At 44.0% G+C, this 229,074-nt stretch overlaps 6 protein-coding genes and 1 long non-coding RNA gene across 21 annotated transcripts; 2 read left to right on the top strand and 5 right to left on the bottom strand.

The window, feature by feature from the left end:
* The first annotated feature begins 3,587 nt into the window (after positions 1-3,587).
* LOC115598439 lies at positions 3,588-6,564 on the top strand. 2 transcript variants are annotated; one of them, XR_003987652.1, is made up of 3 exons: positions 3,588-3,668; positions 5,480-5,570; positions 6,489-6,564. It is a non-coding gene; the product is annotated as an uncharacterized LOC115598439 (long non-coding RNA). The 2 variants fall into 2 exon arrangements; XR_003987653.1 differs by lacking the exon at positions 6,489-6,564 and adding an exon at positions 6,165-6,235.
* LOC103539624 (acyl-coenzyme A thioesterase 1-like) lies at positions 3,851-11,138 on the bottom strand. Its single transcript, XM_008506137.2, has 3 exons — positions 10,493-11,138; positions 7,483-7,685; positions 3,851-6,650 (listed from the first exon to the last, which is right to left on the bottom strand). The coding sequence occupies exons 1-3, from the start codon at positions 11,052-11,054 to the stop codon at positions 6,075-6,077; spliced, it is 1,341 nt and encodes a 446-aa protein (XP_008504359.2). The 5' UTR covers positions 11,055-11,138; the 3' UTR covers positions 3,851-6,074.
* Positions 11,139-11,673: 535 nt separating this feature from the next.
* LOC115598475 (acyl-coenzyme A thioesterase 1-like) lies at positions 11,674-17,953 on the bottom strand. Its single transcript, XM_030452525.1, has 3 exons — positions 16,685-17,953; positions 14,903-15,105; positions 11,674-13,426 (listed from the first exon to the last, which is right to left on the bottom strand). Exons 1-3 carry the CDS (start codon positions 17,304-17,306, stop codon positions 12,821-12,823), a joined length of 1,431 nt encoding a protein of 476 aa, XP_030308385.1. The 5' UTR covers positions 17,307-17,953; the 3' UTR covers positions 11,674-12,820.
* An 824-nt stretch (positions 17,954-18,777) lies between these two features.
* LOC103539623 (acyl-coenzyme A thioesterase 5) lies at positions 18,778-22,325 on the bottom strand. Its single transcript, XM_030452027.1, has 3 exons — positions 21,596-22,325; positions 20,026-20,228; positions 18,778-19,431 (listed from the first exon to the last, which is right to left on the bottom strand). The coding sequence occupies exons 1-3, from the start codon at positions 22,215-22,217 to the stop codon at positions 18,856-18,858; spliced, it is 1,401 nt and encodes a 466-aa protein (XP_030307887.1). The 5' UTR covers positions 22,218-22,325; the 3' UTR covers positions 18,778-18,855.
* A 7,510-nt stretch (positions 22,326-29,835) lies between these two features.
* RIOX1 (ribosomal oxygenase 1) lies at positions 29,836-31,714 on the bottom strand. Its single transcript, XM_008506131.2, has one exon. The coding sequence runs from the start codon at positions 31,700-31,702 to the stop codon at positions 29,879-29,881; it is 1,824 nt and encodes a 607-aa protein (XP_008504353.2). The 5' UTR covers positions 31,703-31,714; the 3' UTR covers positions 29,836-29,878.
* An 8,891-nt stretch (positions 31,715-40,605) lies between these two features.
* On the top strand, positions 40,606-147,543 carry NUMB (NUMB endocytic adaptor protein). Of its 14 annotated transcripts, none has more exons than XM_030452342.1 (11): positions 40,606-40,676; positions 108,196-108,339; positions 122,387-122,461; positions 127,607-127,684; positions 134,667-134,741; positions 136,547-136,687; positions 138,175-138,376; positions 140,590-140,892; positions 142,707-142,856; positions 143,710-143,853; positions 145,539-147,543. In XM_030452342.1, the coding sequence occupies exons 2-11, from the start codon at positions 108,214-108,216 to the stop codon at positions 146,267-146,269; spliced, it is 2,025 nt and encodes a 674-aa protein (XP_030308202.1). In that variant the 5' UTR covers positions 40,606-40,676; positions 108,196-108,213; the 3' UTR covers positions 146,270-147,543. The 14 variants fall into 14 exon arrangements, with proteins under 14 accessions (XP_030308202.1, XP_030308205.1, XP_030308201.1 ...); XM_030452345.1 differs by lacking the exon at positions 40,606-40,676 and adding an exon at positions 41,049-41,246 and having other exon boundaries at positions 140,593-140,892; XM_030452341.1 differs by lacking the exon at positions 40,606-40,676 and adding an exon at positions 41,049-41,246.
* PAPLN (papilin, proteoglycan like sulfated glycoprotein) lies at positions 147,349-193,445 on the bottom strand. The gene is made up of 27 exons (XM_030451801.1): positions 193,422-193,445; positions 180,309-180,424; positions 178,935-178,995; positions 178,347-178,449; positions 176,517-176,647; positions 176,051-176,174; positions 175,217-175,297; positions 173,823-173,995; positions 172,939-173,062; positions 171,730-171,856; positions 170,978-171,043; positions 168,711-168,918; positions 166,885-167,061; positions 165,104-165,260; positions 163,834-163,920; positions 163,050-163,338; positions 162,818-162,935; positions 161,982-162,111; positions 159,339-159,960; positions 158,487-158,624; positions 157,453-157,577; positions 156,442-156,580; positions 154,932-155,069; positions 153,821-153,948; positions 153,183-153,291; positions 151,743-151,918; positions 147,349-151,262 (listed from the first exon to the last, which is right to left on the bottom strand). Exons 1-27 carry the CDS (start codon positions 193,443-193,445, stop codon positions 151,099-151,101), a joined length of 4,035 nt encoding a protein of 1,344 aa, XP_030307661.1. The 3' UTR covers positions 147,349-151,098.
* Positions 193,446-229,074: the final 35,629 nt, after the last annotated feature.

The raw sequence follows: 229,074 nt of genomic DNA, 5'->3' as shown, positions 1-229,074 counted from the left end.
GTCGTGTTAGAGACAGCAAATGCTCTGCTTTGGCTATTTTAGGACATTTGGAGAGCAGAATGGAAACTTAAGTGTTCTGAGAACGTGGTTATGATTGCAATGAAACACAGCTCCACTGACAAGGTATGAGGGGTAAGAGCAGTTCCTGGCTCTTGTAAGTGACCACAAGAGGCCACAGGTATCAGTCCAAGAACTTGCCAGTAGAGCTGTGTGTGTTGTGTGGCCCTCTGTCATCAGCTCTTTCCACAGATCAACAGCACAAATTCTCCATATCTTTTTTTTGGGGGGCTGCATTTTAAATACTACCCAAAAAAAAAAAATTAAAAAAAAAAAAAAAAAAAAAGAAAAAGAAAAAAAAAAAAAACATTAGTGAAGGAATTCAGTCTCAGCACAATTGTTAACACCAGTAAAGGACATTTACAAGATTTCCCTTGCCTTACACCCTTCATGCTGTGACAAATCAGCATATAATTAAAAACCCTTTTCATAAAGACTACATGTCAAGCTCAATGAAACAATACAGTATGAAAGGAATAGAGTGTGGCTCTTGTTTGTCAGGAGATGGAGCAGCACAACGTTGGGTGGAAGGGTCAGCTTAATGTTGCTTGGCTTGATCAATCATCATTACTCTCCAGCACAAATTAACGCCCCCAACCCCCCCCTTAAAACCTTTTTCCCTCCAAAATAAATAAAGTTTTCCTAAATTTTAAAATTTGCACTTTAAAATTATGCACTGGCTGTGGTGGAAGGCAGACCTGGGTGGCAGAATTAAAGCAGCTGATTTGCATATTGATGGTGCTACCCCCTTGTCATGTATAAGCTCAGAGTGAAGCTCAGGCTGCACACCCCAGGGAGAGGCTCAGCTTTCCCCTTCCCTGTCTCACCACATCCAGTGAAGCAGTAAGCACATTATTAGGCATGGATGAAAAGAACACCCATGTATAAAACATGTAAGCCATGTGGAATTCTGCTTTTCCCAGTGAAACGATGGAGTATTAGCTTCCACTTTAGCAAAATAACCTACAATTAAATTACTGAGAAGAAACAGTTAAGTTTTTGTACCTCTCTTCAAAGAGCTGATGTATGCAGTGGTTGTACTGAGAGCTGCTGGAAAGATGTGAGGAGAGACCTGAGACCCAGCAGATGGCTCAGGTGGCACTAGAAATGGACTTGTCTAGAACAATCTTCAAGCAAGAGAGCACTTTTAACATCCCCCTTTAGCTATCTTTTGTATACAGTGATCTTTGTTGTATGACCAAACTGTTAAAGTTGTTGTGTTTAAATTATTTAGGCTTATGTTTATAAATGTTCTTCTGTGAAACTTGTTTAAAAATAATATAATGTTATTTTCTACAAACGTCTTTGGCTGTTGTGTAATGAAATAGTTCAGCTGTTGGAGTGCATTCAGAAATTAAGTTTTGGTCTCATTAAACTTTCCTTGCTGCTCAGGGAGCAATGTATCTATAATATGTAAATGTTGTTCACTATTGCCTCGTATTTTAGAACAGAAGATAGCTTAAACTTAAAAAATGCTGATATAGTGATTTTTTTTTCATCTGATCCATAAATATTTTTCAATCTTTTATGACCCTGGTCATCAGACTTTGGTCCCAAGAGAAAAGTCTACCACTGAGACATACTGCTGAAAAAAAAAAATCCAAATAAGTTAAATAAATGATCAGTCTTTTGTCAGTACAAAATTACTAAAACATTTAAATTTCTGTTAACAGCAGTCTGTTACACCATCAATGCCATTAGCCAGGACAAGAAACAGTTAGCAGAGTAATTAAATTCTGTAGTAGAATCTTTAGCCAGTCAGACACTGATACGTTTCAATCCTTAGCATCGTGAAACATTTGCAGTTTATAGACTTCACACATAGGTGTGACAAACAGTGACTTTTGGGAGTTAGCTGGTTTTAATTAACTAAACAGGAAGAACCTTTGTTTTGGAGAGAGATGGATGTGTACTAATTATTAAAAGTACACAGCAAGAGATCAAGCTACTGCCAGAGGAACCAAGGACCCTGTGCTGGGTTAGGAACTGGCTGGAGGGCCGGGCCCAGAGAGTGGTGCTGAACGGGGCTGCATCAAAATGGCGGCCGCTCACTAGTGGTGTCCCCCAGGGATCAGTGTTGGGCCCAGTGCTGTTCAATATCTTCATTGATGATTTAGATGAGGGGATTGAGTCCATCATCAGCAGATTCGCAGATGACACTAAGCTGGGGGGAGTGTGGATCAGCTGGAAGGCAGGAGGGCTCTGCAGAGGGACCTGGACAGACTGGAGAGTTGGGCTGATTCCAATGGGATGAGGTTCAACACGGCCAAGTGCCGGGTCCTGCACTTTGGCCACAACAACCCCATGGGGAGCTCCAGGCTGGGCACAGAGTGGCAGAAAGGGACCTGGGAGTCTGGATTGCCAGGAAGCTGAACATGAGCCAGCAGTGTGCCCAGGTGGCCAAGAAGGCCAATGGCATCTGTAGTGGAACAAAGCAACCAGATGCCTCTGATTACCGAGAAGTGGGTGTGAGCCGGTATCAACTCCACCTGTGCCCAATTAGGGCAGGCCCCCTATTGAGCATGTGCAAGACCAGGAGGCCAATAAAAGGTGAAACTCACAGCCACAGACTAGCTCACTGCCGAGCACTGTATTACCTTTATTGCGCCACTAGCGCTCATCGACTCCAAGGTGTGGCTCTCGTGGCGCAGCTGGTTAAGACCCAGTACTACAATGCCGAAAGCCCCGGGTTGGAGACTCCACAGAGAGCCTCACCTTGGAGGCGATGAGTGCTAGTGGCACAATGAAGGTAATACAGTGCTTGGCAGTGAGCTAGTCTGTGGCTGTGAGTTTCACCTTTTATTGGCCCCCTGGTCTTGCACATGCTCAATAGGGGGCCTGCCCTAATTGGGCACAGGTGGAGTTGATACTGGCTCACACCCACTTCTCGGTAATCAGAGGCATCTGGTTGCTTTGTTGCACTACAGGCATCCTGGCCTGTATCCGGAACAGTGTGGCCAGCAGGTCCAGGGAAGGGATTCTGCCCCTGTGCTCAGCTCTGGTGAGGCCACAGCTTGAGTCCTGTGTCCAGTTCTGGGCCCCTCAGCTCAGGAAGAAGATTGAGGTGCTGGAGCAGGTCCAGAGAAGAGCAAGGAGGCTGTGAAGGGATCCAGCACAAGTCCTGTGAGGTAGGGCTGAGGGAGCTGGGGGTGTTGAGGCTGGAGAAGAGGAGGCTCAGGGGAGACCTCATCACTCTCTACAACTCCCTGAAAGGAGGTTGGAGCCAGGGGGGGGTTGGGCTCTTTTCCCAGGCAACTCTCAGCAAGACAAGAGGGCAGGGTCTCAAGTTGTGCCAGGGGAGGTTTAGGTTGGAGATTAGAAAGAATTTCTTTATGGAGAGGGTGATCAGGCATTGGAATGGGCTGCCCAGGGAAGTAGTGGATTCTCCGTGTCTGGAGATATTTCCAAAGAGCCTGGATGTGGCACTGAGTGCCATGGGCTGGGAACCACGGGGGGAGTGGATCAAGGGTTGGACTTGATGATCTCTGAGGTCCCTTCCAACCCAGCCAGTTCTATGATTCTATGATTATCAGACACCTTTTTATTGAAACCCACCCATGAAAGAAGTAAGGACACTGTATAAGTGGTGCTGACATGGTCCACCTGACCCGGTAGGTACCGGTTCTTCCCGGGCTTTGGTGGCTGCATCCCTCCCAGGATGAAACCCTGGCTGTAATGAAGGCCATTATCTGGCACTCGGTGTAATCAAGAAATGGCTGCATTATCCCACATTACCTCTGGTCTCCAAGTGGCATTGTAAACAGAAAACGACAAAAACATGAGTGCAAAAGTCAGCTGTTTTTTTTTTTTTATTTATTTTTTTCCTACAGAATTCTATGAATTATTTTGTCCAGGAACATGCTGACCTGTTCACAAAAGGATCTTCATAGTAAAACTATATTATTTTCCCCCCTTTGTTTAAAAAATACCATTCACCTTCCCAAGGCAATGAACTATTCAGCAATAAAAATATAACATCAAGTTCTTACACCAGCTTGCTTTTTAATGCAGGAAGTGGTTTATGCCTCTTTCAAATTGCATATATCTGACAACATCCAACCTGGGACTACTTTAAAGGCTTGTGCTTTAGAAATGAAGTCTGGGGACTTCTAAGCTGCCTGATTTTTGTGTTATTTACAACTTCACATTTCCTTCCTGAGCCTCCAGCTTGCAAGGTAAGGCTGCAGTGTGGAGACAGGAGTACCAGTACTGGGAGGGTCACAGAACAGTCAGGGAGGTGCCTTTCTACCACAGTTACACAGCTCTGGCCACTGAGGAGACAGATGATAAAGCAGGCAGAACAAACTGTGACCTTCAGACAACCCTTCCCTCTGTGCTGGCAACTTGGAGTGAGTTTGGAACAAATGCAGGGGACATTTGGGTGACACCAGTGTGCACATCACAGCAGGCTGTAGTCCTGGGCTTCTGGGACTGTTCTAGGGTAGGTTGAAGCACCAGGTACAATTGTGCAAAGGCTTCTTCAGTCAGTGAGGGCATTTAGAGAGACTGAGTGAAGATACTTTGAGCAGGATGGAGAAGCAGATAGATAAATTGTTCACTTGGCAGTGATGGCACGTGGAGAACATGTGACTTCCATCAAAAAAGAGGTAATCAACTTCTCAATCAGAGTTGCAGAAAGCTAATGAGGCACCTAAGCAGCAGCATCATAATGACAGTTTACTGGAGAGAAAAGATCCCTGAGAGCAAAGCAGATTTCAGTACCATAAATAGAGGTTTTGTATCTCTCTGAGCATCTCTCAAATTGAGCTAACAACAGGACCCTGGAAGGAGAAGTATTGAAAGACACCTTTGTTAAACAGCCCTTCAGCACTGGTGCCATTCCAGCAAGACCCTCACCAGAGATCATTTGGGAAGAAGTTGTTCCTTTTTGGTTGACTGGAAGTAAAAAACAAGGCACTAGTCAAAAATTAGTTGGGATCAACCTCTCCCCCCCCTGCAAACAGTAATGAAAAAGATATCCTAGATTTGGTTTAGTTTGGGGTTGTTTTTTAGAGGGGGGTAGGTTGTTGGGGGTTTTTGGTTTTTTTTTTTTTTTTAGTATTGTGATTCTAAGTTAATCATCACCACATGGTGACAGCTTCTTACAGTCCTAATACTCTGCTGGCCAGGTTTTCTGTCTCTCAGTTGCTTCCTCCCTAAGAACAGCTGTCAGCATCTGTTGACATCAGTAATAAAGAGTTCCATGAGTAATTAATCCCTAACTTAATGGCATGTGCTACTAGTTTAGAACAAGCAAAAAGGAGAGAAGTAAGACTTGTGCATAGTAACTACTTCAAGTTACATTTAAAATGCCAATCCAAGCCATGGGAAGAGATGGTTACATCCCCAAGACAAGACAGTGCTACTGCTGCCATTCTCCTGGGATGACAGGAAAAGTAATCTTAATTTTCCCACCCTACAGGTACTTTTTATTGGAAAGAAGTAGATTGTCACCAGAAGACCACTTCTCAGCATATACAAGCCACATTCCAAAGAGATGTCCCCAGCTTCAGGTAAATGAAAAACATTTCCAAAGTCTGTATGGCTGTAAATCTGAGAGTTCTGGGCTAAGGTAACTTAAGGCCAGAAAAAGTTTATCATTTTGATGTCAAAGTTTATCATCCATGAGTTGCCATCATTCCCCAGGTGCAGTTCAATCTGTAATTGCTGAGGGCTGGCTGTTATTCATTTCTTTGAGTCGTAAGTGCCAAAAGCAAGGAAGAACCTATTGCTCTCTTCAGATGGTTGTTTCTTGAAGCAATCAGCAGTTCAGGCTGTCAGGTTTCTACTACAACACAGCCTACTTACATAATTTCACTTTTCCTCTGTGCAGCTAATTAAAATAACTTAGGCTAAACCAAATATATCCTCTCTTTTTGGATTCATACTCGTAGTCATTTGGTTATTTCACATTTCAGTGCTTTTCTCAGTCATTCCCTCCAATTCCCCAGTCGTTTTGGTGGTTCAAACACAGTCCTCTGCAGTTCTGCAACACCTTGCGGGTGTTTCTTAAGCGTTCACCCCAAATGCATGTGCAGAAACTCCTGAATCTTTCCCCAGGAGTGTTCCTGGGCGTGGGCATGTGCTTTGCTCTCTCCACCCCACAGGACAGGCACCCCCAGAATACGATCCAAAGCTGCCTGACAAAATGGAGTAGAAGGAGGATCAATTCTGTGACCTGCTCCTGGATAACTCAAGAGTTCAAAGTTTTCCTTCCCGTGCTGGCGCAGACGCCTGATTGCCAGCTCAGCATATAAGGAGCTCTTCCACATACGATCAGCTTCCCCTACCACCAAGAGAAAGTGACCTTCTGCCTTCTCAATGGGGATTGCAGAAAGAGAATTGGCAGGATTTGCTGGGTCATCCAGAGCTTCAAAAGTGTCAAATACACCAGTGTCAGAAACACTGACCTTATTGGTATCGAAACGCAGCCCGGGCAGAGTCATCTCACCATAATGGAGATCTGCAACTGTGTTGGAGCTACAGCCAGAGATCCAGACAGCAGCCACCACTTCTGGCAGAAAGGTGATCATGGAGAGTGCTAATTCTGCACCTTTCCCAGTCCCAATCACTCCAACTCCTGGTCCCTTCACCTTCAGATAAGATGGGAGGTGATGAAGAAAGGAATAAAGGAAGTATGAATTACAATGGCATGAGGCATTATGCCTTTGGAACTCTGTTACTTTAAAAAGAAAAGTTTATTATTGATGACCTTTGCTCCAGGCTTCTCCCTCTGTTAAGTTCTCTACTTTTTAGAGACAAGAAGAAGCTGTAAACCACACAAAATAGCACAGACAGGCACAAGAGGTACCATCACTTCAACCTCACCTAGTCCTACTGCCTATTTTGATGCAAATATACCCAAATAATACCCAAAACAGGTAGCAGGAAAGTTAAGCACAGTCTTTTGCTGTTTATGTCTGAGGCAAACAAAGTAACCTCACAAATGACATTTGAAGGATTAAATTATTTGTATTATTAGTCTTGTACTGTTCTAGCCCAGGAAGTGAAAATGAAAGCAACATCCCAAGTCATCAAATCCATACTTTTGCTGACTCTGGCAGAGTTTTCTATTACCTTCTTTTAAACTAATTGCTTTCATTAAAAACATAAAAACAAGCAATAAAAAAACCCACACAAAAAAACCCCAAAAACAAACAAACAAAACCCCCCACAACAAACAAGAACAAAAAAAAACCCCCAAAAAACAAACACTCCATCTTTATTGCCATTGCATCTTTTTGGAGGATATTCCAGCAAAATTTTCTAATAATAAATGAGTTTATTTAATTTAATAGACAGCTTGTGCTAAAAGAAATTCCCTCTGCAGTTTTAGGTGTCAATGCCTATGCAGGACCTGCACTTCCCATTACTGGGCCTATGGGCAGAATTCCCTTGTCCCGAGAGCTCTCTCATTACACTCACCTTTGGGTGATGCTGTAGGAATCTAGCTGCCTCCTCAAAGTATTCTAGTTTGAGTTCTTTCATGACCCTAGGCAGATCTTCAAAGTCAAAATATGGCAGGGAAAGAGCAGCAAAGCCACGGGTAGCCAGGAGGCTGGATCTAAATTCAATCAATCCTCCTTCATCACCGTACATGTCAATCACTCCTGGGAAGGGGCCATCCCCTGTATTCAAAAGATGATGGACAGACAACAAGTGACCAAACAGGACACTAAGAACTACCTGGTAAAAAGTGAACAACAAAATCTAGAAGGCTTAAGGCATTTTCTGTTTAATATCCATTGCTTGCCATTGCACAGCACTGATTAGAGAGCCAGTGTTGTAACCCACCTTTGCTATTTCAAATTAAGAAGTGGTCCTTACCTTCCTAAAAAAATACCAGTTAAACTTGTCTTTAAAAAAACCCAACCCTCTTCCAAGTGTATCTTTCAATGGTCTTAACCTCCCACCCTCAGAATTATCATACTCTTAAGTCAGCTATTTCCCCACAAAGAAGTCATACTTTAATTAGCAAGCAGCAAGCTCATTACTAGTGTGGCAAGAGCACTGAGCCCTGGAAGGAAATTCTACAAAACCTATGGAAACTCTGGAATAAGGCTCATTGAGCAAAGAGCTGCAGAGACATCTGTTGCTAGATGGAAGCAACTGGACTTAGGAGCTCTGTCTCAAGACCAGCACTGTTAACTTGGCAGTAGAACTGCTCTACAGATGTGCACAGAGGCTAAAACTGACAGCTGTATGGGTGTGATGATGTGGGCATGAGTGATGCAGGTAAAGACACAGAGGTGTGTGCAATCAGCCCCACAAAACCAGATAATCTGAACCACAATTTTCACCAAGCACACTTTTGCAGTCAAGGTTGTGTTACAACATTACTATGTGCCAGGCCAGCAGATCTTGGGTTAAAAGGACACAGTTCTGGAAACTTTATAGTTTCCAGACCCCAAGCAGGCAAATTGGATTTTTACTTTTTAATTTTTTTTCCTAGCCACCAGATGTCACCACTGATTTACTTGATCCAGCTCACTACAGCTATCTCAGCAGAAAAACTACCTGCTTGTGCAAGAGCTAACTTTCTGACATTACCTATATGCAATACAGAAAAGACTGGTGGCATTTCAAGGTGCTGGAGAAAAGGAAGTTTTGGGCAACACTTGCAAGCTGGTGGAAATCTAACATAGCATTTAGAAGTCAGAAAAGGACTGAAATACGATTTTGGGATCTTTTCCTTTCAGTTCTGATTTTTTAAGGGTCCCATTGATTTAGCACCCCTACCTTGACAGCTTTCTGGCAAGCACAAGTGTTTGCTTCTCACAAAGGCAACCTTTGACTTACAGAAGGATCCTGAACTGCTTTCCTGAGTGTCTACACGTGCCCAAGTATGGTTTCTGCACAGGCAGGTAAAATGGGCTGGATAAAATGGGTTAGACAACTACTACTGCTTAAAAAAACCAAACCAAACCAAACCAAACCACAAATAACACCACACCTGTATCTTATGGCTGAATTGAGAAATCTCCTCCATATTAAAATTACAGCATAATCCCATTCATGTCATCTCATTTTTACTATGAATGGTTTACATTTAAGATTCCTATCTTAACAATATTCACATTTTTCCAATCCCAAGGCAAAAAAAAGCTATGGTGGTAACACTGTAACTGGATCCTTGATCAAGAACGATGTCAGTATCATTTAAGCTATGATTCCAGACTTTATCAAGTCATTACAAAGCCAGACTTTCTGAAGGGAAAACTGCAATTGCAATATCATCTCACAAAGCTCTGGTATCTCACTGGACTCAGCAGAAATCCAACTTGTCCTCTAAGGTAGGATAAATCAAAACAACCATGTCTCAGTGATGGAAATACAGAACGCTGACTAAACACTTGATCTGAAATTCAAAGTTCAATCTCTGCTGTTGTTTTTTTTCTTCAGTGGACTTTGGATCTGTATCTAAACAGATAAAACGATTATTGGTTTAGAAATCATTCACTGAAAATACTTAAATCCCTAATAACTCTAGTGGTACTTACAGAACTTGCTGAACTAAGTCTTTACAAATTAAAGGTAATTTGGAGGACAGTTCTAGTAGCAGAACACTCAGGGAAATGCAGGAAGTTTAAATCATGGCTGAAGTGCACATACACCATCATCAGCGTAAAGTTTCATTTTCCAACACCACTTCAGTTGATCAGAGCATCACACCTCATAAAGTATAACCACCCCACAAGCAGAAGAGGTAGAACTTGCTCCGAAATCTATTTTGCCTTTGTAACACACTACAACCATTATCTTGGCTTTGGCTCTGGTATAACTGAGGTAGAATACCTGAATTATTTTCTAGAATCTCTTTTGCTTCTCACCTTACCAGCCTGAGTTTCACAGGGAAGAAAAATGCCTTTTTGATTCAGTCCTATGCAAGATAAAATCCTCGGGAAACAGCACAGGCTCACAGGATGCAGTGTATCAACTTTTCTGAACGATACGGATTCCCGTAGTACAGAGCAAACATCACGCCCACTGAAAAACCGTAGGCTGAGCAGTGACATGATAAGCTCTACAACCCCTGTCCTCATTTACCTTCTGCCTGTCCTGCAACACCCATCTGCCCGTGACTGTCCTGCCCGGTGTCAAGAAGGACCGGGTAGTGCGGCCGAGCTGTGTCCCGACAAGCCTTTGGGAGTGTAAGATTTAATGGAAAAAAAAAACAAAGCAAAAAAACCCACCGAAAAACCCAACAGAAAAAGAAACAAACAGAAAAGCAAACAAAACAACCTAAAAACCCACACAAAAAGCCCAAACCTCCCACCTGTCCGCAGGGCAGGATTCAGATCTAATATGGATTATGGATTTCCCAGGTGATATATTTTGTACCTTTATCTTTTAAAAGAGACTGTCCTTACTCTGGGCTGAGAAGCCAGGCGGTCCCGCCGGCCCCGGGGTGAGGGTCTCCGGTTGGGGCACTCACCCGGCGGTAGGAAGAGAGACCCCCTTACGCCTCCCTCCTTCAGCCGGATCCTCCGCACGCCGGGGGCAGCGAACCACCTCTCCACCTCGGCCTTGGCCACCACCGGGCCGGGGATAGCTCCGGGCAAGCTGTGACCCTGGTGAACCAACACCTCCACCTTCATCGGCGTGCCGGTGCTGCGGGGAACGAGCCGCTGGTACGGCTTCTCCATGCCGGCGGGGGCGAGGCTCCAGAAGAGCCCCATGGGCTCCACGCCGGTGTAGTCCCCGCCGTGCGAGGCGTCCGTGCCCAGGTGCAGCTCGCCGCGGCTGTCCGCCCGGTAGTGCGCACACGACTGGAAGAGGCAACCGCGCTCGTCCGCCGCCACCGCCCGCAGGGTCACCGCCTGCCCCGGGCTCAGCCCTGCCACCCGCGTCTCCACCCGCTCGTCAGCCAGGCCGGCGGTGGGGGACACGGCCACGCTCACAACCCAACGCCGCGGCTGTGGGAAGGGGGAACGCGGCGGCGGGACGCGGCACAGGGTCCGCGCCGGGACCAAGGCGGCGGCCACCGCTCTCCACATCCCGGCGGCAGCTACGGGAAACGCGCTGCGCCAGCGGCAATAACGGCACCGCCAGCGCCACCGCCCCCTCCAGGCCGCCGCAATCGATAGCAGAACCCCTCCTGGCCCGCTCGACCGCCCTGCGGAAGCTATTGCGTGTGGCCGGGCGGGAAACGGAGCTAGCAAGCTGCCCGGGGCCGGGACTGCTCCCGCCTCTGCGCTGCCTCTCGTTCCCCCCTGCCGTTTCCCCCTCCCGTTACCGACTCCGGTTTCCCCCCTCTGGTTTCCTCCTCCGACTTCACCCTCCCGTTCCCCCCTCCAGTTTTCCCCCTCCTGTATCCCCCTCCCTTTCTCTCCTCCGGTTTCCCCATCCCGTTCTCTCATCCAGTTTTCCCCCTCCGGTTTCCCCCTCCCTTTCTCTCCTCCGGTTTCCCCCTCCCTTTCTCTCCTCCGGTTTCCCCATCCCGTTCTCTCATCCAGTTTTCCCCCTCCGGTTTCCCCCTCCCTTTCTCTCCTCCGGTTTCCCCATCCCGTTCTCTCATCCAGTTTTCCCTTCCCGTTCCTCCCTCCCACGGCTTCCCCGTCCTCTCCCCCGCAGCCTTCCCCGAAACCGTGTGGAGCAGCAAGGCGTTGGTAGATGTTACCGTTTCATTTTAATCCATTAAAAAAAAAAAAAAAAAAAAGGACAACGATTGCAAAAGGCATCGACAGACGTACAGAATACACATAAACATGAGCAGTGACTAAAAGACTTTGTCCACTCAGCTTGGGTTTTTAAGGCACCGACGTATTAAAACATTTTGAGTACAACAGTGCAGCCTCACCGGCACCCCTGGAGCAATATTCAGTGATTTTTAATTCCAGCTCCTTCGCTGCCAAAAGTGACTGATGACCCCCAGGTGAGGGATGAGAGAGAGCCCCCGGCTCCTCAGAGACACAGACACAGGGCCAGCGAGAGACAGCTCCGGACACAGCATCCCCTGCCCTGCCCCTGCTGCCTTCCCGCACCGGGCAGCAGCTCCCGCAACCCCCCCTGAACAGTGCTTGGCTCAAGATTCCTCTAGAAGCTGCCATGCCGGCTTTGCAGCCTTGCTGGTTTTAGCAGCACTTAGAAACCAGGAAGCTGTGGAGGCATCAAGGGGATGTACAGGTGCTGCTGGCCTACGAAGGGATGTCCAGCCCTACTGAGGAGATGCCCAGTTCTGGAACTGAGGAGTTCCAGGCACAGACTACAAACAGATCCAAATCTGTTAGTTCTTCATGCTTACCAGCACCTCAAAACCACCTCAAAACAAATACCTCATTTTCCATTGCCTGTGCCCAGAATGTCACCTTAGGTTATGGGCTGTTGATGCAGGCAGAGTGTTGCTGCTGTTGGTAAGTGACATACTAGATATTAAGTGTTAAGGCTGATACGTTTCAGTGATGTGGGAGAAGAGGAAAGAGCATGAAGCTGGCTGTGGTAAGGACAATGGCATACAGAATGTTTCCTCTGAGAAAGCCAAGGTAAATTGTCATTCCACTTCTCAGCTTGGATGAGTTCCCTTCCCCTTAAGTTCATGTTCAAAGCAGACCCAGCCTAACCATCAACACTTTTCCATGGTTTGTAATCCCATACTACACACAACAGGAGGACAAGACCTCCAAGGTTAGAGGAGGGAGTTAAAATGATGCAGCTCTTGTACTCTTGCCCATTATGACCCTCTAGGAAGTCCCATAGCTTATTCTCTGGTGTTCTTTGAGCCATTTAACAAAGAATATTAATCTGTAAAGTAACCAAACTCACATCATAGCTTATTAGATATTCGAGGTGGCTTGCCTGTGAGGTGTTTGTGGAAGAAAGCCTGGATCTGCTGCCAAGCATCTATCTGTGCCTCGCAGTGTGCCTTGGGCTCCCCTCCCCACACCACAGGCATGCCAACTAGAAGATGCATTGAGGCTGCACACATGGGGAAAAAAGGGGGTTCAATGTAGTGCCCTGCTCCAGGATAACAAACTATCTCAGGCTTTTCCTTCCCATGAGCTTGCAAGCGTCTGCTCCCCTCAACTGCAAAGAATTCACTTTTCCAGTTGCGATCATCCTGGCCAACAACGAACAAGAAGTGACACTCAGCTTTCTCCAAGGGGATAAGGCTTTTGTGGTCAGGCCCTTCTAGTGGGTTGTTCAGTACCTCGACAATATCAGCAATCCCAGACTTGTTGACCTTGATGCGTTCAGTGTTCATGCCAAGGGGTGGAATGGTGACATCCTTGTAGTGGAGCACTGCGCCCACATTTGCCACTGAGCCATTGATGAGAGCAGTGGCCGCGATGCCCTTCAGGAAGGAAGCCATGGAGATGCACAGGTCACCCCCCTTTGAGATCCCCAGCAATCCAATTCCTGGACCTTTAACCTGGAGGGGAGGGAAGAGAAACCACAAGCAATCAACCATGGCAAACCACTTTTTTAAACTGTTGCCATATTCACAGCAAAGTTGTAGAGAAATAAGATAAACCAGGTGCCTCGAGTTGCCAAAGAGTGGGTGTGAGTCCACCTGTGCCTGGTTAGGGCAGGGCCCCTATTACCAGGGGGCCAATAAAGGTGGGGGACACACACACCCACAGAGGAAGCTCACTCTTGTGTGAGGCAATGGAGAGGTCAGCAGCTCGTCAAGCCTCAGGAGCAAGAAAGGCTCGTCCCGCTACACTAACTCACAGAGGAAATGAGGTATTCCAAAGTAGCTTACTCACCAAAATGTATCTTTAAAAAATAACCTATTGAAACCATTTTTCTAAGTGAGTTATACGACTGACACTTAAGTCAATCTAGAATAGGTTACATTAATTTTCTTTTATCCAGGCAAAGTAACTAGAATAGAAAAGCTAAATGATCTTACAGGGTGATTAAATCCTCTAAAGATATTGAAAAAAGGTTATCTAATATCCCAACTGGTCTAATATCCAAAGACCCTCAGGTAAAAAGGCTCTGGGACAGCATAAAGATTTAATACCTTTTGTCATCGTCCGTGTAATAGCCTCCAAACCGATTAACTCTGAAGCATGGAAAGGGACAAACTGGAAAATATGGCTCAAAGTTTGCAAGGGGTTAAAAAACATGGTGAGAATATCAGTGGAGGTGTTAATGTGAGGCTATGGTACTGCTCTCAGGAGCAAAAAAGGCAAAGGGGAAGCAATTTTCACATGTTTTTTTGGGCAGAGAAGGTGGCACTAGCAGGGTTAGGAAAACAACCAACACTTTTAACTGCTATTCATCTTTCTGAGTTTAAAGAAGGTATTTAGGGTTCTCCAGATTAACCAAGAGCTGCCTTATGCAACTCTAGTTATCATCATGCACAGCTACTGGGAAGGAAATGCAGAACTGAGCAGAGGTGTTGACTTGGAAGGATCCTCATGTTTGCAACTAGCTACTAAAACCCACACTCACGAAACACCAACATTTTGAGTGATTTTTACAGCTTATGCAATACACAGCAAGAAATGCATTCTAGTGGGCTTCCTGGAGGCCTGGATCACATGGAGGTTATCACCTGCTCCATGGCAGAAAAGGGCATTTAGTTCTGAAGGACATTCTACAGCACATAAACCTAAAAGCCTGACTGAAAGTCCAATAAGCCTTCAGGCAACAAGCACCCTAGTTATGACATGGGGTTGAACAAAGCAAAAATTACCAGTATGTGACCTATGTGTCACTTGGCCAATTCAAAAGGAAGAACTGGAATTATTTGCCAAAGAGCCACTATAATAGGAGCTATAAAGATAAAACCCAAATTAATTATAGCCAGCTTTCACAGAGATGCTATTTTAAGCACAGCAGTTCTGCCCTGGTCTGGAAGGGTCTGACTGATGAGAGTGTCAATGCACAAACCAACCTGTGGGTGTTGTAACATATAGTTTACAGCTTCTTCAAAATATTCCAAGTGGAATTCCTTCATCTCTTTGGGGAGATCTTCATAGCTGTAGTAAGCCAGAGCCAGCACAGCAAAGCCATGGTTGGCCAGCAGGCATGCCCTGTATTCAGGGAGTCCACCTCCGGTTCCATACAAGTCAATAATTCCTGGAAAGGGCCCATTTCCTGCAAGAGACCACATAAACAGACACATTAACACACAATTTTTAATTTGTATTCTAAATTCGTGGGCCTGGGAATGTGTCTTTCTGAAAAACAAAAAAACCCCTTGAGTAGCAGAATGATACTAAGGGTCCTAAATTACTGTGCCAGTTTCCACTGAATGGCTGCACTGCTTCAAGATTAAGAAAGACAGCACAGAATAGCAGGACTGCTAATGTTCCAGATATATCAGGGAACATGTGGCTGGAAGGAAAGGGATCCCCTGACAGTCACAACTAGTTCTTTATATCACATAAATTCACTGCAAAAGTATCAAGCTCTGCTTCAAAAATACCCAGGAGGCTTCTCCCCAGAAGACTGATCCAAAAATTCTCATCTTCTGATGGCTCCAGCTTATCAGTTTCAGTGTAAATGTACTCTAGCCATTTATTCTGGGATGAAGGAAAGAAAGGATTTGCAACCAGCCTTGCTAACCTGGTGAGGGAAGCTTTACATTATGTTCATCAGGAGACGGGGCCTGAAGTCCTGAACTGAGAGGGATTGCTGCAATCTGATAACAAAGTATGGAAAGGAAGAGGCCAAGACAGAGTATCCCACTCCTGCTCAGGAGGGAAGGTGAGGCTTCCCTCAGGTGTCTGCAGACTGGTGTGCAGAACTTGGGCAACAAACAAGGAGAACTGGAAATTCAGCTCCAGCCACAGAGCTACAATGCAGTCAGAGTCTGGGACACTGGCTAGGACAGCACATTTGGCACTATCATGGAGTATTTACCAGGGACAGAGAGGGAAGAGAGCCCCATAGAGAAGCTCCCTGAGTTCATGTGATTCTGGAGACATGCTTGGTGAAAGCTGCTGGGTCACAGGGGAAATGAAAGGTGAGATGGCAGCGTGGCTGCTTCAGACCACTCAGCCAAGAGGAGGCTTCATACAAACAACTAGCAGAAGTCCAAGCAGCCACTGGGAGGAAAACACGATGTGCAATCTGAAAATTTCATAGCCCCCTCAGTTATGATTTTTTGACAAAAGTACCGTAAGAGAAAATAAGTCTCATGTTTTGCTTGATCTGCTCACAAAGAGGGAAGAACTAGGGACAAGAGTGGCAGCAAAATACAGAAACTATGACATTACTAAGTGTGGAGAGGCTGCAAAAGGAAGCAGCAAGCAGAGGACTCCACATTTAGAGATCAGCCTTCAAATTAGGCAAATAATTACTAGCTGACTTCCCTGGAAAACAGCCAAGTAGAGGAAAGGTAACCAGAAGACTGGCTGCAACCAAATCCCACGGCATCTGGAAAAAAAAAGAGCACTGTGATCAATGTCTTCACATTCAATACGAGGCCGTCAAACAAATTCCCGTGTGTTTTAATCCATGCAGCTGCACATCAGCAGATGAAAGTAGGTCAGGCTGCTCCTTGAAAAGTGCCCAGGTCCATCTGGAGAGGTCTACCTCCCCCTTGTCCTCTGCCGGGTATTGTGCTCCCTGGGGGGAGCCTAGAGAGGGCCTGGCTTCAGGCTTGGAAGCACAGGGTTAAGAGAAGCGGCAGCACCGGCAGAGGAAGGATTTCGGCACGAATGGTACTCACCAGGGGGCAGGAAAAGCGTCGCCCGGATCCTCCCCTCTCGCACCGGGACTCTCCGCACCCCATCCCGCAGGAACACCCGCTCGTGCTGCGCCTGGGCCAGGAGCCGCCCGGGGGACTCTCCGTGGCCCTCAAACACCTCCAGCTGCAGCAGGAAAGGGCTCTGCACGTCTCGCTTTACCAGCCGCCAGTACTGCTTCCGAGGCTGCAAAGCCCAGAGCAGCCCCATGGGCTCCAGCCCGCAGAAGCTGCCTCCCGGCAGCGCGGGGCAGCGGGCGAGGTCCAGCTCGCCGTTGTCTCCCGCTTGGTAGCGGGCATAGGCCTGGAAAAGCTCTCCTGTCTCGTCCCGCAGGGATGTCCGCAGGGTGACCTGCTGCCGTGGTCCCAGGCCCTGCACGGCGATGGCCAGCGGCTCATCGAAGAGGCTGCGGGCGGCGGGCGAGAGGCGGATGGAGGTGGCCACGGCGGAGAGGCTGCGGGCTGGGGCCATCCCGGGGGTCCGGGCGGTGCCGCGGTGCTGTGGGGCTGCAGAGCGGGGGCCGTGGCAGGGGCTGGGCCAGGGCAGCCAGCTCTGCCTGCTGCAGCAGCTCTGCCGGCACAGGGAGCGGGCACCGAGCTGCCACATGGCTCCGCGTCGCTTCCGGCTCTGCTGGCGGATTCCGTGACAGATCCCCGCGGGACCGGGACCTGAGCAGGGGCCGATGCCGGGCTCAGACAGGGGTTGCGGGATCTCCGCTGGCCCAGCTCAGGGAGCAGCGGGACAGAAAGTCCCTCGCCCCGCCTGCCTCCTCCGCTGCCTTCTTCCCTCCTCCCCCCCCCAATCCTCGGCCGTGGGAGGGTTCTTCGCTAAAGGCTCTGCTGTCTGGGACGCAGCTGCGTCTCGGGGAGGTGACCGGCGCCCTTCCGAGCTCCCCAGGACCGGTCGGTGGCTCTGGGCGAGGGGAGATGCGGGCAGGCGAGGTGCTGACGGGTACTGATCTGGATCTCAGTAGGGATTCACTGTCCGAACAGGGAAAGGGCCGTGGGCCACCGACCCCTCCGAGAAGGGCAGCACAGGACCCTGCTGGTCCGCGCAGCTCAACCGAGGAGCGGGAGCGAGTGTCAGCTCCAGCCGAGGAGAGGAGAAGAGAAACCAGCGCTAGACCGGCATTGCTTCATGTCTCCTGGCTGCCTCTTCCTCCTAGTTGGTTGCCCTAAGGTTTGGCCAAGGCTATGTCTCTGCCAGGCCCTGCCCAGCCAGATGAGTTGGGAAGGGTGACCAGGAGGGTGGGAGGGATGAGGGACAGGTACTTTCACATACTCTTTAAGAAGGTCAGGAAACACCAGGCTCTTCCCGTAGTAGTTGTGCAACGGTTTTAAAAGAAAACCATTCAGTCTGTCTTACCTTGAGCTGGATCTTTCTCTCCAAAGAGAACTGCAAAGGGAGAGCTGCTTCCTTAGGCTCCCTGATGCCTCCTGGGCAATGCAGGTGGAGGTGCCTCTCACTCAGCTCCCCACTTACTGGTGTGTTACAAGTGGAAACATCTGAAGGAATCCTAATCATTGTACTATTTTGAAATACTAAGTGGTCAGAGGTATTGGGCAGCATGCCAGCAGTTTTTCATTCCTCATGGAGATTGCCCCATCTCTTCTAAACATAATGAGGTGCCTTGTCTGGGTATGTTGTCTGGTGTCCAACCCTTCACAAATGGCAACTTCTCCTAAGAAGAACAACACTCCTTTGCTTGAAGTGCTGTATTTGATCACCAGCTTGAGCATTTGCTGGAGCAGATACGAAGGGGTCTTGAAGTCTTAAGCAACACTCCTTCTCCTCAACACTTGGTGCCCCAAGAGGAGTGGAAGAGCAAAGGAAATGGGGCTGAGTGTCAGTCTTCTCCAGTCTTCTCTCCCCACTTTGCAGCCCTTGTTTCCAAGGTCCAGCCAGTCCACCCTGAGAAGCAAGAGTGGTCAAGATACAAAGATCCCTGCTTCTAACCAAAGCACAGCAAATGACTCCATGGCTTTCATATCACAGTCTCTTTATTATCGTTCTGACCCTAATAACAACACTGAGGAAGTTCCACATCATGTGCCCAAAGTTGTGGAAGATACTGCAGTTGTACTGATACAACTTTGAGCAAAAAATGCCTGTCAAGTTAGGTAATTTAAAGTTGCATCTATTTTTCACATTAATTTTAATTTAAATATTTGTTGAAAAAAGCCTGGATCTGTGGCCAAGCATGAACCTGAGCTTTAGAATAAGCCCCACGCTCCCCACCCAAGACTGCCCACTTGTGAAAAAGGGGATGCCTTCCTATGGAGTACAAAGGGAAAAAGGGAGGTTCCATGCAGTGCCCTGTTCCAGGGTAGGAGAGAATCTGAAAATTTTCCTTCCCTTGAGCCTGCAAAAGCTTGCAGGCTTCAGTAGCATAATACTTGGATTTAACAACGTGATCATCGAGTCCAACAATGAACAGTAACTGTGCCTCAGCTTTCTCTAGTGGGATCAGGCTTTGGTTGCCAGGGGCTTGAAAGGGGTCAAGACAGAGTTCAGAATAATCAAAAATATGGGAATCAATGACCTTTGTCCGTTGTTCATCAAAGGGCAAAGAGGGGATGGTTTTACCCTTGTAACAGAGAGGAATAGTTGTAATGGCCACGGGGCCATTGAGGGAAGCAACAGCAGTGATGTTCTTCAGAAAGGCAGCCATGGCAAGACTCAGCTCAGCTCCTTTGGAGTAACCAAGCAGTCCAACTCCTGGTCCCTTTACCTGGCAGATAGAAGGAAACACTCATCGGTACTGAGCTGAAGAACACAACAACCACTTGCTGGAGAGGGACATGAAGGAGATGATGGCAAGGATTAATATTCCTTCTGGAAAACTGCCAATCACCTCCTTCTCCCCGACTTCCCCCCTCCAAACTGCTGCTTTTGATAATGCTTCCTGGTGCTCTGATATCAGCCCAAGAGAGGGGGAATGTGATTTCACCAATGTGAGCTCATAGACAAGAGTTTTTAGCCTTGAAAGTTGTCACATGCTCTTTACTTTTCACTTTTGAGACTGTAGGAGGGTGAGGACAATTTGGTGGCAATTCGTGAAGGCTCTCTCCTTCACAACCTCCCCACCTTATTATGTCTCAGCTGAGTCTTGTGAAATTGCTTTATGATTTCTCTCCAGCGCCCTTTCCGTGCATATCTGTTTGACCTTTCCTCTTTCCTAGAACTCAGGCACCTGAATTCCTGGCAGATGCCATCTGTGCCAGGTGCATGTTTCAGCAGCTTCCTCCAGACATAACTCAAAGTGAGAGGCACTTTGGAGAAGAAGTAATCCCTGGAGCCCAGAAGACATGGAGGATTCTCCTACCTGTGGGTGCTGCAGCATATAGTTCACTGCCTCTTCAAAATATTCCAGGTGGAGTTCAGTTGGCTCCTTGGGCAGATCCTCATAGTGATAATAAGCCAGAGCCAGTGTGGCAAAGCCATGATTGGCCATCAGGCTGGCTCTGTGCTCAAGCAGTCCTCCTCCAAGTCCATGTATGTCAATGATCCCCGGGAAGGAGCCTTCTCCTGGAGCAGAGAAGACAGAGAGCAGTGTTGCCAGGAAGGACTCCATCCAGTGTTTCCCTGGTTTAGAATGCATCTGAGCCCCAGAGGCCAGGAGTGCAGCTCTCTGTGGCCCATGGCTCAGCAGAGTGCAGCAGGGTTCTGTGAGCTTGCACTGAACATTCACAGAAAAGGTGGTAACGCTGAATAAGGCTCCAGGGAGTGCTCAAGGAAGGTGGGACAGCACTGTAATGAAAGCTCTTTGAGCTTTTTACATGGCCTTGTGTCATTTGCTGAGGAGTGTCCACCCCCTGAATCTGAATGTGGAGATGTATAGCAGAGCACTCACAGGGCCTGAGAATCATGATGGGGCTATCTCGGTGCAGGACAATTTAAACGTGGTAAAATCATGGTGACTGTGACATGGAACTATGCAACAGAAATACTAATCACAGACCAAGCTTGTAGTCTCACCAAGCTTGTGGGATGAGAATGAATTCCTGTCCTGTGTCTAGGAAACAATTCAAAGCACCAGGCAGTGTGAACAAGGGCCTGTAATTTGAAAACCCACAAATAGGGACAGGTCAGGGGACACTGAGGAACTGCACCAGGAGCCAAGGAGCCTCAGGTCAGAGGAAGCAGAGCATATTGGATACAAAAATGTATGGGGGCTCCTTCCTGGTCAGCAGGTAGGGATAGAGGTGAAGCAGAGGAGGGACCCCTGGCCTCACTGCGGGTGGGATGCTGAGCCTGTGAAATAGCCCTCCTGGGACCCGAACTCTGGCAGGAAAGTCAGCTGCCCAGAAGATGATACAGCCTGGTGGTGTCTTGGACAAAGTCTGCACCTCAGAAAAGTGCTCTGCACCTTTTCCAGAGCAACTAAATAATTGTCTTTTCCTGCTAGAAAGGTTTCGTCTCTGTAAACGTTCATCTGCTCCCTCTCACAAACTGATGAAGACTACATAAACCAAAAACGGTGGACTGTGGCCAACATATACTTAGTTGCTACTATGCTTGGGGGAGACAGAGGATCCCCAAACCCTCCCAGTGAGGAGGACTGCCAATGACTGGCACAGAGACCTTCTCCCACCAGTCTGCTGCAGCTTCATGTCTCCAGTGTCCCTCCTGGCACACTCACTTCCAGCTGTGCATTTCTCCACCTTCGTAACCTCAAGGTCTGAGCAAATAGGGTTAGTCCTCTGCCTGCTTCTGCACCCTAGCACTGGCATGGCCAGGTGGATTGGGGTGGTGGTCAGGCTGGTCAGCAGTGCAGGAGGGAAGAAGGAAAGGGCTGGAGTTTTCATGGACTCTTCTTTACAGAGGTCACGGAGCAGCTTCCGCTTGCAAAACATCGGTTTAGGGAAAACAGGTTGGCCACAGATGGTACTCACCAGGGGGCAGGAAAAGCGTCGCCCGGATCCTCCCCTCTCGCACCGGGACTCTCCGCACCCCATCCCGCAGGAACACCCGCTCGTGCTGCGCCTGGGCCAGGAGCCGCCCGGGGGACTCTCCGTGGCCCTCAAACACCTCCAGCTGCAGCAGGAAAGGGCTCTGCACGTCCTTCTTCATTAAATGCCAGTACTGCTTCTGAGGCTGCAAAGCCCAGAGCAGCCCCATGGGCTCCAGCCCGCAGAAGCTGCCTCCCGGCAGCGCGGGGCAGCGGGCGAGGTCCAGCTCGCCGTTGTCTCTCGCTTGGTAGCGGGCATAGGCCTGGAAAAGCTCTCCTGTCTCGTCCCGCAGGGATGTCCGCAGGGTGACCTGCTGCCGCGGTCCCAGGCCCTGCACGGCGATGGCCAGCGGCTCATCGAAGAGGCTGCGGGCGGCGGGCGAGAGGCGGATGGAGGTGTCCACGGCGGAGAGGCTGCGGGCCGGGGCCATCCCGGGGGTCCAGGCGGTGCCGCGGTGCTGTGGGGCTGCAGGGCGGGGGCCATGGCAGTGGCTGGGCCAGGGCAGCCAGCTCTGCCTGCTGCAGCAGCTCTGCCGGCACAGGGAGCGGGCACCGAGCTGCCACATAGCTCCTGGCTTGCTGCCTTCCGTGTGTCTGCATTCAAGCTGAGACTTTTCCTAAAAATGCTGCTTCCCACACACAGGCGAGGGAGGGGAATTGGGGCAGGAGCTGCGTGGGCTCACATCGTGCTGCGAGGCGACAAGGCAGCCCAGAGCTGCTGCTGCCGTCTCAGTGCCTCCGGCAGGGCGGGATCGGTCCCGTCGCTCTGCCGGCATTGTGAGAGCATCTCCAAACGGTGGCAGCTCTGCCTGGACACCTCTTGGCGAATAATGTGCTTACTTGCTGTGGTGGCAGTTCTCTGAAACAGGTCTGCTGGTTGCTATCCTTGCAGGACTGGATCCAGGCAAAAGTACAGTTGCTGCCCTCCTTGTGATTCTTTCTTTTCTTCCCTGAACTCAGGCAAGCTGCAGGCTCCCTTTGGAAAAAGGTTACTGCTCTGCTGCATGCAGATCTGCAAGCAAATGGCACCACAATCTGGGAGCATTTTTTGCAGGTTGATTCTGCCACCCCCATGGATGGCTGTCCCTGGAGAGGCCACTCTTGTGACATGATCCTGAATCCAACAGTGTTGTCATGTGTGACCAGGTGCAGACATGGGGACAGCATGGCAGGGTCTAGCACAGAGCACCTCTAGACTCCCATCTGCTCCAGCTCCTGAGCCATGCCACAACATGTGGAGAGAGGTCTCCTGCAGCAGCAGGAACTGCCAGGAGTCCCAGGGGGACTCAGTGCTCAGCCCCTGGTAGGGAGCTCCAGCCAGAGCAACAGGGCAGGTTTAAGGCTCATGTCCCACCCCACCCCTTCGGGGAAGATGTTCTGCAGAAGCTGATGTGGCATAGGAGCTCCCCTTGCTCAGCAGAGGCATCCCAAGAGGGGCTGGTGTGGTCCTGTGGGTGCAAAGTACCATGGTTTGGGAGCATCTCAGGGGAGAGCCATCCCCACCACCCTGGTGCTGCTCTCCTGGCATCTCCTGGGACTTCACAGTCTTTGCATCTCTCATTGGATGAGGGCATCTGGAGTGGCCACATGCTGCCCCAAGGCTCCTGTCACTCCCTCCCTCCTGCTCTGCAGTCTGCTCTTCTTGCCCACACCCAGGCAGAGCTCCTTACCCATGCTAGGGCAGGCCCATGGGTGCCAGCCAGCACTGCTGTTAACATCCATTATCAGGGCTGCCAAGAGGGAAGAGCTGTGCTGCTCCAAAGGAGTGCACACAGATGCAGAAAACAGGACAGGTCTGAGAGGCAGCTGGTGGCTCTGAGGTCTGTCCTGGTGTGTGAGGATGGCCAGCAAGACACCTGCACCCTGGAGACACCCAGGTCAGCTGGTTCAGCAGGGAGGTGGGAGATGGCCTCTGCAAGGGAGGTGGCAGCCCTCCAGGACCCACAGGGATGATGGCCCCTGGCAGGCTAAAGGAAGACAAAGCAGTTGGGGATGCTGGGGGCAGTTCATTGCTTGTTGATGTCTCGAGATGAGTGTGGCTGCTCTGCTGAGGTGGGGCAGGAGGCCCTCGGGTCCTTCTCACCCACAGGACCCCTGCTTCACCCTGGGAAAGAGACCTACTTCTAACCAAAGCACAGCAAGTGACTCGATGGCTTTCAAATCTCAGACTCTATTGCAATTTTTGCTCTAATAATGAAGCTGGAAGGGTTCCACATCACATGGGAGAAGATCACAATGGCTCTAAATTAAGCAGATGTTGTGCATATGTTGTGGTCTAACCCCAGCCAGCAACTAAACTCCACACAGCTGACTGCTCACTCTCCCTCACAGTGGGATGGAGGAGAGAATTGGAAGGGTAAAACTGGAAAAACTCATGGGTTGAGATAAAGACAGTTTAATAGCTAAAGCAAAAGTCACACGTGCAAGCAAAGCCAAACAGGGAATTAATTCACTGCTTCCCACTGGCAGGCAGGTGTTCAGACATTTTCAGGACAGCAGGGCTCTATCATGCATAATGGTTACTTGGTAAGACAAACACCATCACTTTGAACATTCCTGTGACAGATGCATTCAGTTCTCTTAACCAAACCAGCAGCAGTTTGGTGTACAGGCTGCAAAGGAGGTAGAGGCCAGAGCTGATGCCCAACCAAGAACTCCTCCAGACAACCCACAAAGGAGCAGAGAGACACAGGGAATACTGGTAAGTTGCAGATACAAGGAGGCTTAGGCATACCTCTTGCATGAAATTAATTTGACTGTGAGACAACTGCTTTATTCCATATGAAACTTTAAGTGAGCTCTGTATCTCCCTGCTGGGCAGTGTGGCTGCACGGTGATGGTCTCCCCTGAAGCTGGGATGACTCTCAAGGCTGCTCTTCAAAGCAACAAGATCTTTTACTAATGACAGATCACTGAATAAGCCCATTTTGAATTCTCCCTGGACTGCAGACCAGGGAACTCTGTCCTTGAAGAGGGAAACCTCTCAGTGTTGAGAGATATTTGTTGTTTAGCTTAAACAAGTAAGTTTTAAATAGAATGAATCAGAATTATAGCACTGTGTGATTTAATATACTGTTTGCTTGGCTTTGCTTAGCTAGCATGAGTAGCTAGATTTGCTGAAGCCTTAGGATGCAAGCTGTACATTTCTGCTTAGATTTACTGGACATGTGCCTACTTAGTCAAACAGGGCCTTCAGAGCCAGCTGAAATAAGATATGGAGCCTTCAAGGCTATAACCATCATCATCAGCTGCAACTAGATGAGATAACAGCCTGTCTCAAGATAGTGAAGAAATCCACTGAGGAACAAGAAGACTACAGACCAGATTTTATTGCTTGACTAAACCATCGCATGAGGGGTGGGTGAATAGTCTGTGGGGGGATAATTACTCAGTGCCCTGGCCCAAACCAGGACACCCAGGTATTTCTTTGTTTGGCTTGTCCCCTCTTTGAAGCCATGAGCTAACCCTGCTGCTGTACCATTCTTCATGTGTACCCTCAGCTATCTCAGTGGAGGGGTGGTGTGAGAAGCAGAAAAGATCCTGACTGTGTGAGCACTGCTCAGCAACAACTAAAACTTTGCTGTGTTATCAACAGTCTTACCAGCACAAATCCAGAACACAGCCCCACTCTGGTGAAGAATGGGACTATGAAGAAAATTAACCCTAACCCAGCCAGAACCAGCACAGCATGATATCTTGGAGCCAAAAGTATACTCAAGGCAGAGTTCTTCCTTCTGAAGGAAAGCTGAAGATACAGAGAGCAAACAACCCTCCTCGAGGGTTAATCAGAGACACTCCAGCCTCCAGGCTATAGCATCCATTCTTGCACAGTTCCAGCAGCACAGAGATCAGAGACAACTCTATTTGTGGTGAGACATTAGCATTTTTTAGCATTAGCTTTTAAGTAAGAACTGAGGATAGCCTATGGAATTTTCCTTCTCTTGAGCCTGCAAAAGCTTCAGGCTTCAGGCCTGCAGTAGCAGGCTTCAGTAGCATAATACTTGGATTTAACAATGTGATCATCGAGTCCAACAATGAACAGTAACTGTGCCTCAGCTTTCTCTAGTGGGATCAGGCTTTGGTTGCCAGGGGCTTGAAAGGGGTCAAGACAGAGTTCAGAATAATCAAAAATATGGGAATCAATGACCTTTGCCCATTGTTCATCGATGGGCAAAGAGGGGATGATTTTATCCTTGTAACAGAGAGGAATAGTTGTAATGGCCACGGGGCCATTGAGGGAAGCAACAGCAGTGATGTTCTTCAGAAAGGCAGCCATGGCAAGACTCAGCTCAGCTCCTTTGGAGTAACCAAGCAGTCCAACTCCTGGTCCCTTTACCTGGCAGATAGAAGGAAACGCTCATCAGTACTGAGCTGAAGAACACAACAACCACTTGCTGGAGAGGGACATTGTATAACACTCAGAGTCTGCAAACCACTGTGAAGGAGATGGTGGCAATGATTAATTAATTTTTTTTTTTCTGGACAAGTGCTAAGCATATCCTATGTACAAATTCTCCTACTCCCACAGAAATTGTTGAGCTAAAATGAGAGCCAAGAGAGAGCAATCACAATTGTACCATTTGAGCACAGGTTGCAGGAGAAAAGGAAGACTATTCAGAGGTAGTCTGGAGAGTTTTTTGTCATAGAGATCTATAGGGATGATCTCTGTCTAAAGGGACCAGGGGTTGCCTCCATGTCAGCCGGGTGCTGCCCCAAGGCTCCTGTCACTCCCTTGCTCTTGCTCTGCAGTCTGCTCTTCTTGCCCACACCCAAGCAGAGCTCCTTACCCACACAAGGGTGGGCCCATGGGCTTTGGCTGAGCTGGTTGAAAGCATGGATTACAAAATACCCTGGCTAGGGAAGGGCCTGGGAGTTTCCTTTGCTGGTAATTCTTTTTTATCAGTTCAGATCTCTTATATAGATTTTGCAATCCAAACAAAAAGCGGGTGTATATCCATTGACAGAAGACTGCAGAACAGCTTTTTGGATAACCAGATCATATTGAGGCCAGAAGTGAAAATTACCAGCCAGAGCACATCCTTCCAGAGGTGAGCCCAAGGCACAGAAGACATGGTTGTTCCAGGGAGAGATCTCACAGCAGCCTGAGAGCTTTTAACCAGAGACATCAGCACCACTACTTCTTCCAACCCCCCATATTGTACAGTTTCTGCTGATCAGCAATCAGAGGTGTTTCCATTTGTGATGAGATGTTAATTTTAAGTGTGCTGTGTGTGAAAAATATTAATGCAATAAACAAAAAAGCATTTGTCAGCTCCAGTCCTTCAGCCCCAGGTGTGCTTGCTGGTGGAGCAGAATAAATCCCAGACCTCTTACCAAGCATCATCCTGGTTCTCTGAATGAGCCTTATGCTGCCATATCTCCTACCTTAGATGGCCAGCTGGTTGAAAATGGACTCCTTGCTCCTGGTGAAGGGTGAAAAGGAGAGGAGAATATGTCTAGCATTTCTTGTTTTGAGATTGCAAACATTGCTCTGGTTTGATTAACAAAATGCTTGCTTTTGCAGAAATGATCTGCCTGCCAAGTGATGAAGAAGAAGTGCCTGTCAGGAGGAGAGGTCTCCCCAGTATTTCCAAGACCCTGTTCAAGACTCAGACAACTAATATTGAACTGAACACCACCATGAGGTGAATGCCAGCCCAGCTTCTTAGCTGGACTGCAGCTGCAGGTAAGTGGTGGGGACATTAAGGTCTGCTGAGAGATTGCACAGAGTGTGTAGGGGTGATGGCAGCCATCAGGGTTCCTGCTGCACTGGCTCCAGGCATCCCTCCCTTCCCATGTCCCATCTGACACTGCATCCTGACACACTGCCCCCTGACCAACACTGTCAGCATGGACAGGATGCTGCCTACACTCTTGGTGTAATGAATGATTCTTTCAAATCAGACTGCCATTGCTCCAGCCAAGGAGTGGCATGACTCTTATCTGCATTCAGAAAGTGTTTGCATGTTTGGCTCTTGCTGACAGATGACTGGGACACCAAATGAAGTTTGCTGATGACAGCAAGATGAGTGGAGAGGCTGACAGCCCAGAAGGTTGACAGCCACCTTCCAGTATGACCTAGACAGACTGGATGAGTGGGCTTGCAGGAACTTGATGAAGTTCAATGTAGAGCAGTGCAAGGTCTCACACCTGGGAACACATAGCCCAGAAGTGCAGTTCAGACTGGGATCCACTTGAGAGAGCAGCCTTGTGGAAAGGGACCTGTGAGGGAGAACAGGCTCAACATGAGGATGCTGGGCTGCATCAACAAGGGCATCACCAGCAGAGATAAAGAAGTCATCATCCCACTCTGCTCTGTGCTTGTCAGACCACACCTGCAGTATTGTGTTCAGTTTTGGTCCCTGCTGTACAAAAAGGATGTGCACAGGCTGGAGAGGGTCCAGAGAAAGGCTAGGAGGTTGATCAGAGGACTGGAGCAGGTGCCATATGAGGAGAGGCTGACAAAACAGGGTTTGTTCAGCCTTGAGAAGAGAAGGCTTAGGGGAGACCTTATTACAGTGTTCCAGTACTTAAAGGAGGCTACAAGGAAGATGGAGACTCCCTGTTTACAAGGAGTCACATGGACAAGACAAGGGGAAATGGGCAAAGTTGCTCCTGGGGAGGTTCTGATTGAACTGACAATCAGACATTGGAATGGTCTCCCAGGGTTAGGGGTGGATTCCCTCACTTTGGAAAGTCTTAAGTCTCAGCTCAACTGGGTGCTGAGACATCTCATATAGTCAATACTAGTAGAAAGGATGATCCTTGAGGCCCCTTCCAACCTGACATTCTGTGATTCTGTTATTCTATGATTTATGGATTAATCTATGTCACCTACTGGAGAAGAGCTGCCTCATCTATAGATTGTAATACAAGTGTATTCTTGCACTTCTCCCATTTAATCCCAGAGGAGGAAAATGAGCAGTAAGGCCTTAGAATGGTTTTAGCTTCCCTTGGATGAGAAGTTTTCACCTGGAATTCCAGGTGAATTTGCAAGGTGTGTTTCCTGCCATGGGTATGACAGCTTCACAGTTCCACTCACCTTCTGTGAACCTCTTCACCACTGTGAGGTCATTTTGGAAGCCCACTTCTGACTGAGCTGCTATGAGTGTGCAATTTTACACAGCCCGAGTTTCAGTATTTTGCAAAAGATCAGAAAGGCTGTTCAGAGTACAGAACTTTGGGGCAAGATGGTGTACACTTAAACACCCAACAATTAGCAGTGTTTGGGTTCCATCTTGCAAGATCCAGCAGCTCAGGAGCTGCTGCCTGCAATGCAGTCTGTTCCTGCTGGGCATGGCTTCAGGAGGCTTTAGAAGGAGTATCACTCACTTCTGAGCGGGAAAACTGCACTGTAAAGAAGTATATCTGAGGCCAGGAACTGGCCAGGCAGCCAGGGGTGTGTTGATGTAACTTGTTAGGGCCTGGTATGGAGCTTTTTGTACCCAGCATGAAAACCTCCATATTAGTGGGTGCCCTATTAACCTTGAAAGGACCAATCATCCCCTTGCTAGGGGCTGCTGTGGGAAAACCAGTGGGGGAGGTTATTCTATCACTAAGAAAGCTGGCAATTATCAGATTGAAAGAGAGCCTGAAGCATTTGAGATGCAGCAGCTGACATTTATATGAGAACATCTTGCTGCACTGTTTGATAAGGACAAGCCCGTGCAGGTGGTGTAATCACTGTCACTGAGTGGGAGCTGCCTGCGGGCTCTGCTTTTAGGAAGAGTTGGTTGAGGTTCTTCTGTCACCAAGGGATCTGTGCAGCACTGCACTGGCCTGAAGGCCACTCTGTATGTGCAGCACAGCACAAGCACACGGAATGGTGACAGTCACCAAATTTACCTGTGAGTAAGGAGAGAACTTCCTGCAGTAGGGCCGGCTGCTTTTGAACAGTGTTTTTGAATAAAGATGATTTATAGACTGCAAGAAAGTTCACTGGCTTCCTGAAGTTACCTAGGGTGTAGTGACATGGCTGGTGAAAGGAAAAAAAACCCAAAAAGTAAGCATTGCCCTTCTCTAGTCACTCAGCTACACAGAATCACTCCTAGAGCAGATACTTGCTTTAATCAGTACATTTGATTTCTCTACCCACACCAAAGACCATCTTACCCCTGATGAGATAGTGTGATCCACATTGCTGATTCACAGCAGGCAGGTGTAAAGCAAGAGCAAGACTGAACTCTCTCTAAACAAACGTATGTTTATTTTGTTAAAAAATAAAGGGTTACACTTGCAAGAGAGGCTTCTTTGTAGTCAGAATGCCCTTCTCAAACAGGAGAGTGGCTAGAGAAATCTTGTCCTCTGAGGTTTCACATGGAAGGGTATCTACACTGACGTGGTTTGGATAGGAAGACAGGAGAAATTCAATGCTATCTGTAAACTCGGGATCTATCTCAAGGAACTTGGGTTCTTCCTTGTGATACTCTCTTGAGTTTTCTGTTGTGTAATACAGCATCACACCTCCTTCTTCATTACACAACCTAGCGATGCCATGGCGGAGGAGACGGACCTCTGTGTCTTTTGTTATCACGATATCAACATGGCAGGGGCCTCCATCCTGCCACCGAGCTGGGAAGCCATACACACTCCGTGCCTTTTCACTTGGCGTTAGCACCGGGGGAAGACAGTCGTGAAGAAATGACTTGGCTCTCTGATCCACAGCAGCATCAATGGGTGCATAGTCGATGAGCTTCTTTATGAGGCTCTGCACCTTCTCCACAAAGGCCGCACGGCGAGTGTCAGCTGCATCTGAGTTGGCAACCCCCATGTACCTCAGGTAGTCCATGGGAAGCCCTCGCCGATACTCCACATCCTCTTCCAAGGCCATATGCAGGGCAGCTGGGAGGAGCTTCTCCAGAAAGTCTCCCCATGAGTTCCTCTGATAGGAGGACACCGTGATGTGGAGTGAGTGTGCATCAGGGAGACAGTTGCCCTGGTGGATAAAGCCACGGGGGAAGTACAGCAGGTCCCCGGCCTCCAGCACCGTCTCTAGCATGGGCTCACCAAGCTCTGCCTGAGTGAGGTTTGGGCTGGAGAACTGGGGCAACACCTCAGCATCCCTCCGTGGGCTGTAGACACGCCAGTGCTTCTTCCCCTCCAGTTGCAGCACGAAAGCCTCGATGTCATCGTAGTGCGGGGCAAAACCCTGCGTTCCCGGTGGCGTGAGGTACGTGTTGGCCCCTACCATGCTGCCGAAGTGCTCCTGCAGCATAGAGAGGAAGTGCCAGACGGTGTGGGAGAAGGTCTGGGGGCTGAGGAGCCGCAGGGAGCATCCGTTCTGGTAGAAGTCCCAGACGACGGCGGGCAGCGCCCGGCCCGATGGGTTGTGCGTCTCCCGCACCCCTTCGGCGTAGCTGGTCACGTCCAGGTGGGTCCCGAAGTGGACCTCGCCGCTCCGCAGGGCGGAGTCGAAGTCGGCGGTGGAGAAGAGACCCGCGTAGTAGCTGGGGTCGCCCCGCCGAACGAGCAGCGGCGCCCGTTCCCAGTGCCGCCCCACGAACTCTCCCGGTGCCACCGGCGCCATCAGCCATCGGAACAACTCTGCCGCTCGCTGCCGGCTGTCCTCCAGCCGCCCCAGCCGCTCCAGCAGCCTCACTACGCCGCTACCGCCCTCACTTGCCGGCCGAGGACCGGCGGGGCCGGACGCGGGGCCGGACGCGGGGCCGCGCTGCCGCTTCGCTTGTGGGCCGCCGGTCGGCTCCTTGCCCGGCTCCACGAGGCCGGCGGTGTCTGCGGCGATCGGCGGTGTCTGCGGCGGTGTCTGCGGCGGAGTCCCCGGCTCCGAACCTCCGATTCTCGCCTCGCCGCCCTTCGGCTGCGCCTTGTCCCTCTCCACGCGGCTTGGAAGGGCGGTCGGCGGCAGAGCCTCCGCCTTTGGTCCCCCGCTTCCCGCCCCGCGGCGCCTCGGCCGCGTTTTAGCCCTTTTGCGTCCCGCGGGCAGCGGAGTCTCCCGGCGCTGCCGCTCCAGCAGCCGGCCGGTCCCCGCTGCCCGGCGGTACACAGAGAGCGCCGAGAGCCGCCGCTGATCCTCCCCGCCGCCCGCCGCCATGGCCGCCCGCCCCGTCACACCGCTTCCGGCGGGGCCTCGCTGGGTGCTGCCGGGAGCCTCCCGGCCACGGGGTGCCTGGGGAGATGGGTGCCGCGGAGGGAAGGTGTGAGTGGGTGCGTGTGATGCTGCACGGAACGGCCTTAGGTTTTGTCATTACGTCCGCTTAAAAGGGAGCTTTGGCTCGTTCTCTCCTCCCCCTCTCCCCCTAAAGGAAAGGTGAGGAGATTCCACCAGGAAGGAATGTAGACACATCTGTTCCTTGGCTGGGAAGCTTGGTTCTGGGGGTATGCTGTAAGCACGGGCAGAAAAGATGATTTTTTTCTGCAGGTGTGCCGTAAGGATGTGCTTTTAGACGGCGTGCAATCACTTTGCATCCTAATGGGGCAAGATGAGGTAAGAGCTATTTCCTAAGGTCCTGTTGCACAAGGCATAGCAATCCAAGTTGGATGAAGCCCAGTTCTGGTGTGACATCCCTTCTCTCTGTTTCTTGTACTCCTAATGGAGATGTCAGGTGAAAGGCCATGTCCTCTCAAAGGATCCCCCAAACCCCAAAAGGCTGTTACAACATGCAGTGGTTTTTTTGTTGGCTAGGGTTTGGGGTTTTTTTTTTTTTTTGGCAGATCCACTGACTGCCTAATAACCTTGGCAGACCCATGCTTCTCTGTCTCTTTCCTTAACCTGAAGCTTCTTAGCAGGGCAGTATCAGTGGGGCTGTGAGTATTTGGGCAGCCTGAGGGCTGCTCTGTGCTTCCTGAGACTGCAGCTTTGGCCTGGAAAGTTTTTCTGGGAGGTAGAGGGCAGACCAGCAAGACTCAGCTATTAGCAAATTAGAAAAAGTATAGGGTTTCCTATTGTCAGAGTGTGTGGAGGCTTTTCTGATAAAGAATAAACTTCATACAAGAAAATCATTGTGTGGTACTTCTGTGAGAAAAATCTTTGGTGGACTCCATTAATTAATGGCCATGGATTTTGAATGAGAATTTCATTTCCAGAGGCTGCTTTGAGTCTAAGGCATTTAACTGGAGCAATTACCCAAGTGTGCCCAGGCACCCTCTGGTTCACCAAGGGTGTAATTAGGCTCTCACAGACACAAGTATCAGCTTCACATGTTAAACAAGCAGTTAAAATTCACCGGGCATGTGCAGATCTGTTCTCTGGGCCATTTAGCATGCCTGGCCTGGGATATATAGCTGAAAAGCAAATTTTCATCTCTTTCCCTTTGCCAGGGTTTCAACCTAACCTGTATTTCAATTTTGCCAGAATTTAGGAGCAGAAATCGTTAGGTAGGCCTAACGAGGATGAGTTCTGCTGTTAAGTCTTAACTCTGGAACAGATACAAGCATCCTAAAGGTTTAAGGTTTTTTTTAATTGCCTTAAAATACAACACGAATCTGCTTCATGCTGTATCGCACCCCATCACTATATTACATGTAGCCAAGACCCATTTTTTAACCTATGGAATAACAACTCTTCATTTTGGAGGTGTTTTTTCTCATGGAGTTCTGCCGGCACAGCCTTTGCAGCCGAAGCTGAAGGAGAAGCAGCAGCAGGAAGCTTCCCGTTTGTACTACGATGGTTTTGGCTAGAAGACCCGGATTTTACAGCCCTTTTGCCCCTGGTTTAACATCTTGAACGTTTTTGGCTTTGCCAGCAGGTGGCAGAGGCCGATCAGCGGTGGGAAACACGCGTGGAAGGGGACACCGCCTCTGTCTGGTTGGTGTGGATGGGGTTTAACACCAGAGCAGCAGCCCCTGCGTGCATGTGTAGCCGAGAAGGGTGAACTCTTTTTCAAACCATTCTTTGTTTTCCCAAGGTTAAGCCCTGCTTACCAGAATAATCTTATCAGCTGAAACTGTTTTAGCAGATCTGGGCCCATAACAAAACCGAGATGCAGGCACTCTGAGATTATGTCAGAAGTTAGGCTATTGTGTTCTTTATTTATATGTAAGCATGGCTAGATAGGCTTGGGGGGGGAAAACCTTGAAAAATCTGGGCATCTGGGTTGCCATTTGTGTAACTGTTTAATGTACTCCAGGGCAACCCATACTGATTCTTCTCTGAAGAAACTGTCTGTACGCAGAGCCTTCCCTGAGTTACACCAGAATATCTGATGACTGCAGCAAAACTGCATGTTTACCAGTAGAATCATAGAAAATTAGGGGTCAGAAGGGACCTCGAAAGACCATCAAGTCCAACCCCCCCTGCCAGAGCAGGGTCACCTACAGCAGGTCACACAGGAACCCATCCAGGTGGGCTTGGAATGTCTCCAGGGAAGGAAACTCCACAACCTCCCTGGGCAGCCTGTGCCAGTGCTCTGTCACCCTCACACTGAAAAAATTCTTCCTAATATTTATATGGAACCCCCTATGCTCCAGTTTATAACCACTGCCCCTTCTCCTGTTGTTGGTCACCCCTGAGAAAAGCTTTACTCTGTCCTCCTGGCACTCTCCCCTTACACATTTACAAACACTGATGAGCTCACCCCTCTTTCTCCTCTTCTCCAAGCTGCAGAGCCCCAGCTCCCTCAGCCTTTCCTCATCAGGGAGATGTTCCACTCCCTTCACCATCTTGGTCGTTCTGCACTGGACTCTCTCAAGCTGTTCCCTGTCCTTCTGGAACTGAGGGGCCCAGAACTGGACACAATATTCCAGAAGTGGCCTCACCAGGGCAGAGCAGAGGGGGAGGAAAACCTCTCTCAGCCTACTAACCACCCCCCTGGTGCCATTGGCCTTCTTGGCCACAAGGACACATTGCTGGCTCAGGGTCATCCTTCCATCCACCAGCACCCCCAGCTCCCTGTCTCCTGTGCTGCTCTCCAACAGCTCAGTATGGTGGATTCAAAGTCTCATTCAAGTGCTCTGATCTTCATACAGACATCACTTTTTACTGTCAAGAGACAGATGACTGATAATAGAATTATTTTTTTTTTATTTTATGTATCACAGTCTCAGCATGAAGGACTCGGTGGAAAATAATGCTGGTGAAATCTCTATAGCATGAAAATGTTCCTTTTTACAATTAACCTTTCTAACAATAAGTGTTTTCAAGATTAAAGAATATTGTTATTTTTCTGTGTGACACAGGAGAGGGTTTTAACCTGAGGCAAAAAGAAAGAGCTTCAATATCACTTACAGAGTACTCAGATGGTTGTCTAGCAATAGCTGGAAGGTCTACCTGCTATTTTCATTCATTGTCCAATATTTTAAGGGAATTTGTCGTAAAGAAAGAACAGTGTCAGATACAGCTCTTTAAATAAACAGAAGGAATGTAGCAGAGATCTCTGAATGATTAGGTGGTCCCTAGCTGCTGCTCATGTAGACAGAGTAACAACTGGGGGCTCAATTAAATTTCTTAATTAGAATTTAGCACAAAGTTACTCAGATTTTATGAGTGTATAAACTGCATTGCCAAGAGCCAAACACAGTTTATTTAAGAGGACATAAAAATGTGGTGACTACAACTTATTAAAGAGGTGCAAGTGACTTCAGAAGAAATAAGTAAATGGCACCTCAAAGAGATGTAGGTTTCTCTTGATATTCTAAATTTATGCCGTTCCCTTTTCCAATAATGGAAATCTTGACTTTAAAGATCAGTTTGGGTAAGCCCTGAGCCTGCAAAGCTATGAGCTTCACTAATGAGTGAAGACTTTTTACAATTCTTTGTGTATTGGTTACTCAGTTGTTCACCACCATGTGAACTGCCCAGTATTTTCTATGTGTTCCCAGCAAACCATTAATGTAAACCAATCACTTTTAGAAAGTTAAACTCAGTTTAATCCTTTTTCTCATTATTACTTTGCTGGCAACCTTCCTTTTGCACTGTCAGTTTTGTTCTCATGCCAAAAGCAATACCCAGTAAGGAAAAAAAAAACCACTTCAAGCCTTCACTAATGGGTTTTCTCAGCTACAGCCCTGACAATCTTTCCTATACAGCCTAGTGACATCCAGTATGTCATCACTGGAAGGACACAGGGCTGGATTGTGAAGCCTGCTCCTCATTGTGAAAGCTATAAAGTTCACTGCCAGATAACAAGACTACAAGCTAATTCAGGAACTGTTTCTCAAGAGCTATCCTCTGGCCCCCCTCATCAGAGTGAATGCACTCACTCACTGAAGCATCTCTTGGCAGAGATTTTGGCCCCTCTCCAGCAGTTTCTCTCTTCTCAGGGATTTTCTTATTCAGTGACTGGCTGTGGTCTTTAATCCTGGTTATCTTGTACACAGTGCTCCACTGAGAAAAGAAGCCTACCCTGCCATGGAAGAGTTCACTTAAGACAAATTTATAAAAAAGCATAATTACAAAGTCTGGTCCTGCCTGTGAATTATTTTTTCTTTTTGGTGGGGGATTTAGAAGCACAGACATTTCCTTTTGTTCCATGTGACATTAAAATACATACTTGGTGAGTTAAGGGAAATCTACATAATGTGTTTGAGTAGGACCTTTGACTGAGCTTACTCACCCCCTTGACAGGACATATGTACCTTGTAAGCATTTTGAAATAATTTTATGAGGGGTTTTGTGCTCTTAAAAGATGCCACCTCGTATTTGGTAGCACTGAGCAGATAATATCTACAGTGACTCTATAGGCAGTGACTAAATGCAGAGCTGCAGACTCCAAGACTCCATTCTTGTTGCTTTTCAGTAGAAGTAAATGACCATGAGGGGAAAATCCTCATCCTAAAATGAAAGCAAAGAGAACCTGAATGAACTATTTGTCCCATAGGATTAATCACATCTAGACAATGGAGATAGAAGGTATAGTCAAGCTGTTCCTGCCTGTGTTGAGTATCTTGTGCTGGAGAACATTCTTTTGATATGCACAGACCATGGCTCTGCACAAGCACTGTGGCTGATGCTTTTCCACAGAAGATTTTAAAGCATTCTTGCTATTCACATCCTTTCAGCATTAATGATTGCAACTGCATAGCTTTGCTCTGTAACTATATTTTTGCCCACTATATGAAATTAACGTATAGCTGTGCAGTTCCACATTTGTTTCTTCTGTAAGTTTCTCCTTACCTTTTATTTCTCTCTTTACCTTTTATTTCCTGTCATAGAATCACAGAATCATAGAATTGGCTGGGTTTGAAGGGACCTCAGAGATCATCGAGTCCAACCCTTGATCCACTCCCCCCGTGGTTTCCAGCCCATGGCACTCAGTGCCACATCCAGGCTCTTTTGAAATATCTCCAGACACGGAGAATCCACTACTTCCCTGGGCAGCCCATTCCAATGGCTGATCACTCTCTCCAGAAAGAAATTCTTTCTAATATCTAAACTAAACCTCCCCTGGCACAACTTGAGACCCTGCCCTCTTGTCTTGTTGAAAGTCGTTTGGCAAAAGAGCCCAACCCCCCCCTGGCTCCAACCTCCTTTCAGGGAGTTGTAGAGAGTGATGAGGTCTCCCCTGAGCCTCCTCTTCTTCAGGCTGAACAGCCCCAGCTCTCTCAGCCTCTCCTCATAGGGTCTGTGCTCGAGTCCCTTCACCAGCCTGGTTGCCTCCTTTGGACCTGCTCCAGGACCTCGATATCCTTCCTTCCTGAGCTGAGGGGCCCAGAACTGGACACAGGACTCGAGGTGTGGCCTCACCAGGGCTGAGTACAGGGGCAGAATCACTTCCTTGGACCTGTCAAAGCTGCCTATACCAAAGTTTTCCTGAAGTACCCTGGAATTGCTCACTCACCTCTGACTCAGCACTAGCAAGATGGAAGTGCCATGCAAACAGGATGTCTTGGCTTAAAAAACATATTGTTCAGGTCTGCTCAGAGCATGAGAGGAGAAAGCCCACAGAGTACTTGTGTATTTGCTTCCTGTAGCAGATTTGCACTGCTACCAGACAATATGGTACCCTCTGGAAACAGCTCTGAACATTTTCCTCATCCACACACACAAGCTCCCTCTGTTTTACCTGTATTGCCAAAAAGATGGAACTCCTCTTGTGTGAGCACAGTTACAGCAGTGAAAAAATGCTTATGTTGTAGTATTTATACTGGTATGGCTTGTTCCTAGAAAGGATAATATTACAGTGCGATTAGAGAAGGGAGATTTAATCACTGACATTGTTTTGGATAGCCAATAGGGGAGAACAATGTTAAGCCTCCGGGTACCTGGAATGAGGATATGGAGTTTGCATGATGAGGATGTGTGTAATATACTCTCAAGTCCTTAGGGGACAGTGTCCTATCCTGCCATCCCACTGAGACCAGGAAGGATCTTCCCCAGAAAAGCACCACTGACAGGAGTAAATGGGCATGTCAGGGACAGTCAGGTCCATTAATCCTGCATGTTACCCACAGGGCCCTGTTGCCACTCTTAAAGAAATGGTGGAAAGGAGAATATTGGGTTGGATTTCTTGGGAATGCTATGAAATCTCTCCCAATTCTTTGTTATCCGTAAGGATTAAAGCACATTGAAGCCTTAGTGTGAGTATCAGGCCGTAGAGAATTGATTTTTGCCTCTCATATGGAAACTCTGTGTGGGAAGGGTGACTGCACAGAAGCTGCAGCACAGCACTGCAGATGTGAGGTTTGTTATATCAGATGCTCAGCTTATCCCACGAGGTCACTCCTAGGGTCATTTTCCTTTCCCACCACAGCCCTCTTTCCCTTTGGTCACTAATGACTATATGGGGGAGGTCAAGTTAAGGACAGATATAAACAGTGGAGCAGAGAAGCAGTAATGGCCACAAATCAGTTTAATTATCTAATAAATATTTGCAAAAGCTCTATATAGCTGGAGCATATATTAGAACTTTATTTACAACAGCATGTCTGAGGTTTTTGCTTTCCAGCTCTCAAATACTTTTCATTAGGAAGTAGAGAATCTTTGTAATAAGGGAATTGTTGCTTAGAAATTAGGGTTTAAGGCACCATTTTTAATATGAATAGTATGTGTATATTTATAGTCAATAATCCAGAGACTGTGAATAAGATGAAGAGTTAAATTGAAGCTACTGGGAATGCAGCATGCAGAGCTGTGCCAGGTCAGAATTGTCTCTCGTCTTCATGAAATCAGAAATCTCAGGACTGATGGAAATGTCCTTTTGTGATTTTGGAACATGTTTGGCTCTAACACAGGTGGCTGAGAGTAGCAGTCTAACTGAGCAGCAATTGTGAGAGGGAAGGCAGCTTTCTTCTTTTGCTTTCTGATCAGTGGGATACGTAGAAAGATGTAATGAAGGAAAAAAAAAAGGTAACATCTTAGTTTATCTTGTGAACAAGGGATGATTTGGGATTGAGAGCATGACACTGAAACTAGAAGTGAGTGTCACACTTACCCTTCTGCCTGAGCACCTCCTGTAAATGAATTTACACACGATGTCCTGAAATTCCCACTGATTACAGTTGCTTTATTTTCTGAATGTTTGGCACCTAACATTAAGGCCTGTGTTCTTCACTACTCTCTTTGCTTGCTTGATTCCTAAACAAAGAGGAACTAGGGGGATGGTGCACGCAGGGAGAAGATAATGGTGCAGAGAAACCTCGTGTCATCTTTGCATTTCAATTTCCTACGGTGTGTGATTTTTTTTTTTTATTTATTTTTTTTTTTCAGCTGAACGCTCCAGGAACTGTTCTGGCTTGCATTTTGGATGAAGTAGCTGCTTGAAAGCCCGGTGATAGGGGGCAGCTGTTGGAAACAGGCGTTCTGGAGAAGGCGTTCAGGCCAAGCCCCATATGTGCGGTTAGACGGGTGCTGCGGGCAGAGAATTCCCCGGGGTAACTTCCCTTTGGATCGCAGCTTCCCTGCTGGACCCAAATCGCTGGATTCCCTGCGTTTTGAGAAATGGAGGCACGCTTGTGCTTCTTGGGCTGGAGGAACGAAGCCTGAGGTTTTGGATGGCAGAAAATCCCAGTCATGGAGATTTATGCGTGGCAGAGAAGAGCCTGCTCGGTTGGTTTGGTTTTTTTTTTTCCCTGCAATCCCGGGCTCTCGCTGATGGAGGACGTGACACGCTGAGTTTCTGGAGAACTGGCATTAGCAGCCCGTTTCACCCCAGCCCCCGGGGAAGGCGACAGTGACCACACGCCGCTTACTGGGGTGGCACCGGGCCCCGTGGGATCCATCCCCATCACCTTCCTCCTCTTCCTCCTCCCGCCACCGCTGCCAGCCCACACCGGGGCCGCTGCCTCGCCTGCCAGGCGTTCTCCAGAGCCTGCGGGCAGGTCACCCCGCGTGGGGACAGCTCTCCAGAGGGATCGGTGCCGGCGACACGTTTTGGGCCGGCGCCTGCCAGCGAGCTCTCCCAGCACCGCGGGTGGTGGGAAGGGGGGACGGCCATCCAGCGGCTGGAGGGGCTCCCGGAACCCGGCGGGGATGGGTGGGTGGGTTTCTGAACCGAGACCCTCAGATGGGACCCGGCCCCGTAGGTAGGTGGGTGGATGGATGGATGGGTGGGTTTCTGACCCGAGACCCTCAGATGGGACCCGGCCCCGTGGGTGGGTGGGTGGGTGGATGGATGGATGGATGGATGGATGGGTGGGTGGGTTTCTAACCCGAGACCCTCAGACGGGATCTGTCCCCGCCGCCCTGCTGGCAGCTCCCGCCGTGCAACGCAACTCGTCGCCGCGCCGACGCAGCCTAACCCTGGGTGGGGAGGCGGGCCCACGGCCGCAGCTGGCACCTCTGTCAGCCTATCCTGTCGCTCCTCTCTGACGCTCCAGCCAATCAGGAGCGGCGTCAAAAAAAAAAAAAAAAAAAGAAAAAGAGTGGGGGCGCCAAAGCCCCGGCGTGAATAAAACACCCGGGACCCGTGGGTGGAGAGGGGCGGGGTCACGGCTTTGACGAGCAGCTCCTCGCACCAATCCTAAAGCCGGAGGTCGCGACGAGGCGCCAATGGGCAGCCGTGGTGGGCGTGGCGGGAGGGCGAGGGCGGGAGCACTTGCCGGGGGCCGGGGGGAGCGGCGGTGGCGGCGGCGCTGCTCGGTAGCGACGGGCGGCGGAGCAGGCGCTGGAGGGAGGCGGCTGCGGGCAGCAGGTGAGCGCGGCTGGGCCGCTGTGCTGGGTAGGGCCTTGGCCGCAGGCGGATGCGTGCGAGCCCCGCGGGGTGGTCCGGGCATGGGGGGGGGGGGTGGCGGGGAACGGCGGAGGCGGGGGAGGCTCGATGGGGCCGGCAGAGGGGGGGGGGCGGTGGTGCCCCGGGAAATGCGTGCAGCGGCCGGGGGAGAGGCGGGGGCGCCCTCCCGTTCACACCCCGGCGGGAGAGAGGGAGGGAGGAAGAGAGGAGGGGGGGATCGGGCGGTGGGGTTGGGCCCCGGCGAGATCCCCAGGGTAGGGTGGGGCGGGGCGGGGGCCCGGCGCAGGTGGAGCCCGCGGGGGGTGGCCGCGGGGCCAAGGCCCTGTGGGGAGCACCGAGCCGGCGGAGCGACCCCCGGGGCGCTGGTGCTTCCTGGTCTCCCGCTCCCGGGGCCGCCTCTGCCTGCGGTCTTTCCTAGGCCTTGAATCCCGGCCAGGTTTCCGTCAGAGGGTCCCTCCGGCGCGGCCGCTCCCGGCTCGGCTCTCGCCGTTCAGCGGCGCTTTGTATCGCCTACCGCCCCTGCCTGCGGAGGTGGGTGGCGGGGGGGGGGGGGCACCGGGGTTCCGCCAAGTTGGGGCTTCCCCTGGAGCCTCCGCCTCGTCCCGGCCGGGGTTGGGGCGCTGTGAAGTTTGGGAGGCGTGGGGATGGGGTTCGGAAGCGGGTGTGCTGACCACCCGGCCTCCCAGCGGGGGAGTTCCGAGGGAAGGGCTCCCCGTAAGCAGCGAAACTCGCCTCGTTTCACCCGCTCCCTGGATTCGCCGGTCCCTTTCTACCTCTGCACAAAGGAACGGGCGGCCGGGTTCAGCTCGTCCTGCGAGGTTTAGGGGGTGGATGAGCAACAGCGTGTGCCGGGAGGCTGCTGGGCACCGGCGGCACCGCTGCCCTCGGCTTGCGGTAGATAACCAAGGGTTAAGAGGCAGCTTCCGTTTGGAACAGGCGAACTCCTCTGCCTGCACTTATGGAGGGGAACTGTCTGCGAGAATGAAATGTTGCATCCCTCAGAGGAGAGCTAATGTCTTGCAGCAGCTCTGCTCTACCACTCCTTTGGTCCAGTAGATTTATGTAAGCTGCTCGCTAATGGTTTATGAAGTGATAAGGGAGCTTTTGAGTCGATTCCTGTGTGCTGCTGGGTTTTCTGGGTTGTTGTCAATGTTCCTTAATTCACCTGTCCAGAGCAGGAGATACTTGGGGCTCTTAGCTGTGTCTAATTGTACCCTTTAAGGGGTTTTCTGTCTTGCTTTGTATTTTTTTGGGTCTTCCTGCCTCTCCAGACAGGCACCTGAACCAGGAGAGTGGGTAAAATGGAAGACACAGTCATTCTGTTTGGCCACAATATTACTCTAGGTATGGCTTGTAGCAAGAAGTGTAAATATTTAAATGGTTTTCTGACTCATCAGTTCTGTTTGACTTATTGATCTATGGTTACTGTTAGAACAGTCTTCATGATTATGCAGAAGTTAATAGTTACCATAGAGAAACAGTATTGTTTTTCTGCTCACCAGTGTGTTTTTTCCATTTCTTCATCTCTTGGCAATTTACTGGGGTCACGCTGCTTTTTTCCCTTTGCAATATTTTTTTGGAAGAAATAAAAAATCGTGAGCAAAGTCCAAAAAAATGTATCTGAGATGTGTTTGTTCTTGCCTGTGATTCTTAAACTCTTGATAGCCTGACTTATCCTACAATCAACTTTAAAATCTGTAATTCAGTCAGTTGTTGCTTTTAAGCCTCAGTGAAAACTCTGATTTACAGAACTCTAAACATAACACATCAAAGATTTTTTCTTTTTTAATCCCCTAGACTGTACATATGAAATGCAATTCAAATCAGTCATTTAAATCCTTATTAGCAGAAAATTCATTTTTTAGCCTGGGAATTATTTTCCTGCATTTATTACTTCTCTTAAATGTGTGCAAACTGTGAAGGTGCATGTAAATGAGACGGAGCAGACAAGTTTGTTTATCTTCTCACCCTGATATTGTGAAATCATCTGATTTTGTGTTAGTAGCTGACAGTGTAATGCATTTAGGAGGAAAAAAACCAAACCAACAGGACATACTGGGCTTTTAAAACTTGCAAGGCTTCTAAGTATTTTATTTTGTAGTTTGCTGTAGCTGCTTGCTGTCAGGATGTTCTGCAAGTGCTTTTCTTTCCTACCATAATGAGCGTGCTGGGAGAGCTTTCTGAAATGACAGTGAAAATCTTTGCAAATATTCTTGCCTCTCCAGGAACAGGGCTCATCAGGAAAACGTGGTAGAGCTTTTATTGCATGCTTATAAGACCTTGTTATAGCACTGTACCAGATTCTTTAATCTGTTTTTATTCCCCTAGTAATGTTGGTGGAGCTGCATAGCATTGGGGGGGGAGGGAATGAATTGCCCTAATGATACACAAAAGTAAGTACTCTGCTTTCAAGAATAGATATTTTACAGATACTCCCAGGTAAGAAATCCTTGTGGCATCCTAAGCTGGTGTAATTGCTGACTTTGATGTCCTGTCCCACCTATTGGATTCATCTGACATTGCTGACATTTTTTTTTTTTTGAGGGTCAGAAGTTATTTATATTTTTATTTATTTCTCCAGCTAATCATGCCCTTAGTCTTTTGTAGTTTAGGTTGAACATAACTGTTCACTGAAAGTGGATCTGTAAACAGATATTTAAATTACAGATTACCTGCCCAACCCAGGCATCTCAATTTTGGTAAGTGACATTAGAGCATATTGCTTTTTTTCTTCTGAGGAATACAAAGTATAAACTCAATCATGTTAAGTCATAACACATCCTCTACAGTCACTGCATTATGACCAGAGCAGCTTTGATATCCCTGGCAGTGCTTTCACCCAAAAGAAGCTGTTTTTCTGTCAGTCTTTCTTTGCTGATCCAGCTGAAAACAATGATACAGAAAAATGTTGAGCTTCCGCTGGATCAGCTGCCTAAACTTCATGGCTATGCAAATGTTACTCCTCACAGAGGAGGAGGAGGAGGCTGTGACCACTTTTTCTGCTCTATTTTAGTTTTGGCTAAGCTTGTCAAGAAACTTGGCAACCTTAACTGGGGCTGCTGTGGTCCTGCCTCCTTCTTGACTGTGCATCTTGCTCTGCTGGCAAGGAAGCCTTTGTGGCTGTGACTTAAGCAAAGTTGGCAAGAGGGAGTTAATCAGGATGGTAATGACTTGGTTTTTTGCTTTGTTGGATTTTAGGTGGTTCGTGTTTCTGAACTGGGTGACCATCTAGGTCAGAGAGTAGGAATGGGACTTAGTGTTGAAGTGAATGAGGTAGGGGGTGGGAGATGCAGCCGTGGGAGCTTTGATTTAAATTTCCTTGAGCTTTTCCTCAGCCTTACTTCTTCTGGAAGCTACAGCAATTTGTTTTAAGCCTGCTTGGCTGATAAAACCTCAAATAAATTGGAGAGTGTTCTTCCACTTTTCTCAGCTGGCGTGTTGGTTTGGGTGGTAACAGCAGTGAACAGAGAGTGAGGAGCCCAGGCATGGGCTAAGCAGAGGAATCTCAGACTGGCACAGCTATGTCTGGAAGAGGATTTGTTCTCATCTTAATTGTGGAATCCATCAAATACCCATTTTGAAGTGCTATTCTTTACAGTGTATAGTTGAAGCAGAGGTTGCATGAGAAAGAGGAAAACTTTCATAACAAGCAAGATCAGGAAGACTGTTCCACTGTGCAGGAGGCAGTGATTTGTTTTGTTTTCTTTTTACTTGTATTGACTGAGACATGCAAGCAATAACAGGTTGTCACCAGCCTAGAAGTATAAATGGCATCATGTCATGTGTAACTGTGTCACACATTCATCCAGAATCCTTTTAAATGCTTTGTAGGAGATACCTTGGTAAAAATTCGAGTTGCTTTGTTCAGCATTTGTCATTCCAGAGTAATTCTTTGTAAAGTCCTGGTGTTCTGTTGTTATCAGATGTGATGGCTTAAAGATGTTTCTGCATACTGCTTTGCCTTCTGTTCCTGCAGGATTTTGACCAAAAGGGTGTCAGGGCCAATGATTTGTGTGTGAGAAACTGGCTGGAAGAGGAATATGGGTGGCAAAATGTAAAGGTGCTCTTGAGGAAAGTGTGAAACCAATCTTTTCAGAATTTTGGGGATCCGAAACAAGCTCTTGTTTTCTTGGAGTGCTGAATCTGTAGGATTTGAGATCTTGTTGGTGGGTTTTGATACTGAAGCCACAACCAAAGTTCTAAGTGAAATAGTGCTTTCAAATACAGGGTATTGTAAAGTTAGACCAAACTGCTCAGACTTTTTCTGGTTACTTTTTCTTTTCTAGGGAACAATAATTGGCAACTTACATGTGAATTGGATTCTAAACACTATTCTTTAGGTATACCTAGAGAGCTTATGAATCAGAACTGCTTTCCTGTAGGCATATACTGGGTCATTGGCCTGGGCTTCTTCACATGGCACAAGTGCAAGTACTACTGAGGCTTTTGAGAAAAAAATACAATGGTGCACTTGGCCTAAACTGCTGCTACTGTTCTCAATCTGGATGTGACCACTTTTAATCAGTTTAGGTTTTCTTAAGGGGGAAAAATCCCTCTGAACCCTAAGGGTCTCTCCTTCTGCGTTTAATGTTTAAACTTGATTAACGCAGTTTGAGCCTCAGTCAAGGCTCCACTGGCAGCAGTGAGCTGATTTCAGACTGTTAAAGGAGCTTGTTTTCATAATTTATCAGGACTAGGCATTCCTTGGCTTTTCCAAGGCTGTGCAGTTTGCTGGTGGGCACCACTGAGTGTTGAGCTGCCAGACAGACCCCCTGGTTATTCAGTTTGCATTGCAAGTGAATGCTCGGTGGCTGCTGCATGCAGGGGTCTGTAGTTAGCTGATGTCTTGGTGTGTTGACTTAAGGTTTTGAGGGAGGATAGTCTGCTCTCAGAGGCATTAGTTCATCAACTGCTGAAGTAAAAATCTGTGGAGACATGGGAATTTGTTGCCTGTACAGAGAAATGACAAATGGGGATTTTGTTCACCAGTGATACAGGCTGGGTCTAACTTCTGTTCAGTAAATAATGGTAGAAGTGTTGGATTTGTATTTTTCCCTTGTATGCATGGTATGGGGGGAAATCAAGTATGTTATTTCCTTCTAGGTGTTTTGAGACCCTGTTTTCTAGTTTTGCTCTTGGGTGTTTTTTTCCTGGAACTTGGTAGCACTAAACTCCAGTTTAAGTGAAGCCAATAGCCAAATACCCATGGAACTTAATTGCTGGCTTGGCTTTTTGCTGTAATATTTGCTTTTTACTCAAAGTAAAATCATAGATTATGTGCAAAATAATAGGTGAATGCTTTTTCTCATCAAAAGGCAGTTGATACTTATTTGATTTCTACAGGTTGCTGTAATTTCAGGGCTACAGAGCCCTACAGGCTGTGCTCTGGGTGTTGTGGCTGGCTCATGTTTCTGCAGTGGGATAAGTGAATTTTACAGCCTTTAAAAAAAAGGCTGTTTTTTTTTAAAAAAAATTTTATTTTTATTGTCCAAGTCTGCTTAACATGATCTTTCTGTTGACTATTTTTAATTTACAAGAACAAGATGTGATGCTGCTTCCAAAAAAACCTGAGAGGCTTAATCTCATCTAAAAATCCTGAGAGAATTTACCTGTCATTAAGGTGGTAGTTGTCAAGGTTTAGTGCTTAGTGCTGTGCCAGGGTTCCTCTTGAGGTTCCAATCCTTGTCCTTGTATTTCCAATCAATATAGAACCTGTGTTTATATCAAGTCATCACCTTTCAGGTTGAAATGTGTATCATCTGTGTGTCAGATTCCCTAACTCAGCCTAAAAACATCATGTATGAGAATTGGAGAGTTTGGTTTAAGGTCTTGCATAGAGGATTCAGTGGTTGGGAACTGGCTTTGTTTTTCATATTTTAGCAGATAATTGTGAATGTAGGGGTTGTTTTGGGTTTCTTTCTTTCCCTCTTATCTCGTAGTGAGTTATCAGAAGTCTAGATAACAGAATTAATTGTGCATCCTCTCCTATAAACAGGCCTTGAACGTAATCAGAGGTTAGTTTAATATGAAGTATTCACTTTTGCTTGCTCCTATAAATTTTTCTATTTATGCACAGGTTTTTGTGTGTACATGAATAGTGTAACCTGCTTTCTTTAACTGAGTTTGCACAGGGTGGCTTTGAAAAAGTGTCGTGACATTTGTATACATAATTATTTAAACAGCAGATGAGGTTTGTTTTTTTTTTTTTTTAAATTTGTTTTCCAGAGGCTGTTTATTCATTTAAAGCATCTCTCAACCGTGCCATGCATGGATGTTCCTATGTAAAGAAAGGAGCCTGTAGAAAGCCACTCAGTATTTCAGCAACTGGGCAGACCTGCATATTTCTTTGGTAGCAGAAAGCCAGCCTCATGCAAAGGAATGAAGGACTGCAATTCAGTTGGCCTGAACCTTTTGGCCAGGAGACTTACTGAAAGCTTCTGTGAAAGAGTTGTTTTTTTAGCGGCCCTTTCATAGTTGGTTACATATTTTTTTAATCTAAGCTGTCTTGGATTTACTGTATGCAGCTGGGAAATAGAGTCACTGAAAGCTTTGTTCTCTGGGTGTGTTTTGGGTGCATCATGCTAATATTAAATAGGGATGGTTTATTGTTTCATTTAAATGTCTGCAATAGCAGTATGTGGCTTTTTTTTTTCCAGTTTTATTTTGTTTGGGCAAATTCTGACCCTCTAGCCTAGATGGCCTAGAGACTGCTCCATCAGTTTGTAATGAATGGGATGGTAACTAAGTTAAGTAATTTCTGTGCTGCCTCAAGCACAGAGGTACATCAAGATCATTTTTAGCTTTTCATTTAGCTTTTTACCAATTTGAGTACTTTGTGTCTTAGAGTTTCATAAGGAACACACAAAATCTGAGTGTTATCCTCTAAATAAGGTCACTTATTTTTTTTTTCCTCAATATTGCAAAGCAAATGTTTGTAACTGTCCAAAGGCAAAGGAAAGCTTGTAAGACTGGCCAAAATACACTTTTTTTTTTTTTTTGTGTCTAGTGAGGTAGGGTAAATCCCTTTAAAGAGGTGTATTTATGGTATCTGCAAGTTTTCCTCATTCTTAAAAGCACAGAAGCTATGCCTCAGAAATTACCTTTATTGCTTAAATGTACAATCTTGATTAGCCATTGATTCAGATGTACTATGGCTTCACGTCCATTCCCTCACATTCCAGATGTGGTCCTGTACTTGAGCTTTATTTTCAGCTGTAATCAGTTACTCTCTGTGTAATTAACTCCTTACTTTGGACATCATTTGCTTCAGATGCAGTTTGTTCCAGCTTCATGTCTGCAGTGCTCAGTGTCTTGCCTGTGCATGGGCCAGGAAAGGAACTGGGACTAGAAAAATTCAACATGGTTTTTCTGCCTACAGTATTTATGGCTTTAAGCTAAGGATCCAATTCTGCAAATCTCAAGCAATATTAAAAAAAAAAATTGTCTCAATACATAGTAATTTAACAACTGTTCAGTAGCTTTTCTGATACTGCAGATTTAGTTCTTCTGAGGCAAGCAGTGTTGAGGTAGAAATACACTGAGGTCCTGTGAGCTGTGGAAATATTATTCTTGTTTTGAAAATCCTGAGAATCATAATGAAGTTGATCAAAGTAATTATTTTTGAGGAAACGCAAGATGAAATCTATCTAAGTCACACAGTTTTCTTATTCCTTAATTTCCTGTCTTAGTGTCTTAATAATGTACGACACTGCTTTGCTGTGAATTGGTGTGGTCACTGAGTTGGAAAATAAAAAGGTAGTGTTCCACAGAATGGCTTTTCTTCTCCTGTTGGATGTTGTCTCTCACCTACAGAAATTCATCTTCATCTTCTCCATTTAGGAATAATTACAAGAAAAAAAAAGGTATTCAGAGGTAAGAAAGTTTTTGGAAATGTGCTGTATCGTCTGAGATGCTGGATCATGACTTACCTCCAGTCTTGCCCTGTGATGTATAAGCTTCTTGTGCTTCTGAATTGTGGTTTGGCATCTGGGGTCTGTTTGTATATTCCTTTCTTGAGTGATTTCATTTTTCCAGGTTTGTTTTCAACACAAGCAGCTCCCTGTTTCCATTCCTGCAAGCACTAGCACTGGAGCTCTGGGTGGGGGAGAAAGAGCAGAGGGGCTGTTGGTAAAAGAAAGTCATACAGAACTGGTGCAGGTGGCTAATGAAAATGTCAGCTAGTACATTTTGGAAGTGGTCCTGCCTCCCTCACTGGCAAAAGATCCCATCTCAGGTGAAGATTATTCATGCAGGAACTCATTCCCTGAAGATTGCTCTAGATGCATTGGTGATCTCTGCACTGAGGGAGGCAGCCATGGGGGCTTCATGTCCCTTCAGTAGAGATGCATCTGGAGCTCTGGTGATGTGAAAAGCCAACTGCTGATTATTTTGCCATAGGATGCAGGTTTCAGAGATGAGAACACATCTCAAATCCATCAGTGACCTCTTGACTACAACCACGTTGTCTTGCTGTCTGTTTCTAGTAGCTGGCAAGGTGTTTGTTAGCAGAACTGAGTTGTGCTCATTGCTTTAGCCCTTGTACCCCATGTAGTGTCACAGTCCAGTGGCCAGACTTGGTTCTGTCCACTTCCACAACAGGAGGGTTCTGCAAGTAAAGGCTGTGGAGCCTGCTAACCACAAGTAAAAAGAAGTAATTGAGTGGATGTCTTGCATTTTATGGCATCAGATCAAGTGGGAAATGGAACCAACTGATGTGGACAAAATGTAGGCAAATGCTAAGATGATTAATGAGATGATTGTGAAGATAAACTGTATCTTGCAAACGATAATGTTACTTTAGGGGATGTTGTGGTTTGAGCCAGAACAGAAGCGATTTTCTTTTTAGTAATTTTACTTTCCAGTTCTGTCTCTTTTAAGTAACTGCACTTGGTAAAGTTAACAGCATGTTTTCCAGTCAGTGTCTGCTTTTTGGACTGATAATGCTTGATGTTTGTAGTTACTGTTGAAGAATGATATGCAAAACCAAGGCCACTGCTTGGTGCAGCTGAAGTTATGCTCTGGAAACAAAACAAAAGAAAGGGATTATACCTGAGACCTGGTGTGGGGAGGAGCAGTCCAGATAGGTGACCAAAACTGACCAAATGAAGGATCCATCCCATACGTGTCATACTCAGTATAAGTCTGAGGCATCATGAGGCTCAAGCTCTCTTTATCCATGTCCATGTCCTGGGAAGACTTTGTCCATTCATCTGTCTTTCATTCTGATCAGTGTGTTCCTGAATCCATGTGTTCTGCATCCAGATCCTGTCTGCCACTGTCTCCTGTCTGGGACCTTTCCAGAGCCTGCCTTGCAGCCTCGATGGTGACAAAGGTGTGACTGAGGGGAAAAATGATAGTGGGTTTTTTTACTTATTTCATAGTTTTCTTTTTCATCATTGCCCTTCCATTAAAGTGGTGTAGCTTAGTTTTCAACCTAGAAATCTCCCTTATTCTCTTTTCCTTCCTTTTCTGGGAAGTAAGAAGGGTTAACAGAAAGTATCAGTGACTCGTTAATTGCTGGCCCAGTGTTGAACTTTGACAGGAGGAAAAAAAGCTGTCCAAAAATCTTTTTTCCTTCAGATTTTCTATGAAGAATGGAAAACATCATTTCTTTTATGGAGCTAGGCTGTGGGTTTGGTTTTTTGTTTCCCCTTCACACATTGTCCGTGGCTCCAAAAAATGTACAAATGAGCATACTCTGATCTTCTTAATGTGGCTTTTAGATAAATGCTTCCTTACAGTTCAGTTTGCTGCTTCAGTGTTATGTCTAGGTAAATTCTGCATAAGCTTCATTTCTTCTTTCAAAGATGATCTATCAGCTTTCTAATGTGCATCTTTCTGTGAGATAGATGTATATCTGTGAGATATCACATGTATAAAACCTGATGCATTTTAACTATGTTTGGCTTGATCTCCATGAAATAGCTAATGATTTGTTGGCTTGTTTATCTCGGGTGGAATTACATGAAGTTCAGTTCTGGGCAGAGGTACTAAATCAATCTACATGAATTGCTGTCCTCGTTTTTTCAGTAGAAAGGGACTGGCAGCTGCCACTCTTGCATCAGAGCACCCCCAAATCCTGAGGACTGCTATTCTAGAGTCGGTGTAAAATGGCTGCAGATGTAATGTTTTGCAATGCAGATTAATTTCATCTTCTGGGACTTGCTTTCAGATATATTTTGTGGGTATCAGCAGCAGTTCAAGGCAGAAAATTGTGTTTTTACGCTGTGCTGTCCTTGTTTTGCTATCTGGTGCAGCCTTTATAAGATAGATATATGGCTGGCAGGGCTCTAAACAATACTGGCTTAAAGCTACAGACCTAATTCCTGAGACATGCTGCTTTAAGAAGGTGAGGAATGGTGCTGGTTGGAAATAGACTGGGGATTGCTTCTCTCAACAGCTATTTACATAGAACTGTGAACAGCCCTCCCACTGGGGACTTAATAGCTCTTAAGGTATAAACAAAGTAGTTTGAATTCTGGTAATTCTTTGCTCTTGTTTCTTTTAGGCACATCATGATGAAGACAAGTCTTAGTTTAGGGAAGTAGCAAAGACAGTCTTGTTTTTTGTCATTTTTTGTTCTCAGAAGTCCCACATTAGGTGTCCTAATAGTTTAAAAACAGATAGTAGTCACCCTGTGTCATTAATGAGTACTTAATTAGGATGTTAAAAGAAGAAAAAAAAGCAATGTTCCCCTAGTGATCCTGGTATGGACAGTATGGACATCAATCTCATGTATGTCTAGATGCTACAGCAAGCTGCATTACTGTATTAAATAAGATTTTTTTCATAATTCTGTGTTTACTTTGGGGACTCCGTTATCTGCCGTTAAGTTTGGAACTTGATTACAGAAATTATGGGGTTTTAATCCTAATTCTTTTCTTTCATGCAATTGAGAAGCTGTTTTTATTTTCCTGAAGACAGGAATCAATGCCCCTCTAACCCCCTCACAAGTCTTTATTCCCAATAATGTTTGTAAACAGCTTACCCAAAAGAACTGTCATTAATACATATGATTTTCTTGCAGTTACAATTTCCTAATGGAGTTGGGATCAAGTAAGTTCAGATGCATGGAGAATGTGTGAGGTTGCTACTGTTCAGATTGTGGCATATTTCATTACACTCAGTCTTGTTCAGAGCAAAAATAGGGAAGTTCTTCACATTCATTTAAGGTATAAGCTTTTTGGGAATGGAAAGATAACTTATGGTTTATCTGAAAGGTGATCAGTATAGTTTAATGTGCTTAAAATTTGCCTTTATTTTGCAGTAAGGCTGTATCATTGTGCAGTGGTCTTTAAGCAGGTAGCAGAATGTTTCTTCAACTGTGGCTAATGGAACATCTGACTATCAGAAATCCAAGTTAACAGGAAGGGGGAGAGGTAGGGCAATAGATTGAATAATTCTGTGTTCAGTAAAGTAAATCCAGTGTGTAGGAGTATTCAAAATGGGATTCTTGTGGGATACAGAAAGTAAAGGATGTTGAGTGAAATTGCAGATTCTTTCCTGATTTTGCAAACTAAAATGTTCCATGGTGCAGCACAGGTTTGTTGAAGAAGAAGTTGGTTGAGGGATCCTCTTTCTTCTTCCTTCTTATTTTCCTTAATCTTCTCCCATAAAAGCATCACAGAAAGTGTCTTATATTCTTTTAGTGAAAGGCAAACTTGTTAGATCTGGCTTAATTTTTTTTTCCTACTTTCTTTTTGCTAACCAGTTATTTGGGATTAAATCCAGAAGACTTAAATTTTGCAACTTTAACATTTAGGTTCTTGGCATGCCAGACTCAGGGTTGTGAATCATATTTTGGTTCTCCTGTGTGGTGCAGGGGGGAAGGTTAGGAATGTGAGAATGTCAGTGAAAGGAAAGTGTATTTAAAGCCGTTCATAGCCAAATAAAAACCCACAGAGATGAGACTTCAGTCCTCCACACTCTAAGCTGCAAGATGCTTATAACCCTTTTTTAGTTGTAAGGCTGGTTTTAAGTTTACGTTTCTGTGGTTCATGGTCATTCCTTCTAAAATACCCCTGAAGGAGGTGGTGGTTGTGCCTTGAGACAGCGTTGGGACATACAGAGAAACAGATGTGAGCTGGAGGCTCAGAAATTTATTTCCCAAGCAAGCAGTGTGCACTAACAAGTATTTTTGATCCTGGCAGTGATACTACGGAAGATGTCTAAGGGTGGCCCTGAGTATCTCAGGAATTCTTGACCTGACTTTAGGCAGAAAGGGACCTGGGAGTCTGGATTGCCAGGAAGCTGAACATGAGCCAGCAGTGTGCCCAGGTGGCCAAGAAGGCCAATGGCATCCTGGGCTGGATCAGGAACAGTGTGGCCAGCAGGTCCAGGGAAGGGATTCTGCCCCTGTGCTCAGCCCTGGTGAGGCCACAGCTTGAGTCCTGTGTCCAGTTCTGGGCCCCTCAGCTCAGGAAGGAGATTGAGGTGCTGGAGCAGGTCCAAAGGAGGGCAACCAGGCTGGTGAAGGGACTCGAGCACAGATCCTATGAGGAGAGGCTGAGGGAGCTGGGGGTGTTGAGGCTGGAGAAGAGGAGGCTCAGGGGAGACCTCATCACTCTCTACAACTCCCTGAAAGGAGGTTGGAGCCAGGGGGGGGTTGGGGTCGTTTGCCAAACGACTTTCAACAAGACAAGAGGGCAGGGTCTTAAGTTGTGCCAGGGGAAGTTTAGGTTAGATATTAGAAAGAATTTCTTTACAGGGAGAGTGATCAGGCATTGGAATGGGCTGCCCAGGGAAGTAGTGGATTCTCCGTGTCTGGAGATATTTCAAAAGAGACTGGATGTAGCACTGAGTGCCATGGTCTAGCAACCGCAACGGTGGTTCAAGGGTTGGACTCGATGATCTCTGAGGTCCCTTCCAACCCAGCCAATTCTATGATTCTATGACTGCTTCCACTGGATGAACGGGTCTCATGGCCTCTGTTGTGCTTCTGCAGCATCTTCTGCTTGTCTCTTTCATAAACCATAACATGAAAGCAGCAAAAAGCGGGTATTTTCTGCTCCTTTGATTAGCTGAATCATCTCTGAGTGGTCTGGCAAATTGTTGCTGGTGTGAGGGAGAAAGGGAACCAGGGGAAACAAGGGTTTGCAGGTGGATTGACCACCAGCTGCAACCTGGTCTTAAATGTGAAGGGGTTGTAATTAAAATTAATTTCTCCAGAGCACGGAATAGAGAAGGTAATTTGCAGTTAGTTAAACCTAGCTTGGATTTCCAGGTGGAAGTGGCATGCTGATGATTTTTGAGACTGCAGGAGAGCAGAAAGATGGTTTGCATATTTTTGGGTGGTTTTTTTTTTTTGCAGGGGGAAGTAGCACAAAGTAATAAGGAAAATGGAGTTGCCCTTAGGAAAAGTAGTGTTTCAACTTTTTATGAGGGGGAAGTATTTAGTGTCATCCCTTTTAAAGATATTCTTCAAAAAAACCAACCCTACAACTAACTGAAGATGCACTGGACTAGAGAGGTGGGCCAGGGGCAAGCATGGCCTTCAGGCCCAGTTGTCAGGGCCCCCTTCTGAGGGACAGAGAGGATGCTGGAAGTTGTGGCAGCGGCCCTGGGGATTGTGCAGTGCAGTGCTGCTTTTTTCTTTTAAGTGTATGGATGTTATACTATTACTTAGGGTTGTGGGTTTGGTGGTTTTTTTTTTTTGTTTTTTTTTTTTTTTGTTTTTTTTTTTTTTGTGTGGTTTTTTTTGTGGTTTTTTTTGTTTTGTTTTTTGGGGGTTTTATTGTTGGTTTTTTTTTGGGTTTTTTGCTTTTTTGGTTGTTTTTTGTTTTTGGTCTTTTTGTTTTTGGTGTTTTTGTTTTTTTGGTGTTTTTGTTTTTTTTTGTTTTTTGTTTTTTGGTTTTTTTGTTTTTTGTTTTTTGGTTTTCTTGGTTTTTGTTTTTTGGGTTTTTTGTTCTTTGTTTTTTTGGGGGGGTTTGGTTTTTTTTGTTTTTGTTTTTTATTTTTTGGGTTTTGGGTTTTTGGGTTTTTGGTTTTTTTGTGGGTTTTTTGTGGGTTTTTTGGTTTGGGGTTTTTTGGGTTTTTTTGGTTTTTTTGTTTTTTTGTTTTTTTTTTTGTGTTGTTTTTTGGGGGTTTTGGGGGTTTTTGTTTTTTTTCTGGGGTTTTTGGTTTTTTGGTTTTTTGTTGTTGGTTTTTTGGGGTTTTTTGTTGTTTTTTTGTTTGTTTTTGGGTTTTTGGTTTGTTTGGGGTTTTTTTGTGTGTGTGTTTTTGGTGGTTTTGGTATTTTGTTTTGTGTTTTGTTTCTTCCTATTTCTGCGTGGCCAAATGGCAGGTAGGTTGGTGTCAGGTGGGCAGCAGAGGGGCAGCAGCTTTGAGCAGAGCTGCTGCGTGCCAGAGCTGTGTAGTGGTGACTGGAAGGAAGACGTGGTGGTTCTTGGCAGAGGAACAGGAGCATTGGAGAACTTGCCTTACACAGAAGCTTTGAGCAACGGCAGAGTTGGGGCTGTTACAGGAAGGAAGTTATTGCTTGTGGGTCCTCATTGTCTGTTTCATCTTGCTGGTTGCTCTGCTGTGTTCCTCTCTGGGGAAGGAAGAAGATCTTGTCTGCTTAGGAAACCTTATTTATTTCAGGATCCACCATACAGAGAGCTCTGATGTTTTTTTTTTTTTCCTTTGAGAGATGTTCTAGTGGAAATAAGCATTTTTATGTTTGTTTCTGAACTGTCTCCATTTAATCAGCTCTTGCTTTCTGAAAGGCTGCATCAACCACAGCAGAGCTCGTGTTTCTGTGCTGGAAACCAGGAGTACAGCCACTTCTCCCAGACATTCAGTACAATCTGTAAATACCTGTATTACTCAAGATGTGGAACCACAGATTCACTGTATGTTTTGGCTTAGGAACATCCTAAAAAGGCAACAAATCTTTTTTTGGATCTCTGATGGTTGTTGTTGTGCAGGGGTGAAGAGAGATTTTCCAGAATGCCAAGGAGTAGCTTGCTAAATGAGGTGAAAAAGCAACTTTTTTTCTCTTCTCTCCAGGTAGGATGCTGATCTTGGTGGCTTATTCTGAAGTGAGGGTAAGATTGGGGGAGTTGGAAGTGGGCATAACCTCCCCAAACAAGGCATTGATTGGGAGCTGCTTTAACTAAGGGTGTTAAAATCTGCAAACCTCCAGTTTTCATAGAATCATAGAATAGGCTGGGTTGGAAGGGACCTCAGAGATCATCGAGTCCAACCCTTGATCAACTACCGCCACTGTAACCTGTTACAGGCTATAGCTGTGACACTGTCACTCTGTTCCTGTGCTCTACATTACTGAAGTAACACCAGGTCAGTACTTTTAATGCAAATTACCTCTTCCTTGCAAAAAGGTGCAGCAGTTCCACATCTGGACTGGTAATGCTGGAGCTGATTATCAGGTGCTAACTCCTCAGCAAGGTAAAATAGTACAGAATGTATGGTATGGAAAAAAAAAATTGCTCTTGATGGTCTGTGCAAAGAAACCTAAAAGTATATACCTGAAGTATAGCTGAGCTCAATTAAGTTTGAAAATTAATCACATGGGCAAGTAATTAGTGAAGTGAACACCTTGGTTTTATGGAAGAGCTGAAGAATTTTAGCCATGAAAGAAATGCTATACAATTATAGACTCGGTACATTTTGAGTAGGAGGAAGTGTTTAATTTCAGTCTGCTCCAGCCAACTTTTCTGTAATATTCTGTGATGCTAAAAGCCAAGTAATCACTGTTTTTAAAGTTATTTTGGAGTAAATTTGCATGTTACGTATAACTTAGGAGTAGAAACTGAATATTAAATACACTTTGATCTGTTTTTCTAGTAAACATCCTTGCTCTGTTTATTCAGCTAGGCCTTAGTACTTTATCCTTTATATTTCTATTTCTATGGACTGGCTGTTAGTTTGCATTCTCTTTTTCTTTAGTGATGATTGAGGATTACTGTGTGCAAGTATGACTTTAAATAAGCTGTAAACAGCAGAGTTTGAAACATGATTTCCCACTTTGCTTACTTCTGTGATGGGGACAGCTCATGTAAAAAGATCTTAATGGGATTATTTATGCTTTGATTTTATTAAAAGGTGCCTGGTTTTGCCCCAAACTTCCCAATGTAACTGCTGGAGGTTTAGTTTTATTGTGGATTCAGAACTGTGTGTGTTACTTTTGTCAGTCAAATACTGTCAGCTATTCCTACTCTTTGCTTTAAAAGCCTCTAAATGTGCTAACATTAGTAACTCACCAGTAGAATTTTACTTGAGCTTGAGTTGTAATGGGAATATTCAGTTTTGAGGAAGCAGAGTGTGTCTTTCTTTCCCTACCCCCTTCATTCTGATGTGTGGCACCAGGACAGATGATTTGCTTTGGCAGAGCTGTGATTTGTCTCTTTTTGCCAATTGGAGTTGTCAGGTCTGCTGTGTGTTAATGTTCTAAAGGTGATCCAATAAGCTGCTACATCCAATAAGTTGGATGTATTTTATTTTTATGTCTTAAGTCACGAGGATTTATTTATATGATGGTGTCTTTAAAAAAATGGAAGTTCTGATGTTTCTAGAAAGCTCTGCCCATTGTTCTAGTAATTTATAAAAGTATAGACAAGACATTCAGGTTTTTAAAGTTGGAGGCTTTATCTATTCCAAGCAAAGCAGATTTAGGTATCTCTATCTTATCCCCCTTTTGCTGAAGTTTCTGAACTGAAATGTTTTGTCATTAGTTGCTTGGTGCTTTCATCTTTGCCTGGAGAAGAGGAGGCTCAGGGGAGACCTCATCACTCTCTCCAACTCCCTGAAAGGAGGTTGGAGCCAGGGGGGGTTGGGCTCTTTTCCCAGGCAACTCTCAGCAAGACAAGAGGGCAGGGTCTCAAGTTGTGCCAGGGGAGGTTTAGGTTGGAGATGAGAAAGAATTTCTTTCTGGAGAGGGTGATCAGGCATTGGAATGGGCTGCCCAGGGAAGTAGTGGATTCTCCGTGTCTGGAGATCTTTCCAAAGAGCCTGGATGTGGCACTGAGTGCCATGGGCTGGGAACCACAGGGGGAGTGGATCAAGGGTTGGACTTGATGAGCTCTGAGGTCCCTTCCAACCCAGCCCATTCTGTGATTCTATGAAATGCCTCATACATGGACACAGGGGTTCTGGGGAGAGGTGTCAGATGCCTGAAAGTGAAGTTTGAGAGTGGTATTTGGGCGTGAAGGTAGCCCTACACATGTACCTTCAGGCAGCCTCAGGGGACTCTAAGCCTGAGGAAAACTACAAATACTGGAAGTCTTTGAGCACTGTTTGATACAAAGGAGGTGTTAAGGTAATGAAAGTGATTGGTAGTCCAAATTATTTGCTGACATCCTCCCTCCTGAAACGTTTACTTATGTAACTCATTTAATTTTCTTAAATTATAGTGAGAATTAATTGCCTTCAGTGAGTTGCCTTCAGTCCAGCTAGGTTTATCCAACTTATTCTGATAGCAGTTATTTCAGAATCTGACTTTGCAGATGCTCTGATGTGATTTCTCTCAGAACAAGGCCTTCATAATGAATGTGAACATGTTTGCTTCAAAGTGAAGAGTTTAATAGACATTGAAAAAGAAAAAAAGCAGTCTTCAAAGTGAGAACTAGCAGAAAAATCATATGAGACTTTAGAAGAGCAGTTCTGGTTTGATTCTGAAATAGCGTGGTTGAAGTCCACGTTCTTTAAATGAGATATTGGAACCTGTTTTTCTTTTCTGCTAGTTCATAAAACTTGATAATGAATAAAATTAATTTTCTTCTTTTCAAACCTAGCTTCTTATTATTCTTCAAGTGGGAAAGACTAAAAGCTTTAAACTTGTAGAAGACCTGAAAGGGCAGATCTTATCCTGGAATGACATTTTTATACTGAGTAGATGAAACAACATTTCCTGCTCCTTTCTTGCTGCTGCACGCTTGCTCAGAACTGGCAAAGCTCAAGATGAAGATAATACCTGGGTATGGTTTCCAGCTCTTGTCCCTTTATATCAGCACCCTCCCTCTTATAGAATCTTTCTGGCTGGAAAAGACCCAAAAGTTCAAATGTCAGGGGCTGGTTTTGGAGCCATTGCCTGTACAGACATCTAAATTGTGCAAGTGAGGAACTTCTGCAGAAAGCACTGGGGGAACTCCGTGCATGGTTGTTTTCCAGTGGCTTGTTTTATTAGCACACAGATTATGGTGTCTGCACCCTACTAGCAACATGAGCAGAAGAAGATGTTGCTTTAAAACTCTTCCTTTTCAAGATTAGGAAACAGTAGTTCCTGAGGACAAAGGAGGATGTTCAAAAGATGCTTCAAGAAGACATGAAACCCAAAGAAACCCTCCATCCTCCCCAAAAATACCTAAGAAATAATTAGAGGGTATAAGTACCCAGTGAAGACTATCTATTTAAATAGAGGTCACTTTCAAAGCTTTTGTGGGTTTTTTTTTTTTTTTTTTTTCTTCCTTTTTTATCTTTATGAATGCTGGAGCCACAAGGTCTACCATGATTCTTTTCAAATTAATTCTGGAAACAAAAGTGAAACAAGGATCTCACAGTTAAGCAAGTTGCAAGTCTGTAATTTCATTTTGCACTGAGTTCAGTCATACTGACTGAAGGTTTTCAGACTTAATTTTCTTAGTGTTTGATTAAGCTGACAGTTAGAATATAGAATGGCCTTGCTGAGGTCACTCTCACAAGATACATCCACAAGAGCAGACAACATAATTCTTAAATGTTGGGTAATCTGGAAAACAGCAACAGCTGAAAATGGGTTTCATGTTTTTCAACTAAAAGGAATGACAAATATGAAGCCCTGTCTGTAGGAATCCTTCCTCTAAAGGCAGTTTTAACCTGGTCAGTAAGAGAATCTTGAGGTGTTTGGCAGCCATAAAAAAATGTCCATTTTCAGTTCTTCTCCTGAGCCTCAACTCCACCAGGACCCCAGCAGTGCTAACCACAAGTGCTGACACTTAAAATCATAGAATCATAGAATCCTTGGGGTTGGAAGGGACCTCGAAAGATCATCTAGTCCAACCCCCCCTGCCAGAGCAGGGCCACCTCGCATAGGAACGTGTCCAGGCGGGTTGACAGTGCTCAAAAGGTACGTGGTGGTTTTTGAATTCTGGCTATAGAAGGCTGTATGAAAGCTGATACTCCCAAAAAAGAGTATTAGCAGAGGAAGAGTTAGCCTGTTAACAAGTGGTAACATCAAGTTTTAGGAAAAGGGTTTGCTTTTGGATGAGTAAGATTATTTTAGAGGTTGTTATTAGTGTTAATATGACTACCAAACAAGCATGAAGTCTCTGTGTCCTGGTAGGCTTTGTATTAGTCTTTGTTCTTAGTACAGCCTTCAGCCACAAAATAGACCTTAAAAATAATAGCAGTAATGAAAAGAATTTATTTGTCTGGAAATTGGGCATTGTGTTGATACTGAGGCAGTTTGATATTTGATATATTTGGATCTTGCACTGTTGGAAAAGAAATTCCGGATAAAGTAGATATATCAGTAGAATTTGGATCTAAAATATGCAGAATCTCCTTCCTTTTGAAGTAACTGATTATGGGGGCATGTTGTTCTTCACAGAAATATAATCTATAAACTTAGCTGAGGTGTACTTCACTGGTAAGGTGCAAAACTGATTGTATTTCGTGATCTCCTCTTGTGCTCTTAAAGGCAATTTAGGTGTCAAGAACAAAAAGGGATGAATTTCTCACTGGTTTCCTTCCCTTTATTAAGCTGGGTGTTCTTCAGATTGTCTATTCAAATGAAGCAGGGCTAAGGTCTAGTAATCATTCATAACACAAAAAAAAGAATAAGCACCAGTTATATACAAGTGTTCACTTAAATCCATATTAAAGCATTTTTTTTTCCTTCCTCCATTATCATAATGAAGGCAGACAGCAGTTAGTTTGAAACTCTCAGTATAATGGTTCAAGTCATTCAAAGTTTTGCTCTAATAACTAGGAGAGAATGTTGCCAAAGTCCAAAAGAAATGGTGAAATGCAGTTTATAGTAATTGGTGTAATGGGGTTTAAATTCAGTCTGAAGTCTGCCTGGTAGACAAGCTGCTGGTACGAGGGAAAACTATTCCTGTTTGTACAGTCACAAACTAGGCAGGTATAGACAGACCTAATGTAGCCTTTACCATTTGACTCCCAATAGCTTATAGAAGTCTTCTGAAACAGTTCCTAGCATTGTCAAAATTGCAGTTTACCTCTTCTCAATACGTTGTGTTACAAGTGTCTTAATTACAGTGAACTGTGAAGTTCCCAGTGGAACAGATTTTGTCAACACTGAAAAATAGGGAAAACCTGGGTTTAGTTTTTTGTGTGTGGGTTTTGTGTGTGTTTTTATACCCTGTTACTTGTGCAGGTGGAGCAAAACCTCAAACTTGCATGTTATGGGTTATCCTTTATGCTTTTTGAAGAGATCAGCTATAGGCTGCTCTTATCTCAATCCTGATATATTAAAGGGGTAAGTGCTGCCATACTTTGAAGCCTGCTGATGATACCAGAGGAAGGCTGCTGTTATCTTAGGGTTTTAATCCATCTTTTAAGACGGATTTTTTTGTTTTGTTTTTGACCTTTTGTAATGCCTAAGTATGTCCACAGTTGCTTTTGTCTTGGGGATTTTTTTCCGAGTTGCACAGTAATAGATGCAAACAACTCCTCTCTTGCAGGGTCTGTTGGCTGGTGCCTATTGCTGTGCACGTCCACCAGCAGTGTTGTCAGGTCCCATCTGGGCTGGGGAAGCAGAACAGCTGCTGCTCTGCAGTTCCATGCAGAATTACAATTTCTACCAGCAGCTGGTTCTGCACTGAGCAGACCTCCATCCCATGGTACCACTCCTGTCCTCCTGGGCCTGTCTCAGAGATGATGCTGCCCTTTGTAATGCTGCTCTGGCTGTGTTGTTTTTTGTTTTTTGTTTTGTTTTTTTTCCACAGGGCTTCTCAGTCTGCTTTGCCACCACCCTGGGGAGGTTCTGGTTCTGGGGAGCTGGCATAGGGTTGTTGCTGCATCCCAGCTGCCTTCCCTGGGAAGGATGGAGATTGCTAAGTAGCTCCTTGGCTTTATGAGTAGTGGGCTCGGGCTGACTCTATTTGGGTGCCTCTCAGGCTTTGTTGGAGGGAACAATCTGTACACTGGAGCTCAGCTCTCTTTTATCCCAGATAATGAGAGGCTGTCTCTGTGTTGATGCAGTCTGCAAACCGGGCTGTGCAACAGTAGGTGTCAAGTTTAGGGTTGTCCACTCTCAGATAACACAGCTGCTGTAACTTTTTTCCTCCCTCTGGAGAAATAAACAAACCAAAGTTTGCCTTGTGGTGCCTCCTCTTTAATCTTAAGAGGCAGAGTTAAAAGAATTATTTAACAGCAGAGTGTAGCACTCCTTCCCGTAGCTCTATAAAGCTCAGTAGTTGAGAATATCTATTTTAGCACATCTCCAGTTAAATTTATCTGTTCCTAGTATGCTATGAGTAACTAAAACTTAGGAAAAAACCAAAATACCAAGACAACAGCCAAGACAAATGCTAAGACTTTTTGTGAAATGTCTTACTTCAGGGTTTGGGTGACAGGCAAAGTTTTGTTAAAAAGAAAGTTTTGTGTCATCTGCAGTACTATTCAGTAAAAGATTTATATCATTGGCTGCCTCCCTTACAGTCTGTGATTCCAGTTAGGTATTGACCTAGCTGCATGGTTGCCCTTTGCCTGTGCCAAGCACACCCCAAGTGTTGGCATTTATGAAATCCCCTATCAAGATAATAAAGTACAGAGTTCCTTCTTTGCCTGAGATAAGGACCCTGATACCCTATCCAGTAGTTGGGCTTATCTAGGAGGTCCAAGTGTGTTTGGGCAGATGTTATTAATTAAGATGTCATTAAGGTGGCCCATAGTAGCACTGAAATTTTTTGTCTCCAGAATGCTGCTTAAGAAGTGCTTTGAGAAAAGAAAAGAATTAGACATTGTGTGTTAGCTCCTGTAAAGAAGGCTCACCCCTCCTTAGTGCTGAGCTCATAGAATTAGGGGCTGGCATCTGGTATCTCAGCCAGGGTCTCCCCTTGCCCAGCATCTTTTTTTATTTTTTTTTTATTTTTTTTTAATTATTATTTTTAATTTTTTAATTTTTTTTTAGAAGGTTGGCACCTTTCAAATGGAACCATTCTCACCTCTGGCACCCAGACATCCACTCCTGTCTCCACATTTAGCTTCTTGGTGTTTAGATAAGACTGATGTTGAGTTTGTTTTCTTTCCTACTGACACCATTTTGGACTAAACCAGTGTTGTCCAATTGCAAATCTTTTACCAGTTCAACCTATTTTATAGTTGGAAATTAGATGCAGGAGTTTCTTTTGGTGACAGTCTGTGGTAAAAGCTTACATAGAGTAGCAAAGCTGTTTTGTGTGAACACTACACACAACAAATCACACTATCTCTAGTTTTATTTTTTTTTTAAACTGCAAATATTGAGTTTTCCCAATATGCCTTGGCAAATTATAGCTATAAGTAAGCTATGAATATTAGTCTAGTGTCAAGTGTCAGCCCCTTGAGCTAGCAGGAAGAAAGCAAAAAATTGAAAGAAATTTTAAGTCTTTGTCATTTAGATTATTATCTAGTTGTTGCTTAGTTCTGTTATATCTTTCAGAAGTCAGTTAACCAGAGCCTAAGAAGTCAGTTTTCATGTATGTGTGTAAATGGAATGAGGACCTGGTGTTACAAAGCTGCTTGTAAAATGTGGGAACCTGAACTGTAGGCCAGACTAAAATGATAACTGTGAAGGAGATCTGGTGAGTGGACTGATGCTGGTGCTTCCCCTGCCTACATACTCAGAGGTGATTTCTTCTGTCTCTTGCAGCATTAAGTATTCACCTTGCCCTCACTTCTATTCCCATAACTAGAACCTATGATAATCCCTATGATGGAAATTAAGTCTATATTTCTTTTTTTTTTTTTTTATACATGAGCCTATGTTTGACTTGTTATAATCCATATTGGAATAAACTGTGTCCAGTTCTGGGCCCCTCAGTTTAAGAAGGATGTAGAGGTCCTGGAACAGGTCCAAAGGAGGGCAACCAGGCTGGTGAAGGGACTCGAGCACAGACCCTATGAGGAGAGGCTGAGGGAGCTGGGGCTGTTCAGCCTGAAGAAGAGGAGGCTCAGGGGAGACCTCATTGCTGTCTACAACTCCCTGAAAGGAGGCTGTAGCGAGGTGGGAACTGGACTCTTTTCACAGACGACCTTCAACAAGACAAGAGGACACAGTCTTAAGTTGTGCCAGGGGAGGTTTAGGTTAGATATTAGAAAGAATTTCTTCACGGAGAGGGTGATCAGGCTATGGAATGGACTGCCCGGGGAGGTGGTAGATTCTCCGTCCCTGGAGACATTTAAAAAAAGACTGGATGTGGCACTCAGTGCCATGGTCTAGCAACTGCTCCGGTGGGTCAAGGGTTGGACTAGATGATCTCTGAGGTCCCTTCCAACCCGGCTAATTCTATGATTCTATGATAAATTAACTATGAGAAGGAATATGTCTCCAAAACTTGGTCTTTGTTGTTACCTCTGAATTTGTCAGCTTCTGCTATTGGCAGACTTTACTGTTAAATATTATTCTTCCCAGGCATGAGTACAATACAAGAAGTATTAAGCCTAATGCTCATCTCTGCTGGACACAAAGAGAAGCACCTTCTTTTCCTTTCCCTGCTGGGCTTCTGTTAGCTGCTAATCTGATAAATTGATCACAGAGGTAAACATTTAACCCACTTGAATTTAAGACTACTCAGCTCAATTTTTTGTGTTTCTATATCTTAACTATGAAATCACAATAATAGAGGTTAGTTTGTTATTATGGTGATTCTTGGTGGCAGAAGCTGGGAGCTTATGGAAGAAACAGTGAGATGGCACTTCATTCTTGTGTTATGGAGATTTCTGAGTAGACAGGAAAGAAAGATTTGGGGACTGTATTGCTATATGAATTTATTAATTCTCAAATTAGTCATGCAAGAATCCATGCATTACAAATGAGCTTGGAAGCACTTTTTTTTTTTTTTTTTTCCTTAATAGCTGATATGGCCATTCCAAGAGCTGCTAAGATGTTAAGCAAAGAGAATATGGAGTGTTACTTCTAGAAGTATTTTATTTTCTGATTGCAATAGGACTTCCAGTAGAAAAAGCAGGTTGTAAAATGAAATATTTCTTCAGTGTGGATGTGGCTGAACTGTGCAAGTCAAAACCTGTTTTTCCTCTCTCACTGCCAGATATGAACTGATTTATATGTACTCCAAATAGTGCCTAGAATATGCTTCAATTCAGTATATTTTAGGTTGTTTAGATGAACTTAAAGTGGTTCACAGAAAGATGGAGTTTAATTTTGCATTATGCTCATTTTTCCAGAGAAGTTGAAAACCCTATTGTGCTTCACTGCTTTTTTTAGTGCAAAATGCTGTCCAAACTTTTGGAAATAAAGCCAGAAACAGCAAACTGAGTCTTAAAAATAATATTTCGTTCCATACATCTGAAAGCAGTTTATGAAAAATGTTCCTAGAAACCACATATGGCACTCTTCAATTTATAGGAATAGTAAAATGAGTTAATTGTTAAAAAAAAACAACAAAAAAACCCTATAGTGAGTTTTGTAGAGTGATAGGGAAAGGGATTGACTCTGGATATAAAATGCTGACCTTTATTGCGTTTGCATTAGGCAGAATTATTAGCATTGTATTGTAGAGGCTGTGGCACATTTTTGGCAAGCTGGTACATTCCTCCTTTTCTCTGTTGCTTCCTCCCACTCGAGCTTTTGTCTTTCTCCATCTGCTTTTTTGAAGAGAGAAATGTGGTACGCATGGAGACCTCTGAAACTGTAACTTGAGTCTGATGTAGAGCTCAATTGTTACTATAAATTCAGACTGCAGAAATGTGCAAAATTGAAAAGCTCTGCCTTATTTAAATAAAACCAAATATAATTAACTGCCTAGACTTTTGTGACTAATACCTGGCAGAGCTGAGGAACATTGACTGTGCAAGTGAAGAACCACACCTGCTCCCTGTGTTTGTCTATCATCTTTTCTTTATCAGAATAGAGCAGACTATTATGAAAGATGACAGTGTGTAGCGGGAAGAGCCTTTCTTCTTGTTCCTGAGGCTTGACGAGCTGCTGGCCTCTGCATTGCCTTGCACCAGAGTGAGCTGAGCTGGGCTGCCCTCTGTGGGTGTGAGTCCCACCTTTATTGGCCCCCTGGTATTGCCCCTAACCAGGCACAGGTGGACTCACACCCACTCTTTGGCAACTGAGGCACCTGATTTATCTTGTTTCTCTACATTTCCCCCCTTTTTTTTTTTTGTTTTTACAAACATACACTTATAGTTTACGGGATTTAACCCTAGCTTACAAACATAACGTCAGCCCAGGCACTTTTCACAAAGTCTCTGCCTTTCCGACTTGAGTTGTTCTTCTCCCTCCTGTATCTGCTCTTCTCTTGGCTTCCCTCTGCTCAGGGGTTTCCAAAGAGAGAATCCTTATCTTGGCTTCCCTCTGCTCAGGGGTTTCCAAAGAGCTTACTGGTTCCTCATGGGTTTCTGGTTCCTCATGGGATTCCGGGATTTAACCCTTCCTCATGGGATTCCATACACGGGTTTTAACCCTTCCTCATGGGATTCCATCCTCCTGGCTTCCCTCTGCTCAGGGGTTTCCAAAGAGAGAATCCTTATCTTGGCTTCCCTCTGCTCAGGGGTTTCCAATCCAAAGAGCTTGCTGGTCATACCTTTCAGGGAGAATGTTCCTGTTGCCAGCTCCTCACACTGCTGCTTCTTTAGACGTCTGTATGTTGTCCACATTCTTCACCAAATGTTGCAGGAAGAGCCTTTCTTCTTGCTCCTGAGGCTCAACGAGCTGCTGGCCTCTCCATTGCCTCACACCAGAGTGAGCTTCTCTCTGTGGGTGTGTGTCCCACCTTTATTGGCCCCCTGGTAATAGGGGGCCTGCCCTAACCAGGCACAGGTGGACTCACACCCACTCTTTGGCAACTCGAGGCACCTGGTTTATCTTGTTTCTCTACAACAGTGAGTTAAATACAAGGAAAAAAAAAACCCACCAGACTTTTCATATTAACAAAAAGTGTATGACAGTATGATGCAAACCATTGCCATGCTGTTTTTAACAAATGCAAGCTTGGGCTGTGGTTTTACTCTCAGATCTTGGCCTCTATTGGATGAGTTTGTGTGGAAGAACAGGGGAACCTACAGTTTGTTACTGTGGCCAGAACTTAATTTTTCACAGATCTATTGAATGCCCCATGTAATGTAGCTTGAAAACAGTGATGTGCCATGAGCTGGTACTTTGAAGGATTATTTTAAGCCTGCCATATGCAAAAGCCCATTAGTAAGGTTCAAAGGTGGCTCCCCACACTGCATGCACAGATAGATCTTGTATGAACAGCCCTGGATTGCTTCAGTGTGTGGATGTTTCTAAAACAAACAGTAACTCTTTCCCTCTATTTATATATAGACAAAAATTAATTAAAAAGCTTGGTTTATCCTCTGGCTGCTTCTTATTTACTGGAATTTTAAAAAGACTTGGAAAACTTGAGTTTTCCTTTAAATGAATATCATAGTAATTTAGGACTAATATCTAAGCAAGTGTTTTTTATAAAGCTAGTAATATTTTACTTTAAAAGAGATTTACCTAAGATATTTTACATTTTAAAGCTGAAGAATTTATGTTCCAGGGATGAGAAGTGAGAAATGGAGAGTGTGGGGAGCCAAAAAAGCTGACATTTCATAGCCAAAGGTGTCTAAAAATGGGGCATAAATAGTAATACTTATTTTCCTCTTGAAATGTTATAGATACTGACAGCAGAAAGTAGGTCTAATCCTTGTTAGGATAAACCAGAAAAGGTTCTGTATGAAATGTGGAGGGATGACCCATTCTTTTCTGAATCTTGCAGTTTCTCAGCTTTTATAAGGTGCTGTGGTCTTAAGGGAGGACAGAAAGATGTTTTGTAACAGGATCCCACAGGACTTGGGTCTGTGTGTAGCATTGAATCTAAGACACATTTTCAAACTGAGCCAACGAGGTGTTTGGGTTTTTTTAAAAAAAAACTGCCTTAAAAAAAAATTCTATTTCCACATTGTCTGTTTCTCCTTGCATCAAGGTTCCTTGCTGTCAGTGTGCTCCTAGTGACTGGAAATTGTCATCAGTAATGCCTTTACATTTATAAATATTACCCTGAATTACATATTTTCTGACAAATCAGGATAGTTATTCTCATAATGGAAGACACCTGACTGCTTCCAGGCAAAGCTTTTAAACAAAAAGCAAAACCAGCAAGAAGGAGCACCTTCTCTTAGGACATTGTCATGAAGTTTCCAAGATGCTTAAGAAGGTAGGTTTCAGCTCTGCTAGTGAAGTGTTGCATCTTGGAAGGTCTTGTTACTCTAAAATCTCTTGGTGAGGTCAAAGGTTTTCAATTATTCAACTATTAACACAAACCTCAACTATTACACAGATGTCCCCATGCATTGTCCTGGTCAGATTGATATTGCTGAAAACAGAATGTTCTTAAGCAAGTCCTTGGAGAGATTTGGCCTGGCAGGAATCACTGCTAGTGCTCCCAGCCAGTGCTCAGGAAAGCTCTGAGTTTGTTGTTGGTTTTCTTATTGAAGACTAATCTATGGTATATGTAGCCCTGGAGAGAAACTCCTTAGTATAGATTTATTTCCTCTCCTTACAACAAGTAGCAGTGAAGCTATTCCATATACTAAAGGTACTTATATTTAATTTTTTTCTTAGTTTTTTGTTTCTTTTAATCCTTCCAGACTCATGTAGCATAAACAGATATGTTGTATACCAGTTTTTATATTTTGGTTGGTGATTATTAGTAGTGGCTATTCAATAGGGTGAGATTTTCTTTGAGAAAGAGAACTAATGCTATGACATGGACCACAGCATGGAAGTCATAATTTATATTATTTAATCTGAGTTTTTCATTTTTAAACTAAGTTCTATTTCTTTAAAAGTCCAGGTGAAGTTGGGTGATGAGCTGTGTTTGACCTGGGGAGGTTACCAGTGCTGAAGCTTTTTCTGCATGCATGTTTTGCTAAGAAATTAAACACTTCAACTCTAGTAGAGCTGTGTATCTGTTAATTATTGAATGCTACCAGTTTCTGGGACAAAAAAAAAAAAAAAAAAAAAAAAAAAAAGAGTTATTTTAAAGTCTTGTAATAGAAATCACAGGATGGGTAGAGTTGGAAGGGACCTTGAAGATTATCAAGATCCACCCTCCCTGCATGGGCAGGGACACCTCCCACTAGGTCAGGTTGCACAAGGTCTCCTCCAACCTGACCTTAAGCACCTGCAGAGAGAGGGAAAATGCTTCTTGACAGCTTTTTCCTTGGATGTGCAGAAAGAGTTTGTAGAGGTACAAAGCAGTCTCTGCTTTCCATGCTCAAATGTGCCTTTAGGCACAAGAAATGCTGAGTGGTGTGACCCAAGGCAGTGTTTCAGGTCAGGCTTTCAAATACTTGGTCAGAACTGTGTTGGTACAGAGCCAGGTTTGGGTGTGCTGGCCTTTAGGAGGCTTGAGATGTCATGGGTCTCATGTAAATAATACCTCTATTTTCACTTCTTATATTGAGAAGTAATACGTGCTTTCAGAAAGCAAAATTGTAAGTTAATGGTAACCAGTATTTGAATGCAATTTGAAATAAAAAAATACTAATATTCTTAGAGCCTTATTTTTTCTTCTTGGCTCATTCCCTTCAGTATGTGTCTCATGGAGCTTTGAATCTGAATGGTTAAAAAATTCAGTTGTACAGATGTGGTGCTTTTTCAATAGTAAAAATACTTGCTCAGGCAGATCTTTGTGTTTACTACCACACTCAGACAGGCACAAAAAAACCAAACTTCACTGACTTGTTCCTGAAGGGACCACTCCCAACATGTCTTCATCTGCTGTTCTACTTTTCTTCATCTGGTTGTGGAAATTAGGAGTAGATGAAACAACTGCATGCTGGATGTTTCAGTTTTAGTGTGGTGTGGGGTCAAACAAAAATAGGTGGAAAGAGGGAAGACTGCACTGAACTGATTATACTTTTAAATGGACTGGAGCTGTAGCTAGAGCACTGAGCCAAGAATGGGTGCTTGCTTCAGAATAGGCTTAATTAAACTTTTGTTCAAAGGCTTTTTGGTAAACCTGTTAAGTTGGTTTGGGAGCCACTGATTTGTAGGGAAATGGTTAAGGATGGACTGTTGTTTTAATCTTATCTGTATCCACCTAGAAGAGGAAGAGAGGTGGTATGAAAGGAATGTTAAAGTTGTATTGATTACTAAAAGCCACCTAAGGACTTGTGTGTAGGCTGATCCACTTGGGAGACTGAGGGAGGGAAATGCTGGTGTGGAGCCCTATAGCTGCTCATGGTCACCCTGAGAATTAGTTTCTGATACCTGAGACTTCTTATCTGCCTCTCTCAGGTGCTTTCTTAAAATTCAGATACATTTTTTGTCCTTAAACAACTTGGCTAAACATAGTTGACAAGAACTCTGATGGGCAACAAAAATATTTCTGGATTTCTACAAAAATGGTTTTTGTTTGTCCCACTTAGGGGGCTCAAAATAATTTATTATTTTGAGACATGCTAAAGTTTGGGAATACATTCTTTTTATGAGTGGAAAGATGGTCTTATTTTATTCTTAAGAGAGATGTTGAGCTGTTAATATCAGCTAATTCTGTAAGTTTCTGGAACTTTCACTCCTGCTGTGTGGGACTTTTTTAAAACCAGTTTATCACTCGAAGTACTGTTCATAATCTAGTTCTCAGAACTGCTCCTAGCATCCTTTCAAATGTGAGTACAGCATCTACTGTCCTGTGGCATAAAAAGTGGCTTCAGAGTGTGCACATATAGTAGCTCAGTCGTTTGCTGTGTACAGTCAGAGCTCTTAAATGCATACTGCCCAGATCTAGTGAGCACTTTAAAATACTTGTCCTAACACTGAACCTTTTGATGTCCATATGACAGTCCTGTGCCCTAGAAATGCAGGGGCAGACTGCAAGGTATGGATTCATACCCAAGATGAAAGAGCTGTATGGTCTAAACCAGCAGAATAACATAACCACAGGGATGCATCATTTCAGTTTCCTGAAAGTAACAATTCACTTTCATTATGGTTATAAACAGAAGTTATGCTGCTCTTGAGGAGACAGCTGTCTCACTGCCTGATCACCTCCATTCCAGTGCATAGCACATCTGTCAGTCAGGCTCTGTATTTTTGACTACTTAACCATCATTAGCATGACACTTGTGTTGTAAGGTTAGGTGGGGTAGAGAGGCAGTTTGGGGCTAATTCTAACCAATTTCCTAAAGTTTCTTTGATATGTTTGCATTCTATTAAAAAAATGGCATTTTCCCTTATTTTGTAATGTTTTGAATCTGAACTAAACTGCACCTCCTGCTTTGGCTGTGTGGGAGGAACAACAGCAAAGGAATGTAGAGAAGTTATGGCTGGGATTGGCTTTGGACCTCAGTTTTCAGGTAATGCTCAGGGGCATGAAGGGCAACAAGAAGGGCTCCTGCAAATATAATGGCAGCCAAAAGAAGATGAGGAAAAGTGTGGAAAAAGCTGAATTATTCTAAGGCTTCTCTTGTCTTAATCTCTTGGATGAGATTTGCCTTCTGGAGTCCCAGGCCTTGGAGACTAGTGGGAAAATCTGGAGCAATGAAGACTTGGAGAAGGACCAAGTAAGGGAACATGGAAACAGTTTTGCTATAAGGAGGTCCACAGGACCTGACAGAGTGCACCTATGTGTTGAGGGAGCTGATGCTGTAGCAAAGCCACTCAATTATTTTTAAAAGACTGTGGCAATAGAAGATGATTCCTGAGGATTAAGCAAATGTTGCTCTTGCCTCCCAGAAGGGCAAAAGGGTCTGGGAATTTACAGGCTGATGAGGCTCATCTTGATCCTTGGGAAGCTGATGGAACAAATTCTCCTGTGAAGTCGTTTTCAGCTGTATGAAGGACAAAAGGGGATTAGCAATATTCATTATGAACAGGAAGTCATGCTTGACCAACCTGTGAATCTTTGGTGACAAAATGACTAGGTTGCTGAGTGAGGGAAGAGCATCTGGTATTGATTGACCTTAACAGTGCTTTTGACATTTTCTGCCTTAACACCCTCATTCACAGTCTAACTGGTGACATACAGGCTAAATATGTAGACAGTGAGGTGGCTTGGAAAGGGGCTGAAATGTCAAGCTCAGAGAGTTGTGAGTGGTGGCACCAAGTCCAGCTGGAGGCTGATTATTCCTGATGTAGCTTGGGAGATGATAGTAGGGCCTGGCCATTAACATCTTCATTAATGACCTGAAGGATGGGGATGGATTGCACCTTCAGCAGGGCTGCATGTGGTACAAAACTGGGAGGAGCAGATGAAAAACAGCCAGTTGTGTTGTCATTCAGAGGGACCTTGACAGGCTGAAGAAATGGGCTGGTGGGAATCTGATGTTCCACAACAAATCTGCCAGGAGGGCATCTGCATCCCAGCACAGTCATCCCCAAACTACTGCACTGTTTGTGCCATTGCCAGCTGCTGGCAGACTGCTTGTTACTTGGGTTGGGGCAGCACACTGCCATTTAAACATGGAGATTGGATGAAAGATTTACAAAACTTTTTGGAGAGAGCTTTCAGAGTCTTAGAAGAATGTGATAACTAAAGCAAGACATTTATTTTAAGGGTGCTTAAAGTGTTGAGGAGGTGATCTTTGCAGCTCTGGACTGTTACTTAAAATGTTTCTTGGTGTCAAGAGTGGAACGAAGCAAGGAATGTGAAAGTAGTTTTAACCACAACTTATGTAGTGATTTGCCCCTTGAAAACTTACAGGGTTGCTGCTGCCTAGCCCTGTGTTGCTAAACCCCTGTCTTTTACGTTTGGTACAGTCAGCCCTGCTGCCACAAGTTGCATGCAATCCCTAAATTATTTCTTTGTGAAAATGCAACATCTTGTCCAGCAGTCTTTAAGTTTTCAGAACTAATGTTGCTGCTTCACAGGACTGATTGCTTAAACACCTATTTTTCAATATTTCACATGTTTGTATCGTCTTAGTTTGCAGTTTTAGAGTATGTTTTAGCTGGAGTTGATGGTTGCACAAAAAGTGGATCGTGATGAGATAAAGCTTTTGGGTATGAAGACTTGAGTATGAACAGTGGTGCTGGGCAGAGAGAAACATGATGAAGTTCAACAAGGGGAAGTGTAGAGTTTTGCATTTGGGGAAGAACAACACGATGTCCCAGTATAGGTTGGGGGCTGACCTGCTGGAGAGCAGTGTAGGTGAAAGAGACCTGGGGGTCCTGGTAGACAAGAGGATGACCATGAGCCAGCAATGTGCCCTTGTGGCCAAGAAGGCCAATGGCATCCTGGGGTGCATTAGAAAGGGTGTGGTTAGTAGGTCAAGAGAGGTTCTCCTCCCCCTCTATTCTGCATTGGTGAGGCCGCACCTGGAGTATTGTGTCCAGTTCTGGGCCCCTCAGTTCAAGAAGGACAGGGAAGTGCTTGAAAGAGTCCAGCGCAGAGCTACTAAGATGATGAAGGGAGTGGAACATCTCCCTTATGAGGAAAGGCTGAGGGAGCTGGGTCTCTTTAGTTTGGAGAAAAGGAGACTGAGGGGTGACCTCATCAATGTTTTCAAATGTGTAAGGGATGAGTGTCAGGGAGATGGAGTTAGGCTCTTCTCAGTGGTGACCAGTGATAGGACAAGGGGTAATGGGTGTAAATTGGAGCACAGGAGGTTCAAGTTGAATATTCAAAAAAATTTTTTTCCTGTAAGGGTGACAGAGCCCTGGAACAGGCTGCCCAGGGGGGTCATGGAGTCTCCTTCACTGGAGACATTCAAAACCCGCCTGGACACGTTCCTATGTGATGTACTCTAGGTGGCCCTGCTCTGGCAGGGGGGGTTGGACTAGATGATCTTTCGAGGTCCCTTCTAACCCCTAGGATTCTATGATTCTGTGATTCTATGAACTTTAGAACTGTTGGACTGTATGTTAAGCATGTAAAGCATGTGGTACCTGTAGCCATGTAAAGCATGTGATACAAGAAATTGGAGTTCAAAAGAAGGACTTGAAGAAGATGACCTGGATGATTTGTCATGCTCAAATTTACACAGTAAGTAAGGGTTATGTGAGGTTTTCATAGACCTTATAAAGCAAAATTTAATGTGACTACCTATGCTTGAAGGAGCAAAACCCAGCATTCATAGTGTCAGAGCTGTGTCTGATCTTAGAAGCAGGTAAGAGCTCACAAGCTTCAGGAGAAAACCTTTTAATAGCTATATGCTACACAATATCCCATTTTCTGCCAAATAAAGGAATCAGTTGCATTTCTGCCATGGTCTGAGGCTGATATCCTTCTGTGGCTTTGTGCTTTCATGAGTGGTTGTGAATTAATGAAGTAGCCCATCAGAAGCTTATGAATTGTAGCTGGTCTCTGGAATGAAGATCAACTCATCAACGTAGTTAAGCCAAAAATAAAGAAAATTATAGCTTGATTACTGTGATTATGCAAAGAAAATTTTAATTTGCTGCCACTAATACTCGATGCAGATGTTCATCCATCCACACAACACCTTCATGGACTTCTGTGTTTATCTTTTTACTGATGCTGTCTTGGCAGATGTGGCACAGCTAGGAGTTGGTTTTATTAGTGCATTAGTGACAGGTACCCACACATTCTTTTAGATACTTAAGTTGCACAGGTATCACAAGTTTCTATGAGAAGGCAGAAGGCAGGCTGGTTGGTTGGAGGTTTAACAAAAAAATATTTTTCTCCTAGTGTACTGAATCTAAAATACTGTTTCATATGCTCTTTGGATTCCAGGTTACTGTTCTCTAACCACTATTGAAGGATCATTCTCAAACTTATTTGTAAATCAAACTTCTGAACACTTAAATTTGCTACAGCATTTTCTGTTGACAGAGACACTTAAGTGCCTATGCACTGTCACACTGCCACCAAATACAATCAGTCTGGTAGTTGCTTACATAATCCTTGTTGGAAGGAATATATCAATGGAAAGAGGTTCCTGTTTTAATCCTAATAATTTGAGCTGGAATTTGTGTTGTCTGGTTGATTGTTATTTGAAGTGGATGCCAGGAATTCTTATGATAAAATCAGTGATCATCATTATGCCAATTTAAGGAGACATCAGCTCCACCCCAGAAGTTCGGAGGAAACAAAGTCTGGAAAATTAATCCAAGATGAGACTATACTGGCCCTAGAATACCTTGTACTTACCCCAGATGTGGGTACCATAACTCTAGAAGCCTGTCTGCCTGTGTGACATCAGTTTTATTTCTTGTCTGTGAAATTTAACTTAGAATTTTGAGATGCTCTTGGCAGGGATTTGATAAGAAAAATATTTATGCAGTTGCAGCTGTGTGGTTCTTGCTCATGTATATATGATTCCAGGTGTCTAGATTCATGCAGGAATCAAATGGGGTTGATTTTCTTTTTAAAAGGAGGTTAATCAGTTGACTCACAGATATGTGCAGTAGAGCCTTTAAATAACTTTAAACAGTTATCCCTATTAAAAGAACCATTTGTGAATTTAGCAATACTTTTAGTTCCTGAAAATTAGAGATCTCAATCTTGCTTTGATTTATAGGAAGGGGTGTGTATGCACTATAAGGAAGGTAAGGAAGGTATGTTCAATATCTTCATCAACGACTTGGATGAGGGTATAGAGTGTACCCTCAGCAAGTTTGCTGATGACACTAAGCTGGGAGGAGTGGCTGACACACCAGAAGGCTGTGCTGCCATTCAGAGAGACTTAGACAGGCTGGAGAGTTGGGCAGAGAGAAACATGATGAAATTCAACAAGGGGAAGTGTAGAGTCTTGCATTTGGGGAAGAACAACACGATGGCCCAGTATAGGTTGGGGGCTGACCTGCTGGAGAGAGAGCAGTGTAGGTGAAAGAGACCTGGGGGTCCTGGTAGACAAGAGGATGACCATGAGCCAGCAATGTGCCCTTGTGGCCAAGAAGGCCAATGGCATCCTGGGGTGCATTAGAAAGGGGGTGGTTAGTAGGTCAAGAGAGGTTCTCCTCCCCCTCTATTCTGCATTGGTGAGGCCGCACCTGGAGTATTGTGTCCAGTTCTGGGCCCCTCAGTTCAAGAAGGACAGGGAAGTGCTTGAAAGAGTCCAGCGCAGAGCTACTAAGATGATTAAGGGAGTGGAACATCTCCCTTATGAGGAAAGGCTGAGGGAGCTGGGTCTCTTTAGTTTGGAGAAAAGGAGACTGAGGGGTGACCTCATCAATGTTTTCAAATATGTAAGGGGTGAGTGTCAGGGAGATGGAGTTAGGCTCTTCTCAGTGGTGACCAGTGATAGGACAAGGGGTAATGGGTGTAAATTGGAGCATAGGAGGTTCAAGTTGAATATTTGAAAAAATTTTTTTCCTGTAAGGGTGACAGAGCCCTGGAACAGGCTGCCCAGGGGGGTCGTGGAGTCTCCTTCACTGGAGACATTCAAAACCCACCTGGACACGTTCCTATGCGAAGTGCTCTAGGTGGCCCTGCTCTGGCAGGGGGGGTTGGACTAGATGATCTTTCGAGGTCCCTTCCAACCCCAAGGATTCTGTGATTCTATGATCCTATGATTCTAACTAGAATCTGGAAATTTTGACATCTGGATTATTGTGTCCATATTATGTGATTTGCTTTGTCATGGTATAAAAAGTACAGTATTTAAGTGTTCTTCACTGTTTGAACTAAGATTTAATATACACAAGCTCAAATTTGACTCTTGGCTCAGTGTTTTGCTGTGTGTTGCCTGCACAGTTCTCTTTGCTATTTGATAAAATGACATTCTGTCTCTCAAAAGTCCTTAGCTGTTATTTTAATCCAGTGCTAAAAACTGAAGTAATCCGTGTTATTAAGTGTATTAAGAGCTTGAAATGGGAAAAATAAGATTGTTTGAGAATTCACCTGCCAGCTCTTTTTCTTCCCCAAATGCAAATATGTAGAAGTGCAAATGGATGCTGACACTTGGTAACTGAACCAAGCAGGAGAGGAAGCTCATCCTACTGTCTCACTCCAGTAAAGGTTTTTAAGGGTTTATAAGGCTAAACCCAGCCTCACTAAGTAAAGCAGTATATGTTTTACAAAGAAATAAATTTAAAAAAAATGTTGCTTATTTGCTAAATGCTCTCTATGAACCTCAAGAAAAATGCAGAGATGAGTGTTTCTTCTTGGGGAGAAGTGGCAACTAAATATAAAGGTTTAATAATAAAAATGCACTAAAACCACATGAGAAGCAGTAATTCAAGTAGTCTGGGCTAATCTTTTTAAGTATGAACTTGAGAAAATAAGACTTTTTGACCAGTAAAGCAGTTATTTTACTTAGGAGGGGAACTGGTAAAATATTACCAGTTCATTTAGGACTCCTGCAGTTTATTATTGACCTAAACAGCTTGGTTCTGTAAGTACAAGCTGTTTTGGGGATGTAGTCCTAAAAAATGGAAAGAAACAAAAAAAAAAAGCCACAAAAACAGTAAAAATCCCTAAACAGATGCATCTTAGCAAACAGGCCTGGACTATATTCAAATAAATTCCAAATCTCTGTATTGAAAGAAATAGCAAATAGATACTTTGTTCTGCTAAATGTTTTCAGGGAACATACAGCTTCAGAGCAGAATGGATGTTATAAATGAAAGAAATGAAAGTTTTTGCACATGGCCACCACCTACAGAGCTCAACAGATCTTTTGTTCCTAGATCCCTGCAGCTACACGAGTGGACATGTTCACCAGGATTTCTAAAGTGAGCAAGAAGTGGTTAGAAAAGCCTCCATGTTCATGGATAATTTTTTTTTTTTTTTTTTTTTTAGGATGAAATAAGTAACTAGGGAAACTCTATTTATTATCCTAATCTCCAAATTTGCACGCTTGTTACTGCTTTCCTGGCAGGATGTTTTGGAGGACAGTGTGTCCCTCCCTTGAGGTCAAGGCAGGACAGGGAATAGATCTTCATCCTTAAGAACTGCAGCCATTTTAAACAATGATGCACCTTTGATATGTAATTGTCTGCAGAGAAGAGGGGTATCAGCTACAACATTTCCTCATATTGTTATGTAGTCAGAAACACGTCACTGGGAAAGTCTGAGGTCTTTACAAAGTCCATATTGTAAACTGGAGTGTGTGCAGAGCTGGAATTTATGAAAGCTCAGTTTCTTGAAGACCTTTGTACTAATCAGTTTAAAATCCTAACCTTGCTTTGTGGATACAGCTTAGCAGGCTTTTTAGCTTCATGTGTTTTAAACATAAGAAAGATAGATGTTAAGGGGGATTTTTTGGATATTTTTATTTGTTCCCCTTTCCCCCTTTTTTTTTTTCTTTTTTTTTTTTTTTCCCCAGATTATGACACTTAATTTACATCCTTCTCATCCATATAGACTGACTAGAAGCACAGAATCACAGAATGTTAAGGGCTGGAAGCAACCTTGAGACACTTGAGTCCAACCCCCATGCCAGGGCAGGGTCACTTAGTGTGGGTCACACAGGAACATGTCCAGGTGGGTCACTGGTGGGGTTCACACACTGGTCACAGCGAAGTTGCACAGGGATTAATTTTTAGGGCCAGTTCTCTTTAATGTAGCCATAAATTCTTTAGATACAGGGCTTGAAGGCTCACTAATTAAGTCTGCAGCTGACACAGATCAAGAGTGCTGGGCAGTTGCCAACTGTATGAAGTTTAACAAGGAGAAGTGCAGGATTTTGCACCTGGGATATGGTAACCCTGGCTGTTCATACACCTTGGGGAGCAAGAGGCTGGAGAGCAGCCCTGCAGAAAGGGTTCTGGGGCTTCTGGTCAATGGCAAGGTGAACAGAGCCAACAGTGTGTCCTGACAGCCAGGAGGGACAAGTGAGTCCCGGGGTGCATCAAGCAGGGAATTGCCAGCAGGTCATGGGAGGGGATTGTCCCACTTCACTCTGCTCTGGTGTGGCTCCCATCTTGAGTACTGGGTGCAGTTCTGGGTGCCACAGTACAGAAAGGACATGGAGCTACTGGAGAGTGTCCAGAGGAGGGCTGGAAGGATGGTGAAGGGTTTAGAGCTGTATGAGGAGCAGCTAAAGGCACTTGGTCTGTTCAGCCTGGAAAAGAGGAGACTGAGGGGAGACCTCATCACAGCTCACTGCTTCCTCACTGGGGAAGGAGGAGGAGCAAGCACTGACCTCTTCTCTCTGGTGACTGATGAAAGGACCTGAGGGAATGGTAGGAAGATGTGCTGGGGGAAGTTTAGGTTAGATCTAAGAAGTTTTTCACCCAAAGGACAGCTGAGCAGTGGAGCAGGCTCCCCAGGGAAGCAGTTATGGTACCAAACCTGCCTGAGGTCAAGAAGCATTTGGATGATGCCCTCATGCACATGGTGTGATTCTTGGGGTGCCCTACACAGGGAGAGGAGTTGGACTTGTTGATCCTGATGGCTCCCTTCCAGCTCAGCAGATTCTGTGATTCTATGGTTTTGAATGTCTCCAGAGCAGGAGACTCCACTACCTCCCTAGGCAGCCTCTTCCAGTGTTCTGTCACTTCTCCAGTGAAAAAGCTTTTTCTAAGGTTTATATGGAACCTCCTATGCTCCAACTTGTACCTCTTACCCCTAGATCTATCACTGGATGTCACTGAGGAGCCTGGCTCCATCCTCCTGGCACTCACCCCTTACACATTTACAAACACTGATGAGCTCACCCCTCATTCTCCTCTTCTTCAAGCTGCAGAGCCCCAGCTCCCTCAGCCTTTCCTCATCAGGGAGATGTTCCACTCCCTTCATCATCTTGGTCGTTCTGCACTGGACTCTCTCAAGCTGTTCCCTGTCCTTCTGGAACTGAGGGGCCCAGAACTGGACACAATATCCCAGTAAACGGCTTTATAGTAGAATTAGTGGGCTATGTTTATGGGGATAATTGTTGGTTTTTTTTAAGCTATGTTTTCTGCTGGCAATCTTGTGAACTTCATTCTGTGGAGCACCTCCCTTCTGCCTTTATGGGGTTATGAGTTGGTGTTGGGTGAGTGCTGCTTTTGGATTACTTGGATTACTGCTGCTTGTTATGAAGGTTTCCCAATTTGAAGGAGTGTCACACGTTTAATTTTAGTGGCATGGATGTAACATTTCAAGAACTACTTGACATAAGGAATGCAGGAGCTATCATGCTAACCAGTAAAGATCAGGCTTATTGACTCAGTGGCCTGCATAATAAATTCTGAACCAACAGTTTAATGTATTTTTCCAGATGTGGCACTCTGCTTATGGGGGTGCTGGTTTAGAAAAATCTGTTCTGGAGAGTTCTCCAAAAAAAGCAGAATCCCTTTATACTGATGTCATATAACATTGCAGCGCTACAGACTGGGGACAGAGTGGTTGGAGAGCAGCCAGGCAGAAAGGGACCTGGGAGTCTGGATTGACAGGAAGCTGAACATGAGCCAGCAGTGTGCCCAGGTGGCCAAGAAGGCCAATGGCATCCTGGGCTGGCTCAGGAACAGCGTGGCCAGCAGGTCCAGGGAAGGGATTCTGCCCCTGTGCTCAGCCCTGGTAAGGCCACAGCTTGAGTCCTGTGTCCAGTTCTGGGCCCCTCAGTTCAAGAAGGATATTGAGGTCCTGGAGCAGGTCCAAAGGAGGGCAACCAGGCTGGTGAAGGGACTCGAGCACAGATCCTATGAGGAGAGGCTGAGGGAGCTGGGGGTGTTGAGGCTGGAGAAGAGGAGGCTCAGGGGAGACCTCATCACTCTCTACAACTCCCTGAAAGGAGGTTGGAGCCAGGCGGGGGTTGGTCTCTTTTCCCAGGGAACTCTCAGTAAGACAAGAGGGCAGGGTCTCAAGTTGTGCCGGGGGAAGTTCAGATTGGATATTAGAAAGAATTTTTTCACGGAAAGGGTGATCAGACATTGGAACGGGCTGCCTGGGGAGGTGGTGGACTCTTCGTCCCTGGAGACATTTAAAAAGCGACTCGATGTGGCACTCAGTGCCATGGTCTAGTGACTGTGGCAGTAGTTGATCAAGGGTTGGACTCGATGATCTCTGAGGTCCCTTCCAACCCAGCCTATTCTATGATTCTATGCTTTTAGGTGAGTTCAAAGAGCTGTCTTTTAAGTTCAATTGAAATTATGAAGGGGTGTGCGTTGTGGTGTGTGGTGTTCTTCTGTTGTTGGTTTTGTTGTTGTTCATTTGGTTTGGTTTTCGTTTTGTTATTTTCCCCTTAAGAGCTGAATGTAAACCTGATCTCAGATGATGACTACAGGAGATGCCAGAAAATCTAATGAAATAAATGGTTTGAGAAGTGGTCAGCTCTTCTAGGAGGAGGGTTGGGAATGAGTATCAATTTTCATAAGAGGTTTGATTTATTTTTTTATGTTAAGAAAAATAATTGAAACAAAATCATTGTTGATTTAAAACTGTAGGCTAGCCTCAAGGTAGAAGTTTTAAGTACAGATACTTGCTAGGAATTTAGGCTTTAATTAAGAAGTGGCTGACCTGCAGAAAGCCACATGCCAGCTTAAGCTAAATATATAAAATTCTAATAGAAAAACGATGCAGTAATTAATAGCACCTAGCAATTTCACCAGGGATTATCATTATTTTGTAATTCTAAGTAAATTAGACATAATTCTGCTGCCTGCGTGGCAGCTGTAAAGCAAATCTCTTCCCTTTAAAGGGCAGCAAAAGTATATGGGAAAGGATATGAGAGGAAATCATGGGAGGCAGGGTGGGTTGGCTATTTGGTTTAGAATTAATATTCAGAACATGGTGGTGTGTTGACTACTGTGATGCAAACTTTCTGTTTGTCCCTTGAGTGAGATGGGGAAGGAGTATAGCTGTGACTTTCCTACTAAGAGGCTTTAATTTGGGTTTCTACAGAAAGAAAGAGGATGATTGTCCACTCCTGAGCCTTCTTCAATGTAAATGTGATGTTGCCTTTCACTTGTTGGGTTGATAGAGTGGGTTGTTTTTCATTGTTTGTATTTTCTAGCTAAGAAGTGCTGGTTTTAATCAAATGGAAAATGGGGATGAAAAAGCACAAATTCTCCATGAGGTTGGAGTTTGTGGAGAGGCAGCTTTCTATCTGTCTTCTTTGTGTGGTTTGCTGAGGACTGGGATGGGTGGGGGGCAGTGGGGCACCAGCTGGGGGGCTGTGGCAGGGAGGTGCAGCAGAGCAGCACCCAACTCTCTGCAGAACTTTGTCCTCACTCTACAGAGTACACACAGGATGAGCCTCAGCTCTTCTCTAACCCATAAACCCCAGTGTGGGAAAACAGTCTGTGGAGGCTTAAGGATTCCATGTGCACATCAATATGATTGTATGAAATCCTTTATTAACAACTTGCACTCACTTTATATAGAGAAGCCTTGTTTACACCATCTTATCATGCAGGTGTCTTTGTATTCCAATTACACATCCCATTCTTATGGAACCTTCTTCTCACATAATTATTTTCTTCTGTTGCCAATTAAGTTATCTCTTTCCCATTAGCTCATTCTCAGAAAGCCTCTAACTAGGCCTCAATAACCATTAACCCAATGTGGCCTAAACTGAAGTAAGTCAGGATTGCTCACAACCTGTATATTTCTGAACTGTTTCCCCAACACCCCAAGCATAGTGATAGTTTGAATTGATTAAATTTCAGGAAGCATCTTTGTCTGTGGATGAAGGGAGTGAGCTAAGAGTGGGTAGGAGCCCAGCATTGTTCTGCAGTGAAACTTTTCAGGTTAACAAGCTGCAAGTCTGGCCCTAACTTATCTTTTCCTATTAATATTAGGACTCTACTTTGTACTTTACAAAGTACTTTGTACTTTGGTCTGGTGGAAGGTTGTTGTTTTGTTGTTTTGTTTTTTTTTACCCTCTAATCCGTATATTTAACTATGAGCAAATGTGTTCAAAACATAATACTCTTGATATATGTTCAAATAATAATTGATGCTGGGGGTGGGTATTTCCTGATACTTAATGATGATTTAGAATAATTAGTCATCCTTGGCCAGGAAATACCAGCTCCAGATTAGATCAAGGTCAGTTATCTAAAAGATATTTCAGTGTCCATCTGAATGTAGTATATTGTCAGAGACCTTCTGTTTGTAGCAGCATCTTGTTTTGGTGTTTAATTATAGAATAAGTAGTGGTATGTGGGTTCTGTCTGCTATAAATATGTTGTCTTGCATTCACTGCCTATGCTGCCCTAGGTTTTGGGAAGTGCTTGGGTGGTGTTGTCTAAAACTGAACTTTGAACTTTAATTTTGTAACTAAGAATTGCTTTTGGGTTCTCAAAGATAATAGTTCCCCCCCTCCCCTGTTTCCTCCACCCATGCCATCCATGTAAATTTTACAGTATACTTCAGTTTGGGGTTAAAGCTGCATCTTTTGAGGTTGCTTAGGTTCTCTTCCACTTTGCAAATGGGAGTGATGATTTTGTGAATCCTCTGGAAGCATTTTTACCCTCAGAAGTCTTACAAATAATTTTATTCCCTAATGATGTTTACATCAACCTATGTTCTTCAGTTTACAGCCTGACTTGGTGCACGTGTATGCTTTTTCCCTGTTGTTGACAGAAAGCTAAAGCACTGATACTAAAGAAAAGTGGTGTTTTATTCTCTCCCCTTCCCTACTCCACAACATTTATCCAAATTGAAGGAGGGTCTTGTTTTGCTCATTATACTCTGTCCTACCATAGCAAAAAGAATTTTAGACCTGTGTGGGTTTTTCACAAGAGCTCATAAAACTTTTTTTTTAAGTGAATTGCCAAACTTCTGATAGGATTAGGAGATGCCACAATAAACTTTAAATCACTATTTAAGAGATCTTGAGAGATAAAATACCAGTAAGGCTGACTAATGTTTCCTTCTTAATCCCATTCATCCTGCTTAGTTCAGTTGAGATAAAGATATGCCTCCTCCTTGCAGGAAAGGGGGCAGATGTGATAAAGCCTTTTGTACCAGCCAGTAAACTGGTCAAATAAACTAGAAATTGAGTGTATCATGGTACATAGTGATCTTAATAGCCTGGGTTATGTAAACCCAAACCAACCCACAAAATGCTGATTATCTCCTATGGTATGTGTATCTTGCTACTGCATAGTTTATGCATTTTTCCATGCTGTTGTTTCAATATTAAGAACTCTCTTAAGGACCTGAAATTCCAGCTGTAATTTATCTCCTCATGTAGCAGTATTTGAAAGCACTTTCCTTTTCTTTTTTGGTGTGTGTTGGTATCAATTCATGATGATGTTGCTCTTCTGTGGTTAGGTTGTCAGAATTTGGAACCTGTAAAATCCTTTTCCTAGTTTAAAAACAAACAACCCAGCATACATTGGCAAAAATTCATTGTTCAATGTTAAGATTGAACTCTGAATCTTAAAATAAAACTGGGGTGTTGAATTTAATGCTTTTTACAAAAGATTAATAGATACAGATATAAGACAAAATCACTTCTCTGGTTATAGCTATCCTGTTCTGCTGATTTGGGTCTGCTTAACACCTTAGTGTCAGATGTAGTCATCCAGAGAAGTGCTCTTATCAAATAATTACACCTGCAATTGAAAAGGTATGGGGTAGTTTGCAGAAAACATCTAGAAAAAGAGGTATGTAAAGGGTAGTGAACCTTTGTGTCATGCAGCAGTGTGTTTAATGCAGGTGGTGCACCTTTGTGGAAAGCAGCAGTATGTTATTTCCTATAACATATTGTCTGAGAATCCTTGTTCTTCTGGTCTTTTTGGTGAAGCAGGTTCTTTGTAGCTGGGTAATGTCTAATATTCAGATGGTTTATTAGTCCCCATGCTTCTAGGACTTGTGCATCTTATTACTTGGTCTCTCTCTAAACCCAGTAACATCTTGTAGAGGATTCATGCAATCACACAAGAGTCTGCTCCTGTTCTTTTAACCCAGTGTACAATCATTAGCTCATAATTGGCATGATAGGATAAGTAAGTTTAAGAAAAATAGGCAAAATACAGAGGGTGGCATATACTAATATCAAACAACTCTGGTAATTATAACCAAATGTTGTTAGTTGTTTGCTTTAAAAAAAAAAATAAAATAGGAAACAACATTTAAAAAAGGGGGAAAAACTGTTTAAGTATTTTCAGACCTGTTTTCAGACCCGTTACTTAGTCCAGGTACTTGTTCCAGTCTTTACTCTGTATGTAAACTGAATATATGTGGAGAACACTGGGGTGGTGGTGGTAAAAAAAGTAGTCTTGTTTTTGATTCAAGACTGAAGTGAGAAATTCTGGGAATGCCTTCCTGACTTGTTCAACTCCCTTCTGCCTTTTAGCTTCTTTCCTTCTCAGGACAGGTGAATTCTTCCAGCTGTAATCTTGTAAAAAAGTATATTGGGACTTCACTGGGTAATTGCAGGCATCTATTCTTTCATTATTACACTCCCTTGAAATAGGCTGAAACCTCCGTCTGTCTAGGCTTGTAACTGTCTTACTAGTGTACCTAGAGACCCTAGTTATTTTTATAGGTGCATACTAAAGAGCAAAGTAGCTCTACCAGTCATGAAGCAAACTTGGTCACCACGAGTGAGTGGGTACCACTCAATTCAGTTTACAGAACAAAACATTCTGCACTGTTTACGTACACAAGAACTGATTGCAAATGTTTCACTCTGGATGTCACCCAGCACCTTTGCAGCTGTTTTTGCAAGTTTTCTCAAGCTCTCAGTGAGCACAACTTGGAGCTGGCTGAGCCTTGCACATGCCTTGAAGATGCAGAGAGAAACGAGACATCTCCTCGTAGAGAGCAAGGAACCTGGAGCTGCTCAGGCTTTGCAGGAAAGGTGTGGTGTCACTCAGGGTCTGGCTTCAGTTGTACCCAAGAGGAGAACTGTCACTGCCATGGAAGGATGGACTTTATGAGCACATTAACTGCAGAACAAACAAACAAACAAATAGAAAGGGGCTCAATAGTTGTTTTTTTTTATTTTATTTTATGTAGACAGTGTCAGTGCAGCTTCTGGGTGGAATGTCGTAGATGGCAGTCACAGGAAGCTGCACTGGTTTCCATAGCAGATTATAGCTACTGCTTCTATTAGAGATGTCCTAATGTATTAGGATTGTAGTAGTCTCTTGCAAAATGTTTTCTTGGGAGTCAGGTGTCACAGAACTGATGCAGATGCTACTAAAACCTGTACAAACCCAGACAGCAGAAGGTGGCTTTGGTTTGTGTGCACCTTGGTGTCTTAAAGATCCAGGTTAGATAACTTGGATGTAGCCTTTATTTTGACCCCAGGCTATCTCGGATTTGTTGGGGTTTTCCAGAAGCATTTTGGTGTACCTGACCCATAACAAAGGCTGTCCAGGCCCTTCCTGTTGTGTGTCACGTTTTTGTACCTAATGTAAAGGGGATGTGGGCGGTGAAGAGAATTTGCAGGGAGTGTCTGGGAGCAGCCTGACCAGCACAGCCCCAGTCCTCACTCCGTGCACTCTCCCTTGTAGAGGCTTGCCTTTCTGTGCTCTGAATTTTTGGGAATTATATCACCTTTGGATTTGTGTGTGGTGTAACTGGCCAGGTCTGTGTGGGTAGCAGTTGGTGGACTTCTTAAAACAACAGAATTTTTTTTTTCAAATGGTAAGTTAAATACTCTGGAAACCAACGTCTTAATTCTGGCTATAAAAGTGAGTGTTCCATAGGAGACTTTTCTTTTCAAATCATGGATGGACTGGATTAAAATTATTAAAGGAGGTATGTTTTTGAATTAGGGATCTGTACCCTTGGTTAGTTCTGCTTTCTTTGACCAGTTGAGTAATGTGTTTACTTCCTGAGCTGTTATTGTGAACTCCTCCTTAATTTCTTAAAAACTGAATGCTACATGTTTTTACTGTATAATTTTGTATAAATTTGAAAGATGCTATGAAAGACTGCAAATTAATTCACCAGGAAATTTATTCCTTCCTTAAATGTGCCTCCTAATGCTGTTGAGGACATCGTGTATGTGCTCCTTTTGGCTGGGGTAGCCTTGACTTTCTTCATAGTAGCTTTTATGGGGCTGTGTTTTGGATTTGTGCTGGAAAGACTGGTGATAGATAACACACACCCAGTTTTAGTTATTGCTGAGCAGTGCTCACACATCCAGGACCTTTTCTGCTTCCCAAGAAGCAGTTGGGAAGGGGCACAGCTGACCAGGGAGATATTCCATACCCCAGGACATCATGCTCAGCATGGAAAGCTGGGAGAAGGTTGGCCAGGGGCTGCTGCTTTGGGTCTGGCTGGGCATCCATCAATGGGTGGTGAGCAGTACTTTCCATTTGCATCACTTGTCTTTCATTTATTTCTCTTACTTTTCATGACAGTATTACTATGATAATTACTAGTAGCAGTAGCATTATTAATATTATTATTCAATTATTAAACCATTAACACAATTTTTCTCACTTTTTACCCTTCCAATTCTCTGCTGGAGAGGGAGGATGAACAAATGTCTGGGCTTAGTTGCCAGCTGGGGTTAAATTGTGGCTGTTTCTCATCTCTACCAAATCTTTAAATTTAGTGGGATCTTTCAATAATATTTATAGTTTTATTCATTGTGGGAATCTTTAACCACTTTCCATAGATTCAGAAAATTAGTTACTCAAGGTAACTAATTATTAGTTGAATAATTAACCTTGAATTAGTTATTCAAGGTAACACCTTGAATCAGATTGTACTTTTGAAATGTATGAAATAATCACTGAGGGGGGGGTTACACTGTATTTAGTAGATACATTTGAATGTTTCTCTAGTTTGAAGATTCAAGCCTTGCCTAGATTTCCTTCTAGATGTAATAATAATCTGATCCATAATGCTACTGATACTCAGATTTCTTCTAAAAATCTGTTTCTTCTTTGATGGCTGTCAGTTATCAGCCATCCTAAAATATAGAGAAAGTGCCACTTAAAAATAGCTCTGCTAACAACAAAGTAAAGAGCAATCTCTTTACTCATGTTTTTGTCCATATTTCCTTATTTTATCTTTCTCAGACCTAGACCATAATGCATAGTCAGTAATATTGACACATATTGCCTGTTCCCATAAATCTGTGGGTAATGATATATTCAAAAAGCACATTAGGTTTTTTTCCCCATTCCCAAAATAATTGTGTGAAGAAGAACTAGAGCCAGAGGACTCAATCCTGATTTTGCACAGGGTTGAGCATGGATTAACTTTACATAGAGTCATAGAATCATAGAACTGGCTGGGTTGGAAGGGACCTCAGAGATCATCAAGTCCAACCCTTGATCCACTCCCGCTGCAGTTCCCAGCCCATGGCACTCAGTGCCACATCCAGGCTCTTTTGAAATATCTCCAGACACAGAGAATCCACTACTTCCCTGGGCAGCCCATTCCAATGGCTGATCACCCTCTCCAGAAAGAAATTCTTTCTCATCTCCAACCTAAACCTCCCCTGGCACAACTTGAGACCCTGCCCTCTTGTCTTGCTGAGAGTTGCCTGGGAAAAGAGCCCAACCCCCCCCTGGCTCCAACCTCCTTTCAGGGAGTTGTAGAGAGTGATGAGGTCTCCCCTGAGCCTCCTCTTCGTTAGGCTGAACACCCCCAGCTCCCTCAGCCTCTCCTCATAGGGTCTGTGCTCGAGTCCCTTCACCAGCCCAGTTGCCTCCTTTGGACCTGCTCCAGCACCTCAATCTCCTTCCTGAGGGGCTGAGGGGCCCAGAACTGGACACAGGACTCAAGCTGTGGCCTCCCCAGGGCTGAGCACAGGGGCAGAATTCCTTCCCTGGACCTGCTGGCCACGCTGTTCCTGAGCCAGCCCAGGATGCCATTGGCCTTCTTGGCCACCTGGGCACACTAATGTGCATCATCCAGGGATGCTCAGGTTTTACAAAGTTGTTCATCCATCTCTCTTGCTGGTGTATTGCAATTCCCTTGGTCCCTTCTGGAGTCTCCCTTCAGAGAGATCTTGTAAGTATTTTAATTTTACCAACAAAACCATTTTTCTGTGTAATGTAATATTGTTAACCAGCAGCAAATACAGTCTCCTCCAGTCAACTTCAAGACTATGCAATGTTTTAGGAATGCTTTCTAACCTTTCCAGCATCAGAAAATCTCTATATCAGATATCCTGTCCAACTCCATTCCCACTGATCTACACCTTTAGCAAAGAAAATTTACAAGCTTACGAGTCTAGACTCTGGTGAAATGTAAGAGTAAAATATAACAGATTTTCAAATAATTGTTTCATAAGTTCAGGGTGGCTTCCAGAAGGGGGTCATAAGAGTAACAAAATTTACAAAACTCCTTCTTAGTATAAAAGTCACTTAACTACAGACAATATTTTCAAAAGTAGAAATACTCTTAGTAGAATACTTGCCCCCCCCCCCCCCCCCCCCCCCCCCACTCCCCTGGTGAAATACACAAAACCCCCAGAGCAAAAACTAAGCTGCAAAAGCTGGCACAGATTGTATACATGTTCATCTGTGAGCATGTTCTTAAGCATGGGCAGGTTTTAGGTATTTTCTGTGAAGTTAATTTGCATGCTAGTTCAGATTTCTTGGGGCTTTTGCCTCATTAGATGTGAGGGAAGCACAGAATTGGTTTATCTGCTCAGCACTGGTGTCCATTTTTTAACTTGTGCTCATTGTAGTACTGAAACTTTTAAAGATTATTCAGTTATTTTGGAAATTATCACTAGATCAGGAATTATGGAAGTTCATTTTAATAAACCATGTGTCCCCCAGGGATCAGTGCTGGGCCCAGTCCTGTTCAATATCTTCATTGATGACTTGGATGAGGGGATTGAGTCCATCATCAGCAAGTTTGCTGATGACACCAAGCTGGGGAGAAGTGTTGATCAGCTGGAAGGCAGGAGGATTCTGCAGAGCGACCTGGACAGACTGGAGAGATGGGCTGACTCCAATGGGATGAGGTTCAACACGGCCAAGTGCTGGGTCCTGCACTTTGGCCACAACAACCCCATGGGGAGCTCCAGGCTGGGCACAGAGTGGCAGAAAGGGACCTGGGAGTCTGGATTGCCAGGAAGCTGAACATGAGCCAGCAGTGTGCCCAGGTGGCCAAGAAGGCCAATGGCATCCTGGGCTGGATCAAGAACAGCGTGGCCAGCAGGTCCAGGGAAGGGATTCTGCCCCTGTGCTCAGCCCTGGTGAGGCCACAGCTTGAGTCCTGTGTCCAGTTCTGGGCCCCTCAGCTCAGGAAGGAGATTGAGGTCCTGGAGCAGGTCCAAAGGAGGGCAACCAAGCTGGTGAAGGGACTCGAACACAGATCCTATGAGGAGAGGCTGAGGGAGCTGGGGGTGTTCAGCCTGAAGAAGAGACGGCTCAGGGGAGACCTCATCACTCTCTGCAACTCCCTGAAAGGAGGTTGGAGCCAGGCGGGGGTTGGGCTCTTTTCCCGGGCAACTCTCAGCAAGACAAGAGGGCAGGGTCTCAAGTTGTGCCGGGGGAAGTTCAGATTGGATATTAGAAAGAATTTTTTCACGGAAAGGGTGATCAGACATTGGAACGGGCTGCCTGGGGAGGTGGTGGACTCTTCGTCCCTGGAGACATTTAAAAAGCGACTCGATATGGCACTCAGTGCCATAGTCTAGTGACTGTGGTGGTAGTTGATCAAGGGTTGGACCCGATGATCTCTGAGGTCCCTTCCAACCCACCCTATTCTATGATTCTATGTGTTCAGTCTGTTAGTAAGCTACATTATCATTTGTTTTTACTGCAGAAGCAGGGTAGAAATGAGGTGGAGCAACTGCAAGTCTTACAGCCCTTTGAGACAGAAAACATGGAAATGCCTCTTGCTTCAGAGTTGGCTATGAAACTCAGACCTTTAGGGAGGCTGCTGATGCTCTTAGCCTGGCCCTGGAGTGTGTCAGACCCACATTTGTTTTTCTTCACCCTTATGGATTGTGTTACAGGGCAGTCTGCTACCAGTTAATACATTCTGGCTTCTCCACACAGATTTTACTTGTTTTAACTAGGAAAGATAAATTCAGTAACAGGATTGGATGCACCAGGGTGTAATAAGCAGGGTAATATGTCTGCAGCCCAAACCCCTGGTTTCTTCTGCATCCGTATTTCTCAGTTGCTGTTTCCAAGAGAGCTCAGGGTGTGCAGACCACATGCCTTAAAGCAGGCTGCTTCCTGAAGCTCCTCCTCTTCCCTTCATTTCATATCGAAATTAAACTTCTCTCAGTGTGTAACTAGTTTTTGGGCTCTCTCCACAGGGCTCCAATCTTCTCCTGTATCTACAGCACTGGATATTTATAGCAAACCCCTCCTCAGTGTATTATTCCCTCGGTGAGAAGTTGATGGAGTGTGCATTGTGATTCCTCCTGCACCTACGTCATGCCACAACTGTGGAGTTTTGGCCTGCCTGGCGTTCCTGGGTGTGGTTGTAGGACAATCCAAGATAGCCTGAGTTATCTTGGCTTTGTTACAACAAGCTTGTTGCAGTTTAGAGGTTCATGTTAGAGCATTTCATTCCAGCCTGTTGAGTTACTTTCTCACCTTCATCTTGTTTGGTTGGTTGAGTTTTCGCATGTTTGGGTTTTTTTGTTGTTGGCATTTTAAATTTGTTGGTTTTGTTTCTTTGTTTTCCATTAAGATTTAAGGGAGATGGGGGTTACATGAGCAATAGGAAAGGCCCGGTGCAGTCCACAAACTCAATACATTCTTTAAATATTTTGAGTCACAGGAATAAAAATTTGCATAGCCGTGGTTCCTTGGGATTTAGAATCCTAGGTGTGCTGAATTTCATCCTGTTCTTCCTGGATAAATTCAGTGTTAAAAGAGGTTTCATCGTGTAACCATAATAAGTCTGCTTCAGCCATCATAACTGTAATGTTTAATTTTGGGAAGCATCTAAAATGCAAGTTTAGGTAGGATGAACACAGGAGGACTAAGTACAGGAAAGAAAATGAGCACAAAAAACCCGTAATAATTGTCAGATGTGATGCATGGGCTTCAACCCCTTCTTGTGCCAAGAAACTCCCAGCAGGCAACATGAAAATGAGTGCATTGGAAACTGTTGTCACTTAATGGTGTTGGCAGTGCTCAAACTCAAGACTTGGAAAGGCTAAGAAAGTTCTGACAGTTCGTGTAGTCAGACACTGTGTACTTGGTAGAACTGTTTCTATATAATCCCTGTGTAAACAGTGCTGGAGGTCAGGCTCCAGTGGTGGTGTTTCACAACAGGGAGAAGTGGAAAAGGAAAGAATGATTTTTGCAAATCATAGAATCATAGAATTGGCTGGGTTGGAAGGGACCTCAGAGATCATCAAGTCCAACCCTTGATCCACTACTGCTGCAGTTCCCAGCCCATGGCACTGAGTGCCACATCCAGGCTCTTTTGAAATATCTCCAGACACGGAGAATCCACTACTTCCCTGGGCAGCCCATTCCAATGTCTGATCACCCTCTGTGGCCTCTTTCCTTATAGAGTGTTTTCTCTTAGGTAGTGAGGGAATTCCAAGAATATAAAGCTCATTAAGGACTCTGAACTTGTTCAAATACTTCAGCTGTTTTTTAACAGGAAAGATGGAGTGGCTAAATTAGGCTGCTCTTGAAAATTCTTCTGTTTCTGCTTTTCCAGCTTGATAAATTTCATTGAAAAGCCTTTTTTATGTAAAATATTAAGTGTTACTAACTGAAGAACGTTATTGTATAGATTATTCATCTTTTGGGGTAGTTATTTGTGTGTTTATCAGCTTTGCCTAACCACTGGAAAAAATCAATTTGGCATCATTCTTAGTCGTGCTTGGTGTGAAATTTGAGGAAAGGTGACTAACAGCTTCCAGCAGTATTTTCTGAGGCATGTAATTCACATGCTTGTAGACACTAACCTCACAACAGGAAGATCATGCAAAATTGGCCAGAGAAATGTATGTAATGACTACTTGGCTTTTTCTTCTCCTAATTTGTACTAATTCTTTGATGCTGCTTTTTCTGAATAGGAATCTGACTTCTCAAATCTTGATGCTGGGAAAACTACATGATAAAATGCTTGTGTTTAGAAGGGGAAGGCTTTACATAAATGCTTTCAGCATCTCTAGAGTGGTAAGCAAGGCTCCTACAAATGTCAAAAGAAATCTCTTACAGAATCACAGTGTTAGGGGCTGGAGTTCTGTAATTCCTGTCTGAAACCCCTTTCCCTTTCCAGTGAGGAGGAAACCACTGCCTTAAGTAGTGGTAGTGGTGTGATGTGTGCAGCTCCAGAAGGCTGCAGGTAAGATGCTGCTGTGCATATGATCTCAGGAGGGGAAATTTGACCTGGGAAGATAAAGAATGGGCTATAAACAGAGTAGAAGGATGGCACTGTAAGACAGATAAGTAGCATTTTTAGCCTTTGAAATAAAAATCTGCCCTTTAAGAAGTAGTCTACTTAGATCCTACATGTTCTGACGTGGAAAACCTTTGTTTTTTTAGTGTTTTATTAATGTATGTTCCCAAGGCACTGGTTGCCATCAGTAAACCAGGGGTGAAGGCTGCTGAAGCTGCTGCAACAATGGTGCAGTTTGAGTGAGCTTTCTGAATTTTGCTGTATGCACTTGAGTTTTCTGACCAAGTGGAACATATGGCTTTGGTAATCTCAAAGGAACATAAGATGATGCTTGGTCCTCCAAGGGCTGTATTTAAGATCTATTGCTGTGGAACTTGACAGGAAGAAGGGATAATGCCAGTTTCTCAGGAGATCTGATTTTCCTAGAGCTAAATAAGTTGGCTTTCTCTCTCAGTTCAGTACCTATGTTACCAAATCACTGTTTGCATCCCCTGCTTATAAGTTGTGTTCATGTGACTGTAGCAAATGAGGTGAAGTTTGGAATTGCAGGATTGTTGAGGAATGCATAACTGATCCCTGTGAAAGGAGCTGGTGGTGTCTCCCACATCATTTTAATGAGATTCTGAATGATGGTACCCATATTGTTGATGTCCTATATGCTGCCTATTGTATGAAGGACAACAGCACATTCTGTAAGGAACAGACCAATTTATTTTTTAATGGTTTCCAAACTTAGAAAGGGAAGGCAGAGGGCACTGTTAAGAATGGTGATCTATGAATGGAGTAATTAAGCTGCAGTCACCTTCTAGAACTGAGTTTACACAAGATGCTGCTCACATCATTGGACCCTGTGTCTGGACACTGGTGAAGATAAAACAGTTGTATTTTTGTGCTTGTGTGAATCTGGTATCCCATATCTGATATCCCATATCCTTAGCCCCAAGTACCTATCAGGCTTGTCTTGCTGCTGGGTGCCAGCTCTTACATTGCAGACATTTTTTAGATTGCTTTCCTTTCCATCCCATCTTCTGCTTCCATTCTCAGTTGCCCCCCTGGGAAGCAGCTGCCTTTTGTGGAAGTAAGGTGATGTGCCATCTTAATACAGAAGAAGACAGATCCTTTCCTGTACCAACCTGGGCAGCAACATCAGGATTTCCTACTTGCCCAGGCAATAGACCTCATACTGCTTCTGCATCAAACTCTTTCACAGTAGGAGTGAAATCTGTTCCTTGTCACTGGGGTCATCCATCAGCTGGCACTGTGTACAAGATGGGGGTGGTAGAATCTGAGTCTGTTACTCAGAGGAAACTCTTGTGAATGATGACGTGGTTACTTTGACCTGCCTCTTGCTCTCTGCTGTGTCTGATGTTGAGGTGCCTGGTAGCAGCGTGCTGAGCTGCAGTTTTGGAAAGGCTGCTGGTGTCTACAGAATCTGGGAGTTGTCGGGTGATATTTCTGTCTGTGCTGGGCTTGAGTCTTGATTGATTGATTGCTCCAGTGAACATGAGACCCAGTGTGAACGAAGACCATTTCCCTGGTTGTTTGATATTTGGCTTTTCTTGTTCCTTTGCCAAGAAGTTTATAGTTGGGCAGATGACAGCTGGTGTGTGATTCAGGAGGCTGCTACAGCCCTGTGGTTTTCCAGGACGTGTTACTTGTAAGTAGTGTACTCACTGGCACTCTCTGCCACCCAGCTCTTGTGTGTTGCAGTAGATCATTGCTGCTGCTCCACTGTAGTGAGCAACAGCTGGTGTAGAAAGGTGGGAAATGTCTGTGGATTCCATAGTTCCAGCCTGGCAATGTGCTCATGAGGACTCCTGGCATCAGTGGAGCTGCTGAATTGTCACTGTTGGAGCCATCCCTGCCTGTGCTGGCTCCTGGGCAGCAGCATCTCCCTCTGGGAGACTGTCACCTGCTATGTGGCAGTGGGATTTGTTTAACCATCTGGAAGAGATGGAAATGTGATCCCTTGTAGAATAAATGGGATCCTGTTTTGTTTAAGATCATGGCAGGAGTGAGGGAGGTAATTTCTGTACTGGCGACATAACTGATGTGAGGACAGATTTACAGATCTGTATTATCTGTGTGTACCTCAGTAGTTCCAAATGATGTTAATACTGAACTTTCTTCCTGGATTTGAACAACAGTAAAAAAGCTATAAGCTCAATTTGAATAACAGACACTTTTGAATTTTGTCCATGTCTCAGCTGGCAGCTTATTTAAAATAAAACTAATAGGTGCTCAACTGCAGTACATAATATATCTATAGCTCTTACCTGGCCTTAGCTGACAAAATCTGCTTTACTGATGGCTTTAGATACTTCTGATTTCATCCAGCAGATATTGCTTGTAATTATCTTGTAATTTGAGTATTTTGCTGAAACCAAAAGGCACTCTTTCCCCAGTCCTCTGCTCTTCTGTTTGGTTGCTTACTTGCAGATAAGTGCTAAAATAAACACAGGTCAGATTCTCTTAGCTGGGAGAACTGTTTATGGGTAATGTCAAAAGAGGGGTTTTGTTAATGTTTATGGGATTTTGGTATTTGTGGAAGAAGGTGGTAGCCTTAGCATCTAATAAAGATAAACAAGAGACCCTAAAAGGCAGCACCAGCATTTTGAGATGCAAAACTTAACTTTATATTTTGAGAGTATGATTGAAAACTTGTTAAAATGCTGTTGGTTAAAGTTCATATCACTCATAAGTGTTCTGTGTCTTGCTGCACTAAGACAATGGGAACACTTTTAATCTTAATTTCTAGATGTTACAGACAGTTATGTGAAGGTTATTTTAAACTTTTGTATTAGAATGCACGTTGTGGCCTTTTCTTAAAATCCATTTTTAGATGTGAGCACAACTTGTAAGGAAAACATACATGCAAAGGCTTGTTCTGGCTTTTAATGCATGTTTGGTTTTACTACTTGTCTGTGTTGTGGCAGAAAGTCTATGCTGATCTTGAAAGAGATAATAAAACCTGAATGCTGACAGCTGAAATATAAATGGGGAAGAGAAAGCTAATAGAAAAGAAGATCCCAATATTAAGTTCTCAATATTTTATGACCAGGAAGATAGGGCAGTAAGGCTGAATCCTTTGTATTCTGACCCAAAGGTTTGGCTTGTGTGTTAAATTGCCATAGATTTAATTCTGACTAAATGCTGATGTGAGTTCTTGCAGTGCAGTTAGTAGGCAAAGCAGTTTTATTAGTTGGGAGCAGTTTGTCTCAGGTAATTCAATTAGATTTTTAATTTTTTTTTCCCTCCTCCTGTAGAAGAGGCTGTTATATTGGACTTAACTGGTTTAGATATTGTCTACAGGCTGGAATTAAGGTCTCATTTTAGTGACAGACTACATGTTTTGACTAGATTGTTAGAAAATGGAACATACTGCTTCCATTTCTTGATTAATTTTTTCATTAAAAATTTTTTTTATTATGATGGAGGAATTTTGTAGTGATTAGTCTGATATTAGGCAAAAAGGGTGGAAACTGTCTGTTTAGATGTCTGTTACTTATTTAGTGAAATGTATTGTCATTGTTAGGTATATTTGAAGTAGGTTTGTACAACTGAACTGTTTTTTCTCTCCACTGAGTGTAATGGGAGCACAAATGACCAGTTTGGATGTGGACCCCTGGATTTACAGACATCTCAAGCTGTACATGGAAATTCCCACTGAGCGTGTAATTGTGGCTTCATGAAGTATTATTTCTGATCAGCAATAATGTGTTACTAATTATAGTGATCATAATGAAACCTGGTAAGTTCTGTGAAAGGAAGTGTCTCAGAGATTACTATCAGAGTGTCAAAAAATAGTGCTTGTGAGATTTCATAGCAGTTAAATTCCTGTCTGCTGCCTCCATAAGGACAAACATTGCTATCCTCATAAGCAAGAGGCATTAAATGCTGACCTATAGGAACAGGGAGTAAGGAGGGAAGTATGCATCTGTTTACAGGAGCAGGTCTGAAAAACTTGGCTTGGAATTCTTCCAAAAAAGCCAAACCTTAAATGGAGTCTGTCTGCTTTGTCTTTTTATCTTTTTTTTGGTCTTATCTTTGTCTTATTTTATCTTTAATTTTTTTGGACCAGAAAAATCTGCCCCCTTCCCAAATCCTTCCCAGTTCCACCAAGATTCCCACCTCTGCCTCCTCCACTTTCCCCCCATTACCTCCAACTGATAATATGCAAACCCTGCAGCGAGTAAGATGAAAGGTTTTGCATTGGTCTGAGAGGATTCAGGTCTGTTGCTATGAACAAAGGAAAATCCCACCTTGAATGGAGTCGTGGCGAGTTGGTATAGTGGTGTAACAGTTCCAGATTGTGGGGTTGTTCTTTGAAAGAAGCACTTGAAATAATGTAAAAATACATTGCCTTTTGAGGTACAGGGAGGAAAGGACTTAAGTTGTCAGATGGAACCTTCTTTAGTCCATATTGGACTTTGTCTTTTTTGTTTGGGTTTTTTTTTTTTTTTTTCAGCCCATAATTTTTGTATATTCATGGAGTCAAGGTTTTAGCTTTGAGGGAGGGATTTTGAGAGGGGTGTTTTTAAGGAAAGTACTAATTCAGAACCTGAGGCAGAACCTGTAAGTCACCAATTCAACATCTTCTTGCTACTGTGATATGAACATTATGTTCTGGTAACTGATTCTCTGACACTTGGGGTTGGGGAATATTTTACCACAAATTGCATTAATTGGGATTTTAGGGAAGTTCAATATTCCTGAAAGGGATCTTTTTAGTTATGTTACTATATTGAATTCTCAAAACCACTGAGCTAGTGTGGCTCAGTAGTTGTGCTTGGATCTTCCTCAGGCTTGGCAGTGAGCAGACATGGGAAACACTGGGCATGAAATGAGGTTGTATGTGCTGTGTAATCGTAGGGAATACTGAGGGATAGATAGCAAGTTGTACCAGAATCATAGAATCAATTAGCCGGGTTGGAAGGGACCTCAGAGATCATCTAGTCCAACCCTTGACCCACTGGAGCAGTTGCTAGACCATGGCACTGAGTGCCACATCCAGTCTTTTTTTAAATGTCTCCAGGGACGGAGAATCTACCACCTCACCGGGCAGTCCATTCCATAGCCTAATCACCCTCTCCGTGAAGAAATTCTTTCTAATATCTAACCTAAACCTCCCCTGGCACAACTTAAGACTGTGTCCTCTTGTCTTGTTGAAGGTTGTCTGTGAAAAGAGTCCAGTTCCCACCTCGCTACAGCCTCCTTTCAGAGAGTTGTAGACAGCAATGAGGTCTCCCCTGAGCCTCCTCTTCTTTAGGCTGAACAGCCCCAGCTCCCTCAGCCTCTCCTCATAGGGTCTGTGCTCGAGTCCCTTCACCAGACTGGTTGCCCTCCTTTGAAAGGAGGAAAAAAGAAAGCTGGAAGTGTGTTAGAGCACTCTAAACACATCTTGTAGGGACTGTGGTGGCACATTCCCTAAACGTAGCATGGGGTCCTCTGTGGGTGACAAAGCATGTGGCTTGTATTAGACTCTGCAGAGTATTTTTTTAAGGGTATTTTAGTGCTGAAGGAATTCAGACATCATTGCATCCTTTGTGCTTAAAAGCATTTATAGCTTGTATCTGACTTTGCTAAGATAGCTCTTTGCAAAACATCACCAGGAACTAACAGGATTATTTCCTAACTCTGTTTGCTTTACACAAATGTAATCAAATCAGAAGCTATCATGAGAAACGAGTTATGGAACAACTCAAAACTTGCAATGGACAAGTATACAAATGTTAACTTTAATCCCTAATATAATAAGAATATTTCTGTGAAGAAAAATTAATGTTCTTACCAGTCAATCACATGCTGGTCACCAAAGCAAGTTCTCTGAGAAGATTCTCCCTATATTTTATTTGAAATAAATATAGGAAGGCTTTGTGTGTCTAGGCTTATTTAAAGGATGATCAAATGATTTTGAGATACTTTGACAGCCAGAAAAAATTGATGTATCTTTTATTTAGGCTCATTTCTATTATCAAAACCTGCCATTTTCACAAAAGCCTGTTGCAAATCCTTTACAATTTAGCTTTGGGAGTTATACATTAATATTAAAATTGCCTTTTGTGACACTCAGCCTCCTCTACATTGGATGCAATCAGAGGTGTTTCAGAGGCTGATTTAGCATCAAGAAGCCAAAGAAGATGTGTGGAGATAAAAGGACCTTAATTATCTTTAACTGTTGAAGGATGGGAGGTAGTAAAGCATCTTGAACCACCACATAACAGCTGCCAAGCAGTGACTAACTTGGGCTCACTGCAGTTAGGGTGTAATAGGGAATCATCTGTCATCCCAGGGATGTATGATCCTGGTTTTCCCTCACACACACAGTTTAAGCTAACTTTCATTTCTCATTGAGACTGACCAGTGTGCACATGGCTTGTTGCCACAGGAACTCAGATTTCTTGAGCTACTGGGAACATAGAAATTCACAAGAGTTTTCATGGAAATGCCTTGAGCTCTAGGAATTCTATAGGAACCTATAATTCTGTGGGTTTGGGGAGGGAGAAGCATACCACGTGTAGCAACCAGCTCTTGGTGGTCCTGGTGTAGCTGGGTGCTAACAGCTCTGCTGGGACACTGTGACATGGGGGTTTGGCCACTGGAGTTGGTGGTGAAGGAGACTGGTGTGGAGTTGTGGTTTGCAACAAGGGGTCCATAGCACAGGAATTCTCTTTAGGACAGTCAGTGGTGGGGCAGAGATGAAATAAACCTTCCCAGTTTGTCAGATTGGACTGGCTGATTTCCTGATTGGGAGGCTGCCCCTCCACTATAGTTTCTAGAAGCCTTTGGAAGTTCTGATCAAATAATTAAACTGGTTTGGTTTGATTATTCCTTTTTTATCTTTAGTTTGGAAAACATCCCAGGGCAAGGAACCGTGCAAGTTAATTCTGTATCATGAGAAAAATACCCTTTTATTTTGAAACTTGGTCTGCTAGAGAATTCTGTTATTTCTCTGCAATTTCTACAATATAAAAATTAGGAAATCATAATTCCCTGTCTTGTTTTCCAACACTTATGGTACTGGGATTTTGTAACTCTCCACAGCAGCTCAGCAGAAATTGCTTTTCTTAGGTGAAGACCTGTGCTGTATCTCATCTGTTCTTGAACAGAAGCTGTTGTAATACTAATTATCCTTGACACCTTTTTGTTTCATGTCAGAAAGGGTTTATTAACGACAAGAGGCAGGCTGAAGCTGAGCCCAGTCTGGTCTTAAGCTTCAGCATCTCGTTGGTTTTGCTCTGCTCCTTTCATAATGATTCTTACTATTGTTTGCTTATTTAACAGTTACATTTTTAGAGGGCTAAACATGTGATTTATGATCTCTCCTAGCCAACTGTAATAGCTGAATTTATTTAATATGCATCATTATTTATAGTACAGGTCATTCTCTTACCCTTCTGTGTGTTTCTCTCTGCTGTTTTTTCTTACAGAATAATTTCTTCTTGTGAGATCTTGTATCTCTACAATCAGTTTGGTTTAATGTGTTACAGAACAGTTTGCATTAGCTGTAGTTACTGTTTGCTTTTTGTGAGGTTTGACATAATTATCTTCAGATTTGGTTCTCAGATTTGGGTGATTACTGGAAATGTTTTTCCATCGTTTTCAGCCCATTCCCAGTTGTCTTAAATATCTTATCTAATTTCTTTTCTAAATTCAACATGTATTTGTAAAGATTCCTTTTAAAAAGATGTTTGTGTTGAATATTAAGTTGTCCAAGAATTAGCTGCTCTCAATGTAAATGATTCACTTGGAAATAGCAGGACTTGGTTAGTTAAAATTCTTCCCATGCATGCAGATGAGCTGCAAAACAACCCCTTGAACTGCTTTCCACAAGGCACAGCTACTGTTTCTTGTCCTTCTTTTCAGTTATTATTGGTATTACAAATCATCTGGCTTTGTATCACCTAGAGTGTTTAGGAGACCTGATTTTCCCTGACAATTAATACACCGTATTTTTAGAGTAAGCCTATAAAGCAAAGGGATTACTGCCTTCTATCTCTACACTTGAACTTTTAAAGCACATTGTGTAGGACCAGAGTCAGACTTTGCTGTGGGTTCTGATGAACTGGGACGTTTGCTCTGGGATATTTATTGATGGAGAAAACAAAGCTTGCTTTCTTTTTACAGAGCACGGTATTATGTACATCCTAGGTATCACGTAACTGCATTGGATCTTGCCTTTCAGTTTTAGCTTGTGTTCATTTTGAAGACTGATCTTTTAAATACCAAAGCTTAGCCAGTTTACAGAATTAATTAAATGCTGGTACATTTGCATTTAGTCTAACAGGTTAACTGCTGCCAATTACAGCTTTTGCTGTTACATTTGATTGCATTTTCTCTGATTTCAGTGAGTTTCATCCTGGCCACTTCCAACTATATTGTGCTATGAAAATATTTGTGAAGTGACTAATGTTAGCATGGTAGAGTTTCCTTGTTTGCATCTCATTCATTTCTTCATTGAATGTAATCCTTTTATGAGAAACTATACCGATTTATAAAGGAGCCCCAAAACTAGATTTAGGTGATTTAAAGTTAGGTTTTACCACTGTCCAGAGTCCAACTCACAAAGGCCAGATCAGGCTCAGTGATCTGACGTATACTATAGTTCAAACAGCTTGGGTGTTGGGTTTTTTGGGGGGAGGCTGATTGTATTGTGTATTGTTTCTTTGCATGAGAATAACACATTTTATGCATTGTGGTTTTAGAGTTTTGTATACTAAACATCCTAGCTGCAGTTATCTCTGAGCAAGAGGAGAAATACAGTCACTTTGTAGCACATGAGGGAATCTAGTACACCATTCCTGGACACGTTCCTATGCGAAGTGCTCTAGGTGGCCCTGCTCTGGCAGGGGGGGTTGGACTAGATGATCTTTCGAGGTCCCTTCCAACCCCAAGGATTCTATGATTCTATGATTCTTTTAATTGCTGAACTTCAAGTGATATTTTTCTTACGACTTCTAGAAAGAGCATTGCATATTTTTAGGAATTACTCCTAATTCCTGCACCTGTCTTGCAGTGATCAAACTTGCATTTTTCTGACAGCTTAAGAGTCTGAGTGTGTTTGCTGTGCTGGTATGTCTGATACATACTGTTGTGGAATACCAAACACTGTATTTAATCACTGCAGTCTGGGGATATTTATGTTTGAAGAGTCTGGTGTATTTTACAAAATTCTAAGCTTGAGAAACAGGGCTTCTGGTAGCTGAATGTTTTAGCCACACAGCTGCTGATGCTCTATTGGAATACAGTTCATGATTTCATTTCCTGATACTCCATAAGCTATCTGCAAGTTTTCTTTAACTCTGTTTTTTTTTTTTCATTGCATGTTTTCCTCTTCTCCTGTCCTCTGTTGTACAGGTAGTGTTGTTAGGTGCTCTGGGAGGAGCTGTGGAGTGCTCCCTTAGCTCGGGTGTGAGACAGCAAGAAATCTGCTGGATTTGAGAGGGTGGCCAATACCTCCCATCTTATGGTCATCACAACTTCTAAGAATGCTGTCAGAGAAATGTATATTATCCTTATGGCTCTGACCTCTTTGGTCTCACATAGAGTTTAAGATTGCTGTATTTACAAAGCATGATCTAAATACTGCTTTCACTGCTGAAAGATAAGTTTTCTAGAGCTGATGTGCTTGTTTTAGTAGTCTTTTCATGATGTATCCAACACTTCAGTTTTTTGCAACAAGGAAATTCCCCTTTATTTGAACTCTAAAGAATACCAGCAGCAACAAAAAATGCATTTATTGACTCAACAAACAAACCTGTTCTTCACCTTTTATGTGTATTTTGATGTCTTGGAATACTTACTTGTATTGTATTATTAGAACTTAATTGGGTAATGAAAGGGTAAATGGGTTGGAAAGCCATCTGGTAAATAATGTGGTTTGTCTGGGTGTATTGCATAAGCAGGACTGTTAATGTTTTAGTGAGAATGTTTGGATGGTTCCATGCCTTCATTTGCTTCAGTGTGACACTACTGGATTTAATTAAATTTTATGGGATGTAGACTTACAAAAAGGCTCAAAGTTCCATGTTCAAAATCTGACACATGGGGTGACCTTTTCTTCCTTAGAAGATAAGGGTACTCTGTGTTCTTGTGCTGGTGAGTAATTGCAGAGAAGCTGTTGCAAGGCAATTGCAGCAAGTTTTGGCTAACTTTGCAGTAGGCTTGGAGAGATCTGACATTGCATGTTTTTGTACTGTGTAAGTGGGAGAGGACAGGAGGTCAGCAATGCTTAATAAGGATTTTTCAGAGAAGTAAGACTCCATTCTGTCAGCTTTATAATAGACAGGGACAGATTGTTTACCTGGGCAGCAATTTCCTAGCTTGCCTTTTTATTGTAAATGAAACAGTCCTACCTTGTCTTGTTAAGTGTAAAGATACAAACTGTGCCTTAGGAAGCAAAATGGATCTAAATATTTTGAACCACTTCTTTGTATTTGTGCTCATACTGCAGATAAGCCTGCCCAAACCAGATCTTGTCCCAAGAAAATGGCTCAAGATAAGCATATTTCCTTGCTGATGTTCCAGTGTCCCAGTTATAGCCAAGGTTGACAGTAGTGTTGGAGTTTCAGCAGTAAATTGGGTTTTATAGGTAAAAAATGTGTGGAATACTCTTCTATGAAAGTGTGGGCTGTTTTCATTTCCTGCTGAATTTGGATTTTGTAATAAAATTCAGGTTTTGAACATAGCTGTTATGTATGAGTCTTGATTGGACTTTCATCAGAACTCAAAGCCATGAAGTTTTCTGAGGATACAGATCTCCTCAGGCTAGCCAAGGAATGTTTCTAGAGTGTTTTCCTGGGGAGTAGGTTAGGCAAGCACATTTTTTTCAATGAGATTAAGATAATTTGCATGTCCTCTTAGGTCTGAAGTATCAGATAACTTTGGCAGGAAAAACATATACTTGCTCAGAAAGCTTTGTCAAGAAATGCCTGATACTTCTTGGGCAAAAAAGCATAGTAGAGGTGGATGAACCTCTTTTTTTAATTATGTTACTGATTGCAAGATGGTGATTGAACTAGTTTTATGTGGAGGCTTGTAGATTTTAGAATGATCTGTGTAACACATTGTTCTTAGACCTATATTTTCCTGCTGTTTGAAACATGTACTTCTAGGAATGTTACTGATATGTCAGAAAACAAAGTAATCCTAAACCCTTTTAAGTAAAGTAGTTTTAAGAAACTTTAAGATTTAAAGTAAGTTTTTACCTTGTTCCATTGCAAACAAAAAGGGTACTGCAGAACTGAATGCAGACCAGTTCATGAAGTCTGAAGCTCAGAACAAATGGCTTTGTGCTGGGTTTTTGTCCTCAGTATTGAAACAAAGTGGTTGATTAGAAGTGTGAAATTTTCAGTACCCATAGCCTAAAATCTAGCCACTCAAATCTGTCAGTGTAATTTAGGTACCAATATTGTCCTGCCCTGTACTTTGCATCACCTCGTAGCAGCAACTGCTACCCAAGGATGAGTTGTGCAGAATGTCCACGAACTGCTTCTCTGAAGATAAGGGTGCCTTCCTTAACTCCTGCAACACAAGCTAAACTCCAGATTTGCATCATCCTCTGCTGCCACCTCATCTAACTTCAGCTAATGTGAGCACTTACCCATCTTTATCTGAAGGATAAATTGCTGGCTTGTGGTCACTGAAGGGTAAAAGTGAACACACTGGTACAGCAGACCAGCTAACAAGACATGAATTAACATGCTAGTTTATCTTGCAGTAATTTGTTCAGCAGCCATAAGCTGATGATGCACAAGTCAGTGAAGCCAAGAGTGCTTAAACATGCACTTTTCTTCATGATAATGCTTTTTTTCTCTGTCTCAGTGCTGCCCCTGAGTTGTCAATGAACTGGCATGGACTGAAGTTATACCCTTTGAAGTGGTCAAAAAGAATAGTGGTGCTTTAAATTGGCTTTGGAGCTGGTTTTGATATAACCCATCTATAGCCAGTTTTATAAAAGGAAATGGCAACATAGATTTATAAGTTCCATATGTAAATATCTTTTCCATGCCTTTTCTAAATGCTTGTATGGTGCTTTGGGAACTGGTCTGATGTTGCTATTGCTTGGATTGCAAAAGGGATGAAGGTTTTCTTGTTTGTGTTTTTGTTTGTTTGTTTGTTGGTTTGGTTGTTAGTGTTGCTTGGTGGTTTGTTTTGGGTTGTTTTTTTGTTTTTTTGGGTTTTGGTTTTTTTTGTTTTGGGTTTTTTGTTTGGTTTTCCTTTGTTTTGTTTTGTAACCATTCAGATGTTGAGCTGTCTGTAGTTGGCCTTCAGGTAGAGATAACCCTGAAATGTAACAGAACCCAAAGTGGCTCAGTTTCCTCTTTTCTCCAGAAGATCTGGGTGCTTACAGCCTTTGTTCCTGGTTTGTCTCTAATATAACACAACATTTTGTGCTTTATTTAGATTTTGTTTCCCATCCTGTCTTTTCACCAAGTTTATCTTCAAACACTGGTTCTCTCTTGTCCTTTCTCTGGGCCCAAGATGGACTTGGGGATTGTAAAAGTGAAAAGGCTTTGGGACAAGTAACTTTCAGCCTATGTAATGTCAAGACAGGGTATAAAACTTTTCATGTTACTGGTAATTGGTTCAGTAGAAATAACCCTGCTAGCTTGTTGCAGCCTTGTGTGGTGTCTCTCACTGTGTGAATTCAAGCAGAAAATGCTCACTTGTTTTTCTCTAGAATTGCTGTGCAGGGACTTTGAGCTCCAGACAAAATCAGTAGAAATTTCAGCACTTAATTGTAGCAATTCATGTGCTTCTCTCCTGAATCCTCAAATATGCAGCCTGTGTGAATCGTTTTACTTAATGCTTTTCCAGCAGATGGCAATTCTAGTTATGCTGGGCTGACGTGCACATGAGCAGCAAATTGAGTTTTTTGTAGGGCAAACTATTTTACAACCTACTCGGAGCAATATGACAGCTCAAAGCTGAGTTTTCCACTCAAGTGGCAGCTGAAGAAAGATCTCTGGTTGCCTGACCAGAAATTAATATTGCTATTTGTCAGCATTGCTGTTAAGTAAAACAGGCTACTTTTAAATCAACATGAGCTCAAAATTAGAACATGTAGGAAAATGGGTTTGGCTTTTCAGTGAAAAGGAAACACTTTTGGGCAAAATGCCATTTCAGCTTCTCACAGGAAGTGCAGTTGAGGAACTCTTGTTCTCATCCTCCCCTGTGGATTGAGAGTCCTGGTCAGAAGAAGTCTCCAGTAAGGTACCAGTCTCATGGGCCAAAGCAGTGCTTCCTGGGAGAGGTCCAAGGAAATGCTCAGATAAGCAAACGTCCTGTTCTTATTTGCTGGAGTGGAAGGTCAGGCAGCTGGGTTTTAAACTACACACTGGCCAGGCTCCTGAGCTGGAGCAGAGGTTTTGCTCATCGTGCTGTGACACTGCCAGTCTTCAGCAGGGTCAGAGACTGGTGACTGTCCTGGTGAGCTGAGGTGCCTGCCATGCCTTGGTTTGCTGGGGCCCCTTTGAACTTCTGGTTCCTTTAGACTGAACGAGACATTCAGCTCCTCTGTTTGGAGTTGCCCCGTGCTTATTTGCACATAGAATCATAGAATTTTCAGGGTTGGAAGGGACCTTTAAGATCATCTACTTCCACCCTTCCTGCCCTGGGCAGGGACACCTCCCACCACATCAGGTTGCTCAGAGCCCATCCAGCCTGGGCTCTGGGATGGATGGGGCTTCCACCACCTCTCTGGGCAACCTGTTCCACATCGATATGACAACACTTAAATTTCCCTGTTTTAGTGACATGGTGGTGTTTTGTTTATCCTTTATCTTCTGTAAATTATTGTTTTACAACGTTGCTTTTATGCATTGCAGGCAGAATACCCTAGAGAATGAGCCAGTGCTCACAGGGTACAGTGGGAACTGACTTGCCTAATGAATTGCAGTTTAATGAGGAAAGCAACAGTTGCTGAAGGAGGATTTGGGGTGTGACAAAGCTCACACCTTTTTCTTACTGGGAATGGCTGAAGTGCATGATGTAAGCCAATTTCATATTTTTAATTTGGCTGATCAGAAGTAGCAGTGGGCAGTGATTTTTGTCTGCTTTATTTTCTGGCTTTTGTTCAACATTGAAATTGTTGCATTTTGAATGTAAGCTTCGTAGCTGTCAGTTACCACAAACCTGAATGTGTTGACTTTTCTCACCTGTGCCAAATAGTTTTAACTTGATAACACTTTTTTTTCAGGGTTTAAAATGGTGTTGAGACAGCTCTTAAAGCAGCTTTCTTTCAGAGGCCACCTATTCACACCCCTAACCAGACATATTCTGTGGCTTAATTAACCTAATGGGAAAGAATCCAGTTAGATTTTGTTGCCTTGCATTTTGCAGCATCCTTTTTTTTTCTATCAAAATGAGATCTGGTTGTAAGAAGGTTTCTTTTTCAAGAAGAGCCTTTCAGTGTGTTTTTTTGTATTCCCTACATTCTATCCCATATGATTCTGTAGCTGAATACTGAGTTCTTTTATTAGTAGTACTTTCTCTGATAACTTCTTGGCTAGTTGTGCTTGGAATCCAGTGAGGGTGAGCATGTGTGATATATAGATTGGAATGTATATAGAAACTGACGTGGAAGAGATTAGTGTATAAAATTTATTTAATTCTGTGCTTTGGAATTGTGAGTACAGAACTGTCTTCTCCCTTTGGAAAGGGAAGACTGTGTCATTGTTCAGAGATTTACCCAGGACATAGAAGTCAAGTCAGTGCTGTACTCATTTAAAGAAGCAAGAACTCTTACCAGGAGGCTAATCAAGGCCTCAGTAAAAGCATGAACTTAAAGAACAGGACAAGCACACAGTTTTAAGGCTATGAATCCTTTCCTTGCATGAGTGCCTTGGATGCTTGTGCTGCTGGTTTCCTGCTTAGTTGCTCTAGGTGGGTGTTGAAGTTTGGGGAGGCAGGATTTGATATGCATCACTCTTCAGAGCTTCTCTGTCAGCTATTTTAGGTAACCTTATGCTTAGAGTAGTAGTTATTCCTGGGTCTAACGCTTCAGTTGCTGTGGAAAGATATTAAACAAAGTGGATTTGGGTTTTCCACTTCAAAGGGAGTATCTGTCTCAGAGCAGACTTCCAAAATACCTTCCTTTCACAGGTACCTCCGTGGATATTTGCTGAAGCCCTGATTTTTCACAGGGATGTTTCATAGAATCATAGAATAGGCTGGGTTGGAAGGGACCTCAGAGATCATCGAGTCCAACCCTTGTTTGTTACGATAGCGGTGACCCAAGGTGCTAAATGTGTTTTGATGCCTATTGGCAGTATTTTTTTTTTTTCTTCTAGGACGTGAAAATCTGAGAAATGAACAAATTACGGCAGAGCTTTAGGAGAAAGAAAGATGTCTATGTCCCAGAGGCCAGCAGGCCTCATCAATGGCAGACTGATGAAGAAGGTGTTCGTACCGGCAAGTGTAGCTTTCCTGTTAAGGTAAGAGTTTCTGTCTTCCTTTCAGATATCCATGAGGAACTCTCAACATTAGCTCTCATTTGGGGCTTTTTTGGCCAGCATAAGCCAGAGGCATGCTTCATTACACACTGACCTATTTTACAGTCAGCTCTCACTGCAAAGGATGTGGGTTTTTTTTTAAAGCCAGATGACTCATGTAACAAATGCCTTGGAAAATCGCTGTCTGAGATACCCTGCTTTATTATCTAGTTAAAATAAATCATGTAGCTAGGCAGAGGAGTGATATGATATTTGTCTTCATCTTTCTGGAGGAACGGAATGGATAGACCTCTTTGGATTGCATGGAAAGGTACTTGGTTCTCTCTGTTAAAAGGGGAGTTGTGGTTGCAGTTTGACTTGGAATGTAAGCAGTGGATTGTGCTTGGAAAGGAATCCTTTGTCTCTTTTGATAGTTGAAAGCATTGCAAAGTAACATCTGGGTTTCCTTCCAGTGCTTGAGGTTCTCAACACTTGCTGACTTCTGAGGCTGTCTATCAATTTTGTGTGTGTGTATGTTACAGATGTTAATGGATGTGAAACTAAAATTAACTTTTTGAACTCTGAGAACTCATTCCAGATCATCTGAGAGTTATAAATAGGCATTTTCTTTTGTGTCATGATTTCTCCTTCCCTTTATTTAGGAAACAATACTATATTTTAGAGGAATATTTACTATCAATGCTTAAGAAATAGAATAATAAAAATAAACAAGAAATTTAAGGTGTCTTGTTGCATGTGCTTCCCTTGTAATCAAAAGCTTGCTTCCTCAAGACATGTTACTACTACCACTACAATAGAATCTAAGCAGATGACATTTAGGGAAAGCTAACGAATTAATTATCTGTGTGGAAGGAAATCAGTCTAATTCTGATACTTAAAGACCTTTTAATTTTTTTTTTAATCTGTATTATACTTAGTAATTCTGTCCAGTCACCATCACCAGATAAACAGGTGATGTTGCTGGGTGAGACCCTTGAAATCCACTTCCATATTTTTGTAAAGCTGTGGGGATGTGCAGATGTGCAACAAATTTCAGGTCACTTGCTTTTAAGTGTGCTTTTACTTAATTATGTGTCATGCTTCTGCTTTGCTAGGGTTGCTTGCTTATTTGTCTTTGTCTTGTATTAGTTTTCTGCTAAAAGGAAGGAACTGTAGTCCAGTACTACACAGAGATGGTTGTTTTGCCAGAACTTTGAAAGTGAGTAACTGCTTTGTGGAAACTGAAACTTGGATTAAGGTTTAACACTCTCTAGCAGAGAAGAGCAGTTGGCTTGAGGATCATTATTTTAAAATAACTTTGCCACTACACAGGTTGAAAAGCAAAAATGCTTCATTTCTAGACATCTAGTTTTACTCAAACTTTTTCTGAACACAAAGGGCATGAATTGATTCCTGCTGTTTAAAGACTGACTTTTTAAACTCTCAGTCAGGACTTGCTCTTATAATGACAAATGCTTCCTGTATTTAAATGAAGCATTCATCTATTCTGGGCACATGTACCCAAAGTTCAAAAAGGGTTTGGGCTATTCTGTGCTAAAGAGGCGTAGAAATGGATGAGTCTTTGCATCCTGTCATCACAATGCAACTTGTTAACCCTTATTTGCCTGCATTATGTTGGATTTCACTGAATTAGTGCAATTTGATCAGTGGGAAAAAAATACCCCGAAGTAAATGCATCTTTACACATGTTTCTTGATTTGACCAGAAGGACAGACTATTAATATTTAGAGAATTTGCAATTAGTGGAAGACCTAAAATCAGAACAGTTTGACTCGTAAGAGGCATTTTAGTTTAGTGGATTAGAACATAACTTCCAAAATACTGTGCCTGGAGATGGGCAGTCATGAAAATTTTTATGAGGGTTGGGATACAAAGTGGGTGTTGACTGGTCTTTAATAGATACAGAAAGGAAGTGTGCCATTGTGAGGGAGTGAGATAAACCAGATGTAGAGTCATCGCTTTAGTGGGTGGTACCATATTTTGCTCACAAAAAGAATAGAACTTTGTGCTATTGAAGGAGAGTATCCTGTCACGCTGCTCTAGGCTATTATTTGGGAAGTTGTACATTCCAGAAGAAGTATGGCATCGCCCATGTCCTGAAATACCTGATGGGGTGACTTTTCTTCCTGATGCTTCTCAATGGAGCAGAAGAAACTGAGGTATTTTGGGAAAAATGCTTGATGAATAGGAGCGCATTGAAGTCCAGAACTTGGTGAAAATACCTTCATTTTCTTATAGTTCATAAATGATAATTCCAGAATGGTCCATTCCCTGTAGCATAGCTGCCCAGCTGCATTTTAGTGTCTCTGAGGGAGTTAGGTGTAGCAGGAGGAGCCTTTCTTGCTCCTGAGGCTCGACGAGCTGCTGGTCTCTCCATGCCTCACACCAGAGTGAGCTTTCTCTCTGTGGGTGTGTGTCCCACCTTTATTGGCCCCCTGGTAATAGGGGCCCTGCCCTAACCAGGCACAGGTGGACTCACACCCACTCTTTGGCAACTCGAGGCACCTGGTTTATCTTATTTCTCTACAGTTAGGATGTCCTTACTCTTTATGGTCTCAACTGCCCACTCTCTAAAAATCATTATCCATAGTTCTTTGAAGGTCAAAGCATCGCTGAGTGGCAGGACTGGAGTCTTGACTTGTGCAGAGAGGGACAAAGTTTTACCAGTAAAGCAAGTGAAGACCTGAGAACTGTTAACAAATGTCTCTACAGCTGTTTTCAGGGTTTTCTACGTGAAAGTAAAATACATGGAATTTAATGTAGAAGCCATGTTGAGGGCTTTGTTTCTTCTAATGTTTGCCATTTTATTAGTTAAGACTCAACGCTCTCTTTTTGGAGAGAGGAGACAACTGTGAATGCAGAACGCTTGGTCTTGGCTGCTGGTGTGAAAGAGAGATCATAAAAGTTTGAGTGAAAAGTATGTCACTTTCTTAACACTTCTTTAAGTTGGTATGTTTTTTGACTTCTGGTCTTTGGGCATTTATATTTTGCCCAGAGTTGAGGTGTTTGTAGAGTGCTAGTACAGATCTGTCCCTCTTTAGGTATTACAGAGCATATGGAAGCACTTTGAAAGTCATGTTGCAAATAGGATTTCATCCTGCCTCCAGGCTTTGTTCTGTTGGTGTTGGACAGGGCCTCCAGTAGCTGCTCCATCACTGTGCTTTGAGGCTGCAAACAGATGTAGTGTTATTGAAAGGTTCTCTGCATTGCCACAGTTCTTGAAATTCTTCCCGTGCTACAGCTGATAACTAAAGTCCCTAAGTGTGCTGTTGGATTCTGAGCAAATCCAGTGAGTCTGTGGGTTGTCTTCAATTCAGTAGAGAAGATCCTCTGTGGGAAGCATTGGCAAAAGTCTTGTTCCCTTGTTGCAGGGTTGTGGCTTGGATGCTCAGCTGGTTCTCTCCAGTGATGTGCCCATAAATTTGGAGGTGGTGATAACCTAGGATGGGTCCTGTGCCTCCTAAGCAATAGCAGCTTTTCCTGTTCAGCAGTCTGTGTTTTTTTTCCAGCAGTCAGAGTAGCTGTGTTGGATGTTGAACTACTGATCATATTTTCTCAGTCATCTGAGTGTGTGTAGGATTTACAGATAGCTCTGCACTGTGTTGGGAATCTAACCAGGCTTGAGGTGGGAATCTTACCCATTCAGAGTAGTGCCTTAGGATGCCTGCTGGCTTTCCTGCCCTGCTCTTCTGCTTTGAACTGCCTTTAGTTGTATTGGAAGAAGAGCCAAGGTGCTGGAGTGTTGCAACCAAATGGGGTTTTTTCCTGCATCAGCATAGAGAAACAGGTGCCTGTCTGTCAGCAAAGGTATAGACAGGATGTTTAGACAAGTGGGATTTGCAAACTTTGCATTACATAGGAGAGTGATAACATTATGCTCCTAAACGTTTGTGGTGTGGAGGTACATAATACATTGCAGTTTTTATAGATTTACTCAGAGTTGTTCTGTTATTAAATGTGGCACTCTAACAGCTGCTGGCAAATTAGTGTAAAATCTTATTTTCAGAGGTGAATTCTCTTCCACTGTCCTAACAGACTAAAAAGCAAAAACCAGAAAAGTTGTGCCAGATATATGTAATTTATGACTTCGATGTGTATAGTATTTAAAAGTATTTTGAAGTACATTATTCTAAGATTAATTAAGTAGATTATTCTAAGAGATATTACTTATCAGTGCTGTAATTTATTTTTAAACAATCTTTATACATCATAATTGCAAACAAATGAAGTTCATTGCCATACAGATTTTGAAATTTGCTTTCTTGCTGTAGACACTACCTCACTGAGAACATGCAGCTGGTCTGTGTTTTAATGACTAAAATATTTGACACTAGGGCTTCTTTTGTCTGAAATGCCTTTTTGAATGTCCCTCTGGGTAAGGAGTTTTTATTCATACAAATGCACTTTAGAGTAACTGGTCTGTGAAATTTATATCAGAAAAATTAGGTCATTTTCCTCTACTTAACACAGAACTACACAAATCAAACATTTGTAAGTCCTTGGCAGTTCTAACAGCTGATTCCTACCTGTGGTTCTAAAAGATGGCACAATCACACTTATCTTTGATTAATTTAATTAATCTTATTTACTTTCATATTGTTGGTGATCAGTCTTTTTTTGAATTTAAGACATCTAAGGCTTTGGTTGCTTGTAGCCTTCACGTTTACTTGCAGATTTTCTTCCTTTTATTCCAACAGGAAGACTCAAAACTTCAGTAAAAGTTCTCTGTGTGGAAAAGTAAAAAAAACACATTTGTGTGTTTGAATCTTAAATCCAGGATTTGCTGCTGAATGCCTGGTAGCAGGTGAATTAACCTTTCCACTGGATCTTCATTTCTGTGTTAGTGTTGACAAATGAAAAATCGTATGGATACAACTGGACATTCACACATGAAAAAATGAACTGACTTCTCAAGAGTAAATATTCTTCCACTCTTTCCTGTCCAGCCCTTGTTTTCTAGAGAGGTGTTTGGAGGACTCTGTGTTGCTCAATATTCAAGCAGAAGGAAAGGGAACAGTTTGTGGTGAGTCCCGTGGTGTTTCCTCACTGGGACTTGTGTCAGTTCCCATCTCTGGGGTCCTGTGACCCAACCAGTGTCTTGTGTCATGAGGCCACGTGTGGCCCTGCTGAAAACACCATGAGTAGGAAATAGGTCATTTCTGTCACTTTGCTGTGTGCTGTCCCACCACACATAGCTGCCCAGTTGTTCTCTTTTTAGTTTTGGAGTTTACAATCTGAACTGTATTGCTTAGTGCCTCTTTTGTAAATCTCAGATTATTATAATATTATAATTATTTTATTTTTTTTTTAGTCAGTGTATAAATACAGCTTGCATGCTGTTCTGTTCCTCCAGATCAGAATGGCTTGTACCCAGCACAGGTAACTGGTTTTAATTAAAATTAAAATTTAAACAGATTTAAGTTCTTTTCTAGTTTGGAAAAATAGTATGTGTGAAATAGTTTACCAGCATGTTGATGCTGAAGTGCCATTAAACGAGGCATGTGATATTTCTGACTGTGAAAGCTTAAGATGCTTGATTAGATTTTGGAAACTATGTGAAGTATTTTTAAGAAGTTAATGTCACAGAGCTGCTCATTTCTGAAATGCTGCAGAGCCTTATACATTAAACACTACAAGTCCCTACCTCTTAGGGCATGAATTGATAGCATTGAACAGTTCCTATTGAATACTAACCCAGCAGCAAGCAAAGGTGGGTGTTTAAATTCCTGCAGCATTTAAGATCACAAGAAAAAAAGCATGAAGATTGCTAATTATAAAAGAATGGTGTGAGGCTTGCCTCAAATATGTTCCTATGCATTTTTGTCACAATTAGGAGGAATGTAATGCAATCCCCAATCTTTCATAGAATCATAGAATAGGCTGGGTTGGAAGGGACCTCAGAGATCATCGAGTCCAACCCTTGATCAACTACCGCCACAGTCACTAGACCATGGCACTGAGTGCCAAATCGAGTCGCTTTTTAAATGTCTCCAGGGACGAAGAGTCCACCACCTCCCCAGGCAGCCCGTTCCAATGTCTGATCACCCTTTCCGTGAAAAAATTCTCTCATCTCCAACCTAAACCTCCCCTGGCACAACTTGAGACCCTGCCCTCTTGTCCTACTGAGAGTTGCCTGAGAAAAGAGCCCAACCCCCCCCTGGCTCCAACCTCCTTTCAGGGAGTTGGAGAGAGTGATGAGGTCTCCCCTGAGCCTCCTCTTCTCCAGCCTCAACACCCCCAGCTCTCTCAGCCTCTCCTCATATGATCTGTGTTCGAGTCCCTTCACCAGCTTGGTTGCCCTCCTTTGGACCTGCTCCAGGACCTCAATCTCCTTCCTGAGCTGAGGGGCCCAGAACTGGACACAGGACTCAAGGTGTGACCTTACCAGGGCTGAGTATAGGGGCAGAAACTTTCCACCTTTGTAAAGAGGTTTTAAATGAATCTTCTTAGTTTTAAAACCCTCCTGTCTTTGGCCAAAGTCAAATTCTTAAATTATTTAGAAAATTTCAGATTGTTCTAAGGATATGACTGTTAACACTTAGAGCTGTAAAAATGTCTTTTTTAGCCTTTCAGAAGTGTTTCTTTAAAATGTAATTTAAATTTTGGAAATGAAGAAGTTTTCATTGGGTTACGATGTTTGATTCTATGTGGTTTGTTTTTCAAAATGAGGGGGATTTCCAGTGTCATAAGTGATAGCTGACTTCTTGCAGGACTTGAAGAAAAGGTACAGTGTGCATCTGCACAGTGTGTTTATAATGCTTTGTGCTATTTTACAGAAAAACTTCAATTTACTTACTAATGCTGAGTTTCTGGAACAGGAGGAATTGCACATCTGAGCTAACAATCAAACCTATGTTTAACAGTACCCACATGAAGCTGTGAAGGGGGATAGGAGAAATGGTGGATTTAAGCCTCATGAAGGGAAATTTAAAATAGGCATTTAATAACAACTCAGCACAACAGCCTCCCCTTTCTAGCAGTGAGGTTTGTAGGCTCCAGAGTAGGTCTACCCTATTGATCTCCACTTACAAAAACGTCATAATAGTTCAAGGCTGACTTCTCTGATGTAGATGTGGATCCTGCCTTGAGGCAAGTGCTGTCCTACATAACCTCCTGAGTTCCTTCTCTGCCTCATTTTAGGGATCTGTGAGAATATGAAGAATATAGCATCTGTGTATCCTCTATTGAGCTTTGTTTCCCACTGCATCTTCAATAGCTCTAACTGGAAGTGTTTGTTATCCCCTCACAGTGTTGTTTCTGTTCACACTGATAAATACAGTTGGAAAGTCAAATGCACAGTGTGGCTTTTAGGTGGGTGTGATGTGAAGAGATGATGAGAATTAATGGTGTAGACACTGCTTTGTTTTTAGAGTTTGATCCTGTTGACCCATGCTATTCAGAGGCAATGAGCAGTGGTAAACTGTTACAGCTCTTGTTTTGGGGGCTTTATCAGCTTCATGAGACTTTTTAATTTCTCATGACTTAGGGAACTGGAAGAAGTTGGACCCCAAGGATATGGGTAGCATTGTAACTGACCTCTAGCTTTGAGTAAGGAGAATTCAGCTTTGTTGCTGTTTAATCATAAGAATCTCTGTCTGTGCTTTTACAGCTCTGTTTAAGCAAACATCTGTTTCAAACTGATAAATAAAAAAGCAGGAGTATGGGTATGAGAGAGGTGTGTTGGTCAGCAGGATGTCAGCAGCTCAAGTCTAGTTGCAAGAGAGCATCTCACTGGGAAACTCTGGAGCTCAGGCATTCATTCTGGAGCAGTAGCAATTCCAGAAGCATATCTATGCATGCAGATGATAAGTAGTCAGTCTTACTGTTACAGAGAGTACCCCAGTGATAGAGAGAATAGAACTTACAAAGAGCAAGAAAGGAATGTTGCTACTGCTAGGAAAAATAGCAAGGAAATGGTGGTGTAGGAAAGGAAACACCAAGGAAACACCAAGGAAACGGTGCTCTATGGCAGTGAGTTTCCTACCATGGGACACCTTGGTCAAGGCTTCTGATAATTTCCTGCATCTATCTGGTTTCAAGTGTTATTTGAAGACCTAATCTATTATTGGGAATTGAACAGCACGTGTGAACATCTGCTGATGACACAGAGGGAACTTCAGAACTATTGCTTCCCAATACAGAGGGAACTTCAGAGATTTGTGTAGCTGTATCTGTCTGGAAGAGGGGTTGTAATAGTGTATTACAATCACAAGTGTGTTACCAGGCTTAAACAAACAGAACTGGCTCAAGTGAGTTGTGCAGGAGTTCTTGGTGGAGGATCTTTCATTTTGCCAGCTGTTGTTATTGAACTTTGAAATTTTGATAATTGAGTCTGTGCCAAGTATTTGTGAAAGAAATGAAAGAAAAAAAACCAAAACAAAACAACCAACCAAAAAACAAAACAAACAAACAAAAAAAGAAACAGAAGATGAGGACAGAATTTGAACGTGGTTGGTAAAATACATTTCTGACCAGCAGTGTTTCTGGTCTGATACAGCAGCCCTTGATGTTTTTTAGGAGAAATTCAAGTAAGTTTATGGCTCTGAACATGAGCCAGCAGTGTGCCCAGGTGGCCAAGAAGGCCAATGGCATCCTGGGCTGGATCAGGACCAGCGTGGCCAGCAGGTCCAGGGAAGGGATTCTGCCCCTGTGCTCAGCTCTGGTGAGGCCACAGCTTGAGTCCTGTGTCCAGTTCTGGGCCCCTCAGCTCAGGAAGGAGATTGAGGTGCTGGAGCAGGTCCAAAGGAGGGCAACCAGGCTGGTGAAGGGACTCGAGCACAGACTCTATGAGGAGAGGCTGAGGGAGCTGGGGGTGTTGAGGCTGGAGAAGAGGAGGCTCAGGGGAGACCTCATCACTCTCTGCAACTCCCTGAAAGGAGGTTGGAGCCAGGGGGGGGTTGGGCTCTTTTCCCAGGCAACTCTCAGCAAGACAAGAGGGCACAAAGGGTCTCAAGTTGTGCCACGGGAGGTTTAGGTTGGAGATTAGAAAGAATTTCTTTCTGGAGAGGGTGATCAGACATTGGAATGGGCTGCCCAGGGAAGTAGTGGATTCTCCGTGTCTGGAGATCTTTCAAAAGAGCCTGGATGTGGCACTCAGTGCCATGGTCTAGCAACCGCACCGGTGGTTCAAGGGTTGGACTTGATGATCTCTGAGGTCCCTTCCAACCCAGCCAATTCTATGATTCTATGATTCTATATTTGAGGGGAAGCAGTAGGACAGCTTCACCAAAAACACTTGATATAGTAAGTCAAGTACTTAATTTCTCGATTAAGTTGGAAAAAGTTTAAGATGTTGAAAAAAAAATAGTTTCTCAAACACTTTGTAGTTCTAAGTGTCTTTTGGTAGATCTCAGTTTAACCTCATGTGTTGATTGCTTTCTGCTCAACTTGAGTGATACTGAACACCACCATCTGTGAAATATAACATGAAGGCCATGAGTGAAAAGTAGAAGGTTTTGTTTATTACTTGCTTGCCATCATCTCATCCTTTTTAAGTTTTTTTTTCCAAAAATGTTAATATAAGCAAGGCTCCTATTAAAAAATGTTTGGTTATAGGGGTTTTCTAGCTGACTATAGCTGAAGGTATTTTATATGGATTAGAGCTTTTATTTTATCTTACTTTGCCTGTGGACTTTGCCTATGAGGATTTTAGCTTCCTCTAAAAGCATTAATGGTTAATTTCTGGTATGGCAATTAAATCTCTTGCAGAACATCTTATGACTGAGAATTGCAGATGTCTTGACTATCATTCACTGGTTGCTATGGAAATTAAGTAGGAATGCATTCAATATTAATACTGCATTCCTCCTATGTGCACTTTGATGATGGAAAAGAACTTGCTGCCTCTTTGCAAGTATGTCTGGGCTACCTCCTTCCTTGCTCTTCTTCCAAGTCATTGGCCACCATGATGTGGTGTGTGCAGTGCACATTGATGTGTGATGATGAATCTCTGTGTGGTGATGTCCCTGGGTGGATTTTCATGAGATATTAGCTTGCATAGGGCAAACTGCTCCCCAAGCACTTCATAGTATGCTTCATCCTCTTTAGTATGAAAAGGGAATTAGTTTCAGAGATCCTGGAAGGCTGTCTATACAAATGTGGGATTTGTGTATCTGCTTTTTAAAGTGGTTTCCATGCAATCTCTTTCATGTGGCAGGACAAAGGTGGTTTATTTATTTTTAAGACCTGAAGCCTGGTGTTTGACTTCCATTTCAGGCTATAAGAAGCAGACCATGTCTTAATCTAACTAGCAGCTGTATTTTAACTTTCTCCATTAAATTTTGAAATGTCATTTATGAAATGCTGCTGCACTAATAAGTTGAGCTGATATTTCAAGTTTAAGTTTAGATAATTATATGATTACAGTTTAACACTTCTGATGATGACAATGTAGGTTTACAAGCAAAGGCCTCAGTCTGTAGCAGAGCTGTTTGCCAAATTTCTTGAAGAAATATTTACATTTTTGATTACTACCTGTTAAGAGATAACTATGTAGCACTGGTTAAACAGAAGCTGTTTCTGTCTACTCTCAGCCTGGTGGGGGTAAGAGGCTTTTTGGAAGAAACCTGAAGATCTGGAAGGGGACCCCTTGCTTAAGAGAGACTTGGCTAAAAACAAAACAAAAATCAAAACCCAACCAAACAGAACCAGAACAACAATTAAAAAATGAAAACAAATAAACAACCCTCCCCCTCAAAAACAAACACAAAAAACCCCCAAAACCCAAACAAAAACTAGGGCCCTACATTCTGACTGTACAGCTGAAATTTATTTTTACAAGAAATTTAAAAATACGTAGCTATCTATAAGGAATTAAACCACCAACCACTCCACCCTATGGGTGGGAACCAAACCCAAACAGGAAGAATTTTGAAGCTGCCTTCTACAATGTACAGGGCCAAAGCTACTACTGATAGCAATGAGTTTCTGGCTTCTGCAGAAACTGCAATGGGCAGGACGAGTTCTATTTGATGAATGACTTAGATTGTGAAGTGTAAGTGCAAACAAAGCACCTTTTGTCCTCTACATCATAAAGAAGTATTGTGTGGCAGTGTAATTTCTTTTATAATTCAGAATTGATTGATGCTCAATGAGGTTTGTGGATTGTACCCTTTTGGTGTGGGTAGATGCACTCGATATGTGCAATAATGTCCCCTTTCACTAGAGTGGAAGCAGTACTGACAACTGCAGCTAAACTTGCTGTCCCTGGCAGCCCTGGCATGACTGATTGCTGAAAATTGGAGCCTGGGACTTGAACAGAGGTTTGACAACACAGGGGAAAATGGTTTCCTATTTTGGAGTATGCCAAGAGGCAGTGTTCACCCTGCTCTGTTTCTCCCTTTTCCAAGCAAAAGGCAGGCTGTCAGGTGCTGGAGCTGAATGGGTTGGATCTTCACCTGGAAATGTTTTGCCTTCACTGGGGTCAATGAGATCATAGAATCATAGAATTGGCTGGGTTGGAAGGGACCTCAGAGATCATCGAGTCCAACCCTTGAACCACCCTTGCGGTTGCTAGACCATGGCACTGAGTGCCACATCCAGGCTCTTTTGAAATATCTCCAGGGACGGAGAAGGTCAAGCGAGGCTCCATCCCTGGTGGGCTCATTTACTAGCTGGAGCAGGAAATTATCCTCTATACACTCCAGGAATCTCCTAGACTGCTTCCTCTCTGTGGTGTGGAGTTCCCAGCAGATGTCTGGTAGATTAAAGTCGCCCACAAGAAGAAGGGATGACGATTTGGAGACATCCGCCAGCTGCCTGTAGAATAATTCATCATCCTCATCATCTTGATTGGGTGGTCTGTAACAGACTCCCATCACGATATCAGCCTTGTTGACCTTCCCCTTGATTCTGATCCACAGGCACTCCACCTTATTATTACAGACTTCTATTTCTACACTGTCAAGAGACTCCCTAACATATAGGGCTACCCCTCCGCCTCTCCTACTGTGCCAGTAGTGCTGGAAATATGAAAGTTGTCCTCTATATGTATGATAAACCTAGTTTGTATAGCCATTAAGTGGCTCATTGCTATTTTTTTCTGTCCTTTATAAACCTCAGCATTGTTCCTGTCTACATCCTTCCCTTTTTAAGAAGAAGCTTGGAAGTTATTAAACACAACTTTTCCATGATAAATACGTGTAACCACAGAATTTCTGCATCTCTGGAACCTTGAAAGAGTCATGGCAAATCTCAAGATCCATCTGCAGTAGCTGTTGAAATAAATAAGTACTTAAAGACACATAGTAAATGCATCTTTAATTGTTACTGTTTGTGTATTTTAGGATTAAAATTTTCCAGCTAATCTTGCATGAGTGTTCAGTGAGCTCAGCTGGGGGAATACAATTGGTGTTTTGGCAGCTCCAGCATTGAATTATAGAGCTTCAGCCTCACAGAACTCACTGAGAAGAAGCTCTTAAGTGTCAAATCTCTTCTGTTGACCTGGTAGTTTCTACTACAGTTTATTTTTCAAGCTGTTCTCCAGCTGTGAGGGCAGGTTGAAATGGAATTCTTTCAGAATTGTTCCTTTCAGATTTATTCTGTTTGAAAAATGCCACATAGTGAGATTGAATGTGAAGGTCCTGTGTCACTTAAAATCTTTTACATCTTTCAGCAGTTAGATATTTTGATATGTGGAGTCTCCTCTATTGGGGAATCTTGCCTTGCATGGAAAAACCCTCAACTTTCAAATTTCTCTTAAGGGCTTCAAACAGTCTGAGTTTGTCCATTTAGTTGGATCAGTTATGTTACTCTGATAGAATGGTTCAATATGGTGCTTAAGAGTTAAAATCTTTTTTTTTTTTTATCCACCTTTTAAGTATTGATATCCTAATTAATGAAACAAAAGCTGGGAGATTTCAGATAACTCATGACAGAATATTTTGTGATGGAATGGGACTCCTCAACACCTTATTAAATCAAGGTTTACCACTGCATTAAGTGACCCAAGTATTGATTATGACATTTTAAAGATATTTATCCACTCTCTAGCTCACCTAGAGTATAAATGCTGAATCGCATACAGTTTTACAATGCCTCATAAATTGGTGTAAGTTTCTTTGACCCATACCTCCTATTACAAGACTTCAGAGACTTTTATTTAATAGCTTCTGTAGTTTTCTTCAAGAGTTAAGTACTCTGAATAAGGATATGAATGTTTCTGGGTGAACACTTCCTTCCATCAAAAAGAACTAGGGAGAAACTTTAAACCAGAAGTTTGAGGTTTTTTCCCCCAGAATGTAAAATGACTCTATCCACAGTACTCTGAGTACTAAACACCAATGTATTTCTTGAAACTGCTTTCTCAGCAGACTAATATTATTCTGGGTTATTAATTTAAAAGCTTTGTAACTCGTAGCCTCTATTCACTGTTTGTCTTTGGTTTGTGGAGCTTTTTTTTCTAAGTAGTGCTTGATAAGGTGAGTATGCAGAAAACTCGTATTTTAAAAAGAGTTTTGGCAAAACAATGTTTTAATGTCCACAAAAGAGCCTTGTGTTTAATGAAGGTTAAGAGTTTTGATGTACAGTTACTTAAAAAAAAAAAGGGAGGGGAAAGAAGGATGTTTTGCATCATTCCATATTTGCAGCATTGAAATTTCTGGTCCTTGAATATGGACATTCAAGTATATTTGGTTACTCACTGTGTGGTGGAATTCAGTTTTTTATACTAAATCTATGTATCAGTATTAAAAATTTATTCAGAATCATCTCTGTATTGATGTAAGGGGTTTTTTAATCTGATGCTAGTGAAAAAAAGTGACTAAAACACGTGGTGAATAAGGAGGAAAATGCAGTTCTGCTTCCCAAGTTCGTTTTTCCCCCCAAGCAAGGAAAGTCTGTCTTTCCCTCAGAATTTCTGGATGTCTGATGCTGGTACCCTATATAAAGTCAAACCTCCAAATACAGGTCTCAAAATAAATGTGAATGTTTTATCAGCTGTACTGAGATGAGTTCAGAGCTTGGCTCTTTAAACCTGGGGTGTTCAGGGAGCTACTATTGAGCTTTTCTCTCCCTACTCTCTTTCCTGCAGTACTTGGGACACGTCGAAGTGGACGAATCCAGGGGAATGCATATCTGTGAAGATGCTGTGAAGAGACTGAAATCTGTATGTATATTTGTTTCATGAAACAGTTGGCTTGGGGGCTGTGAGCACACATGGAAAGGCCTGTCCAGCAGCAGTGCCCCAGCTGAGACTGAACTTTTGACCCGTGTTAGGAGGGCAGTTGGCCGGTCTGAGAGCACTGCTGCAGTCAGGGGGATGTGCTGAGCTGGTGATGAGAGGGAGAGAGTCACAACTGTTCTTTCTACTTGCAGAAACTATTTGCAAAACAAATGTGGGTAAAAATCCTCTGTGACCTTTCAGGCTAAGTTGGTACCCACATGGGACTTCTACTGTTGTTTTTTAACAATTCTTTCTCCCTTTCTCTCTCTCTTTCTCTCTCTTTTTTCCTCTCCCTCTCTCCTTCTGTTGCCTGCCACTCTAATAGTGACTTAATTCACCATTGTTATAAAAAGAAAATTACTTGATTCAGGCTGCTTTTTTTCTAATGCACTGCAAACATTGTAGTCATGCATGAAATAATCTGGCTTGCATCTGCTCCAAGTGGCCTAAAGGCTGCCTAATTCTGATATGCCATGAAGTGGGCTGCTCTTAGTTTGGCTTCTGTGAACGTTTGCTCCTGTAAATGGCACTCGTTCAAAGCTCCTTGTATTTCTGTGGCTCATTTGAAGAGGCCTTGTCGTCTCTCTCCTGCAGTAGTAATATCACAAAATTCTGTGATAATAGGAAACTCCAGAAAATCAGTGGTCAGTCTGTCCAGGAACTGAGGCTGAAACAGCATTGAAGAGAACAGAAGGAGAAGGGGCATTAAAACTTGAAGTTTGAATGGAGATAGAGAACTGCAATCCTTTTCATCACTTCTCTTGTGTGTTTTAGCTCTATGCATCCTTTAGTGATGCCTTTAGGTGAAGAAGCTCTTATATCCTTGCAGCTCAAAATTACTGAAAGTAGATCAAACACTCCTACTACACCTTTGCTGACTTAAGATACCAACTACTGGACATCACTTTCTTCCTCAGCAAATGTGAGAGCTCAAATGACTTTCAGCTAAATCTGTTCTTCCCTTCCTCTTAGCACACAGCAGAGAATTTTAGGTTATCTTTTCTGCCTTCTGTTTCTGATTTGGTTTAGCACTCTGATTAAAATCAAGTCTCTTCATTCTTTCCTCTCTCAGCTAATGCAGAGTGGTCACATCCCATCTGTTTCCATTCAGTCCAACAGTGACTGGTGATTGATTTTGTTTAAAAAGGGCTGCACAAAATTTAAATGATTTTGTTTATTATGTGGATTTGGTTTATGTAGCTAGAATGCAACTCCTGACCACATAATGAATTGCATCCATTTTTGACCTGTTCTGGTTTTTCTTCTATCGGAATAGTTTCATTTAGCACAGCAAATAGCACTGCAATATCTACTTTATGCAGCTTCTCTCATTCTCTTCCCTGGGGAGCTGTGCTGTAAAGTAGTTGTCCTCTAGGTTGTTTTTTTTTTAATAAACTTAAAGCCCATAAGCCACTTAAATGTAGCTAAGTTTAAAAATAATGAGACACAAAAGAAGCAAAGTGCTCAGTTGCTCTGGAGTCTGGACAACTCCAGGATTGTGGTTCTTGATCACCTGAATTACTGATTCAGATATCAGGCAGCTGGATATCCAGCTTTTGCAATGGAAGTAAATAATTTCATTTTCCTATTCTGTGCCATGTCATCATTTCAGGTTGTGGATGGCATCAATTTACCCATTTTCATAAATTCAATGTTTTTCTTCAGATAGTTTTGATTTCTTCTGCTCTTTGAAGCTGTTGATGCCTGTATATAAAGTGAACACAAGTGCATGTCTCTTGTGGTTGCTCTTTGGTCTTTGCATTGTCAGTGTTGGATGTTGTGAAGCAGAAATGAAATTCTCATTAGGCTCCAAGAGGGAGATTCAGATCACTGAGACTACTTTCTGCAATTTAGTTCCTAGGCTTCATCAGATCCAAGGTTCATTTGGAGCTGCTCACCCCAAGTCAACCCCTGCCTCCCACCCCCAGCATGTAGATTTTAATTGGGGGGGAATTTTTTTAGGACTCTGCTCTTACTGAAAGCTCTTGACTCTACAATACATTCTTTTAATTAGCCAAAGCCAGATCACTGGGTGATGTGATAAGAAAACAGTTTATTCTTTTGGTAGCCTCTTGCTTTCACAGCACATAATTATTTTGATGGTGTTTCTCTTGACCTTGACAGAACTTCAAGTTTGAGGTGCAGTGGTCAGCCTGGAAGCCTAGCTTAAGAGAAATTGCACTTCACTTCATATGGTGGCCTATTTTAACCTTTATTGTCTCTGCAGATAGTGTGGACATCTTATAAATCCAGCCAATAAAATTTAGACAGAATTGTGAAATACTTGTGTCTTGCAGCTTCTAAAAATTAAGTTTTGTCTCTCTCTACTTTAAATGTTTTTCTCCAAATTCCTGTCCTCCAACAGTTGGCAATTCATTTGGACAGCTGGTGACTGTTCTTTTTTTAGGGTTGACTAATGGATTTTAAAACATTTTATGGGATTTTTCCAGAAGATTATAGAACAGTGTTAATCTTGGTTTTAGGAACAGTTGAATTTCTGATTTACTTCTTGAAAAAGAAGTTGCAAACAAATCTTTCTGTCTCTGTTGTGGGAAACAAGCTTCCAGGTTCCTTTTTTACTACCTGCTCTTTTAATAATTGTATTAATAATTGTTTTGGAGCACTGCATCCTGCAGAACTTGAAACCAAATGATGGTGGGCAGTTTATTCAGGCATTGTTTAATTGATAACTGAATAAAAGAAGCCATTTTTACCTAGAGAATCCCTCATCCTTACTGGATGTTATAGTTTTATAAATCTGAAATTGCACACCAACAATACTATAATGTGCAGTATATGCTGTTGGTTAGATTGAATTAAGACAAACTTGAGTTATACCCTTATTTTCTTTCTGATGAAATGGCACCACAGTCTCATTAATAGATCAGAAGCCCATTTGTTCAGCTATCAGTCTGTTGTTAACAGGGCTTTATATTTTCAATGGAGCTTGCATTTTTCCCTTACTAGAGATCTATACGTTTCATAGCTGATTAGGATCCTTGTATTTGGACACTGAGCTCTAAATGGTTTCCTCAGAACTATTTTACTGAATTTAAAACATTCAGCACAAACTGGAAAATAACTTCATAAGGGCCCTAGAAGTGTATTTGGCTCAGGTATGGGAACATCATAAGCAGACAAAAATATATTCTCTCATGTGATATTTTGATTTTAAATCAGCTTTAGCGTGTAGTGTTGGTTTCTAACTTGCCACTTTTTGTTTTAAATGATGCATTTGTTTTAATTTATGTTCTTGTTTTAGCAGGTAAAGAGACATAATTTAATACTTTAAAACATGCATTAGTTATCTCTAAACTACATTAACTTAGTGTTGTTTAAAAACAATTTTGCATGATGCCTTTTCCATTAACCTTGTCTAGTATATTAAAAAAATAATCTTGTTTAACAAGCATTTTGCTGAAAGCCAAATTAACCATCACCTAGAAATGAAGTAGCTTCTGGTGAATCTCTTTAGCTTTTGCTATCTTTAAAAAGCTGTTATTTAGTGTAATGCAGTAGTCATTGCTCAACTTGGCAGCAGCATCCAACCCCTTCTCATTATGTACTCAACACTGTGATTAATCCATTAGTTCCCCTCCTAGTGTTCATTATATCCTGTCCAAATACATAACCATTCCTGCCTCAAAAAGTTGTTAAGCATTTCAAGTGACTGAACTTAGAGATGTTCTTTATACAGTGTCTGAGTTGATGTAGATATGTTACAGATACTCGGTAAAGAGCTCTGTGGAAGGATCTTGGGCAAAGAGGCACAAAGCAGCAGAAGTCAGCAAAGGCAAAGTCGAGATGGATGCTCCCTCCTTAACTTTGTGTTTCCTGGCTTTTGCTGGCTTATATCAGAGCAATAGCTTTATTTTAAACCTAACCTCACTTTTCAATCAATTATCAAAACACTGCCTCAGGGTATGTGTAACAATCATTTCAATATAGTTTTGTTATTGGCAATCAGGTTGGAATTGAAGAGTGTGAATTTGGGGGCTGTCATGAAGATGCTCTGTGTCTGGTCCCCAGTTCTCCACCTTCTCCCTGTTCCTACTATACCACAGCTTTCTTACAAGTGGAACAATTTGGAAAGATGGCAGGAGCAGGGATATGCTTCGTGCCAGCTTCTCTCAAAGGTGGAGCAGCCTGTGACCCCTTCACAGGGCACCAGGACTGGTGAAGTTTTCTCAGGAAATCAGTTCAGATCTTGGAGTTTACTTTTCACCATCTGGTAACAAAATAAAGCCAGTAAACTAAACTGCATGAAAATATGCTGGAAATTGTCTACTGCCTTTTTCTAGATGTGAATTGGGCAATTGATATAATCACTTCCAGGCTGAAGAAATTCAGGAAGTTTTAGTTCAGCTCTTGGTATCTTTGTACTTGCCCGTTTGTCCCTGTCTGAGCTGACTTTAAGGGGTTCTTGTTCAGCCTGTCAATTCAGAGTTGTAGAATGAACATCTGGTATTTGTATAAACACTGTTTAAAGCCTTGGAAGGCCTTAGAGAGAGTGAAAGAGGCACAGATCTCATTTGTGTTTCAGTGGTACCACAAGGTAAGATGAAATTCCTCACAGTTCAGAAAAGACTGCCCAAAATGTGAAGTGTCAGAGAAGCAACAAACACGTGGAATAAAATGAAGTGGTGCTTAACTCTTGCTTTACACCAGTCAGACATATTTCTCCAGCTTACAAAGCATTTGCTTTGAGAAAGAGTGATCAATCCAGAGCAAACTGTTCTGAGTTAGAACGTTGCATTTCACAAGAGCCCATACAGTATTTTAATTCTTTAACCACCATGTCTGCTGCCAAGTTTGGTTTATAACCTAACTAAAGGGAACTAAACAAGGGAGAGTGAAAATAAAGTAACCACTTTGCATGAAATTGGGGCTGAGGCTCTTTTCTTTCCACCAATTTCAGGGCAGTAGCTTATTAGAATTGTGTGTGTGCCCTTTGATCTGCATTTTCATGGGATTATTTTCACATTTGCCTGTCGCACCTTCTCGTGGATAACTCTAAAACCCCCTTCCTTTCCCTCCAAACCCTATTCTTGTGTGTGCTTGTTGGTTTAAAACCCTGGGACATTTTAGCTACCTACAGTAATAGCGCTCGACTTGTCCCCCCTGTTCCTCCAGGAAAGGAAGTTCTTCAAAGGCTTCTTTGGAAAAGTAAGTTTAATGCCTCGTTTGTGCTTGCACTATAAGGAGTTACATCCCTGGTATAGCACTGCCAGAAAATCAGGGTGATGAGAGTCCCCTAATCATTTTCAGATTGTTTTATTCTAAAACGGGCTTGGAAATACATTGATCAACCAAAGAATATGGTCAAAAAAGGAACCCGAAACAGAAACTAAAATCCATATGGACCCTATTGGAAATGCACTGATCTGAAGTGATTCGGTCTTCCTGAAAAAAATGGGGTTTTTTCCTTTTTAGTCCTTAAACTTGTGCCAGCCTGTATTACCTGGGCAAATCTGTACAGAGCAGTTGGGGTCTCTGCCTTGCAGGTGCTTCATGATCAGTTGCCTGGCACCATGAGTTGACCCCAAATGTGAGTGTTGGGAGAAAGCAGATACCTACAGGTACCTACAGACACCATCTCTGAAACCTTTCGTTTTTGAGCACAGTCCAAATTCAAAGGTCTATGAAGATGAGTCCAGGTGTTTTTGTGGTTTTGTAATTGCAACTCAACTGTATAACTAAAAAAAATTACTGTTTCTGTCATTGCTTTTATTTCCATGAGGACAGTGTCTTAGACACGAAGGGAAGCAACTCTTTGTCCTTACTAAGAATGTCCTGTACTGACAGCTGGGTGGTTTTATTTTGCTGTCTGTATCTCCTCAAGGCAGTGTTTCTAGACCTCTGAAATAGCTCTCTCTCTTTTACCTCTCATCTCTCCCTACTTTTGTGTTTAAAATTCCTGTAAAAATTTTTTAGTTTAGTTTTCCTGTGGAGTTAATACATCTTCTGAAGGATCTAGTTATAAAATGAATCTTGACTTAAATAGAAACTAATGGGTTTGTAGCTTCTATAAATAACAGAGTCTTTTGGAGTGGGTTATTCTCTGGTCACGAATTTGTTTTGGCTTTGCTTGAGGAGTTAATAAGATTTCCCCTTTTGCTCAGATAGTGATGTTTTACCAATTCAGGTTTCTTCCTATGATCCAGGAAAGCATCTAAACTATACTGATGGTTAAGTAAGAAAGTAAGTGCATCTTTTTTTTCTTTTTTTTTAGGGTCAAAATACCACAGGTAGGAGATCTGTCACATTAATCAAATCTTTCCCACGTGCACATGAAGTTTAAAAGCTGGAATCTACAGATTTTTTGGCTTTACAACTGAAAATCCTAAATGCTACTTAGTTTGTTTAAAGCAAGCAAACAGAAAACCACCACCTCAACCTGATCAGATATGTTAATTTTCTTTCTGGTTGTTGGCATTAACTTCAGTTAGGGTACATAAGAAAGCAGAGACTGAAAAAGACAGATTTTTGTGTAGGACTTAAGTTAAAAAGTCAAAGGAAGATTTTTAGGTATATAAAAAAGCAATTAAAATGTAATGGGGAAGGTGTTTTTTTATGAGGTCTGCTACTTTGCCACACTCTTACATATTTGTTTGGGGTTTTCTTATAATATTTTGCCAAAGGAAGACCTCCTTCTACTTCAGCCTGTGAAGTTCTATTAATTAGCAGTGAATCCACTTCAACCCACAGTGTTTAGATATCCCCAAAGCATCTGCATGGCATCATTACAGCTTTGGTCCCCAGTGGTATCCCAAATCTATGGTGAAAAAAAACAGGGACAGCATAAAAAAAAAAAGTGACAGCTGCTCTCTTTATTAATAATTTAGAAATACTGATAACTCTAATAATCTTTTGGCTGTCTCAGCTATGATTTATCCACAGATGCCTTGCATTGGGATTAATATAATATTTTAAACCATAGTGCTGCTTAAAACAGTGAAGCAGCTTTCAAAAAGTCAGACTAGACAGGTTTGCTGCCTTCCCTGTTCGTATGTTTTTTCCCCTAAAAAGGTAAATCTGATGGATTTGTGTCCAGAAATATTCAATACTTTCTTTTCAGCTTTAAATAAAAATGAGATCTCTTGACAGCTCCGTCTTAAGCTTCTGTAGTTTTATTTTGTGTAACATGACCAAATCAACTGTATTTTTAGGCAGCTTTTCATATTTTAAAAACAAAGGCTTTCTTGTTGTAAGGAATAGTAGGACAGATTCAGTCATCTTTCTCATGTTTTGCTTCCACTGAGAGCATGTATTTTCTCATCATGCAATGTTTTATACAGAGACAAATTTTTCTTTGTATGTACCTCAGAACCTAGATATATCTTACAGCTCTTTGTAAGTCCCTGTACCAAATACAGTAGGCAGAAAAGACAAGAAACCTTTTAGGAGTTTTTAAAAAGATGTTATTGAGCAAGTTTAATTTGGCTCTGACATGCTAAGAACTTTGTTTTCCACCTTACCATGTAGTTGCTGCTTACCTCCTTTTACTTCCAACAGTTAAAAGATCATGAACTTCTCTCTTAATCAGGAAATGTGTGTTTGATATTTAGTCCAATTCATTTTCACCTTTTTGTGTGTGTATGTGGATGCCCATCTCTAGGGTTCTGCCAGAATGCTGGAGAGGTTTCCCTTGTGCCCAACACAGTGGTTCTGTCTTTGAGCTTTGTCTTTGAGCCTCTGACAGTAGCCCAGATAAGTCCAATCTCATACTGGAGCAGATTACTGACCCGTATGGATGCCTGGATGAGTCCCTTGGTAGCAACGTTTAAAACTGCACTGTTCCAGTGGATACTGGGCATTTGTTTTCCATAGTTTGGTTTGGGGTTACTGAACACATACCTGTCAGTGTTCTGATCCTGCAGAGGAGTTCACTTCCCATGCAGTATCTTACTTCCAGTCTGATCTTTGTCCAGTGTGTGCCAGCAGTGCATATATCTATGTATCTCGTATCTACTCTGTAATTGTGCAATTTACTTGGCAATATCCACCCATAATGGAGTTGTACTTTGCTTTGTATAGCCATTATAAACTGATAAGGAGAAGTATGTTCCTTTTGTACACCATTTTTAGGCACACATAAGCTAAGCATTCAGTAGATGGAAAAAATCATCTTGTCCAACAGTCGTAGCTGTGTGTCTGGGATCCAGACTGTAAGAACTTACTTCTTTCAGGTGCTGTATCCACCATAAATCTAGAAGAAGGAATGGGGAGATAAAAGTGTGTGTTATATTTCTCTAAGTGTACCAAACCCATATTTGGTTATCTTGCATGAAGAAAGTGGAGGAGGATTTAGACTTAGCCCGTTTTAGCCTTTTCATTTTATTCTGAGAAACATGAAATTTCATGTCTTACCAGTAGAATCATAGAAAGTTAGGGGCTTGAAGGGACCTCGAAAGATCATCCAGTCCAACCCCCCCTGCCAGGGCAGGGTCACCTACAGCAGGTCACACAGGAACCCATCCAGGTGGGCTTGGAATGTCTCCAGGGATGGAGACTCCACAACCTCCCTGGGCAGCCTGTGCCAGGGCTCTGTCACCCTCACACTGAAAAAATTCTTCCTAATATTTATATGGAACCCCCTATGCTCCAGTTTATAACCACTGCCCCTTGTCCTGTTGTTGGTCACCCCTGAGAAAAGCTTTACTCTGTCCTCCTGGCACTCACCCCTTACACATTTACAAACACTGATGAGCTCACCCCTCTTTCTCCTCTTCTCCAAGCTGCAGAGCCCCAGCTCCCTCAGCCTTTCCTCATCAGGGAGATGTTCCACTCCCTTCATCATCTTGGTCGTTCTGCACTGGACTCTCTCAAGCTGTTCCCTGTCCTTCTGGAACTGAGGGGCCCAGAACTGGACACAATATTCCAGAAGTGGCCTCACCAGGGCAGAGCAGAGGGGCAGGAAAACCTCTCTCAACCTACTAACCACCCCCCTGGTGCCATTGGCCTTCTTGGCCACAAGGACACATTGCTGGCTCAGGGTCATCCTTCCATCCACCAGCACCCCCAGCTCCCTTTCCCCTGTGCTGCTCTCCAGCAGCTCAGTCCCCAGCCTGTACTGGTACCTGGGGTTCTTCTTTCCCAGATGTCAGACTTTACTCTTGCCCTTGTTGTAATACATTAAATTTCTCCCTGCCCAACTCTCCACTCTGTCCAGGTCCCTCTGAATGGCAGCACAGCCTTCTGGGGTGTCAGCCACTCCTCCCAGTTTTGTGTCATCAGACTTGCAGATAGTGCACTCTAGTCCCTCATCCAGGTCATCAGTAAATATATTGAATAGTACTGGTCCCAGTACTGACCCTTGAGGGACTCCACTAGAAACAGACTTCCAACTGGACTCCATCCCATAACCACAACTCTCTGGCTTCTATCCTTCAAGCAGCTCCTGATCCACCTCACTGCCCCATCATCCAGGCCACACTTCTCCAGTTTAGCTCCAAGGGTGCTGTGGGAGACAGTGTCAAATCCCTTCCTGAAATCAAGACAGACTCCATCTGCTGCTCTGCCATCACCCACCCACCCGGTTACATCCTCACAGGAGGCTGTCAGGTTGGTCAGAGAGGACTTCACTTTAGTAAAGCCATGTTGGCTGCTCCTGATAAGCCTCTTGTCCTTGATAAGAAACAGCACCAAGAATGAGTTGTTCCATCCCCTTTCCAGGGATGGAGGTGAAGCTGAGCAGTCTGTAGTTACCCAGCTCCTCTTTCTCGAAGGCTGGAGTGACATTTGCTTTCCTCCAGTCCTCAGGCACCTCTCCTGTTCCCAGTGATTTACCAAAGATGATGGAGAGCAGCCTAGCAATGACATTTGCCAGTTCCCTCAGCACCCATGGCTGCACCCCATCAGGACCCATGGATTTATGGATGTCCAGCCTCATTAACTGATCCTCATCAACCAAGGCAAACTCATCTTGTACCCTGACTTCCTCAGCAGCCTTAGGGCCTTGGGGCTCCTGAGGAGAGACTCCAGCAGTGTACACAGGGGCAAACAAGACATCTTAGCTACTTCTAAATCCCCATTTGGTAAAATAGCAGGTGAGGAGTAACTTTGTTGAAGATTAGTACTGCTTTCTGAAGTCCCTAGCTCTGTTAAACATTACTTTAATGCAAAATTCAGGAACAGCTCATTATTTCTACAGAAACAAGGTTTATACTGTCCACTGGGGAAACACACATATCTCTGTCTCCAGTGATGGTAATAGAAGCCAAACAGTAACCTGCAGGAATTGTCTTTTCTTTTTTGTTTGTATTTGCTTGAAATAAGGATTTTAAGAATACTAACAGCGTGTATGAAACTGGTACTCCTTTTTGAAACAGTTCAAGGAGGTAGACTTCTTACAAACCATTTGATTTTGGTATTAATAGGGACTTTTAGGCTATAGGAGCTAGCTAAACATTGAGAATATAGACTGTTTTGTGAATATTGATACTTATTGCCTTTAAGACCAAAAATTAGGAGTGACTTAAATGCTGCAATGTTTTTTAACACAAATGATTTTAAATTTAAGTACATCTTCCCCTGTGAACAGTACTCCTTCTATTAGGCATTACAGAATCTGTGAGGTTTACTTTAAATCTTGTCTGGGGTATCCAGCAGGCTCGATGGACACGTAGAAAGTTGCTTCTGCCAGCACTTCTCCATAGCTTGCTCTCATGCTGTGCTTATTTTCTGTGTTTTCTCTTTTAATCACTCTTCCATACAAGTTACTGCCATTCTCTGTTCTCACCAAGCTTTTTGAAAATGCTTGGGGTGTCATTGCTGCTTCCGAAACTGGGACAGATAGTTCCTTCCCAAAAACAAACAGAAGTTCTGCCAGGCCCGTTTTCACTGGTTTATTGCTGTTTTCTCTGAGAGTGAGACCAAAGTGGTATTTCAGGAGACATTTCACTCCAAGATTTGAACCTTACAGTGCTAATATTAGTGTTTCAGAGCTAGAATATGTGGCAGCTTATGCCAGAATGTGGCCTTGTTCCATTATTTGCTGCATGAAGATCAATTATGTACATCTGCAGTGAACTATTAAAAAAAAGTAATTGCTCTTCTTGCATGAAGTTGCTCATCTTTTTTTCTTGTTGCTGTCTTCACTCCCTGCAGCAGTCTGTGGTGGGTACCATTAGCAGACACAAACTACGTAAACCCAGTGCTTCAGAAAACATTATGGGGAGAATATTTTATTAGCCTGCCTAAAACATGGGTCTTGTGAATTATAATTAGATGTTAAAAGAATTATTTTACTACTAGTAGTTTTCTAGAACAACCAGTAAAATTTATGTTGACATCTTGTACCTGCTTTACTTTGAGTGAACCAGTTTCTGAAGGATGTTGTATCAAATGTTTATGTTGTTTTCCATAACTTTTCCTTAAAAAGTAAACAGCCTAGAAAGAATCTGTAGATTAAATGGCTTCTGAAGCCTCCCTGTGTTTCCCACTTTTACTTACTTGTGGCAGCTGAAAGCTCCCACAGTCAGATCTTGGATAAAATCCAGGCTGCTCCTCCGCTGCGTCAGTCTGCCACACATTGCTTTTTCAAGATACACACCAAATGGTCAAGAAAGGATCTTTTTTCTACCTCTCTTCCAAGAGGTGACATTTAGCTCTCAATAGATTAGAAACATGTTTGGATGAGCATAAAGCTCATAACATGGTAACTAATAATTTTTGGGTTCTTTCAACACTGGTTTAAGGTGATGCCATGATTTTGCCATGCAACTATTGGGGCAGAGAGTAGGGCTGGTGGAAATATCAGGTAAGAATTTTCCTGTGTTTAAACTTGTGCTAAAGAAGCTACCCGTGGTGTAACTCCTTATGAATTAGTGTCTTCTGACTCTTTAGTGGAAGTCTTCACCCACTTGGTCAGTCTTGAATACTTTCCTGTCAGTGGATGCTCACCTGTTTTTTTGCCTCCACCTTGTCCTGTGCCTTCTCCCCATCCCCACGATGTGTTCTTTCTGAAATACTGGCTTTGGCTTGGTTCTCTGAATGTTTTACCACTTGGATTGAGTATCTGGCTTTGGGCACCTTACTGACCGTGGACTTCATCTACACTTAATGTTCTGGTTCTTGGGAAGTGGGTGGCAGTCTCGTGCTATTGGCATAAAACTGTTCTGGTTTTGTTTTCTTTTTTTTCCAAAAGTCTGGCAAGAAAGCCGTGAAAGCAGTCCTGTGGGTTTCGGCGGATGGACTCAGAGTTGTAGATGAGAAAACAAAGGTTAGATTTCCCTGGACCAAAGTTTTAAATCTCTCTGTATTAATGTCTGTGCTATAACTTTAATGGATAGCAATCATTATGTTAATGTCAATGTTGGTATTTGAAAGGGAGACTGAAGTCTGTGATTACTTTCATAGTTTCTTGCTGTGTAAACTGACATGTGCCTGCTAATTGTTTTTCTCAGTTCAAGACCCATTTTCTTAAATGTGTCAAATAGCATAAGCTTGGAATAATTTTTGTTTTTTGCATTTATGGGAAAAAACTTTTTTTTTCTTATAAGTTCTGTTGACATTGAACTTGGAGAGTCCCTTGGTTTTGTTCTGTGCTACTGCAGAAGACTGCAGTATAAATACACAAGCAAACTCATGTTAATATTATTTTCAGTGCATCTAAATTCTAGAATGGGTCTGAATGAGCAAGGGGTGGCTTCCAAAAACGTAATGAAGAGAGTCAGTGATGTAGGGAGGTTATGCCTTCAGACTCCAGCTAGATAATTAACTGAATATCAGATTTGGTACATCTGAGAGGTTGGGATGAAGTGGAAGATTAATATATTTGTGACATCCTTCTTGGTTGCTTTACAGGCTTTTTTTCTGTTGTGAAATAGCATGGTAGGTACCACCAAGGCACCTTGTGTACAAGTAATGGCAAAAAATTCTTGGATTTTTCTAGAAGCAGGCAATTAGAAATGAGAGTTACACTTGCCTCTGTAAGCATTTTAAAAGATCGTATGGCTATCCAAACAATTTTCAGTCTCATTAGCTTGAAATTAAATTGTTTCATATTCATGTCATTTAACACTTAGTCAGCCTACAGTATGATTTCTGCAAGGCAGCACAGAAGCAGGTAGAGATAACCCGTGTAGCTCTGCAGTATGACTGCCTCTCAAATATCTGCTCTGTGGCTCAACTTCTCCAGGGCTTCTTTGATGCTATGGTTTATCAGCACTAAAGTTACTGTCTCTTAAAGATTCAGTTTCTAACACAATCATACTGTTGTCAGTGAATTCAGTCTGCTGATTGCTTCGTTTAAAAATAATAACACAAGTATTATTTTTAGAAACATTACTGCATCTCTCTAGTCTTTTAAAACTGAATTTTAATAAGTTTGTGCAGACCCTGGAGATAATTAAAAGCATAGGACTCAAAACCAGAATATACTGTTGCCTCCTGGTGGTTGAATACATAAGCACAGGTGTCATGCACTAACCACCAACCAAAATGTTGAAAAAAAAATTTTTAATGAAGACTTTTTTAATCTACTTTTTAGAAACATTTCTCCCATCAACCCATGGCAGCACACCAGGGTTGTTTAATCCCGCCAGTGCTGTTGGTGCTTTTCCATGTCACCCCTGCTTAGCTAAGGGGCAGATCAACTTTTGGGGTTTTTTTTGTAGCAGCTGCTAGACCTTTTCACACCTGCAGACCTCTCCCTAAGATTCAGGATTGTGTTTTAACCACAGTAAAGATTTTTTGGTTGCAAGACCATTGAAGCTGTAAGCTCCATAGTCTAGAGGAGAGATCTGAGGAATAGTTTGGGCCCCCAAAGTCTTGAGTGGTGCCTAGGCACACTTCTGCCCAAGCTGGCTGATGGAAAATGTCATCTGTCCTTATGCTTTTTCATAACTGGGGATAGAATTCTGAAGGGTGAATCAGTTGACAGATAATTCTAGCCACATCAGGTGGTATTTTCCTTTTAGTGTAACTCCTTCTTGCAGTTAACACTGAAAATTACTTCCTCAAGAGTTTCTCCCTATTTCCTGACGTTTCTTTTGTTGCGGGGGGGATTTTTTTCTTTCACTCTAGGATCTTATAGTTGATCAGACAATAGAGAAGGTTTCTTTCTGCGCACCAGACAGGAACTTTGACCGAGCCTTCTCTTACATCTGTCGAGATGGCACGACAAGGCGCTGGATATGCCACTGCTTTATGGCTGTAAAGGACACGGTGAGTTTAATACGTGGTGAATCCTACTCTTCCAGATTGTAGCAGGAAGTTATGCTCAGAAAAACTACCTACCTAGAATTCCTCAGTGTGCTTTGGCTTCAGCTAAAATATTACTTAGTCCTTGAAAATTATTTTAGTTCCAGTTCTTTGTCTGAATTATTTGCCATTCCTCTGTGCTGTCGTCTCGTGGAAACAGTGCCCAGCATGGGTGTAAATGGAATGCAGTCAGCCTCAGATATCTCTAGCAGGAGGGAACTACTCTTCTAAAAATAGGCAGAAGATATTCTCATCTGAAAATGTATACAGCCAAAAACTGAAGGAGCAATGACTGGTTTTCCAGGACAAAATCACAGTGAGCATATACAGACTGGTTATGAATGCAGCTTCTTGTACATCAGTCTTGTCTTGAATGGAAAGTAACCTTAAATTTAAGGGGTGGAGGCTAAACTGCATTAAATTCATGTGTTGCTTGCTTGTAAGTGATAGAGATCTTTCCAGTAAAAGGTTTGCAAGTAAGTTACCTCTGTCAGTCTCTTTCTGTGTAGACTTACTTGACTCCTTGATCTGGCCTTTTAGTTTTTCTGCTTTTTGTTGAATCTCGCCTATACTATACAAAGCACTTGGAACCTCATGCAAATTCATTGTGTGAGCTGCACATAGCTGCATGTTCAAAGCCAGTTGTACTTGACAGTTTATCATTTTTCTTTAAAGAGAAACAATGAAGTCAGAAATCCCCAGTTAAATTTGTTAGAGCTGGAGCATTTCTATTTTCCTCTGTGGGTAACAGGTCAATTCACTTACTGATGGTAAGAGATGAGTTCAGCTACTGGTAGTAATAGTGCCTTTACCTCAACTGTAGCTGCTCTATCAGCTGGATTGCTGAACTTCCTCAACTTGGATTTCCTTTCCTTATTGCAGTTATTGGATCCTTTTGGCCTTACTGGTTAATAATGGAAGTGCTTTTCAGAAGGCACTCTTAATACTAACTTGTGCATTTGTTCAGAGTCATTAAGAGGTGTAAGTAATCACCACTGTACTTTTAATATTCACGCCTGCACGTGACAGTAGTGTCTCCCTGACCCCCTCTAAACTTTCTCTGTCTGAGAACAGCACTTACCAGTCCTTCAGGACTTACACCTGCTTAAGATGGCTTCACAAGAGTTCCTTCCTGCACAAGTGTATCTAGGGGCAAGGCATCTCTGCAGACACATTATCACACTAGCATCCTAGTAGCAGTTTAGCTGAGCAGGTTATCTTACAGTCAGGTTCATTTCTGGGTGCCTTTCATGAACATTCTGTGTGTGTTAGTAGCTGAGGTCTTTATGTACAGCGTTTTAGAGCCTTGCAAAAAGGAGGCCAATTACATTGGTTCTCCATAATGCCTTAATTAGATTCCTCTTGTAAAGGCAGGTTATCACTTTGCAATGCTTGAAGCACACATATGTTTTTGTTGCAGTTACTGTATGATGCAATATTGTCTTGTACAGGGGGAAAGGTTGAGTCACGCCGTGGGCTGTGCATTTGCAGCCTGCCTGGAGCGAAAGCAGAAGCGAGAGAAGGAGTGTGGAGTGACTGCCACCTTTGATGCCAGCAGAACAACATTCACTAGAGAGGGGTCATTCAGGGTCACTACAGCTACTGAACAAGCAGAGAGAGAGGAAATTATGAGGCAGATGCCGGATGCTAAAGGTATGGGGTGCAACTTAAGCAATCATCCATAGTGAGAGAAAACCCACTCTGAGGTAAATCAGAACCTCTGCAAGGATTGAGGCTCAACATCCTCAACATTCCCTCTCATGAACCTAATGCTGTACAAATCATATTCCCAGAAGAATGTCACTTCCAAGTGAAAAATGCTTCCAGTTTCACTCGTAGTGCATTTCCTGTATCTCCTCTAGAAGAAATACAAGTGCCTTCATGTGTGGAAGCTGCTCCTCCTTGTTTTGTCAGTCTACTTTATTGCAGAGAACACCATAGGTACCATACTAAAAGGACGTATTACAAAAATGTTATAAAAATATAACAATTTTGCCAGACATGAAGTAATCCTTTTTGTAGTTCTAAGCTTATGGTAAATGAACAGAAAAGGATCTGCATTTTTCTTAGAAAATAATGAATTTTTATTTTATTCTTAAGGCTGGTTACAAAGCTTGTGTATAACGTTATGTGGCATGAGGGAAGAACAGGTCAACCACAGTGTGCTTTCCAATAAAACCAAACTGAAACAGCTCCCTGCCCATAAAACACATAACTGTTGCACTTTTAATTACATTAAAAACTAGTAATTAACTGATTGGAGAGGAGTTAGTTTTTACTTTGTACCCATTCCAAGCATCGTTTAATGTGTTCTGAAATTCAAGCAAAAGTAGAACTTCTTATTAGGTGTATTTACAAATATTGGAGTTCTACAGCTAAGAAAAGATAAGTATTATAAATATTGCTCCAAGCCCTCTTTACAGTGGAGTTGAACTTGTTTTCCAAGGGTCCTGCAGCAACTTTTATGCTGCCATTTGATTACAAAACTTTAATCTTCATTTACATCATCCATCTGCTTGTTCCCTTAAGTTAGTTTTAGAATGTGCTAAATGAAGCTTGAACATAAGTCCTTTGTTACTGGAGGGCATGAGTCAAAGTCTTGACTCAATGAAGGTGTGTGAAATCCTTTTCAGGAAAGACTGATTAGAAAAGTTTCACTTGAAGGAGCAGCTGCAACTCATGGGTACTGAAGCTTGCAAGACAACATAATTAGTTCCTTCAACTATTCCAGCTCCTCAGAAATCTCCAGTGTGACTCCTCTCTTTACCAGACTTCTAGTTACATTCTTGATGAGTCAACAAAAGTAATTGTTTTGCCTAAAACATTTGGAAAGCAATGTGGGTAAGGTAAGAGTTCATACCAGGCTAGTGAGTTGCTGTGTTGATGAGCTGTGTTTATCTCCCCCAGAGCAAATTCACTTATGGCATTAGTGAAAGAGTGTTTTCCTAGAGATGGAAAAATCCCCTTTGCTATTCTAATCATGTTTCATTGTTTAAACTGGGCTTAATCTGATTCTTCTACCATTAGGCTGGTGGGCAGTGAAGCACTGCGGTGCTCTGCAGAACCCTGCAAAGTGAAGCAGCTGCTTTTTGGTGCAGGAGCTCCCAGTGCAGTGACTCCCAGGGACTGGGTGGTAACATTTACAGCTCAATTCAGCTAAAGAAGTGACTCAGGATCTCACCATAAATGTGGCTGCTGTCAGCAAGGCCTGTCAGCTCCGAGGCTGAATCTGCCTTGCAACACATTTCCACCTCTCTGTAATGTATTTCCTGGTGGAGCTGGGGAGCTGCAGCCCAAGCCCTGGATGCATCCTGACTTTTTTAGTACTGCTGCTGTCTTTGGCCTGCTGAACCTTGTGCAGGTGTCTTTGGCTGCTGCTGCTGATTCTGCAGAGCTAAAGGAGTGGCTTTTAAAAGAAGGACCGAGACCTGGGTCCCATTCCCTGCTTGCAGCTGAGCTATGCCACCCTAAGTCACTTAACACAGTTTGCAGTAGTATTTTGGCAAATAAAAGATCTCTAACACACAATACACTTTCCAGGCTCGATCATAATTGAATTGCAGGTATTTCTAGAGCTGTGATCATAGAAATAGCTTGAAAAAACACATATATAAGGCAAACATTTCTATGAAATGACTGGCCTGAGTAAGCTTTGTGCTGGAGTCGGGATGTGTGCAAAGTGAGATGGTGAAGATCATGAAAGCATACAGAAATAATATTTCTGCTGTGGCAATTAGAAGCTCATTTGGAAGAGTACTAGTCATGCAGACTCCTATAATTTCTCTTTTCAGAACAAAAGGGAATAGGTGCAAAGCAGCTGAACACTCCTTTGCTTTGCTCTTCTAACCTCACCCTATTTCCTCCAGCAGTTGAAACAGAAGTGAAAGCAGTAGCACCCGGTGCTGCACCAAACAATACTGCCCCCTCCTCTGGCTCACCAACCTCTCCTACTGCTGAAGTTCCTGCCTCTCTGGAGAAAGAAATGAGCAATCCCCATGCTATTCCTCGGAGGCATGCCCCTATAGAACAACTTGCCAGGCAAGGGTCTTTCAGGGGCTTCCCTGCCCTGAGCCAAAAGATGTCTCCGTTTAAACGCCAGTTGTCTTTGAGAATAAATGAGCTGCCTTCAACAGTGCAAAGGAAGACTGATTTCCCCATGAAGAACTCAGGTAAAAACCAAATGGTTCCAGTGAAACATTGTCTGAAATTGTCTCTTCCTCCTTTCCTTCTCTGTTGCTTCAAATAACTCCTTATTTTTCTAGTAAATCCTTCTTCCTGCCTCACGTGGATCATTTCTCATGAACAAACGTTACCACATCAGAAAACTTCTGCTTTGGGAATAGGCAAGAATTTCAAATGCAGTATTGGCATGCAGAAGACAAACAGTTCTAATCACTATCTGAAATATTGGAGCACAGCTTGAAGTGCTCCAGGAATGGGTGTTGGTGAATTAACAGGTTCTGGCTCTTCCCTTTGAGTCACTGAACCAGTTCCTCCACTTATTCCAGGGCATCTTGAGAGTCAAATCTCTCCAAGGCCTTAAACACTTGTCATGGGTTCATGTGATGCTTTCCTGCAGTCTGTCCTTCTGCCTGGTTGAATTCTTTTGAGAGCAATGAAATGGCTTTTCACCTTGCATTAAAGGAAATCTTACTGCTCAGGTGGCACAGCTGACAGTATCATTAATGAGTGGCACATGATGTTTGCAGTTTTCCCATGACGGTAGCAGGGTTTTCTAGAGTCTTCCCAACATAAACACCTGGGCTGCTCAGTATCTTGAGTAATGTCCTAGAATCCCCCTGCCTAGGTTATCTTGCAGGCCAGCTGTACTCTCACTTGGCAACAGAGATAGTTTGAGGATTCTCAGCTTTAAAGTAAAAATTACTGTGGCAATGACAAAAACCAAAACAAAACAAAAAAGCAATTCTGATTAATCTTACAATCCTTATTTGGTGGCCTGCACTTTAGGACCAGCACTGAGTTTATTAGTTTTACAGTAATAGTGCACTGCTTATGAGTGGTACTCACTGAGCAAACTATAATCTGGGTTTTCCATGATTCAGAACATTTCTGCTGCATGTTCCCTTGTGTACAGCTGCCAGCACTGCTTCCTGTCACACCACGTGAGCTGCATTGGAATATCTCTCAAAGAATCAATTTTAGGGCATGCCTGAGTTTTAGATTACGGTGCATGACATCTTATGTTATTGTACTATTTGTGCTTAATTATGCCTGCTGATACCAGTTCTGTGCAATGAAGAACTGAGGATCAGTACTTTCAAAAAAGCAGTGCAATTAGTAATAAAGGGAACATCTGGTAAGTCGGCTGTTTTACTTCAGATGTTACTTTACCTGCATTATGCTGATACTTGGTTCAAAACTGAGTGTCCATTTTATTTGAGCATTCAGCTTTTGCTTTTCATAGTTCTATCATGGGAGCCAGAGATTTCAGTGACTGCTGAACTGGAGCAATCAACTTTCTAACTCTAGGCTTTATTTGCTCCTGTGCATTGATGTCAGCATGTTTAAACTTTATCTGCTTACTGTGGAAGTATACTGCTGGAACACTTAAATCTATCATTAAGTATTTTAATTTCACAGAATGCCAAATCTTAGTGCCAAATCCTTGATATGTTTAGCACCTTAATACTGAAAGATTTAGATCTCTACTAAGACTATAGAAGGCGCTTTGATATTCTGAAATGAACATCCTTTTGCATTAACAGAGAGAAGCAGCAATAAGAGACTTTAAATCTGGGATGCTGATCTCCTTACCTTCTTGACTTAGTCACAAAGTACACTAATGTGGTATTCTATTTTGGGTCAGAACTTCACTGATTTTAAGAAAAGCTGTCATGCAAATCAGTAGCAGGAACACTCAGGACATAAGGGAGCTAATTTTATTTCCGTTTCACACTGGTATTTGTAAATTGCTTCTGTATCCTTTAAGCTTCCAATTTAATGAATTTTGTTTACATTTTAGTCCCTGAGGTAGAAGGGGAAACAGACAGCATTAGTGCCCTGTGCTCTCAGATCACCAGTGCTTTCAGCGCACCATCAGAAGATCCTTTCTCTTCGGCCCCCATGACAAAACCAGTAACAGTAGTTGCACCACAGTCTCCTGCCTTTCAAGGTTTGTGGTTTCTCTGTGTGCTGTGTGGTCATGCTGGATGAGGCTTGAATGCACATATAATGTTGCTTTCCAGTAACACATGGTCTTAGTTTCTCGTGAGTTCTGTTACCAGTATTTTGGGGAAATGCATCCTGCTACATTCATCTTGTCCGTTTAGTTTTTCTGTGGTTTTGTTTTTAACAAAAAGTTCACGCACCTACCACACGATAGTTACCTGTAAAAGGGACTGGCTTTGAGATAATGGCTGCTTTAACATTCCCCCTCCTGAATGGTAAAAACCTTACAGCCATGTGTCACAGGAACCAAATCCCACAAGGGAAGAGATTTGGTGCCACCACACCATTATTGTTTTTCACAAAAACTCTTATCTAAGTTGTGGAGAGATGCCAACTATAGAATTCACAGCAGCCTTTCCTTAGTCTTCATTTCACTGATAAGTTTTTATATAAATTGTGTGAAAAAAGAACCTCTCCTTGTTAAATGTAGGTATTGTTACTTTGCATCTAAAACCCGTTCTTCTTTTTAATCTAAAATTAATGATACGGTAACTTCTGGTGAGCCATATCTCCCTCTACAAAAACAAGTTTACCTTGAGTTTGTCATCAGAACTCAAAGTTTCATCAAATACATAAAAATCCACTGTCCCAAATTCTGTTAGCAAGCATTGGCTCAGTGAAATGGAATTTGCTACTTTTACTGTCAGTCCAATATGGCTCATTTAAGCAAACTGCTGTCATGTGGAAGTGTCTAAAATCTCTGTATGTTGATAGATGTGACATGGCTCACTAATATTCCAGTCATGTGCATGCCTTGCATGAATTAATTGCATTGATGTTGTCTGCTCCCATTTTAGTTAATGGCACTGCCTCTGCCTTCTGTGTGCTTGCTGCTAAACCATCCCAAGCTGCTGTAGTGTCCACAGCTATGCCCGTTCGTGAAACCAATCCTTGGGCTCATGCTCCTGCTGCTAATACTGGAGCTGTGGCCACGGTCGCTGGTAAGATTGGAAGTAGGTCCAGTGCACTGCTGTGAGATCTTGGATCGAAAGCATAATTGAGCCCTCGAGACAATTGTCAGTGCCCCTTAATGGCAAGAGGAAGGAACAGTAACAAAAGCTGGAAGTAGTCGCCTTTTGCATGAGTGGATGGAGGGAAGCGATGAACTCGCTGGTTCTGGGTCTATAAGCTGGACTGATTCTTATTTTGGCAGCATTTTAGAAAGTCCAGTGCTTAAAAAAAGGAAGTAATGAAATAGTGTGTGTTTGGGGATGAAGAGGAAAGTGTCTGTGTGTGCCCATTTGGTTTCTTTCCACTAACACATAAAGAGAGATTAAGTTCATTGCTTAAAAGCTTTAGAGGTTCATTGCTTCTGTTTAACACCAGGTTTAATCTGTCCCTACAGTCCTTGTCTGTAAAAATACAATGTAAGGTGGCACCTTAAGTGCAGACACATGCTAGGAAGGTTACAGTCAATCTTAGTTCATCTTCTGGTGCAACCTCAACTCAAAAAGAGAAACTTGGGTGTGAAACAGTAGGTTCTACTTGGCCGTATAAGCCTACCAGACCCATTTTCAGTAAGGTTTCTCTGAAAAGGCAGAGTCCCCTGCCTCCAGCAGTTCCTGCTTTAAAAACAACACTAAACTCATCTCCAGATGGAGTTTAACTTGATCAGGCTGACTGGAGACTACTGAGCAGTGTTGGTTTTTCTGCTTTACCAAAACACCAAATAACACATTAATTGCTGGTTGTTTTTCTCATCACATTGGAAACCTGGCAAGGCTCTGTGGAAGGGAAAGAAAGTTTGGAAATGTAGGCAGAAGGAAAACCAGAATTCAGCTGGGGGGAGATAGTTTTGGAATAGTTTTAGTTTTAGTAGGAGGAGTTGAAATTATAGTGAATTTTTTTTTTTTTAAAGAACAGAAGATACAAGTTAAAATCAGAGATAGTTTTATCGAATAAAAGTCTAAAATGCTTAATGTTGAACATTGCAAGAGAGCTTGAGAGGGTAACAGTGCCTGAGTTACACATAAAAAAAGAATAATGGAAGAGTGAGTGGAAGAATGGAGAGAGTATGGAGGAGTCATAGTAAGTACAGTTAATGTCAAATAGTAATTTGATTAGCTGTATTGCCCCAAATGTTGATGTTTATGCTAGATAGTGCTCACACTTCAAAGAGCATAGGACAGAAAAATTAATGTACTCTTGAACTCCTAGTACCATTGCATTACTGTCCTTATTGATTAGGTAAAGCCTTAATTTAGGAAACAGAGCAGAAGTGTCTTAAAAACAGTTTCTTACAGATTTCTGTTCTAACAGTCCACCAGTCCTGAGCTGTCTGTTCAGAAACTGGTACTCCCCCATCAGAGGAACTGCTGGTTATGGACAGTATCATGGCCTCTAAGTTATGAGTGCAGGTGGCAGCTCTCCTGCATACCCACTTGCAGATGTCTGCCATGAACAAAAATAAATCCGTGTTGTAGTGAAGAAGCCCTTCTTGACCAGTGCTCTCCTATAACAGACCAGTACAGTGGGTGCATAAAGATGGTTCCAGCGTCAGCAGCAGTCTCTCAGCTGTGGAGGGAGGAGGCCTGTTGGTTCTTGTGTACATCCTCCAGCCTTTCTGACTGATAAAAAGGTGAGGAGTGGAAATGCGAGTGACTTTCCCCCATGCTTTCCTTCCCAGGCACTGAATGGAGCAGCACCTCCTCAGGTGCAGCCTCACCAAGTCTCTTCCAAGGAAATCACAGACGTACTCCCTCAGAGGCAGACCGCTGGTTGGAAGAGGTCTCAAAGACTGTCAGAGCCCAGCAGCAGCCGACCCCAGCCCCAGCCCCACAGCCACTAATACAACCTCCTCCAGCAGCTTCCCAGTCAGCACCAGCCTTCCCAGTCAGCACCTTCATTGCACCTCAGCCCGTGCCGGTGGGCGTGGTACCCCCCATGCAGCCAGCGTTTATCCCAGCTCAGCCCTACGCCGTAGCCAACGGGATGACCTACGCGGCCCCCAGCGTACCTGTGGTGGGAATCACACCTTCCCAGATGGTCGCCAACGTCTTCGGCACCGCCAGCCACGCTCCGGCAGCCCCTCCTCACCAGTCTCCCAGCCTCGTCAAGCAGCAGACGTTCCCTCAGTACGAAAGCAACAGTGCTACCACCACCACCACCGCCGCCACCGCCAGCCCTTTCTTCAGACCCCCCGCCCAGCACAACGGCTCCGCAGCTTTCAACGGAGTCGACGGCGGCAAATGGGCAGCGGAGGACAAACAGGGGCAGGCGCCGGCGGCCGCTCCGCAGGTGGATCCCTTCGAGGCACAGTGGGCAGCACTGGAGGGTAAGGCAAAGCAACGCACTAATCCCTCCCCGACCAACCCCTTCTCAAGTGATTTACAGAAGACGTTTGAGATTGAACTTTAAGCAGTCCTCCACGGGGAAGGCGTGTGTGTGTGTGTGTGTGTGTGTGTGCGCGCGTGTGGATAAATTGTACATTAGGATAGAGGGATAAAGGGAGCAGAGGGGACTGTTTCTGATCAGTTTGCTTTGATAATCCCGAAAGTCCCTTCAAACTAAAATGGGTTAGAAAGAGGGAGCAATGACGGGGAGGATAGAAACATACAGAGAATTTTATGAACAGTTCTTAAAAGGAAAAGGTGGAGTCTGTGTTCCCTCATCACTTGGAAAGCTGGAAGTCAGAGTAAAGAAAGGCACCCAGTCCCAAAGGCTGTTCTGCAGAAACATCCATTATCTCACAGAAAGGAAGGCAGATTTTCTACTTGCATCCTTCTGATGCTCTGCGAGCCCTGGACATTCCCCCATGGGGGTGAGGGGGAAGAAAGAATGGGTGGGTGGGTGGGTGGGTGGATATGGGTGGGAGATTGTCACCTGCTTAGCAAAAGCTAGGTTTGTGGGAAAAGTTGAGCTTCCATTTTGAGTAACAAAGTGAATATTATGTAAAGAATAAAGTAAAGCCAAAATCTTTATTTTTATGCATTTAGAATATTTTAAATAGTTGGATATTAAAAGCTGTATGAGTTGTAAGTAATCTTGCCAAAGGTTAAAAAAAAAAAGGGGGGTTGGATGTAAGAAATTGTACATAAGATTGATTTATCTCTGATTCTTATTGTAAGTAATATTGGGGGGGGTGGAAAAAGGGGCTCTAGCTTGTTCTCGTATCTGTTCATTGTAAGTAGCATATTGCAACAACAATCACAACCAATAAGTCATTATATTGTAGTTTTAAATAAAGAAAATTAAAGAACAGTATTGTCATGGTTTGCAAACCATGGGGAAAATTTACTGGTTTTTATTGGAATCAAGCTACATATTATATATAGTATGGGTTTCTCCTTTCATGTATTGCTGCAGTTTCTTTATCTTAATCAATTGGTTCTAACACTACTGTGACAATTTAATCATATCTGCATCCTGGGGCTACCTGGGAAACCATTTTATGTTTGTCTGTCTATAGATCCTAGAGGTTTTTAACTTTGGTTTTATTTTTTTTCCACTGATTTGTGAAACCTTGTGGTTGAGGCTGCAGCTGGTCCAGGTTCTGCCTCTGGTGACTTGTGAAAACCATCTCATTTTAACTTTACTTTTAAACTTTGGCCTTACAAGCAAATGTAAGTTATATATATTTGTACTGATGATTTATAATCTGCTTTAACAGAAATAAATGTTGGTGGTAGAAACACTGTCTGTGAAGGCTCTATTTCCCACCTTCATATATTTTTCAGGATGTTCCCTTTCTGGGTACTTTCTGGGTTAATAGGTGAATATAGATGAGCCCTGCTTGCCAACCTAGAAGCTTAATAATGGTATCTTAACACCTCTCATTTAGTTTACCCTGAACTTTAAGACTGAACTTGCAAATATCTTTATGACTCATAACTATTTAAAGGTGTATAATGAAGTACTTTACTGAAAACATCAGATTCTGGGTTTGCATCCCTGTATTTTCTAACACTGAATATTTAGAAGGAGACAAACATGAAGACGTTCAAGAAGGGGAAAAAAGGAAAACTCACTTTGTTTTTCCTACCCTTACTACTAAAAGGAGTGAATGTCTTAAGAGCCCTATGAGAAGACAGGGTATTTTCACTCGTTTTCTGTTCCTACAGCAAACTGATACCTACCCAGTCAGTTTAGACACAAGTCAGACTTCATAACTTGGAGGGGAAGAAATGCTTCCTGTGTTTGGCCTTAGCATTTGAGTTTGCCAGCAGTTTCCATTTCCAGGCAAGTACAGTGTCAACAGATCTCACAGTCACATCATCTGTAAGGCTGGGACTTTGTGCAGATTCTTACCTAGTTTTGCTGAGATACAATAGCAAGAATCATCAACCCTCCCTATGGTATTTGAGTTGATAGCAGACCTTTTTTTCCCTGCTTTTAGAAAGTAGGCAGTTGTAGACAGTAATAAATAATAGGAGAGAAAGCATGTTAGAGCTTATTCTGTTAGTTCCATTTCTTTGGCCCAAGATCAACTGAAAAATAGCTCACTGTAGCTACTCCCTTCCTCTGCCCTGGAGATAAGAGTAAAGGAGATAAGACCTTCCTACAATCCCTTGTTTAGGGAAGAATTGTGACTCTCCACTTAAACCAAAACCAAAACCAACAACAACAGAACCCCACAAAATTCAGGCAGTTAAGTGGTACTACGTAAAGAGGAAAGCTCAGCTTGCCAAATAGAAGACGTGGAAAAAAAGACCTTTAGTTAACTGTTACAGCCCTGGCTTGTATTTAAAGGAGTAAATTTCTTGCCTTCCACTGCCATGGTTATGCAGCTAAAGGTCAGAATAAGCACACAACCAAGGCACAGTCAGTGTCGAGTCCTGCCCATCAGATTCCAGGTGCCTGTTCCAGTGCTCATGAATCCTGAGGAAGCATTCCCTGGCCATGTCTTATACAACCACACAATGTAAGTTTAAGCTGACTCCACAGAATATTTAAATCTGCTAAAAATAGTGCCTCTGACATAGTAGAAAGGGGTATTACAGAAAACTGACTGCTTACTCTGGGACTGAGTCTGAAACAACCAACCAACTTCTAGCCATGGACCTGAGCACATCTACAGACCATGACTGCCACGTGTGAGAGGGCTTCATTAAGGCTGGAATTTATATAATCTGTGATTAGTCCCTGATGGCAAAAGGCAAAGCCTTACTAGATACTAATATACTAAAAATACCCTATTCACACACTCACAGACAGTCTTGAGATGTAAAATGCAAAGCTCTGTACAAACACAAGTTTTCAGGCCCATCTCATTGTTCTTTAGTACTAATGATTTCTACTTCAGAAGTTACACTATAACACCTACCATTACAGCAGATAAAGTTTTCCTGATCAATAAAATGAAAGGTATTTTAACTGCAAAAGAAGTGGTTTTGTGTTTTCTAGCATGCAGAATCTCTCAGACCACAGAAAGACCCAACCCCAAGTAGCTATTCAACTGTAACCTCTCCTTTCCTGGATTGTTTCTGGATTTCTCAGTTTGTTAACAAAACAGTGTGTCTAATCCTGGAGCCATACTTCTGCTGGGGAGAGTGCAATTGTTAGGTTAGTAATTCTTATTCAAGGTGCAGCTGAACTGTTTTATGGGATTTCGAGTCCAAACCAGCTTTAGGCTGTCAAGCCTGGGGATTTATCCCTATGTATTACTGCTGTCCTGACTACCAGGTCTGAAGTAGAGGAGAGTGGTATGAGCACAGTTCTGAATTACCTGCTTTCTCTAGAAGCCTTTGGTTAAAGAGTAGAAGAGAAGAGGGGGGAAAAAATGGAAATGGAAAAAATGGAAAAAAAAAGGCCAATCCTCCATCTTCCCCAGCCAAAACACCAACAATCAACACTACATACCAGTCTACTAATGTATAGCTACATCTATGCAAATAACAAGCAGGTGATGGTGCTAATTAATATGATTAACACATCCAAGTCTCAGCAGGGAGTTTGAAATGAGGATGAGGGCGGCTGTTAGGACTGATGCTAGGATAAGCCAATAGTATGACAGCTGTGAAAAATGCTTTAGCTCAGAAACAGTTCTATTTTGAGATACTGAAGACACCCAAGGGCCTTTCCCAGTTTAATAACTCATGATATAACTTAATCTCCCCACAAATACTCCTTAATACCCAAGACCACCTTTCTCAGAGCCTGCTGTGCATGCTCACTGCCTCTCAGTGTAAGTCATGAAATGAAGAAGGATTTTCAGCTAGAGCTGCTCTGCCCCTGGAAGATCTCACTTGTTAGCCCACGGTAGCCACATGTGGATCTGGGCTGCTTAGAGCAGATCACTGAGAGGGTTATTCTGGCAAGTCAAATGTCCCTATGCAGATACCTACCTGTGTATTATTCACCTCGCCAAGCTGAAAGGCAACCACTGTGCCCAGCTTTTCAACAAATCAAACAGCACAGTTCTGGCTCAGGGATGAAAAATATAATTGTCTGCTGAGCCTTCCTAAAGTGAGTGGTATTTAAACTGCATCACCCCAGAACAGATAACAGTGCTGGTATATTCATCTAAATTTCCCCTAAGATTCAGGACGGGCTAAAAAGCATTCTATGGCATCTGAAGCTTTCTTTTTGTGAATCATTGCTTCTCTGTGTCACTCCAAAGCTGATGACAGTCAAGTAGAAACCAAACTGACCCAACCAGAAATTTGTCTTAAGGTCTACTGGAAGAAAACAGCTACAGTAAGGTGATTTTACCACTGCATCTTTAGAGCTACTGATCTCATTCCACCAGAACACTATTCTTATAGGCATCAAGCCCTTTCTCCTTTGCACTTAGATGCAAAGTGTTCCCCAGGCTTACAAGTGTTCATCTCTCATTAGTGCTTTTTTTAGGACGGTTCAGGGCCATCTTCAAGCACTCCAGAGGCTGATTTTTTTTCTTAAGAGCACTCCTCTCTTGTGCTTGCATGAAGAATTGGTCTCTCTTTCTGATGCAGGTTATATGCCTTCTATAAAGTCACAGCATCCTCGTATTCCAAGTGTCAGCTTGCTCTGTGAATAAACACCCTGAAGAGATGTATCAGCTACAGCAAGGTGGGGGGGTGGAGGAGAATTTCACAACCAGGTGGGGTCTCCCACCTTCGACCAGTTACACCCACTACATCCTGCTCCACTCATCCTCCTGAGCTCGACAGCAAGGCAAAGCTCCCGGAGCGGTAAGAGGAGAGGGTTCAGCCTTCCAGTCTTGTCCTCATCAGTCACCTGTGCTTTGGTGTGGCCGTGGCAGCCTGTCAGCCGTGGTGACGAGGAGGGCTGCCCCGAGAGCAGCTGGCACAGCAGAAGCTGGAGTAATATCCATTGCTGCAGAGCTGGGCTTGCAAGATCAGCTCACAGTTGGCCAGGTGTGGTTGGTCCACGCACTCTTTGCTCAGGTCCCCCACGCGATTCCCGGCAGCTGCAACCAAGCAAAAAAAAGAAAGGGGGGGAAGCAGGTGTAAATACACTGCCAGAGCTTATCCTCAGCTTTGCTTTCCCCTCCCCCAAAAAGCACAGCAGCTTTCCTGCTTTCTCCACCCTGCTGATGCTAACGGGATTGCTCTAAATTTAGTCCAACATCAAGGATGAGGGAGGAAATGACACCTCTGATGAGATAAAGGAGGGGAATGCAGTTCCTGAGGAGACACCAATCTGTGTAAAGCCAGCTGGATGGTGCCCAGAAATGAGTCTTGCCTCCCAACTCTTTGATAAGTCATTTGGGTCCCAGGAAGTTCATTAGAGTCCCAGCACCCTGAATGTGGGACACACTCCCCCCATCCTGCCCAGGGAAAGCGAGGCTCCTCAGCTAGCAGAACCCAGGGGCTCCTGCTGCTCCCCAGAGCCCCAGGTCAGTGGTGGATGGGCACACACAATGGGCAAAAAAATATCTTGTACTCACTGGCAGGCCTGCTCCTCAGCACCTTCACCTCTGTGCTGGCACTGACAGAGTTGGTGTTGCTGTAGGCACTGCATGTGTAGGATCCCTCATCAGCCTCTTGAACGTTGTTGATGATCAGGCTTCCATTGGGGGACAGGTGGATGTGGTGGCCATCTGCCCGCATGGGGACTCCATTCCTGTGGTGAAAAAACACTTTGTGTCACTCCTGCTCTCTGGGAACTGATGCTCTGTGAAAGGGGTGAATTTTTACAGATTTGGCAGGCAGGAAGGAGAAATCTTTCTCCACGACCTGGCTCTAAAATTGGGTAGTAACACGAGCCTGAGTCAGTCTGCATCTGCGTGGGAGGTGGCTGTATGCTCTGGATAAAGACACTGCCCTTTACACTATTAGATGTTTTTGAGGTTTGAGGAACTAAAAGAAAACCCAGGGTGCCTTTCTCCTTCTCCAGGTTGTGGTCTGGCAGCACTTGTTTGGCTGGCATTGCTAGCAGCACATATTGCTTGAGGAACATATGGGGTAGTGAGCAATGCAATGTCCCCTCTTCCCTCTCCCTCAGAAGGCTTTTTTGAAAAAAATATTTAAAATACCAGCAAGATCGTGTCTGTTCTGCTCCTCCTGGAATGCTCTGTGCCCAACAGGAAAACTGCCTGAATTATTAACTCCTAGTTCATAATTCACCATGGAAATTAAATTAGTTTCACTGAAAAGGACTGGGAAACATACATCATTCTGTTGACTCAAATACCAAACTTAAATGCTGAAGAAAAGCTCTCTTAGTGAGATGGCCCACTTCAGTCCTACCCCTAGGAATATGGGGATTTAAACAACTACCAATCCACCCCTCTGGACCCTTTGCAAGAAAGCTCCAGAACAGAACTGATTATTTTCAAACTGTGGGGAAAAAAACACACTAAACACTTGGACAAAGTCAGACTTTCACTATAGACCACCAAGAGAAGAGGACACAGCTTTTTATTTACCTTTATATTCTAACACTTTAAATTCTCCTTTGATACCTCTTGGACTGTAAAAAGAGAGAACTGTCTCAGCAGAAAGCTAGGAGAAGGGTCTAAAATGCTTGCTAGGGCTAAGCAGAGAGAGTCGTATAAAGACCAACTAAAGGTTTTCCTCTGACTGCTCATTTAATGTGTTGGTATTTGTCACTAGCTTTCCAGCATGGAGCCCCATTGAACTCCATGAAAACCAAGCTTAATATCTGCTCTCCTCATTTAGCTGGAACACAAACTTGGTGACTGCTACAGCCCACAAGTGTCTGGGTAACAGCCAAGGTTGTTTAGGAGAGGGTGGGTGATGCTAGCTGGGGCTGAAAACGATGAGTCTCTCCCTTACCTGCCAGGTATCCTGCATTATTATTTGGAGGGTAAGTGAAGAGGTTCAGGAAGAGAAGGAGAGGGAAGTTCAGTCTTATTTTTGCTTACCTTGACCACCTTATATTCACATTGTTGCTAGTCACTGTACAATGAAGCTGAGCAGTCCCTCCCTCAGGAACTGTGATGCTTGGCAGAAGGCCAGTGATCTTCAGCACTCCTAGACCACAAGGGAAATCATCACTAGCAGGAAAACAATGCCATGCTGCCTCTGGTAGTAGGAGCATTCCCTCACTGGAGAGCTCCAGGGTGTGCTTTGGTGAGCTATGAGGCCTTAGGTACTGAGACAGCATGTTCAGGGCCATGACCCTGCTGCTCTAGGGAATGTGGATTTCCTGCAGGGCAGGCAGCAGAGGCCTCAAGGAGCTTTTTCCTACAGCTAGGCACAAGCACATCACATCCACAGAAGAACCATCTTCGTAGTTCTTCTTACTCCTACACCCTGTCCACACCAGGGTCCCAGAAACAAGTCCCTGGGAGTAATTTGTCCTTCATCCCAGCTGCCTGCAGCACTGGATGGATGCAGATCACCATGGGATTAAACAGCTCACTCTTCCCTTGCCCTCAAGCTGCTAGTTAAACATCAAGTGTGAAGCCAGGAGGCATGGCCAGATGAGAAACCCACACTGCCCAGCCCTCCCTCTGTCCCACCAGCATGCACACACATGTGCCCTGCACCCAGCCAGTACCTAGAGGTCGAAACAGGACCCGGCGCTGGTCCTGGTCCCGTCCATTTGAGGCAATGCAGGTAAAGAAGCCCATGTCTCCAGAGCTGACCCGGCTGATCACCAGGGCCCCATCTGACTGCTGCCTGTACCTGGGGAACAAAACCAGAAAGCCCCTCAGCCCGTGCTTGGGTCGGGGTTGGGGGGGGAGTCCAGCTGCTAGAGCTGAAGCTGAGCCTTCTGCACAGCTTTGTAGTGACACTGAGCAAAGGTTTAGCAGCAGCTCTTTCAATCTGTAATGCAACCCCGAGTCCTCAAGCCCCAGCATTTTTGCTGTAGACCCTGGAAAAAGTCACAGCTACATCAGGATCCTGGGAGCAGGGGGTGAGGGGAGCTACAGGGGGGCAGCACCTGTAGCTGTAGAAGTTCACTGCAGGCACACTGATCATAGAATCATAGAATTGGCTGGGTTGGAAGCGACCTCAGAGATCATCAAGTCCAACCCTTGATCCACTCCTGCTGCAGTTCCCAGCCCATGGCACTGAGTGCCACATCCAGTCTCTTTTGAAATATCTCCAGACACGGAGAATCCACTACTTCCCTGGGCAGCCCATTCCAAGGTCTGATCACCCTCTCCAGAAAGAAATTCTTTCTCATCTCCAACCTAAACCTCCCCTGGCACAACTTGAGACCCTGCCCTCTTGTCTTGTTGAAAGTCGTCTGGCAAAAGAGCCCAACCCCCCCCCGGCTCCAACCTCCTTTCAGGGAGTTGTAGAGAGTGATGAGGTCTCCCCTGAGCCTCCTTTTCTTTAGGTTGAACAGCCCCAGCTCCCTCAGATCTCTCTCTTTGCTATGAACTTCTGTCCTGGCTCACAGACCAGTTGATTTCTGGCAAATTTCCTTGTTGTGTGTCCTCTTTCTGCTAATCTTGCAGATGAACACACTTCAGCTTTGTCTCCCCTGCAGACCCAGTATCACAGCTCGAGAGTTCAGTGTTCAGACTGTGGGTGAGGCCAGGGCACCCAGGTGGCCTAACAAGGGAAGCTGGACAGCATAAAACAGGCATGGCCAACAGCTCCATCCTCTCAGGGAGGAGACAGGAGGACAGGGCAAGGAGGAGGCTCTGGAAGCTCACCTGGGGGAGGCGAGGGGCTTCCCATCTTTCTGCCACTCAATGGTGAGAGCTGGTGATGCTTCCACGGTGCAGGGCAGTCTGGCTCCCTCCCCGATGCTGGCTTCCACTACTGAGGGCTCACTCTTATCCATTCTCAATCTGGAAATTCCAGAAGCACAGCAAAAGATGCAGGAACTTCCCCATCCACCGTCTGACCTTCAGCACAACACTTTTTAAATCATAAGCCTTATTTTTTTGTCTCCAATGGGTAAGGGAGGCCTCTACAAACCCACCAGAGCTCTGATACTTGCTATTACCAACATTCACTCAAATCTTCAGACAAAAGCAACCTCCATCAACATCCTGCTCTGGTTCAGCACAGCTTCTTGCTGCACTCCTGCCAGCCAGCTTAACCCTTTAGATACAGCAACCCTGTTTCTTACAGCATATCTCTGCATAACAGCCCAGGGATTGTTAACAACCAAGTCCAGAACATGGCAACCAAGTAAGCTTCTCCCAAGGTACTTGTCTGGCACATAAAAATGAGCAGATATTTTTTGCAGTGTGCAGAGCCCATTGGCATCACCTGGCTGCAGGCAAGGCCCAGCAGCCATCTACCTTATGCAGCAGAAAGGCTGAGGTCAGGCACTCACACTAATCATCTCCTTATGCTCTTATAACTATAGCTTTACACCATTTTGGAAGGGAACTAAACCATGATGTCAAATAAGACATCATCTCCCCTCCACCCCTGTTCTCTGATCTGAATTCTTGAGCTCAAAAACCAAAACCAAAGAGCCTTAATTCAGTGCTCTTAAATCAATTAATCATTTCTTTCTGCTTTTAGGCAGAAGCAGCTAAGGAGGTTAATAGAGAGTCCAGCAAACTCAAAGGAAGGGAGGGATCAGATCATGGTCCCATTTAATCTGGAGCCCCAACATGCTGCATTTAAGGTAAAAATAATTTGTGCTCTTTTATTTCTCTGGGGCCTAGAAGCACCAAAGAAACGTGCAAGAAGCCACAGAATACACCACCCAGTACATGAGGTGATAGTTCTGAGTCAAACTTTGTTCACAAAATATTTAAAATAAATGGATGGCAGCTAAAGTAACTGCAGCTTTTAAAAATATACATATATGTCTATCTTCTGCTAGTTAAGATGTTCCTATTTGCCCTCCCTTTTTTCCCAAGCAGGTTTCTCTTCCTGTCTACAGTAGCTTGAACAGCTAAGGATGCTGCCCTTGATATTTCTACTTTCATTTGAACCTAGCTCCTTTGCTGTCAGCCTCCCTGCGTGTCTTTGCTCAGAATATTCTTCTTTCAGGAGATCCTCAGGGAGGACAGAAGACAGCTTGTGACTGGGATCTTTGCCCATTCCTGCTGTCAGCAGTCCAGTACTCTTTGCTTCCCAACCGTGCCCTAGAACAGCTGATCCAGGACCTTTCCAATCTTCAGCTTTTCTACACAAAGAGATGCCATATGGTTCATCAGCTGGGCACGGTGGACAAACTGTTGCTGTATGTGAACTTACCTGTAGGTGAGGTGCTGATGCACAGAGGAACCAGCTGCCTGGACAACCTTCCTGCCTCTGGAATGCTCTCCATGCTGCTCACTTCCCCTGTGAGGGACCTGACCTCTCTCACCCTCTGCCAGAACAGTGCTCTGGTACTCTATTCAAAATAAAATGCCATATGTGAATAAAAGGACCCTTCTTACTGTGACCTCTCGCATAGGGTTTCTATGAGTTTGGGAGAACTTGCTGAACAGGAGCCAAAGAGCCCTTCAGCCATCTGTTTTCTGGCTGACTGGTGCAGTAAGCCTGTGCTGTCTACTAATGAGAGTCACAGACCTGCTGGCAAGCAATTTTAGACTCCTTTCTCTACACTGTTACTGAGCATGTTGCAGAATCCCTTAGGCCACAATGCCTTCTGCCCCATGTTTCGTTCCTGTGACAAAGTACACTTCAGAGACTGAAGGCCACAGGGTGCCTTGCTGGCCCATCTTTCACACTAGTCTTTCACATTTTTTATTTGTTTATTTCTTAAGTAAAGCACATTTTTCAGAACAGAAAATTGTTTATGACCCAGCAGGACCTGTTTGGACAAAACACAAAACATGAATGCACCAGCACAGGCAGCTGCAGCAGACTGGTCACTTTATAGTTGGAGATGGAGGGACCAAGAAGCTGCAGAAAAGGCCTGGCCAGGAGCCTCCTTTCTGGGATCAGGAGGCAGCTGATGGCTCTAAGGGAAAAAGTCATGCTTGGGGTGGCACTGCAGGGGAGGAAGGGCTTTTACCAAGAGGCAACACCAAAAGAAGCCCCTCTGCATCCACACTCCCTCTTGGCCCTATAGTGGAGGAGTGCAACAACTTTGACTCTCTCTTGGGACCCTGATGCCAGAGAGTGAAGAAAAACACTGCTAGCACAGTATGGCAGCAGAGGAAGCTTGCTCCCACAGCTGGCTTCATTGCTCTTGTTATCAATAACCATTAAAGAGAAGCCCTGAGCTACCTCTTTGGTTGTACGTAGAAGAGAAGTCACCTCTGATCTGCAACTGGATCTGTCGGCTCTCTGCCCTCCCGTCAGACACGAGGCATCTGTAAGTCCCAGCATCCTCTGGCTTGACGTGGGTGATCACTAAGGAGCTGTCAGACTGCTGGGTGTGCCTGCAACAGGAGCAAGGATTAACTGGAGAGCTGAGGCAGAGCAGCCCTTCCTGCTGATGGGACACAGATCCTCACCACGCAGTGCCCTCCCCAGCTTGGGAAGTAACAGAAGTCTGGAGACCACAGTGAGGTCACGGCCAAGGGAAATAACTGCAGCAGAAGAGAGGTCAGGAACAGAGAGGGGACTGAGATGGGAAAAGAGGGAATGGCTTTCAGAAGGCCTCTCCCATGAGGAAGCAAACTGCCCTTCCAGGAAGGAGCTTGAGCCCCAGCAGTCACCTGCAAACAGAAATGCAGAACGAGGCTTTTCTGAACTGTGACTTTCATAACACAAATTGACTGTCTGGCTCCAAACTGTTGCTTGAAACAGCTTTCCAGGCTTTAAAAGTTGTGGGGGATTTTTTTTGTTTTGTTTTGTTTTAAAATTAATTTTGATAGGAGTGCCAGAAACTTCCAGACAGAGGAGCTCCAAATGACTTGGCTACAAGCTTCACCCTGGACTACTGATTTAGTGCTGCCCCAAGATGAATCCAGCAGAGACAACATTTTTCTGTTTCAGTGCCCACATGTCAGCTTTCACCACTACCTTGTTATGGGCCAGCACCTGCTCTGCCCCACAATGCCAGCCAAAGCCTCAGTTAAGCAGCAGCCTGTACCCATTTCCACTGTGCACAGACCAGATGGACAGCTCATGCCTGGGCTTGCTTATTTAGTCATCCTTTTGTGGTTTTTTTCTTTTGGGTTTTCGTTTGTTTGGTTGGTTTTTTGTTTTTCTGTGTGGTTTTATTTTTTTATATTTTAAGAATGTTAACAGTAAGATTGCAAAGAGAGTGGAAAGTGGGCAAAGCATATTTGGCACTCAGCCCAGCAAGGAGCCCATCTGCTCTACACCATGGGAGCTGAGCTCACCTGTCTGAAGAGACTGGTCTGCCATCCTTCATCCACTGCACTCTGGAGAAGGGGGACATGCCTGTCTTGCAGATGAGCTGAATGTTTTGTCCCACTGCTGCTGTCACAAGAGAGGGCTTGGCTTCCTCCAGGATGGCTCTGAAAGAGAAAGCAATTCCACTGGCACCTCAGCTGCTCTGCTTTCCTCTGGGTCCTCCTAATGTGACCCTGGGTGAGTCACAACCACGGGGTAAAGCAGAACTGGCTGCCTACATGGCAAGGGATACTCTGGTCAGACTGGATACTACAGTATTGCCAGGAAGAGAGTCCTAATACCCCACCAGGAAATAGGTTAAGCTCAGCAGACAATGACAGATCCCATTCAGACTCATTTAGATCTAGCTCCACACACTCCTGAGTTTCAGGGTAACACTGTCTGGATCCTGACCCACACTCTGCATCTTAGAAGTCTTCCCTAGGGCAGCCCACTGATGCTCTATGCCAAGTGCTGAGATAAAAGCTCTGAAGTCAGAGGGTTAGCTGAATTTGTTGGTCAAAACAAGGAAAAAAAGCCCTATGGATTCTCATATACCCTGTAAGAATGCCTCTCAGACAAAAATCTGAGAATCCTGCAGTCTTTTCACACACCACAGCTTCATTGCTGTAGGAGAGCAGGCAGACTACAAGGAAAGACACAGAAGGCAACTCCAGGGCCTGAATAACTTGGTGTACCCAAGGGCCAAATGTGTAGCTAATCCATTGCATGGTATTCCCAGTGAGCTGGTCGATCTGGGACATCACTCACACCAGACAGAGCTGCACTGATGCTTCACAATGAGCTGGCAGAACACAGGGAAAAAAAAAAATTATCACCTGCGCAGAGGTCCTGCTGGGAGTGAGCCTGCAGATGCCAGGTGCCCAAATCCCTCTGCCATGGAAACATCTGCTCCAAGAGCCTTATGCCCCTGCTTGCCTTCCCCGGGCAGCACCTGCCGGCCACTGCTGCGCTGCCCCCCGGGCGCTGCTGTTTCCCATGGGTGCTGCTGGTTCCGACTGTCCAGCCTGCTCCTCTGGGCCCCCCAGCCCTGGCTCTCCAGCACACCAGTCCTTGGCAAAGACTCTGGCAGCACCTCACTTCTCCGGCTGTCCTGGGTGAGGTGTGAAGCCCTGTGGGCTCTTCCTTCTTGGCCGTGTCCTGCAGACTCCCTCGGGGGTGGCTGCTGCTGACTCCGAGCATCTTCTGTAGGAGGGTGGGAGGCAGTTTGCTGGCGTTGCAGGGCACCAGAAGAGGGCTGGTGCTCCAGGGGACTGACACCCACAGGGCTGTGGCATGTTCTCATGCACTCCTCCTCTGAGGAAAAGCTGTTTTTGTTGCCGTGACAGCCTCCGTACCAAAACCGGTTGCACTTGCCAACAACAGCCACAAAGTACCAGCGAGTGGTCCAGTTTGCACAGGGGCCATGGGCACTGGGCAACAGGCACATGACAGGATATGCTATCAAAAAGAGCAGAACAGAAGGAGATGTGAGGGTCACGAAGCACAAAAGTCCACCTACCTAGACGATCTGATAGTGCAGCTGGGCAGAGGGCAGAACACCCCAGTTCTGCTTCAAAATTGAGCAGCTGCTCACAGGTTTCTTTCTGCTCCAGTTTTGCCACTGCTGCAAGAACCACCAGCCTCAGAGACATCTCTGAATCTAGGTACCAGATGGATGGTTTATGGCCTTTCTCGGGGAGCTATGCAGCTGCAAGGTTGGCTCTGGGGCTTCATCTCCTCTAAGGGTCAATGTGGCTGCATTTACTCACTTCCAGCCCAGGAAGGAAGGAGATTTAGACCCATCTGTGAAGCCTCAGGCATTACAAAAGGACCTGATATAAGAGGAGCACAGCCCATTATGTCTACAAATGTGTTCTGTGTCAGAGCCACATGCTGGAAAACACTGGATGCAGGGCTCAGACTGAGGGGTCCTTTCTCAAGCTGTTGAGCAGAGGGGATCCCCCTTCCCTGAGGCACCACTACAGATGGGCACCAAGCAATCTCCATGCTGCAGCAGAAGAGCAAGACAATGCAGCAAGGTGCCTGTAGAGAGTGCAGCTGGGAACTATAGGAACAGAGATGGTTTTGCCCAGCAGCTCTGGAGTCCTCAAAGTATAGCAGGCACTGTATTGAACTCTGCTGGCTGAAAGTATCCATGCAGTCCTGAGCAACACCTCTGTACTTGGCTGTAGCTCTCATTCCAACCCCACCCATGGGCTGTCTGAGGGCTGAGCACATCCCTGGTACCTCAAAGTGGTCCTGCTTCTCCCAACCCCAGGTAACTGGTTTGGAGCACTGCAAGCTGTATCATGGTGTCTCCTCAGCAGCAAAGAGCTCCCCAGAAGCCCTACAGGCTGATGGCACACAAACATATCTCTATCCAACTATCAGTAGAGGACAAGAAGAATTTCTGCCACAGCTGACAGAACTGCCTGCTTTTCTACACTCCCTCCAAGCTTCCCCTGTACCATGCAGAAGAGATAATTCACTTAAATGAATAGAGATAATAAAGAGAAAATTCACTTAAATGGGAGAAGTGTTGATCAGCTGGAAGGCAGGAGGGCTCTGCAGAGGGACCTGGACAGACTGGAGAGTTGGGCTGACTCCAATGGGATGAGCTTCAACAAGGCCAAGTGCCGGGTCCTGCACTTTGGCCACAACAACCCCATGGGGAGCTCCAGGCTGGGCACAGAGTGGCAGAAAGGGACCTGGGAGTCTGGATTGCCAGGAAGCTGAACATGAGCCAGCAGTGTGCCCAGGTGGCCAAGAAGGCCAATGGCATCCTGGGCTGTATCAGGAACAGCGTCACCAGCAGGTCCAAGGAGGTGATTCTGCCCCTATACTCAGCCCTGGTAAGGCCACACCTTGAGTACTGTGTCCAGTTCTGGGCCCCTCAGTTCAAGGAGATTGAGGTCCTCGAACAGGTCCAAAGGAGGGCAACCAGGCTGGTGAAGGGACTCGAACACAGATCCTATGAGGAGAGGCTGAGGGAGCTGGGGGTGTTGAGGCTGGAGAAGAGGAGGCTCAGGGGAGACCTCATCACTCTCTCCAACTCCCTGAAAGGAGGTTGGAGCCAGGCGGGGGTTGGGCTCTTTTCCCAGGCAACTCTCAGCAAGACAAGAGGGCAGGGTCTCAAGTTGTGCCAGGGGAAGTTCAGATTGGATATTAGAAAGAATTTTTTCACGGAAAGGGTGATCAGACATTGGAACGGGCTGCCTGGGGAGGTGGTGGACTCTTCGTCCCTGGAGACATTTAAAAAGTGACTCGATGTGGCACTCAGTGCCATAGTCTAGTGACTGTGGCGGTAGTTGATCAAGGGTTGGACTCGATGATCTCTGAGGTCCCTTCCAACCCAGCCAATTCTATGATTCTATGATTCTATGACTACGTTTTGCAGAGAGCAGAGCTTCTACACTGGAAGCTTCCATCTGCTACTGGATTCTGTAGGGCTTTTGCTACATTTCCAAAGCATCACTTACGGTAGCTGGGCCTATTGAGACATCCTTCCCCTCGAGGACCTGAAGCTGAAGCAACATTGTCAAAGCAGCAGCCGTACACCGAGCTGCGGCACTCGCCCGCGGGGTGCATCTGGGACAGAGCTTGGCTTGCCTTGGAGACAGGAATTGAAAGCCAAATGTTACCATGCAGACATGAGGACAGCAGCACATGCAAGGCACCACATCCAAGCTGTTGGCTGCAGAAGGTCAGTTTTCAGAGGAGCTGCTATTTGGTTTTTTGCCTCCTTATAGGAGGTTTTCCTGCTGGGAAAGGGTGGGAAGCTTGGCTGGCAGCCATGGAGTTAAGGCTGCAGTTTTCTGCAATACAGACCTAGACAGACCAACAGCAGTCTGGTTTTTCCAGCTGGCCCCACCAAGCACCCCAAGCTAGGAGAGGAATTACCTCCCTACCTATTTTGCTCTCAGTTAATCAGCAGAATTAAAAAAAAAAAAAAAAAAGGCAATGAAAAGTGGGCGTATTTTTTCTCACTTTTTCTGTTTTCTTGGATGGTAAGTTTCTGACCAATAGGAACGTTATTACTCAGGATTATTCACTCAGTTCTACACAGGATAGTCTTCTACTTCTCAGGCATCTCCCAACCATCCACTCTGTACCCTGCTTATAAAGAATCACACTGCCCCAGACAGAACAGGAGAGAAGTGGGGCAAAAGGCTTGATGCCATGCATGGAGGGTTGGTCTCCAGCATTACTGGCAGAGATGAAGGACAATAAAAAACTACGACCTGAGCCACTGGGTGTCAGATCTCAATCTTTGTGTTTGATGGATGACTAAAATGCAAAGGGTTTGTATACTTACTGTTGGAGAGGCTGCAGTGGGATGATTTCTGCTGACCTGAGTATCTCGGTAATATTGAGGGCATCCCATGTTGTTTGGACCCTGAGCAGCCGATACTCCATCAGGACAGCACCCATACCTACAGGCAGAAGGACTGTAGCAACACCTGATCTGCCCAGCTCACTAGGCACATGCTGTAAATGTTGGTAAGCCCCCAGCAAAGGCAATGCCTCCCTGGTCTACTTCCAGCTACCTGTTTTGGTGACAAGTGCTGAAGGTGCAACCTCTCCCCAGAGGGCCTGAAGCTGGAGTGTGTCCATCTGGACAGCATCCATGTGGGCTCTGGTGACATTCCTGAGAGCCAGTTCTTGCACTGGGGTCCTGGGAGAAGCTGAGCTGATGGGAACCTGATGAGCGTGATTGGGATTTCCAGTGAGCAGGCAACAAGTTGATGCCATGGTCCTTGGTGGGTGGGAGGTGGTGATTCCCAGAGGTGTTAAGGATCCTGGAGCTACCAGGAACCGTCCTTTCATCACCAGAATCTGGGGAGACAACTTCTTACAGCATGCATGTTACCATCAAAACTGGTCAGTTTTCATCTCTGCTCTCTTTCACCTGCCCAAGGCTACAGGGTAACCTTTTCTGTATTAGGATTTCACCTGAATATGTCTTCTGGATTTGTCCTGAGATTCTTTTGCTCACTGCCCTGACCATTCTTCCTGTTGTCCCATGAGAAACCACCTGCCACAGTACAGTGGTCCCTTCCCATGGTCCTTTCTTCTCCATATGATCTGCTCTGGGCAGCATTTCTCACAGCCAGAGATGCTGTGAGAATCTGGGATCAGCATACATGGGCAGGTTCAGCTACTGCTCACTACTGTGTGAAAAGAATCTACACTTTGTCCCTGGCTCCACAGATGTCTAGAAGCCCGTAAAATAAACAAGAGAAATAAATAAAAGGAGGAACCTTTCCCTTTCCACATCCTACTTCAAGTCTGCCATCACCAAACCCCCAAACTAACAAAATTCTTCCAAACCTGTGGCAGGCCTGTTTGGGCTATAGCGTGTCAGCAAGGACTGGCGAGTGGCATCATATCCCATAGTGTCCTGCACACTGGGGACCTCTGCAAAGAAAGACATACATAAGGTAAGTGCAGTAAGTCCAGCCCTATGTTCTAATAATTGCAGGAGCCTTCAGGTGACTAAACTTGACAAAAATGTTTCTCTTCTCCTGGAAAATCAGCTGACCAGCAGCTGGATTTGTTTGGATTTTCAGGACAGTGACCTACAATGGGCAGGGCAAATAAAAGCTTTGCAGCTCTGGCATGAAGATGAGACACACACAGGCAGCAAACAAAGTCTTCAAAAAAAGCAGTCATGCTTTACAGATGGTCCACAGGGGTGTAAAAGTTATCTATAGTTTTTAGCTCCTGAGCCTGCCCATGTTGCCATCCTTCTCAATTGGGAGTCCTGGGGTCAGCCTGCAACACACAGATGGGACTTAGCCATCACAGAGTACTGAATTCAAAATGGGAACACACCAGTGATCTTCCCAAGCCTATTACACACATTTCAAACAGCACAGGGACTCTGAAGATATCATGGCTATGTGCACAAAGCCTGCATGCAGAGGATGGAGGAAGTTCTGATGTTTCTAGAAAGCTCTGCCCATTGTTCTAGTAATCTATAAAAGTATAGACAAGACATTCAGATTTTTAAAGTTGGAGGCTTTATCTATTCCAAGCAAAGCAGATTTAGGTATCTCTATCTTATCCCCCTTTTGCTGAAGTTTCTGAACTGAAATGTTTTGTCATTAGTTGCTTGGTGCTTTCATCTTTGCCTGGAGAAGAGGAGGCTCAGGGGAGACCTCATCACTCTCTCCAACTCCCTGAAAGGAGGTTGGAGCCAGGGGGGGGTTGGTCTCTTTTCCCAGGCAACTCTCAGCAAGACAAGAGGGCAGGGTCTCAAGTTGTGCCAGGGGAGGTTTAGGTTGGAGATTAGAAAGAATTTCTTTCTGGAGAGGGTGATCAGGCATTGGAATGGGCTGCCCAGGGAAGTAGTGGATTCTCCGTGTCTGGAGATCTTTCCAAAGAGCCTGGATGTGGCACTGAGTGCCATGGGCTGGGAACCACGGGGGGAGTGGATCAAGGGTTGGACTTGATGATCTCTGAGGTCCCTTCCAACCCAGCCAGTTCTATGATTCTATGATTCTATAGGCAGGCAAGTGGTTGAGAATGGAGCTGGGAATTCCTACTCTGAGACAAAAAGCATCTTAGGAAAAGCTGGTTGTGCAGCTGTACCACTCACGCTGTGGCAGGTAGCAGGGCTGCGTGTTGCAGCTTCCCAGGGTGGCTGGTTTCTGTGGCTGGATGGCTTTGCATGTCTCAGGACTGTAGAATTTGGAGTCCCCATCAGCACAGGTGACCTGGCGCGTCCGGATGCCCGAGTTGCAGCTCTTGGAACACTTGGGCACAGAGACAAAGCAAGTGAGCAGGCAGCAGAAGCTGAATGTGGAAACCCCACAGCCCAGCAGTGTGGAACAGCTGCATCATTAGCTGCAGGCTGGGCACAGCTTCCTCCACCAAGACAAAGCCAGCAATACTTCAGCTGGATTTATCTGAACAATTAGGAAACCATACTTTAAACCATTTTACCACGTGTTGCACCCAGCCCTGAAGAATTAGGCTCTGAGCCATCCTCAGCCTGCAGCATCCAGATGAGCTGCTGTTATCTACAGTGGTGTGGCAGGGAGCTGGGGGGAATTGTTTCAACCTGGCCTGAAGGTATCTCACTAGGTTAGATATTAGGAAAAAATAGGGAAGTGGTGGATTCTCTATCCCTGGGGGGTTTTAAAAAGAGCCTGGATGTGGAACTCAGTGCCATGGTCTGGGAACCACAGTGGCAGTGGATTAAGGGTTGGGCTTGGTGATCTCGGAGGTCCTTTCCAACCTGGATGATTCTGTGTGATTCTGTGTGTGTGTGAATACTTTGGGGATCCCCCAGCTGAGAGGGGGTCAATTTTGAAGTGTGCATTCAAGAACAACAGTTTACAATAGAAAAGCAAACTGGTGGCTTTCTTGTAAGCAGCTAACTGGAGTTTCCCCCACTGGAAGCTGTGGATGATGAGGAAGCAATGAGCTCATGGCAAGCTCTACTAACACTGGGACAGAATTTCTCTTATTTGGATGGAAGTAGGAGCATCTTCTGATATCAGAAAGCCAGGAGAGATCAGATTAAGGTATGAAACTTTTCAGTTATTAAAACTTAGCTGATGTCTCATGAAGACGTCTCATGTTTTACCTCAGAACAAGCTGGTCTGTGTAGTGTAATGAGGCAACCAGGTGCCACTACTTGCCAGGGAGTGAGCATGAGCTTGTCTCAGAACTCACCTTTTATTGGCCCCCTGGTTCTGCTCATGCGCAGTGGGGGCCCACCCTAATTAGGCACAGGTGGGCTTGACACCAGCTCATGCTCACTCCCTGGCAATTAGTGGCACCTGGTTGCCTCGTTACACTACAGGTCTGGCTAGCACAGAAGGAAAAAAGAGTGTTTGAAAGTCACCTGGGTCTACCCCTATCTCCCCCCCCCCCAGCACTTTTTCCCAGGTTGAACGCAGTCTGGCACCCTCCAAAAAGACAAGACTAATCCAGCTGAAGCACAGTTTATCTGAACAATTACCAAAATGTACTTTAAACCAGAGCACCAAATGCAATGACCAGTCCCATGGAGCTCTAAGCTGTGCTCAGCCAGAGAATTCTGCTGTTCACAGTGATGGAGAGAAGAATTGGGAATAAGCAGCAAGAGTGGATTGTTTGGGCTTACTGGCTGCATTTTGCCACTGTCACTGAAACTATAATCCCCACCTCAGAAGGATTTATTTTTGTAGCAGCTGCATACAAAGCAGGCAGCAGATTAACTGGAGCATTACGAGTGCCAGTTACAATGCCACTGTGAGCCAAGGGACTGGCAATGAAGCAGCTCATGCTCCCAGCCCCAGCCAGCATGCAGGCTGCACAGATCAAAGCTTGTCTGTGAGGAGCACAGCAATATAATCAGTTATTTCCAACCCATGGAAGTGTGATGCTCACCAGGCCCCAGTCTCCAACGTGCCAGCTGATTTCCTGGATGCAGTTCTCCTTAAGGCAGGGCTGAGTGGCTGATGGCTTTGGCTCCATTAGGCAAGCAAAGTCCTGAGCCTGAGTGCCCTGCTGGGTTCTGCAGGTGACAGTCCGGGTCTGGACCCCTTCCCCACAGCTGGCTGAGCACTGCAGAGAGAAGCCCAGCAATTACAAGGAAGCACACAGTTCCCACTTGCTTTTCCCTCACCCTTGTGAGGTTGCCTAAAACAACCAAACATCATGAAAGTCATCCTCTGGGGTGGGAGGTAGCTGAGTACTGGTTTATGCTGTAGGAGAGACAATAAGGCATGGTGGATAGGGTCTGGGAGATCTGGAGCTAACTGGATGATTTTGGCCTAGTTATATTTCTCTTGATCTTTACCAAAGGAGACATGGAAGAATTATTTTGCAAAAAATATCAGTGCTACAGAATAAAACAAGAACAATACATGGCAGGAAATACCTGGAACCTCATCTTAGGTACTCTTGATTAAAACCAGCTCAGGAAGAGATATCTTCAAGGGAAGATGAAAATATTAGAATCTTGTATTGCTCATGCCTTCTGCCCAAAGACCTTGTGCTCCATTTTTGCTGTGTGGAGCTGTGACAGAATTCTGTACCAATAACTGGTTTGTGACATTCTCAATGCCCTCTTAAATTCACAGTGGTGCTTCCTGGAATCCAGCCTAATTCTACATGAATTACCAAAGTCTCTTACAGAGAGCATTAACTTGGGGATAGCCTGAATTTCTTCCCAGCTGAGTTTCTGCCACTCATTTACTAGAGTGACCTTTTATCTCTGAGTGTACACAAAACACAGTCACTTTTGAGAACCCTGGAATCAACCCCATAGGGATGTACATGACCATGACTTCGTGCCTCTCCCAGACAGTGCTCTTGCTCCAAACCCTGGAGTCATCTCAACATTCACACCTCATATCTCACAAGAGAGGAAAGGGAAAAAAAACCCACACAGGAAAACACAGCCTTTACAGTCTAGGTTATCATGCCTCCAAGACTATGCTGTTGCACCACTGAGACAAATTACCACTACAAGGTTTTAAGTCAAATGCTGCAAGTATGTATGTTCTTGAAAGAGGAAAATTCACTCGTGCTTTAGGGACTAAGTACACAGAAGTTCTACTTTCCAAACCCTTGAAACATAAGATGCCTTCTAAATGCCTGGCTGGCAGCACTAAGCAGATACACTTGAATAGTTTCCTCTCCTGGAAATATAAATGCACACAGGCATTAGAAACACACCAGACAGCTGACAGACAGCGAGTCACCAGTGTTTCAGAAGTATTTTGCTCAACAGGCTGCTGTGGTTTTACTACTGCTGCCCCAGGCTGTGGTCATGGTGAGGCAACCACATGCATGGAAATGAACAGCACAGGCAGGAGCCCCGAGCTCCTGCTTTACAGAGGAGGGAGTGCAGATCATCAGCTGATGGATTGCAGCTCTCATACCCACCCTCTGCCTTCACCAGGTCCCACTCAGAAACTCTGTCAGTGCCAGGTCTGGCAGATCTGTTAAAGACAGAGGAGTGGGAAAAGCACTGGCAGACCAGAGAGGAGAGAAAGTGCAATGAGAGGAGCAAATGTGAAGGGGTATACAGAGTTTTGAGGAACAGGGATGTGTTTATAGGAGGGCAGATGGCTGGAGAACCCACTTGGTTGGATGGGAGGGACAAATCCTGGTGTCTCTCTCTGCCCCCTGTGCAGTGATGCACAGGAGGAAAAGGAGCCTGGTTCTTCATCCTCCAAGCTTGGGCAGATCCTCCTTCAGGAACTCACCTCTGACCAGGGCCCCGTGCTCCAGGTTGCACACTGCCTGATGTTGCAGGGCTGACTGCTGCGAGGCTGCTGTGCAAAGGCCATGCACTCCGAGTTATCCACCACCCCTTGGGAGCTCTGACCATCAAACGCCACGCAGTACACGGACCGAGTCTGGGTGCCCCCTCCACAGGTGGCTGAGCAGGGGCCCCACTCTCCTGTCTTCCACCTGCACAGGTCACAGAATGGAACAAAGAAAGGTAAGCCCAGCTAAATGGCTCAGAGGGCACAGGTGAGGTCAGTGTCACCTCCCTGATTTAATCAGGCAGGGAAAAATTCCCTTTTTAGAAGAGAGCCCAAGGCAAGTTCATATTTGAGCAAGCGCTGCCCAGATTGATTGGCAATGCAGAGAATGAGTCCCCCTGAGACAAATCCCCAGCTACAAAACACTGCAGAGCAGTCACAGAGGGGGAAGGTTTCTCTCCATGGCTTTTGGTCTCCCTTGGTCTGCAAAAATAGCATGGCTGGGATGGAACATCAAAGAAAACAATCCAGATCAGCTACCAGAGAAGCAATGTACACCAGCCTAACTACCCATTACACTCCAGACACTATCAGAAACAGTAAAACCAAGCCAAGACCTCATTCTGCCTACAACCCATGCCAGACACTCTCAGAAGTGCTTGTGAATATTTTGCTGACAACGAGGAGAAAGCTGATTTATTCCTCCTGTTGGCCAAATTCTCTAATAGCAGCACACACACAAAAAGCCCCAAAAAACTCTTAATAGATTTTTTTTTTCCTGTGTTTGGTTGCTGAAGCTGTTGTAGAACACTGTGAAGATACACCCTTGCTAATGGAAGTGGGGATGTCCACAAAACAACCTGACTGTTTGGATGCTAAAACCCCTGACTTTGTCCACCCTTGGGCCACCCAGGTAGCTGGGAGCACAGCTGACACAGCCTGGCTTCAGGGACAACAGGGACATCATTCCAGCCTCCAGCATTCTGCACAGTCAGTAGGCACTGGTGGTGGAAGGGGAGCACCATGGTGGTCTGCTTGTCATCTGCTGCCTCTCCTTGCAGTCGGGTGAGCCCCAGCTGGGAGGAGGAGGAGGCAGCCCATGTTCCCATGTTTTCTGCCCCCCCGTTTCTTCCCTGCTCTGCCCTCACTACCCCTAAACTGAGTTTTAGGCAGCCAATTCACATCCACACCCTACCAGAAATTCCACGGCGGTCTCAGACACCTTCATCTCCTTGAGATCTCCTGCTTTGTGGCTAAAGATGCTATTGACCCAAAGTAGAAAGGCCTTTGCTGAAAAGTAAGGTGTTCCCTTTGGAAAGGAAACAACTCCAGCAAGTAGAAGTCACTTGGAGCAGTGTGGTTGCGGGGCCAAACCAAATTAATTTATCAAGGTTTTTCAGAAGTTCCAGTGGGGATAATGCCCCTCCTGACCCAAAACTGTATTCTGCCTCCTGTGAAGCAAATGTGCAGCTTTAGAAAGGCTGCATGAACTGGATGGGCTCACCCACAGCTTCCTTCAACTGCGAGTCAAGGCATCTCCTCTGACTCTGGTTTCATTTCCTTTGTAAGAGAAGGCCAGCTGCAAGGAGGCTGGGACCCCCATCAGAGGGCAAAGAACTGGAAGTTTTGTGCTGTTACCAGTTTGCTGAGGGACAGCTATTTTGCTTTTGAACTTTTTTATTTCCCATACCACAGTGCACATAGTATTGTATATATCCCATCCTTGTATCCATCACAGTATGTAGGCACTTTTCTGCCTGCTCTAGAGCCCATGACAAAGGAATACAGTATTTTGAGAAACTCTGGAGCTTTGGCTAGGGCACATTGGCATCCTGGCCAGTGTTTCAGTCATGCAATCCATCATCTTTTCTTTTCCATTCTGTTCTTTTACTCATCTTGACGAACAAAAAAAGAATTATCTCTCAGAACATGCCCTCACCTGTCAATCCTGATTCCACAGAAGAAGCCAACAATTATCAGGATAAGCAGCCAAAAGCTATGCAGAAACTATCCTCTTATCAGTCCCATAAGAATCAAGTTACCAGGAGCACACACAACCACCTAAGCAAAGCTCCAGCCAGCACCCTCCACCATCATTTCCAGAGGCAAGAACCAAAAGCAAAACACCACCCACTGCCACCACCAGTGCCAAGGAGGAAAGTCCCCACACATCCCCACAGACTGCAGTGGGCAACCAGGTGGAGAGGAGAAGAGGGCAGCTGCTTTCCTGTGCTTTCTGTAACCTCTCTCTCTCTCCTTGTTACCTCTTCAGCTGAGAGCTCCGGGCTCCACTGCGGCTCCAGGCTTGTGGCAGATAGATGTAAGAAGTCCTTTATACACAGAACAAAGGGTTTAAAGAACTTAAAACAAGTAGCTACAGGCTGCCATGTATTCAGGAATGCTCCCAGGTTTTCAAGTACCCTCTCATCCTTACCAGCCCTCTCCCTGGCCTCCGCTGCACCCACCAGATACACCTAAGGCTCTGGTTACAGCTCTGAATGCCCACATCAGGGCCCAGTGAAGCCAACTGCAAGGCTGTATCAGCAAGGGACAAGGTGGAAATGGCTGGGTTAGGGGGTTTGAAAACTCCACAGAATGTAGAAGATTCCTTTCCAAGAGGAAGGAGACTGGGAATGCAGAAACTACATTTTAAAATGACACCCTCTGACCTACTCCTCTGTTTCTGCAGTTAAAAGAGTTTAAAAAGCAGAGAATCTGTTTCCTATCCCTGCACGGGCTAGAAGACTGTCTTTCACAGTTGTACTCTGGAAAGCAACCTCAATTGGTCTATAAAATCAACTTAGGATATATTAAGCCCTTTCCTTGTGCACACAAAAACACCCATCACATCATTGTCATCATCATTCCTTATCTTGGGGTTTCTCTAAGAAATGGAACATCTCCTTAGAGAAACCACAGCTGGAGGGGCCAGAGAAGCAAGATGCTCATATTTCTTCTTGATTCCAAAACCCCCTCAGGAAGAAGTTGGACCCCAGAAGAAGAAAGAAAATCTTACCGTTTGGTCTGGGGACAAGCCTGCTGGCCACACGTCCTGTTATTCTCTGGTTTTGGTTTATTCCTGCACATGTAGTCTGGATAAATTTCGTTGTCTATGGTACAAAACACCAAGCGGGATTGGGAACCTAAAGAAGCAGCAAGAGAGCATCCTGATCAGTGCAAGCCACCCAGGACTAGGTTTGTAATGCCCTGGCCTTGGCAAAACAAGTTTCAGAGTTAGTGCAGAACTGACACCCACCCCAGGCAACCTGGAAAAGTCAGGTGCACTGCTTGGTCTGTCACATTATATGTTTGAATGATGCCTCCCCATAGTATAAGAGTCCACTGGAAAGGCAAGAGACAGTTCTGTGTAGCTGGGGGGCATTTTCCTGTTATTTTATGGCTTGAGGCTCACAAGAAATGTGCTATATCCATATATCACTCATGGAGGAACCCAGCATGGTGTGTGCAGTACACAGCAGCAGGGTTGGGGGCCTCCTGTTAGGTTCAGAGGGTCAGTCTGATTCTGATGTAGAGCAGAAGAAAAACTTGCAACTCTTCAGGTTTCCTATAGGATAAGAGTGCACAGCAAAGACAGTAACAGCTCCTACAACCACAGTATGGCAAAAGCTGTGGCCTTCAGCAGAGGAGAACAAGTAGATAGGAACTCTATGCTGATAGGAACTAGTCAGCTGGAGAGGTCTTTTTCTTACTTTTTTTGTTTTGATTTTTAGCTTAAAATTAATAAATTTTCCCATGGAAGAGCCTGTAAACTGAACATGACATGACAGCCCAGGAGGTCTGACAGGTCCCCTGAAGAGAGGGAATCTCCCAAGCTATGGTAGAGGTAAAGGATGTGATTTATATTGTTAGGTAGGCCAAGTCATGAATGTTGTAGACCCCACAAGTGGTTGAAAAGACCTGAAAAGGACATGAAGAACTGAAACAAAGCAAGGTGAAACAAAGGCTACTGATGAAGATTCTTAACAGATCCTAGCAACAAAGTCTGAGGACTAGGGCATAGGAAAGAAGAAAGGATAAAGCATGGGACACAGTGCTGTTGTGACTCCATGTGTGACCTCAGCAGTCCCCTGCAGGTACCTGGTGATGTCTTCCAGAAGGAAATTGCTGGGAAGCAGCTGCAGAGGGCTGCACACAGTCACACTGACCTCAGGGTGTGGGTGTAAGCCCCACATCAGCTACCTAAGACCAGCTCCTGTCCCCTTACCTCCTCCACACTGGGAGCTGCACTCACTCCAGGAACCGTAGCTCCAGCTGTAACCTGAAGCCTGTCCTTCCATGGGCAAGTAGTACTCATACTGTATCCCTGGGTTTGGCTCCTGGTTGATGAGCTGCAAAAGCATGGGATGAAGTCATGGAAATAGCAGCAGAGAATCACAGAATCATCAGAGTTGGAAGGGACCTCTGGAGATCATCTAGTCCAACTCTCCCATTAAAGCAGGATGTATGCACTGTGTGGATCAAAATACCACAAGGTCACCAACAGAGATCAGAGAGCCTGATACCTCTTTGACATGAGCAGTAGTTCACAATATCACTTAGCTTGCTTAATTTGGGGGGGGAAGAAGTGAAGTCCTAGAAAAAGGACTTGGCCTGCACAAAGGAGAAGATGCCACAGCTGCAGCATTTCCCCACCATGTCTGAGGGTTCCAGATGACCTTGCTTCCCACATGTTCAAGGAGCACTTATTCTCTACACTGCATTTGCTCCTTGCCTTTTATGATACACAGACATTTTTCACATTTTTTTAAAGAGTGCATTCATCCCTCTCAGAAACAGAAGATCCCTCTGCTCCTGTAAGCATCCTTGCCTGTCCCGCAGCACACTGTAACAACCCCAGAGCCTGTCCCTGCCCCAGCACCATTCAGTGCTGGCTCTGAAGGTCACACCCCAAGGGAATAGGCAGGAAACCAACACCAAACTTTTCCCTGCCTCTTTCTGGGCAGCAAAAGCAGGGTCCCAGGGCCCCATCACTTCTCCGGCTTTCCTGCTGCGGTCCCCCCAACAACATCCTCCCACTGCCCCATCACTCAAAGCCAGGGCTTCTATGCCAACCAATAGCTTGGGCAAGGGGTAAGCAGAGCCACTTACCTCAATGATGAGAGGTTCTGTGGTGGGCCCACGGGCATGGAGGAGTTCTGGGGCCCGATCCCCCTCTGAGCCACGATCATAGTGCATGACTGTGCTGGCTACCTGCAGTGCTCGGCTGAAGTCAATGGTCCAGTGCCCGTTCAGATAATATTCCCCTCGAACGTTCTTGACAGCTAGGCAAACCCACAAGCCAGAGAAGACAAGGCACTGAATCAGCACACCAAGAACCTGACACTGGGCTCCAGGTGGCCCAAGGCAGGGCCTGCTCCAGACTTTCAGGGTATTGGCAATCCACAGAGGTCTCAGCTCCACCGTTTGGACCCCAGCTCCTTCGCACCAGTGTTGCAACCCTTTAAGTTTGGCAACAAGCTGGTATGGCAGCATCTACCACAGCAAAAATTTCACATATCTAAGAGGATCATAAGAACTCAACAGGGATGCTTGTGTTTCTGGTCAACACTGCATCTCAGCTGTAGCAAAAAAAAAAAAAAAAAAAAAAGAAGACCATCTTCCTCCAACAACACTGCCCCTCCATATTGCTCTCCCAGAAGCTGCCCCATGTTCAGACAATGCTTATTGCCAGCTTTTTTGCAAACCAATCCCTTTTTTGCTGCACAACAAGTGGGGTATGCCTCAGGCATACCTCAGCCCTATCCCTGTGATCCCCATGGGAGGCACAGCCTATGTTCTGCTTGATGTTAAGATGTGGGCTTCACACCCCAGCACCACTACACCACTATCCTGTCCATCAGACATTCTGTTCAGTAGACAAAGACTTTGGTGCTGCAGTTTTCTACATGTTTTCTACAAAGGAAAACAGCACCACCCTGATCTGTCCAAACCATTGGGTAAGACAGTAGCCAGAAAAAAGAGAACTTGCTTTCTTCACTGGAGTTTCCTCTGCCCTGCCCAGAAATCTAGGTGAGGACTTCTTGCTCTCCTTTTTTGCCCCCTGCAGCATGACCAAAGTTTGAGGTTGTACAGACAAATACCCAAAAAACATCTAGGGGGAAAAAGGCCCACCCCGACCTTTTGGGTGGCAGGAGGAATTAGGGTTTATATTCACCAAGCAAACAGCAGAACTCAAGACAAATTTTGTTCTATCATCTAGACCCCTTGTAAGGGCCAGGCAGGAAGTCTGAACACAGCTGGGTCTTTTTATTCCCCACCTAACAGCAAAATCACCACTGAAGAGAAAAAGATGTAAACCAGAAGCCTAGGGTTGAGCAGAACTGACACTTCAAGGATACTCAATGTTTATATCTTGGCTTTCAGAGTCAGTCCCTCTGCTGTATCAAGCCTTCAGGGTAAACACCCCAAAGTATCTGAAAACCAAATTTCAATGCAATGGCCGCAATCCAAATGGTTCTGAGAGGTTCTGACATCAGTCTTACCCAGAAAATTCCTGCTAGGCATAACTTCTTTAATTTGAATGCTGGTGGCTCCCACGGGAATGATGAAGACTTGATTGTAACCTGAAGACATAATGAAATTATTCATTATCTGCTTGTGGATACCACACAGTCACAGTCACACTTCAATGCCAAAGATGCTCGTGGTTTCATTGGTGCTTGAATGACCAGATGAGCTTTATGATGGGGTTAAGCATTTCACTTGTCACTTTAGCTGCATCCTGAATTGCTTCACCCAAAACTATCCACAGGTCATTCCATGTGTGAAAAACTATATCTCAAAAATGTAATGGTCAGTGCAAAGTCAATTTCAGATTATAAAATCTTTGGCATTTCAGCAAGCATTGTATAGGAGCTCAACAGAGATTTAACCACAGTGCAGCTGCTATCCTGAAATTACTCAAAACTGGCCAAATGCAGAAAATTAAGTCCTATTTCTAGCCTTGCATCAGTCGTAGTGGTGCTATTAAGATACTGGATGAGGGGGCAGTCTTTTGAAGGGGGTATATAACTATATCCATAGGGTGGATCTACAGCACTTGATGGAGAGAGAGCAAAGAAGGACACAAGCAACACAGCAAAAACTTCAGTCTGTACTGAGTGTAAGGAAGTGATTCCCAGGATAAGGCCATCAGTGTGTTTACTGATGCTAAAGCAGCTAAAGAGCCACGTGCCACTCACAGACGTTTCAAGTGAACATCCAAACCTGCCTACAACAATCATCTGAGCAGGTGTCCCCACCAGCCCTTGGAGGAGCTTGACCTCAGGTTTAGCTCTCCCTTTCTCAGCTGCCCAACCTACTAAAATCACCATCACCTTTGGGAAGATTGGGTACATCAAAAGTGCCCTTCACACCATAGCAGGTGCTGCCATCTCCTCCACACTGCAGGCACTTGTCCTCCTTCTTGGCAGATCCCAGCATGTTGTCACAGCCAACAGCCTGTGAGAGCACAGGAGGGTTGATATGAACAAACCATAATGACAGAGGAAAGAGAGGGGGGAAATGGCCAAATGCTGGACTGATCTAAGGAGAAAAGCTGAATTTAGGGAACCTGGGAAGTCAAGAGAAGACAGGGGTTGCCAGAGGAAGGATGGAGTTAGCATCTTCTATTTCACATTCAGAGATAGATAGATAAATGCTGTCCAGATGTTCCTTGACACCTCAGAAATTGAACAGTTCTTCTTTTCTGGTGTTATTACAAAGGGCTGAGTAGAACAAAGGGAATCAACAGAAAGACTGATAGTCACAATGGTGAAGGCAGGAAGCAACACAATGACTCACCTGACAAACTCCATCTACACAAATGTCCCTCTTGCCAGGTTCACAGGTGGTTCCATCTATCACTGTTTCCCTGTGCCTGTAGTAGAAGTTTTCTCCCTTGGGAATACAGTTTAACTCACACTTATTTGGTGCTGGTAGGAGAGAAAATGCAAACATTACATAGAGTTACAGCTTGCTAATGCATCAGAAACCTGGGTTTAGATTGTAGGGGCAGAAACAGAGAGATGAACAGATATTAAGTGGAAGATGTTGAACCAAATTCCTGGGTGACAAACTTCTGGGAGCTGTAAGGATACTCTGATAAAGCCTCACTGTATGCACCCATTTCCCAGGGCACCTTGGCTTGCTGGAGGGGGGGTGTTGGACCAGGTGGATATTTGGTTATGTCTTAGTAGGACTGCTCTTACACTCCCTTAAAATTCCAGGCTTTTCAGCCTGAGAACAAGTCCAGGCACACAAGGGAGCTGCTATCTTAATAGCCAGCAAACAAAACTTTAAATCCATCTTGAAATCCCTCCTCATTTGTTAAACCACTGTGCATGATAATGTATCAAAGCTCAGAGCAAAGACTGATGATTCCTACACCTGCCTTCTGAACTTTCCTCAAGAAAGCACAGGCCAGTTGCAGGACATGTGATTTTTTCTGAAGCACTTGGTAATTATTTGCATTTGTTTCATACGTGCCTCACTAATATTAATTCACCAGTATTGAAAAACACAACAGAGCTTCTGCTACTTTAATATTCAGGACTGTCCTGTTTTGGGCCAGGATAAAGGTGATTTTCTGTCTTGTACTTTTGCTTTTAGCTGAGTCTCTTGTAAGTAGTTGCACTTGCTGAAATTAACAGCAAGTTTCTCAGACAGTGTGTGCTTCTAGGACTGATAACACTTGATGTTTATAGTTACTGCTAGAGACTGGTGTGCAGAGCCAAGGGCACTGCTCAGCTCTGAGGAAAACATTTTACTGTCCAGGAGGATAAAGAGGTCCCACCTGAGCCCTCCTTTGGGGAGGAACCAACAAGATAGATGCCAGAATTGACCAAACAGAGGATTCCATCCCATATACATCACACTCAGTATAAATCTGAGGCATCATGAGGGCCGAGCCAGATCTTTTCCGGATTTCCAGACTTCTGGATCTCCTGATTTCCCTTCCTCCCTTCCTTCACCCGGCATCCTGGAAGGATCCCGTCCGTTCGTCTGCCTGTGCTCCTGATCCATCCCAGCCCATATCTGTGTGTTCCTGCCTCCAGCTCCCGACTGCTGCTGACTCCAGGAGTCCAGCCTGGACTTTCCCAGGGCTGCCCTGCAGCCTCGGTGGTGACGTGAGAGTTATTGGGGGAAAGGAGGGAGGAATGTGGTTTCCATTTTCCTGTATATTTGTATATATTTAGTAATTTTTCCTATTTATCATTACTGTTTCATTAAAGCTGTGTAGTTTAGTTTCCAACCCATCAGTCTCTCTCCCTTATTCTCTCTCCTTTCTTTATCAAGGAGAGAGACATTAATAGAGAGCGTCTGTTATTCGGTTTAATTGCCAGGCCAGTGTTAAACTGTGACAAGGACTTAGCTGCAATCATTTCCAGTTCTCTTGAGTAATGTTTGTGAAAAAGTGGCTGTTGCAAGAGACCACCATGTATTGCTGCAAAGAGAGATGTCTCTTGGCCCATACTTCTCGTGCATTCATGAAAGCAGAAAGACTTCTCCAAGCCAATGCCCCATCTGCTACTCCAGCTAAGGAAGTGCACTGCTGGGATTCAGCAACATTACAGTCATTGCAAAACATATTGTGGATAGGGATGAAGAGTAACCCTACATGTTTGTCATTACCTCCATAATATGGAAGCCAATTGTATTTCTTTCCTTGGAATTCTGTCCCATCAAACTCTGCACATTGCTCTGCCCGGAAATCCTGGGAGCCTTCTGGGCAGCTCTGTTTGGAGAACAAAATGTTTGCACTGGGCCATTTCAAAAAGGCAGACAAATAAGTGTACAAAAACAACAATAACAACAAAGTTTTTCATTTGTTCCACTCCTATATAAAATCACAGAATCACCGAATCATTTGGGTTGGACAGGACCTCTGTAGTCATCAAGTCCAACCCTTGATCCACTCCCCCCGTGGTTCCCAGCCCATGGCACTGAGTGCCACATTCAATCTCTTCTTAAAAACCTCCAGGGATGGAGAATCCACCCCCTCCATGAGCAGCCCATTCCAATGCCTGATCACCCTCTCTGGAAATAATTTCTTCCAGGGACATAAATTCAATATCTTTATGACAGGATACTCTTGGGAACAACATCCACCAGTGATGCCAGAGAGAGAAACCAGTAATGCCATATTCTGAACAAGAATGATGTTTGTCTGGAGAGAAAGGAGCAACAGGCAAGCAAAACCAATAAAGCAGGGTGCTGTACCTGAACATTGCATGACCTATAGCTTCGGGTTGGCCCAGCACAACTGGAAGCACCTTCTGTCCTGAAAGAAAGGGAAACAACATGAAGTTCTCTGAATAATATACACACACACACACACACAAATGAGACATGGCAAATAACCTTTACATTGAGAACACCTGTAGTTTCCTAAACCATATAGCTTCCTGAAGAGAATACCATATAGTTCCCTGAAGCCACAAAACAGCTGAAATGTACTAGAGTGAGCTGGCATCTTCTAATGCCATTTTCTGCTATGCATTTTGGAATGCATGAGAAACACACACCATGAATAATTGCAGTATAGCTCTGCAGGGTCAGGCTTGCACTACTGGAAGCAGAGCTTTTTGTCCTTTGTCTATCAGCACAGAGCTGAAGTGTCCTAGCAAGAAGCAGAAACACCCTACGAGCAAGAAGGCAGTGGCCTGTCCAGACCAGGCATGCACATCACCTATCCTGCTGTTCATGTGCACACTGGACCCACCAGTAGGAAGAACTGAACATGACTATGGGAAGTGTGCAACACCTTCATTCAAGTGTCTCCAGCTGAGAGTGATGGAAAGTAAGGTTTATGGGGGAAATTTATCTGAAAATCCAACAAATGTCTATTATCTCTGCATCCCTAAAATGGGGACTGGAAGATGTCTACCGTAGTACAGAGGTGTTTACCATAACAGACAGTCTTAAAAAAAAGACCTTTCTGATGGGAAGAAGCCATGCCCTATAACTCTGGATTCTTTCATTTAAAAAGCCCCTTCACTTCTCTAACATGAAGAGTTGTGTTTTGTTTTGTTTTTTTCAAGGAGTTATTAAGAGTCTGGCTTTTTTTCCCTTTTCTTTGTTTTATCCACAATAGGTTTTCTCACATCCATCATTTCCAACAGGTTCTGTCCCATCCACTGTCCTCACTGCATCAGGCCCAGCAGCAAATGAGGTGACCCAGCCCTGACACTGCTCGAGCCAACTCCTCTCTTCCATTTCTGCCAGGATCATTTACATTCCTGGGAATCACCAGCCTGAGAAAATCTTGGCACACTCATTGGCTTTCAGGAGAGAAACCTACTGCTCTGGATGGTTCTCCCTGAGGCCTGCCATGCTGGATTTGATAGAACAGCTGCTGCCATACCAATCAGCTTGTTGCACAGCCTCAGATGTCACAGCAAGGATGCGCTGCATCCCACGCTACGCAGAGCAGCAGCGTAAAAGCTGAGGATCATCTCAAATAGACTCAGGTGATGTAGCCCCTGGAATCAAACCCTGGGTTGTTTTTGTTCTGGATGTATATTGAAACAGAAGTGGAGGAGCACAGTAACAGAAAGCCAGGTTTAAAAGAAGAAAAAGGAGGTTTGGCTTCACCTCTGGGAGTAGCAGCGCCGCTGCCGAAAGCTGACTCCACCGCCACAGCTCCGGCTGCACTCACCCCATTCACCCCAGCTACCCCAGGCACCAATCTGACGTTTCGTCCTCTGGCCCTGTAAATAAACCCCAGAGATACATCAAATGGACATGGCAACACAGGGGAAAAAAAGAAAGTTAAAAAATGGAAATGAAGTAATGAAAATAAAAAGTGGAAATGAAGTGGATCTCCTTTGTGTTCTCTTGCAGAAGAGACCATCTTGCTGGGCTGTGCTCCTAGTGTGAAAAGAGGCAGAGAATAATACATCTGAAATGTCAATCCTCTTGTATCTAGGGGTATTATAATCTCCCTTAAAGTGCTACTCTCTGCCTATTCATAGATCTCAGCACTTATGCATAACCATCTGAAAGAGGTTGGGCAGTTAGGCAGCACAGGAGAATCCTTACTGCAGGGACTGTGAGCACTGTCACTCAATAGCAGATTGATAGAGCCACTTAAACTCAAACCCTTGGCTCTGAGCCAGACACTTAAGAAAAATAATAGAAATGGTAAGGAAACCCCCAGAACACACTTTTCACTGTGACAAAATTCCCTATGTGGACCCTTTCTCCCCCTATCCAAGTATATCTGATGACAAGGTCAAGCTCTGGGCCATCATTAGCTACAGCCTTAATTAATTTTGTGTTTAGAAAGCCTGAAAGGATACTGACATTAAGAGAAATAAGCATTATAACCTAGACAAAAAGTTACAAGTGCAGGGGAATGAACTGAAATACGTTGTTTTAGAAACACATATTTTCAGGAAAAAAGGGCCTACTGCAACTGATGGGATCTACATACAGCAGGACACGGGGGTTTGGCAAGAAGGAGAGCAAAAAAAGCCCAACCAAACAGCTGCAAACTGCAAAAGGATTAAATCTGCTTAGGAAAAGAAGGTAAAAGCAGGGTTGCACAGGGTTTGCAGCCATACCTGTAGGGCAGTTTATGTATATTGTATACAGCTGAGAAGGTAATGCATTCCATTTGGGCACTTGTGATCATGAAGAGTGGGCAGGCAGAGAAACAAAAGGCAGAAACTACTGAGATGTAGTCTAATTCCCTTCCACACATAGAGTATCCCACCAAATCTACATAACCCTGGGGTCTGTGTCCCAGTCCCTCCTCTAGTTTCACACGGCTTCTTTTGACTTGAACATTGCAGCCCACATTCCCATCATCTGTGGTTCCCTGCATGAGTCCTGTGAGGAAGGGCTGAGGGAGCTGGGGGTGTTGAGGCTGGAGAAGAGGAGGCTCAGGGGAGACCTCATCACTCTCTCCAACTCCCTGAAAGGAGGTTGGAGCCAGGGGGGGCTTGGGCTCTTTTCCCAGGCAACTCTCAGCAAGACAAGAGGGCAGGGTCTCAAGTTGTGCCAGGGGAGGTTTAGGTTGGAGATTAGAAAGAATTTCTTTCTGGAGAGGGTGATCAGACATTGGAATGGGCTGCCCAAGAAGGTGGGGGATTCTCCATCCCTGGAGGTTTTTAAGAAGAGACTGATGTGGCACTCAGTGCCATAGGCTGGGAACCACAGTGGTAGTGGATCAAGGGTTGGACTTGATGATCTCAGGGGTCCTTTCCAACCTGGATGATTCTGTGATTCTGCTCAGGATCTGTTTCCATTACTTCCTGTGTCCCTCCTGCATCTTCATGTAAGTTAAGCTACCCCAGCTGGTAAATGCCATCATAAGGCTTTTCCTCTGGAGTGGAGGAACATCCTAGAAATAGAGAACTTCACCATAGCAGGGATATTTACCCTACCCAGCTCATACTTTCCATCCACTCAGATCACTTTACAGAGAAGGCACAAGCTCCTCAGTTAAGATCATTATTTTCACCTCAGTCAAGTGATAACTGCTTTTGCATAAGACATTTGGATCTCTGTAGAAATAGGAGGTAGCCTAATAAATTACTCAGTGAGCAACCCAGACAAGGTGCATGGGTTAATCCTCCCTTGTCATTTAAACTGTTTTTGTAATTTTCTACACATATTCCCTGCCTGATTGTATGTCCTTGAGCTATGGCCTTGTTTCTCTCTTTCTCTCACCCCCTTCAAAAGGAATAATTCCCTGTTGCTGGCAGAGCAACACAGTCAATCATCCTGCCGTACTTACGCATTTGCAACCAAATTACCCACAACTATCAAGCTGCAAAGTGACCCTTGCAGACTCTTCCTGCCAATTATCTATCTTGCCTTAAAGTTAAGCACTTTTCTTCTTGGCCCATGCTATATAAATTCCTTTGCACCATTTTTGTGCAAATCTTTCTAATACCTGTGCAAATAAAAACCTTCGGGACAAGTTTTCTGGTTCAGATTAACTCTGCTTGCCTTCACCCTTCTCACTCAACAGCACTACCCAGTTAAAACCCATTTCTGCATAGTTTCTCTCTGCCAAGTCAACATCTCCCTGCCCCCATGCCAAAACCCTTCTTCCATTCTTCTTTTCCAGATACTGAGCTCAGTGTTTGTCTTCTGCATTCTCATTTGCCTTTCCAGGAGTAATCCCATCAACAGAGTTTTGGCTTTCAGCAAGCCATCTTATTTTCCCGAGTTTTTCTTCCAGGCACCTAATTCCTCCCATTGTAATCCCTCCTCTCTTACTCTCAGAAGAATGAAACATGCTCCCACTCTGTTTCTCTGCAGTTTTATTCCCCTGTATCAACTGACTGATTTAGGAGCAGTATCAGCTCACTCTGGAAACAAGGGAGCTTTCAGTCAGCATTAAAAGAGAAGAAAGCACGTAGATAAAAATCCAAAGGAAGAGCATTTGAAAGTCAAATCACTGGAAGGCAATTAGGACAGAAAGCCCTTCCCTGACTGACACACACCCCGACCTATATATTGGATAAATATTCCAATATGCCTCCTAGAGAAGTAGCATTCTTGATTCCTCCTATAGAGAGTAAAATCTTCAGGGACTCTTTGTTGTGAGGATTATGCATCCCCATAGTGCAGAAACAATCATTTTTTCAGTATCATTCCATTTATGTATGCCCCAAAATGAGCATCAGCCAGAAGAATCCTCCCAAAGCTATAGGGTGTTAGAGAAACATATGTATAGGGGCCCAAATTCCACTTTCAAAAATCCGTGCACAATCCTCATTACTTCAGTAACTGTGTGTGTGTGTGTGTGTGTGTGTGCACAGGCAAATGTTAACCTGCAGATTTATAATAAATAGGAAAATTATTATTACATAATCTGATAGGATGCTTTTAGGTGCTGTCATCTTGTTTCTCTTCCAAAAGCCTCTTTCTGCTCACTTCAGACTCTGGAATACTTTTTATCTATTGTCATCTGGGATGACCAAGTCCCAGACCCTCAAGTCCACCAGAAACAAACATCTACAAACATCATTGCTGTTACCACAGAATCATAGAAAGTTAGGGGTGGGAAGGGACCTCAAAAGATCATCAAGTCCAACCCCCCCTGCCAGAGCAGGGTCACCTACAGCAGGTCACACAGGAACCCATCCAGGTGGGCTTTGGATGTCTCCAGGGAAGGAGACTCCACAACCTCCCTGGGCAGCCTGTGCCAGTGCTCTGTCACCCTCACACTGAAAAAATTCTTCCTAATATTTATATGGAACCCCCTATTGTAGCAGGAGGAGCCTTTCTTGCTTCTGAGGCTCGACGAGCTGCTGGCCTCTCCATTGCCTTGCACAAGAGTGAGTTTCTCTCTGTGGGTGTGTGTCCCACCTTTATTGGCCCCCTGGTAATAGGGGCCCTGCCCTAACCAGGCACAGGTGGACTCACACCCACTCTTTGGCAACTCAAGGCACCTGGTCTATCTTGTTTCTCTACATTTCCCCCTTTTTTTTTTTTCTTTTTTTTTTTCTTAAAGCTTTCCCAGTTTGCCCTAGCTTACAGGATTTTTACACACACACATTTTTACAACACTGATTACAGGATTTTTACACATTTTTACACATACAGCTTACAGGATTTAACCCTAGCTTCGACTGACACACACTTACAGCTTACAGGATTTAACCCTAGCTTACAAACATACAAACATACACAGGATTTTTACACATTTTTTTTTTTTTTCAACTGACACAAACATACATAGCTTACGGGATTTAACCTTAGCTTCTAAGACTGACACAAGACTGACACAACTTAAACATACAAACATACACTTAAAGCTTACGGGATTTAACCCTAGCTTCTCACACTGCTGCAGCCTAGGCAAACCGTTCAATGTCAGCCCAGGCACTTTTCACAAAGTCTCTTCCTTTCCGACTTGAGTTGTTCTTCTCCCTCCTGTATCTTCTCTTCTCTTGGCTTCCCTCTGCTCAGGGGTTTCCAAAGAGCTTGCTGGTTCCTCATAGGTTTCTGGTTCCTCATGGGATTCCATACACAGGTTTTAACCCTTCCTCATGGGATTCCATCCTCCTGGCTTCCCTCTGCTCAGGGGTTTCCAAAGAGAGAATCCTTATCTTGGCTTCCCTCTGCTCAGGGGGTTCCAATCCAAAGAGCTTGCTGGTCATACCTTTCAGGGAGAGTGTTAGCCCAGGCACTTTTTCAAATCAGGGAGAATGTTCCTGTTGCCATCTCTTCACAAGTTGCTCACATTCTCCACCAAATGTAGCGGGAGGAGCCTTTCTTGCTCCTGAGGCTCAACGAGCTGCTGGCCTCTCCATTGCCTCACACAAGAGTGAGCTGAGCTTCTCTCTGTGGGTGTGTGTCCCACCTTTATTGGCCCCTGGTCTTGCTCATGCCCAATAGGGGCCTGTCCTAACCAGGCACAGGTGGACTCACACCCACTCATTGGCAACTCGAGGCACCTGGTTTATCTTGTTTCTCTACACCCTATGCTCCAGTTTATAACCACTGCCCCTTGTCCTGTTGTTGGTCACCCCTGAGAAAAGCTTTACTCTGTCCTCCTGGCACTCACCCCTTACATATTTACAAACACTGATGAGCTCACCCCTCATTCTCCTCTTCTCCAAGCTGCAGAGCCCCAGCTCCCTCAGCCTTTCCTCATCAGGGAGATGTTCCACTCCCTTCATCATCTTGGTCGTTCTGCACTGGACTCTCTCAAGCTGTTCCCTGTCCTTCTGGAACTGAGGGGCCCAGAACTGGACACAATATTCCAGAAGTGGCCTCACCAGGGCAGAGCAGAGGGGGAGGAAAACCTCTCTCAGCCTACTAACCACCCCCTTCTAACACACCCCAGGTGCCATTGGCCTTCTTGGCCACAAGGACACATTGCTGGCTCAGGGTCATCCTCCCATCCACCAGCACCCCCAGCTCCCTTTCACTGCTCTCCAATAACTCAGTCCCCAACCTGTACTGGTTCCTGGGGTTGTTCCTACCCAGAGGTAAGACTCTACTCTTGCTCTTGTTGTCATACATTAAATTTCTCACTGCCCAACATTCCATCCTGTTTGGTCCCTCTGAAGTGGACCAGTACATTTAATTCCACTCATCTTTTGTTGCAGCCTAACATGCATACAAGAGAGCAATGCCTTTATCTGCATTAAGTGTGTATTGCAACACTCCAGAAAAAATGAGAGAAAGCATACCACCAGCTTCCTTGACTTCTGAAAACTCCAGGAAGGGTGATCAGCTAATGTCCTACTGCTCTGTTTGGTTTTACTGCCTGTTAAGACACCAGAAACACACATCTGCTGGGGATACTGATGATGCACGTGACCCTGGCACCACATCCTCTCAGTGCTCATTTCTAAACCAACTGCTGAGGTATAAAAGCTTAGAAGGCCAATGATTCCATTTCTGTGAACACTCCATTGCTTTCTTCTGTTCCTAGGAAGATCCACTGCTGATGTGGTTGCAGCACCTGCTGTTATCAGGCCAACTGCATCTGATAAAAGCAAGGAAAAACTCTGTGCCTTTGAGTCACTACAGCTCCAGACTTCATCTTTAAAGAAAATACTGGTATGCATCAGAAACAAATAAAAAAATTCTGGAAAGGGGTCCTAGAGAACATAATGTTTCCCGTGTAATGTTTATTTTTACAAATGAAACATGCACTGGAAGAGAAGTCATGAATGGGACTTGACTCAGAAAACCAGAAAATGTTGTCAGCATGTAGGAACACTTTAAAAAAGGGCCCTTGAACAACTTCTCAGTAAGTTAGATGAGTTGGATAGGAAACTATGCATGAGGACTGTGCTTCCCAGTGGGAAGCATTGCAGGCACACAGCAATACACCAAGTTCCCATAACCAAACATGGGCTAACAATTCAGCAGGAATAACTTCCTAGTGCCTCCTTGCAACTCAAATACTTAGCAAGCTATCAAAGCAAACATCAATTTACTACACAGCCCAAAGTGAGCAGTGAAGCCTTGCAGTCACAGGTCTAAACAACCTAAAACCCATCCACGTTCTAACCCCTGGTGTTTCCTTCACTGCTTGGGCACCTTTGAGGACTTAGAGATAGTCAGACTGAATTATTATTCTAGGATTTTTCGTGCTGCCTTTCCAGGCTGGCAAGCAGTAACAAAACATCATGTTACACCACTCCAAATGTTGCTGCTCAGAGCACACGGTTAGTGATACCCTCTCTATGCCTGAGAGGTTTAGAACAATGATAGGCTTTTTTGGTTTTTTGGGTGTTTTTAGCCCAAGAGGTCATGTAGCTTTGGTCCATCAAGCTGCAACTGAAGCACCTTTTTGCACACTGAAAAGTCTTACTGTGATTTTTTGAGCTGCATCACACAGGCTCCATTCAGACCTGATGTGAATCTCAGAGCCAGCACTGAGGACGTGGTGGGAAATCCTTGACACTGGAAACTGATTACAGAGTCCAGTCCAGGTGTTACCCACTGCAAACAGATATCACTGGCAGTGATGGGTAATGTGAGTTTGATTCACCAGATTACTCCTATTTTATGCAGCATTTCCATGGCTTAAAACTAGTAAAAATCACTCTCTTTAAGCTTTCTTCAAACAACACTACTCTCTGGGGCTTACAGTTTCTGAAATGAGGTTAATGTTTATTTTGGCACACCCCTGAACTGTAGCTTTATTGAGACATGTATTGAAAGCAGGGTGAAACCCAAACATCTCATGAAAGAAAGTTATCACCAGAGTCATTTATTCTGTAAAGGCTTCATTGCCAAAGTCTTGAGAAGTAAGAAGTCCCTGGTGAAGAATGCAGCTTTGAGAGCTGGAATTGTAATTGCTCAGAGAAAAGTTAATAAGGGGGTGGAGGAGATGGGGGGAGAGAAGGAAACTGTCAGGGTGGCCTGAGGGCTGGCTGCTCCCCAGGGGTTGTGGGACAGGGGCACAGGGCTCTCCTGGGGCAGCCAGGCAAGCCAGGGAGCAGTGATTCATCTGTCACTGGGATTAAAGTGACACACAGTGCTCTGGATAGGCTACAGAAAATACTTCAGACTTCCCTCACCTCTTGACTGTTCCAACAAGCATCTGGAACTGCCTTTCTCTTGTCTGTCCCTGATAATGTTGGTTACTATCTTGTGGCTTTAATTCTGTAAGAGATTTTTCTTAATACGCTTCCAAACCCAAAAGATATCTGTAACTTTTTAGGGATTCTTTGCTCCGTTTGGGTTATGCTGCAAAATTTTTGGTTTTCTTCTGTTGTCAAAGTAAGCATGTAGAAAGAGAAGAAACCCCAGGAATGTATCACAGGTTGTGTTTGAAGTGCTTACTGCTGGTTCTCAGTAGCTGAACCCTTGACAGATTTGTGTAGCTTTAGGTGCAAGGCTGTAGCCACCAGCCAGTCGAGCAGCTCTTTATTTTGTGGTCATCCAAGACCTGCAGAGGAACCATTGAGTGTGGGGACACCAGGTTGGTGGTAGGGGATAACCCCCTGTCCCCAGGAATTGGGCACATCCAGCTGAAGCCAGGCTAGGAAGCCTTGTAGTGAGTGACATCAGGGGCCTGACAAAAGCAACCCATGTGGAGTATATTCTTAGACCATCTGCTTTTCAGGATGTGAACTATTTCCTTCTCCTTTCTATATCCAGGAGACCTACCCAGTAATACAGTGATGATCACCTATAATGTTTCCACCTAGCTAAACCCTGCAGGACATGTGGCCTCACACATTTATAATGTAGAAAGATGCTACTACTCCAATGGATAAATCAGGATAAATCCATCCACAACTGCCTATGCTATTAGCCAAAAATGCAACAAAAATATAAGCAAAAGAATCCCACCCACATCAGAAAAGCCTTTTTTATATTGCTGTCTTAACCATTGATCTTGGCTCAGACACAGCAGAGCTTTGAAGGTGAAGAATGCCAAGTCTCATTTTTATGAATAATGAAAAAGCAATCAAAGAATTGCATTGGAGCAAAACTAGAAAAGCAACAATGAAAGAGAACAAGATGGTGACAGCAGGAAGCAAAATACAAAACGGACAAAGAGACTATCATATTCAGACAAACTGCATCAAAAAGAGGAGAAAAAGCCCAAGGCTTCATTAGTTTTGATGGCTTGTGACTTTTAAACTCACTGTATATATCTCCTTTCATACCCCTCTACCACACTAACCATAGCATACCCTCTCCAACAAATCCACTACAATCCATCATTTCCCTTACGTCTTCAGCTCCTCAAAACACCTCAGGCTCTCCCTACATCCTTTAACCCATTCCCACACTGTTCCAAACTCTTTTCCTTCATCCCCCTCTGTTCAGCACTCCTCATTCTTCTACCTCCTCATGGACTCTCCTGCCATACTCCTGGCCCCTTCCACGTCCCCTCCTTCCCTGCTTGCCAGGCAGGACACTGTGCACACCAGGCAGAGCAGATAAGTTATTTCTCAGAAGGGGAAAGCCCCTGGGTGGCCTGGAGCTGAGCAGGGTATAAAAAGAGCACACTAGAAGGATAACAGCCATTGCAGAGCAGTCAGAGTAATTCTTGGAATCCTTGCGGGAGGAATCGGGGACATTCAGAAAACTCCACACAAAAGGAGGATTGTGAGAAAACGTAAAGATCCCAAACTTGGAAAAAGTGGACAAAACACACAGGATGAAGTCACCAGAAGTTGTTTACACAAGGAACCTAAGGGGAACTCAAGGCTGAAATGATAAACTGTTCCATACTAGCAGACAACTGGGCTAAAACCACTTAGGCATCTGATTATTGGAAAGTGGAAAATGTGACACCAGCTTTCAAAAGGATCCCAGCCTAACCCAAGGAACTGCACACCCACATGGTATAAACTGATGTAAACTCATAAAATTATAGAAATTTTATCAGGCACTTGTGTAAATAAAGTCTGTTTGGGAAAAAGTCAACAATGCTTTTTTAAAGGCAAACCCTTCGAAGACTATTGCAGTTCTTTGAAAGATTCACAAACTTGTCAACAAGGGTGAGCTGTCAGATAAACTCAGATTTCCAATAAGCTTTCAGCAAACTCCTTCACCTAAAGCACTGAAAGAAGTAGCCAGAAGGCATGGATGATGAGAAGGTGGACTAAGGAGAAAAACATAGGTAGGAGTGAAATGTCTTCCCACTGCAAGAACTGACATTAGCAGCAGAATTCCATGAGGAACCTGAACTGCTCAACACATTTATAAGTTATGACAAAACCACAGAAGTAACAAAGACAGGTGATGATAGAGGGTAATAAAAGACAATACAGAACCAGAGCCTGGCTGCAAAGATACTTTAATGTTTGTCCACAGTTAAGTGAATTGCCACTAAAATTACAGCTGAGACTTCTTGTATCTGAATATGATTTTCAGCCAAGCCTCAGACCAGCCTTCACTTAAAGCACACCTCCAATATGACCTAGGAGCAAATATAAGCATTGGACCTGATCTAACTATTAAATAATGATTACAGATCTTAAAAGATTAAATGAAGCTCTTCCTTTGATCAACAGCTGTTCTTTTAAATAGCCCTGTGATATGGGCAGGTAAAAGATTCCCAGTCTGGAAAGAAGGAATTCCAGATGCAAAAATTTACCAACGTGCAATCACATTTGTAAAAAAGATACTGAGGCAGAGAGAAGTCTGGGAAATGCCACGTTTGCTGAACATAAAGCAACTCCAAAGCATAAACACACGCACAGAATCGTGCCAAATAGGTGTGTGCAACAATAATAGAAGAGTTATTCAAACCTTCATATGAAAACCTTCATATGGAAAACCTTCAAAATTTATTTGGAATTTAGAACTTATTTAATGGACAGGGCTTAAGCAGCTTTACACCATTTCATCCTTGTGGGAAAACACAGGAGGAATCATAACAAAAAAACCCTGAACCTGGACTCTTCCATTGTTCATAACTTTCCTAGAATCCTGTCTGAAATTGCAGTGTCCTCTTCTGACTCAGTTCTGCATTAACAGCTGGGGTAAATGTGTAGAGACATCTTTGTTTTCTGTTTGTATAACCCTTTAACACAATTGCTCCTGCCAATCCAGCTGTAGTTTCCAGCACTGCCATGTACAATCAGTAAAGGAGCTGCAAGTACTGGGTTACCTTTTCCAGATTCTTCAAAGTCTGCTGAAAAGGGATAGACATCACAGGTGCTGTATGATAAGACCAAGACAGAAAGAAGGGAAAAAGAGCCGGGTGTGACCACCAAGGATGAAGGAAATTCTCAGCAGCCAGTGGTGGCTTTGACAAGCAGGAGTCCCTTGCTGGCTCCTTCATGTTGCCTGGCAGATAAATCAGCCCCTATCAGATGGCAAGCAGGCAATAGCCTCAGCTGCTCTTAACATCTCCTCCTTGTCAACATTTCTGCCCTTCTTCTGCTAGCTACTTTCCTAACAATCAATGAAGTAAAAACAAGTTCAGCCACTCCACAAGCAGCAGAGATGAAAAGCAGCAGGCACCAATCTACACCCTTTAATCACGAGCAAACATGAATCCCTGCAGACTCGTCTTCTCCATCCTTGTGTAAGCCTGCAGTTCACACGTTTATAGCTGAACTCCCATTAGCAGTCTCTGTGTTTGAAAGTTCATGTTTTCCTGCTTCTGGGACAAGAGATGTCCAAGATGCAATCGTTGTTTGCACTGATGGGCAGGATGGATCAAAGAGGTAAGTGGTTTGTTCTGGAATAAAATCCATACATGCTGTTCTGTGCCTTTTTAGCACCACCCTCTTCTTCCTGGGGTGTACACAAGACACTGTAGAGCTGGAGGTCACCCACCTTTCTACCCATTTGCTGCCAAAGTGGCAGCTCTTTTGATACCAAAATCAAAACAATTGCTGCTGCCTTAGCTGCAAGGCCCCTCTGGGTCCAATACTCAGAAGAGTTAAAGTGGCAGAGCCTAAATTCCTTAGAGAGATGCTACTGTACATTAAAGGAAGTGTTTAGAATCATAGAATCCTAGAATTGGCTGGGTTGGAAGGGACCTCTGAGATCATCAAGTCCAACCCTTGATCCACTCCCCCCGTGGTTCCCAGCCCATGGCACTCAGTGCCACATCCAGGCTCTTCGGAAATATCTCCAGACACGGAGAATCCACTACTTCCCTGGGCAGCCCATTCCAATGTCTGATCACTTGTCCTTCAGTGTGGGAAAATGCACCGTGCCACCTGCCAATCCCTTATACCTGTCACTGGGAACTACAAAAGGATAACACAGGTGTCCTGTTTTCAGCTGGGATAGAGCTGATTTTCTTCTAACTAACTAGCATAGCATTGCCATTTTTATTTAGTATGGGATTTGGCATGAAAACAATGTTGATATGGCACTGATGTTTTTAATTGGTAAAAAACCAGAGTTTTCAACCCTGTGTTTTCCTGTGTGGGAGTGCACAAGAAGCTGGGGACACACGTAGCCAGAGCAAAGGATCCAAAGTGGCCAAAAGGATGTTCCATCCATGCCATGTGGCATCAGACTCAGCACAACAAGCTGGAGCAAGAAGAAGGGAGATGGGGGTGTTGAGGGTGATGGCATTTCTCTTTCCAAGTAACTGTTGTGAGTGATGGAGCCCTGCTGTGCTAGAGAGAGCTGAGCACCTGCCTGCTGATGGGAAGCACTGAATTAATTCCTTGGTTGGCTTTCCTTGCACACATGGCTTTTGCTCTACCAATTAAACTGTCTTTATCTCATCCCATGATTTTTCTGACTTCTACCCTTCTGATTCTGTCTTTCATCCCACTGGGGGAGATCAAGTGAGTGGCTGTGTGGGGCTTGGTTGTGGGCTGGGGTTCAACTACATCAACAGGGAAAGGACTTTTTCAGTGCTGTGTGACATGGATTGAAGTGATTTTTCTATAAGCCTGTCATCAGGTGAGATAGCAGGGTCTCATTTAAGCATATTTCCATCTGTGAGATAGGCAATCTATGACAACTAACAAACTCTGCTTGATTTCTGGCCTCTCATCCCTGATCTTCAAAGAAGGCCTAGAGAGCATTTGCAAATGATGAATCTGGGAATGGAACTTCATAATTGTACTAGAGATTAAAAGCTACAGACTCATTAATTTTAATGGCTTATTTGTAATTCCTCACTACTCCCACAAAACTCTTATTCCAGGTGATAATTACCTCTTCCCCTCCCTCCTTCTGATCCTTTTCACCTAACAAACATATCACTTTTCCTTTGCAAACACTTCCACCCCACTCAGCAGGTCACCTTTTATTTCAGGTGTCCAACTCATTAATGTAATTGAAGTTACATTCAGAGAAACTGTTCTTGAGCTGCATTTGCTTTAGAAAGCTCCTACTTACCTCTCAAAGAGGAAGAGGAATCCCAGTTCTTGGGATAATAGCTGTGTTCTGTTTCTGACACCATCAAATTGGCTTAACAGAAAGGTTCCCTCCCCCAGTAAAGCCAAGCCATATGGCTTAGACCACTAAGACCAGAGAAATGAGGGGAAAAAAAATCCCAGCCAAAGATTCTTTTTACCTTAAGTGGCAAGTGCAGCTTTGAAGAAAGGCACAGTAATTGCTGCTTTGCAGATAACACCCCTAGAGCCAAAGGCACTGCCAGGATTTTATTATTTAATGGCCACATGAAACTTCCCATAACATGTCCATGGTAGCCCTGATGACTTGAGCCCATTAGCTCTTTCAGGAATACTTCCTACAAAACACTTGAATTAACAGATGCTGACAGTCCTTTAACAGAAGTATTTTTCATTTCTTGTCACAGTGTTCAGAAGAGCTTTTACTTACAGAAAATGCAGAAGGTAGCATCATTGCTAGCATGAGGAGCAGAAAAAAGTTCTTCATCTCTGCCTGTGGGAACAGAAAGATTATTGATCAGAATTGCTTGCTGCTTTGTTGCTTGTATGGTGGAAAAGCCAAGATGCCATACAGCAAAAATGGAGGTGGAGCTAAAATCAAGGTGAGAGAGCAAACACAGTTTTATCACTACAGTCCATGGGTAGATGAAGGCAACTGCAAAGACTAAAATGACACTGCACAGGAACCCAGAATATAAGTACTGAGATCAAACATTTCCCTGAACATTTCCCAGGCAGAAAGGGACCTGGGAGTCTGCATCGACAAGAAACTGAACATGAGCCAGCAGTGTGCCCAGGTGGCCAAGAAGGCCAATGGCATCCTGGCCTGTATCAGAAACAGCGTCACCAGCAGGTCCAGGGAAGGGATTCTGCCCCTGTACTCAGCGCTGGTTAGGCCACACCTCGAGTACTGTGTCCAGTTCTGGGCCCCTCAGTTTAAGAAGGATGTAGAGGTCCTGGAACAGGTCCAAAGGAGGGCAACCAGGCTGGTGAAGGGACTCGAGCACAGGCCCTATGAGGAGAGGCTGAGAGAGCTGGGGCTGCTCAGCCTGAAGAAGAGGAGGCTCAGGGGAGACCTCATTGCTGTCTACAACTACCTGAAAGGAGGCTGTAGCGAGGTGGGAACTGGACTCTTTTCACAGACGACCTTCAACAAGACAAGAGGACACAGTCTTAAGTTGTGCCAGGGGAGGTTTAGGTTAGATATTAGAAAGAATTTCTTCACGGAGAGGGTGATCAGGCTATGGAATGGACTGCCCGGTGAGGTGGTAGATTCTCCGTCCCTGGAGACATTTAAAAAAAGACTGGATGTGGCACTCAGTGCCATGGTCTAGCAACTGCTCCGGTGGGTCAAGGGTTGGACTAGATGATCTCTGAGGTCCCTTCCAACCCGGCTAATTCCATGATTCTATGATTCTACAGTTATCCTGGGTGTACCTGGATTCAACCACCAGAAGAGCAGAGATAGAAAGGAGCTCAGGCCACACAGATGGCAGGATATAACAGTTCCTAAAAATCCTGGTTTTACACAACTTTGGGACCACAATGCTCTGTTGGTGCAGTACCTGTTTCTACTTTATCCCTTCCTTTTTTGAGTTGCAACTCCAAGCCTACTTGGAGCTACCACTTCTACCACCACTCACCAACACTTACAGCTCTGACCATGGACACTTCAGCCAATAGAGACTGTTTATTTCTCTCTTTTTTTTCTTTTTTTTTTTTTTTTTGACCTCATGACCAGTCAACTGAGCCCAAATAGAAGAGGTGGATTAGATATTCCCAACACAGTTTTGTCTGGTCTAAGCTTCTTTCTGATCTGGGAAAGGAAAGGGAAAAGCAAAGATGGAGAAATCTTCCATTCACCAGGCATAAAAGCATTCAAGGAAGCAATTTTTTGTCTCATCAGTTATTGTAACATCTGTTTTAATCTTAAAACTTGATATATAGCTCCTTTAGCCTGGCCTATTAAATCCAGATAAAATAAAGGATTTATATCACCATTAACAATTATAATATTAATATAAATCATCAATACATGAGAATATCAAGAGATATAAATACCCAAATTTTATTTTTTATCAAGAGATAAAAAATACCCAAAATGAAACCTGCTTCATCTAGTGTCTGCATATTTCAGGTTACTTTATGATGAACACCTATATTTCTCATAGTGCTAGGTCTCACAGTTTATTACAAGCTCTAAGTCCATGTATACCATGGACTTTGACAGTCCCAACATTCACAGTGCTGGGCATAAAAGGCTTGTTCTTTAATGTGTTTTCTTTTGGATGTAAAAACTTCTGCGTGCTGAAAATCTAGTTCCACCAATGAACAGGGAAAATGTGATGAGGAAAATGGACACTGAGATGCTTCCCCCCCTATATACTGTGTGCCAATCATATGATTTATAAGAAAATAAAGCTTCTTTTGCTTTAAAAATATTATATTTAAAATATATTTTTACATAAGTGTTTAAAGTGAGAGCTTATTTATTTATTTAGACTTTCATTAATCTTGAATTAGTCCTTCTTTAGAATCTGAGGGAAGGTTATGTACCCTCTAGCACCCACAGATGCTACTGCTTCATTCCCCATTCAAGTCAAGGAAGAAACAACCTGGAGATGCCCTCCACAAGAGGTCAAGCACACTGTGCCAGGGAGGCCAAAAGCCAAACCAGAGGCTGGATCTGCAGCACAACCCTATCCAGCTGCCAAATCCTTCCAGAGGGGAAGGACAGCCAGGGCAGACACACACACACATCCCCTGCTCTGCTGCTAATGGGCAGCCTGCTCAGCTCCTTCTGGCATCTGAGCCAAGAGGCAGGGAGGGAACTGGGACCAAACCATGGTTGTCCATATAGTTTTCAGCAACCCCACTACAAAGGTTTTGTCTGAAAGGCCAAACAAAGCATGCAGCCATCCTGCATTCTCAGCCTTTATAGCTGCAGTACCAAAGGACCACTGGTACCCTTTCGGGTCCTTGAAATCCCCTCCCTTGAGGTAGTCTGTGCCAAGGATGCACGGAGCATCTGGACCAGTCACTGTAGGGTGTTTATGCCACTTTATTCCAGTGAGGCTCACATCAGCCTTCACAATACTCAGTTCTTTAGATCCCCCCTGTCACTCCAGAAATAGTGATGGATTCTGTCCCTTTCTGATTCGATGGCATGAGGGTGCACTGTGCAGTGTCCATCAAGGCTTTATACTTTTGTGGCTCTAATGTGCCAGGCCATCGAATCCACACAATCCAATAAATCCAGTTGTCCCTCTCCTCCACCTGGCTGGAGGCAGGACACCTCTAAGCATCCAGCATTGCCAGTATGTGCATTCCTGGGGTTTGCATCCCCAGTACTCACACCTGATGTACAGGGATCCTGAGTCACCAGCATATGATAATACATGAGAATGCCCACAGACACCTGAAAAACATTGACTACAACTATCAGGAGATTCAAAACTGTAATAAGCATAATGCTATTTTGACTAGAACCCGGTGAACTCAGCCCAAGAGTGGTGTATTTCCCCAAAAGAAAGCTGAAAATGTAATTACCAACCAAGTTTTTAATCCTTGTATGAAACACCACTGCAGTACACCATGTACTGCACTGTGTATTAGTGTTGCAGTCCATATCACAACTACTTTTCTCAAGCAGTGCTTACTGAAAATAAGCCACATATTAACACTCATTCCAGCTGCAAAAACACAGATCACATACCCTGAATACCAAGGGTACGCCACCATTAGTTTCGTCTCCAACCCTATGAAATTTCCAAAGAAAAAGGTCTGATTCCCACGCAGTGAAGCCATATTGGCTCCTGCAGCAGAGGATAAAGAAGTTCACCAGGGCTAGAAGTGCCCCTGCTCCCCAAGCTGTTGATATCTTGGAGGTCTGTAGTCAGATAGGATAAAAAGATTCTGCAAGGAACCAACTGGAGACAGCACCCAATGTCTGGGGCTGTCCCTGGCATTAAAGCAGCAAGAGATTACAGCCCCAGTGTTTGCTTGGGTTTTTGTGCCATTGCCCTTGCATGGGAATTGCTGTCATTTGTCCCAAATGTAGCATTAAAGAGTTTAGACCACTCAGCCCTATTGAACTAGCTGACAGATTCCAGAAAGGATGCTCAGAAGGAAGAACAGGACCTTCTGTATCCTATTAATTCCACCACTGCAAAACAACTTTTGTGTCTGGTTCTCTGAGCTCCAGCATTATCTAAAGTCTTCCTCGGGTGCAGTGTTCAGCACTGATCCCTTTTGCCTTACTTTGAGCTACAAACAATACAGATGGGACCAGAGAAGCTGTCTGAAACCTTTGAAAAAAGGTCAAGTTCTTTCCCCAGATTTAATGGCTCTATCACACCTTGTAGGACCCGGGATACAGCAGCAGATGGTTATCCTGCTTGTTTGCTGTTCTGCTCACTGAAGCCTGGGTATGTGGGGAAGGAGTGAAAAGGACAGTGTTTTGCAGATCCTTCACTTAGAACAACAGCAGCTGGTGTTCCCTGTGCTTCCTGCCCTTCCTCAGTTCTCTCCAAGCCTCCCCAGCTCCCTTTCCCACTGTGTCCTAGGACAGCATCTCCACCCCCCCCCTCCACCCAGAAACAGCAGCAGGGCCTGAGGGGAAATGGTGACTTTATGCTCAAGATATGGAACAGCTGCTGGGAAGCTCACATGGAAGAATTCCTGCCACAGTGCTCAACTATGAAGCTATCTCAGTCAGAGGGATTATGAGAATCACTCCACAAAAAGCAAGAAACCATCAGAATCCTCAACCAGGACTAGGAGTGTCTGGCTGAAACATTCCAAATTGCCCAGCCAACCTCATCTGGCATTAAATGCTCAGGTGAGATGAATAAAAAGGGCTGAGGTAGTGATTGATTCCAGCTTGGTCAAAAAGAAAGTCCAGACCTGAACTATGAAGCTGTTTTCCCTAAGAGTTAAGCTCCTCTGAACACTGGAGAAGTTCAAACTTGAATCTGATTGTAGCACCTCAGGACCTTTCTACCCCAAAATAGTATGGATCAAATCATATTCTCTGGAAATTCTATGGAAATCAAATTCTATGGAAATGTTGCCCCTGTGCTCAGCCCTGGTGAGGCCACAGCTTGAGTCCTGTGTCCAGTTCTGGGCCCCTCAGTTCAGGAAGGAGACTGAGGTCCTGGAGTAGGTCCAAAGGAGGGCAACCAGGCTGGTGAAGGGACTCGAGCACAGATCCTATGAGGAGAGGCTGAGGGAGCTAGGGGTGTTCAGCCTGGAGAAGAGGAGGCTCAGGGGAGACCTCATCACTCTCTACAACTCCCTGAAAGGAGGTTGGAGCCAGGGGGGGGTTGGGCTCTTTTCCCAGGCAACTCTCAGCAAGACAAGAGGGCACAAAGGGTCTCAAGTTGTGCCAGGGGAGGTTTAGGTTGGAGATTAGAAAGAATTTCTTTCTGGAGAGGGTGATCAGGCATTGGAATGGGCTGCCCAGGGAAGTAGTGGATTCTCCATGTCTGGAGATATTTCAAAAGAGCCTGGATGTGGCACTGAGTGCCATGGGCTGGGAACTGCAGTGGTGGTTCAAGGATTGGACCTGATGATCTCTGAGGTCCCTTCCAACCCAGCCAATTCTAGGATTCTATGGTTCTATGAAATTTCAGTATCTCCTGAATGCTCTTCCCTTTCTGAACTGCCTCCACAACACCTGCTTCTCCCTGGCACTGTGGATGGGAGGGTCAGAGGGCCAAGAGGAGATGGCAGGAATTTTGTAACTCTGGAGAGAACAAAAGAACTCCAGTACACCTGGAAACTGGGATAAGAACCCTTATTTCAGGGCTTAGCACTGAACTCACTTAGGAAAGAAGCTTTTGACATAACAGAAGGTCTACAAAGACAGATGGGCAGCCTTGGAGACTTCTCCATAGCAGAGCAACCAGTGAACCAGGGGAAAAATATTTTATTTAGTTACAAACTCCTGTCCAGGATGAGGCAGGTTAGCAAGATCTTCATTAGGACCAAATTAACGAGTGTGTTCCAAAATTGAGGATAGTTTAATGGCTCCTATACTTACTTTATACATGCAAATCCTGCCTTCCAATGCAGAACAAGGCTCAGGGTGGCTTAGTTAACCTTGGCCTCTTTTCCAAACCACTCAACTTCGGTGTTCCTACAGAAAACAAGGCATATGTTGCCTGTATACATATGTAAAAATAACTTTGAATCAGCTGGCTGATTTCAGGGCTTCCAAAGCATAAAGTTCTGGTCTGAAGGAAAAGATACAGGGCTGGGATTAAGAAGTGTTGGACATTTAACCCATTTAGGTGATTACTTTTTCTCTTCAAAAACAGGGAACCCAAAGTTGAAGGAGATGCTACCATCAACCCAGCCTTATTTAAAGAAGGGTTTAAGCTGTTTAGACACTGCAGAATCAGATCACAAACTCAGAATAAAACAAGTCTCATGAGTTCCATTGCTCACAGATTCGTTACTCTGGGTTTTTCTCTATTCTGTTTGGGAATAATTGGCCAGACAGCTATGTGGGACTTCTCTGTTTAGCACATACAACAGACCAAATCTTCTCTCTGAGAACCACACAGCTAAATCATCCTTTGGCCAAATCCCTATACCACATATGTGGGCCAGGGACTGTTCTGGGAGTGGTCCATAAGCAGAAGATAAAGACCCCTGCAGGGCTCCCACGTTTCTACTGCCATACAAGCTTTATCTGGGCTTGCAGGTAAGCAGCAAAGCCACCCAGCAATACCATCTTCAGCAGGTCCTTGCAGCTCATTTTATCTCAATTATCCAGTGGGAATCTGTTATTCCCAGCTGAGGTAACCCTCACACAGAAGCTTCCTTGCTGTGGCTTGTGAGCCACGAGTTGGCCACACCTGCAATAAATATTTGCCCATTGCATTACAGATAGAAATCACTTATTGTGAAGTTTAGCACATCCAACACTAAAGCAGAAACTGCAGCTGTGATCCCACTACTCACAGCTTTGCAGAATTCCCTTCCCTCCTCTCCCAGCTCTACATCCCACATATCTCATTCAGCTCTTCGTTTTTTGGAAGTTTGGCTGAAGGAGGTGGAAAGTCAGAAAGGAGAGTGATAAGTTGCCCAATTATCCACCAGCATAAATTCTTATATCCACTGACTCAGAGCAAAGTCTTTTAGCTTTCAGACTCATTCCAGTTTCTAAAGACATTATGATTTTTTCTTTTGGTCTCGAGACACCCAGCATATCTTGGTTCCAGCTTGCTTCTCTATTGAGAAGCACTTGTAAGTTTTTGGTGGAAAAGTTAAAAAGGGAAAATACAGCAAAAAGGTGAGATGAAAGCAGGGAGAGACTCCATGGAATAGGGATGAAGAGTGGGGGAAAATCATCTTTTACTTAGGCTGCAAAAAGAGCTCAGAGAGCATGAGGAGTGCAACACAGCCTCAGAGGAAGAAAGAAACCAATCACCCCTTTAGGCAGAGGCTATCACATTCATGATCATTCTTGGCATGCCTTTTTTCTTCCTCGACTATAGTAAACCATATTTTATTTGACATTTTTCCAAGAAAAATCCTGGGCTTGGTGTCCTTTGGGCTAGGGCAGAGAAGCCAATAAAGTGCATGTGGCTATTAAAATGGGAGGATGAGTTTTATTTGCCTGGAGCACATGGTCAGTCCCATTCACAAAGAGCTGTTTATATACAAAGCAATGGACAAATGTGTTCAAACATTCAGACGTGTTTGAATACAAGAGTTGCTGAAAGACCTTAGTGAGAAAGGGGAAAGAATTAAAAAAAAAAGCTGTCCAATTAAGTTTTATTGAGATGTCTTCACATTGGTATCCGGATTTATTAATTCACTCTAAATACGTGCTGGGAGTTGAAGAATCCTCATCAAGAAAGTAATTGTGCTGAGATAGACTTTCAGCCATACTTTCATATTATGAAAGATAATCTTTCAGCTACAATTAATTTAAAATTCACCTTGTTAAATGAAAAAAAAAAAAAAAAAAGTTACACAAACTTACTAATGAGCACAGCAGCGAGGACCAGCTGGCTGGAGAATTGAGTAGTGGTAACATGCAGCATCTTCTAGACTGATCTATCAGTAGGTTTTGATCTCAGCCCTCAGCTTGATCCATACCAGGCACATAAATCTGCACCAAGGCATCATTTAACGTGGCCAGCTCAGACTGACTGTTTTAAGAGAAGACTTCTACAGGAGTGTCAAGTTCAGCAGCACCTGGGGAAGCTGTAGCAGCCTCTGTCATACACTTTCAGGCTGAGTAAATTAAAAAAGAAAAGCTGTAGATGAAAAATCACCAGGTGCAAGAGCAAGATCAGACTGTGAACCACACAGAAGTTGTATAGGAAGGCTTCACAGCACAGCCTAATGAGGGGTAGGCAAAGTGGCAGGTATCTTTCCCACTCTCCAAAATCCACGGTGAAGTATCTGAGGTTTAGGTCAGGGAAGCAGCATCTTCAAGCAAATGTGCTCACCATGCCAGCCATTTACTGGGGCCAATACTTTATTTCATGAGAACAAGTTTCTGTCTACTTATTAATACCAGCTGAGATTCCATTTTCTGCAAACAGCCTCCCACTATTAGGTTTGCAGCTAGAGATTTATCATAAGGAGTAAAGATAGGATTCTGCCTTCTATTTTGGTAGTCTCACTGTGCTTAGCTGTTAATTAAATCTGGGAGCATGTAGGGATAACAGCCAGTGCACACAGACTGATTTAGACAGCAAGAAACCACACACTGCCTATGGAAAACACATGACAAGCATATAATATTCCAAACACCAACATAATTGAAGAGGAATGGCTAATAAGCTTTTAAATTTAGTGCTCTCCTGTCACAGTTCAAACTCATACGACTTATTTAGCCTGCTCTTTAACATTGCCTGACACTGAGCATTGCTGCTGCTGTTTACATGTTAGCCAGCTGAGATTAGTCCCCTCCAGTTCAAATGTCTGAGAAGTCTTTAGGAAAGCAAAGGGTTTTGATGCTGAAAAACAACTTCCAGTTTTATTTAACTTCATTCCATCCTAAATATAAATACTACAATTTTCTCCACTGTACAAGGAGTTAAAGGAATAATAATAAAAGAGCATTATCTCAAAAGGGAACTGGAAAACAATGACAGTTCTTTTCTATGCCTCTTTGCACGTTCTGCACCTCTGGTCACTGAGGGGATGCTAGAACTAAATTCAACTGTATGCTTGTTGGAGGCAGAGGGAAGAGCTGTGTTACCTGATATAAATGTGCTTGTAGATTCATAACAGACAGGAAAACATGAACCACCTGTGGGGTTTGATTGCTGCTGCCTCCACGTTGTTTCTGGAATCTGTGATACTTTGGTTTGTTTTTTTTTATTATTTTTAAAGCTCACTCAGTTTTAACTGTATATATCTGTCAACATGCCAAGTAGAGCACATTTGTATGGGTACACCTCTACCCTAAGGAATTACCCTTCCTAACTGTGATGCAGATGACAAACCTACAGTGGTGTAAAGCAGGAATTCCCCCAGAGGAGTCTGTGAGCTTACTCCCATCACTCTGCAAGGGAAAGACTACTAATATGAGAACTGCAAGAAATGAAAAGGGAATAAACCAAATAAACTCCAGAAGTTTTGACTAACAAACTTAGGAGGCAGAATGTGGGCTAGTGGAATTAGGGCTGTGGTCTCTAAGGATACCAGCACAAGCATCTTTCATCTGTCACGAAAAATTAACTTCAGGAAAAATGATCTTAAGAGAATGTGATCACACTGCAGTGTCTGGAGAGATCTCAAAGGAAGCACATGCTTGACTGTGTGATTACAGCAAAATGACAACACTGGGATCTAAAAATAATTTGTTTCTTTGCTCTGAAGCTGGTTTCTTCCCCAGATGCCCAAAGGAGACTCTCAATTACTGCTCTAAGGCCTAGGCAGAGAAATAAACAATCTGGGGATGGTACTTGTTTTCTGGATGTCAAAAAGGCAAAGTTATTGCTGGGTGAGAAAGCATCAACAAGTGGTTTTAGGTATGAGTAGGTACCCACTCAAATCTTTTGTATTAAAATTCCTTCCCAAATATCTCATAAATGGTTATTATTCATCACCCAAGACAAGGCTGGACCACAACAAATCACATTATAGATCCAAGGGTGGTAAAAACTGAGACAGTGAAACTGTACCCAGCAAAGTATCATTTCTAGAGAGATAAATTCTTCTGACAAGCCCTTCACACCATGGGCAGAGCTGCAAATGACTGCACTGGTTTGGAGCAATCCCCCCTCCCTGCCTGGGCTCAGGAGCTCTGTGCCAGGTGCACTGAGGGGTTCATCATCACTTTCATTTAATCCTCCCTGCAAACCTCGGAGCAAAGCAAGTTAATTCCTCTTGTAGTTCACTAAGCAGCACTAAAGATGCCACTAGGAGAAGGTTTGCCCCCTCACTCAGTTAATGATGAGCCTATAACGTGAACTGAGAGACCTCTTGGACCTGCAGCCAAGGTGCTGTTCTTATACAAAGGGACAGATCTCATCCTCTTTGATGAGGAAAAAGAAAAAAAAAAGAAAAGAAAAAACCCCACACCCCCAAAAACCAAAAAACCCACCAAAAATGCTTAGTTTGCTGTGTGTAAGTGAATCATAAGGTACATTCACAGTCAAATAAAAGGTTAACATTTTATTAACACTTTAGACCCCCTTCTGAACAAAGAGAAAGCCTGCTGGCAGCATAAACTCTGCCCATTCTGAGGCACAGAAGAATATTTTGCCTAACTTTGCATCAGAAGGAGGAGACAACAATCAAGATGGGAGGTTTCCCCCCAGTCCATGTTCCCCATTTTAACAGCACATCTGTTAAAATTTGCTCTTTTAACACGAACTCAAGTACCACCAGCAAAACCAGTTGCAACATTACTCCTTTCCCATTTCTGAAACCCTTTCAGCAAGTCAAGGCGCAGCCATTCACACAGACTCCAGCTGAATCTTGGTGCCTAATTTGTGAGGCAATTAATCCCTTAAGTAACTCAATTAGATGAGCTCTACAAGCATTGGCTTTTACCAAACAGGCAAGGAGCTGGAGCTCAGAGAGGACCCAACCCAAAACCAGAGATACAAGAAGTACTGCACTTACTGAACAGCAACATTTGAGATAACCCATTCTCTAACTTGTTTATAGTGTTGTAGTACCACCAGGATTGCTACTTTCCCCTTAAAATCAAGACAATTTTATACTTATCACTTCTTAATATCTATACACAGAGACCAGCAAACAAAACCCTATACTCTGGCTTAAAAATAATCTCAATATGTTACACCTCTTCTCTCAAATACTTGGAGTTCTCTCAATGAGTAGATTGTACTATTTGCTATTCCAAATCTGTCTACATGTAAACAGAGTCACTACCCCAACACCAGCCAACAAATATTTATACTCACAAATCAAAACGTTCTAAAAACAAGTCCCTCTGAGGTGTCAGGATGCTTCACAGGGTGTGAGAACCTGAAAATATGCTTGAAAAAGAAGTCTCCATCATCTTACACTGGGTAGGAAAACATACTAAAAGCAAACCTTCCAGAGACAACCAATTTACTCTTTTTTTTTTCTTTCCACTTTATTAATTTTGCTGTTTACTAACATGAGCAAATATTAGTTTAAGGTAGTGCCATGCCACAGATACGTGGTCCTACCTTTGATGCACATGAGCAACACCTCCCTTTGGTCCCTGTAACAGCAGAACACTTGTCCTCAAAGTCCAGAACAAAGTTGCCCAACACACAGGTGGCTGCAGAGCACATCAGCTCCCCAACACCCCACATCCCAGAGATGTTCCTTAAGAGCTGATCCATCTACAGAGACTGGGAAACACTCTGGCATCACAGAGGGTGGTACAGCCCTAGGAAGCCAGGAAACGTTTAAGCTCCAAGCCAGCTTACAAAGGAGGTGTGGAAGGGCCTTCATCAGTGCAATGTAGAAAGGATAAAACAAACCCCAAGTGTTGTGAAGACTCATTCAAAAATAATAAGGTAAAGTGCTTACAGACCCTCTTTAGGGTTTGTAAAGACAGACTTCAAGAAACACACCATCTCCCTAAGCTCCTCCACTACCACCAGTTACTCCTAGTCCTAGGAACTCCACTCGAGACTGATGCTGCCTTCACCAAAGCTTTGAAATCCCATTTTAAAATCAATAGCATCACAATCAGTAGCATCCTCCACCTGACCACCCACAAAGAACACCAGTGCACCAGGCAAATCCCCCACGGTACCACATTGCTGCCAGCCCATTACCCTCTCCATGGCAGGACAGGTCCCTGAAACTGCTTTCCTGGCCTCCCTCGTGCATCACACTTCCTCAGGGATGGGAGATCCAGCCCTGCAAACCTCCCCTTTCACAAGTGGATCGGATCTGACGGCACCGTTTGCTGGGGAGGAGCTTCCCAAATGTGTCCTGTGTCACACAGCTGCAGGCAATGCCAGGCTGAGGAGGAGAAACTCACCCCTCAGCACCTGCCAGCACAGAAACAGAAGCAGCTGAGCACTCCAAGGGTTAGAGATTTCAAGGGTCTTGATACCTTGGCAAGATTTATTCCTTTCAACAAAAAATTATTTTTCTCCAGCCAACATCCCTGCTGTGTTTGCCCAGCATCCTACCCTACTGATACCTCGTCCCCTTCCATCTCCCTGCTTCCCCCACCCAGCATGTCAGGAATGGCAGTTTTGATGACATGAAGTCTCAGTATAATTAACTGCAAGTGAAAGGTGTTAATGTTCACCAAATACATGGAGCTTCTTCTTCCCTTCCTTCTAAGAAATAAAATTTTGCAGTCATAAGGACTCCGGTCTCTCCTGTCCCCTGTACTTTTATACAGGGAAATAAAACATGGTTTAAGAAGCACAAATAACACTGGAAAAAAAAAACCAAAAACAAATAGAAAATAGATGTTCAGGCAGAGGGATCAGGAGACTGCCTAGAACCCAAAGCCAGCACTTACCTTCTGCATGTACCTGTGGAAGGTGAGTGCAAAAGTTGGAGGCACTCACACCACCCTGCAGCCAAACTCCAAACCCCACTTTGCTATCCTTCTGGTTCAAACATCGGCTTTTAAGGCTCTTCTCTCCAGCTTCTGTTTGGTTACTAATCCTTACTGCACAGGAAAAGGAGTTGTATTTCATTTAACCCCTTCAGTCTCCGACTTCCTTCACGGGAGTTTCCGCTTTTGCTTTGGGAAAGCCGACGCTGGGAGCGTGCATGCATCCACATCTTGGGATTGCTTCTGGCTCCCCCAGTCCCTGTGCCAGCAGAGACATTAGCTCCAAACTCTGCCTTAAGTTATTGCAGGGGTGGGACCCTTTGTAAGTAGTTTTATTTTAGCTGTAGGCAGCATATCAAAAGAGAAACACAGTTATCCACAGCTCCCTTAGGCACTCATTTCCACTAAGTTCCTAACTCTAATAAAAAAGTTATTTAACTGAACACTTACTTTAAAACTAAAGCCTGGGTCACAGTTCACAGACATGCTTTTGACCAAAGAAAGTTTTAACTTCAACATGATTTGCAGCTAGATCTGTCTCTATGTAGACTTCAACAGAATCCTAAAACCTGAAAATACCAGCACTCCAGATATAGACCTGAGTTTACCAAAAGCAGTGGCAGCTGAGCTTTCTCCCATTTTCTCCCCTAACAAATGCCATCCTGCAATTCAGATACCCCTCTGAAAAATCCCATGAAGAAACAACTTAGCAACACAAAACTGTTAAGGGAAAAGGAATCTTGTTGGACGCATTACAAGGAAAAACTTGTGCTGTTAATTATGTGGATATTAGAGAAACTGTTGCATAACAACTTCTGTGTTGCTGTTTTAACTTGGAAACAGATAATGGCCCCCAGTTGATTTTGTTCTCTGCTTATTATAAAATATAATAAGTATTGAAGTGTACAGATCACTGATCTCTCAAAACAGCTTTTGGTCCAGCAAATGGATCAGCTACCAGAATTTTAACCCCACTTGAAAAATATTATGACTGAGGTCTCCAAGATGATGAGAAGAGCTTTGTAATCTTAAGTTTGAGATGGTCTTTTTGTTTCCCTTCCAGTGTTAGAGTCCTTTTTCATCAGTAGTTAACTTGAAACCAGGAGATAAATTCCCCTTGTCTTTCAAAAGGAAAGCTGAAGCTTCTACCTTCAGGTAACTCCATGTGATGGATCTTCCAAGGAAGACATCAGGATGTGCACTGAAATCTCCAGAACTGGCATCATTGCTTTCTTCTTGGCCATGCTACTTAAATGATAAAAAAAGAGAATATCCTTGGCAGCTGTTTACAAGCCTGGACACGCACAGCTCCAAATGGAAAAGGAGTTTCCAGCAGCCTCATAAATGCATCTGGTGGCACAGAAACAATTCTATTCTAGGGCTACAGCTCTTTTCACCCCTCCTGGTCAATCCCTGTCTGGCAACCAGCCACAAAAGGTACACAGTACTCAAATCCTACCATTACTCATGCCACAGGGGACAGAGTTCAAATAAAAGTCACATCTTTTCCACATGCAAAAGCAATCCTGCACTTTTCTGTCCAAGCTAATTCTGCCTCAGTAAACAGGGATAAGCCTCAACAGGAAAACTAACACAAAATGGCAACATCTCCACCAAGAAGCAAGAGAACCCCAAAGGCTGAAAACCACAACACACCCCTGAAGAGAGCCTGATGACGGTGCTGATGGGTGGCTACCTATCATAGAATCATAGAATCATACAATCAGTTGGGTTGGAAGGGACCTCAGAGATCATCAAGTCCAACCCTTGCTCCACTCCCCCTGTGGTTCCCAGCCCATGGCACTCAGTGCCACATCCAGGCTCTTTGGAAATATCTCCAGACACGGAGAATCCACTACTTCCCTGGGCAGCCCATCCCCCTTCTCAGGAGAGGCAAAAATTGTGTATTGCTAATGCTTCATTAAGAATATAGACATTTTGGGGTCTTTTTGTTTGTTTGTTTGGGGTTTTTTTGACCCTTTATATTCAAATTTTCCCTCAGATAAATAAATTTGGGCTTTGGGCTCAACTGGCCATTGGCTCCTGCCATCCTGCCAGCTGCCACAGTTATATCCTGAGCTTCATGACATTTGATCCCCCACCCCCCCAAATTGAAGCCTGAAGCCTTGGCCTCACATGAATAAATTTTCAGGTCAGTTCAAAGCTTTTAGCCTACATCACTGTCAGGAAAAGACATGAAATCCAACCCTAAAGGTTCAATACTAATAGTCAGAAAGCCCCACAACTCCATATGAATTTATAATTACCTGAATCTCAAACTTTCTTGTCACAGCAGCAGGACCTTCAATGAAGGTTGTGTTTTTTTAAATACCAAGCATAGTAGTTTTGTTCTTGTGCTCTTGTTGATAGCTAAAACTACAAGGAATTCACAGACAAGGAAAATGTGACAGCTCCTATCGGAATTTAGCCAAACAGCTGTGCATTAAAGCAGAGACTGTGTAAACATCTGGATTAATTTTAACCCCATAAAGACTTAATAGATAACCTCCTGAGATGCTGAAACAAAACCAGAAGTGACCAGATTTTTATGAAGTATTGAATAAACTCCTTTTGTTAACAAAAGAACAATCTCCTCATTCTTTCAGGTTCCAGTAGAGACATAACCAAATCAGAAGGTATTAGTGTGGGATTTGAACTTGAGGGCAGCCCTTATCAGGAAGAAGAGAACACAAATATAAAGCACACCTTTGCCCAGCAGTTCCACTGAAAGTTCTGTGTGTACCTTCTCTCTGGGAGAAAGGACACAATCCCTCTGTTGAAATCGTTTTCAACACTTACCTTTTAATAAAAGTAAATAATCTACCCATTCAAGACCGTTCTTGTCTTTTGATCAGACACTCAGAGTTCACTATGGAGTGAATACACTCAGGACCACAGGCATTTGCCTCTTGCCACTGGCTCTGTGGCTTGCCTGGGGACAATGGCATCTGGGTGTCACAGATGTGGTCATCAAGAAGAAACAGAGGTGAATGCATAGAAAATGGGTACTGATGAACAAGATATCTTTTCCTCCTTGTTGAAGTGCTTTTTGCAAGAAGAAATCTCTACAGGAGCTCTGATATTGGGATTTCAACATGGCCAAGAAGACTTGAGCTCTCTCTGTTCTTATACTCCAGAAATACCTTCTATGGAAACAAACCACCAGGATTCCTTACTGCCAGAGACTGGTTTCACAAACTAAAAATGGGCATGTTTTACTGAACACAGCTCCAGTCTAACCAGTTATGGCTGTCTAACATTTGCATCATTGGGGTGGGTTGACCAGATGCCCACCAAGCTGCTCTATCACTCCTCATCCTCAACAGCACAGGGAAAGAAAATGTGATGGTAACACTCATCAATTGTAATAAAGACAAGGAGAGCACATCCCAGTTACTGCCACAGGCAGAACAGGCTTGGCCTCAGGGAAATTAATTAGTAGGAAATAAGAACAAAACTAAAAGCAACTTCTCCCCACCCTTCCTCCTTCCCAGAGGGCAACTTCACTTCCACCTCTGCTACCTCCTCTCCCCTTCCCCTGAGCAGCACCCAAGAAATTGAGACAAGGCTCATGAAGTCTTCAGAAGAGCAGAAGGTGGTTGTGGTGGCCTGAGAACTCACTCAAGGAAGTGAAGGATCTGTGTTCAGTCTGTTTAGGAGATCTGAATCTTCCAGGAGACTACTGTGATCAGGAAACCATGCAGAGACATGGTAACAAGTACAGTTCTTGATCACTCTGGAAGATATTTAGCCAAAGAGCAGGGATCTGTGATGTTACAGTTATGTCACATGCTTAAAAATAATGTTTGCCTTGCTTTGCTTTCAGGTTAATATCCAGTTTCTCAGGTAAGTGCAGTAGCCTAATCCATTCTTCTCAGGCTCTCACTCACTCTCACAAGATGGACACGTCCTGTAGCCCTCTGAGCCACAGCCTCTCAGGACACAGAATGAACCCTTGCCAATCCTTCAGGAAAAGAAGCTCAACTTCACTTCCAGAAGACACTGCAAAGTCCTTAGAGGACAGGTGGAAAGCCTATCAGACACCAGTGATTTGTGCTGTAGAATTTAACTCCATTGAAGCCTGTTACCCTCTTGCAGTGAGTGTCACACTGGTCTGTATCTGCTCCAGAGACCTTGGCCACCCTGGAAAACCTTCCAGGTGCTGAGGAGTTCACCCTGTTCAGCTTTCGTACAGATTTTGCTACTAACAGAGATTATTTTGTTGTGTTTTGCCAGTGTGATAGACAAAGAAGTAGGTATCTCATAAAGCTCTTTCACCTCTTTCATGCAGATGCCTTTGAGTCTTGCTTTCATGAAGTTCTGGGGACTTCTAGTCCACTTTTGGAAGGTTTTCCTCCTATTTTCCTGGCTGCACAAAAATAGTCTGCTTTAGCAAACTCCCCAACAACTTCCAGCTTCTCTTTACACTGCTTACACATCCCAAGATACCTTCAGCTTTTGGTTCACCAACGTGGTTTCTTGTCCACTGCAAGCCAGGATTCCCATCCACCACCTCACATGTGCATCATTAAACTCCCTCCCCCATACCCAAGCACATTCTTGTTGAATCTCAGAGAGGTATAAGCTTAATTTCTACCCAGTCTCCCTTCTTGCACACTTCCATATAATGCAGCCCAGAACTGAACAAATTGTCAGTATTTTGCTATCATTTGCTCCAGGAACAGAGAAATTCACAGGCACTTGGTCTGACTTGGTCCTCTTAAGTCCCTGATTGAAAACTGAGCCAATTCCTGTGCTGTGCCCTACAACAGAGCCTTCAAGTAATTTACTTTTTGTATTCAAAGAATTAGATACCCCTCTTCATCCCTTTCCATGATGAGAGAAATGGTTTCATATTTATTTTGATTCTCACTCGAATCAGATGAGACTTTTATTCAGGCCAATTTTTTTGGAACACTCTGCTGATGCTACACACAAGTTTTAGCTCTCCATCCTTAGGCCATTTAGAGGAGAAAAGCACCAAGCACTGACAATGTCACTGTTCAGAAAATCAGAAATAACTTCAAAGAGCTCTAATTCCAGGCAAACTATGTTGTGAAAGGCACTCCAATACACTGCACCTTGGGATACAAAGGAAGGCACTGAGCCATTGCTAAGACCATACCTGGACACAGAGATATTTCCATCTGAAAACCAGAGGACCTACATCTAATGGAACGTACACTGATCTTAAACCAGACCAACTACTTCCATGTTTAACCCACGTAAGCAAAACCAGGACCCAGAGTCCATTGGAAGGGAAGGGATAGTGTATTATTTTTTCTAGAACTGGTTAAGTAGCTACAGATATTTACATGTAACTTCTCACACAGCTTTCATTAAAATTAGATGCTTTGAATCCTGCTAATTATTAAGAAACATAAGGACACTAAAATCCCATTTTTTTCCCCTGTATCATGGATTTAAATATTGCACCGGGGGAATCTGGCAGCCCCACAGAGAATCTGATTTCAAGAGATTAACACCAGGGAAAATGGAGAGGTCTGGAGGTCTCCATTAGTCCATTCCTTGCTGGATGGGATTTAAACAGGAATAATTATATTTAGTAAGCATATACACACTCGCAGGCTCTCAAAAAACTAACATATACATACATTAAATGAGGCAATGCCTTATCCAGAACAGACTCTCCCTCAGCTGTTTGTTTTCCTTTTATTGTTAGTTTTACATTTTAATGATATATAAAAAGTTGAGAAATCACAGGAGGTAAGCAGATTTGGGCTAGAGAATCCATTTCAATAGCAAACATTTTTTAGTCCTTATACAAACAAATATACTGATTATGTTGAGTTCTTGTGCTCCCCAAGCTGTCACTGGTGAGCAAGGAGCAAAAGGTCAAAGCTGGTCATTTGTATTCAGATTACATTTTAAAAATATATTGGACAGTTTCCAATCTCCCAAATGTTTTCCAAATATTCCAATCTGCCTCACCCTAAACAGCAAAAAAAAAATAAAAGTTTACCTCACACAGATTTAACTAAACACGTTGTCACAACTCCCACTGACAGTGATCCACAGAAAACACTGTTTCCTGTGGGTGCCCCAATGCTTTCTTTGCCACACAAACAGCAGCCCTCTGCTCGGAGGATCTGGCCCAGAACCCAGCCAAATTAATGGGAAGATTTTAATTTCCAAAGGGTTTGGATCAGGCCTAGGCTGATGTAGCAGAGGGGAGGGCAGACAAGAAGTAATAACTAGCTAATTCTAGGGTTGATCTCAGTATTTTTATAATTCAAGCCAAAATTGCAACTGTTTTCACCAGTGCCAAAGTGAGTCCTAAGAGAAGGTCTTGCTGAACTATTCTGCCCTGCCCGAATCTCCACAGGGAAACCTAAGCAACCAAGTTTCCCTTCCCCTTGGGCTGACTCCCTGCTCTCAGGATGGTTCATCCCCTCCCTGTGTGCTCCTGATGCCAGACAGACCCCTCAGGGATAGAAACATCACTGCTCCTCTTAAACATCAGCTCTCCCTGGGAGCAGGGGGTTTGCTGGCAGAGATAACAGCCCAGCAAAGCTTCAGAGGGAAGAAGGAAGCTGGCTGCATCACAGCCAACATGAAGAAAGATCCTCCTGGAACTCTTCCATCTATTCTCCATTTAAACATTCAGGAATTTTCTCTCAGCACTCTCTCCTCCCTTTCTTTCCTCCTCCCCCCCCCATCCCCGAGACCCCCCGCTATTCACTGTGGAGTCAAAAGTCACCTGCTCTTAGCTGGGCTTGGCACTGACTGCCCCAAATGCTGCTTGGGAGAGACAGAAGAGAGAAAAGTTCAAAGCAATACCTCTGACAAGCAGTTCTCATCCCCACACCCCACCTCCATTTATCCCTCCTAGCTCCTGGTCTTTTTACACACGTTACTTCTGCTTCAGAAAAGTAAACCCAGTGCCAAAACACAGCTCTTTGGTTTAAAAAGTGTCATATTCAGCAGAGGCTTAACTCTAGCATACTAGACACGGAGCCATTAGGATTGAAACAGAAATTCAGGAACCTTTCCAGTTCTTATACTTTGCTTTGGGATTGGAAGAGGACAACACCAACTGTAATAGCATTAAAAGATCCTCTGAACCAACATGCCCTTAATAGCAAGTACTTGGGAGCATGAGGCACGACATAAGCTCTTGCTGATGTCTTCCAGCATCAGGCAGCAAGGAAGCTGACACCCTACAAAGGACAGCACCTCAGCCTTGCTGTGCTGCAGAGAAAAGCCAGTGATGGAACAGAGCAACAGAGCCTGTCAAGACGATGATCTTCCTCTCCATCTCAGCAGACTCTCAAGACCCAGCTCTCTCCAGTGGCTCAAGGCAGAGACAGTGCTTTTCCCAGGCTCTGTCCTTGTGCAACCCCCAAGGGGCATGAGAAGGTGCCCAGATCCTGGCAGCCCTTGCTGTATGCCTGTGGTCAGATCTCCAACAAGGGGTCTTGAATGAGATTTCCCTCCCAGCATAATGAGGTATTAAGTCATTAACAAAGGAACCCTCCTGGGGCAGAATTCCAGCTGCTCCCGAGATCTTGACTCCATAGAGAGACGTTTTTCTTCCAGCACACAAGTTTAGTCTGAGGAGGAAGGGAAAGGGTTGCTTAAAATACCAATCCAGGGATTTTCAGTGGCAGCAGTTGAAGGTTTCTGTTTACTCTTAGGTCAGATCAAGATATCTCTCTCTTCTCTTTCTTGCCACTTCACAGCTGCCGGTTCAGCTTCTGTGCTTGCCTCTCCTTTGCCTCAAAGGCAAACCTGGTGTCCTGCAGCTGGGCAATGGCCTCCTTGGCCTCCTTCAGGTCCTGACAGATGTGCTCATACTTCTCCACCAGCTCCCTGTTCTCCCGGCGCAGTTCCTGTACCACCTGGTTCACCTCCTCCGTCTGCTTGGTGCAGTGGATCTTCAGCTGCTCCACCTCAGAGAGCATGATCTCCATGTTCTTCACCAGTGACTCCAGTTTCTCTTTGGACATGGCGTCAGGTTCGGTTCTATTCAGCCTGCCTAACCCAAACCCGAAAGGGACAAAGAAAGCCACCCTGTGTAACATGCACCAGGAAGCCTGGCACTCACAGTCTTGTGGTCTCTTTTTATACTCCTTCCTGCTCATCCTCCTCCCTTCCCTTCCCATCCCTTCCCCCCAAAGTGTCTCTAAGCTTCTTTGCTTGGTTAATCTCCTTATTCTTATTGCCATGTAGAAATCTACTGAAGGGCTGACAGCCCTGCAGTAACTTCTGTGCTCTGCAGCAAAAGCCAGAGCAATAATGAGACTCCAGACATAGACAGACAGCTTTCATCTGGAGAATTCTCTTGGGAACCCCTTGAAGTGCCCCTTTAAGTACAAAAGAGACCTCTCTTCAAGCCAGATGACTACTCCAGGCTTGCAGACCGAGGCCCAAGAGCACAGCTTGACTTTTGTCTTACATATATTGAGGTAAGCAAGCTTACAGCACTATAAACCAAGTGTAGGCAATAAAGAGAGTTAGGCTCAGTTTATCTTCCTTTCTCCTAATCTTATGTTTTGCCAAGGTGGAAGGAACAATGCATAAAACTTCTTTTTTTCAGGAGAAGGTCTATCCAACAACTAAGTTCACAACAGCCTGTACCCCATCTGATGTTGAAATGAGTTTACAATGGTTATCACAACCAGTGGCAACCACAGTTACTGGACCATGTGCCACTTGGATGTGGTTTGTGCTCAGTTAGTGATACACAGGCCAGAGATTTTAAATCCTGGTCCCATTCCCCTCCTGAAGTCACTTCAGCATTAGCAGAAGCACTGGCCCAGGAACTGATGTGCCAAATGACCCACCCAAAGGGGTTCCCAAGCTACTTACAAGCCATTGCCAGGTGCTGCCTGAACACACTAAAACTTCTTCCTGGATACACTTGCCACTCACAGCAGAACCTCACACTACTGCTGAACACAACTGTGAAGCTGTGAGCATCAGGACTAAGATGTGCCAGCCTGACAATGTGCTGATTCCTCAGGTCACAGCAGGCAGCAGGATGATCCCAGCAGCCATATGGGACTGAGAGAGTCTGGGTGCCTTTCTGAAGCTTGACCCTGACTTTCTTTTGTATCAGTTAATTAATGCACATGCCTAAATAATAATCATTAACTAGCCAGGGACCTGTTGTAACAATATCACCCTTGAGAAGTCGATCTGGCTGAAGAGAATGTGTTGTTTCATGAGACTCTCCAGGAAAAGAGCAAGTCAGTACTGATAGTCTGATCAGAAGGCATAGACCAGAACAGAGACCAGAAGATAGGCCTGTCCCTTGCATAACTTGCAAAGCAAGGTCAGAAAAAGTGTCTCTTCCCTTCCCTGCCCCATGAGGAGCATTTCCTCCAGGCTGAGTCAGCACCTTTTCAAAAGCCCTGTGCCTGTCCTACACAGCCACAGAAATGCAGTCTCCTTTGCCATGTATCAGGTACAGACATGGATCTGTCCTCACTGTATTCACCTTCCAGAATGATGTTCCAGTGCACAGCACTGTGTAGTAGCCTTTATTCTTGCATGCTGCTTGGCAATCCCAGTTCCCTTAAAAATGGCACCTAGGTAAGATCCTGTAGTCCCATCACACTCGTTTGATACCAGGTTGAGATACACACATAGCTCCCACAGAGACAGTTTTCCTCTGTTTTCCTCTACAAAACATTGCTATTTTTTCAGCTACGAAGAGTTGCAGATGCTTCATCCCACAACCCATTCCCCCTTTTCCACTGCCAGGCTCGGAGAAATGGAACTCTTTTTTTTCTTCCAGGGAATTTTACCTCTTCTCCAACACTGGATGAAAACACTGCTGGACACTGGCCAAGCTCTGACAGTGTTCAAAGGCCTGGGACTTCTCACAGCTGGAGGTTAGAGAGTCACTCACAAAAGGCACCCATCCTCCTGCCTCTCACACAAGTGAGCCCCCCTCGTGCTGGCAGATGGAGCACTTTGCACCACACTTTCAAATGAGCAGATAGAGTGACATCCTTCAGATGAAAAGAAGAGTGGGAGAATCTAAACATAATTAGAATATGTCCTGAAGTCCTTGAAGAAACATTTGCACTGGCTGTCAGCCCAGAACCCACGTGATGCACATGGCACTGGAATAGGCTGGAACATGTTGCAGCATAGAAAACCAGCAGGTCTTCATTAGGGAGGAATCTTCCCTGTCTCCAGGACTGTACACACTGCACCCAAACATTTTAAATCAAGCAGAATTACAGTGATGCAGAAAGGGAGAGCCACAGAGGTCGTTCACTTGGATATTAGTAATTGATACATCACCTCTCCCTATCTTGCTCTCAAAATTATTTAAGTTGCCTTGGATACAGACAGAATCTTGGCAGCAGAAAGTGAGCAAGAGACGCTGCTGAAATAACAATGTACAACGAAAACAAGGAGTAGCATGAAAGGAGTTTCTAACAAAGAGAGATGGGAATCATTATTAGGGTTGGTTTGATTCAAAATATTCTTTGATGAAGCAGGAATTAAAAGCATGCTCATGAAAACTGCAGGGGGAGAATCATGCAAAAACCCCCCAGAGCTGGAGAAACACAGCAATGAGACTCAGTGCAAACTGGAGTTTGTTACCTTTAGCCAGTGCTGGACTCTACTGTTGCAGAGGAACTGGAGGCAAAAGGCAAACTCCAACAAGAATGAATTAATCTGGGAAAAAATGCAGAACAGCATACCTGGGGAAAACAGTTCAGTCCAGAAGAATTCAGTGCACAAGGACACACAGCAAAAAGCAGTGTTGGGGAAATAGCATGTCAGAGAAATTAGTGACACAACAGAGCCAGGGAAAATAAAGCACTGCCAGGCTGTACTACATAGGGACATTGCACCACAGGGGGATGAAGCACATTCAGCTCCTCCTCCACTCTTTCCACTCCACTGGAGAAAAAATGTAATATTTCTTTTTGGAGATTTTCTTTTAAAAGGGCAGGGAAAAAGTGTGCAACTTATACAAGTGTCCAGAGAAGGTTCTGATTTTTAAAAATGCTGTCTCTAAGAACCTGCTGTACTGAAAACTTCATGGCAAGATATTTCTAGGACTGTTCTGCAGTCCTGCCCAGGTTCTCTGCACATTGGAGGGAAGCTGAAATACTGCTTCTGTAATTATTAAGGGCCTGACCATGCAATCACCATCTAGAAAACACCAGTGATTTCTACACACTTAGACAAATGGTGCCTGTCTGGTCGTTTCCTGGCCATATTAAAGCAGGAAAACTTGGTGTTAAACCTACAGTACACACTACATGGAGAGACACTGCTGCTAAATCTATCAGCCCCCTCCTGTGTGTTCTTCCTTTATTCCACTTTTGAGATATGAAAGCAGGAAAGGCAGAGCTAATTGAGAACAAACAGGGGAGCAACCACTGGAACATCCACTCCTGCTTTTGTGGCTCTCAGGAGAATTGTGGAGAGTGGCAGAGGTGGAAGTGAAACTTCTGGTGCTTTCCCATACTGGCTGGAGGGTACCAAACACAGCTGACTCCAGTACCACACTCAGCTCTTCTGGTTTTAGCACTAGAAGCAAATGAGAATGTGCCAAGATGAGGATGGCTCATGTGAGACATAATTGTGACTTCCTCACAGGTCTTCAAGCCAAATCAACCATTCCTCTCACCCAGAGGCACACAAAAGACAGAAATCCAGGTTTTCCACCAAGTTCACACCTCAGAGTTTGAGAAGGAGATGCATAAAAATCATACCCTTAAGTCTCTGTCTGAAAGCAGACCACAGGCATTCCCATTTCTAAGCTTATTTCGAAGGCATAAAAATGTTATTTGTGGAATAGATCAGTAAGCTACTCCAGTTTCTCTCTGGGGTTTTCTCTGCAGCTCAAAGGGGCTCTACTCTACTTCAGATTTTTAAATGGCAAGGAAAAAAATTGCAAACCTCATCAAGAATGGCTTTTAAATAACCACTCAGGCTGACAAAGCAGCCACCTCTTGGTATAAACCCTGCAGAATAAGAAAGCTACAAGCCACACGCCTCATCTTCCCAGGATGAATCATAGAATCATGGAATTGGCTGGGTTGGAAGGGACCTCAGAGATCATCGAGTCCAACCCTTGAACCACCTTTGTGGTTGCTAGACCATGGCACTAAGTGCCACATCCAGGCTCTTTTGAAATATCTCCAGACACAGAGAATCCACTACTTCCCTGGGCAGCCCATTCCAATGGCTGATCACCCTCTCCAGAAAGAAATTCTTTCTAAAAGATTTATACTGCTTTATTTCTAGTTTTGTCAGCCCCAGACACCAATGCCCAGTGCAATGTTCACAGAAATGCAGTGGCAGACAGTGCTTCACTATCTCATAGCAGCTAGTTCAGGTTATCATCCCCAGATACCAATGGTCACTATTTTAACAATTGATTTGGTTTCTAAAATACACTCAGTGTGCCATAACTCTAGTGAGGAGTCAGAGCTCTCCACGCTTTTCCAACACTTCCATTCATCCTCAGTTCATTCCCAGCATGTCCAGCAGCCAGGGCAGAGTGTACAACAGCTTTTGCTTCATCATCTGGGAAGTCCACGTGGGTAAATGCATTATGCAAGCCAACTAATGGCAAGATGAAGCATAAAGAGCTCTCACCTCTATAATTATAGTACTGTGTCCAGTACTGTGTCCAGTTCTGGGCCCCTCAGTACAGGAAGGAGATTGAGGTCCTGGAGCAGGTCCAAAGGAGGCAACCAGGCTGGTGAAGGGACTCGAGCACAGATCCTATGAGGAGAGGCTGAGGGAGCTGGGGGTGTTGAGGCTGGAGAAGAGGAGGCTCAGGGGAGACCTCATCACTCTCTACAACTCCCTGAAAGGAGGTTGGAGCCAGGGGGGGGTTGGGCTCTTTTCCCAGGCAACTCTCAGCAAGACAAGAGGGCAGGGTCTCAAGTTGTGCCAGGGGAGGTTTAGGTTGGAGATGAGAAAGAATTTCTTTCTGGAGAGGGTGATCAGGCATTGGAATGGGCTGCCCAGGGAAGTAGTGGATTCTCCGTGTCTGGAGCTATTTCCAAAGAGCCTGGATGTGGCACTCAGTGCCATGGGCTGGGAACCACTGGGGGAGTGGATCAAGGGTTGGACTTGATGAGCTCTGAGGTCCCTTCCAACCCAGCCAATTCTATGATTCTATTTGGAAGAAGCAAACCAAGACACTAAAGCCCACCAGCACCTGGTACTGACCCACCCTGTAACAAGGCGGGAGACATTTGTACCCAGCTGTTAATTTGGTTCTAATAAAAGACAAACACCATTGCTATGCATGTCAGAATCCTGACATAATGATGATCTCATCTTCCAGAGCTTAGAAGACTCCTGATAAAATCTGTTCTTTCTTATTAAAAACGTGAAATGTAATTTTAGCTGCTATTATGTGTATTAATTACATCTTAGGCAATCTGGCAGAACTTGCCTTGAGCTGGCCATAAAACTATATAATTTACAGCTTCTGATCTAGAATACTGCACTGAAAGGAAAGCTACCCAAAATTATGATCCAAATCCTTGACAAAAATTAAAATAATATGCCTCAATATTATTTTAAGTGCCTGCAGAGGTATTAATAGGTACTTATATATACTTATATATACCTATATATATATAGGTACTACCTCCATCTACTCACCAGTCAGATCAAAACATTTAAGAAGTAATTAAGCATGCTACAGCTCAGTAAAGAAAAATTAATACCTTTTAATTGATACCTTTGGGGATACTGCAGTTATCCCCAAAATGGGTTGATTTCTTGTTAAGAATCTTGAATAAGCTGAGTAGCATAAATACCAAACAGTGTCAGGCTGCTTATATAAGCTGAAAAAACCCCTCCACTAGCATTTTTTACCATCTAAGTGGAGGAAAAAAACCAGTTGATTCATACTATAAAATTACTGAAGATTTCTGGTGAAAAAGCTTTCAAAGTGGGACAGAATGTTGAACTCTTCAGATTAAATAAAGCAGCGAAAAACCTGAATTATTCTTTTAAAACATTAAGAATATTTTATACTAAAAGCTGTTTTAAAGCAAGAACTTTGTTTCATTCAGAGCACCAAGTTGGAAAGTGGTAAGGACAATCCACAGGACTTCTCCTGGGGACCCCATGGGACAGCCTGAAGAGATTTCAGGTATTCCCTGCTCCATCCCCACAGTGCCTGAAACCAACACTGGGAAAAGGAAGGGGAAAGAGGAAGGTACAACCTCTCCCTGTCCCTCAGTACAGCTGGGGGGACACAGCCAGCATGTCCAAAGCTGGCAAGTACAAAGAAGATGCCCAGGACTCAAACGCTGTCCCAGGGACCAGTGAGCAGGGGACACCCTGAGGTGTAACTAAAGCTGATTAAAAGGTTTAGTGGTAGCACCTGGCACCACTCAGAAGTCACCAAGGGGGCAGTTAGCTACTGAAAAATACTAGAATTGCTGTGGCATTTCAGTCAAAAGAGTGATGCTGAGTTTTTGCAGTACCTGGGCAAATCCCCTCTAATACCAGGAACTCATCCACAGACTGGAACAGGAATAATCAGCAGCAGTTGGTCTGATGCATCTTTCCATGACACTCTGAACTAAAGACTGCTGGAAAGGAGGGAAAAGAGCAAAAAACAATCACCCATGATCAAAACTTCCTAAAGAGGCCATCAAATATGTTTTTTAAACTCTGCAAATAAAAAACTAACCTTGGAAAAGGTCTTGCATTTACTCTGTCATGTTGATTTGTCCTAAAGACTGAGTGTCCATCTATCCAGAACATGCAGACTTTAGGAGAACAAACAAATACAGCTCCACAAACTGTTGCTATCATGAATCAACATAGTGGTGCAAAGAAAATATGTATAGCACGTATCTGCAGGACACAAGGGTATGTAATCCAGTATTCTAAATAGATTACACCAATTAATTAGCAATGGCACAGATCTCTGTGAGTACTGAGGAGGTTGGTTTGGTGAGAAGGTCTCTTTTGATTCCAGTTACATATAAACATATATTCACATCATTTTTGGTTCAGGATACCCTGGATACACTATACTGATTATTTAGGCATGACACTTTAAATTCTCCCTACCCAGCTACACTGATCTCCAAAAAACACTTGAAGATCTTCATAGAATCATAGAATTAGCCGGGTTGGAAGGGACCTCAGAGATCATCTAGTCCAACCCTTGACCCACCGGAGCAGTTGCTAGACCATGGCACTGAGTGCCACATCCAGTCTTTTTTTAAATGTCTCCAGGGACGGAGAATCTACCACCTCACCGGGCAGTCCATTCCATAGCCTGATCACCCTCTCCGTGAAGAAATTCTTTCTAATATCTAACCTAAACCTCCCCTGGCACAACTTAAGACTGTGTCCTCTTGTCTTGTTGAAGGTCGTCTGTGAAAAGAGTCCAGTTCCCACCTCGCTACAGCCTCCTTTCAGGTAGTTGTAGACAGCAATGAGGTCTCCCCTGAGCCTCCTCTTCTTCAGGCTGAACAGCCCCAGCTCTCTCAGCCTCTCCTCATAGGGTCTGTGCTCGAGTCCCTTCACCAGCCTGGTTGCCCTCCTTTGGACCTGTTCCAGGACCTCTACATCCTTCTTAAACTGAGGGGCCCAGAACTGGACACAGGACTCAAGCTGTGGCCTCACCAGGACTGAACACAGGGGCAGAATCCCTTCCCTGGACCTGCTGGCCACGCTGTTCCTGATCCAGGCCAGGATGCCATTGGCCTTCTTGGCCACCTGGGCACACTGCTGGCTCCTGTTCAGCTTCCTGGCAATCCAGACTCCCAGGTCCCTTTCTGCCACTCTGTGCCCAGCCTGGAGCTCCCCATGGGGTTGTTGTGGCCAAAGTGCAGGACCCGGCACTTGGCCTTGTTGAACCTCATCCCGTTGGAATCGGCCCAGCTCTCCAGTCTGTCCAGGTCCCTCTGCAGAGCCCTCCTGCCTTCGAGTTGGTCCACACTTCCTCCCAGCTTAGTGTCATTGCGAATTTGCTGATGATGGACTCAATCCCCTCATCTAAATCCTCACTCAAGATATTGAACAGAACTGGGCCCAACACTGATCCCTGGGGGACACCACCAGTGACCGGCCGCCATTTTGATGCAGCCCCGTTCAGCACCACTCTCTGGGCCCGGCCCTCCAGCCAGTTCCTAACCCAGCACAGAGTGCTCCTGTCCAAGCTGGGGGCTGACAGCTTTGTCAGGAGAATACTTGTCAGGAGAAAACTCGTCAGTTTTCTGTGGGTTTTTCTGGATACCTGTTGTACAGGAATTGTTAGGAAGAAGTCACTCTGGATTAACCAAACGCTTCAAGGAGCTTTTGTGTGAATGTTCAGGGACTACAGACTTTACAGCAATATATAAATATGACACTGTGCTGTTTGGGAAGCCTCAGAGACTCTAGGAATGGAAGTACTCAGGGTGAAAGGAGGTCCTCAAAAAGGATGATTTTAAACCATGGGAGATCCATGACTGTTGTAAGCTCCTGTCAGAAGTACCAAGTAACAGTTTCATTTAACCATGACAACAAACTGTGGTATAATACTAAATGTATGTGTAGATATTTATGTGTAGATATGTAATATATACTAAACTTCCTGGGGCAACAAGTAGCATCTTGTCAGTGCTGTACCCACTGTCCCCTGTCACATAAACAGCCTTGATGATCTTTAAGCAGCTTAAGTACACAACAGCTTCATCTCCACAGGAAGGGGGATTAAAAAGGTTAATTGCTACTATGACAACAGCCAGGTTCTGCTGTTCTTAAAATAGTTTTGAAACCTTAGCAGTGACTGGAACTGCATACACACCTCCCCTACAGGATTCATCATGTACTATATACAGTCCTTCAAAAGGAAAAAGTATTTTAGAACAGTCTTTTTCTTTTTTTTTTCTTTTAAGCATTTATTTTTATCGTGCTCTTTAATCCCTTGTTACGAGCACCAAGAATAGAAAGCAGTAAAAAAAGGCAGAGTGCTGCCATGTGGCTGTGATTACAGCTTTAGAAGTGATTATTGCTGGGAGCTGGCTGCAGACACCAGGACAGGCACTGACTGCTCTCTCACTTCTGCTCCAAAGCAGTCTTTGCTTCTTGCTCCCAGGTGTGTCCCCAGCACCTCTTCCACTGAGACACAATGCCCTAGAGACCAACCTCTAAGTGCTCCATGCTGCAGCCATTTCTGATCTTCTTACTGATCTCCCTCTTGAAACCCACAGGTATTCTGATGTACCTATTTCTGAATTAATTCCTTCCTCCCAGGTAACTACTGGAAGTGGAATTTGTCACACAGTTCATCACCAAACAGCATCACTTAGGTTTGTGGTGAGGGTGCAAGTCTGACAACAACCAGATGGCAGCTGGGCACCATTTGTTTAAATGTGTTATTCAGTAATTAGTTATATCAGTGATTTTATTGCTGAGGATGGCTAAATAAACAATTGATTCAACTGGATATGAAGCTACAGCATTTGATGACTGTGCAGTTGTGCTCTGAGGCATTCTCCAGGTACATTCATGCTGACCTGTACAATAACACCAGGAAGAAATATAATGCCCAAATCTGACAGCTGCTCTACCCAAGCTCAAAGCAGGTAACACTTATTTAAACTACAGAAGTAAGACAATTAACATGAGCACAGATGCCTATTTGTTACTTCAGTCAGTTTAGATTAAAAGCATATTTCAAAACAGGGACAAAACCCAAATCTTATCCAATTGCATTGGTATCATCCATCAGTGTCTTGATGCCAGGCAGAAATCACCTTCCTGCAGCAAATGGGACTTTAAAAAGAAGAGAACCAAAATCAGGAAGCAACTGCTTGTTTCCTTATCAAAAACCCAGTTCTGTTAGCCCTGGCCAACAAAGGCTGATTCTTTAGAGTTCCCAAATTCATATTTACAGACCAGAAATCGGCCTTAAACATATCTTTAATTATAACTTCTTGGTAATTTAAAAGTACCTGGCTGTAGCAGGAAGAGCCTTTCTTGCTCCTGAGGCTTGATGAGCTGCTGACCTCTTCCTTGCCTCGCTCAAGAGTGAGGTTTTTTTCTGTGGGTGTGTGTCCCACCTTTATTGGCCCCCTGGTAATAGGGGGCCTGCCCTAATCAGGCACAGGTGAGACTCACACTCACTCATTGGCAATTCGAGGCACCTGGTTTATCTTCTCTACACCTGGCAGTGATTGCTAAAGGCCATGCTGAATTCTTCATCAGAGCTGATGACATGAGTAAAAGAAACTTACCAACCCCCAAAAGATTGCTAGAAATAGAATGAAGTAATAAAAAAGAGGGTAATTAAATCAAAGTATTAGGATAACATCCCCAAATCGAGTATTTAACCTCAGTAAGATAAAATGCTAAGACAGAAACTCGAATTAAACCCCAAGTCACACTTTTAGAAGAGGTTTCAACTCCTACTTCCAAAAACTGCTCCTTTTCCCAAAGCATTTCATGGTGTCACACCTCAGGACTAGCTTGAATGAAGCAATTCACATACTCTGGCATGATTTTGTGGCCCAGTAAGCCCAGAACTAGACACAGCAATGCAGATGTAGTGAGCAGAGAGGAAGGATCACATCTCACCAACACTTGGCTGCACTCCTGCTGCAGCCCAGGATGCTCTCAGCTCTCTTTGCTCTAAGGGGGCATTGCTGGCTCATAGTCAGCTTGCTGCCCACCAGGCCCCCAAAATCCTTCCCTGCAGGGCTGCTTTCCAGCTGGTCAGCCCCCAGCACGGCCTGGGGTGACTCCCCACATGCAGGTCTTTGCTTTTTCCCCTTGTTGAACTTCACTTCCTTTTCTTGCCTGGTTCTCCAGCCTGTTGAGGTTCCTATAAATAGCAGCATTCCCATCTGCTCTCCCAGCTCCTCCTTACATTTTTTTTTCCAGCAGCAGCAGACTGGCTGAGACTGCACTCCAGCATCCCATCCAGATCATTAATAAAGATGTTGAACAGTATAGACCCCAGTACTGTACCTTTGGGTACGCTGCTAGCAATTTGCCTCCAACTGGATTCCCTGGTGTAGAAAGTAATCCTCTGGACCTGGGCATTGTGCCAGTTCTCAGTCCATCTCACTATCCATTTATATAAGACATATTTTCTCTGCTTGTCTGTGAAGATGATATAATAGACAGTGTAAAAAAGCTTTACAAAAGTCAAAGTTAACAACAACAGCCTTCCTCTCATCCATGAAGCCAGCCAGGCATGATTTCCCCTTTGCAAATCCATGTTAAGCACTCCAAATCATCCTCTTGTGATTCATCTGTTCATCCTTCACAGAATTTTCTCGGCCAGGTTCCCAGGGACTGAGGTGAGGCTGACTCAACTACAGCTTCTCTTCCCTTCCTCCTTTCCTTCCTTTCCCTTTCTCCTTTCCTTCCTTTCCTCCTTCCTTTCCCTTTCTCCTTTCCTTCCTTTCCCTTTCTCCTTTCCTTCCTTCCCCTTTCTCCTTTCCTTCCTTCCCCTTTCTCCTTTCCTTCCTTTCCTCCTTCCTTTCCCTTTTTCCTTTCCCTTCCTTTCCCTTTTTCCTTTCCCTTTCTCCTTCCCTTTCTCCTTTCCTTCTCTTCCCTCCTTTCTTTCCCTTTCTCCTTTCCTTCCTTTCCTCCTTCCTTTCCCTTTTCCTTTCCCTTTCTCCTTTCCTTCTCTTCCCTCCTTTCTTTCCCTTTCTCCTTTCCTTCCTTTCCTCCTTCCTTTCCCTTTTTCCTTTCCCTTTCTCCTTTCCCTTTCTCCTTTCCTTCTATTCCCTCCTTTCTTTCCCTTTCTCCTTTCCTTCTATTCCCTCCTTTCTTTCCCTTTCTCCTTTCCTTCTCTTCTCTTTCTCCTTTCCTTCCTTTCCTCTTTCCCTTCCCTTCCTTTCCTCTTTCCCTTCCCTTCCTCCTTCCCTTTCTTCTTCCCTTCCTCCTTCCCTTTCTGAGCCTCCTGTGACTCCTTCCTGGGTAATGCAGATGTCCATTGTGCCAGCTGATAAGTTTGAGTACAACCTTGTATTGTTTTTCCATTCCCTAATTATATCTCATGGGTGCTTTTGCAGCAGGCCTTCACTGCTTCTTTAAATGGACACAAAAAATAACTTTTAGAAGAAAGTATTTCAACAGAAAGCAGTTTGAAGTTACTCCTCTGGGAATTAATGCAGCTACTTAAGGGTCTTCAGGCAGGAATCTTACTCATTAAACATGCATTCAGAAGCTTTATGTTCAGGCATTCAGAAGCTTTATGTGATGGCTTTAAGATAACGTATTAAAGGCAAGTCAAGTCAGGATCCATGCAATTTTATTTTAATAATTAGACAAATACAGGAAAATTTCCAGTAATCTATCAAAAACATATCTTACCAAGAACTGGAAAGGTGTTTAAAAAACATTCACATTCAATTCAGATTATGTACAAACCAGTGTTTGTAAAAAAGAAAACAGCAAATGCTTTGAGTGTAAAAGAATCCCATTCCAGCTCCTGTTCAAGCCTTCCCAATGACCACATTACCACTGAGATGCCATCACAGACCTGTCCCACAGCCTATTAAACACGTTTCAACAGCATCATTGCCAAAAGTAAATTTTTTTTTTGAAAAATAAAGCATTTTGAGAAGCTTCTTCATGCAGTACTGTCCACCCAAAATGTACTCCTGCATATTTAATTCTGGACTGCTCTAATGGAAGAGCAGCTTTCATCTTCAGGCCCAGAGTGCATATATAGTATCTATCTACATCTCTACAGGTACAGATATATATCTGTATATCAAAGAAGCACCAGTCTCCTATGCCTGAAATAGTCAGGGTCTGCTTTGTACACTGAGAACAGCCATTTTTAGAGCACAGCCCTTGATTATTTGGCTCCAAGAAGTCATCACCTGCCCACTCAGAATTATCTGGAATATGTTGCAAATTAAAGCGTGTAGCTTGAAGACTCAGCTCACACAGATGACATCTGAATTTGAGCCATACAGCCAGGCACACAGAGATGTAACAGCCTCATATACCTCTGCTATTAGAAGTCCTCTTACTCTGGATTAAGCTCCCCAACAACACCAAAAAAAGAGACATGGAAGTGGCTGGTTTTCATGCAAATCTGTATCTCAGTATCATGTTTTCTCACTTAATCATTTGAAGCTGAGTCAAATAAGGAGACTAATAATTGATATAAACTGAAAGGGGAGAGAAAGCTGTCCTAATACCCAGTTTCCAAGTATGATTACAGGCAACTGTTACCAATCAGTCTGCATGGGGACAAAAGATTGGAATCTCCCAGGCTTACAGAACAGTTCTTTCCAAGCTACAGACTAACGTGCCACCATTAACATACTGATTTAATAACAATGAAAACTTTCTCAAAAATGCAGACTGCATACCAAAAGTCTTTCATTTTCTGAAATGGTTCATGATCAAACCAGACTGGGGTTTTAAGACAAAGGAGAGAAAACTGACACAACCTTCACACTTAAGTAGTAAAAACCCAAGTGCAAGCCAAAACCATTCTCAGCTGGAACACTACAGACCCAAGTTCCAAGATGATCTTTAGCTGCAGGATCTCATTTGGAACACAAGCTACCATGACTTGGCATAAGATTGCAAACCAAGAAAAGTTCATCCTGTTTTTTGAAGGTTTCCATAAGACTTGATAATAAGCAGTGTACTTCAACATATATGGGCCTGGACTTGAAAAGCACATTTCCCTTTTGGATTTATTTTGAGATTCATATATAAACTTGAAGAGTTTCTGTGAATATAAATTTTATACTCTCCACCACTGGAACTCCACACTAGGTCAGAAATTAAAACTTCAGGGTAGCAGAAGCAGCTGTGAAGAGTGGAAGACTGGCAATTTAGTGTTTGAAGATTCTGAGCTCTTTCTTGGGCTACACATCTAACAAGTCCATTCAAGTATGTGGAAAGTGTATTTCTACAAACTCCAAAGCAACTCTTATGGAGCTAGTGCTCCCATGGTCCATATTTAAACCAGAAGAGTAATAATAAGGATGACTGCTTCATTTAAGTAACCACTCTTAATTGAGAGTTGGCTTAGAGATGCAAAGAAATGCCAGTGATGCCAACTCTTAGCAAACCTGTTCCATACAATGTAAACTAATTAGGATGCTCAGTAAGTAAAAGGAAAAAAAGGGATTTTCTTAGATATAATGCTCAGGAAAGGGACAAGTTACAATAGTATAAAAACAACTCAAAGTCTTGTAAAAAAAAAAGCCAAAACAATCTGTTTTAAGTCAGGCTTCATTGCAACAAAATATGGAGCAGTGACAATGTAGAAAACACAAGCAAATTTGACTTGAAAAGTCAGTGTAAGCAGTTTTGATATGGTTACTCTGCTGATGCTATCCATGGTGAACCTGCACATAAATGAGATGAATAAAAGTACTTTAGAGGAGACAAGACAATATCTTTTATGCAAATGTAAATGCTAACACTACAGTTAGAAAATCATCCTGGAAAACTGACAGACATCCCAAGGACAATCAAAGTAAGCCTTTCGTGGGCTTAAAGCAGATCTATACATCACAGCCTTTCTTCCCTTACTTGGGCAGTGGCTGGTGAGCATCTGTGATGTCTCAGTCCTTTGAGTATAGGCACTGAAACAAAGCCCCAGAAAAAAAAGTAAGAGGAGCTTGCATCAGGACTTTGATGGTTGCTCTACTTGGCAAAGAGTCCATTACCAAGATGCAAGTAAAATGGAATGCCTGTCAAGAGTATCCACCCCCTATGCCTCCCTCAGAAAAAAAATACTTGAACAGAGTAAGAGCCTAGGGCAAAACCAACTCCATCTCACACAAGTCTCATTTCCAAGCAATTATTCATAAACGTGTTCTTTCAAATGAAGAAGCAGTTTTTAATGTTAGAAATTATTCCTTTTCTTGTAAGAAGTTGAAAATCTTGTATCGTCAGTGATTCTGAGCTGTCTTTCATGTCTCCAGTCTTCTGTTCCTCATGGAAGAGGTAACTACAGTGAAGAGGGCCACATATTTTGCTCCTTGGTAACATTAATGTCTCACCTAAGTTAAGGATCCTCACCAATAAAGATACTGCATGGAAAAAAAAAAAAAAATCCTTGCCCAACCTGAGGTGTTGAGTCTTGACCAATACTTCAGGCCAACAGAACTGTAAACCACATTTC

Source organism: Calypte anna, chromosome 5A (assembly GCF_003957555.1).
Source record: "Calypte anna isolate BGI_N300 chromosome 5A, bCalAnn1_v1.p, whole genome shotgun sequence".
Classification (NCBI taxonomy): Eukaryota; Metazoa; Chordata; class Aves; order Apodiformes; family Trochilidae; genus Calypte; species Calypte anna.
The sequence above is the reverse complement of the archived record's forward strand: the minus strand, read 5'-3'. Positions and strand labels throughout refer to the sequence as shown.

Coding starts and splice junctions, on each gene's coding strand:
- RIOX1 (XM_008506131.2), bottom strand. CDS start 31,702: ATGGCGGCGGGCGGCGGGGAGGATCAGCGGCGGCTCTCGGCGCTCTCT.
- NUMB (XM_030452342.1), top strand. CDS start 108,214: ATGAACAAATTACGGCAGAGCTTTAGGAGAAAGAAAGATGTCTATGTC. Junction 122,462..127,606: donor CTGTGAAGAGACTGAAATCT/GTATGTATATTT, acceptor GGGACATTTTAG/CTACCTACAGTAATAGCGCT. Junction 143,854..145,538: donor AGCTGTGGCCACGGTCGCTG/GTAAGATTGGAA, acceptor TTTCCTTCCCAG/GCACTGAATGGAGCAGCACC.
- LOC103539624 (XM_008506137.2), bottom strand. CDS start 11,054: ATGTGGAGAGCGGTGGCCGCCGCCTTGGTCCCGGCGCGGACCCTGTGC. Junction 7,686..10,492: donor GTCTCTCTTCCTACCGCCGG/GTGAGTGCCCCA, acceptor TTTTGAATACAG/GGGATGGCCCCTTCCCAGGA. Junction 6,651..7,482: donor TCCTACAGCATCACCCAAAG/GTGAGTGTAATG, acceptor TCTTATCTGAAG/GTGAAGGGACCAGGAGTTGG.
- LOC103539623 (XM_030452027.1), bottom strand. CDS start 22,217: ATGTGGCAGCTCGGTGCCCGCTCCCTGTGCCGGCAGAGCTGCTGCAGC. Junction 20,229..21,595: donor GACGCTTTTCCTGCCCCCTG/GTGAGTACCATC, acceptor TCTCTGCTCCAG/GAGAAGGCTCCTTCCCGGGG. Junction 19,432..20,025: donor ATATGCTGCAGCACCCACAG/GTAGGAGAATCC, acceptor TCTATCTGCCAG/GTAAAGGGACCAGGAGTTGG.
- LOC115598475 (XM_030452525.1), bottom strand. CDS start 17,306: ATGTGGCAGCTCGGTGCCCGCTCCCTGTGCCGGCAGAGCTGCTGCAGC. Junction 15,106..16,684: donor GACGCTTTTCCTGCCCCCTG/GTGAGTACCATT, acceptor GGTCTCTTGCAG/GAAATGGGCCCTTTCCAGGA. Junction 13,427..14,902: donor ATATGTTACAACACCCACAG/GTTGGTTTGTGC, acceptor CCTCCCCTCCAG/GTTAAAGGTCCAGGAATTGG.
- PAPLN (XM_030451801.1), bottom strand. CDS start 193,445: ATGATGCTACCTTCTGCATTTTCT. Junction 165,261..166,884: donor ACGTTGGAGACTGGGGCCTG/GTGAGCATCACA, acceptor TCTGTGCCCAAG/TGTTCCAAGAGCTGCAACTC. Junction 162,936..163,049: donor AGCACTTGTCACCAAAACAG/GTAGCTGGAAGT, acceptor TTCTGCCTGTAG/GTATGGGTGCTGTCCTGATG.